Source organism: Barbus barbus (genome assembly GCF_936440315.1).
Source record: "Barbus barbus genome assembly, chromosome: 16".
In the NCBI taxonomy this organism is placed as follows: domain Eukaryota; kingdom Metazoa; phylum Chordata; class Actinopteri; order Cypriniformes; family Cyprinidae; genus Barbus; species Barbus barbus.
The window spans coordinates 27,044,411-27,332,768 of NC_136744.1; the positions used below are offsets into that span (position 1 = coordinate 27,044,411).

Genomic DNA, 288,358 nt, shown 5'->3' on the forward strand with positions numbered 1-288,358 from the left:
GTCTTGTCACTATTTCAGACATAATCTCAGTAAAACATTGAGAAGGAAAAGACACAGGCATATTGACATCTGGTTTTGAATGTATATAGTGTTATCGGCATAAAAGTGAAAGTCAAGACCAAGTGTTCTTAAAAATTGACCAAGAGGAAAAATGTAAATACTAAAAAGTAAAGGGCCCAAGTCTGATCCCTGGGGAACACCAGAGTGCACCACACCGACTTCAGACCTGCAACCACCCATCACAACAAACTGCTAGCGATCAGAGACATAGGACTTAAACCATTTCAATGCAGAATCAGAAACTCAATGCACAATTTTGGGACCTTCTCTGGCTATAAGTTGAATATCTCTAAAAGTGAATGCATGCCTGTTAACACACTTGCTAGGCATATGTCTAGGGGTGTTCCCTTTAGCATGGAAATATCTAAATTTAATCAATATCACTCAAAACTTCAAAGGACTGTATGAAAATAATTTTACTCCTCCATTGGCTAAAATCTAATTTGATCTACAAAAATGGAGGATTCTCCATTTGTCTCTGGTTGGCAGAGCGAACTGTGTTAAAATGATAGTTCTTCCAAGATTCTTATATCTATTTCAGTGCCTCCCCATCTTCCTATCCAAAACCTTTTTCAACAAATTAGATAAACTTATTTCCAGTTTTACATGGGATGGGAAAATCCCTAGGATTCGTAAAGAGTTTCTCCAGAAAAATAGGAGTGACGGAGGTTTAGCTCTCCCTAACTTTTTATACTATTATTGGGCGGCTAATGTCCAAAAGATCATTTACTGGATGCGCTCATCAAGAGGTACTGATTGGTACGAAACAGAATCAAAATCCTTCACAACAACCTCTTTACAAGCCCTAATAACATCTGGCTTACCTATTAAAATAGCACAACATACATCAAATCCAGTTGTTCATTTCACTCTTAAAATATGGACTCAGCTACGTCAGCATTTGAAGTTAAGACGAGCACTCTTGTTTCAGAGTCCAATATGCAACAATCATGCATTCCTCCCTGCAAGACTCTGCATTTAAACATGATCTGTGTTCCAAATTCAATCTTAATTCATCTGACCTTTTCCGTTATTTTCAGGTAGGTCATTTTGTGAATGCCCAAAGCTCGTCATTTCCAAACATTCCCTCAAAGTCACCCGCTGACTATCTGTTAGAAGTACCCCTCCACTTACAAGGCCTTGTTTCAAGAATATATACAACTCTTATGTCTTTAAAGAGTGTAGGAACAGACAAGATTAGACGCAGATGGGAGAAAGAGTAGTATTTTCAGAGGAACTTTGGAGTAATGCCCTCCATAAAGTGAATGGTAGTACCTCCTGTGTCCGATTGAGTTTAATACAGTTTAAAGTATTGCATCGTATGCACTTAAGCAGAACAAGGATTGCCTCCTTTAATCCTACTTTTGACAAAACCTGTATTAGGTGTCACACAGGTGAAGCAGACCTGACTCACATGATTTGGACGTGCCCCACCCTTACTGCTTATTGGTCAACCATATTTGATACACTTTCTAAAGTGTGTGAAGTACAGCTGAAGTCATGTGCTGAATTTGCAATATTTGGTGTTCCAGATGATGAATCAAATTTGACTCAGAGACAACTAAACATTATTGCCTTTGCATCCTTATTGGCTCGCAGATTAATTTTATTACATTGGAAATCTACAAATCCACCTAAAGCACCTGGCTTAAAGAAAGAAGATGTTCGAGAGCATTCACGTATATTTAAGCACCACTTTGTCGTCGTAGGTGGGCACTGAACCACTTTTATCTCTCCACCAATCAGATGTGAGCGGCTACAGGCAGAGCTGGAGTCCCTCTGGGCTGAGGAGCTCTCGCTCACTCTCTCTCTCCATCAGTCTGCCATCAGATGAGTGTGTTAGTTTTCCTGCTGGTTCACTCGCAGCGGCTGATTGATATTCCAAAGCTGTCCGCTCCGAACGCACCGAACACTAAAGCTCTCCATGACACCAGTGCCCTCTCAGCTCACAAACAACAGAAAACAGATAGACACCGGAAAAGACCCCCTGTCAGAGAGAGAGAGAGAGAGAGAGAGAGAGAGAGAGAGAGCGAGAGAGAGAGAACTTACCCAAAGAAAACAATCATCTCCACTTTGGTTTGTTTTAAAGAGTCCAGGGGACAGAAAAATCAATAAGAGAAGCCACCGAGACACGGAGAGAGAGAGGAAGATGAGAAAAAAAGAGAAGGAGAGGGAGGAAATGACAGAGGGAGCGAGACAGGAGAAATTAAAATGTTGAAATTCACTGCAAATCATGAGAACAGCAGCAACAGAGCCGTCTGCACACAACTACCTGACAGACGCACCAATCTTACACCTTGCAGAGCCATTAAAAAGTTTGGACTTTTCTTTTATACTTTTATTCAGCAGTGATGCATTAAATTGATCAAAAGTGACAGTAAAGACGTTTATAATGTTACAAAAGATTTTTATTTTTAAACCAATGTGTTTCCACTAAATATATTAAGCAGCACGACTGTTTTCAACATTGATAATAAGAAATATTTTTTAAGTAACAAGTCAACATTGAATGATTTCTGAAGGATCATGTGACACTGAAGACTGGAGTAATAAATGCTGAAAAATCAGCTTTACATCACAGGAATGAATAACATTTGATATATTTTGTTTCATTGAAACAATATTTCACAATTTTATAGTTGTAGACTGTCATTTTGATCAAATAAATTCAGCCTTTTTTTATTTTTTTCTTACTGACCCCACGGTAGTGTGAATTGACTGCTGTGAATATTGTTCAGCGTAAATTAATTATGTTTAATTCATCTTTAGTTTTTAACCTCGTGCTGAATGTTTAATACACGCTGGATTTGCCAGAGATCGACAGGTTCAAGGTTGGAATCTTTTGCTTAGGCCACATACTGAAGAAGCAATTAAACTACATATTCACAGTCAGCCTGTGAAATAATCACTAGACATTCTGACTGCAAAGTCCATACCCGCTGTTCCAGTACTTCTGCTGTTTTCTGTGCTTCCTCTGGAGATTTCTATGCCATATTTCGAACGAGATCTTTTCTCCGGCACTCTATTATTGCGATCTGATCTAATTCGGTTTGACCCAGATGTTTTTGGCCGTTGTTCATGTCGGTCAGGCGTTCTCTTCCTGCTCCTGTTGAAAAGCAAAGTGGACCAAACTAGCATTGCAAGACTGATCGAGTCTGATTATGAAACACGACCAGAATTTAAATAGCTCTTAAAACCATTATGATGGCAATTATTGCAGTCAAATCAACTATTAAAGGAACTGTACGTGTTTTACCCTGAAATAACAGTTTCAAAGTCATTCTGATGGCAACCTTACTTCTAATAATAAGACGAATGGCTTGTGTTTCTTTTCCAAACGTCTGCTCTGTGGTGAACGGTTAAGAAATTCCCGAAAAGAGCTAATTGCTTTGTGGCAGCAACAAACGCATGTGTGCAGCTATTCACTGTAATTACGACAGTCGTATATTTACAATAGTTTTTTGGGTTTTTTTCAGCTTTACAACCAAACAAGGTACATAATCATATTCCAGAATAAATCAAAACTGTTTCAGCCTTGGATGAGCATAACCAAAAATAGAACAACAACAGCAACAAAAAGCCTCCAAATAAACCAAACTAAACCAGAAAGAAAAGAAAAGAAGTAAACAAATAAAATAATAAGAACATAAGATGTTTCCAAAATTAAAATACAACAAAGAGGGCTTTTAAATTAAATGATACAAATCCAAAAGAGACAGCAACTTAAGGGATATTATTACGACAGTAGATTTGGGGGCTCCAAAGTCGCAAAAATACACAAAACTACATTCAGTTGCTTTACGTAAAAATTTTAATAAAAATTAAATGTAAAAATATTATCACACAATAAAATTAGGCTGTTATAAGAACGTTTTCCTTGCTATTTCTGATTGTTCAAAGCATCCAGTTTTTTTGAAAGTTTAAAAACTTTTCCATTTTAAGGAGTCCATGGAATTCAATACCATTTTATCATTTTGCAAACATTATGGAAAGTTACTTTTGAATCATAATATCTTCTTTTGAATAAGTTATTAACGACCAGAGAGCTGTTAAAGTTCTATCAACATTCCTAGAAGAATGTTTGCTTTGAGAGAAACTTGCTAGAATGTTCTGTGATTAGGCAGGACGTTTATGAATTTACACCATCTACATGAGCATCACGTTTATATTTTATAACTTCCCTTTTGTACATGCAGTCATGTCATTTTATTTCCAGTCCACAAACAGGCATCTGTTCAGTGTCCACTTCACATTCCACATCAACAGGATTGCATTTGATGTTGACTATATGAGGGATTTAAGGGTGTTGATGTGTCGGTTAAATACCTACTCAACATATTGACCACGTATGAAGCGGTTAACAGCGCTGAAATGAGACGGATTATAGCAATTCACCTCATTCAATAAACAGAAATCTGTGTTAATGAAGAGCAAATGTCGCTCTGAATCAACACCTCTTATTAACTGAGCAAACCAGCACACATATAGGCTATAGCATTCTGTATTGTATTTCACTTTTTTTCTTTACATAATTATGATCATCTTTAAATTAACCACAATGCATTTTCTGTTACAAATTAGCAAACAAACTACACCAGGGCTGTATTGGGAATACTGCTTACTGTGCACACTACCTACTAACTGTATATATTATGCTGAATATGTAAAACAGTTGTGTGCCATGTTGTCACGTTGCAGTGGTGTCCAGTTGCAGCACTAAACAGTTATTTATTAAACCATGTTTAATATCTTTATGTTCATCAGTTTGTATGAATTGTGTATGAATTTCTAGGACATGGCTTACTGCATACTGCACATACACTGAATACTGTGAAATACTGTTATTTCAAAATAAAACTGGATAAAGATGTAAGCATAATGCAATGGTAAACACTTTAAGAAGTTGCATAATTTACATACTGTATGCTGCAGAAATAGCATGCAGCAGTGTGCTATTCCAAACATAGCCAACCAATCAGATCTCGTGAGAATTTGTAAGTATTGTGCAATCTGACACATAATTGGACGATTTAGGTAAAGCCTTCACCATGAAGGCAAAATCATTTTTATTATTTTCAATAAAAAAATAAAGTTAATGTAATAAAATTAAGTACTAATACAATCAACATTTTTTATTATTTTCTTATTTAGAGTTGAAGTACTAAAAGAACAAAACCTAAAACTAAAATCTATATAGACATTTAAAAAAAAAAAAAAAATCTGAAATTAAAAATATTAGAACTGCTGAACTCACAACTAAAAACTTTAAAATAAAATTAAGTTCAACACGTGCTTCAAGTCACCATCTCACTGACACGACTGTCGCCTTTGAGCATAAAACGCTCATCATCCCTTTATCCATCTGAACTTCTCTACTATTGTTCATCTGAGAGTGAATCCCTTCACTTATCTGTTTTATCCCTTCCAGCACCGATGTGTCATTAAATATTTATCCATTTTATTGGTTTATCTCTGAGCTGTCCACGAGTAATCCTCAGCAGCCTGTATAAAGGGCAAGATAGAAACGGATAGAGAGAGAGAGAGCTCAGATGATAATAGGGAGAAGAACAGAGAAACTAGCAAAAGACCTCCTCACAGCGTCTGTAAAGTGGCTGTTTTTGAGCTGTTCATAATACAGTGACTCAGAAACCTCACAGCCCACCCTCACACACCTGCCCAGAGCCACAAAGTTTTGCTGTAGAAATTTTCTTTCAATAATTCTAGATTTAAAAAAAAAAACATAATTTTTAATTGGTGGTAACCAGTATGTTAAGTAAGTGGTTGCATTCAATTTATTTTAGCTAAATTTAAATAACAAAATTTAGTTGACCAACTTTCCAAAAAAAAAAAAAAACATTAAATGTAGCTAAAATAAATTGTTTTTAACCACTTACCTTAAAAAAAAATGTTGTATCATTTTTTTTTTCAGCGAAACCACGAGGTCTTACCCATTTGTCAGCAAGAAGTTTTTAATCACTTAAAATATAATAAAATTAGTATGATCGCTTGATATATATTTTAATAAGTAGGGCCTACAGATCAGAATAAGTATGCTTTTTCATTTTTTACATCTGCTGAATTACAATATTTCACCCATATTTTGACATTTTATTTTCACAAAAGTTACTTGAATCATTATAGTATATATCATGGATTAAATGGCAAATGATATTGAATACATGCAAAGAGCAGAAGATTAAGAGAGATACGAGAGAGGTCAATGTCGACACTAAAAGCCTAAGATTGATTGTTCATTTAAGACTCGGAGTGAACAAAGTGTGTATTAACAAGAGATGTAATTTCAGCTCGACTCTTAGAGATAATGAACGCAAATCACATCAGACACCCTGCAGTCTCTCCTCCCTCATCCTCCACACAGACTAATATGACCGTAAATAAGGACGTCCACTACTGGCCATCTTAACTTGATTAGAAAAAACATCCTCATACACACATAAGGCCTACAAGCGCACACACACTCACTCCATTAATCCAGTGGTAATTTGCTTTCACTTGCTATCAGCCAGAACAAATCGTTCCGTCTCAGGAAAACATTTGCAAGAAGTGCAAGAGAAACACGAGGCTAATTGGGGGAGAACAGCATTAGGACGCAGCGGGACGCCTGTTACTGGATGCTGTGAAGAATCTGCCTGGATTACAGCCGCATGACCGGCCAACCGCTGGCCGTCAGAGGATCAGGGTTTGAGTGGATTACAAGTGGACAAATCCGCTACAGCACTACAATATCCCATCAAGATAAGACTACAACAGGCTCTGATGGGGACTGACGGCCAATCTGAGCCCTCACATAATATAATATAATAAATATAATATAATATAATACAATGTATTCCAAATTTCGATTTAGCTTGTAATGATTTAAAAAATCATGTAAAGTGATGGAAGAAACTGAGCTTTTCGAAACTTTGAATCAGTTAATCCACTTTCGAAGTGCTCTAATCGGATCGTGCATCATTTGATTCAGATCAGGATTTCAAAGTGCGTATCGGGAATCATTTGATTTAGATCGGGACTTCGGAGAGAGTTCGCAAACCGTTTGAGATCAGAACTTCACATATCGCGAAACATTTGATTCAGATTGTGATTTAGGAGTGGGTTCACAAATCATTTCGCAAATTTAATGATCCTCGCTCCGAAGTCCCGATCTGAAATGATGGTTCGTGAATCATTACAGAAATCATGAATTTAGATCAGAACTTCGGAGCGGGTTTATGAAGCCTTTGATTTAGATCGGGTCTTCGGAGCGGGTTTGCGAATCATTTGATTTCAATTGGAGCTTTGGAGTGGGTTCACAAATCATTTTGCGAATTTAATGATTCACAAACCATGCTCCGAAGTCTCGATCAGAAACAATGGTTCACAAATAATTATTTAAACTGGGACTACAAAGCGTGGGTCGAATTATTTGGTTTAGAAATTTGGAGCGGGTTCATGAATCTTTTGATTCAGATTGGAACTTTGGAGCGGGTTCATGAATCTTTTGATTCAGATTGGAACTTTGGAGCGGGTTCATGAATCTTTTGATTCAGATTGGAACTTTGGAGTGGGTTCATGAATCTTTTGATTCAGATTGGAACTTTGGAGTGGGTTCATGAATCTTTTGATTCAGATTGGAACTTTGGAGTGGGTTCATGAATCTTTTGATTCAGATTGGAACTTTGGAGCGGGTTCATGAATCTTTTGATTCAGATTGGAACTTTGGAGCGGGTTCATGAATCTTTTGATTCAGATTGGAACTTTGGAGTGGGTTCGCGAATTGAATGATTCACGATCCGCGCACGATCCCGATCTGAAATGATACTTCAGGACTTCAGAGTAGGCTCGTGAATCTTTTTTTTTATTTATATATTTTTTTTGTTTTGTTTATTAAACCATACAAAACATCAAACAATTAAGGCTGTACAATTATAAAAACAAAACAAAGAGAAAGAATATACAAATTATCGTAAAAGTGTAATGCTGACTTCCTTGGTAAATATAATCAAAGAAGGCTTTGAATATTAATCTGCATTGTTAATCCTTTTGATCTTTTACATTTTCTGTTGATTGGAATTATTGCCCTGATTGTGGAAATGGGAATTTTCGCTGCTCTAGCTCTTTTCGTAAAGCCACTTCACTAATTTGTGAAGCTAAATTATCTTTTGCTGCACATCAGAAATATATTCTTTGGTTTTTCTCATTGTGATGGATGATTAAGGGAATTTGGGCTTTGTTTCCCTCCTATGTATATTTGTGTGAAACAGGAAGCCATGGCTGGATAATTTCATGTTCATAATCACCCTGGACTGCTCAAAATTGTGAATATGAATGGGAATATACTTCAAAGATATTTTACTCATAAGAATTTCTAGGGGTGCCAATAATTGTGTCCAACGTGTATTTGAGAAAAAACATTTATTCCTTAATGATATTTCCCCCCCATTTTAAATTCTTATTATCCAATGAAAGGTAAGATTTTTGATAATTTTTTAAATAAAAGATCAAAAGGATTAACAATGCAGATTAATTTTCACAGCCTTCTTTGGTCATATTTACCAAGGGTGCCGATATTTTTGGCCATGACTGTATATATATATATATATATATATATATATATATACATATAAAAAAACAAGCTTCATCTTTATTTGTTCAGTAAATGCTGAACTCTGCACAGTATGCAGTGCCTTCGTTTGAACGTTTCGGCACAGTAAGCCACATATTTATCAAAAGTCTCTGTTTATGAGGAATATTTTGTCTCCATTTATTTGATTGATCTGCCCATCTGCCTTTGGAGTGGCTGCCAGTGCTGCAGTGGCCCTGTTTGAGTCTCAGCACACCGGCTGGCCGCGCTGCATCTGAAGGTGCTATTTGATTAGAGATTCCTGTCTTTGCTGACACAACACTCATCATCCGCTTACCTTACATCCATCACAACACAACTGCTAACCACTTTCCAGGAACACACTACTTATTATAGACTGCTTTTTTATTAAAAAAAAAAAAAAATATTGCAATTTAAAAAACTATTTTGCTATTTGAATACATTTTTAAATATAATTTATTCCTGTGATGCAAAGCTGTATTTTCAGCATCATTACTCCAGGCTTCAGTATCACACGATCCTTCAGAAATCATTCTAATATGCTGATTTGCTGCTAATATATATACATATATATTCATTAATTATTATTAATAATGTTAAAACATTGATAAGATTATTCATTGAAGCACCAACAATAAATGGATAATTGATAAAAATGGGCACTATGTCAGCCAATTAGAATGATTTGTATTCTATTTTTATATATTTTTACTTTATTTTACTTCTATTGTATTATAATACACACAATTGAAAACTTATATAATATATATTTTTGCAGGACTGTCACCAAAATCAGGCAAACATATCCAAATACAGTTTAAAACCGTGGTATGTGTTTTGTTATTTCTAAAAATGAACATTATTAATTTAAAAAATGAATTAGTGAGTAAAAAAGGAATGTTGCTTTTAATTATTAACACGCACTGACTTTGCATTACAGTTGAAAAGGGCATACAGATATTTAATGCATTTAAAAACAGATGCTTTTCATGTTGTAGGTGAATTTGATTTGTCAGTTGTCAGGGTGAATTCAGTATAATTAAGACATTTTTCCAAGTCAAGTCAATAATAAAATTTCCCCCAATTTATCTCAATTCTCTCCATCTATTAAGTCTCATAATAAAAAACGTCAGAAGACATTAAAATGTAGCATATTCATGGAAAATGCAGTTTTATTTATATACCACCGTATGACACAAAATGTTGGCTGTGCCTGGAACAAAAGAAAAACCCCTGTATTAAGTCACTGGCTGGCTTGGCAGTGAGACAGCCACCTTTGGGTTTCAGACACAGCCATAATGAGTTCATAGCTGGGCTTAAAGCTTCCAGACCACCGTAGCCTCCGCTGCGCTCATGGGATCCAGGATCAGAGCTTCTCCACCACAGGTTACACATCACTGACCTTAAACAGCAGCGCTTTATGAATGGTCGCCGTCAGACCCATATGATGCAGGTTTTGTAGAAACTGGGTCACAGGTGTTCATTCCATCCAGGGGAATTTATGAAGCCATTCCTCCAGCCCGCTAATTTTTGTCTGTCCTGCGGTTGTGCTTCCAGCTTTTACGGCTAACCTATTTGTCAAAGAAATTCATGTTTGCCTTATGCTGGTTGACAATTTTTCTTTTTAACCACATTAAAAATGAGAATTTTTGTCGGCCCTGTTCCAAATCGGGCTCGGTTTACTTATTGGAACAGCATGCATGTTCAAGCTCTGTCTTTTTCTTTTAGTATCTTCTGCACATAAAAGGTCCATTGGAATTATTTATTATGGCTAAAACCTTTATTGAAGAAAGCTGGTTTACCCAGCGGCCATTTTGGCATTTATATTGAAGTACAGATTCACCACACACTCAAAAATTTAGGGTCAGTATAGTTTTTAAAGCAGAGGAAGAAACTGATAGTTATATTCAGCAAAGATGCATTAATCAAAATGACAGTAAAAACATTTACAATGCTACAACGGATTTCTATTTCAAATAAATGCTGTTCTTTTGAACTTTATATTCATTTAAATAATGACATTTTCTATAGTCTTTCAATGTTAAATCTCAAAGTGCTTTACACAAGTAAAACATTACAAGGTCATCCTTAAAAAAAAGATCATTAGTTTTCACAAAAGTATTAAGAATTGCAACTGTTTTCAACATTGATGATGATAAAAGTTTCTTGAGCAGCAAATCGGCATATTAGAATAATTTCTGAAGGAGCATGTAACTAAAGACTGGCGTAATGATGCTGAAAAATTCAGCTTTGCTTCACAGGAATAAATTACATTTTACATTACATTAAAATAGAACGTGGTTATTTTAAATTGTAAAAATATTTTACAATATTACTGTTTTTACTGTATTTTTATATCCAATAAATGCAGCCTTGGCGAGCATACGAAATTTCATTCCAAAAAACTATATTGACCCCAAACTTGGTAGTGTATTAGTATATTTATGAATTCTTCGCATATTTCATTCTACAGCTGTTTAAATCAACATGTTTTTGCTCTGTATGTAAATAAAAAAACTCTTAATATAGTAAAAAAGAAAAAGCATACCACACATCCTCTAATCCAGTTTTATTCTTTTTCAGCAAAAGAGGAAAGGAAAAAAAGGAAAACAAGAAAACAAAAAAAAGAAAGGCTACAGAATTTTATCTTATCCATATCTTCGTTTTTTGTATGTTTTTTTTATGTTAACCTAAAAAGGGCAAAGTAATGCAGCTCTATGCTTAGAGTGAGAGTTAACCAGAAACACAAAGGAGGTTAAATAAGGATTTTTCTTAAGATACACAATATTCATCTATTTTCTTCAGTTCTGTCCATGTTGACATCTCAACAGAAAACCAGTCAAAGTAATAATAATAAAACAAAAAAAGCGCAGGTAAATTGAGACTCCGCCTTCCTCGTTCCCACCAGAGCTGAACACATCCCTCCATAAAATATGTGAGGGAGGGAAGGAAAGAAAGAGAAAAAAAAAAGAGAGAACGCATCAAGAGAATAAAGAAAGAAAGGTTAGCATGAGCAGGCAGGAGAAAGTACAGGAACTAGTCAGAATGAAGGAGAGAAAGCCAGAAAAAAGGGCAAAAAAAGCCACGAGATCTTCAGCTGCTTTAAAAGCGGCAGAGTGCATGATGCAAGGGCTGATAGGAGTCGTACGAGGTTACAGAGTGTGTTTATTCAGACCTGAACGAACTAGTTCTCAGATGAGCTGTGGGCAGCCCTTTCCCAACCGAACCCAAACCGAAGGGTACCGTCTGGTTTCGCCTCGGCCCTCGTGCCGAGCGGCGTTTGAAAACACGGCTGTAAGTGCATATGTGAGTGTGAGTGTACGCCAGTGAAACGGGCACGGCTCTGACGCGGCTCGAGCCCACGGGACGCGGCAGAGCCGGCATTTCTTTTTCGTTTTGTCCCGGGACGGGGTGACTTGAGCGATCCAGGTCACCCCCCCTTCCCTCGGTCGGTGTCTGTCATCGGAACGTCCGGAGCAGAAGTTCCCAGAGGTCTCGATCGATCGATGTGTTTCCCCTGGAGTCGATCGCAGCCTCTGAGACGAGAGCAGTTCTCCAAAGTACAGACCGCCAAATTCGTCTGACCTGCGTTTGGAGGTGTGAGGAGGGACAGATAACAGAAAGTTAAGGCTGTGCGGGTCGCCTGTGTGTGATGAGCACGAGGCTACTGAGAGGGGCCACAGGTCAGAGGTCAAGCAGGGGTGTAGGTCCTTGGAGATGTGTTGGAGGAAAAAAGATGCCACTAACAGGTGAGTGAGTCATGTGGTCGGTGAATACGTGTGTGTGTGTGTGTGTTTGCGAGTGTGTATGCAGGGGGGCGTTCAAGAGCACTCCTCTCCGATGCGCTGGCAGGTTCTGCCCACCTTGCGGTCCAGTTTCACCATCTTCAGCACGGCTTCCTCTCGGCCGCGGCCCAGATGGTCAAACATACAGTCGTGTTGCTCCGGCAACCGGTGCAACATGCAGAACACATAACCTGAGAACGAGAGAGAGAGAGGGAGAGCGATCAGAATGAGATGACCGTGTTGTATAATCTGCTCAAGGTTGATTTTAATAGCACGGCACATAACACTCAGTTTAACGAATTTTTACAGCATGCTTGAGTGCACGTCTTGTTCCCCACATACGCCGCCTCTTTGAGACATCAGGAATGGCTCCGAAAAGTCACTAATTACGTCACCGTTAACCCTGCTGAAGTGTTGGCTTCTTTTAAATGAACGCCAGAGAGCTGGCACAGACATTATAATGTTCTCAGATCATTTCGAAGTAAAAAGAAGTGAAACTCTGGCATGATGGGTTGTTGGAGGTGGTTACGAACTGGAACAAGTAAATAGAGCCTCCTCCAAGTCTCTATATCCTAAAACTAAATAGTGCTCGGGCCATCCTTCAGTGCCATTTTTTAACCTCTCCAAATTTCAGTTTTCAGTTGGAATGAAAATAATTGTGCATCTAGATTTTCTTGCAGCTTAATGAGATGAAAAACATGAGAAATTAAAAACAAAAATATTTAATAAATAATTTGCAAACAAACAAACAAATAAAAAGCACAAGTTGCCACCAGGGTGCTATTCATATTATTTAGAAGTGAAATATGAAACGTGACAATTAAAACGGTTTAATAAATAGTTCAATTCAAACAAATATATATATATATATATTATTATTTTTTTTTTAATAAAGTTTTTAAAAATTTTAAATCAATAAAATAACCCCAAATCTCTACATATGGCTCTGGTCTCTTTTTTTTGGCCATTTATTCTTTCCCAATTCAATTTCGGTTTCAATGTATTATTGGCATGACAAAAATTGGGTATTCATAATTGTTTGTAAATCTGTGTTAGAAGCTAAATAATCTGAAATCTGCATAAATATTTTATAAATAGTGTAAACAAACACATAATAAAAATAGAAAATTAAAAAAATAATAATAAAGAAGGGCATTCTGCCAGACAAAATGTGCAGTGTTAAAATCCCCAACACCACATGGAGAAATAACTATGCAGACAAACACCACTAACTAAAAATGAGAAAAGCATAGGTTGGGAGTGTAAAAATGATGAGATCATAACTAGATTTTAGTGGTGCTTGCAAAATTCACTGTCATGATCCTGGGATCAAATTCCCAATTTTAGCTTTTATTTCAGTGTAATTTAATTGTTTGACTGGCATGGCAAAAGTTGTGCATTTATATTTGTTCAAAGCTTAGCTGCATTAGTAACTAAAAGATACGTTTACTGGACATCAAATTGTTTAGACCAAGTTGAGCAATATATGTGCTAGCAAACACCACAAACTATCAAACTTATTCTTCAACACTGAAGTAAGCCTATGGGTGAGACTTCCGGTTCATTAGACGCTATAGGGAAATAACGAGAACAACAACGGTCAAACTGCTTGCACTACAAAACAGTGTGTTCATAATTAAAACAATACATTAAAATAATTTGGAAGGACACATCAATTTGTAATATCAAGCAATTTTGTACAGCTAAAAATAGCTGGATGGGAATGAGACCGAAAGCTAGACCCATAGAATTTACACATGGCACACTCTTACGGGAAAAATAAGGCAGATAGGTAGGCAAAACGTAAGCTGACTTCTTACAGTAAAATCTGTGATCTGAGCTCATTTCCAAGTAAATAAAAATCCATTCCGTCTTAAGAGCCTCATTAAGGAGAAAGTCTCGTTAAGCAGTTTAATATATTCATTAATACACATGGTGTTTTTAATGAGTCAGAGATGATTAAAAGCTTACAATGTTTCAATTACTGTAGCCACAGAAGAGCTGCATGGCACTGCACACACCAGTGCATCATGTAGCGCTATTCAGGAGCCACGTCGCTGAAGCTGCAACCACACGGTAAAAAAGAATGTGCATATATATTATAATGATCTGTCAGCTTTTGAATTGTCTGATGAGAAAGAAAACCATAACGTGGAGTTGTTCTCACTGACTGCATGCAACCATGAACAAAGCATAATGTGCTGCCTGACTCATGAGAGATTCGCTCAAATGAGGCAGTTCGTATTAATGAATTTATTGAATCGATTAGCAGAGGTCTGAATCAGTCAAACATTTAAAGCAACAGTTCACCCAAAAATGAAAATCAGCTGAAAAATTACTCGGGTTATCCAAGATGCAAATATGTCGGTGGATTTCCAAGTGAGGAGACAAGAAAGGGTTGACTTTATGGAGAACATTATGGATTATGGCCAGAAGCGACAGTTTAAAGTAAAAACTTCTTCATGACACATTTGTTTCTCATGCAACTTTTCGCTTCATAAAATGTTAACTGGAGTGGTGTGGATTATTGTGATGTTTTTATCAGCTGTTTGGACTCTCAATATGACGGCACCCATTCACTGCACTGATAAATGTTCTGATGATGAAACATACTAAGAAAGCTACATCTTGGATGGCCTGAGGGTGAGTACATTTGTAGCAAATTAAATTTTTTTAGGTATACAATTCCTTTACATTGACTCAGATTACTCACTCACTGGACTGCAGGTTAATATAGGTTACTGTACATCCAAACGGCATCCAAACAGATTTTCCTAACCCTAGGAGGAAGATGCGGGCAGAGTTTTCGGCATCAAATAACGGCAGGAGTCCTGTCTGAGATAAACCCCGGCGGGATAATGACTCAGATGCGAGCTGTCACAGGAACAGTCAGATCCATAAGTGTATTAGCAGAGCAGTGGGAATTGTCATTAGACTGATGACTTACAATACCACCTTCAGTTTAACAAAACAAGACAAAAAATAACCAGCACAGCCAGGAGGACTGATGTTAACTGCGCAATTATGTTTAAATGCTCCCTTTATTTCATTACCTACAGTTGCTGTCTAAAATTTAAATGAGCGAGGGGGGTTAAATACACTCCTTTAGTTCTGTAGGGATCTAAAAGTTCTCACTGAAATTACAAACAGTCAGGTGAGGAATGAACAAGCCCCGCATGGAATCGGCAGAATCGGAAAGCCCATCACTTACATCATTCTGCACGTCTCTGAACTAGTGATGTGATGCAACAAAACTAGAAAACTTTCGTTGTCATCAACAAAGCTGTCCAGACTTCACGCATGCGAATCAGGAAGCATTACAGTTTTGTCACATCATCTCGCAGACGACACGCCATAAGATGACAGCCATACTAACCACAGCGACAGGACCCCAGCTCCTGTTGTACAAGCTCCAGTTTGGTTTGGCAGCGATGGCACCGCCGACGGTTCTTCTGCTTGGGAACTCGTGGAGAATCTTCAGAACATGAGGCCTCTCCCACACGAACACGCTTCTCCGGAGACGACTCGCTCTCTGAACCTGAGGCTGAACACACAAACACGCACTTTTCAATGCTTTTGCAGTTGCATCGCTGTTTGAGGTTTAAAGGATAGACCTTGCAAGGTGCGTGCTAAGGTGTTCTGACTGGTTGCTAGTTGGATGCTAAGGTGTTGCCACTCAGTAAGCAAGACCTTATATGAGTTTATGAATATATAAAGTTAATGAGTTTTTCAAGTCTATTTAACAGTAGCATTTAAATGAAGAGTTCGCACAAAAAATGAAAATTCTGCCATGATTTACTCATCCTCCACTTGTTCAAAACCTGTATGAGGTTGAACACTTCTATTGAACACAGAAGACAACATTTTGGAAAATATTCAGAGCCAAATATATATGTGTATGTGTGCGTGCATATATATATATATATATATATACATATACATACATATATACACACACACAGTCATGGCCAAAAATATCGACACCCTTGGTAAATATGATCAAAGGCGGCTGTGAATATTAATCTGCATTGTTAGAGAACACCTGACAAGAGATCAGAGACCATTCCTTCATCCAGAATCACTTCAAATCCTTTAGATTCCCAGCTCCATGTTGGTGCTTCTCTTCAGTTCACCTCACTCATTTTCTACAGGGTTCAGGTCAGAGGACTGGAATGGCCAGCAGAAGCTTGGTTTTGTGCCCAGTGACATATTTTTGTTGTTTTGAGGTTTGTGTTTGGATTATTATACGGTTGGAAGATCCAAACATGGCCCATTATACGATTTCTTACAGAGTCAGTCACTTATTGATTTTTTTATCTGTTGGTATTTGATAGAATCCATGATGCCATGTGTCTGAACAAGATGTTCAGGACCTCCAGCACAAATATAGGCCCACAATCACATCATTAAAAATACAGCAGTATATTTCATTGTACACATGGGGTACTTTTTATCCCTGTGTTCACCAAACCCATCTTGAGTGCTTGCTGCTAAAAAGCTCATTTTTTTAGTTTCATCTGACCATAGAAGCCAGTCCCATTTGAAGTTCCAGTCGTGTCTGACAACTGAATATGCTGGAGTTTATTTTTGGATGAGCTAGGAGAATTTTTCTTGACACCATCCTGAACAACATGTGCTGATGTAGGTGCTGTTTGACTTTTTTTTTTTAAAGGTTTTCTGACCCGAGACTCTCAAACTCAAACTCTCCTCCTTACCGTGCATTAGGGCAATATAGACACACATCCTCTTCCAGGCATTTTCGTAACATTTTATGTTGATTGGAAATTCTTAATTATTGCCCTGATGGTAGAAATGGGAATTTTCACTTCTCTAGCTCTTTTCTTAAAGCCACTTCACTAATTACATACATACATACATACATACATACATACACACACAGTCATGGCCAAAAATATTGGCACCCTTGGTAAATATGATCAAAGGAGGCTGTGAAAATTAATCTGCATTGTTAATCCTTTTGATCTTTTATTTAAAAAATAAAAAATAAATAAAACAAATCACAAAAATCTAACCTTTCATTGGATAAGAATTTAAAACAGGGGGAAATAACTGAGCTACCCAGCCCTAGGAAGCGGGTATAATGTGGAGCCACTGCAAAGGGACGTCAGAGGCGGCAGAAAGTTTGCAAATACACTAGACAGCAGCATGGTTTGACCAGAGCTTCAACTCAATTGATTTAGCTCCCTCTGACCTTGGTTAGTCAGTCTAAACCAGAGATTTCAGTGGTTTTACAACTTTAAAGCTATTCTTTCTTGTGGATGGAGAGGTGGTAAGGAATGTGTGAAGTAATGACACATCACATTTCTACATTGACTCAAATTAATTACATTTTGACAACTGGATTTTTAAATGAACTGACTTGTGTTCACAAAAAAAAAAAATAGTAGGACAACTGGTACAACAAAACATTAGAGATGAAGATAATTTTTGCGCAATTTGTAACATCACTCACTTCAAACAGCTTCTTTGAGTCTTTATAACAACATTTGTATGCTGCTGTACATTTACAACTCAGTTCCTCAGCGGTGTGGTGTGCTAGACTATTAAAAGCTGTCAGACACGCATACACAAGAGCGGTGGTGAGGTGTACCTGAGTCGCAGGGTCGTTTTGTAGGAGTGGATAGCGTGCCGCGAGCTGTGTCTGTACTGGAGACTTCTGGGAGAGAGAGAATGATATTAGATTTATGCATTTGGCAGACGCTTTATCCGAAGCGATGTACATTGCATTTATCAGTTCATACATTCCCTGCAAATCAAACCCATGACCTTGGCATTTCTATTTAGGAGAGGTTTACCTACCGATTGAGAACCACTAATCTACATCTCTAAAGTTTCAGACTTTCTGGTTGTCCTCAACTCATATTTTGGCATTTAACATTCCCAAAAGTCAATAAATTGTAATTTCCCAGTGAAACTTTTTCATTTGCAGTATTGTGTGTCAGTGGTCTTTCATTCTCTATGACTGCTGTGTGATATTAAAATGATTAGAGCCCATCTGAGACTAGATGCAATGAGCACTGAAATATCATCTCCATTATTAGAAGAATTTGTGTGTCCTCACCGTCCTGTGCAGGAAGAGGCGTGGCTTCTGTCGAGGGCTCTTCAGAGCTGGCTGGCTTGGAGGACAGGGTTTGGCTACTGCTGCTGCTCGTCTCGTTACAGAAGACTGCTGATTGGCTATTGCTTGAGCTGGGGGTGGGCTCTGGAGTGCAGTCCTCGTCTGGTTGTTTCTTCTGTATGTCTGATGGAGAGAACAGAGAGAGCGTGAGAGTCTCCCAGACACACTGATTCAAGTATAATCGTAATTATATAGACCATGTGATGAAAGTAACTTACCAGCAAAACATTTAGAGCAAAGGTTCATGGTTTTGCTGGACCTGGAAAGAGGAAAAAAAGACAAAAGGAGATTAGGGATGCAACGATACCATTTTTTCCGAACCCATCTGATCCGATACCGAAAATTCTGAGTATCTGACGATACCGATCCAATCAGATACCAGCACAGTTTTTTTTTTTAAATCGATGTAGAATACTTCTGTGTGTTGACCTGATCGTCACTCTTTTGTGTGTTAAACACAATCTACAACATATAGATAACTTCATTTGAATGAAAAATAACAATCATAATCTATGACAAAAAATACTATTATAAACTAGGTTAGTGGATAATTTAGCAGCAAAGCTACTCTAGAAAAATCGTGGGTGCACAATAATTGTATAAAACCTAGTGAAAAAATTTTATTTACAAATAAAAGTGATTAAGTGTAGGACTAAATCTGGTAATGGTACACATTGCTCTTTGTATTGCTGTAAAATACATTCATGAAAAAAACAAGCAAACACATTTATATATAAATATATACAATAAAATTGACATTTCTTTTAAATCTATAGCACAGTATTGAAGGCAGCAACATATGATAGATAGGACAGAACAAGAAAGACTATTAATAATCTTTCATTGCGCAAAAGTATTATAATACGAAAGCAGTGGTGGAGCCAGAGGGGTGTCCAGCTGACATCGGATCGGCCACCCTGGGTGCCATCCAAAAAATTAATATGCTACGATTTCATTTTCTTTAATCATACTGAAATAAGCGTTTATTTTAGCGTTGAACTCATGGATGTGACGCGTTTGGTGTTCCACATCACGCTTCGTCTCGTCCATTTCCAGCCTCTCGCGCACACGCTCTCGCGCCACACGTTTATTTACAGAGTGAAAAACATCACAGAGCAGAGAGGAAATAGACAAAGTCTCAGCATTCAAATTCTGTTAGTTTTATTAAGTATTTCAAACGATAAAAACTGTTTTGGAGCTGTTTAATGGCTGGCTTTAGTGGCTTCAAGCGAAGCAGGAGTGCCTTCTTATTAGCATGAAGTAAACATTGAATGAATACCCGATCCAACTGGAAAGATACACTACAACTTAGGCTACTGAATGTATAGCGTCTCATGTAATCACTCAATGAGTGTTTCAACCGCAGAAGACAGCAGCTAGAAAACTTTGTCCCATAAGAACAGAAAATCCACACAGTGTCCATAAACTTGAGAAAAAATTTAAAATTACAATTAAATATTTACTCATAATAGCACTTTTTACTATAATTAATACAAATAAATAGATATAACGTTATTATAAAAATGGTCTAATATGAACTTGTATACAAACCAATTGTTACTTTAACCTTAACAATAGGGTTCCCTGTTTAGTTTAGACTAGACAAAATAAAGTGTACATTACCAGTCAAATGTTTTTGAACAATAAGATTTTTAATGTTTTTAAAGAATTCTCTTCTGCTCACCAAGCATGCATTTATTTGATACAAAATGCAGCAAAAGCAATAATATTGTGAAATGTTTACTATTAAAATGTGATTTATTCCTGCGATCAAAGCTGAATTTTCTGCATCATTACTCCAGTCTTCAGTGTCACATGATCCTTCAGAAATCATTCTAATATGCTGATTTGCTACTCAAGAAACATTTTATCATCCCTATTATTATAAATATTTAAAACAGTTGAGTACATTTTTTCAGGATTCTTTTAATGAATACAAAGATCAAAAGATTAGTATTTATCTGAAAAGTTTTTTATAATTTTATTTATTTTTTTGGGGGGGGGGGGGGGGGTATTATAGAAATTAAAACTTTTATTTAGCAAGGATGAAGTAAATAGAGAAAAAGTGATGATAAAGACATTTATAATGTTACAAATATTTCTATTTCAGATAAATGCTGTTCTTCTGAACTTTCTATTCATCAAAGAAACCTGAAAAAAATTATACTCGACTGTTTTCAACAACAATAATAATAAAATGTTTTTTGAGCTAAAAATTCAGCTTTGAAATCACAGGAATGAATTACATTTTAAAATATATTCAAATAGAAAGCAGTTATTTTAAATAGTAAAAATATTTCACAATATTACTGCTTTTGCTGTATTTTGGATCAAATAAATGCAGGCTTGGTGAACAGAAGAGAATTTAAAAAACCTTACTGTTCTAAAACTGTTGACTGGTAGTGTTAATCACAGGCTTGTTATTTATTCATGAATAATTCTCACTCCAGGCTGCTCCAGTCACTGGTTAATGAAGTAATACACTGTAAAAAAAAATCCGTCAAATTTACGGTAAAAAACTGGCAGCTGTGGTTGCCAGAATTCTACCGTAAAAATACAGTAGCAACGTTTTAGGTTTTACGGTTTTAACTTAAATTTACAGTTAAATACCGTAATTTCTTTAACTGATATAATCTTAATATACCAACCTATTAAAGTACTGAAATCTGTTTTGTTCCTTTGAAATACACAGATAACCACCAAATGCAGATGATGATGAGAAAGTCACATGATGAGCCAAAGCCCATCACAAGCAACTTATAAACAATAGCATATACAGAAGGTGCACAGTGTCATTCACACAAGCACTAAACACCATCATGGTGAGACTCCTTAAACTGAAATATGCTATAAACATTAATTTAACAACATTAGATGTAACATACAACCCTAATAAACATAACTGATAAGAAAAAACTAAGAAGAAACATAGTTATTTCAAAGAAAAAACGTCAAATTCAAACAGAATTTGAAATGGAACGCAGGGAATTCTGGGAACGTCAGTTTACGGTTTTTCCCTGTAAATTTTACAGGAACTTTCCGTTAACCATGTAACATGTTTTTACCGTAGCATTTTCACAGTTTTTTTACCGTTAAAATCACGATCATTTTTTACAGTGTAGAATTAAGAGAAATACGTTTCAATAGACTAACATTTGAAGTTAGGTAGGAATAGATAATGTGTGCAATTGTAGGATTTATTCATGCCAGGTTGGAGTTATACACTGATTTTCTGTCATGGTCCATGGACCCCCTGAATTAGCCTTGGCCACCCCCTGTATAAAACTCTAGCTCCGCCACTGTACGAGAGGCTCCAATACAGAGATATTCTTTGAAATACCTGTATAGAGCTAAACCACATCTCTATTCATCATAACACCAAAATATTAGTAGTTGCATCCAATAAAAATGATATTTCATGATTCTTGATACAGATTTAAATACCACAGCAAAACATAATGTGCTGTGGATTTCCTTCATTTAGAAAACTTCAATATTAATGTATTAATGTAATATATTTAATTTAAAAAAAAAAAGATAAAAAGACAAATATTTTTAGATTAAAAAAATTGTAGTTTTATCATTTTTATATATGATAGAATATTTTATATTTGTATTCAACATTGAATATTTTGAAATTTAAATAAAAATAAGTTGTACAAACTTACTCAAAAAAACAAAACAAAAACGAACAAAGACAAATTAAAAGGTTCCCATGCTTTTATTCAATGCATTTCCAGCATGACCCTTCAGTTGTTTGTGATTAATGGATAAAGATGTTTACAAATGAATTGGATTCAGAAATATTGATTCCGAACAAATTCATTTGACTAAACCTCAAAAAGTATCAAAAGAACAATAAGCTCACACAAATAACAACACTATGGCTTGCAATCAAATTTTACTGTACACAAAAGCAATCCCTTTTTAATGAGATATTTTAGTGGGGACATTTGAAAACCAAATCTGAATTGTTTGCAGTGTGAACAAAGCCTCAGACGTCTCTTCAGTACCTGCAGGCTGAGGGTGGTGACATATCAAATACTTTATTTACACACATGCAAACAGCTATTGCACTTCCTGCATGCGCCTCGAAACTCTCTCTCAGAATGACACAGGTTAGCAATGAAAACAACATCAACAGACCTTCTTCAGCACAATCAAGAGCAATCATAATCAGCGCCCAATCAAGGAGGCGGAAGGAAGCATGGGGAGAGAGCAGGGCATTGTGGGTAGGAATAATGCATATTAAGAAGATGAGCATGACAAGCACATCACTACATGAACACACCGAAGGGTAGCCATGTGTGTATGAGCAATAAAAAGCTGTTATTGACAGTGCTGATTGAGTAACATGTATGGCGGTTATCCTTGAAATAAGCTGAAATGGTTAAATCTGTCGAAACACACCAGGCGCCTCCTGAGCACTATGACTGGCTGATCAATGCTATAATGCCCACCTATCGGGGTGGTGATGGCGCAGTGGATAAGACACATGCCTTTGGTGTGAGAGACCCGGGTTCGAATCCACTGTGAGACACCAATGTGTCCCTGAGCAAGACACTTAACCCCTAGTTGCTCCAGAGGCGTGCGACCTCTGACATATATAGCAATTGTAAGTCGCTTTGGATAAAAGCGTCAGCTAAATGAATAAATGTAAATGTACTGAAACTCATCCACATATCAGCTCAAATAAATCACACTGGTGGAATAATCAAGTAATTACAGAGTAAACAACTCAACTCGTCACCACTTTCGATCAAATCAAGAAATTTAACGAACATAAGAATCAGTGAATGAGTTCATTTTGAGCAGCCACTTGGATCGATTAAATAAAGCAACACTCCATACTGGAGACTTTCATTACCCTTGCAATGTTTACTAAGGATTTGCTGACTAATGATCTAAAAAGAAGGTGATTATCAATAACTAAAGATATATAATGACAGCTAGTAGCAGAGATGGGCACTCGAGTTAGTGACTCGGACTCGAGTCGCATTTTTATAGACTTCAGACTTGACTCAGACTCGACCTGAAATGACTCCAGACTTGACTCAACGAAAAGGACTCATCTCTTTTATCCTTAAATACTTATATAACTGATCACATAACGAGCGCTCGGGGTGGTTTATAGTAAATATCCTTCAGCGTTATAGCCTATACCCTCTAGTATTTTTATCTAAAGCCAAACGTGCTTTATTCAAGCCTTTTCAGCTCCGTGCGCTTTCTCTCTCTCTGGACACACGCCGGAGTCAAGATTACGAGCTGCGATGACGCCGTTATTTTAACAACAGAAAACAGAAAATTATAGATTACTTTCACTAAAACAAAGCAGAAAATGCTGCAAATGTAGTTATTTTTCTTACTATCTATCAGATGTGATTTAGTGTTATTAATCTGTAGGCTAAGAACATTTCAAAAGAATCATATAGTCTAATTATAATTGGGAAAATTGTAGATGGCTAGGATAGAACTTAAACTTTGAAACTGCTAATTATCTTTCTTTTTTGCTCAAACTGAGAACATTTAGATTATTGTAGCTACGTTGCTTTTAATAATGCTTTTAAGTAAAAAAATAAAATATAGATTTCAGGAGCAAAACACGTACAGAAAAATGGCCTTGCATGGATCTAAATATAAAAACAGAATAAAAAAAGCCTTTTTTTTGTCTAGACCTCTGCTTGGAAAATATAGAGGCAGCGCCTCTTGTAAAATAAAATACAAGAATAAATTTTAATTGAATACCACGGACTTATATTATTTGTATGGTTTTGTAATAGCTATCTGTGTCACATATTTCCTTATGTGTTGTGGTAGATCGGACTCTTATTATAGAATCTGATTAAAGAAAAACTCTTCTGAACATGGTAATGGATTAAAACATAACAGGCTGGATGCACATTAACCTTATATCTTAAAACCTCTTTTTTTTTTTTTTTTTACAAAGCAGATCACAGATCATGTATTGTGTCTATAATCTTTAAAACAGCTTCGTAAATAGGAAGATTTCAGTACATGAGGATTAGAAATGGGATTTTTTTTAGCGAGCCATAAAAATGACTTGAGACTCAACTTGGACTCGTGACCAAAGACTTCAAACTTGACTCGGACTCCAAGTTAAAGACTTATGAACATCTCTGGCTAGTAGTAACAAAAAAGATACTATATTATGTAGCTAAATTATTGCATAAAAACTAAGTTAAAAAGTTGTTTTGCAATATGTAACAGTATCTTATGTTAGCAAAATTAATTGTAAAAATTGTAAATGATTGCATAAGTAATATATATATATTTTTATAGATAAAAAAATCTTAGTAAAATTAATCAAATTGTAAATGATTGCATGAAAAACAAAAAACAATGCCAAAAAGACAAGATAATAAAATAAATAAAATATCTTTGATAAAATAAATCTTAAAAATACAATTGTAAAAAATAACATAAAAAGATATTAGCAATACATTAAACAACAAAACACACACACAAAGCACACTTTACCTAAAACATGATATTTTACACAAATTGTGCAGCCAAACTTTTTAGATATTTTCAGGAAATGCAACAGTGTGTGTGTGTGTGTGTGTGTGTGTGTGTGTGCGTGCGTGCATGGTCTTCCTCAGTCACATGACTCCAAGCCAATCAAGCCGGCCTCTCTCCGGATTAATCTGACATCTCCTGTTAAATGCCACCTGCAATTACGGCTTATGAAAAGAGGCAACAGCACAATCAAGACTCCAGAGCACACACACCTCAGCCCACCTTCTGAAGAGTCACTGTGTGTGCGGCATATTCAACAAACTACATCACACCACTAATCAAGCCATTTTACTAAATAACTACAACAACACTGAATCTAATTCAGAGACGTGATTGATGCCACGCTTCCTACAGAATAAACCCACCCGCCAATAATTGGCTCTAACTACATATTAAACAAAACAACACTAACATTTTAATGTTGTAAGTTTTAATAAAAAAACTTTCAAAAACAGCAAATGTGTATCTTCAAAAGATGATGTTATATCTGCTATCACTCTCAGCAAAGTCTCAAATGCTTTCAAAAAGCAACTCAAATTCGGGAGTCTTTTAGACTGATTGATAGGGATAGTTCACCCAGAAGTGAAAATTGTGTCATATTTACCCTCAAATTGTTCTAATCTCCTGTTGAACAGAATGCTGGTAATCAAACAGTTGCTGGTAGCCACTTACTTCTATCCACCTTATTTTTCAATGTGGAAGTAAGCCGTTTTCTGCGAGACTTCCGGTTCATTAGCCGCTGTAGGGAAATAACGAGAAGAATACCAACGTGCAGTAAACGTGAAAACTGTTTGCACTACAAACCAGTTTGTTTATCACAAAGATACTAGATTAAAACTATATGGTAAGACTAGGGATGTAACGATTACAGGTTTGACGATAAATCATGATAAAATTCCCCATTATCATTAAAACCGTATTCGATTATCACGATTTGAACAACTCACGATAAATAAATACGGTCCAGCATAAAGCGTAGTTTTCAGTAACAGTGTCATGAGCGCATGGCAGCAGAGTAGTTTCGTTTTGAGTGAAAACAGGGCGGAAAAGCAGGGAGGTTTTAAAAGAGTGCTGAGGGAATTATGAATTAATGAATTATGTGAATGTACCTCTGAAGGCTCTGAATGTCTTCAGAAACGATTCAATGGCATTTGGTTTTCATCTTCGCTCCATGTAATACCTAAAGGAGGTGTTGTTAATCGCAATACTGCTTTGTTCACGGAGGTTACTGGAAACATTCAACTTTTCCATAAGCGCCACCTGCTGTCAGAGAGTGGATTTACAGAGACTTATATTTACATTCAGCTTGTGTGCAGTTTCTGTCTGGCCTAAAACGGACCGAATTTGCATGCCCTGCTGTAAATTTTGGCTGACTGATGAAAAAAAGCTTATGGGGATTCAGATAAGTTATCTAGAATTACTTTTGGAGCAGATAAAATACGTAATCATTTATTAATCAATTATCATTTTGACTTAATCCTTTTCTTTATTTAAAGGCTGAAATGTGAGGTTTACATTTTTATGAAACTTTTTCAAAGCTTTATTTGAACATTTACATTAGATATTTGAACATGCTATTAAACTGGTGTCAGTCAAGCTGTCATTTAAAATCATGTTATTGTTTTAGTGATTATGCAAACAAAAAGTCATTTTATTTTTGTCTGTTGATTTTTAAATATAAAACTTGGTGAAGTGATTTATGTGTCGGTACTTTTTGAATATCTCCAGCACATTTTAACAATACCGTGATAATATTGGTAACTGTGATCATTTTGGTCACTATAATCGTGATAAGATCATACTGTTACATCCCTAGGTAAGACACACCAGTTGGTAATATTAAGCAGCAAACGAGCTGTATTGTACAGCTAAAAATAGCTAGAAGCGGGTGACACCAGATGCCAGACACATGAAATTTACAAAAGGCTGCGCACCCACTCTTACGGGAAAGATAAGGTGGACGGTATTGGGGGGAGGGGATACTATGGAAGTCAATGGCTACCAGAAACTTCTTGGTTACTAACATACTTCAAAATATCTTCTGTGTTCAAAAGAAGAAAGAAAGTTCAACAAGTTTGGAAGAACATAAAGGTGAGTAAATGACCATTTTTATTTTTGAGTGAACTACTCCTTTAAAATGACTAGCTTTATTTATATTTTTTCATCAAACAGTCTTTTCTCGCCACATTCAACATATGTTTGATAGGGCAAGCATCAATTTTATTGGTCATATTTGGGTTTAGGAACTTAAAACTCCAAATATTAAGTGATTAATAATATGTGTAGTCTCTATGTGCATGAGATCAACATCTACAGCGCTTCAGCAAGCATCAAGAATGTTGCATGTTTTAAAAAGTAGCTGCTGTTCAAGGTCTGATATTACTGCACTTACCTTGAATAGAAAATTACAGCAACATGGTGAAGGCTTTCTTTAGAAATAATGAGAGTATTCTGTGGGAATCGCAGGGGACGGTGCATCCAAACACAACAGATGATCTCACTATCCACACTTATTCCCTGCCCGCACCAGCTCCCAAAAGATAATGCATGCTTGAAAATGAGAAGACCGACGTGCTAACAGGTGTTAAAATGGAAGATGCCAGATGGAAGTTCGGAAATGGGATGAAAAATGAAACGCCACTGCTGCCCTTCACACTTCAGCCCCTCTGAACTGCGGCGCCCTCTATCTACGCAAACAGAGAAATGTCTGTAGAACAATAAAGATTTTGCTCTTTTATACCAGACATTTTTGTTATGAATCATTTGAATTTTTGGTTTGCATCCATATAGATCTAAACAAAAACTTAAATTTCAAGTGAAAATATAGCTGCGAGCAGCGATGACGGGCCCAAGCCGTCAGCATACGCCACCCCGGTGGCATCGATAAAACGGTGCCCAGCGAGCACAAGCATTACAGTAACCCTCTGGCAGTTTGGTTTTAAGGGATACGGCAATTAAAGGGTTAATCCAAACCATCAACTCTGTGAAACACACACACACACAGAACAACATATAAAACTTTAAATTCTGTGAAAATATATTTTTCATTGGTAGTTGATGTTAGTTAATGCATTTACTAATGCTAACAAATGAGAAATTATTATAGTTACCAAAGGTTTTAATGATTTATTTTTCCATTAACTAACATGAATATTTTTTTCTAACACAAATGAATAAAGTAAAAAATATATTGTTAATATTTAATGTTATTTGTGAATTAACCAATGTTAAAAAACAACATTATTTAACTGTTGTTAATTTACATCATTAATAAATATATACCATTTAATGTTGATCAAAATCAATTCCAAAATGTGTTAATATATTATTACATTTTAAAGTTTTATCTTTTGAACATGACTATTTTTCTAATATTAAAAATATTTTGTTCATTGTTAGTTCGTTGTAAGTTCATACTATCAATGAAGAATTAACATGCTGTAAAATATATATTTTTCATTGTTAGTTCATGTTAATTAATGCATTCCCTACTGTTAACAAATGAGACTTAATTATAAAGTGTTATCAAAACCTTTAATGCTTTATAAGCATTTTTTAAGGATTTTATTGAGAAGTTTAAACAGACCCTCTCTCTCTCTCTCTCTCCCCCTCCACACTCACTGAACTCACACAGTCAGTCACTCACCCAGTCACCCACCGCACACATTAGAAGCAGTGACAGGAGAACTCTGATAAGTTTTAAATTTTCTCCTCTCCATAGTGTATTGTAAATTCATGAAATTAATCACATATCCTCAGACTGTATTGTTCTGTGTATGTAATTTTTTATGAAGTGTTTGGAAGCTGCTCTTAAAAGATAAAAAAAAAAAGTGTTCTTTTTTACTGTAACTTTAATAAATTGCCATTAAATCATCGTTCAAGATATCCTAAATCCGTCCGCAATTTAGCATCATCAGTATTTTGGCATCATGACAAAAAATGTTTGGTGTGATTTCCGTGTTTCTGATTGGAGGAGTATGAATTTGTTTACAGCCCGTTTAAAAAAAAAAAACACACATTAAAATAAATATAGCCGACTTCCTGTTGGTCGTAGCTAATGACTGTAAATTAGAAAGTTGTCCGGATTAATAAGAACAATTTATATACCGAGTTTGGTGTCTGTAGCTATCATATATATATATATATATATATACAAATTAATAATTATATACCATTTAATGTTGATCAATATTAATTCCAAAATGTGTTAATATATTATTAAATTTTAAAGTTTATCTTTTGAACATGACTATTTTTCTAACATTAAAAAGATTAATAAATGCTTTAAAAAAAATTGCTCTTTGTTATTCCATACTATCATGGAAGAATTAACATGCTGTAAAAATATATTTTTCATTGTTAGTTCACGTTAATTAATGCATTTCCTAATGTTAAGAAATGAGACCTTATTATAAAGTGTTATCAAAATCTTTAATGATTTATAAGCATTTTTTTAAGATTTTAAAAAACAGACCCTCTCTCTCTTTCTCTCTCTCACCCACTGCCTCAATCCACACTCAATCCACACAGTCACTCACACAGTCACTCACAGCCCACCCCCACCCCTCACTCAGCAGCAGTGACAGGGAGCTCTCACTCAGAGGCAGGCTGGCAGGGAGCTCTCACTCAAAAGCAGCTCTGATAGTTTTTAAATTTTCTCCTCCGCATAGTGTATTGTAAATTCATGAAATTAATCCCATAACCTCAGACTGTATTGTTCTGTGTATGTAATTTTTTATGAAGTGTTTGGAAGCTGCTCTTAAAAGATAAAAAAAAAATGTTTTTTCTTGTTTACTGTAACTTTAATAAATTTCCATTAAATCATCGTTCAAGATATCCTAAATCCGTCCGCAATTTAGCATCATCAGTATTTTGGCATCATGAGAAAAAATGTTTGGTGTGATTTCCGTGTTTCTGTTTGGAGGAGTATGAATTTGTTTACAGCCCGTTTAAAAAAAAAAACCCACATTAAAATAAATATAGCCGACTTCCTGTTGGTCGTAGCTAATGACTGTAAATTAGAAAGTTGTCCGGATTAATAAGAACAATTTATGTACCGAGTTTGGTGTCTGTAGCTATCATTATATATATATAAACATTAATAATTATATACCATTTAATGTTGATCAATATTAATTCCAAAATGTGTTAATATATTATTACATTTGAAAGTTTATCTTTTGAACATGACTATTTTTCTAACATTAAAAAGATTAATAAATGCTTTAAAAAAATTGTTCTTTGTTAGTTCATACTATCATGGAAGAATTAACATGATGTAAAAATATATTTTTCATTGTTAGTTCACGTTAATTAATGCATTTCCTAATGTTAAGAATTGAGACCTTATTTAATGATTTATAAGCATTTTTTAAAGATTTTAAAAAACAGACCCTCTCTCTCTTTCTCTCTCTCACCCAGCTCCTCAATCCACACAGTCACTCACACAGTCACTCACACCCCACCCCACCCCACCCCACCCCTCACTCAGCTGCAGGCTGACAGGGATCTCTCACTCAGAAGCAGTCTAAGAGCTCTCTGATAGTTTTTAAATTTTCTCCTAAGCATAGTGTATTGTAAATTCATGAAATTAATCACATATCCTCAGACTGTATTGTTCTGTGTATGTAATTTTTTATGAAGTGTTTGGAAGCTGCTCTTAAAAGATAAAAAAAAAAAAAAATTATCTTTTTTACTGTAACTTTAATAAATTGCCATTAAATCATCGTTCAAGATATCCTAAATCCGTCCGCAATTTAGCATCTTCAGTATTTTGGCATCATGATAAAAAATGTTTGGTGTGATTTCCGTGTTTCTGCTTGGAGGAGTATTAATTTGTTTACAGCCCGTTTTTAAAAAAAACCCACATTAAAATAAATATAGCCGACTTCCTGTTGGTCGTAGCTAATGACTGTAAATTAGAAAATTGTCCGGATTAATAAGAACAATTTATGTACCGAGTTTGGTGTCTGTAGCTAAAACTAACCCCCTCATTTTTGACAAAAGGTGGCGCTATAGAGTGTCTCTTCCACGCCCGTTTATGAGCTTTTTCCAGTGTCTAACTATCATTAATACTGATATGTGTGTTGAGTTTCATGACATTCTAAACATGTTATCTGCCTCAAAATCACCAGAAACGAATTTTCAACTTTGACACGTTGCCATGGCAACATAATTTTAGATATCAATATTCCCTTCACAGTTTTACATCGGCCGTGTTTTGACATTATTCTGGTGAAGTTTGAAGCAAATCGAGGTAAAAGAAGATGCTGAATTCAAAGCATTTTGAAAACGACACACTTCCTGCAGCCAGTTGGTGGCGCTATAACTTTCAGTCATAATAGTCACATCTATCCGATCGGCATCATACAACGAACAAATCACTGAAGTTTGATATACATCATACAATGTATGTGGACGTTATTAGGCATTTCCTGGGTCTCATTTTTCGCCATAACTTCATCGCCTCGCCACGGGCAAACCGTTCGACATATCAAAAATATCTTCGCAATTTAGCGTCCCCAATGTCTTGAGATCATGTTCACCTAGTTTGGTGGCAATCGTATGGAAATCCTCAGAGGAGTATATCAAATTCCAGAGCATGCGCTTTTTAAACAGCCCTGAATAGCCGACTTCCTGTTGGGCGGAGCCTATGACATGCTGCGCGGAAGTTGTTCGGCTCAATGAGTTCTATATGTGTACCGAGTTTCATATGAATACGTGCAAGTATGTGTGAGCTATACATCAAGCTTTCTGACAATTTTCCAGGGGGCGCCGTAGAGCCCCTGTGCCACGCCCGGGTCCCAGCCTCAGCGGCGTCCTAATGGCCGCAGGTTCCAACGTGCGTGCCAATTTTCGAGAGTTTTCGGGCACGTTAAGGCCCCCAAAAGTGCCCGGATGATTGAAATAAATAAAAAAAAAAAAAAAAAAAAAAAAAAAAAAAAAAAAAAAAAAAAATAAATATAGCTGCGAGCAGCGATGACGGGCCCAAGCCGTCAGCATACGCCACCCCGGTGGCATCGATAAAACGGTGCCCAGCGAGCACAAGCATCACAGTAACCCTCTGGCAGTTTGGTTTTAAGGGATACGGCAATTAAAGGGTTAATCCAAACCATCAACTCAGTGAAACACACACACACAGAACAACATATAAAACTTTAAATTCTGTGAAAATATATTTTTCATTGGTAGTTGATGTTAGTTAATGCATTTACTAATGCTAACAAATGAGAAATTATTATAGTTACCAAAGGTTTTAATGATTTATAAGCTTTTTTTAATGATTTATTTTTCCATTAACTAACATGAATAATTTTTTCTAACACAAATTAATAAAGTAAAAAATATATTGTTAATATTTAATGTTATTTGTGAATTAACCAATGTTAAAAAACAACATTATTTAACTGTTGTTAATTTACATAATTAATAAATATATACCATTTAATGTTTATCAAAATCAATTCCAAAATGTGTTAATATATTATTACATTTTAAAGTTTTATTTTTTGAACATGACTATTTTTCTAATATTAAAAATATTTTGTTCATTGTTAGTTCATTGTAAGTTCATACTATCAATGAAGAATTAACATGCTGTAAAAAATATATATTTCATTGTTAGTTCATGTTAATTAATGCATTCCCTACTGTTAACAAATGAGACTTAATTATAAAGTGTTATCAAAACCTTTAATGCTTTATAAGCATTTTTTAAGGATTTTATTGAGAAGTTTAAACAGACCCTCTCTCTCTCTCTCTCTCTCTCTCTCTCTCTCTCTCTCTCTCTCTCCCTCCACACTCACTGAACTCACACAGTCAGTCACCCACCCAGTCACCTACCGCACACATTAGAAGCACAGAGACAGGAGAACTCTGATAGTTTTTAAATTTTCTCCTCCGCATAGTGTATTGTAAATTCATGGAATTAATAACATATCCTCAGACTGTATTGTTCTGTGTATGTAATTTTTTATGAAGTGTTTTGAAGCTGCTCTTAAAAGATAAAAAAAAAGAAAAGTGTTATTTTTTACTGTGACTTTAATAAATTGCCATTAAATCACCGTTCAAGATATCCTAAATCCGTCCGCAATGTAGTATCTTCAGTATCTTGGAAGCATGTGAAAAAATGTTTGGTGTGAATTGTTGGTTTCTGCTTGGGAGGAGTATGAATTTGTTTACAGCCCGTTTAAAAAAAAAAAAAAACACATAAAAAAAAAAATAGCCGATTTCCTGTTGGTCGTAGCTAATGACTGTAAATTAGAAAGTTGTCCGGATTAATAAAAACAATTTATGTACCGAGTTTGGTGTCTGTAGCTATCATTATATATATATAATCATTAATAATTATATACCATTTAATGTTGATGAATATTAATTCCAAAATGTGTTTATATATTATTACATTTTAAAGTTAATCTTTTGAACATGATTATTTTTCTAACATTAAAAAGATTAATAAATGCTTTAAAAAAAAAAGTTCTTTGTTAGTTCATACTATCATGGAAGAATTAACATGCTGTAAAAATATATTTTTCATTGTTAGTTCACGTTAATTAATGCATTTCCTAATGTTAAGAATTGAGACCTTATTATAAAGTGTTATCAAAATCTTTAATGATTTATAAGCATTTTTTAAAGATTTTAAAAAAACAGACCCTCTCTCTCTCTTTCTCTCTCTCACCCACTGCCTCAATCCACACAGTCACTCACACAGTCACTCACAGCCCACCCCACCCCACCCCTCACTCAGCTGCAGGCTGACAGGACCTCTCACTCAGAAGCATTATATCAACTCTCTGATAGTTTTTAAATTTTCTTCTCACCATAGTCTATTGTAAATTCATGAAATTAATCACATATCCTCAGACTGTATTGTTCTGTGTATGTAATTTTTTATGAAGTGTTTGGAAGCTGCTCTTAAAAGATAAAAAAAAAAAAGTTTTCTCTTTTTTACTGCAACTTTAATAAATTGCCATTAAATCATCGTTCAAGATATCCTAAATCCGTCCGCAATTTAGCATCTTCAGTATTTTGGCGTCATGAGAAAAAATGTTTGGTGTGATTTACGTGTTTCTGTTTGGAGGAGTATGAATTTGTTTACAGCCCGTTTTTTTAAAAAACCCACATTAAAATAAATATAGCCGACGTCCTGTTGGTCGTAGCTAATGATTGTAAATTAGAAAGTTGTCCGGATTAATAAGAACAATTTATGTACCGAGTTTGGTATCTGTAGCTAAAACTAACCCCCCCATTTTTGACAAAAGGTGGCGCTATAGAGTGCCTCTTCCACGCCCGTTTATGAGCTTTTTCCAGTGTCTAACTATCATTAATACTCATATGTGTGTTGAGTTTCATGACATTCTAAACATGTTATCTGCCTCAAAATCACCAGAAACGAATTTTCAACTTTGACACGTTGCCATGGTAACATAATTTTAGATATCAATATTCCCTTCACAGTTTTACATCGGCCGTGTTTTGACATTATTCTGGTGAAGTTTGAAGCAAATCGAGTAAAAAGAAGATGCTGAATTCAAAGCATTTTGAAAACGACACACTTCCTGCAGCCAGTTGGTGGCGCTATAACTTTCAGTCATAATAGTCACATCTATCCGATCGGCATCATACAACGAACAAATCACTGAAGTTTGATCTACATCATACAATGTATGTGGACGTTATTAGGCATTTCCTGGGTCTCATTTTTCGCCATAACTTCATCGCCTCGCCACGGGCAAACCGTTCGACATATCAAAAATATCTTCGCAATTTAGCGTCCCCAATGTCTTGAGATCATGTTCACCGAGTTTGGTGGCAATCGTATGGAAATCCTCAGAGGAGTATATCAAATTCCAGAGCATGCGCTTTTTAAACAGCCCTGAATAGCCGACTTCCTGTTGGGCGGAGCCTAAAACATGCAGCGTGAAAGTTGTTCAGCTCAATGAGTTCTATATGTGTACCGAGTTTCATATGAATACGTGCAAGTATGTGTGAGCTATACATCAAGCTTTCTGACAATTTTGCAGGGGGCGCCGTAGAGCCCCTGTGCCACGCCCGGGTCCCAGCCTCAGCGGCGTCCTAATGGCCGCAGGTTCCAATGTGTGTGCCAATTTTCAAGAGTTTTCGGGCACGTTAAGGCCCCCAAAAGTACCCGGATAGTCGAAATAAAAAATAATAAAAAAAAAAAAAAAAAAAAAAAAAAAAAAAAAAAATAATAATCCTTAGGGGAACAATAGGGCCCTGCGCCTTACTGGCTTGGGCCCTAATAATAATAATCCTTAGAAGAACAATAGGGCCCTGCGCCTTACTGGCTTGGGCCCTAATTACATAATTCACTAGATAATCCATAAATACACATTATTTTATTTCATCAATTTTCCAGCAAAATAGCTATAATTGACATATAATTTTACCATGACATAAAATTACCTTAAAGGGATAGTTAACCCAAAAATGAAAACTGTCACCACAAAAGAAAAAAAAAAGAATGTAACCAAACAGGTAACAGTCTCCATTGACTTTCATTGTATTTTTTCCATCATATGGAGGTTAATGGGGATCAGCATTGGTTAAACACGTTTCAAAATATCTTCTTTTATCTTCAACAGAAGAAAGAAACTCAAATAGGGTTTGGAACAACTTGAGGGTGAGTAAATTATGACATAACTGTCATATTTTTGGGCGAACTACCCTTTTAATAAAAGATTTGAATTGAAGTTTTGAATCAACGCAGCAACCTGTTTTGTTTCTTAACTACTGTCTTTGCTTGCGCCATCTAATACTTATCCACATTTTCAGATAACATGCACTAAAGACGGGCTGAGTTTCCTCACGTGACTTACCATCAGATACTTCATAGCCGTTGGTTTAATCTTGACATGTTAGTGAGGATATGCTGTTGTTTTACAAGTCAAGTAGGTGTGCACAATTTTTCTTGACACTGGTTATCAAAACAGAGCCGCATTTGCTTGTGTCATTCAACACCAGTTGGGCAAGTCTACACAAGATTGAGGGAAGAACCACTCATGTTTTGAGACTGCTTTTACACATGCAACAGGTTAGCCGAAACCTTTCCCTCAAGTATCGGTTTACTACGTTTTATGTTTTGCCCACTCAAAATAACTAGCTTACGAAAGTTTGTCGGTTTAATGCATGCCAGGGATAACAAATATAGGCCTATACTTCAGATTTTGATGAAAAACAAGACCACTGACATTAGTGACATCAGATGCCATTAGTATATTAAGTGAACTACAATTTAGTCCACATTAGACCATTCAAACTAAAGCTAAAACCAGATGTAAACAGGTAAATGTTCATATTGGTGCAGCAAAATACCAAGACAAATAAAGCATGGAGGACATTTATAAGAAAATTATTTATATAACAGAAGCTGTGGGTCTTCATTTGACCATCTGTGTAAAATTATACATCTGGAAATTTAGAAAATAGAGACTAAACCCGTCACTGTTTATAAGTTTGGGTGATTGACTTTTTAACGCATTTAAAATTACATTTACATTTAGTCATTTGGCAGACACTTTTATCCAAAGCGACTTACAAACATGAATTTGGCCTAGAATAGATTAAATTATTTTTAACAACAGGAATTATAACCATTTGTACACTAATACTGCTGAAATACAGTAAAAGTAGCAGAGTTTTATACTAAACAATCACAAGAATGCAGTTTAATCATTGTCATTTATGTGCACCGATACACCAAAAACCATAAAACAACAACTACCAGATTGTTCACCTTTTCAGGACATTTTCTGTCTCATTTCTTATATCTCTGCACAAAGTAAACCAGTCAGTCTATTAAAGTTGGAGTCTGAATGGGAAAAACAGTCAAGGAATCAAAATAGAGATGGACTGTGGTTTAAATCTTCAGGATACACAGCCATCAAAAGCCAGATATGATGTGCTATGTTAACATCTCATGTTCATCTTCAATGACAGCAACTGTGTCACTTGAATAAAGAGTCCAAAATAAACCATTGCTATAATCTATTTGAGTCTTTCAGTCACACAAACATGACACGTTTAAAGAAGAGAGCTGAAAATGACTACAGTGATCATAATGATGATGAAGAGACCAATTTGTAGATTATTCATCATGTGTCATCACATTTATCTACTAAAATACACACACCTATGTACACACACACACACACACACCTTCAAGTAAACCTGGACTTCAGTCCAGAAAATGCTTCTGAACTAATGACTATAGGGCCTTTCGCACTGCTTCAGTTCCAGAACTAAAAGTACAGTACTAAAGTAGTGGGACGATTTTGCGCGAACTATTTCCCAGTACCATTTAAAGGGTTGCAATCACACCGACAGTGGGTACTAAGAAGTGACGTAAGCCAGTCGACAGCGACGTCATTTGTACGCGGCGTTCAACAACGTAAACAAAGAAGAACAACGTTAACAACAGGAGGATTGAGGATGCTGTGATCGGAGCTGTGTTTTTGTTGTGTATCGCGGGTTTCACAAAGAACGGTAAGGAGGACTAAGAATCTCCAATGACAATTTGCAGTGTTAGATTTCATTGAGGCTGATAGAAGCACAAAACGCCTTAGACGAAGTCTTGAGGTAAATGCTGTTAATAAATGCTCTCAGTATGAAACCATGTTTACAGTAAATGTTTACACGGTGTTTTAAATCATGGCGGGTGAGGGCGTTTTCGTACGCGTTTAGCAAATCAGCGTACACTTACGTCACGGATAGTTCCTAGAACTGTTTTAGACCCTACTCTGAAGTAGGAGCTAATTTAGTTCCTCCAAATGTAGTTCTGGGAACTAAAACCGTTCCTAGTTCCCGCGGTGCGAACACGCCAAAAAGTAGGTAGCTCCACAATTAGTTCGGGTACTATGAAAATGTTCCTGCGGTGCGAAAGGCCCTAATGACAGCACTCGACTGGGTCATTAATATACTATTGCTGTTACTTGTTTTCACTCAAACTTCATCTTAACAGAACCTAACATGAATGCATAAATTGCAAATTTCTGTGAAAAGTAAGATTTCCAGCAAAACAATTTATGAAATGGTAAACACATAATGGACTTTATTCTCAGGAATGAAGCTGGAATGAAACATGACATTGCATTTAGCCATTTTTCGCCACTAGCAGCACCAAATAGAATTGCAAAAAAATGACTGTCTTCAAACAGGTAGTCCCATCCCAAACTCACAACATTGGTTCAGTGAAGCTTACACTGTTGGACTGGATGGACCACAATGGTCTTCTAATTGGTTTTTGGATCACAAGTTGATAAATGTGCCGGATCTACCATTGATTAGTCTATTTTGAAAATATGCATATAGAATTAGTAGGCATTTCTATTCCAATCAGTTCCCTAAATACCTATTGGAGAACCCCTGACCTAACAAATCAAGGACACCATCAATAGATCTACAATCTAATTTACACAAAACAGCAGGTTGAGCGTATTTTATAATAGCTTAGTCATGTAAAGTGAGAGGGGCTTTATGTGATTAAATTACCAGATACACGAGCCATGAAACATGTCATTACTGGTGTACAATAAGCATTTCATCCAACCATCACTATATCTTTTTTGAAAAATGGCTAATAAAAGGCTGTTGAATGATCACCTGTCAGAGGTCTGTCTTGGTCTTGCCCAATGATGCATTTGTTTGGAGCACAGATAGCAAGGAGTGTCAAATGACGGCACCTGTGAGCCTGACACATGCTCGAAGAAGAGCCCTGATTGATGTGTCACTCAAGAAAAAGTCAATCTGTCATTAGCCTTTCATGGCTGTGTCTCAAAACCAGGGAGATGTCTACCTAGACAGCATTTCATCAGAGGTGTGTATCAAATGTTCAATATGCGGTCTAAATAGGTTTTGACACACAGCGCTTAAGTGTTATCCTCGATGCCAAAACCTGATGTAAGCAAGCCCAAAATGCTGTAGGAAGCATGTCAAAAAAACATCCAAAATGTTGTCTAGGACAAGACTTTTCAAACTGGGGCAAAGGGGCCACAAGGAAGTGATAGGGATCCATGGAAAAGTCTTGATAAATAAAATAATTATAATTTTAAAAATATGAATAAGTAATTGATGGTCCATAGCATCTAAAAGATTGAAACCCCTTGGTCAAAGAAGCCAACATACAATTTTTTTTAAAAGAGACAGCACAAAGTTACCTGTGATGCCCTAAAAAGCTCGTCTAGGTAGACAGCTTACTAGGTTACAATCCAAATGCTTAAAATGTTGTCTAGGTAGGCAGCAAACTAGATTTTGAATACAGCCAAAAAATTATGCACCCTCTAATGCTGACAATGAATGTTTTGTTATAACAAAAAACTACGTCCACTTTGACGCCAAAAAATCCTATGATGCTAAAAGCATCAAGTTCACTACGTTTTTTCAACACAAACACACATATTTTACAATCTACACAAGCTAAAAACTCTGTCTAGATAAGGTTTTCAAACACAGCCAATGATTGTGAGACATGAGTGATATGATCTGTCAGTCCAGCTCACAAGGCTCGTTAAAAACCACTAAATCGCCCAAATCTGCTATTGATGAGCCTGGATTTTTAATTGTAATGTGTGTTTCATGGATGTGTGTGTTTTATGTGTGTATTCGAGGGGAAACAGCAGCTGTGGATGTGAAAAACAGGAGTGGTTGTTCCCCACCCCCATTCACCGGCCTACAACAATGAACAACAAACACTCCACATTTCATTCACATTTATCGCCTTTTCCGCATCAGATTCGGCGCACAGGTACACTCACGTGTAAAATGAATCGTCTTACCCCCAAAATCCACAAGGGCAGCGGGGAGGAATACTAGGCGGCTTGCTGCGCTCGCTTCCTGTGTCCCCCATGGTGGCGATGTGAAGGCGGCAGGTTTCTGCAGGAAACACCGGGGATCCGCTCGCGGCCTAGTGCTTGTGCGGGAATTCCTCGGCTCGACGTTTAATAAAAAATGCTTTACAACGAAATCCCCGAGCTGAAAACGCAGCGTAAGAAGTGAAGGATGAGGACACGAGCGGCCGTTACTATGAATTCGACGTAATTTAGACAAAAATCAAGAAATTAACGGCCGCGTACAGTCCGACGGACCGCACCGGGAGTCGAGGCCGATCAGCTGGCGAGTGGAAGATACCAACTTCCGAATAGGGTTTTGTTAATCATGAGTAAAATCCACTTAAATGGTGATATTTTAGTTTTACTCATATTTTCACAAGATCCTGTTGTTAAAAAGAGAAATACATAATACGATGTTTAAATGTTGGTCTACATACATTAACATCACGTGTTAATAACGTTTTAGCGAACCAGTGTTCCCCCAAAAGAAAGTGGAACGTCCCAAGCTGTATTCCTTGTTTGTAAAGGGGATTTGTGCTTTAAAGCTGTTTAAGTACAAGACCTGCTACAGACCCCTACATAAGATGATCCGCTCGCGATGGCCTTGACTACAACACATATTGAAGCAAAACACAAAAATTACATTAAAAGTTTGATATGACAGTACAAATAGATGACATTGAATTGCACACTGACAACACACTGGCTCAAGGCCATACAGTAATGCCTCTTTCTCTCTCTCTCTCTACTGGAAGGGGGGATTCCAATGATTGAATTGTATAAACAAAAATGTTAACTTATGTTGCATTTGGACCTTTTTAGAAGTTGTTGTGTTGAAAATATTCAGGGTACAAAACTAAGTGACCCTGGAGCACACAACCAGTCTTAAGTCGCTGGGGTATATTTGTAGCAATAACCAAAAATACATTGTAAGGGTAAAAATGATTGATTTTCTTTTATGACAAAAATCATTAGGATATTAAGTAAAGATCATGTTCCATGAAGATATTTTGTAAAGTTTCTACTGTAAATATATAAAAACTTAATTTTTGATTAGTAATATGCATTGCTAAGAACTTCATTTGGACAAATTTAAAGGTGATTTTCTCAATATTTAGATTTTTTTGGACCCCCGGATTCCAGATTTCCAAATAGTTTTATCTCAGACAAATATTGTCCGATCATAACAATCCTAACAACCATACAAATTACTACCCTGTTCAGGGCTTCAGGTGCAGGTCAGTTTCATCTGTAATACGCTACTGTAGTTTTGTCTTTATTAACCTTGTTGAATATTAAACTGAAATCATCCAGAGTTTAAAAAGGTAGAAGTGAACAGACAGAGGGACGGACATAGATAGATAGATAGATAGATGGATGGATGGATGGATGGATGGATGGATAATGTTGCAAATATTCAGGGTACGAATCTGAATTTTGTCTAAAGAATGTTTAATCAAATGCAGTCTCTGTATCATGACCTACCAAACATTAGAGCAAATGATCCTTTCTTTATCATGTGATAGCTGAACATGAGTGGAGGGTGAAACGACTCCCTTTCAAAGCAACATCTCCCTCATCACTGGTTAAGTCCAGCCTGAAGCCTCCAGGTCTCCTGAGACGCTCCACACAACTTCAAAGACAATTTTCCCCTCGTTTCTACACACAGAACTTTAGGAATTAATGAGAATCTGTTTCAAAGATGACAGAGCTATAATGTAGCTCGAGCGCATCAAGAGTGACACAGATTTGCTTTCTTTCACAACGTTTCATTCACTCGAGTCGCACACAAACACCAGTCACTCAGGAAAATAACCATCAGGTTGATACGCATATTCACGATGGTTTACAAGAGTTCATGTCAACTTTTCAACTTTTTGCAGAGTTAGAAATCCCCCTTTACTCTCCGTGTTGTTTCCTGCCTGAAGAGAGACTACAAAGACGACGCTCTCAAAGGAGGTTTGATTATTTAATGGGGAAAATCAGAAGGTGCGGTGCAGTGGGACCTTGTAGATGCATTGATGTGCAAAAAAAAAAAAAAGAGACAGAAGCTCAAGGTGCCTGGAAGAGGGGAAAAAACAACTGTGAGGGTTTTGCAGTGAATTGATGAACACGGGTAAACTTTCATGCTTTTCAAAAACACGGCAACAAGGCCTTTGAGTAAAATATACTCAGATTTAACTTTCATCTCAAGGTAGGTACATCCAAAAGCTTCTTTTAAGCACTACATTGAACAATGATTCCTTTCAGAGTTATACACAGTGGATCCAATGCAATTCAGCAGAGCTACTGCAGGTATAAACACACTTGAAGCAAACTGGTAGGGTTTTACTGCATTTCAACCCTCACAATACTCCAAAATTTTGGTTTTAATTTCCCATTCGCTTTATGTCATGTTATAAATAGACACTTAAATACTATAGAAACACATTAGCTGAGCTCCCACACATTTTTCTTTAATTAATTTCATTAATTATGGGCCATTATTCAAAGCATAAACCATAAGATACTGTATGTCCACCCTATCATGGACATATACTGTATATTACTGTACGTTTTCATTGCAAAATTAAGATGCAAATTATATTTTCTGAAAGGTATGATGTCCCTTTCCTAAACAGGCTTATTTTTATAAATGCATAAAAGATTTTATGTAAACCATGTGTTTTTAAAGAAACTCATACAATTTGCACGTGTATTTTTTCTTATTTGGAGAAAACTGTGATATTTGAAATGCAGTTTTTTGTTTGCATGTTTTGCCCCCACACCTAGCTATTGAACACACTGGATTATATAGATATGATTAAATTATTATTTAAAATATTACTTGAAAATATCCAGATGTCAGGGTGGACCAGCACATGACGGGGTGGACACATCATGCAGAACACACAAAGCATGATAAAATATGACAATGAAACATTTATTCAACTTCAAAAAAAAGAAAAAATAATATAATTACATCCTCAATTACATTGATATACTCCCCCCCCTCCCCCATTCATTATAGTTTTTAGCAATAATAACCACAAATGAATGCTGTCCACTCTGTCATGCATCATGTATGTGTCGTGAGTCTAAGTGGCCAACAGGGTGGGCATTTTGGAACGACAGGGTGGGCATTTTGGAACGACAGGGTGGGCATTTTGAGCTTCGATTAGCATATTAGCTTAAAACAAAACTGTGACTAGCTAAATATTTAGTCTTGTTGTTGAAGAGAATTTGGTATATTTAAACTTACATATTTTGAAAATACTGTATTCGAATCCCTTCTGGCATATTTTATGCTGACAGGGTGGACATGTTAAGCTTTGGCAAAGCAAGTAAGCAAACTCATGCGAAGAAAATTTGTCAATTATAAAGTCACCAACTTACTCATCTCAGGCATTAGCTACAGGATGGATAACCATTCAAGGGACATGGACAAACTCTTCTTTTTTATTCAATAAAAATATCATTTTTATTACCAAATTATCAATACATTCAAATTGAGTAATCTCTAATTTAACAAAATATTAATAGAACAAAATTTTTAAATTTTATTTTTGATAATATTCTACTATCATTCAAATTTAATGAGCAGCGCATGGGACATAGCAAAATAACATGCATCCTCTTCCGCAACACAAAAAAAAATCTAGAAAATTTAATGTAAAAGAAAATATAAAAACTTAGCCTACTATAACACACCCTTTCATAGTCATTTTTATGTTACGTTATCATGGCATATGAGTTATTTTTCAAAAGGCACCCTACTGTGATTGACCCACGCTCTTAAAGGGGTCATCGGATGCCCATTTTCCACAAGTTGATATGATTCTTTAGGTCTGTAACATACTTTGGTTCAAATTTCTCAATGGTAGTTTAAAAAACACGTTTTTTACCTCGTCAAAATCAGCTCTGTTTTCAGCAAGCCATGTTGCTTTAAATGCTAATGAGCTCTGCTCACCCCGCCCCTCTCTTCTGTGGGGTGACGAGCAGACTGTAAACTTCAGCCATGAAACTGGCTAACTAGCACGTATTAGGAAAGGCGATTTGCAAAGATTAAAAAAAACAACAACTTATACTCACTTCTACTGTAGATGAACCTGGATCACGAATAATTCGCACAAACATAGACACGTTTAGGCAGATCGGGGATTGGCGCATTCCCTTCAAAAACAAAAGTAACGTTAATCCTCTGCATCTTCAGCAGCTCAGATGTCGGGAGTAACTGACGACTGCTATATTCATTATTACATCCAACAACAAAGCACCTAAATCGCTTAATCGGAGACATCACACAATGGCAGAAAGCTCTCAGCTCACTCAGGGCGCCTCTAAGCGGCCTGTGCAGAACTACGTCATTATAAAAAAGTGAACTTTGCATCCGATGACCCCTTTAAAGGTTTCAAAAGGGGGTTTTCACAGCAATGCCATAAATGAACCACTTTCAGTTCCCCAAAGAACATTTCAGTGAACAGTTCTTAGTGTGAAGAACATTTTAATAGTCTAAAGATCTTTATAATGGAAAATGCACCTGGTGATGTGTTTTCGATCTGATCACAGGTGGATAATGCTAAATAAAAATGGTTCTTTTAAGAAGTGTTCAATGAAAGGTTCTTTGAGGAACCAAAAATGGTTCTTCTATGGCATCACTGCAAAAATAAATAAATAAATAAAAATCACCTTTATTTTTAAAAGTGCATGGATGCTAAAGGTTCTTCATGGAACCATCGATGTCAATAAAGAACCTTTATTTTTTTAAAGTGCCACTTTTTAAGGACAGACATTCAAACATAAAGGTAACCTTTTAAAAACAAACATTCTTCAAGTATTTGTCTTCAAATCTTGCTATGATTCAGACTTAAGTAGAAAAGAAAGTTTGACTTTAAATGTTGGCTTGACCAGGCAATCATCCAGAGTTTAAAACGGTAGAAGTGAACAGACGGACGGACGGACGGACGGACGGACGGACGGACGGACGGACGGACGGACGGACGGACGGATGGATGGATGGATGGTTTAAAAAAAAAAACTATTATAAAGATGAAAGAAAATGTGGCACATGTGCTGCTCTAGAAACTCAGCATATCAATACAGCTGCTTGATTCATGAGGGCCAATTTCAGAAGAGGGATGTTTAAGATACAAACAGCCATAGATTTCATGGGAAATCTTTATGTGTGCATGCCTCTCCATAAACGAGTGCTTCTCTTATCCTTTAATTCCTTCCCAAGAAAGAGCGAGGGCTTTATTGACAAGTGTTTCAGTGTTTATAGGGCTGTGGATAGGATAACAGAAAGCAGCCCTCTTATAAGAAAGATGAATCTGGTTATAACTGGATTGGACTCTTGTTGCAGTAATGTAATGTCTACAGTAATGTGTTATGGGATTGTGGTGTGGGGTGTTCAGCAAAATGATGCCCCTCTTACTATGTTAATCATAACCTAACTAGACTAAGTGTGCAAAGTAGTTTTTCAATAAATAAAGAACCACTGAAAAAACTTTTTTATATAAAAGTATAAAGGCCTGTTCACAACAAGAAAGATAACTATAACTATGTTAGTGTCCACCACAGCACAATATCCCTTCTGTTTATTAGAAGTGTGCGCTACAGTTTTGTCGCCTGCCGCTTGAGCCCTTTAAAATCTCTTATACTGCATTTATTTGATCAAAAATATAGTAAAAACAACAATATGTTGAAATAATTTAAAATTGTTTTGAATTTGAATATGTATTATTCCTGTGATGCAAAGCTGACTTTTCAGCATCATCAAAAATAAATAAATAAAATACAGCTTTTTTTGGTACACCGTTTTCTCTGCACACTCCAGTCACAGTGACTAAAGGAAGCACAACCTAACAGCAGATTAAAGAAAATACATGTTTTCTCCTGTGGCATGCTCGAAATCAAATTTATTACATGCAAATGTGTTAAAAGAAATGAAAATTTGCTGAAAATGTACTCACCCTCGGGCCATCCCGGATGTAAATGAGTTTGTTTCTTCACAGGAAGAAATTTGGAGACATTTAGCATTTTCACTTGAGAAAGCAATTTTATGGATTTGTATTTTAGCCAGAAGCAACAGTTTGGAGTTAAAATGCCTTAATGATGGAATAGCTTCTAACAAATTTCACACGCTATTAATTGATGGACTGGAGAGGTGTGGATTACTTATGGATTTTTGTGGTGTTTTTATCAGCTGTTTGGACTCTCATTCTGACGGCACCCATTCACTGCAGAGGATCCATTGGTGAGCAGGTGATGTAATGCTAAATTTCTCCAAATTTGTTCTGATGAAGAAACAAACTCATCTACATCTTGGATGGCCTGAGGCTGAGTAAAGGCAAACAAGACGGCTGCAGCAGCCACGAAGACTGTTTCTCTCCGCGTGCAAATACCGAAAAAATGGAAATAACAAATGGAAGTGCACCGACCACATGTCTGGTCACGTGAATTTGACTGTGGCTGACAGGTCATGAAGAGCCAAAGCAAGAGTCTTATTAGAGCTTCTACAGGGCATGGGAAGAGGAAGAAGGAAGATCAAAAGGAATACCTTCAGCAAATCCAATGGAAGGAAAGAGAGATGTTAAAACAGGAGGAGTGAAGGGATAATAATGAGATAGATTGCAGTGAGAGTGCGAGATAGAGGTTAGGAGGGTCAAGACCCACTATGTATTCAAGAATAACAGTTATGTCTTAGAAAGATCAACACTGTGTAAGAACCAGACTGCTGATGAGTGCAAGACTACCCAACATTACTGGTTCTATTGCGCCATCTTGTGGAGGATTAGTTGAGTTTTACAATCACTATAAACAAAGAGGTTTTTTTTATTTAGTGTGCAGGCCTTTGAAAATCAAAATTATAATTTTTTTCAAGACTATAACATAAATGCAAAATTATGTTTCCGAATATAGTTGAGCTTAACTTCCCTTAACTTTTCCCATTCATTCTCTATGGTAGTGCTTAACACTACGGATGTAATATATTTTTGGCCACGCGTATACTTCCTGGCGCTGTTTCGTCTTTTCCGTGGCGGGTAATTTAAAAAGCCGAGTATCATCTGTCAATCATTCGCGTTCGCAGTGTACTTACTGTATTGCATATACATTATGATTAATATATTAATATATTTTATCATTTAAATTGCATGTATATTATCATGTAATCGGATTGCCAGTTGTGTTGAATGGTTTGACGTTAGGAAACAGTAAACCAAACTATTATAAAAAATAAAAACTCTTATAAAATACAGCTGTTATTTTATAAGAGTATCTTTGTTTGTAAAGGTGAATGTTTCATCATTAATCTCTCACTATGTACTTAAATAAAATATTTAAAATATATATATATGTCAACAGTGCATGATGTAGTTGTAATTAATATATATTACACACACACATTTAAATTACAAACAAATTGATTACAAAAATGTGTGTTTATTATGAAAAAATAGATAATCAAACACAATAGTCTGTGAAAGAGGATATTGTGAAATATATTAATAAATGTTGTGTTTTCATGGACTTCTAGAAAATAAATAGATGCATTTAATTATTGATATTTATTTAATAAATTATGAATTACATTTAATCATTATTTAATTATTTCAGAATAATCTGTTTCATTTAATTGTTGTTTTATTTATTAAGTAATAAAATCATATAAATCAGAATAGAAGTGTGTTAATTAATTGTGTATTATTTTTTAAGTAATAAAAAATATTGTGAAATATTTTTACAATTTAAAATAACTGTTTTCTATTTGAATATATTTTAAAATGCATTAATGCAATTAATTTCTTTGTTTACTTTGGAATGATATGTTGACTCCATGCAGGATTGTAAAATGTAAAAAGTCTGCTTAACTTTTACTGTGTTATATATGCATCATTTTCTATTTATCAGTGGAATTTTTTTACCATTCTTTCAAAACATTTTCAAAACTCTATGATTATTTAGATGTTGGAAAGCATATAATATTTCTTAAGCATGTTGTTCTGTTGTTCTTACATTTTATTAGTTTATTACTTATGGCACAATCATATTCATAACTGTACTATATACATGCACATGGACAGTATCATCTGTTTAACTGAAAAAAGTACTGTGTAGCCTCTTTCTAAAAAAGCATGTTCTTTTTTTCTTGCTTTTTTCCTGTTCTCCACAACTATTGATTTTATTACTATTATTATTATTAATATTGTTTTTGTTGTTGTTTAATCTATAAATGTAAATTTGTTCTTTAAAATATCAAGTATTGGCCTTGTTTGCATTGCATTTTAGTGTGTTTTTTAAATTAAATTTATTCACTTGCATTATTTTATTTTGATTTGTAAACACTAAATATTAATAACTCTTACTATTAAACATACATAATTGTACATACTTATTTAATTTAAAATTCTTGTTTTTTTCTGTGTTCTTCACAACTTTAGATTTTATTATTATTATTATTGTTGTTTAATCTATAATTATTTAATGTATATTTATTCAGTTATTATATGTTTTGGTTAGTACTGTACTGTAGCTATTACCTTTTTTCAGTTTTATATAATATGTATATTATTGTACTATAAATAAAACGAGAGACTTTCTATTTTTTATTGTTTATTGGTTGTATTTCATATTTCATATTACATTTTCTGTACATAGTTATACAAATATAAAGCAAACGTCTCTTTAAAAATAAATGTCTAAAACAAAATAAAAAAATGAATGTCAAAATGTTCTTTTCAATTAATCACATTCACATTTTCTATATTAGCGATAACTATACCCTATTATAATGTAAATGTTTATTAAGATCGTTGCACATTTTGTACATCCTACACAAGAACAGTTATTGCAAGATTTATTTTATCTTTGTGCACAAAGTTCGTTTATTATATGTTAATTGTACTTAAAGTGTATCTAGATGAAAAACGAATAAAAATTAATATTATATTATTTGTGGCCGAGGCGGGATTCGAACCTCTAATTGTGTGTATTTTACTCGTCCCGCCTCCCTGGAATTTCCTTCGCTCCTATTGGCTAGTCAGCGCTCTACACCTATCCACGGCTGGCCCCCGCGTGTTAGGCGAACGTGATAACCACTACACTACGGAAACCATGCACCCATGCATGCAACCATGACACACAAAAAATTCAGTGCATGCAATATTCATCAGAGTTTAGATTAAACCAGGATTAGAATTTTTTTTAGGACATTTACATAGGTTTTTTTATGTTTTATGTGCCTTAGAAAAAACATTACTGTTGTGCATCTTGATCAAAATCAATAGCATTGCCATATTTTACAGTATGTCAGTGCAAGTTGCTTTCAGTTAAGACAGCTCAACATGCATTTTAGTCTAGGACTAGGTTTAACGCCTTGTCTGTGAAACCAGGCATAAAAGAATTCATGCTCAGATTTAAGATTTTTGAAGCCTTAATTTGTGAAAGGGCGAATTAAGACTTTTCAAACTTTTAAAGAAACCCTGCAACTGTTGCATTAGACATCAAATGGCGACCCAAACTAAAAATATTTGAGCATATAAAAGTAGGCCTAAACAGATACGTCCGTAAAATCAAACACTGAATTTAAACCGTATCTAAAATAATTTCTTCAACCTCTCAGATCTGTGTCAACACCCTACCTAGAGTTTATCTCAATCTTCGAACTGAGAATCTTAATTTACATACGTTAAATGTTTATGAACATGCCCGTATTTAGCACTCAAAACGGTTGTCTCCATCTTTCTCCAGCCCTTGGGGAAGTCTCTTGATTGCGCCGAGGAAGTTTGATAGGGTGTGTCTGTTCCTGATGGTATTATGGTGTCTCTCACCCTTCCGTGTCTGATTGAAACTCAGTATTTATTAGATGTCCTCAGAGAGGGAAGCATATTAATATATGATTTGACGAAAGAGTCTCGACCTCTTTCACTGTCTATCACCTAACAATAAATCAGCCCAATTCTACATTGCATTATAACAAAACTCATATGATATTCATTTGTGAGCATCCTGAACTGAACCAGTGATTCTTATTTGGTGGGTTCAAAACCAAATCTGTACTAATGTGGTTCAAAGAGAGCAAGGGATAAAAAACAAAACGTTAAATGCGAATAATAGAATGCAACTACATAATATTGCTTTTTATATTAGTGAAGATAGCAAAAAAAAAAGGACTTAGCAACTTTAAAAAAGGGAAGAGAAAACACTCATATCTTTTGTTGCTGATGTCAAAGACTGCACGTCCAATCAAACTACATTTTTTCAGTGCAAACTGTCATTTGGCAGAAGTTGGTTTGATGCAAACATAAAAACATGAACAAAACTGTTCAAAGTAAATGCATCCAAGACTATGCAGCGATTTAAATTTTTAATTTTAACCTGGATTGTTGTGTACTTATCTATATTAAACCATGGCTAGACGTCCAATAAATGAGACCGTATCGCCAAAACAATTAGGTCTGTAATACTTTTATTACTATGGTTTTTATAATTATCTGAACATAATAAAACAAGTGCATGTGACAGTCATTATTCTATTCACTATCATGTTACATTCAGCCCAAGTATTTTCTCATAAATATAAATAGTTCCTTCTTTAGCAGCACATAACCTTGAGAACAACCTTTTAAGTTGAGCATCTCAAGTGTGTCTTGTACTTAATGCAAGTGAGCAGCATGGAGAAATCATCCATAGCTTATGTGTGTGGAGATGTGGAGGGTTTTTGGGACATCAGGCTCTGTGAATCTGAGTTCTGGGAGCTGCATTCTGGTTTGGGCTGATCTGGTCCAGGACTTCCTTCTTTAACAACCATGTCCGCCTGTGCGGGGCACTCAAAGTGAACGCAGTGGAACACCTAATGGAGACAGCATGAGGAAAAACTGCTTTAGGGCTGCAGAGTTTCGTCAAAAATGTGATTATTTAAATACTGCATGTGTAATTTGATCTGCAATATGACTGAATTCATGTTTCTTAATATAATTTGATGAATGCAACATTATAGGAATAGTTCACACAAAAATTATAATTTGCTGAAAATTCACTGCATCTGAACAGATTTGGCGAAACATTATATCACATGCTTACCTCTGCAGTGAATGGGTGCCGTCAGAATGAGAGCTTAAACCGATAAAAACCCTGTAATCCACAAGTAATACACAAGTCTCGTGAAGTGAAAAGCTGTGTGTTTTTAAGAAACATCTGAATAAAAGCTTAATATTAGCTTTCACTAATTAAAAAGTTCTCACGTTTGAATCAGGAGAGAAATATGCACAGAAAAAAATCTAAAATATGTCGGTGGATTTCAATGTAAGAGGATAACGGGTTCAAAACACTTTAAGGATATATTAGATTCTTACAAACATGCAGCTTTTCACTTCACAAGATGTTACTTGTGGGTTATTGTGGTGTTTTTATCAGCTGTTTGGACTCTCATTCTGACGGCACCCATTCACTGCAGCGGATCTATTGGTGATGTAATGCTATATTTCTCCAAATCTGTTCCCATGAAAAAACAAACTCATTTACATTTTGCATAGCATGAGGGTAAAGGTTTCATTTTTGGTGAACTTCTCCTTTAACGTGAAGCTGGATAGAGTCACAGAACATCATGTGAGAGTGTTCAGAGAGATTACTTGCCTCATTAGCTGTGTTGTGAGTTCCTACAATACGAATAAAGGATGCAGACTGTCTGTCAAACGTCAGAGTCTGCCACGACCTGTAAGAATTACATGCAAGAACCAACTTACAATTATATGTAAACACTGGGGAGATAAGACATAAAAATTATAATGCAAGGAAATAATGAGATGATAAAAACAATTTACTGACCTGCAAGGCACCTTAGTGCGGTCTACAACTCTCACCCAATGTTGCTGGTTTGTGGACAACTCCACGTAATAACTATAGCTCCTCTCATCACAGTCCCATAACAGCAACCTATACACACACAGAGTCAGTATGTTTTAACCAAAGACTGAGACTTCAATGATTGAAAGGCATATTGAGGGTGAATCCAACTTGGAGGAATGTTTTGGGTTCTGAAGCATGGGTATAACACAAAACTATTCCTCTAAATCAGGATGTGTAGAAACTGTGCAAAGTCAAATAAAAATACAACAGGTTTGTATTTTGATTTAAAGTTGAATTTTAAAGATTTTTTTACTTTTGCTTACTTTTCTAGATGTTGTATAAATCATTATTTTAGCAGTAGGACTGTCATTTTAACATGTCTTGCGGCGGCTATGTTTTTGGCTACACTTCTGAAACAGTGGTTTATTACCTTGCCCTGTTTTCTTCCATTTACTTCCACTAAGTGCTTTTGTATCAACTGTTATTAATTTTGAGATGTGTGGCAGAGCAGGTGTTTGGCAAACAACTGATTCAATTTCAGTTTGTTTCATGCCCTATTGATCGTGTAAGTCATATGGTCTACTTTTATGATACTTTTAAGTAATGTTTTGAGTTTGAGTGAATTTAATTTATTATCATCTAAACATTATTTCTTTAAGTTCCACAGAAGAAATTCATACAGAATCAACATGAGACAGAATTATAACCTTTAACTTCTACTGAACCCTGAACATAAGCTGTTGTACCGCATTGAGCCCAGCATGTATGGCTGAGCGAGCTGGATAACAATGGCTCCAGAGCCCAGCTGGTGGCAGGTGTATCCCGAGTCCCAGTCATAGTGGCTGGTGTCCCCGTTCAGCAGGGCGTTTCTGCTGCGACTCACACCCTCTATTACACTCGCACATGCCTGCACAGTTGCAATGTTCTCTGTGGGAACTGCAGGGAGACATGGGATGAGTTTCAGAAGCCGAGCTGATGTGTAACTTTCTGAAATGAGGAAAACTGCATTACCCAGTATGCCTTTCTCTAACGTGAAAGGTCGCTGTGTGTACATGCACTCCAGAGCCACCAAGTGAAACACTTTGTTGACAGTGTTATGTGTCCCCACAACACGAATAAACCTGCATTCACAAAAAACGCAAAACAGAAATGTTCACAAACACAGTTAGTATAACATCTAACATCTTACAACACAGTAATTCATTTCTGTTCTCTGCAGAGGATATTTGTTTGAAGTAACCGTACATACATGCCACATGGGACATCCTAAACTTTTCAGAGATACCAAGCTTTGTTTTTATTTGCTTTTTTTAAAAATCCAACATCACAACTTTGCTGACTTTATGAAAATAAGAAATGTACATACAATATTTTGTAACGATCATTTGTATTTGATTGACTTACAACAAAAATGTTAATATCAATAATAAATTGTACATCATGTACAAGGTTTGTTCAGCATGTAAGTATTATATAAACAAATCATTCTAAAACACATTGGTAATAACTAATCTACCTTTCAAAGCTGTGGGGTTTAAGACTTTTTTAGAAAATTTGTGTGTTTAATTCAGCAAGGATGCATTCAATTCAACAAAAGTGACAGTAAAGGCTTTTAAAGCGTTACAAAAGATTTATATTTCAAATAAATGCTGTTTGTGCTTTGAACTTTCTATTTATCAAAGAATCCGTAAAAAATATATCTCAGTTTCCACGAAAATAATAAGCAATACAACTGTTCAACATTGATAATTAGAAATGATCCTTGAGCAGTAAATCAGTATATTAGAATTATTTCTGAAGGATCATGTGACACTGAAGACTGCAGTAATTATGCTGAAAATACAGCTTTTCATCACAAGAATAAATTACATTTTAAAATAGATCGAAACTGGTATGGTGTATTGTAATAATATTTCAAAATATGACTATTTTACTGTATATTTGATTACATGAATGCAGCCTTTGGGAGACTTTTTTCAACATACAAAAAAATCTTGCCGATCCCAAACCTTTAACCAGTAACGAATTTAGTGGAATTTGACATTTCTGTGCGTCATTTCAATTACATCTATTAAAAACACTTCTTAAATGCAGGAACAGCTACTTTTATATTATACACACTAATGTACATACAAAAATATTACTTTTGGCATTTTTATATCAGTGGGCAAGACATAAATTTCATGGAAAACAATTGATTAGCAACTGCAAAATGTCTTTTTTAGCCTTGCCTTAATTTTTATGTAATTGAGTCTTGATGTTTTCAACAGAGGAAGTAGTATGACAAAATAATGTTTTTCAAAGATAAACAAAGCCCAGCTGGTTTTGTGTAACGAGTTCTACCTGCAGACTCGTGCTGGGAAATAAAGATGCTGCCAGGAGCGGCACAGGAACTTGGAGTGATCCGCCACACGCACCCAGTCCAGCTCATCCATAGACACCTCAATATAGTACGAGTATGACCTACGGGCAAGAAAGAGCACATATAACAATATGACAAATATGTAACAAAAAGTTTAGTAAGGATATTGTATACATTTAAAATGAGCCACAAGAAGACGTTGCGCCATTAGTTCTTGTATCCAAAGCTATCATATCTCATATAGCTACTTTTATGGTTCATATAGTTTTTGGCTTTTCTGGAGCTCATCAGCATCTATTCTCAATCCCTTTCATTATATGAAAAATGTCATTTTTGTGAGTGAACTAACCCATTAATGTAGCATTACCTACTGTCCTTGTCCCACAGCAGTAGACGTACGTGGTTGATGATGGAGGGTTGACCCAAGCGGACCTGGATGCCAGCGGCTCGTCCCTCTTCTTCTATGGGGTGTCTTGAGAAGCCGTGGTCCAGATCATAGTTCTGCGTGTCTCCATCCAGCAGAGCAGACTTCATCTCACCCTTCACCACCACAGCACCATGTTTCATAGTGGCAATGTTCTCCTCTGGGACTACAACACACAGAGCACAGCAGTGGAAACATTTTATCACACTGAAACAGACTCCTGTAATCGTTGTGGTCGTGCAGTTTCAATTTCTTCTGCCTCGGGATCTGACTCAAACATGTTCGGCTGTATCAGAGCGCTTGCCACCTCAAGTATCAAAACACAAAAGCAGAGGGAAGTAAACGCACTGAGCATGCCGCGGTAGTTAAGGTCCATGTCTCTGCTCTCCGAGCGGGTCTGTATGGCATCCAGCAGGTCGTCTGGGGTCAGGAGGCCCGAGGGACGAACCACATTCAGCATTTCAGAGAGGGTCATCAGGGGCAGTCGCACAGCTGACATCACTTCCTTCGACTCTGGGCCATCGCCGTTGTGGTGACACCAGCGGCAGAGGGCCTGAAATATCTCCCGCTCACTTGCAGCGAAGGAATCTCTCCTCACCACGGTCAACAGGGCAGACTGCAGAGAGGAAAATGAGGAAACAGACAGATTATGTTTGCATCTTAACTAGACAAAAGCGTTTGTCAAGACAAACTTTGAAGTTGGCTTGAGAAAGCCTATCCTGACAGTTTGAAGCAGTTGTAAAAGCTTGAAGTGTGAAAGTTTATAAATTAGACAGATGTTGATTGCATGTTGTTAACATGATTAGAATGTTGTTAGCATGTTCCTAGCATGATTGCTGGCACACTGTTGGCATATTATGTTGCTAACATGATTTGGAATGTTCCAAGCATGATTAGCATGTTGCTAACATGTTGTTAACATGATTAGCATATTGTTAGCATGATTAGTATGTAGTTAGCATGTTTTTAGAATGATTAGCATGTTGCTAGATTGTCGAAAACATGATTAGCATGTTGTTAACATGATTAACATGCTGTAAGTATATTGTTTGCATGTTTCTAGCATGATTATCATGTTGCTAACATTTTTCTAACATGGTTAACATGTTGATAGACTGTTGTTTACATGATTAGCATGTCGCTGACATGTTTTTTTAAGATGATTAGCATGTTGCTGGCATGTTTTTAGCATGATTAGCATGTTGCTAACGTTTTTAGTATGAATAACCTGTTGTAAGCATGCTATGATTAGTATGTTGTTATCATGATTAGCATATTTCTAACATGTTTTGGTACATTGCTAGCCTGCTTTAGCATGTTGTCCTAAACACTCCAGGGCCCGGTTTCACAGACAGGGTTTAGACTAAGCCAGGATTAGGCTATAGTTCAATTAGGACATTTAAGTCATTTTTATGAACGTACTTAGAAAAAAACATTACTGGTGTGCATCTTGAGACAAAACAAAGACACTGATATTTTTTAAGATCAGTCAGTGAAAGTTTCTTTCAGTTGAAACAGCTCAGACTTACATTTTAGTCTAGGATTAGGCTTAAGCCTTGTCTGTGAAACCGGGGGTAGAAGTCTTATCATATAAGTTTTGACCCCCTCATTAGAACTTTCTATATTTTTGCGCGTCCGTTTAATGAAAATAATAGTAACTCGAGTCAGCCCAATCTGAAGGTCTATACTGAGTTTGGTGGTTGTATTGTTTAAACTCTAGAAGGAAAATACATTTTAAATTTAGTCTCAGAAGAAGCAGCAGCTTAAATGGTAAATCAGTAAATTGGCTTTCTCAAATTTTAAAATTGTCACATTTTCTATCACTCACCTTTGAAAGCGTGAGAAAGCCTTCTGACTTCAACACTTCGATAGCGTTACGGTCCATGTAGGCCATGCAGGCCTCGGCCAGCCCGTTCAGACAGTACAGACTAGCCACATCAAACACCAGACAGACATTTCGCGTGCTCAATAAAGTGCGGAGGAACTCGCATATGGAGCCTTCTAGTGGCTGGAGGTCGTAGCGGTGCGCCAGCCCCAGGAAATCTAACAGAGTCTCTTCTCTGGCTTCACTCAGGGTGGCTCGGCCAGTGTACAGGTACCGCACCAACATGGAAAAAGCCTCGGCACGTGTTTCCTCCAACCGAACCTCCGCCTGGTCCCGGGACTCTTTCAGCCCTCCAAACAGCAGAGCCCTGAGGAGTCAGAATGAAAGACATAGAAAAAGAGGTTGAAATGAATGAAGACGTTTTTTTATCAATAAGAAATAAATATTCTATAAAATGGGCATCTCTTTGTAACACTGACACTGTTATTGAACTGAACTGCCTCGAAATGTGTCTCTCTCATTAAAATGTTTAACAAAATGACTTTTGTCTTTTTCTTTTGTGATTTTGTGCAGAAAACATAAAAATTGTGGATTTTGTAGAAATATCAGCATTACATTCTTTTCCTAAGAAGATAATTCAGTTGCGCCACTTTCTGAATTGATTATATCTTAATGCATATATAAATTTAGGTAATACTTTACAACAATTTTCAATTTGTAAAGATTTGTTAACTACATTAGTTAACATGAACTAACAATGAGAAATACTTCTAAAGCATTTATTAATCTTAGGTAATGTTATTTTAAACATTTACTAATACTTAATTAAAATTCAAATCTGTACATTTATTTAATGGACCTGAGCTAAAATGAACTAGTTATATTTATATTACTTAACATTAACAAAGATGAATAAATAGTTTAGCATCAGATGACCCAATGCAATTTTTAACAAAATATTGCATCACTTTTGCCGCATTATTTCTCTGAATGTTTAAAACTGCACTAAAAAATTGCTAAAAAAATTGAAAAGTGATATGTTTCACAGTCGTGGCCTAATGGAAAGAGTCAGACTTGTAACCCAAAGGTCGCAGGTTCGAGTCTCAAGTCTGGCGGGGATTGTAGGTGGGGGGAGTGAATGTCCAGTGCTCTCTCCAGACTGAGGTGAGACCCTTGAGCAAGGCACCAAACCCCCAACTGCTCCCCGGGTGCTGCAGCATTGGCTGCCCACTGCTCCGGGTGTGTATTCACAGTGTGTGTGTGCACTTGGATGGGTTAAATGCAGAGCACAAATTCCGAGTATGGGTCACCATACTTGGCCACATGTCACTTCACTTTCACTAATGGATTCTGTTCCTATTATAAGTGATTTCACTCAAGAAAAACCCCAATAGACATGAAACATCTCTCCAAGACTAACCTGAAATACTGGCAGCGGGCCGCCAGAATGACTCTGTGTGCAGGAAAGCGCTTCTCCTCCACCACGAAGGTGACATCGCTGTACTCTTCACCGGGAACTAAAGCGCCGAGCTGCTCTGACAGGAGATGGAGGTGGTCGATCTCAGACGCAGAGCTCATCGGCCGCAAAGGATGACTGTCACTCATGATCCCTTCTGGAGAACACTTTCACACCTCAATCATAAAGAACAAACCATTTCAATTTTTCAATGAACACTGTACAAAGAAAAGGAGTATTCCTACAGCACAGGACATTTATGTTTTCATGTCTTAGTATATTAGTTCTTCTCCCTGTCGTCTATCACTTTCCATACTTGCAAGTGTTCATCTTTTGGGAAACCTAATAAATATATATATATATATATATATATATATATATATATATATATACATATATATCTTTTTTTATTATTTATTTAATTGGTTTGTCTTATTTTGAAACACTCAATCATGGTAAATACAATTTCACAAATACAATTAAATTATCAAAATTTCGAATTAAATATCAAATGTGTGTGTGTATATATATATATATATATATATATATATATATATATATATATATATATATATGTATTTAACAAGAAGAATACATAAATGAACTGAACATAATATAGATACGTAATATAACATTCAGTAACAAAAAAAATGATTATATGTCCACTAATAAATGTTTATTCACTAAATAAACATAATTCCGAGCACCATGACAGACCATTCGTGTCAGTAATAATAAGAGCACATGTAATGCTCTATTTTGGTTAAAAACAATGAAATAAAGCAGTGTTACATTAGAAAAAAGGTGATGTTATCGTCGTTAAAACTGACTCATAATACACTCACCCACACTAAAACAGATTCAGTCTGTCTCCAGCTAACGCTATTCTCTTGATTCCAGTGAATATATGCCAAATATGTATTTAACATTAAATAATATATGCTAAAAACACATCTGTTAAGAGCTACTAATCCATCTGTTCTTCTGCAAAAAACACCTACCGGATGTTTATAAGATGTCCTCCGGAAGTTCCGTGTTAATGTTGCAGCGCCTCTAGTGGACGGAGCAGGAATAATGTCAGCAGCGACGTGTATAAACCACACGAGATCGCGCAATGTGTCCAAGTGAAGTCATTTAATGTGTCCACTGCACGCAACAATTGAAGATATTAGAAGACAAGTTTGTCATAAGAGTTTTATAGAAACATAGCATATCAACATGATTATGATCAATTAATTAACATCAAAATAAACTCACAAGAGCAAGTATATTGTTTGCACATTTACATTAAAGGCAAAATAATAAGAGCACAAGTATAGATCTGGAACTTCTTTAAGTCTAAATATGCAGTAATTGCAATGTCTTCTGGTCCATATCCTTTCCTCAGGAAGGTGTGCTAGACAATTCATGTAACATAAAAATATTATACATATTTATATATTTTGCTATTGTATTGTGGAGTGACACTTTCATAAACTTGATAAACTTGAAATTTGATAAATTTTCTATCCTCCTCTGATTATATAATGGTTAATATTACAATATCACAGCACAACAACAATGATCAGCAATAATGATCAGCCTAATACTCACAATAAAAATAATAAGGTCATATAAATCATAACACAGTCTCGGAGGTAAGAAGTGGATTATCCTTCACCTCAAATTTGTTTTCATCCTGAAATGTTGGATCACAATAATTAGAAACCACAGTTTCCACAAATCCCTTCACTGGACTGGGATGTTCTCTTTTATCAGAATCAGAATCAGCTTTATTGCCAGGTATGTTTGCACATACGAGGAATTTGTTTTCAGGAGCTCCACAGTGCGACAGAGAGACAGCAACAGGACACAGATAATAAAAAATAACATAAATAATGTGCAAATATACAAAAATGGACAATTCAGTATGTACAGGTATGTTAGGTGCAAATTTGAATGTATGTGTGTAAAATAAAAATAAAAAGTATGATAGTGTTGTGTGTTTGATGTTTATTGTTAAGAGTTCAAGTGTTCATGAGATGGATTGCCTGAGGGAAGAAACTGTTTCTGTGTTATTCTGGACGGCAAGGGCAGTGACTGTAACATCGAGCGTATTTTGCAGTATTAAAAATGTTTTTATATCCATTTCATAAGGCTCTGAAAATTCTTCAAAGGAACACAGAATGGCCTTCTCAGCTGGCATGGTTCATCAGAACAGGGTGTTGAACGCACCACCGTTTCCGTTTAATAAACGCTTTGCACCGTTTTTTCGGGGCTGAACGCATCCCTGGATTTCAGGAGCTTTTAGAGTTTTTTTAGTATTTAGAATTTTAGGCCTACATCATGTCTAAATGAAAACAAATCTTGGCAACTATGTGAAATAAAATAAGTTTATTTCAGTTAATGTTTATTTGTTTAGTTAACCCTAATTTGTACTCTACATAGGCTTTATATCTATTAATTACACGATGAATTAGTACCTGAAATATAATTGGACAATTAAAGTACTCACAAAGAAACTATAAGGAGCCTTCAACAGGGGCTCAAATTATTGAAAGTTAAAATATGCATTAAACAAAAATACAATATTAAGCTAACTTATACCAATATTAAGAAGCTAAATTTCAGCTCACACTGTTTTTGGATTAAAATATAGAAGGCTCAAAAATTCTAATTCTCTTCTGTGCTTTACGACTAAGACCTGAACAGCTCTAGCAGACTAAAATGATGTTTTATTGTAGATTTATAATAACTAAATGCATTCTTCCAGCTTCTCAAGAGGTTGAATTCTTATGTTACCAACTGCCTTACTTATCATGGCACAAATTGTGACAGAAACTGATTGGATTGTTGCCCAGCAAGATTCTTAATTTTAGTAGTACAAATAAGTGTATCTCAGTTTTGATGACAGCCGACTCTGCTTGAAGACACATTTTAATGCTGGTCAGCTGTTTGAATGCTTAATCTTCTTAAACCTGGTTCAGTGTAAACCCCGTGTTCAGACATGTTCAAACGTGCAAAATATGTTTGCAGCTTCATTTCCTTTCAATTTAACTCATACAAATCTTAGTGTCTTTTTAACAGGGTACAGACCAATATTGTATCCTGAAACAAATGTACTACAGGCTCTTTCAAACAGTCAACGAAAGAGTGACACAAAAATACTTGCCTTGCTTTATTTGAACAAAGGTAGGGTTTTAAGGTTAGAATGACTTGCAAAAATTAGACTCTATGGAGGACTGCATTATTTCAAAAAGTACATGTCAAATTATATTCGTATATCTTATATTCAGGTGACCAGATGTCTAACATAATGTCGCCGTCATGTCAAAGATTGTCAGTCTTCATAGTGCACAGCTTTCCATGCTGTCCACAGAGCAATCCCCCATTCTGATCACCCAACTGTCCTTGATTTTCACAACTAGTGTCTTCTGATCAGGTCACAGCATAACAACAGTCTTTAAGAAGTGATGGACACCATGTTGTTAGGGCTGAGAATCTCAATCCAGTAACCATCAGGATCCTGAATAAAGGCCAGGCCCTTCATTTTACCTGCAAGTAATAAATAAATAAATTACTAGTAAATATTCTTTTAAGTTTATTTCAGTGACATTCGGTCTTTGAAGATCAAAGAGTATTATTTTGCATTTGTAATCCAATTTTATTTATTTAAGAAAAGGGGTCTTTGTATTGCATGTATACAGAAAATGTGCATACTCTGTGCACAGTACATATGCTATATAATGCAGAAATAGTAAGAGTAGCAGGATAGTATGCTATTGAGAATATAGTCACAGTAACATGCAAATATAAACATCCAAACATGCAAATTCTGTGACACTACAAAAGAGTGCGTTGCAGGTGGAGAAACACTATGCAATTAAAATAATCACATAGGATAACAAAAGAAATTACCATCATCAGGCTTTTTTACAAAGGTCACTCCATTCTCTTCAAACAGCTTGCAGGCAGCATAGACATCCGGTACAGCAATTCCTATATGGCCTAACACAAAAATTATATTTTTCATATTTTAAGTTAATAATGTAACAAATATATTACATTATACTTTTATCTAGAACTATATTTTCACATAATCACAATCATTTTACAATCAATATAAAATAATGCATGGAAAATGTATAATAAAAAAAATACAGAATAATGTAACATCATGAATGTCACAATGATTTTAATGCGCTTTTTATTTGATCATTACATTTCCTACTGACTTGGGTTTCACAATCCTTCCTTTGTTTTGAGAATCACAAGTATGGGAGCGTTTATTTGCATCTCTGATTTAAACTTCAGTAGCCAAAATGGCAGAGGAAATAAATGTAGATTTGAATAGTGTGCAGTATTGATCAAATATGTTCACTGAAGTCCCCTTGTGGCATTTTTAGTGCAATAAAATGTTTAGTTAAAATATATGCAAGTAAATATTGCGTTTTTTTTATTGTATATACTGATACAGTGAACTATATACTGAAATTTGGAAAATACGCCCTGAATATTTGAACTAAAATATAGGCAAAATATTCAGGGCATATTGTGTATTTTAGTTATTACATGTAAAGTTTTGAATTTAATTGCCGTTTAGCCGAAATTATGGTTTCTATAAATTAAAGCTAGAGTCCGTATCTTTTTTGGTTAAAAAAAAATTACCCAAAATCAATATTTGAGCAAGTACATAACCAGCCAGTGTTAAAAACTATCGCCTTACTTTAGCCCGGTTCACAACGGTTAGTTTATAATAATGTTTTCTAATTTGAGTGGTACGGGTAGGTTTTCACAGGAAATCTGAGCATGGCACTGCGTCATTACGTCCCGTCTGTAAACATAGAGAAGTTGTCCCGGCTAGTAGGCTATCACATGTGAGGATTCTGCAGGTGCCAGATCGTTCATAGCCTTTTCTCACAGCAGCTGGAATAATTAAATTTATCATTTTGATGGCGGATTGTAATCCAGAAAGGATTATGTGTTTATGAAACACATGTGAATGACATTAAATTATATTCCAGTTTTAAATGTGCTTCTGATTACAGATAGCCTGGGATTACACAAGATTTGTATTTGAAAGAAAACCAGTTCGAAGGGAGCATAGTTTGCTTTTTGGGTTAAAATAATTTTTTAATATGAAATTTGAATGGCATGACAATTAGATTAGACTGTACAGAAATTGAAATCTACACGCTAATACACACTATACTCATAGTCATGCAATGCTGATGTTGTTAACATTAATTATTTGAGAATAAAGTATAACAATAATTTGCACAGATGTGATATGAGCTAACCGATCGTTAGATTAAATCTCCATTGGTAGGGCGATTTATTGTAATGCTTTTTTCCTCAGTTGGTCAGAACAAATGTGGCAGACTTGTTACTTACTTGTTCAGATGACAATATACGGTGAAAATTCTTATTTGGGTCATATAATCCAAGACATAGGCTAGAATCTCTGATTCCTAAGTACAGTATCCACACCGGTGACAGACTGACACATACTCCTCAACATTAGATTAATCCGCGCTGGAGCCGTGTCAGAGTACAACCCACACACGGAAGATAATTACGCAAGTAATTGCAATTCCAGGTTTTCAAACAGAGATGGTGACAAAGAGGCAAAATTTACGGACTGCAGCTTTAAAGGTGCCATAGAATGCATTGATACAATATTTTAAATTGTTCTCTAATATCTACATAGCAGGTATGTGGCTTAGGTAAAGGCACAAATTTTCCAGAAACAGTTTTACATGTCGATTTACAACCCTAGGATTTCGGTCTGTTATTGGCTAATTTGGAAGGGTCATGAATAATAATGTTGAGCTCTGCTCTGATTGGCTGTTTCACAGTGCAGCTCAATGTTGAGCGCTGCTCTGATTGGCTGTTTCACAGTGCGGCTCAATAAACCTTTTCTCACACACAGACTTTTCCGTAAAATTACCGGTAAATTGCCGTAAGGAGATCATGTGTGAACAGGACCTTTTCAAAAAAATACTGGTAAATTCGTTCCGGCAATTTACCGGTATGAGAAGTTGTAACATTACCAGTAAATTGCCGGAATCATGCTGTGTGTGAACACAGAAGGAAAATTACCGATATGAGCACATACGAGTTCAGAACACGCTGACGTAAGACTCTACTCCACGCCAATCATAACACACTGACACAGATGACGCATTCACTCCACACTTTCCCATGTATGCGCCCATGTCCGTCGCACAGACCTCTGCATTTGTGTAACATAACTGTTTTTTTTTTTTTCAACTGTTCACATTTACTTAAGAAAAAACCTGGATACTCGCCAGGACGGCCATTTTTGCGTAATTTTGTGTGTATTTGGCCACTTAAGCTCAACAACAAACTACTTAAAATAACTCAATATGATACTCGCGGCTTTGGATGTCACTGTGAGCGCTCAGCCTTGAAACAGCCTCTGGAGCGCGCGAGTACCGATTGGCTTAAAAAGACGTGCAAATTTTGTGACGATGCAACAATGACCCGATTAAGCAAGTTACAACTTTGTCAACTGTCCTGAAATGCGAGCGAAAGTCTTGGATCGGTGTGCAGCAGCTCGTTGCAGATGATATGCGCTGCTGTGAAGCCGCTTTGAAAGAGTGAAAGAGAGAAGACGCGCTCCAGCTGAATCCCTCACACTGTTTTCAAATGACTGATTTAATCTGCTAGTTTGTGTGGATTTATTTACTCATATAACCTACTTGCTATCTTGAATAAATGTTTGCAGGAATTTCCCTCATTATAAACTTGAAATCTGTGGGGATGAGTAAAACTATGTAATATACACACAATCCCCCACGACAATTCTGGACATGATTAATTATAACTAAAATTAGAAATAAAATTTCATTATTTTTTTGTATTTTTTTTCCCCCAGGCTTGGAAATTGCGGTTTTCAAAATTTAATAAAAGCAACTGATGCACGCTGTTAATCACTTAAGATGCCCACCAATGTGATCGGCTGAATGCTCCGTTACCTCTCCCTCCTCTAATCACATGCCGGATCCATCACCCCGCTTTGTTCCGGGACCTCGAAATTTTCAAATTAAGCACTGGTTTGTAGTCGTCTATTACGATGTCTCTGGGACAAAAGCAGCTGCATGAATACAAAAGTTTGAGACAAAAATGAAACCATCAACAAAATGACTGACTGCATATACCCCTCCATGTTAACAAATACAAGCGCAGCCATTGGAGGTTAATGATGTCACAGAATTTACCAGTATTTTGGATGGATGTGTGAATGGTGCTTTTCCGGAAAAAAGACGGAATGTTGTTGCCTGTGTGAACAGTGCATTTCTGAATTTACCGGTAAAGTCGTTCCGGTAATTTTACGGTAATTTACTGGTATTACTGTGTGAAAGGGGCTAATGTTGAGCTCTGCTCTGATTGGCGGTTAATTTCAGTAGCTCACAGGAAGGAAACACAGGAAAAATATATATTTCAATACTTTCATGCGCAGTTATATCATTGGGTAATTATACTGTAAATAAAATACGGGCATCAGGGAGCCTCTATTAATATGCTGGGCATTGAAACTGTTTTGGAATGGAATCAGATGCTTGTCAGTGGTGCTCAGGATCTGTAAATCATTCGCCATCATCCTCAGTCATCTCTCCTTACTCTGTTTATGTGGTAAGTGCAGTGTTGGGGAGTAGTTAACTACAAGTAGCGACGCTACTAACTTAACTACATTTTTCAGTAGCTTGGCAGTAGCTCAGTTGCTTTTTAAACAGTGTAGCTTTTCCAGTAGCTAACTACTTTTTGCAGCAAGTAGCGGTGTAGCGCGAGCAAAAGCTACATTGCGTTTTGTCGAGCCTGCGCGAATCAGCGCGATGCAAGGATATTCTTCTTGTTTGATTACAAACTCATTTTTTGCCATTACCGCCACCTGTTGTTTAATCACGCATCTTGCGGCTAACAGTTCACTGACGTACAGAAGTGGGTTGACACACCCATATTATCCATGATGGAGCAAGACGTGGCGGCAGATTTGGAGGATGGAGAAACAACTAACGTTAATTACCCATGGCCTTATTTGTCCAAGTTCATGTCTCTCAAAGAAACGACAAGTAAAGGTTACACTTTTTGTAACAGTCTGAGATATTTGAGTGTTGTGTGTAATAAAACAATACTCTTTGAAATCATAATTGTATTGCATTGTTTTAAACACTAAATATTTTACTTAAAACATTCCTCAGACACTTATTCAGTTATTTATAATATACGTTGTTCAAAAAAATCTAAAGTAGTTTCAATGTAGCTAGCTACTTTTTGATAGTAACTTGTAGTGTAGCTAACTACTTTTCCAAAAGGATAGCTTGACTGTAGTTTAACTACTTTAACTTACGAGTAGCTTGTAGCTTGTCAAACTACAGTTTCAGAGTAGCTTCCCCAACACTGGGTAAGTGTAATCTTATGTACTGTAATGTAACATCCCTTTAGTGGCTCGCGTTATTTTATTAGAACGCGTTTTTTGTTTTCAGTGCCTTTCTAAATACAGACACCAACCCATCCCTGCACGGCCTGGAACATAACATTTATTTCCATGATCTGCCATTTTTGCTGTTGTCCTCACTCGTATTTCTTCACAATACCTGCAGAACTTCTGATGGCTCAGCTGGCCTAGAACATGGGCGGGTTTATGCAAATGTTGGGGGCGTAACTATTAGTGATCCCGACTGTTATGTAACAGTTGGTGTTATGTTCTGATTCGCCTATTTTTCAGTGGTCTTTTTTTATTCACGAGATTTAAATAAGGAGGAAACAATGGTGTTTAAGGCTCACTGTATGTCATTTCCATGTACAGAACTCTTATTATTCAACTATGCCAAGGTACATACAGTTTTCCATTCTATGGCACCTTTAATAAAAAGCACCCTTTTAAGCTGGTTCAGTGTAGAAAGATCAAAGTGCGTAAATATAGACATGACATATCTGCCTACTGTACATTTCTCTCTTTCTACATATATGTATATATTTTTTAGCTATATAGTCCAGCCTGACTCTGACAGACAGAAATGGTGCACGGATGTTATATTTACCAAAGCCTCTTGGGTCTGAGTTGCCGTTGTGGTAAGACTGGCTGTCATCTGTCTCTGAGCCCCAGTTACTGATAAAAAAGAAAAACAGACAAATGAGAAATACAGAATGGCACATAAAAACAGCCTTGCACTTTGGACTTCTGTTCATAAATTCAGTATTACAGGATCTACACATAATTCAGGTCTTTGGTCACAGAACAGGGCCTGGCATATATCATGGTAAGGATGGTAAAGGCTTTTTTTACTCTATGCAGACGATTAGTGCTCAACTGGCTGATGCTGATACCTAAAGACCAGGAAGGTTTTCATTTGTTCCTTCCAGCACACACACACACACACACACACACACTTACTGTGTGAGCTCTATAGTGGCTCGACGGGAGAATGTCCAGGCTGTATTCTCCTTCACATCTGCAGGGATCTCTTTCTTATCCTCATAACCCAGAAAATACAGGGTGAATCGCATGGAGGGGAAATCCAACTTCTGTAACAGCCTACAACGAAACAGTCACATGAAAAAATACTTCGTTGCAAAGATCTGCAAACTACTGTACTTGACTGATAAACCCATTCAAATTCTTATTTTAACATGCAAATGTCTATTTATTACAAAAATGGAACTAAAATGCATTTTGTCTAAATCTTTCTACATACACAGCACATTTAGATATTACAAAGTAAGTAGCCTAAAACTAAAGCAAATCTGATCAAGACTGAATCCCATTTCTGGTAGAGAAGAAGTTCTCTCACGTCATTCCCAGTATGCGTGTGTAGAAATCCAGGGATTTAACCGGATCCTTCACCCGCAGCATCGTCTGCTGCATCATGAAGTCCTACAGCAGTGGCATAAATAAAACTGATAAGGTGATGAAAAATGATAAACAGTGGCATCCAAAGGCCTGAGACCATAATGGTGAGGGGGGGGGGGGGGGGGGGGGTATTAATGGTCTCAAACCTTTGAGTTACATTATTTAACATTATTAATAGAATTCAAGTTATGCAATATTCAAATTATTCAAAAGATCTCATTCTGTATTCTCTAGCACTGTTACAAATTATGATTATTACCAGCTCTCTGATATAAATGTTATTTTACAGCAAAATTAAGATTATTTATGACTTGGCTTTTCCAAGAGTGGACAAAAAGTCTTAATATTTCCTAATATTACCAGGTTTTCCCTGATGAAAAGTGTGTTAGTGTTCTTCTAGTAATATTTATATGTAGGCACTGCTCTGTCTGTGACACTGGAGGAGCCACTTGTCAACATTTCATCATGTCAAAGGTCATCCTAGTAACTTACAGCAATCAGCATTACACACAGGATCAAGTCTGTATTGATTTTCATATCCATATGACTCAGCAATACAGCACTTACGCATACAAACTCAGCTGAGGAACTAAAAGAGACCCAGAGATGCAGATAAATCGCTGTAAAGTAACATCGATATCAAAGAGATGCTATGAATCGCAGTAGTTTTAAAGGAGAATAGGGAAATGTGCGACGATCTTCATGTTTGATTGACAGGTCTCGCCCTAGTTCTGGACTCAAGTGCAGCGTCTTACTTTAGTGATGGGGTTCCCCTCTTTACACGCAGCGGCAGCTGCTTCATTCGTCAGCCCTTGGTCGGTCATTTTCAGGTGCGTTTCGGCTTGATGGTCACTTGGCGGCTGACACTTAAGCGGAAAGATCTCACGCAGGGGGCGTGGTCATTGCGCATTGCGTCAGCGGTCTGACGCAACTGTGGGAGGGGCGATTAAATATCCGAGATGCTGTAATTTCACTTTCCTTCCTGCAGAGAGCGAAAAAGTGTTTCTCAGTGAGTGCATTTCCATAAAGGTGTTAATGTATTAAAATTAAGAGAACTGGGGTGATCTGATCTGAGAACTGGGGTGTCCAAACTTAAATGTCCAAATGTATTGCAGTGATGCAGGTAAAAGAACATGCACATAAATGTAGATATTATGTGAATTTTATGTGTGTGCGCATCTAAATATCAGCTATTTTAGAAATTGAATCATTATAAATCGTTCAAATATAGACATATTAAAAAGTGCATCTATTCTCCATTTAGTCTTGATACAATGAACCTTAAATTAAATAAATAAATGGATTTAAATGTCCAAGAGTGGCTTATTGCTTTAATAAATAAAGATGGCGAGGGGAAACAAGCTAGCAATTAAGTTAATACAAATGCACATGGAACATATTTTAGAATAATGACAAGATAGTGTGATTGTATATCACATAGCATGACACATAAATATATAAATAAATAAATAATTTTCTTGGATTGGATAAATGATAAACAAAACAAAAAAACATACCATCATATGCCCTCCTACGTTTACCAAAAACCTTAGTCTTCCTCAGAATCCCATAATAATCCATTACCTAAAATGAAGTCATGATATTGCTTAACCTGTTTTCTATGACTCCCTTAAAAGTGTTTTCAGCCTATCTTTACCGATTAATTGACTGTGGTTTCAGTTTGATGAGCTATCCGACCCACTCTTAAAAAAAAAAAAAAAATGGCATAGATGGCGTGACCTATAAACTATAAAATATGTCTATGGGCGTGACTGCAGTTACTTGTTGGGGATTTCTAACACCATCATAAATTCCTCCTGTATGATTCAATCTTTCTGTTGATCCAGTCTTCAAGTATCTGTTACTCATGCTTAGGATAATAAAAAGGATATCCTTCCTTTGTCACTTATGCTGCTATCTATCCAGCACTCCTCTTCCTCTTCATTGTCTTCAGCTGTCTCCTCTCTGCTCGAGGTTGTAAACGCTCTCTTCACCCCTGTGTACCCTCTTAATTTTTTTAACAGGAGACTCGGATAAATGCTCTGGATCCTCTCTTGTTTTGACCACAGGCTTCATATCGATGCAATGACGACACCAAGACGGATTGACTTGAGGAGAGAGAAAAAAAAAAAGAATTATTCAGTTGTAACTCAAATATGCAAGAATATAAATTAATTAAATTGAGAAGAAAGGAAAAATCTGTTTGTACAAGAGCCTTAAAGAAGATCATCAATCATCATTTATTTTTAATTATTTATTTATTATTTATTGTTATTGCTTACTAAAACGGCCTTTAAGTGTGTGAAATTAAACATGATTTTATTGAAGTAAAAATGTGTAGTTCTATGGGTTTTTTTTTTGGCATATTGATTACCATTTGTATAACCACAGTTTTACTATAAATACCATGGTTAAACGATGGTCAGTGTAGCAAAACCATGGTTAATTTGTGGTTACCATGGTTTAACTACATATGTTCCCCTTCAATTCGGTCACTCTACATTGCTATGGGAAATACCTTTTTCTCAAATACTACTGAAGCCTTATTGAATGACACCAGTGAAACTGGCCAATGGCATTCAAGCGTCTGCGAGAGAGGAGTGGTCCAACAGCCCGCTGGATTACACTGGACCCCACGGCAGCCGTCGCTGCCCATCTCTGTCCGTCAGCCGCGGTGAACTGGAGAGTGAGAAACAATGCGTCTCTCCCCTCTAAACCTTGCCGCGCCACTGCAAACCTCGCCAGCAAGGCTTTCTCTGCAGCGGCCCAGGCAGCTTTAGCACTGCACGTGATGGCGATACTCCAGGTATATCAGGCCAAGTTGCTCAAGTCTCTGGATGACCGGACCCTAAAGTGTCCAAAGAGCTCCGACGCGCCACGGATCTGGCCCTCAGAGCGACTAAACTGACAGCTCGAGCGATCGGCCGCAATATGGGGAATCTTGTGGTGCTAGATCGTCACCTGTGGCTTACTCTGACCGAGTTGAAGGACCGAGTTGAAGGACTCAGAGAAAACGGCCCTTCTGGACGCTCCCGTGAATCCCTCAACCGTGGCCGAAACATCATCAGGGCTCGAAGGCCCAGAGACCCCGCCCTGACAGAAACGGCAGGGCACCGGAATCAAAGCCGCGTTCCTGATGCTGTCTCTCGGAGGAGGAAAGCTGCACCCAGCACCGCTCCACTGTGTGTGCTCACCACGCCCCCCTGCCTGTTGTGGGTGGCGAGAGCAATTATCATGTTTGTGTTTTGACTGTTCCACTATGCAGTGCAATAAAGTCACCTCAATATCAGGGTAATTTTCCTCCTCTCACTCCCCTCTCCCCCATCACTCACTCTCACAGTTCACAGAAGCGTGGCAGGCACTGCCAGGGGTATCAAAGTGGGTTATGAAATCAATAAAGAATGGCTACACGCTTCAGTTCTTTCGCAGACCGCCCCGTTTCAACAGTGTGTTAATGTCCACTGTCCGGGAGCGGAATGCCTTAGTTCTGCGAGAGGAGATACACAATCTTCTCACAAAGCGCGCTGTGCAGGCAGTATCCCTCACAGACCGCGAGAGCGGCTTCTACAGTCGTTATTTTCTGGTGCCAAAGAAAGACGGCGGACTCCGCCCAATCTTGGACCTGAGACCGCTGAATCGCGCACTTTCAAAGCGCTCATTCAAAATGATAACGATGAGACAAATCCTCTCACATATCAGGCCGGGAGATTGGTTTATCTCTGTGGATTTAAAGGATGCTTATTTTCACATTCAGGTAGCCCCCCGCCACAGGCGCTTCCTGAGATTTGCATTCGAGGGGATAGCGTACCAATTCACGGTCCTGCCCTTCAGCTTATCCCTGGCCCCTCGCACGTTTACGAAATGCGTGGATGCTGCTCTCTCTCCTCTGAAGCAGAGCGGAATGCGCATCCTGAACTATCTCGACGCCTGGCTAGTCTTAGCCCAATCAGAGAGTGCGCTGCTCTGCGACAAACTCAGACTCCTCGCTCATATTCAGAGCTTAGGGCTAACTGTAAATATACAAAAGAGCAAGCTGGTACCGAGCCAGAACATCTCCTTTTTAGGAGTGGAGCTGAACTCGCATCAATATGCGAGCACGTCTATCGGAGGAGCGCTCACAAAAACTGATCAGCTCTCTCGCAGTCTTCAAACTAGGGCATTCTTCCCCGCTAAAATGCTTTCAGAGGACGCTCGGCCAGATGGCTGCTGCTTCGACAGTGTGCAATCTAGGGCTCCTACATATGCGACCGCTTCCGCTCTGGCTAAAGAGCCGGGTGCCACAGAACGCATGGCGCACGGGCACCTTGCGCATTAAAAAAGTGACGCGCGACTGTTTGCAAACGCTGACCCCTTGGCGCAATATGACTCTGTATCGCCGGGGTGTTCGTATTGGCCAAGTGATCAGGAGAAAGAATGTTACGACAGATGCATCGAGCACGGGCTGGGGAGCCGTATGTGATGGCAGACCAGCCTTCGGGACATGGTCAGAAACGGATAAGTCATGGCACATAAACTGTCTGGAGCTTTGTGATGATTTAGGCTCACATTTAACAAAAACCCACCAATTCACTCTCTAACAAATTAGATAACTTCATAAGACCAATAACATTTTTTAGTGAATTGTTGGCCTTCTGGAAAGTATGTTCATTTACTATATATGTACTCAATACTTGGTAGGGGCTCCTTTTGCTTTAATTACTGCCTCAATTCGGCATGGCATGGAGGCAATCAGCCTGTGGCACTGCTCAGGTGTAATGGAAGCCCAGGTTGCTTTGATAGCGGCCTTCAGGTCATCTGCATTGTTGGGTCTGGTGTCTCTCATCTTCCTCTTGACAATAGCCCATAGATTCTCTGTGGGGTTCAGGTCAGGCGAGTTTGCTGGCCAATCAAGCACAGTAACACCATGGTCATTGAACCAGCTTTTGGTACCTTTGGCAGTGTGGGCAGGTGCCAAGTCCTGCTGGAAAATGAAATCAGCATCTCCATAAAGCTTGTCAGCAGAAGGAAGCATGAAGTTCTCTAAAATTTCCTGGTAGATGGCTTTGTCTGTGGACATCAGAAAACACAGTGGACCAACACCAGCAGATGACATGGCAGCCCAAATCATCACTGACTGTGGAAACTTCACACTGGACTTCAAGCAACATGGATTCTGTGCCTCTCCACTCTTCCTCCAGACTCTGGGACCTTGATTTCCAAATGAAATGCAAAATTTACTTTCATCTGAAAAGAGGACTTTGAACCACTGAGCAACAGTCCAGTTCGTTTTCTCCACAGCCCAGGTAAGACGCTTCTGACGTTGTCTCTGTTTCAGAAGTGTCTTGGTAGCCCTTTTACTGAAGACGTCTGAGCGTGGTGACTCTTGATGCACTGACTCCAGCTTCAGTCCACTCCTTGTGAAGCTCTCACAAGTGTTTGAATCAGCTTTGCTTGACAGTATTCTCAAGCTTGCAGTCATCCCTGTTGCTTGTGCACCTTTTCCTACCCAAATTCTTCCTTCCAGTAAACTTTGCCTTTAATATGCTTTGATACAGCACTCTGTAAACAGCCACACCTTTCAGTAATGACCCTCTGTGACTTACCCTCTTTGTAGAGGGCGTCAGTGTTCGTCTTCTGGATCATTGCCAAGTCAGCAATCTTCTCCATTATTGTGGCTTCAAAGAACAAGAGATACCCGAGGTTAATACTGTAGGGATGGTCATTAATTGAAACTCAAATGTAAATATTCTAATATTTTGAGATATTGATTTTTGACTTTCATCAGCTGTAAGCTCTAATTATCAAAATTAAAACAAAAAAAGTTTTGAAATGCTTTACTTTGCATGCAATGAATCTAAAATATATGAAAGTTTCACTTTTTGAAATAACTTGAAAAAATGAACTTTTCACGACATTCTAATTTATTGAGATGCACCTGTACTTGCAATGCTGCTGTTCAAAGGAACATTCTCTGAGTCTGTGCCAGAAACGAGCATCTCCAACTTCAGACACTTCAAGACAGACAAGCAGTGCTGCCACCTCTGTTATCGAAAAGTTGCTTGATGTATTGCTCAGTAAACCTTTGCAAAAATCTGGACAAAAAAATATTAACAAGACATAACTTTATATATGAAGTGTATTAACTGAATTCAGGTAGTGATGGAAATTGATCAGATTCATAGAACAGTGCTTATGTAGCAAACACTGAACGCTCTTGTACTGTTTCTATTTAATTATTTTTATGGGAAACATAAGAAAGTTCTGGGAACATGCTGAGAATGGTAAGGGAATGTCTCTGAACCCACAGGGAGCGGTCTATTTACTTATAACTTTACTGGCTAACCATCAGAGAATGTTTTTGGCATAAAAGAAAAAACAATCATTGTGACTCATACAATGTATTTTTGGCTATTGCTACAAATATACACCAGCAGGGGCGGACTGGCCATCTCTGGCAGACCGGGCATTTTCCCGCTGGGCTGACGTACTTTTTGGGCCGGGCCGATACATCTTCTCATACCATATTTGTCTGATCGGCCCATAAAACTCTTAGCAGCCTGTAGTTTTTCTGCCTAAATAGTTGACGGCGCTGTGGTCTTTGCGGCTGTTTAATGTATTTGTCAAAAAAAGTCGGTTTAGGATTTTCCCTCCAGACAGACCGGCCCATGAGACATTTAATCAGCAGCCCATTGGTTATTTTCTTAATTGACATTGGGCTGACCCTATCACATCTTTAAACAACTCCCCTTTTGGGCTCTCTCTCTCGCTCTCTCTCACACACACAATGGTGTATTTTAACGAAGTAATAATACTTCATTATAGCTACTTAAGTATTTTTTGGGAGTATCTATAGTCTACTTGAATTTTTATATTTCAGCCAACTTTTACTTTTACTCCGTTACTGTCAGGGAACTGTTGTGTGTGTGTCATGTGTTCCTGCCCCTTGTGTCCATATTTGGTTTGTTTCCTGTCATATCATTAGTTTAATTCTTGTCCAGCCTTGTTTGTCTCATTAGCTATTATTTACCTGTGTATATTAGTCCTGTCTGTTGAGTTACAATTTGTCTGGTCTACTCGTTAATCCCGGTGTGTGATGTCCTTGTCTGCCTTGCCTTGTCCTGCCATGTCTTGATGTTCAGTAAAGTATGTTATTTGAGTTTCTATCCTCGTCTGCGTGTTCCTGGTTCCTCCCTCGTGTGTGCACCGTGACAGAAGACCAGACCAAAACAGTAAGCGGCGCCCCTTCACCTCGTTTTGTTTTCCGTTTTTGAAAAGTTTTTTGTTTGTTCCTGTTTGTCCCTCGCGGCATGGAAGTCGCCACTCGACATCCCGCTTTAGCCCACTGCAAGTCGGCGTGGGAGTTCGGCAGGATTACCGCGAGTCCGCTGGCCGCGAGCCCTGCAGTCTGACGATCGCGGGAGAAGTTCGCCGTTGTCCGCGGCTCATCCAACCCGCCGATCGCGGGAGATATCCGCCGCTGTCCGCGGCTCCCAACCTCGCCGCTCACACCGAGCCCGCCGTTCGCGGGAGTTCACGCCGCCGTCCGCGGCACACCGAGCCCGCCGTTCGCGGGAGTTCACGCCGCCGTCCGCGGCACACCGAGCCCGCCGTTCGCGGGAGTTCACGCCGCCACCTGCGGTTCACCCAAGTCCGCCGTCCGTGGGGAAAGCCAACCCACCGTCGGCGGCTTCACCGTGCCCGCCGTTCGCGGGAGATCAACGCTGCCGTCCGCGGGGAAAGCCAACCCGCCGTCGGCGGCTCCCCCTGTTCACGCCGCCGTCCGCGGCTCCCCCTGTTCACGCCGCCGTCCGCGGCTCCCCTGTGCACGCCGCCGGTCCGCCTCTGACTCAATGCCCGCCGGTCCGCCTCTGACTCAATGCCCGCCGGTCCGCCGCTGACTCAAGCCCACCGGATTGCCGCTGACTCAAGCCTGCCGGTCGCCGATACCCTCTCCGTGGATCAAGTCCACATGTCACGGCCAGGAGAGCCGTGTTTGTGTTCGTTGTGCCCACAGGAACATTTTAAACTTACCTTGTCGTGTCATGTCTTGTCCATGGAGACTCGTCTGGGGCAGGCGGCTCCTTGAGTTGTGGCCATGGAGGCCAGTCGCAGCCGCTTGCCCCCCCTGTCGCAGAAGTGGAGGAGGTCGCTGAGGGACCCTGTGAGGGCCCCTGACTCCTCGTCATGCCCAGAGGAAGACTCAGCTTCCTAGCCAGCCCAGGAGGGCTTCTGGTTCCTGTGGGATGTCCTGTCGTGTTTGTCTGACCCTGGAGGGTTTCATGTCGTGTCTTGTACTGTTTTGTTTGTCTAGCCCCGGAGGGCTCCTGATACCCCCTGGATTCCCCATGGAAATTTTGGGGGGGGGTAGTAGAGCTCTGGGTGGAGTGGGTGGGCCGAAGAAGGATGCCATGGCCACAGTTACCACCTGCCATGGCCTCCTGAGCTCCCTGCTCCGCCATGGGTCCTGTCTGTCTGTTCCGCTCTGGAGGTCCCCGTCCTGTGGTCCGTGTCTGTCCTGAGAGGCCTCCAGAGCGCCCACCCCCCCTCCCTGATGGAACTGTTAAGGCTCGGGACGAGCCTTTCGGGAGGGGGGAGTTATGTCAGGGAACTGTCGTGTGTGTGTCATGTGTTCCTGCCCCTTGTGTCCATATTTGGTTTGTTTCCTGTCATATCATTAGTTTAATTCTTGTCCAGCCTTGTTTGTCTCATTAGCTATTATTTACCTGTGTATATTAGTCCTGTCTGTTGAGTTACAATTTGTCTGGTCTACTCGTTAATCCCGGTGTGTGATGTCCTTGTCTGCCTTGCCTTGTCCTGCCATGTCTTGATGTTCAGTAAAGTATGTTATTTGAGTTTCTATCCTCGTCTGCGTGTTCCTGGTTCCTCCCTCGTGTGTGCACCGTGACAGTTACATTTCCCCGAAGCACATTCGTTACTTTCAACAAAATAGTCAGAAGAACACAGACTGCAGGAAAACAGGTTTGAGAATCAGTGGTCTGGTGTTTGTAGGTTAGAACAGCTTTGCTCATCTGCAAACAAGTACGCGCACAATCGCGGATGATTCATTTTCAGCTCAAAGTCGAGTCTGGGGTGTGAGATATACAGTATATCTTCTGCAATAATAGGGTAAGTGTTGTTGTAATGATGTGTGATCTGACATTATCAAGTAGGCTATATCATCAAATCACACACAGAGTGCACGCACTTGATTTATTAATGTATTAAAACTCAAAATTCCAGGCATTCTAAATTGAAGACGGCAAAAATGCTTCTGTATGCTTTTTATATTTATATAATATAGTTAACTTCTATATCTATAGCACACAAAGAGTACCGTTTTTCTGCAGATATCAGCATGAACACATTTAATAATCATTTCATACAAGTCCAGTAAAGCAAAAAGTGACTTACATTTTAGACTTATTGCTGTTTTTGCTAAATTTTGCCAAAGAAAATAGTTCCAAACAAAGATCACAGCACTGTTTTGCGTCTCTGAGCAATGGACGGTGTACTTATTGAATGAATCTGCTTTTTGAACGAATCGGTTGAATAAATGATTCAGTGATTTACTCAACAGTCAAATGCTCTGTTCCTGAATGAATCAGTCGTTTGAATGAATCGGTTGAATCTCAATGACTCACTCATTAATGGTCACTTTCTGTCACAAGTCTTTGCTGTCACCGTTTTAATTTCACATTTTGACTATTTTTTTCATGTTTTAAATTATTTGAAATATCAGTATTCGATGTTTTATGTTAAAAACACAACATTAGGCCTATTTATGCATCTGTAACTGCAGTTTAAATGCATCCATGTCCCCTGTGAGATACATTAAACTGTGCAAATAAATACATGTTAATGCTATTTCAGATGTAGATTCCAGAAATGTTTTCTTATGTTGGAATGAAAGACACTAAGTACCGGATGAAGTGCTTCTTACCCAAAAATACAAAATGGAAGAAAGAGTTCAAACTGAACACAATCTTGCTACTAAAGCTGTATGAAAATATATATATATATATATTTATTTATTTGCTTCTTTTCCATTTACTTGTACTTTTACTTTCAATACTTAAGTACGTTTAAGATTTTTAAAAATACTTTTCGTACTTAAGTACAATAAATATCATATACTTTAAGACTTTTACTCAAGTAATATTCTAAAGTACGGAAGTTCTAAGCGGCCATGCATTATTATAATAGCTCTGTGTCTGTCAGTGATTGACGACTTACACATAAGTGTTCTGTTCGACAGTTGAGAAGGAGGCTGTCGGGTCTGCAACTTTATCGTCGAAGACAATATAGCGACCCTGATTTTCTCACGATAGCTACAATTACGTCGTGAGAAAACGGTTTTTACGTTGAGATCAACAACTTTCGTTATGTCGAGATCACGAGAAAATTAAGTCGTGATCACAAGAAAACAAGACAGAAAAATTATAATAATGCATGGCTGCTTGGAACTTCCGTACTAAAGGAAGACTTCAACTTCTACCAAAGTCATTTTTTGGTAAGAAACCTGTACTTTTACTTGAGTATGGCTTTCGTGTACTTTATACACCACTGCACACACACACACACACACACACAGGATGCCTTCTTATGCTTTTAAATGTTCATCCAAGGAATTAACAAATTTGACTAAGTAAGTTTACAGTTTATTTAATGCTATACTATGGGAAACAGTGATCATCTGATCAACAATTTATCATGTCTCTTCCCTTTCTCCCTCAAACACACAGGCACATACACAGGATGTCATAACTATATAGGCCTATAGTTTTAGGATTCATCAATGTGGATTATAGTTCTATTATATTAATAAATTACACTTTTTAGAAGTTTTTAATGTGTCAACTCTCACTCTTTCCTACATATTATTATATGGGTTTTAGTGCTTTTATGGAATAGAAGCTGGTATACATATTCAAGAGCGTGCAAAGATGGGTAGTATTTTGATCGTATGTAGTGGGCCGGTCTGGGCCAAAATGCCAGGGCCGATTTTTTGTCCCAGTCCAGCCCTGTACCCCAGTGACTTAAGACTGGTTTTGTGGTCCAGGGACAGACACACACTGTGACAGAACCACACTGTTTTATGACAGAACCAGAAGACAAACAGAATGTTAGAATGTCTGTTCAAGGAACCAGAAACAAATGTGTCATCTGGGCATGACTTGTAAAATGAAAGTGAGAAAACCAGGGATGAAAAGGTGATAAAAAGGTTCTTTATTTTGGCACTAAACATGTATGATAAGATTCAAAAGAAAAATCATCAATAAAAGGGGCATGGCTCAAACAAATAAAACAAACAGAATAAATCAGGAATTCTTGTAACATGCATGAATGTGCATTACATCAACTTTTAGCTGAGTGCCGTTTACGATGCATATTAATGGAGTATTTATTAATGAAAGTCTTTCCACAGTCTGGACAGGAGAAAGGCTTCTCTCTTGTGTGAGTCCGCGTGTGTTTCTGCAGCGAAAAAAGGTGTGAGAATCTGCTTCCACACACTGGGCAAGAGAACAGTTTGTCGTCAGAATGAGAATCGACCTGATGCCGTTGCAGGCGAACGGCCTCTCTCCTCTGTGTTTGTACAGATGACTCTGGAGTGCAGTGGAGCCAGTAAACTTCTTCCCACACTCGTCGCAACTGAAGCTCTTCGCAGGCTTTTGTTTGTCACCCGAGTACTTTTTACTCTATATTTCAGCCGTTGGCAAAAGAGCACACCTGATTCCCCCATTTTGCTCAGCACCAAAGTTTCAACACCCTCCTTATTCGATCCAGACCTTGGATCTCCAGGAAAAGACTTTTTGATCACAGGCTTCATGTCGATACAGTCAGGATGCCAGTCCATCAACTAGGGAAACAGACAGAATAGAGATGTAAATATTCAGATTTATTCCTCAACAGTGTTATGCTTAAAACCCAAATTTCCCATAAATGAATAAAAGGGAAGTGGTGTGTGGCCAAGTATGGTGACCCATACTCTGAATTTGTGCTCTGTATTTAACCCATCCAAGTGTACACACAGTAGTGAACATACACCCGGAGCAGTGGGCAGCCAATGCTGCGGCGCCCGGGGAGCAGTTGGGGGTTCAGTGCCTTGCTCAAGGGTCTCACCTCAGTCGTGGTATTGAGAGTGTTACGTGTTACGTGTTCATTATACACTAGAAGAGGAGCGCAAAAGGCTATCAAATCAAAATATCCTCCTATCACCAGGAAATACGAGTGTAAGTGGAATCGAATTCACTGTTTATTTTGCATGTCATGTAAATCCAGTAACGAACAAAACCTACTTTACAAAAGACGTAAATGTGCTGAAAAGTATTTACATTAGAGCTATACATTAATAAAAGCATATAATGTACGATTTCTGATATGGGGAAGAAGGCTCATGAATATTAATTAGGTCACGTGATAGAACGCTCCAAGGAGGGTGTACGTCAGCATGCAACATAGTATCGTACCAATTTATTATTTTTTCAAAAATAGTTTCACTACATGCATGAATAATGTCAACATGTGAATAGAGTAGTAATGACAAAAACCAAGCTTCGACGCTTTGTATGGGTTCGAGGCACCTGCTGGTTAAAGTGGTGCAAAATGCAACGCCCACAATGAATAATTTCTTCCAGTGTTTGAAGTAAAATCATTTAATTCTGCAATTACTCAGTGTTCGCATTTTCACGTTTATATTTATGTAGGTTGTGAATCATCATCATGTCATCATTAAAGCAATATTTGATTTTCTGTTTCAGATCTTGATCATACTGCAGATGTCCAGTAAGTATTTGCCTGTGACTAGTGCACTGTTACTTAAATCAAGCTGCACTAGACACTGGAGTGAAAACACTTTTTGAGTGGTTTCAACATTGCCTCAACTCTTGGTGAAGGTTTGTGGCTGGAATATGTTTAGTGGAAGATGAGGGCAAGATTTTAAAATAACTCACCCTTAAATGAATGAATATGTGTACTTGCAGTTTAACTTTGAAGGATTGCTTCTGTTCTTCACTGTAGGATTCATTCATGGGGTGATTCTCTGGAAGAGGCGTTTGAACAGTGTGCAATGGGGATGTTTGGCTACATGACGGACACAGAATTCTACTCCGTACAGAACTGAACAACTAGTTAATGATGTATTTAAACGTGCATCAGAGATATGTCTCTCTTTAATATGCTAGCTGCAAGAAAATTGCAGAAATGTATGCCTTGACTGATTCGTGTTGCCAGATCTTGCTAGGAAAAAAAAACATATTAAACCAAAAAGTCAAAAAAATCCAAATGCCTTTTATTTAAAATAAGACCAAAATACCTGCTTTATGAGCCATAACCAAAAAACAAGCCCAAGGATGCTTATAATGACAGGACAAGAGTGCACTCTGAAGCAGTCTTCCAAACATAAAACAGGATGTGGTTTAGTTAAAATAGCTAAAAATAACAAGTCTTTTGTCACTGTAATATTACTTTGGTGAAAAATAGCTGATAAAAAACACACAACAGGCCACAACTAAGAATGTTGCTATGGTTACTACGGTGTCAATCAAAGCAATTTTGGAAGTGATTCTTATTTTGTATACATGGAATGATAATATATGGGGTTTAGTCCCATATTTATATGCAGTCATCGCTCCTGAAATTTTACAGTGTGTAAATGGCCTTAAAGTAAAGTTCACTCAAATGGAAATTTTGGATTTAATCTAATGCATCTTTATAGCCTATTGTTCTAAAACAGTCTTAGCTTTTCTGAGCTTAACAATAAAATTTGTCAACTACTTTCCTTGCATGAGCACAAACTCATTCTGCCTGGTATCTTTTGTGTTTCACAGAAGAGGAGGCAAATCTGATGTTTGAACGACATAGAAATGAATCAATGATTATAAAAATGTCAATTATTTGATCCCCTGCTGATTTTGTATGTTTGCCCACTGACAAAGAAATGATTAGTCTATCATTTTAATGGTAGGTTTATTTGAACAGTGAGAGACAGAATAACAACAACAACAAAAATCCAGAAAAACGCATTTCAGAAATGTTATAAATTGATTTTCATTTTAATGAGTTAAATAAGTATTTGACCCCTTCGCAAAACATGCCTTATGTGACGAATCGGCTGCCTTTCCCTTATAATCATTGTCACTCTGTCCTTTAATCGCCACCCTTCACCAGGCTCTCGACGAGAGTGGGTGTGTGAGAGAGGAGGGGCGCTGAAACAGCCAGGTCTGGCGGCGTGTGAGGAGGCACACCTGAAGTGAGTGGAGCCTCATCACCGCCGCCGTTAAATGCCGAGCTCGCCTCTCCTCAAGAGACCGGTCTCTTTCCCGTGCATGCATGCTGGTGTCTTCGTGGGTCCAGGAAGTCCAGAGGCGTGAGCTGCCGGACCCGTGGTCGGGACGAGAACCGCACCTGCTGTGTGGCTGATAAGCCAGGATGCTGGGGCGTTTATCCCCCGCAGAGCGCCATGGGTCAGGAGGACTCTTCCTTTCTGAACACTGCCCCTCCTTTACGAACCCCCGAAGCACGACGAAGACACCAGATCCCCTGTTTAGATTGGACACTATTTTCCCCTTTTGGACACTTTATTTTGATAACGTTACACCCACTGTGTCTGTCGTTTGCTCCTCCCGCCACACTTAGTACTTGGTGACAAAACCCTTGTTGGCAATCACAGAGGTAAGATGTTTCTTGTAATTGGCCACCAGGTTTGCACACATCTCAGGAGGGATTTTGTCCCACTCCTCTTTGTAGATCCTCTCCAAGTCATTAAGGTTTCGAGGCTGATGTTTGGCAACTCGAACCTTCAGCTCCCTCCACAGATTTTCTATGGGATTAAGGTCTGGAGACTGGCTAGGCCACTCCAGGACCTTAATGTGTTGCTTCTTGAGCCACTCCTTTGTTGCCTTTGCTGTGTGTTTTGGGTCATTGTCATGCTTGAATACCCACCCACGACCCATTTTCAATGCCCTGGCCCTGACGGTACATGGCCCTGTCCATCGTCCCTTTGATGTGGTGCAGTTGTCCTGTCCCCTTAGCAGAAAAACAACCCCAAAGCATAACTGCAGGGGCTGGCGCTCTCCTTTTTTTTTTTTTTTTTTACCCGGCCTGTCAGTAACACAGATAACACATGACAGTACGTATGTGTAGCTATGCTATCATCATTCACAGCCTTTTTTTTTTTTTTTTAATTAATTAATTAATTAAATTTTATATACCCTTTTATTTAACCATACTATGACCGACAAGACCAGGGGACAGAGAAAACAAGAGAGAGAAAGAAAAAAAATAAAATAAATAATAATAATAATAATAAAAAAAAATAATAATAATAATAATTATAATGATAATAATAAAAATAATAATAATAATAATAATAATAAAAAAAAGGAATTAGAAAAAAAAAAAAAAAATTGTGGATAAAGTCAACAGAGAAGGGGGAGAGAGAGAGAAAAAAAAAGAGAATGGGGGATAGAGAGAGAGAGAAAAAAAAAAACAAAAAAAAAAAACAGACAATTTGCTTCGATACCTGCTGACAAAAAGAGAAAACAACAGAAGACACAACAGAAGACACAACATCAGAGAAACTGCAGCAACAACCAACATCTGTATGAATCACAATAAATTCTAAATGTTAAATGTTATTGAGCAACACGCATAACTAATATTACAAAATAAGTTTTGAAGCAACAGCAGATCAGAACAATGTGTGTCTGTGAGCACCCGTTTTTACACCAATGTGAATGCTTGAGTGTACACCTGTGTGTGTGAGCGCGCTTGTGTTCATAAGGTTCCTCCATGTAAATGTTTAATAGTGTGTGTGTGTGGGGAACAACAGCCCCATCCCGCAAGGCATGAAGCAGGCATGGAAGAGACCCAGGCCCCAAGAGGGCTGGCACTCTCTCTGACTGCGGCAGGTCGCAGCGCCACGTCCGGTGGCATCCCTAGTTGCCACGGCAGCTACCAGAGTTCGTGGCAGCTGCGATGGGGATGGTGTTCTTGGGGTCATAGGCAGCATTCCTCCTCCTCCAAACACGGTGAGTTGAGTTGATGCCAAAGAGCTGGATTTTGGTCTCATCTGACCACAACACTTTCACCCAGTTCTCCTCTGAATCATTGGCAAACTTCAGACGGGCCTGTACATGTGCTTTCTTGAGCAGAGGGATCTTGCTGCAGGATTTCAGTCCTTCACGGCGTAGTGTTACCAATTGTTTTCTTGATGACTATGGTCCCAGCTGCCTTGAGATCATTGACATGATCCTCCCGTGTAGTTCTGGGCTGATTCCTCACCGTTCTAATGATCATTGAAACTCCACAAGGTGGATCTTGCATGGAGCCCCAGACCGATGGAGATTGACAGTTATTTTGTTTCTTCCATTTGCGAATAATCGCACCAACCGTAGTCACCTTCTCACCAAGCTGCTTGGCGATGGTCTTGTAGCCCATTCCAGCCTTGTGTAGGTCTACAATCTTGTCCCTGACATCCTTGGACAGCTCTTTGGTCTTGGCCATGGTGGAGAGTTTGGAATCTGAATGATTGATTGCTTCTGTGGACAGGTTGTCTTTTATACAGGTAACAAACTGAGCTCAGCTCCTTACCTCTATAAAAGACACCTGGGAGCCATAAATCTTGCTGATTAATAGGGGATCAAATACTTTTTTTACAATTTTTTTTTTTTTTTTTAATCCGTTTTTGTGGATTTTTTTTTTTTTGTTGTTATTCTGTCTCTCACTGTTCAAATGAACCTACCATTAAAATTATAGACAGATCATTTCTTTGTCAGTGGGTAAACACACTAAATAAGCAGGGGATCAAATAATGTTTTCCCCACTGTGTGTGTCTGTCTAACTATCTATATCTACCACCATGCAGTCTGTTTCTGTCATTCAGCACAATTTCAGTAGTGATGAATTTGTGATTTAGTGAAATTTTGTTTTATTTATGATGACATGTATGGTATCATGCGGACTGTGTTTAAAAAAAAAAAAAAAAAAAGTAAATGCTATTTGCACTAAATAGTTGTAAATTCTGTTTACAAAAATTATAAATAATTTTAAATGGCGTCAAATGCACAAGTGCAATTAGAAGCAATGTACTATGTTACATTTTCTGAGCAACAGTGGGCAGAGTGGATAAAAATAGCTTTGCTAATAAAATTATACTACTGTTTATTGGTGAGGACTGGAGAATATTAAATAGACTAAAGGGTAAAATGTTTGGGGTGGCAGACATTAAAATTGACTTTATATGACCAAAATATATTGCAAGGAGTTATAAAGAGCACTTTTATAGTGCTTAATTATTCTTTTATAACTGAAAGAACTGTTTTTGCTATTCAACAGAAAAAAAAAAGTTTAAACCATTTTTTTTTTTGATGATTTTAATTTGTTGGAACATTTAACCAATTTACTACCTTTTTGTTTTTGTTTTTTTTTGTTTTTTTTACTCCACTGGCACCAACTTTATTTTAAAACTTATGTGTCTTATTGTTATTGTAGACATTTCTATATTTCACATTTCTTTATTAGATTTTCTGCATGGAATATCAACTCAACAAATTACAACATTAATTTTATAAAAATGATCCTTCCATGGTATTACCAATACTACCCCACTAAACACTTCCCTCCCTCAACCTATAACTTCCCACGGGGGGGAAAAAGAAAAAAATTAAATGATTAAATAATTTAAAATTGTATGTTTATATATTAATGCTCAGCTTAAGTATCAAGACAGTTAGCAAGCAGATAATCTAAAAAGGGGCGCCACACTTTGTCAAAGGTCTTGAAGGAACCAGTGAGTGAGTCTAATTTTTTCCAATTTAATACAAGTAAACACTTCTTTTAGCAATATGTCAAAGGAAGGGGGTGAGACGTGCTTCCACTTTAAAAGGATGAGACATCTTGCTTGTAAAGTAGTAAAGGCTAAAGCCTTTTGGGCCGTTACTGAAAGGTTAACATCTACTGCCAACCCAAAAATGGACAAAAGTGGATCTGTATCAATATCTATGTCGAAGGCATCTTTCAAAGTTTTAAATATTTTAGTCCAATAATCAAATAATTTGATGCAAAAAAAAATGCAAATTACAAAAAAGTTTTAGAGTTGGTGTTACAATTCAGAAATGTTGGCTGTGGATTCAGAAAACCACTTCTTCACAAGTAACTCAAAAGTCATTTTGTTTTCCATTGTTTGACAAAATATTATGCAGGAGTGCTGATGTATCAAATTACGGGGACATTAAAAAGCCATTTCAAAGGGCGTTGTGTGACAAAAAGGAAATGAACTTCTAGTCAGATGGTGACCATTTCTTGTTGTTTCAGGAGACGACATGGAGTCACTCCTTTTTCATTTCTTGGACGACTGGCTCTTTAAATTCAGTGCTGATCTCTTCTTCATTCCCAGGGTAATGTGCAAGCATTGGTATTAGATTTCCTGTGACCTCAGTATTTTCTATTTCCAACAAGCTTGTCTTTTGTTTTGCAGGAAGTGAATGTGTTGAATATAGACCGAATGCGCTCGGTCTGGAAAATTCGCTCTATAGGGTGAATTCTGATTCTAAAGCAGTGCTCCGGGAATACTGAATGCCTTTTTTCATTATACAAATGACAGAAGAGCTCCCACTGATGCTCAACCAAAAACACTGAACGCTAACGCTTTTGTGTCTGAACCCGAATGAACTCTTTGGATGTTGATTCAGGCTGCTTTCAGTCAGAATGGAACTACATATCCAAACTAGATGCCTGGGAAAGATTTGGAAATTACGGTGAAGTGGGCTGAATCGTTTTCACTGGAATTCGTTTGATGTGAAACATCAAATAAACTTTCACAGCTTGATTTCCTGTGCCCAGAGAGAGGCCCCATATTCTCGACAAGAGTCTGGATTTTCCAGCTAACATGTTTTGTAGCGTTGAAACAGTCTGGCATTTGTGATTTTCAGAGTCTGTCTTCTGAGAATTACAAATATCAATTACCTTTACCTAAAAATAAATATTAAAGGGATAGTTCAGGCAAAAGAGAAAAAATAATCATTTACTGAGCCTGTCAGTCCAAAGCTGTATACATTTATTTCTTCTGGTGAATAAATACAGAAGAAGATGTTTTGAAGAATGTGAATAACTAAACATTTTCTGGTCCCCATTGACTTCCACAGTTTTTTTTTTCCATACACTTTAAAAAAAGTTAAGGTTCTTTATTGGCATCTTTGGTTCCATGAAGAACCTTTAACATCCATTGAACCTTTCCATTGCACTAAAGCTTCTTTTATACTGGAAAAAACTTTATTAAAATGTTTATTACATTTAGAAAAATGTATGGTTGTTTTAGCCACTGTTCACTGAAAGGTTCTTTGGGGAACGAAAATGGTTTTCAGCATCACTGTGAAACCCCTCCTTTATTTTTAAGAGTTACTTTTTAAGTCATTGGGGACCAACTGTTTGGTTTTCCACATTCTTGATAATATCTTCTTCTGTGTTTAGTAGAAGAAATTGAATGTAAATGATGACAGAATTTTGATTTTTGAGTGAACTGTCCCTTTAAATAAATCTGAATTTATGTACGATTCGTTCATGTTGTGCATGTTTCGTTCAGATTACAGTCATTCTTTTTTATTTGTAGGTGGGGTGAGGAGTTACATAAACAAGCACCCACAGGTTCCCATCTGTCTGTGACGGAGATCACCAGAGCTTTTCTCTGGATTTAAACACATCTACTACAGTGGCATGCGAAAGTTTGGGAACCCCTTGCAGAATCTGTGAAAATGTGGATAATTTTACCAAAATAAGAGAGATCATACAAAATGCATGTTATTTTTTATTTAGTACTGTCCTGAGTAAGATATTTTCCATAAAAGATGTTTACATATAGTCCACAAGACAAAAAAATAGCTGAAATTATTAAAATAACCACATTCAAAAGTTTGGGAACCCTTGGTTCGTAATACTGTGTGTGGTTACCTGGATGATCTACGACTGTTTTTTTCTTTTGTGATGGTTGTTCATGAGTCCCTTGTTTGTTCTGAACAGTTCAACTGAGCTGTTCTTCAGAAAAATCCTCCAGGTCCTGCAGAATCTTCAGTTTTCCAGCATCTTTTGCATATTTGAACCCTTTCCAGCAGTAACTGTATGATTTTGAGATCCACCTTTTCACGCTGAGGATGATTGAGGGACTCAAACACAACAATTAAAAAAGGTTCAAACATTCACTGATGCTCCTGAAGGAAACACGATGCATTAAGAGCCGGGGGTGAAAACTTTTGAATAGGATGAAGATGTCCAAATTTTTCTCATTTTGTTGAAATATCATATTTTTCCATTTAGTACTGCCCTTCTGACGCGACAGAAGATACTTGCATGTTTCCTGGAAGATAAATGAAGTACAATTTACCTTGATCTTCAAATTCAAAAAGTTTTCACCCCCGGCTCTATTTTTTTGTCTTGTGGACTATATGTAAACATCTTTTATGGAAAATATCTTACTCAGGACAGTACTAAATAAAAAATAACATGCATTTTGTATGATCTCTCTTATTTTGGTAAAATTATCCACATTTTCACAGATTCTGCAAGGGGTTCCCAAACTTTCGATCCCCACTGTATGGCTCATTTGCTTGACACATTCAATGCTGAATCACATCTAGTTGAACAGTAGCACATCTCTTTTCCAGCCCTATAAACCACAATGGAAATCCACAGGGGAGTTTATGGGTTGCTAAACATGCTCCAAATCAGGCCTCGTACTTTAATGAACTCCTCCTACAGTTTTAATCGGATCATCTTCAAATTTGCTGAGTGTAATCATAAGGCCTTTGCTATGCTAAATTGCGAAGATCTTGAGTTTTCGTCAAGGGGCGTGTCCCTGGCGGCCTGACAAATCTCGATGTTTAGCCATGAAAAAGGAAGTTGCTGTAACTCAGGTAATCAATGTCCGATCTGCCCCAAACTTCACATGTTTGATAGGAGTTCAGTCCTGAACACATCTACATGCCCATATTCCGTTATAGTCATAGCGCCACCTGCTGGCAACAGGAAGTGACATGTTTAACACCGTTATGGACTCCTTGGAGCATATTAATAAATGTCAGCAAGTGTTAAATAGGCTGGCAACATGCTAGAAACATAATAAAACATGCTAGCAACACTTAGCTAAGTGCTAAAGCATGCTATTAATGCAGTGAAACAGTTGCTGTAACTCAGGCATGCAGTGTTCAATCTGCCCCAAACTTCACGTTTGATAAGAATCCTGGCCTGAACACATCTAAAGGCCAATATTTCAGTTATAATCATACCGCCACCTGCTGGCAACAGGAAATTTTGCATATATAAATGACTGACATATTCCTCCTATATTTACCTCTAAAAGCATATTGCCCACTGTTCTCTGTTTTCCTATGGCCACGTAATGGCGGTGAGCCCGGGTGCGAGGGCCCTTTCATCGCTGCTTGTAGCTTTAATTGAGTTTGTTTCTTTATGGAAACAAATTTGGAGAAATGTTGTATTTCATCACTTGCTTACCAGTGGATCATCTGCAGCGAATGGGTGCCATCAGAATGAGAGTCCAAACAGCTGATAAAGACATCACAATCACTTTTGTCCATTTCATATGTTAGTATATGTTCACACTTTCACCAAAAACATGCAGAATTTAAACTTCCTGTATAAATAAGTAGCAGTTATTGGTTTCCCAATCATGGCACCCTCTACTGATAGAATGAGAAATATGGAAGCAGAATAATGACAATAGTTTTTGAAACATAAAGCATGCTGAATTCCACAAATTTGAAAAAAAAAAGATGCATTGCAGTTAACAGTGCTTGCATTTTAATGCCTTGTATTTCCAGGGCTTGCATTTTTAGTTCCTGAAATTTAACATAGTTGTTTATTTAAGCTGTGAATATTTCAATTCAAAATATTTCACACACATTTTCACAATTAAAAATTCAATAATTCATATTCACCTTACAGAATTCACTTCCAAAATATTCAATCTGTTTAAAAATACGATGTATAGTATTCGACAGGCAGATTTCTGTCATTTTATTTCACTTTCAAGATTCGCTGCCACAAATTCTGTGGTTAAAATTCGGTAGAAAATTCAGCGGTGCACATCTGGGACCCGCAGGAATAGCAGTAGAGCACCGATGCATGATCTCCAGCTGAAGTCAGCCGCTCACCAGCAGGTGGCGCAAGCGGCTGTTGATGAAGGCCATATGTGGATCAAGTCATTCATTTACAAAAACTGATTTGCAGAAATGGAGCAAGCACTAAGTAGACGTTTTGATGATTTTTTATTCTTTATTTCGGTTGCTTAGTTTCTGTAACTTTGTATCATGGCTTGTGTGACGCTGTGCTGTAATACTGGGGTTCCCCTCATACGTCACGCTCCAGGATTCCCCAACAACGCGTAACGCGCCTCAGTGATATAACTAATACAGTGATATAACACCTCAGATCTCAGAACACACTTTACTGATGTTTATGCGAACTATATCGACAGTGAAGCAGATGTGGAATATGAACTAACGCGCAAACTTTCACGTTGTTTTCCTCAGAAATCGGTTAATTACGCGGCTCAGTAGCAATGACGGCTATTATTAGGCTTGTTTGAGATGCGCCTCGCCTCGCCTCGCCTGATGAAATAAGCTAAGCGCAGTCAAGATGGACAGTTCTGACCTCTAGAAGTAGAACAGATAGCTACGAGATCAAAGGTGGATATCGCGTTATTCTCACTCATAATGAGATATAATTTCAGTTCTGTTGCTTTTATATGTATATAAATATGATGAACAAGACACTCAAAGTGCTTGCTATTTAATCCCTTAGAAAGGCGTATTTATCATCCATTTCTTCTTTAATACAAATTGTTATAGAAATATGACAACAATCACACAGAGATCGTACTGTCATAGTGTTTGGGAATATTCAAGAATAATTTAAATACACAATCACATGAAATCAGATAAAAAAAGAAATAAATAAAATATTTTAGCAGAGAACGCAGCATCACGGTTGTCTGAACCAATGAGCTGTCGTCAGTCAGTCGTTTCCCATCATGCTTTTGATCAGCACAACAAGGTTATTATGGTTTTGAATTTTTTAATTTGTTTTATTTTAATATCGTTTTCAAATTTGCTAAGAAATTCAGTTTAGTTTTTATTAGTTTCATTGAGTATTAGTTTAGTTTTTATTTTGTGAACACATTTTTATTTAGTTTTTATAGTTTAGTTTCCGTTTTAGTTTCAGTTTTAATTCAAGTTTAGTAAAATCAACAGATCACTTCCAGAGCGAAGGCCAAAGAAAGACTTGGCATAATTTAACCTTAGTGAGGCAAACGTTTAGCGACAAAATTAACCCATGCTGAGATTGATAGATGGTAAAAGTATACAAATATACACCTAAGGAAATAAGCCTTTTTACTGCATAAATCTACACAAGTTGCACTTAATGTCATATCTAATGGTGTGTTGAGATTTAATATGAAAATAAACGTAGCCTAATTTGGTTATATGTCTTTTTTTTCTTATTTAACCATAATTATGATATTGTAACTGTCTTGTCTTGCACACTTTTCCGTGAACATCCGTGCATAAATCATAACTGGGACTAATGAAATTCAATAATAACGGCAATCGTAGGCCTATTTAAAGGCTCACATTTGAATGTGTTATTTTCTTTATTTATGAAGAATTATAAGCGTGTATGATGTGATTTAGCCTATGCATATTTATTTGTTCAAAAATTTGACAGTGATCACAAGATGCTAGGGCAAGTTTTGTATTGTTTATAGAAAGGTGCTTTCTCATCTTTTTTTCTGTTAATTATCATGTGTTTTTCTTCAAAGCACCAACTTGCCTAATTTTGGTTTGATTGCTTGTGTTAGATGAGAAAATAAATAAGTTTTCCTTCCTGATGTTGTAGATTTATGTGGGTCTGGTTCAGCTCGTGACTCTTGGTCTTTGTCAAACGGTTCTGGTCTGGTAGGCTACAGAAATAAATTAGTGCTGCTGTCGGATAACGGGTCGGGTGTTCTGTTAAGTACTGCTGGTGCACGTTTATCAAACAGGACCCCTGCAGGACTCTACTCTAAACCGCTTTGTGTCTCTCCGTCAGCTAGGCGCGTTTCATTACAGATTTGCGCAAAACTTTGGCGATATTTTATAAATGTCGACTAAAAAAGTATTGCGAAAACAGATGTTATGCGACAAAAACCTTAATTTTTCCTCTCGCGATAAGTCATGGCAATGGAATTTGATGGGATTTTTACAGATTTAATCAAAGGAGGCGTGTGCATGTATCTTTACAAAAGCAGTGCGGAGAGCTGCTTCAGAAACGTGCGTGACGCGCCTCATATAAACACAAGCACTGACTAGAGTGGCTGAGATCAACTCTTTCCCTAAGTATGTACTCTACACAAATAGCCTAATTTTAAGAAAAAAATGACAGTAATTCACCAAAATGTAATTTTCCTGCTCCAAACGTTGTATGTTACTAGTGTGACTTACTACAGCTGAAATTTTGCCAACATCTTCTTCACTGTACATGCAGTATTTAATTATTCTTAAGAAATTAATTCACAAAGTGTTTTTTTTGTTTTTTGCTCCAAAGTTTGTAGTACATTCCTAGTGACTAGACTGACTTATCATAGGTGAAATTTTGCTAATACCTCCCTTAATATAAATAAAGTACATCAATATTTTATACTACAACCTTTGGGCTCTTACAGTTTTTGTTTTATAATTGTAAATTGTACATACAGTAAGGGAGATATTGGCAAAATGTCAACGTATTACAACCTGTGGAACATGAAAAACCCTTATGTAGTTTTTTCAAAAAATATATTTGTGTACTGCACATACCATAAGGGAGATATTGGCAAAATCTAACCTGTAGTAAATCTGTTTTGTACCTAGCAACGTACTACAACCATTGGACCTTGAGGAAAAAAAGAAATGTGTGTGTATATATATATATATATATATATATATATATATATCTTTCCAGGGATTTTTTTTTTATATGTAAATAATTGTGTACTGCACATATATAAAAAGGCCGGTATTGGCACAATCTCATCTGTAGTAAATCACTATGAGCATTACAAGCTTTACAGTTTGAAAGTGTGTTATTTTAAATGTTAAAAGTCATTTTAATTTAAATACATTGGACGTTTTAACCCAGTCGGTGGAATTGTCAGACGGCCCCTTTGGTGCGAAAGCCCGTCAATGATTTCTCCGGTTTACATTTGCAGCAACAATACACCTAGGCGGTTTTGAACTCCTTTTTATGTCGATATAAAGTGGTTGCTTACTGTTAAAACGAATCGTGGTATTGATATATTTGTAGGACTGTGAATTGAAATATTCACAGCTTAAATAAACAACTATGTTAAATTTCAGGAACTAAAAATGCAAGCCCTGGAAATACAAGGCATTAAAATGCAAGCACTGTTAACTGCAATGCACCTATTTTTTTTCGATTTGTGGAATTCAGCATTCTTTATGTTTCAAAAACTATTGTCATTATTCTGCTTCCATAGAGAAAAGGTTATGAGGTTATATGTTCAAGTATTTACATTTGAATATAGAAAAATATATCAGTTCATATTCATAGTGCAGATGTATGCACCAGCCTGAAAAATATCATTTATTTGCATGATTTAAATTAAATTTATGATGCAATTAATCTCAGATTCAGTTCCATAAAGTCTTAAAGATTTCAAGTAGTTAAAAATGTTCATACTGGCTTGTGTATATTATATGCATCATAAATACTGTTAAATAGTGTTTCCTTCATGATCTTTACCAAGTGTTATACAGTAGTCTTTTAAAATCCTGTAATTTTATTTGTCTAGGGAACACATTCCTCCATAATTCCTTCCCCATGCAACACAGTAATCTTTAAATCTTTAACGTAATCGTGACATTATGCTGTGCATCTAAACTAATATGCAGCCTAATGTTAAACTCATGATGCACTGTTTTATTTTTGCCAAGGACAGAGGTTTCTCATAGATTCAGGATGTGTTCAGTATTGTTTGTTGCATGTCTAATTTCTCTCTCCAAATGTATAAATATTGATAGTGGAATATTAAACTATTTCAGTGCAATCTCTTTCACACATAATAAAGCTCATATTAGAGTCTTTATGGCTATTCCACTGCAGATTACTGTTTGTTGTTACAGGTGTTTCATATAATCTCATATTTGAAAGTGTTTGTGTATACATGCTTTATTTATTTATCTGAGCAGATCCCTTTATCCAGAGCAAGTAAACAAGTGATAGGAATCAGTGGTGAATAAAACGACCAATGTTTGAGCAAATACATAGACATAGACCCAAATTCACAACACTGGAATGCTGTTATGTCTGGCCCGGGCTGCTTAAGCCCAAAAATGACATTTTGCAGTACATTTACTCATCCCTTGGGTCATCCAAGATGTAGGTGACTTTGATTCGTCTGTGAAATTTAGCATTCCATCACTTGCTCACCAATGGATCTTCTATAGTGAATGGGTGCCGTCAGAATGAGAGTTTAAACAGCTGATAAAAACATCCCAACTTTAAATCGTTGCTTCCGGCCAAAATACTAGTCTATAATCAATAATGCTTCCTCTAGTAAAGGAAAGTCCATCACCAACATATTTGATTAGAACTGTTTTGGTGCTTGATTTGTGCATATTTCTCTCCAAGATGACTTTTTCACTGCAGGGGTAAGAAATATTATGGATAGAGGACTCGTATTGAAGCTGGAAGCAATGGTTTACAAACATTTTAATAGTGGATTTATTACAGACTCCCAGCATTTTGCTTCACAGGCTGTTAACTGATTCCATTTGGTGCATATATTACACACTCTTTTGTTTAAACAGGCATTAGGGGCAAAGATTTAATGCTTTTCTTTTCCTGTTTTACAGGGAACAGAAGTGAAAGCAATCACCTACTCTGCTATGCAAGTACATGACACAGAGAAACCAGATATCTTTGTCATCATCGATATTTAAACAACAAAAACACAAGTTACATATTATTTAATACCTCATGTTAAATGGCATGATTTTAAAAGATTGTACCTTCTTGTTGGAATGGACATATGAGAGGTGTCATTTCTTAAACTATGAAATGTTTTGTGGATTATATGACTGAAATACTGTTTTTTTCTTTGATTGTTATTAATAATGCTATTATTTATTTTCATTTTGTAATTTACAAACAAGAACCACTCATGATCTGAAAATGCTTTCTTTGGTTAAATTTGGTTTTGGTGTAAAGATGATTTAAAATCGATAAAAACACCTTTAAAGCTCTTTTTTGTACTAAAGTTAATAAAAGTGAAACATTTTAAAATACATCAATACAAACATTTCTTGTTAACATTAATAATATAGTGAAAGTAAACTTGCATAACAAAAACCTTCAAAATCAGCAGGTATAGAATGAGTTTTTGTCTTGAATATTCTGATATGAAAATTACATACACAAACATTTGTTTAATCAGTGCTTTTAAATGTATCAGTCTGAGCTGACTAAAAAAAGATTGATAGTCCTGGCTTAAACCCATGCTAGTGCTGTTACGCTGGTTAGCATGGTCATGTTACTGTTGCTGTCACTTTAGGTTTCTAAAAACATCTTTTTCCATAAACAGCCATTCCAAATTAGCCATAAATTTTGCAAATATGATTTTTGTAAAAGATTCTAATTATATTATAGTATTCTCACTCATTTTTTTAATGAATGCTCTAAAAAGCCTAAAATTGACAGGATAGTCGCTAGTGAACAAAACAGCAACAAAAATCTCACACTTCAACTTGTTCAAAATGATTTCTTGTGCTTCTCTCCCTAATATGGATTACATAAAGCCTAGTAGAGCAGCAGTATTCATTTAAATATAAAAATACAAGCCTATAAAGAATGTTGGAGGCACTTTTGGAATAGCAGTAGTAGTTGGTGCTCAGCACAGCACGTTAATTTCCAGCAAATCTTGGTCTACATAAATCCAGTATGGATGAGAGGTCATTTTCTCCTGTCATGATAGTATAACCATAGCAGCAGCCCCGTCGAGCACAGGAGGAAAAAACACAATACAGACAGAGCCACGACTGATTTACTGATGCTCCCATCTAAAATAAAAGACAGACGAGAGGAACATATTACTGACAGGTGACTCCATATACATTAAAACCGTTTGTACTGATATTTTAAACAGGATATTCAATTATATTCAACATTTTCAATGTCAAATTATTTTTTCTTTGTTAATGCGTACATTTTTATGTTGACTTTAAATAACAGTTGATGCCTTTTGGGGTGTGTAAGATCTAATGCTCACCAAGGCTGGATTTATTTGACACAGTAAAAACAATATTGTGAAACTTCAAAATTCATTCATGTTTTCTATTTGAATGTATCTTAGAATGTCATTTATTCCCGTGATACAAAGCTGGATTTTCAGCATCATTACTCCAGTCTTCAGTGTCACATGATCCTTATTCTAATATGCTGATTTGCTGTTAAAGAAACATTTCTAATTATTTTAAATGTTGAAAATATTTGTCAGGATTCTTTGATGAATAGTAGACTCAAAAGAACAACATAATATTTTAAACAGAAATCTTTTCTAACATTATACATGTATAATGTTTTCATCCCTGCTCGGGTGAAAGACTGTCATGGGGGAAGTTGTGGCCTAATGGTTAGAGAGTCTCGTAATCCAAAGGTTGTGAGTTTGAGTCTCAGGCCGGCAGGGATTGTAGGTTGGTTTTTTAAATTTAGGGCTGGGTATCGTTCAAAAATTTTCGATATCGATTCCGATACCGATACCTTGACTTAAATACCAGTTCCTGAACGATACTTTTTTTCGATACCAATTTTATTAAATAAATTTGAACAAGATTACATTATCTCAAAAAACAAAACAAAAAACAAACCTTTGTTTTTTTCAGCTTCTTAACGTCTGACTCAAAGACTCCTGAGCCACCGTACAAAGGAACAAAATATATCCAACACAATAAATCAGTGCAAATAATTTTAATAAAGCTCAAATAGTTTTCAGTTTACACATCTGTTAGGCTATCTTTACACTAGTGCATGTTCGTTTTAAAGCTAAATATAGCTCAGACAGAATCAACATTTCTATTCATTTTCCACTAATTTACTGATAAGCATTAGCACCTTCCAGCGCTGTTTGCTGGTATAACGTTCCTTCTCTCTTTCACAATCGCTGTTCTAACTCAGAGGACATACAGTGCCCTCCAAAAGTATTGGAACAGTAAGGCCAATTACTTTATTTGTAAACATTTGGGTTTGACATCAAACGATGAATATGAGATGAGAGATTAACATTTCATATTTTATTTACAGGTATTTTCATTGGATCTGAGACACAACTTAGAAGATAGCACCTTTTGTTTGAACCCACCCATTTTTCATGTTACCAAAAGTATTGGACCATGTGACTGACGTGTGTTTCGTTGCCCTGGTGTGTCCTATTAATTGATTATTCAAACAATAAATAGCACTGAATGTCTGCGCTTAGTTTCAGATCCGTGCAGACTGCATTTATAGTTAGACGTGTAACCAAAATGAAAACCAGAGAGGTGTCTATGGGTGAAAAACGAGCAATTGTGAAGCTGAGAGAAGATGAAAAATCAATCAAACATTGCACAAACACTGGCAATAGCAAATACAACCATTTGGAGTCTCCTGAGGAAGAAAGAAACCACTGGTGTACTAAGTAACACCTCAAACGGGTAGATCAAGGAAAACATCTGCAGTTGATGACAGAAACATTGTGACAGCTGTAAAGAAAGACCCTAAAACAACTGTTAGTGACATCAGCAAGAACCTCCAGAGGGCAGGAGTGAAGGTATCACAATCTACTGTTCGCAGAAGACTTCATGAACAAAAGTACAGAGGCTACACCAGAAGATGCAAACCACTCATTAGCAAGAAGAATAGGAGACGAGCCTCAAAAATTCTGGGACAAGGTTTTATGGACTGATTATATGGACCAAAGTGATGGAAAGGCTAAAGTTTGGAGAAAGAAAGGATCTACTCATGATCCCAAACTTACAAGCTCATCTGAAACACAGTGTACACAGGTGTACATTATAGTAAGGCAAGGCAAGGCAAGTTTATTTATATAGCACATTTCGTACACAGTGGTAATTCAAAGTGCTTTACATAAAAGAAAGTGAAATAGACATTAAAAATCAGTAAAAACATGGAAATAAAAATAATAAAAACAAGGAATTTTAAAATGATATAGAAATTGATTTAAAATAAATTTAAAGAAAATGATTATACATAAAATTAATTGCAGTCAGTTCGGACATATAGCACAGAGCTCATTCAACAAATGCACAGTTAAACAGATGAGTTTTGAGTCTTGATTTAAATGTGGCTAATGTTTTAGCACATCTGATCTCTTCTGGAAGCTGGTTCCAACTGCGGGCCGCATAATAGCTAAAAGCAGACTCCCCTTGTTTTGTGTGAACCCTTGGAATTTCTAACTGACTCGATCCTAATGATCTGAGTGGTCTGTTCGGTTTATATTCAGTGAGCATATCAGCAATATATTTAGGTCCTGGGCCATTGAGTGACTTATAAACAAGTAAAAGTATTTTAAAATCAATCCTAAATGTAACTGGAAGCCAGTGTAAGGACCTGAGGACTGGTGTGATATGCTCAGATTTTCTGGTTCTAGTCAGAATCCTGGCAGCAGTGTTCTGGATGAGCTGCAGCTGTCTAATGGTCTTCTTGGGAAGGCCGGTGAGGAGACCATTACAGTAATCCACCCTGCTGCTGATAAAGGCATGAACAAGTTTCTCCATTCTTGCAATGTTTTTGAGATGATAGTATGCTGATTTAGTTGGCATGACTACTGAAACTAAGGTCTGTCTCCAGAATCACCCCAAGATTTCTGACTTGATTTTTAGTTGTTTGATCCCTAGAGTCAAGGTATGCATTCACCTTGAGAACTTCATCTTTGTTTCCAAATGCAATGACTTCAGTTTTCTCCTTGTTTAACTGAAGAAAGTTCTGGCACATCCAACTGTTAATTTCATCAATGCATTGGCAGAGGGAGTCAATGGGGCTGTAGTCATTTGGAGATAAGGCTAGGTAAATCTGGGTATCATCAGCATAGCTGTGATATGCAATTTGGTTCTTCCTCATTATCTGACTTAGTGGGAGCATATACAGGCTAAACAAGAGCAGTGCAAGAATTGAGCCTTGTGGGACTCCACATGTCATGGCCGTCCACTTAGACTTATACTCTTCTATACTCACATAATAACCTCTCCCTTCTAAGTATGATCTGAACCATTTGAGTGCCATCCTAGAAAGCCCGACCCAGTTTTCCAGTCTCTCTAGAAGTATGTTATGATCGACAGTGTCAAACGCAGCACTAAGATCTAGTAGTACCAGCACTGATATTTTGCCAGAATCAGAATTGAGGCGAATATAATTTATTATCTTAATGAGTGCTGTCTCTGTGCTGTGATGTGCTCGGAAACCAGATTGAAAATTGTCCAGGTATCCATTTGAGTTTAAGTAGTTGTTCAGCTGATTAAAAACTACCTTTTCAATAATCTTACCTATGAAAGGAAGATTTGATATGGGTCTATAGTTGCTCAACATGGTGTTATCAAGATTGCGCTTTTTCATAAAGGGCTTAACAACTGCAGTTTTAAGGGAGTTTGGAAAAGTCCCAGACAGAAGTGAGGCGTTCACCACTTCTAAGAGATCAGCTTCTAAACAGTTAAGCACATTTTTGAAAAAGGATGTGGGAAGTGTGTCAAGATAGCAGGTTGAAGATTTAAGGTGCTGTACTATTTCTTCCAAAATTTTGTTATCAATTTTTTTAAAACACACATAGTCACTTCTTTTTGAAATTGCGGTCGAATCGGTGTGACCTCTGCATAACTTGAGGATGTGCCAATCTCCTTTCTGATATTATTGATCTTCTCAGAAAAGAAGGAAGCAAACTCATTGCATTTGCTGTCGGAGAGCATTTCACTGGGAATCTGACTTGGGGGGTTTGTCAGTCTCTCAATAGTCGCAAAAAGAGTGCGAGTGTTGTTTAAGTTACTGTTTATAAGGTTTGAAAAGAAAGTCTGTCTAGCTGTGGCTAGTTCCACATTGAAAGCATGAAGGCTGTCTTTATAGATGCTATAGTGAATTTCGAGTTTCGTCTTCCGCCACATCCGCTCAGCTTTTCTGCATTGTCTTTTCATGCTCTGAACTGCTGTTAATTTTCTCCAAATTGATTTTTGTCTGCCCGTCTTCTTGCTGACCTTTATCGGAGCAATATAATCAATAACATTCTAAACTTTTGAGTTAAATGACTCCAGGAGAAGATCAACGGGGTCTGCAGAAATGCTTGGTGTTAATGATATTGCCTTCATAAATTGTGCACTAGTGTTCTCGTTAATAGAGACAGATCTAGATTCAGTGGTGACCGAGATCAATATATCTAAGAAAATACAGAAGTGATCAGATAGTGCTACATCCTTAATTACAATGGATGAGATGTTTAGACCTCTACTGATGAGTAAATCTAGAGTGTGTCCACGATTGTGTGTGGGTCCGTGCACATGCTGACTCAGGTCAAAAGTGTTTAAAATAGTTATAATTTCTTTTGTAGTTTTGATTTCTGCATTATCTATGTGGATATTAAAATCCCCTGCAATAGCAAAACAGTCAAACTCTAAGGAAATCATTGATAACAGTTCAGTGAACTCATCAACAAAGTCTGGAGAATATTTTGGAGGCCTGTAAATAATGATAAACAGGGTGCGTGGAGCACCTTTCAGCACAATGCCTAGGTGTTCAAAAGACAAATACTGACCAAATTACATTTGCTTGCACTGATAAACATCTTTAAACAGAGCAGCTACACCTCCACCTCTCCTAACAGTCCTGCAGATACTTATAAAATTAAAGTTAGGAGGGGCTGTTTCATTAAGGCTGTCTTCTAACCATGTTTCATTTAGAAACATAAAATCCATGTTGTTTGTGATTATTAAATCGTTGATCAGAAATGATTTATTTTTAAGTGAGCGAATTTTTAAAAATGCTAACTTGATGGAATTACATTTTGTCTCTACAGCAATCTTAGATTGATGCATTATAGGCCGCAGGTTAGATGGGTCAGCCGTATGGCTTGAGAAGGCCTTAGACTTTCTATCGCGTGATAAAACAGAAATAGAGGAGGCTACAGGCACAGTGGGTTCCCGCTTTGTCTGTAAACATTTGTGAATGTTGTGGCTAATATAGCGGGGACCCGACACATATCACTGAGAGCTGTTATCAGTTGTTTTTGGTTCTCCTACACCAGATGGAGAGGGGTTTGGGCCCTGGCGTTGTGGGAGCGGCCAGAGAGCTCTCGCAGGAGGAGGAGGGTGAGCTGGGCCTGCGGTCTTTGGTGGTTGTGGGGCCCGCCGTTTGTTAGTTGGTATCTGGGGGCTTGCAGCGAAAGAGTGGGAGAGTTTGGTCCCAGCATACACCAGTTCCTCCATTTTCTGTGAGAAGCTTAGAAGTGGAGATGCTGGAGAGAGGGAAAGTGTGTCTGGTGAGCAGGGCTCTGGCTCTGGTGTTTCCGGTGGCTGTGAGATGTTGTCCTGTCTTCCCTGGCTGTTTTCCAGAAAGTCGTCCTTGGGTGCTGAGTCTTGGAGCTGTTGTAATACGTCACAGTCTGCATGTGATGGGCTCTGTGGGCAGGGCTCAGCTGGGATGTCCATGAGCAGTGCTTGTTGTGGCTGCGTGGTGTTATCAGTGTCCTTGTGAAATGTGTCAGCCACATGTTGACTCAAAAGCTGACATGAAGTCCTGTGGTCACTCATATTCTGTCCAGGTGTGTGTGTGCCATTCAGGCCGAGTAGATTGGCACACACCGCTGAAGGATGACGGAGGGAGAAATAGATATTGTCTTTTAGCACTCTTGCACCGAGTCTGTTTAGGTGGAGGCCATCCGGTTTAAACAGTTGTCTGTGGCCCCAGAAAAGATTGAAGTTGTCGATGAAGTTGACTCCTTTTATACTGCAGGTTCTTTGTAGCCATGTATTTAGGCCAAGCAACCGTGAAAACATGTTAGTTCCCCTTGCTGGGAGTGGTCCACTGATGAACGACTGAACTTCAAGACTTTGAAGAGTTTCAAAGAGTTCACTGAAATCCTTCTTAAGGAGTTCTGGCTGCTCCTTCCAAATATCATTCTTCCCCACATGGATGATGACTCGATTTGCAGTCTTGTGCTTCATCAGAATGTTCCGAAGTTCTTTGTTCACATCAGAGACGGTTGCTTGAGGAAAGCAGTATGTAGTTGTAGTCCTGCTACTGATGTTTCTGATAATAGCGTCTCCCACTATCAGAGTCCTGGGCTCGGCTGCGCTCTGAGCTGAAAGCCGCTGTCTGCTCGACCTTGAGCGCCTGTTAGTAGCGATGTTAGCTGTTGGCTGATTCGATCCGTGTTTAGTCACATTTGCGGATTTCTCACCCACATTCATTAATGCTTCAAATCTGTTCTCAAGATGTATCGGGGGTGGTAGGATACCAGTGTTTACAAGTCTTGTCATAGCCGTATCTGGGGTAGAGGATGCTACGGCAGCAATACGAGATACTCGTGATAATCTGATGTCTCGATTGCCTTTGGGTCTCGCTCCCTGTTTGTGCCATCGATTTGTCTGTCGATCTGTTTCGGCTTTTTCCTCTACATGTATAAACTGTTGAGATTCACTAGATTCACAGGACTCACCGGCTGATTTTTCAAACTCATTCATACCAAACACGAATATGAATCCTTCAGCTATTCAATAATGATTAAAAAGACATACATAATATTTGATTAAAACATGATAGTCTAATGTGTGGGTTACATACATAATATGGGGTTCTGCATAGAAAATAATTAGTTGCTCATAAGTCCTTTCAAGATGCTTTTAGGTGCATATGGAAAATACAGTTTCTTTGAAGTTCTGTGTAGGACCTAAAGGACATGTCCTGTGAGCAAAGGAATTTCAGTCTGGTTCCTTGTCTTCTATGTGTGGGGGAAAAATCAATCTAAAGAAGCTTGTGATTTCTATCATGGAACACGTGATGTCAGTCTTGGTTACTTGCCCCAAATTTGACAGTATTCTGAATTGGAATTATCAATAATTGCTCTTATGTCTTAATGTTGCAAGCTGTTTTGTGAAAGAGGCTTGGTTAGGTTTTTGCTCAGGTGGCCGGAAATTTCCGCCCAGTAGAGAAAGGTTTTGCTCAGCAAGACAAAACATTAGAGGGAACATTGTCTATGACATAAATACTATTTGTCCTATCATAGGACAGAACAAGAAAGCATACTAATAATCTTTCATTGCACAAAAGTATTATAATACGAAAGGCTCCATAACAGAACGGCACAACCGTGCACAGAATAATGCACTTGAAGCGACACATAGAACATTTCAAAGCAAAAATGAAAGAGATATTGATGCGTATTGAATCTGTGAGCTAGTTTATGGAGTCTTTTTTTAACAGTTTTAAATTTCATTTACTATGAGAGTTTCATTGTCTTGACTGTCGTAATCAAACACGACACACGGTTTGATTGCTGAATGGAGGATAACAGACTGCTCCAGCAGAGAGAAGAGTTTACCTGAACTTGGCTTAAATATTCATCTGTACCTGACATTAAACTATGGAACGGCTTCAGAACACTTTGACTTTGATTTAATGGTGCTTTATAATGTTTTTGTGCCTTTCGTGGGGCTTAACAATGACACAGAATGCACACAATATCGTATTTGGATTGGTCTTGTCTGACCGATATCCGCCAGTATCAGAGCCGATACCGATACTGAGTATCAGATCGATGCATCCCTAATTGATACGATCTTTAAATTTTTTGCACACTGCGTGATAAGATTGATAAGATCTTTACTGTTTTTACATACTGCTCGATAAGATCTTTACGTTTTATTCTGCTTGGCAAGATCTTTACGTTTTTTGCATATTGGTAAGATCATGAAGATCTTCATGTTTTTTGCATACTGCTTGACAAGATCTTTACTTTTTTGTGTACTGCTTGAGAAGATCGTTAGGATCTAAGTTTGTTTTCATATTGCTAGATAAGATCAATACAATGTTTACATTTTCGCATACTGCTTGATAGGATCTTCCCGTTTTTTTGGGTTCTGCTTGATAAGATCTTTGTTTTTTGTGTAGGCCTAGTGCTTGATAAAATCTTATAGATTAGATTATAGATTAGATTATAGATTAGATATTGATGATAACTTCTCTTTTATTACATACTACTAAATAAGATCTTTAACTTTTTTATACTACTAAATCAGATTGATAAGATATTTATTTCTAATACCTACTGCTTGATAAGATCTTTCCTTTTTTTTTTTTTTGCATACTGCTAGATAATAAGATCGATAAGATCATTTCTTTTTTTGTGTGCTACTTGATAAGATCTTTACTTTTCCAATGGGAAGTATTTTGAAGTACTCCCATTTTATCATGACATTCCTTCTTGGTGTACCACAAAAAAGATGTTTACTCCATTTACTAAGTGAGCTTTTGCTTTTGTATGCTGGTTTAAGTTACAACACTTACAGTGTTACAAAAGATTTCTATTTCAAATAAATGTTGTTCTTTTGAACTCTCAATTCATCCAAAGAATCCTGAAAAAATGTTGTATTCCAGAAAAATATAAAGTATAGCAACCGTTTTCAACACTGATGATGATAAGAAATATTTCATGAGCTGCATCATTTTAAAATATATTCAAATAGAAATTTAAATTGTAATAATAGTTCATAATATTACTGTTTTACTGTATTTTAAATCAAATAATTGCAGCATTGGTAAGCATAAGAGACTTCTTTCAAAAACGTAAAACAAGTAAAAAATGCCAAAGTTGCAACAGCAGTTGGGTAAACAATTGAACACAAAATCTAATTAAATCATTGATGAAATACAAACAAATACAATGTTATCTCAGAAAGCAGTGCTTACCATAGCTGTAGTTAACATGCCTCTGCAGCTCCTGATGCGCAGCAGGGGTTTTCAGAGTAAATGTGACATTGAACACTGGATTCTGGGTTACATAGCTGCTTTTTAAGTAGTACAGTCCGCCGTCTGATGCAGATGAAACCTCCAGGTCGTCAGTGAGATTCTGACCTTCTGACCCCAGCCACATGACCTCTGGCCTCGGGTAACCCTCCATCTCATACTGGACAGTCACATCGGTGGATTTGAGAAGGATGCTTAATCTCGGCTCAGAACAGAAGGCTGAAGACACAAAACACATCCAATGATTTCCAGATCATATCTTATATCAAACTATTAGAAGTAAAAATTAAATGACAGAATATGAATCTATGTGACCTAGTATATACATTGTACAGAGTACAAGACTTCAATGTAAACAAAGGGAAAAAATGGCATTATTGTCTATAATATTACAAAAAAATATATTGTCACTTCCCATTTTCCCATTTCTCATTTTGTGTTGCTCCTAAAACATTACAACATACAGGTTTGGAATGACATATTATGAGTAATAATGACAGAACTATTGCTTTAACTTGACTATTGTTTAGCATGGTTATTACTAAAATTAAAACCATATTAAACTTTGTTCCTTAAAATAACAATAAACTTTAACGGAAATAACATTTTAAACGTTTCTTTAAAAATTTCATTTAGTTTAACGATGTACTAAACTAACAAAAACTGAACAAAAATAGACATTAAAAAAAATTACAATTAAAAATATATAAAAATAATATTAATAAAAATAAAATCTACAAAAAAAAAACTCAAATAGTATCTCACTGATACTAAAATAACACTGGGGTACCCGTGTAAACCAACTGCACCACTCCTCTGTCAGTTCCCTTGCTGTTGCTCACTATGCACATGTAGTACCCTGCATCCTTCAGTCCAATATTGGCTATACTCAGGGATGCGTTTCCTTCAGCAAGTCCCTCATGATTTAACTTTGTCCGGCCAAGATAATCGGAGCTTTGTCGATCGAGCTGGTCTTTCATGTAGTAGAAGCTGTGGACCACTCGTGAGTCTTCCTGCCGTTGCCATGTGATCACCAAAGTAGAGTTGTTAAAGTCTGGTTCAAATTCACAGGGAAGAAGTTCCATGGCTCCACGGACCACAAGTATAGGACTGGAGGGTACTGTGACGATAAAGGAGTCTAGAGATAAGAAAGATTAGACTGAGAGGATGTTTGGTTGAAGCACACATCTGGCATGTATATAAACTCATATATATATTATATATATATATATATATATATATATATATATATATATCATACTTATCCCCTAAACTCCAATCTTACGGACTGTAACAGACTGGGTTAGGTCAGCTTAACTTATTCACAAAAAGTACACTACCAGATAAAAGACCTCATTTGAAGGTGCTCCTGACTAAATCACAGTGAAGAAACCGCTGTGCTTACCTGTGCAAAATGAGCCACAACTATGTTGGAGTTGGCCTGGTACCAGTAATTTCCGAGAATCTTTCTCAAGTACTTACATTTTATGGCAACCAGCTATTTAATCTAAATAAGGTGCATAAGGTGTTTTAGTAGTTGCTAGGGAGTTTCCTACTATACCCCAAAAATCCAACCTCAAATCTCCAATATATTCTGTATATAGGGTGAAGTCTGCTAAAACAGGCCCTGTGACTTCTAATGCCATCAAATAAGCTGGAGTCTAGAGATAAGAAAGATTAGACTGAGAGGATGTTTGGTTGAAGCACACATCTGGCATGTATATAAACTCAGCTAAAAAGAAACACTGCTTTTTCAGGACACTGTACTTTAAAAATAATTTTATAAAATCCAAATACGCTTTACAGATCTTTAAATGTTTTAAACATGTTTTTCATGCTTGTTCAATGAACCATAAAGAATTATTGCACATGCATCTGCGTAGAGCAACATTCAGTGTGGGTTTTCGTATGTATATATATGAAGAGGCTTCTAGAACTGCTCACTGGGAGTACGGCCGAGCACGTTTGGTAAAAGAGGCATTGTCTGGATGTCAACAGAAGGATGTGGATACTGGGTTTACACTAGTGTGATGATAAATGGTCTAAATCCATGGCTGTTGCCTTTGGAGCTTGTTACTGCCGCGTGATTACACAAAACAAGATCAGCATGAAAACCCCTGCTTTCACAAAGGCAACCCACGTGCAGTGGGTTCACACCGTGATTTTGCAGATGTTATTGAAGAATGCAATTTAAAATTTCAAAACATAAATATTGTAAACATTTCCAATTTCAATATGTAGCCACGTGCTGGGGACATCCAAAACACTACAATAAACTATGTTAAAACATTTTATTTGTTTTGTTTAAACATAGCTGACAACTTAATCCCAATGAAAAACAATCTTCTTTGTCAAATCTAAGTTTTACATGTAATTTGACAATATTTTTCTCAGGGACAGTAAGAAACAAACCTTCAAAGCAAAATTGTGTTGCAAAGAATTACGGAGATACTCCTGGGTTGTAATACACAATATATCAGTATTATATCAGTTATTAGCTGATATTAAAGTGTCCCTATTATGGATTTTCAAAAAATTACCTTTCATGCAGCGTGTAGCTGTATGTGAATGTAAACAGTCTGCAAAGTTATAAAGCTGAAAGTGCATCATAAAGTTATTGTCTCTCAAAAGAAGGAGTCGACTCAATACAGCCCGTGACTAAAGATTTTTATGATCAACTAATGTACAGTAGTACTGTATTTCCACAGAGACTAGCTATTATTAATCTGTCTGTCATGGACTACGTGACTTGCATGCAGGTAAACCTGTTGTTGGGGATTCCCAAAACCAAATTATGAACCTTTCAAATAACATAATAGTGGCACTTTAAGTATTTTTTAATCAATATCAGCTGATATTGGTCAGCCTATTGGCTAATTTCTGACTATTTTTACCTTTAGATGACACTTTTCGCCATCTACTGATTTAACGTCTGTTAAACGTAATCTGTAAAAGATACGTCTCAATGTCTTTCATACACTTGTTGTATTGTGATGCCTAGCATGCAAAACATTTTTTGTCCCATTTTTCAAAATCTAAAATCTTTCAGTCAAAAATGACCAAAGAGCACCAAGGGGTTAAACAGCCATGTAATAATATATTGTACATCCACCTGGATTTAAGGCTAAATGAGACAAGACCACCCTGTTGGTGTTTATTCTGTGATGATAACCAGCAGGATGTACTTTATCTCCTACATAATGACTTAATGATGACATAATGAGCAGTATCAGCCAGAACTGTAATATTAGTACATCCCTATTCTTTAATCTCTTTCAATCAGATAAGTCAAGTCAAGTCAAGTTGAGCTTTATTGTCATTACGCTACATGTGGGGACATACAGTGGAACGAAATGTCGTGCCTCGCAGGACCACGGTGCTACATAAATACAGACATACAACAATGAAGTAAAAAACACTATAAACCTATACACAACTAACCAACTGACATATTTAACTATAAGTATATATAAGTATTTACCCTATACAAACTAAAAAATAGAAGATAAAAAATACAAACTATACGAATGCTTCACAAATACTGTACATGTGCAAAGAGAGACATTTTGAGTCAAGCAGCTGGTTGGGGAACAGTGCAGGATGATTTGTAGTGCATGAGCATGTAAACATACATATATTGCCGAGTCTTTTGTGGGATTGTGTAAACGCAGCAGTGTGTGTAAAGTGTCTAGTGCACATAGTGTAAAGTGTCCATAGTGTAAAGTGTCCATAGTGCACATAGAGGAGAGTGTGGTACTACAGGTGGTTTGTACAGGCCCCACTCACCTGTGTGTAGCACACTTCGAATTGCACAAAAAAAAGTTCCATACAGTTTTTTCTTTGGTGTGGTAAGGTTGGGGGGGGGGGGGGGGGGGTGTTTTGGGGGCTGGCCCATGTTTCAGGAGGTAAGGGTTTGCATGGGGTTTCAGAGGGGGGCGGGGTGATTTGAGTTCAGGGCGCTCACAGCCTGGGGGAAAATGCTGTTGAGTAGTCTGGCGGAGCGGGCTATGATACTCCGGTACCATCTTCCTGATGGTAGGAGCTGGAAGAGACTGTGGGAGGGATGGGTGGAGTCCTTCACGATGCTGTTGGTTTTGCTGGAGCATCGTGTAAGGAAAATGTCCAGGATGGAGGGGAGAGGGGCACCGATGATCTTTGCAGCTGTGTACACTGTCTGCTGGAAGGTCTTGCGGTCAGCAGCACTGCAGTTCCCATACCAGACATTGATGCAGCTGGTCAGCACACTCTCAATGGGGCCCCTGTAGAATGTGGTGAGGATGGGTGGAGGGAGACTTGCTCTTTTCAGCCGGCGGAGAAAGTGTAGGCGCTGTTGTGCCTTTTTGGAGAGTGACATGGTGTTGGTGGTCCAGGTGAGATCCTCTGTGATGTGCACCCCCAGGAATTTAGTGCTGCTGACTCTCTCCACAGTCAAGCTGTCGGGTGGTCAACGGAGTTTCTCCTGAAGTCCATCACAACCTCCTTTGTCTTCTCCACATTGAGGGACAGATTGTTAGTGCCACACCATTCAGCCAGCTGTGCCACTTCCTCTCTGTAGTGTGTTTCATCGTTGTTGCTGATGAGACCTACCACTGTTGTGTCATCAGCAAACTTGATGATGTGGTTGGAGCTGAACTTGGCAGTGCAGTCGTGGGTCAGCAGTGTGAAGAGCAGCGGGCTAAGCACACAGCCTTGTGGGGCACCTGTGCTCAGTGTTGTAGTGCTCGAGGTGTTGTTGCCGACTAGGACTGACTGAGGTCTTCCAGTTAGAAAGTCCAGGATCCAGTCACAAAGGGAATTGTTAAGGCCCAGCAGGTTTAGTTTATTTATGAGCTGTTGTGGGATTATTGTGTTGAATGCCGAGCTGAAGTCAATGAACAGCATTCTAACATAGTTAAGGCTTATTTGTCTATTTGTCTGTATCTGGGATAAAGTTTATTTTTCTGTGTGCGTGACAGAATAAAACTTGAGCTTTCAAAGCTTAGAAACAGCATATTGTATAAGATTAATATGATCTGGAATTTATCCTCTTAAGTAACCAGCAGGGTTTTATTTTTTTATTATGACTCTCAGGAGGCTCTGGGCAGGAAACAAACTCTACTTTGAATTCTGTAGTTGAAATTGTCCCCCTGCCTGTGATTTCAGGGTCAACAATCCAGTTTAAACAAATTAACTTTATGAATGCACAATTATAAAAAAATAAAATAAATAAATAAATAAATAAATTTATATATATATATATATATATATATATATATATATATATATATATATATATATATATACACATACATTTGGGGTGTCAATTTTCAATCATTTCCACAATTCCGTTTAAATTAATGATCAATTAACCGATTAATCGTTAACCTTAATACTGCAAATTGCGTCTATTGCAGTAGCATATAGTAGTGATCGACTGATTAACTTATTCACAAAAAGTACACTACCAGATAAAATACCTCATTCAAAGCATTTCCTAAATGTGCTCCTGACTAAATCACAGTGAGGAAACTGTTGTGCTTACCTGTGCAAAATGAGCCACAACTATGTTGGAGTTGGCCTGGTACCAGTCATTTCCGAGAATCTTTCCCAAGTACTTACATTTTATGGCAACCAGCAATGTTTTAGTAGTTGCTAGGGAGTTTCCTACTGTACCCCAAAAATCCAACCTCAAATCTCAAATATATTCTGTATATAGGGTGAAGTCTGCTAAAATGGGCCCTGTTTTGGTAAATGACTTATAATACCATCAAATAAGCTATGATATATCTAATGATATTCTTATAAATTAGCATGGGTCTGTCTGTATTTTTCTGTTTTTGTAAAGTGCTGCCAGTGCCAAAGGTGACTGACCTCCCGACGGTTTGTTTAAATTCTAATGATGTTGCTCATTTCCATCCTGAGGTTGTTTTCTACTTGTGTGGTTACCCGGGCCCGGTCAGCTAAGGCTGTGGAGCAAGTTGATTTAGCGGATTCATTGCTGGGGCATGTGTTAGCAGAGGATGAGAACATTTTTGAAACCAAGAGAAATGATATGTGAGGTTCTAATGCGAAAAGTTCAGCGGGTTTGCTGGAAAGTTTTCATTCTTTGGATCTACCAATTTCTCGTTTTCAGATCATTGCTGTACAAAAGGATGACTCATCTTTGACTAAATGTTTCTCGGCTGTTACTAGCTCCAAGGCTGCGAAGAAAAGGGACACTGCATACTTCTTAGATGATGGTTTATTAATGAGGAGGTGGTCTTCTAAGGTTGAAGAGGATTTGGATTGGAACGTTATATATCAAGTGGTAGTTCCAAGTAAGTATCGTACTCCTGTATTGTGTTTAGCTCATGAACACTTACTCTCTGGACATTTGGGGGTAACAAAAACATATCGTATTCTCCAGCATTTTTTTCGGACTGGGTTGAAACGAGACGTTGCTAAATTTTGTTGCACGTGTCATACTTGTCAAATTACAGGTAAACCAAATCAGGTAATCCCGCACGCTCCACTGTCTCCTATTCCGGTTATGGGAGAAGCGTTTGAAGTACGGCTCGATTTCCTGAAGCGGTTCCATTGCGCAATATAAAGGCTCATGTTATTTTGAAAACGTTGATTAAGTTCTTCTCCATCTTTGGACTTCCCAAAGTTATTCAAACAGATCAAGGCTCTAATTTTTTGTCGCGAGTTTTCAATCAAACTTTGGAGTCTTTGTCTATAGCACATCGAGTTTCTAGTTCATATCACCCGGAAAGCCAAGGTGCAATCGAGAAGTTTCACCAAACCTTAAAGGCCATGCTTCGAAAAAATATTGTATGGAAACGAATAAAGATTGGGATGAGGGAATCCCTTTAGTATTGTTTGCCGTTCGTGAGAGCGTGCAATAATCACTCGGGACATACTGTCTGGGGCCCATTAAAGGTTTTGAAAGATAAAATGATGGAAAGTAATACAGAGAATAGAATGAATGTGTTAGACTGTTAGTCGTTTGCTCGTAACTTTCTGAAAGATGCTCAGTCTGAGATGAAGGATCTATAGGACAATATGGCAAGCAGTTGCACGATCTTTTCAGTCTGGGGATAAGGTGTTGGTATTATTACCTAATCCAGGTTCGGCATTGACAGCTCGATTTACAGGTCCATACAATGTGGTCAGGAAACTTAGTGATACGGATTACGTTGTATGTACTCCTGAAAGAAGGCGCAAAACCCGCGTTTGTCACGTGAACATGCTTAAAGCATATCATGTTCGTGAAAATAATGATGACAAACAAGCGATCGATAATGCAGCAGTTTTAGTTACGTCTGAAGTTTTGTCTTTTGAAAAAGATGTCGCAAAAGCAGATGAAGATTGTCTGTTGCTACGGAATACTCCTCAACAATGTAGTAAATTGGATAAATCTGTTATCCTAACAAAGTTGACTTCCTATCTTTCTCACTTGCCTGATGAGAAAATGCATGAGGTAATATAACTCATCACTTCTTTGTTTTCGGATGTTCCGTCCCAAACTAGTGTGTTACAACATGATATTGATGTTCAAGATGCGAAACCGATAAAGCAACATGCTTATCGAATGAATGCTGTCCAACGATCTGCTATGAAGAAAGAAACTGACTATTTGCTCGAAAATGGTTTAGCTCGTCACAGCTATAGTTCGTGGAGTTCTCCTTGCCTTTTGGTTAATAAACCTGATGGTGCTTTTCGTTTCTGTACGGATTTCCGTAAAGTAAATGCCGTTACCGTCCCCGACTGTTATCCACTCCCTAGAATGGAAGATTGTGTTGACAGTATTGGTTCTGCTAGATTTGTTAGTAAACTCGACTTGCTCAAAGGATACTGGCAGGTACCATTAATACAGCGTGCATCTGACATTTTTGCGTTCGTAACTCCGGATTGTTTTTTACAATATAATGTTATGGCATTCGGGTTTGCGAAACGCACCAGCTACATTTCAGCGATTAATTCAAATGGTTTTAGCTGGTGTACCCAATTGTAATGCGTACTTGGATGATTTAATGATTTTTTCCAATGATTAGGAAGAACATCTTTCTTTGTTGCGCAGTGTGTTCGAACGTTTGGAACGTGCTTCCTTAACCCTCAACCTGGCAAAGTGTGTGTTTGGCCAGGCCACGGTCACCTATTTGGGAAAACAAGTAGGACATGGACAGGTAAAGCCGGTGGAAGCGAAAGTCGCGGCCATTACGGAGTTCCCTTTACCCGTTACTCGGCGAGAGCTAAGACGATTCCTAGGTATGGTTGGCTATTATAGGAGTTTTTGTAAGACTTTTTCCACTGTAGTAACTCCTCTTACTAATCTACTTAGCCCTAAGCAAACCTTTGCGTGGACTGAAGAGTACCAACTGGCATTTGAAAATGTTAAGGCTTTGATGTGTACTAGTCCAGTTCTCGCAGGCCCACAATTTGAGCGTGCTTTCAAGTTGGAGGTCGATGCGAGCGCAGTTGGTGCTGGGGCAGTCCTTCTCCAAGAGGGCGCTGATGGGGTGGATCATCCAGTGTGTTTTTTTTCTCGCAAGTTTAATAAACATCAAGTAAACTATTCCACGATCAAAAAGGAAACCTTAGCTTTGCTATTAGCACTACAGTTCTTTGAAGTTTATTTGGGTTCTTCTAACTTGCCTACAATCGTATACACTGATCATAACCCCCTTGTGTTTTGTCTCGTATGTATAATGTAAATCAACGACTTATGCGTTGGGCTCTGTTTGTGCAGTTACAACTTGGAAATTCATCATAAAAAGGGGTTTGATAATGTCCTTGCTGACGCTCTTTCTAGAGTTTAGATATTGTAGGTGACTTGTTGGTTTGGTTATATATATATTTTTCTTGTTTTTTTTACAAACGATATGTTTGTTCTTAAACGTGGGGGTGTTACATCCCTATATGTGATGTTGAGTTGTTGTTGTTTGAGTATTTTTCTGTTTTTGTATTCTTCTCTTTTCTGGGTTTTCTTTTTTTGTTGCCCTCTCGTTTTTTCTTTCTTGTACTTTCACTCTCGCAGGTGGCACGCAGATTGGTCGTCTCGCTTATCAATCATTCGGGACGAGTTGATTGGGCGTGATGACGTGAGGGATCGTGCTCGCTGATTGACGTCCAGCAGTGCTATAAAAGGGAAACGCCGGGGTATTAGAGGGGCCGGTCTTTGTGAACTTGTGTTGTGGTTTTTCTTGGTTAATTTGTGTCCTTTTGTTTTGGCTTCGTTTGTATGGTTTAGTTCATAATGTGCTTTGACGGCCATGTAAGACATCTTATCTAACTGCTGTCCTGAAGCCTTTGTACTTTGATACTTGAAAGCCTTAGAAAGCTTTTCAAAGTTTTGTTACAACTGGACTGGCGGTGACGGGGGTAGGTAAGTTATGTCACGTGACTTACATGGTGCACATTTAGGTTTATTTCGTTGTCTAGACACCCTAGGTTAGGGACTTGTGCCATTTTCTGTATGTTTTTGTTTGGTTATGTAGTGTAGTCGAGTTATGACGTCTTGGACGTTGAAGTTTTCTTTTCACATGTTTCTTTTCTTAGTTCAGAATTAGATTAAAAGGGGTTAGTAAGATTTATTTTGGTTCTGTTGTTTTCTTTCTTTTGGCACGGTCCAGGCTCCCTTCATTCTCTCCAGTTCTCTAACAGGCCCAGGTTGCCGGTGTGTCTAGCTTTTCTTCTATTTTATATTAATTTTTTTTTTTTTTGCAAATACCTGTTACAGTCTTTAATAATAATAAAACACGTTTACTTGATTTACTCTCTCTGGTGTTCACTCACTCACACACAGACTGAATTATGACATTGCTCCGAACTGGTCTAATGTTCCCCTTCTTAGTCCCTAGACGCTTAACAATCAAAGAAGGGTCGTAACAGGGTCTCTTAAATATATTTATATTTTTTAAATGTTTTAAAATTATGAGAGTTAGAGTATCAACAGGTACCTTCTTGAGCCACAGCACAACATTAAGGTAAAATGGGCCAGCTGTTCAGTTCAAATGGACCAATATAAAAAGAGAATGCATAAATGCATTTCATTAAATAGAAAGTTGAATGAATAATTAATGCAATTAAAAATGAACTGATCATGTTGTATAGGTGTGTGTTTCTGTGCATTGGTGTCTTTTGTGTGCATGTGTATGCTTGTATTTTTTTAAAGACCGTTAAGATTTTGTATGGATACAGGTCTACAGTAGGCCTATAATCCTATTTTCACGCTCCGTTTCTGTGAAAAAGTGTGTGTGTGTGTAAGCAGCCCATTTCACAGACATCTTCCTTTCTTTCCCTTTCTTTGCTTGTCCTCCTGCCATACTGTCTGCAATGCTTTTTTTTTTTTTTAAAGACTTTTGTATGGATACATATCTAGGCCTATAAACCTATTTTCACCCTCAATTTCTGTCTAAAAGTGTGTGTGTGTGCAGCCCATTTTAGCTGAAAATTGTGGTTCATTTTAGCTTAACCAGCCATTTCTACATAAAATGTTTCTTTTATAAATGAAATTTTTTATTTGAAAGAGCGTGTCAGAACATTGTTCATTCTTTGCTTTGTTGGTAAGTTTACTTATAATTGCTTTAGTACCCTTATTAGTGATTAAAGAAATTTACTGTCAGGCTAAATTACCTTACAACTTCTCCGACGAGCTTCATGTAACACTCTGCCCTGCCCGCCTTAAAAAAACTCAGACCAATACAAATTGTTGTTACATGTCAACAAGTGTTGACGCAACAATGCAAGATGAGTTATTGTGCTTTTCTGTAATAATTTAAAGAGATATGACGCTACAACCTTATTTAGCCCATTTTAGCTGATTTGACCCTACACTACAAGGTAAAGGGTGTTTTCCAGGAATGCCATAGAAGAACCCATTTTTAGTTTCCCAAAGAACCACTCTGTGAACAGATCTTAAGAACCATTTTTTTCTTAGTGTGGAAAACATTTTTAAAAATTCTATTAAATTAAAGAACCTTTTATTCTATTAAAATGGTTCCATTTGGTTCCAAAATCAATGCAATTATATAACCTTTATTTTCAAGCATGTAGGTGGGCCTGAAGCCCCTCCGACAAAGTGTATGGGGATTTTTACACCCTCTTTAAAACGTAAGACTATATTCTTCAATAAACCACTAGATTGGTGTCATCTTTCCTGTCTGAAGGACATTCTGGTGTATCACTCTTTAGATCCGGCTTAGATCCTTTCAGTAAGTCTATGCTGTAGGGGTATATTTCCAAAGTTTAACACCCTAGAAATCCCCTTAAATACAACACAATGATACACCACTTATCAACCAGACATAGAAGGTATGAATTCACGGTTATCTTTTCAGATAGTTGTCTGAAGACCAGATTTAACCATATCCAAAAGCTATTTAAAGAGCATGTTCCTTTCAATTGACACACCTATCTAATTTTTCAACAGCCTTCTAATGCACTCAAAACACCTCAGCAACTAAATGTATGTGTATTTATATGAAGCCAACTGTAACTGAAATTTAAAAGTCCATTTCTGAACATTTACTCTTTATGACACTTCTTTACACACCCATATGCCTTGAAATGGCTGCTGATTTTGTTGCTTTCCCATTAGCACAACACCAAACTGCATTTCATGGAAAACTAATTTCTGAGAATCCTTATTTACCTGTCTGCATCTTTAAAGCCTCCCTTGTGTAGGCTGCCATACCCTCTCAGCAAGACCTTTTTTTCATTATAAGCTCTATAACTAGAGATCTAATTACCAGGTCTGGCATTAGTTTAATTAGGTTTTTGAATAAAGATGTTCTGGAAAATCCAACCCTTGTGAAAAAGAAGTGTGCTTAATTGCAGTAAAAGTGCACTTTTGAAGTTAATTACAAATACAATGTATTTAAGTGTCGAAAATAACATTTAATTTGTACTTATGTGTGTTCTTTTAAAGTATGTTATTTCTGCAATAAGCACACTTTATAAAAGTATACTTAAGTGCACTTCACAGGGGGAAGTCGTGGCCTAATGGTTAGAGAGTCGGACTCGTAATCGAAAGGTTGCAGGTTCGAGTCTCGGGCCGGCAGGGATTGTAGGTGGGGGGAGTGAATGTCCAGCGCTCTCTCCACCCTCAATACCACGACTGAGGTGCCCTTGAGCAAGGCACCGAACCCCCAACTGCTCCCCATAAATGGCTGCCCACTGCTCCGGGTGTGTGTTCACGGTGTGTGTGTGTGCATTTGTTCACTACTCACTGCTGTGTGTGTGCACTTGGATGGGTTAAACGCAGAGCACAAATTTCGAGTATGGGTCACCATACTTGACAATACGTCACGACTTTACTTTACTTTACTTTTTCTTTTTCACAAGGGTAGGTCCTCACATAATGCTTTTATGATCCGTTTTAAAGGGATCATCATGTTGTTGTATGACTATTTCTTTTGGACCAAAAACAGACACATTTTCAAAGTATCTACTTTTTTGCTCCACAGAAAAAGAAATACAGTTTTTGAATGCCATGAGGGTGAGAAAATGATAACAAAATGATCGTTTTTGGGTGGATTATTCCTTTATCAAACATGCTTGGAGCCAATGACCCACCCACAACCACTCTCTTTGACAGTTTTCTGTAAACATAATAGCCAGTAATTTTCTGTCAGCATATATTTTACTGGGTCACTGCAGTCAAATGCATATTTCATATATGTATCATGACTAAATTAAACACTGTTAAGACAAAAATAGCATTTATAAAATGTTATTTCCTTTTAACTGGACTATACTGAGAGAAAAAAAAAAGTTACACTACCATTCAAAAGTCACAGTAAAGACAGTGATATTGTGAAATATTTTTAAAATGTCAAATAACTGTTTTCTATTTAAATGTCATTTAAAAAAAATCTTAGTGTGGAAAAACTAGTCCACTCCTACTTTAATTATTGCATCAAATACCAAAAAGCAACAAGTGCATCCGACCAGGTGCAAATGATTAGAACAGAAAGTGGCCTGTACTTTTGTACAAACAAAAAAAGCCCAAAGCAGCAGCTGCTTTCTTTTTGTTTCCAGACATGACGTAAGACCACAAGGATGAATGACGACTGCAGAAAAAGGTTAACTAAAACAACACTGCATGAAGACTAAAGAACCCTAGGATACAGGCAGATGCTGCCATGCATCCAAATATTTGACTCAAACATCCAAAATGCTTGGTATAAACTGCATCTACATGCAGTGTTAGAATGGAATGAGACTGTGACTTTAAAAGCAACTAAAGGAATGAGGAGACAATGAACATACTTCACCAGAGAAATTGCCTTTTCTCTTTTACAATGAATGCTTTCAGCCTACTGCATGCACAAAAACAGGACAAGAACTCTGCCTTCGAATAAAAAAGTCTGTTCTGTTTGATAAAATGCTGGCAACATTTGAGCCAGCATTGAAACTGTCTGGAATATTTAATCATAAAACGTTTTATCAGAACTGTGTGTCTGCGTGTCCAACTGGACAAAAGGCACATTTAACATGGGATCTTTTATTTATTTATTTTTTCAAGCCATGATTTATGGACGGAGATGTTGGGGACTTGTCCACTGAAATATGCAATAAATTGTCCATTACTTCTGCCGTTCACGAAAGAGTTCACTCAGAAGCTAAAACATTTTGTTCTACTTAACCTCATGTGAATTCTTTTGTTTTTTTCCACTCACTTGTATGATTTATACATATTCATGGATGAGTGCAGACAGACTCCTTCTGTCTTCTTGTCTAATCACAAGTTTATTTGTGTAAGGCAGAGTCTGTGCAGACCATGACACGCACAAATGCCTCTGGTACATGCTTTCTGAATAACAAAACCCTCCATCAAAGCCAGGTACAAACAAACAGCAGCAGAATTTATTTCTCCCAATTTCCCATTTAATCCACTGCCTCTTAAAACAAAACCAAATATCCCACAAATTCACCTGCCAGTCGTTTTGAGAACTTTCCAAAATAAAAGTTTACACTGAAATCTGAGAGGATTTCAAACATTCAACTCATTCAAATAAATAAAACTAGGAAAATCATACATCATAAAAAAAAAACATTACAACTATTTCCTTCAAACAAATAAGTTTTTGAAGGTGTCTGTCTGTTAACATGGATATTAATGAACATTGAAATCAAGTACCTCTCCTCACACTGAAGGTCTTTTTTTCCACTTCAGTGGTTCACAAGAAAACAAGAGAAATTGCTGCTTGATACTCAAGTGCCCAAAAGAAACTTCAGTTTGTTTAAGACGAGTTAAACACATATTGAGAGAGAAGGGGATGCAATTAAAACGCATGGTAAACTTTCTAGGAAGAAAATGGTGAGATATAACGACCTAATTATACTTTCTAGGTTTAATTCGACCCTTATGGCAAAGCAAATACAATTTCTAAAGACAGTCTCAGCATGCAAAGTGCCTCGGTTTAGCGGTCCTATATATATATATATATATATATATATATATATATTAGTTACAAAACGCCAAACAAATCTTCGCACTCACCTGCACGACTCAGTAAGATCCAGAGCAGATGAAAACACCACATATTCATGTGAAGAAGTGAAGAGTATCCTGATGATGGAGATTGCTCTCGGGTTTTTCGGCGATGTAACTGCGTCACGAGGAGGGTTCTGTTCTCACAAACATTGTTACATTATGTAACTATGAGCTCAAAGGGGATATAAGTAATTACAATTATTTATATCGGCTGACAGTGATAACTGTAGCAGAAATAAATTGCCATCAACTGATAAGTGTAAGTTTATATCAACTCTTGGCCACAGAAAATACTTTAAGTATTAATACATTAGAGCAGTGGTTCATGGCGTACGCATATGGTCATCTAAATACATTTATTATAAATGCACAAACCTGCCACAATACCATGGTGCAGTTAGTGTTACTATAGTAAGTTATGGTAAACGATGGGGATTTGTAGACTGAAAGGCTTTCTGACTGTATCGTTGCACACAGTGTTTTATCTGTATTTAAACTAGGTTATAGGAGTTGGCTGATATCGACTGATACTAGGTTATATCAGTCGTGTGTTCTTCGCTGGATCTCACGGCGCTGTTTAGTGTTTGCGTGATCGAGAAAACATCTGCTCTAGTATGAATATCCTAAATTCAGTGTCTCAGAAAATTAGATTTCAGAAGCCTGACATTTCTGTTTAAAATATCTTATGTAAAGTATGGTCATTTCTATGCACTCAATATTTGGTTGGGCCTCTTTTTGCATGAATTACTGCCTCAATTCGGCGTGGCATGGAGGCAATCAGCCTGTGGCACTGCTCAGGTGTAATGGAAGCCCAGGTTGCTTTGATAGCGGCCTTCAGGTCATCTGCATTGTTGGGTCTGGTGTCTCATCTTCCTCTTGACAATACCCCATAGATTCTCTATGGGGTTCAGGTCAGGCGAGTTTGCTGGCTAATCAAGCACAGTAACACCATGGTCACTGAACCAGCTTTTGGTACCTTTGGCAGTGTGGGCAGGTGCCAAGTCCTGCTGGAAAATTAAATCAGCATCTCCATAAAGCTTGCCAGCAGAAGGAAGCATGAAGTGCTCTAAAATCTCCTGGTAGATGGCTGCGTTGACTGTGGACTTCAGAAAACACAGTGGACCAACACCAGCAGATGACATGGCAGCCCAAATCAACACTGACTGTGGAAACTTCACACTGGACTTCAAGCAACATGGATTCTGTGCCTCTCCACTCTTCCTCCAGACTCTGGGACCTTGATTTCCAAATGAAATGCAAAACTTACTTTCATCTGAAAAGAGGACTTTGGACCACTGAGCAACTCCAGTTCTTTTTCTCCACAGCCCAGGTAAGACGCTTCTGACGTTGTCTCTGGTTCAGAAGTGGCTTGGTAGCCCTTTTCCTGAAGACGTCTGAGCGTGGTGACTCTTGATGCACTGACTCCAGCTTCAGTCCACTCTTTGTGAAGCTCTCCCAAGTGTTTGAATCAGCTTTGCTTGACAGTATTCTCAAGCTTGCGGTCATCCCTGTTGCTTGTGCACCTTTTCCTTCAACATGCTTTGATACAGCACTCTGTAAACAGCCACACCTTTCAGTAATGACCCTCTGTGACTTACCCTCTTTGTGGCGGGCATCAAGGTTCGTCTTCTGGATTATTGCCAAGCCAGCAGTCTTCTACGTTATTGTGGTTTCAAAGAACAAGAGATACCCAGAATTTATACTGCAAGGATGGTCATTCATTGAAACTCAAATGTAAATATTCTAAAAATGAGATACTGATTTTTCACTTTCATGAGCTGTAAGCTCTAATCATGAAAAAACAAAACTTTGAAATGTTTTACTATGTGTAATGAACCTAAAATATATGAAAATCCCACTTTTTTAAATGAGTTAAAAAAAAAAAAAAAAAAAAAGTCTAATTTTGAAATGTACCTGTAACTTGATTACCACCTATTTAAAATATTACTCATACTTTGTATTTTAAATACAAACAAAGTTGCATGTATTCCGTTACCCTCCGACCCTGGTAACTGCATAGCAACCGCAAGGGTATTCATTCATCAACTGTTGATAGACCACATGGCCTTAAAACTTTTACAAGTACTTCTAACTGAAAACCGACAAACTTTAATTTTAAACTTTCAAGCAAACTTCAAAGTTTAGTTGATTTTGACTGATTGATCGCAGCTATAAGTTGCCAATATTTCCAAATAATGACTAGGGCAAAAGGTTACCACAACATTTTGCCACCTTGGAATTATAAGGTTCTATCTGCATTCTGTGCAGTTTTGAGATATTGAGCGTCAGTTTGTGTCCCAAAATATACACAATTACAAAAAAAACAATGTAAATAAGCTGTCACAGAATAAGACTGAATAACTCCATTTTGACAAATGTCAGATAGAACCTTATATTGCCAAGGCGACAATTTGGCAAAACATTTCCTAATCGCTTACATCCACCTAAATGACCATGAAGATTTTTTCTAGACTTTTTTTCCTCTTTCTACAGTTTTGCCTTTTTTTTTTTTAAATAATTTCAAAATTTAGGCTGAAACATACTCCGATTACAACCGCCAGAGAAGCTCTTCACTTAAAAGCATACTTATGCACACTAATGCAATACCAAATCATTTTGAATCAATCAGTAATACAGCTTTAATAAAACAGTATAAAATCATTTATTGGGATAAAAAAAAAAAAGAAAAAAAAAAAAGTATAAAAGTAACAAAATAACTTAATACAAAGAAAAAAAAAAAAAGACTAAAATATTGACTAAACATTAGTGTCACAAGAGATGTATAAAATGGCGTTGTCATGGTCCTCTGCGGTAAAAAAAAAAGACATCAAAAGCCTGCAACACAGAGAGAACTAATTAAAACGTTAGTGTTGTTTTTTTTTTTTAGAGACTAACTTTGTCTTAGACCAAGTTTTAGACTTAAAAGCACACAAAAGCAGTATACAGTCACATTTGAACAACATTGATCAGTCTCAGATTTCTCCACTCAAAGATTAAGGATCCGTAGAGGCATTCATAAGTATTATATAGACAGAAAACAGCTTTCCAAAGAATTCCCAGAATGCACACTGGGAGAACTTTGCTGCTACACATTCGACAAAATAGACTTTAACAACTTATAGAATACTTAAAATACATATTAATATAAATACATATCTGTTGTCAGGGTTCCTATACTCATTTGTTCAATAAACTTGTACTTTTCCATAATCTTTCCAGTAATGATACAAGACGTGAAATAACCTGCCATAGAAAATTGGACCTCCACCCAGTATCATAGTGTAGCTGTGCTAAAGCGTTTGAGAAGGGTCTGGCTGCAGACATGCACTTGCATTTTCAGACTTGCACTCTGACACCTGCACTCCCGCAAGTGATGTCACTTGCAGTCTTTATTCCATTTTATTTATTAAGTGTTTTTAATTAGAATCTCTCAACATTTTACACAAGTAGCCAGGTGGTGAAGACAAGAAAAAAAAACTAAATTACAAAGTCACTTGAAATCGCTACTTGCACTCGTCGCTGCCTGTGACGTCACTTGCAATCCACACAAATTGTGCATGTTGCCAATGGAGACGAGATGCTGTGGTGGTTAAACGATAACATCATAACATACAGGGGTCCTGCAAGTCATCCACAAATCCGTGGCCACAGAACAGCAGTCTGAAAATGCGAGTGCATGTCTGCAGCCAGACCCTATTGGAGAGTTCCACACTTCATTACATGAACCGATTTGGATGATTAACACTTAAATCAATTCAGGAAATCCTAAGAGACCATAAAAGGCAACCGTTTTATCAGGATTCAGATCATGAGCAAAACAGACCTTTCAGTACCATGGTTACCAAATGTGTGAAACATGAGGGAATTTGGGGGGTTTAAAACCAAAGAATCTGTATTTGACTAATGATTAGAGTTATGTACATGTCAGTTATGGCTTACATCCAGATTAAACTCATGTTACAGTCATTTTGAGCTGGAAACTTCTCTTTTGGCCACAAATGCTAGTTATTATTTCACTGGACTAAAACTTGCTGACTTGCTCACACAGGGTATAACAACTTCCTCTCCCCAAAAATGTTATCATCATTTTCTACCTGATTACAGTTGTGGTGACCAGCCTACTAAAAATAGCTTATAAATTCTTTGTATTATGAAATATTGGATTCAACTTTAATCAATATTTAAGTAATTTACCTTCAAATTACCACAGGTTATGCATTTCTTTTTGGAACTGAATGTTCGTAGCCCTTACTGATCTGACGCGCACCTGCTTTTGGGTGAACATTGCCAATATTATCCACAAATAACGCATTAACTAAAAAAACCGGAGGTGCATAAGCTCAGATCATTGAAGCCTACGACCAATCACAGGGCTCCAAAAAAAATAAAAAAAATCATCAACTAAGGAGCCATTGGCTCCTATAAGAAACATTAGGTGCCAAATTATTATTATTTTTTTAGGTACCACAAAATAATCTGGTTTAACTGATTAATTTTTTTACACAACACTTCAGTCATACTGTCTTATGTCTCATCTTTTCTTGTCCATTTAGATGTCCTGGGAAGTGGGAACTAAATGTAATTTCGAACTTGAGAACTATACTTCAAAGAATGGTTTATTACACAGTTATGGTCCGTGATATTGGCACAGATTCTATGTCAGCATCACTTGGCCATTGAGTAGTTTGGGCTCTTCCTCAATTCATCCTATAAATGTTGTCATGTCTTTCACAAATCTTATGGAGACAACACCGGTTAAGTAAAAATATAAATATATGCAATAGTGCATAAACTTAACAAAAATGCACCTCTGTATACTCATTTATCTGAATGGACGCAGAGTGGTTAATCTGAGGTAAATATTGTTACAGTTTTATAAAAGCCTAATTATTTCGTATTATAGCCTAGCAGTAATAAGATGCAAGTTCACTTGCCGCTTGAATTGAGGCGCTAAAGCGATCGCACATCCTACATTAAATGGCAACAAAACGTTTTTTTTATTGTTCGATTTGTTATGATTGACAATTTTAAAGCCGATCCTTTGTTTATTAGAAGGTAACAAAGCTTATTGCCATTATTGGACGGCAAGTGCACTACAAATAATTAAGAGCATATAGACCGATTAAACGGATACAATTAGCTAAAGATGTTATATACAGTTCTCATTCACGTAGTTTACCAAAGATACCTTTTGCACTTGCTTGTTCCAATTATGGTATGCTTGCAATTCATTAATTTTGTATGTATACACCAACACTTCACCTGTAGCAGCTGCCTGGTAAAGCCAGTCTGGAAAGAACCTCTTGGCATCAGTCACTGAGCAACACAAAAGAGGAGTTAGTCCACAAGATCTCAAATCAACAACTCACTATCACAAACACAAGTCCAACTCTACACACATCTCATTACATGCTTGTTAGATTTGAGGACATTTTGTATATTTTGTAGAGCTACAACAACATTTTAATAACAGTGTAATTTTGACTAAAAACTACAATCTATTTGGTTTTAAAAACAAGAGTTGCATATAAAATAACATACTAAGTTTTAGAAAAATGTTTTCTGATGCGTTAGCCAGGTTTAGGAATATTGACTTTTGAATTTGCAAATAACGGAATTTGAATTTGTAATGATTGTGTAAAATGAGTGAATGAACATTTGTGCTAAGAGAGAAATTTAGGGTTGATATTACCTTTTTTGAAGCTTGCATTACACTTTACGCCTTCTTTCCCAATTTTGTTGTTTATTAAGTCAGCGAATGCAACATTTGAATCATCTCCACGGTCAAACTTTCATCCTGGGCTACAAAAGCCTTTGTGCTGAGTGATTTGGTTGAACAATACATGCCGTTTCTATTGCTTTTTTTTTTGCACGCAAAGTTACCAGATATTACCAGAGCACCAAACATCTAAATTGTTTTGTGCATGTATACTTTACCTTTTAAAAAGGGGAATCTATCTGCGCTTTTAGAGGTGACTCTGCAGGTCTTACCTCAAGATCCTTTTCAATAGAAGACAGATATGTAGAGTCTCTGTGACATCAGAGGGATTTAGTGACTCTGATGCAAGGTTGCAACAGGGTTATTGCTTTTAAAACAGGTATAAACACATTTAAAAAAAATTCCAGGATTTTCTTAGTATTGTGTATAAATCATTGTTAATGTTGAATAGCTTTATTTGTTAAAGGGGTCATATTAAATCAAATCCACTTGTTTTTGCACCAAAAACAGGCAGACATTTAGTTCACACTAAAGTGAATACATTTTTACGAAGTTTTGAGTCCTGAATGTTATAGCATGTTTTCATAGTATGAACATTAATGCTCAAAAGCTTAATGAACAGCTGATTTTAAAGATATGACCCCTTTAAAATGATTAAACCAAAGAACTGAGATTAGCTTGTTGGGGGGAACCAAGGTAACATTTTGAAAGTATTTGCCTTTAATAATATTGAGGTCAATTGTTCCTGTACAAGACATAATATGCACATTTTTCACGATCTACTTAAAACAAATAATTGCAGACTATTTATAAATCAACGGTTTATACACAATAAATTTTGAACAGCATTAAGTAAAACAAGTTTTCTATCTAAATGTTGTGATGTTAAACTGCATGCAGGATTTGGACAGTTTGCAACAGTTTGACAGGTTTATATGGGATGAATATTAGCACTTTAATAAGTCAAATACAAAAGTTTTGAAGGCTGTAAAAGAAAACTATCTTTATTGACAAACTGATAGGGACACATTTTGGACATATTTAGTTGCCTAGTTAGGAAATGCACACAAGTTTGCTAATATTGGAGACTGCAAATCTATAAACACCAAAGAACAAGTTTCTAATATTTTGAGTATTGTACGTACAAAGATTTGAAAGAGTTGTACTTCGTCAGATTACAAGTAAATCTAAGCTACAAACCTTGCGATATTTGTTTTGCTCATTTAACAAAACGAATAAGCAAATACGAATTTTGAAAGTTTTTACGAGACTTTCAACACCACGTAGCCTCAAACCAAATGGAATTTGTTCTTTGAAAAATAAGTAACATGTTGGTTTGTACAGGAACTAATATTTTTGTGCATTCCTCAGAGATTTTGTGGTTTTGTTATGCCTTACAAAAGCGCGTTTGGAATAGGTCTAAGTGACATTAACAAGCAGTTTTTTTTCTCTTTTAAAGCAAGTCATTTTACACATGGCCATCTGCTAATTATCTAGCATTCAGGCATCATCTTTTCAGAGAAGAAACACTTAAGCATTAAAATAAATGAACAAAAACAGCAAAACAATAAAACAAAATGCAAGGAGAATAAACAGCATATAAATCGCAAATCTAAAATGTGTCACGTCGAAATTATGGTCATCCTACTGAAAGAGTAGATTCAGAATGTTAAAAAGGAGTCTAAACCAAAACAATACAAAAAAAATAACAACTAGAATTACTTTAGGTGGTTACAAGAGGTTACGAGGGGAGGAAGTTGCCAGGCAACCGTAGTGACCGACAGCTCTCAGTATCTGCCGTATGGATGTTCCCGATACGATTTGCCCTGTCGGGCAGCTGCAGCCTTTCCACCTGCACCGCCCCAAGCTCCACCCTCCCAGTCATCTTCAGCTGGAAACACAAACACACACCCTTAACAGATAACTGACTGCAGGATAGCATAGTGTATCATACAAGGTGTTCCTGGCATCAGACACGGGTCTATGCTGTAGTTTAAGCATGATAAAAGGTTTTACATTAGCATCTGTAGTATAATCTGGCCGTGTTGTCTCAAAGATGTGCCAAGAAAAGATGCACATTTCACTCGATGTATAAACGAGAACATGTCTTACTGTAAGACTCGTAAGTTTCTTGTGCCTCACCGTGACCGTAATCATAATACTCTGTGTCTCTGTGGAAAAGAAAAAAAAAAAAAATTTTTTACACAAAAGCGGTGTTGTACAAGGTTTTAAAATTAAATCAAGGCAAGATTTTGGATGAGAAGAGAATTACATGACTTCTGAGAAACCATGAGCAAGAATGTTAAATTTAGTTGTTGCAACTTGGAAATGTATGAAAAGATTCATAGAAATGAATCCAAGAAAGGACTCCAATTATGTGGGGGGAAAAAAGCAGCAAACGGCACTCACGGCTGTGGAGCAGGCTGACTGTAGTAGCTCTCATACCCTTCATAGGAAGGTTCCGCGTATGGTTCCTCATATGCCTGAGAAAGTACAGAACACATGGAGATGTATCACGAGATAAAATAAGACTCTAATGCTAAATGCAGAGCAAAAATAAATAAATAAACGTCATACAGTTTTTTTTATTTAAGTTTGATAATACTGGCTGATTTCAACAGACCAGTTGGTTACTTGGGTCTGAACTAGTGTGTAGTCATAAGGGAAATGCAGTCACAAACTAGTATTCCAACAAAAATGTAAATTTAATTATAAAACCATTTGCCAAAGAGTTTTGTAGTACAAGACCATTCAAAAGTTTGGGGTTTCGACGATTTCCTTCATATTTTTATTTTTTTATTTAAAGTCTCTTATTCACTAAAGCTAAATTTTTTTATTACAATTACAGCAAACAGGCATATTGTGAAAATAACTCAAAATAATCAATATTTTTCAAAATGTAGTTTATTCCTGTGATGCAAGGCTGAATGTGATTTGTTTTATAAAAATTTTGTTTTTCAAGATTGTTTGATGAACAAAAGGTCAAAAGAACAGCATTTATTTGACAAGTTTATAAATGTCACTTGATCAATTTAATCTTTAGAGCATATGAATTATATTTAACAGTGGTGTTGTGGATATTGACTTACATATTCGCCGTAGGTTTCAGGTTTGGCTGGGTGCTGTTGGTGGGAGAGACCGGTTGCTGGTGTCATCCTCTGAGTTGGAGCTGGTGGTCTTGAGCGAGCAGATGTGCCTCCTCTGGCTTGTGTTTGGGGTGAAGGACCACCTCTTCCTGCAGGGGCTCCCCTCGATGCAGCTCCACGTCCTGGACCTCCTCTTGGTGCTCCTCCACGTGGTGCTCCACGAGGCAGCATACCACGACCCCTTTGAGTACAATATATATGGTAACATTTTATTTTAGGGTCTCTTAACTAGTTGCTTATTAGCACTCATATTACTAGAATATTAGCCATTTATTAGTAGTAATTAAAGCCTTATTCTACATCCCTAATCCTACCCAATACCTAAACTTAACTACCTTAGTAACTATTAAAAAGCAGCAAATTAGGAATTTGAGGGAAAAGTCGTAGTTAGTGAATAAGTGTTCCCTATTCTAAAGTGTATGGATTATTACTACATATGTACTCCCAATACTTAAACTTGTTCACACTGTGAGAATTATATTAAGAGATGCACGTTGTGTAACAGATGCGGTGCATTTGATAGTTCTCTCACCGAGGTCCCATTGGAGGTGGTGGGCCACCACGGCCTCGGCCAGGAGGGAGACCTCTGCCAGGGCCATGCATATCCTGAGAGCCGTTCAGAAACCCTGGATCCATGAATGCATCTGGGTGCATCTCATCAAGCCCTTCCACCTGACGCACAAGAAAAAGGATAACAGGCCGATCAGTTAATTAAATAGTAAATGGCTCTAAACAGCAGACTTTCCTGTGAAAGCCCATTTAAAAAAATAATAATAAATATGAAAATATAAGTATGTGGTTGCAACAATGCTAAATTGAGTCAATGCCATTTTTTAAAGTTAACTTCAATTTAGACAATTTCAAAAAATAAACTTTACAGACTGATGACATTTCTAGTTAGTCACATTGTATTTTTTTTCATATTTTCATTAAAAAAGGGAACGGAAATTCATAACACTATAATTTGTTCTAATGCTTTCGCATTAAATTACAGAAAACTTGCAAACACCCGTTTCTAATAATAAAGCTGAAGGGAGTGATGGAGAATGACAGCTTTCTCTGGAAATGCTAAAATTTTAATTAGATATTGCAAAAAAAACAAAGAGGGGAAATGAGCATGTACAATAAAATTTTATATTAAAATGAAAATAAATTCAAATGAAACAAGTGATAAAAACGTGAAAAATAGTTATAGGTTAAAGCATCAGTTTGCTTGCATTCACACTTACAGGCATTAGGAACTTCTTGACCTCATCCATGGCATGAGCCATACGCAGGTAACAATCAGGAATTGGAGCAAAAACCTCAATGTGCACATGCAGCTCCATGGCCAAGTGTGCATACTTTGGATCTCCACCCTTCCTCAGCTCCTCTTCCTGCAGGTTTCACAATTTAATCTTTAGTAACCAGGTCACTTAACAGTAAACTCATTAGCAGTGCAGACTGGTTCATTACCTTGTTCTTATCTCTCATGGATCCTTTGCCCAGCACTGAGATCTTCGCACCGGTGTCCTCCTGCAGACGTTTGATGGTGCTGCCCTGCGGCCCCAGAATCTTTCCCACAAAATTTAACTGATGGGAAACATTGAGAAATTATTTGTTGACCAACAACAGGTCCTTACAATGTACAGACAAAACTCAAGACAGCGTGTAACTGCTTACCCGAGGGTATTGCTTCACAGGAATGAGCACTCTCTCCTTCACCCTCACGTTCTTGGCGGTGAACAGATCCAGATAGGTCTCGGACTCTTTTTTAGGCTCACCTTTCTGGACCCTTTCGATCTCTGCAAAAGAAAACACAAGATCAGCTCAGAGCAAAACTAAAATTTAATTTCGCTTCGAAGCAGCAATCTGAAAAATCCATCACTACATTGTCAAATGCAACAAGAAATGAATGGTGAACTTTTACTTTGTCATAAGCACCGACTTAATGTCTAGGTGCAAAAAAAAAAAAAAAAGAAGCATGACCAGTAATTAGGAAATGCAGTGTTGTCATGTGGAACCAGTTACTGGCAGGTGGACTAAACCACATGACTGGGCAGACTTCCATTAACTGCATCAAACCATGTGGGCAAGCAAGCATAAAATTATGGTTCTGGAATGTTGACCGTGCTTTTTGGCAGAAACAGCATGTTTTCTATGCAATGCATCAGTCAAACTTGACTTTAATGCAACAATGCAGGGTTTTTACACAAGAAAGTTACACAATTTATCCCATAAATAAAATACTAAGAGAAGCACATGTGTCTTATCACTAACATCTACAGGTCAGGTATTCAATGAAGATGGAAAAAAAAACATTACACTTTCTGGAATCATTGTTCTGCGTAAAAAATACAAAATTATGCATGCTTATTTTATTGGTTTTCGGTGCAGAATTGGTTACATTTATTATCCACGTTTCTCTTGCATTGTCTGCAATCCAGGCATTCGTTTCCCTCCCACAGAGCTTGAAGCAATGCATCATGGGATTGTCTCTCCACAAAGGAAACGCAAACGATGCTGGCCAAAGTGAGCCATATATACGCAGCTTTTGATTAAAAAAAATAAAATAAATTAATCCTCAAACATGCCGTTTCCTCTAATGGGTCTAAATGCACCAGGAGATGCCACCAATTCATTTCTATTTAAATCGCATGCACATTTCACACATTTGCATGTGCAAACTCGTGTTCAGCCAATTCATAAAGCAATGATTTAAAAAGAGCTTACAACTTGACCTAATTTTATCCTATTAGTAACAAGGAAATTGATGGTGTGAGCGCTGAGCGTTACGTTGAAGTTAGTTTTTCTCCAGTTAATGGTACAACATTACTTTCCACATCTCCAACATTAAACAACGCAACAATGCAAAACAGCATAAAACTCAAATTACAACAAAACACGAACAAGGCCCACGCGACCAGATCCACCGCACGCGGCCTGCATCGCGCGCGCATTTCACCGACGCACGTGGAACTCTCCCTATATGAACATATTAAACTCCTGATTTCACCATTCGACAACAATTACAGAAGCTCCAGTCAGGAGTTCCGCGTGAATTGTTTAATAATGAATGAAGAGGCACTGACCTGCAGATAGGAGTTTCATGGCGTGCGTGAACGAGGAGTCCAGGCTGTCTTTCTCCGCTAGTAACTCCGGCAGATATTTACTGTCTCCGGCGCTGCTCTTGCGCTTATTGTTGCTGTTATTAACATCCATGTCGCTCACGGCTTACGGGACTTCTGCAGATAACTCAAACAGCAGATGCTGGAAATGCGTGCTGCGGCTTTTCTACTTCTCCTAACAAAGAAAACGGCGGCTAATGGCGCAGGTGGAAATGACGTCACACGGCGAAACCCGCTTCCGTTTCGGTTTAAGAGGAGCTGGGGGGAGGGGCGCCGGCTGTGATTGGCCAATCCTGAACAGCGCTGAGAAAAGTAACAGATGTCAGGGACTCATCTGTAGATTAGGCCCATCATGAGGGGAAAAATCACCGACCATTGAGCAAAATTTAAATATGCAATATAAAAACAACACAATTATCAAACAAACATATACTGAATGACTGATTGAGCACGTTATAAAGGTTGCATTTGTAAAAGAGCTGTAATTACTGTACACAGCATATTCACATTTAGTGGAAATTAAAATGTGGACCACAAAACCAGCCATGAGTCATGATAATCTTTAATAAATCAGCTTTCTATTGATGTATGGTGTGTTAGGATCGGACAATATATGGCTGAGATACAACTATTAGAAAATCTGGAATCTGAGGGTGCAAAAAAAATCAAAATATTGAGAAAATCACCTTTAAAGTTGTTCAAATGAAGGTCTTTGCAATGCATATTACTAGTTTTGATATATTTACAGTAGGAAATTTACAAAATATAGTCACGGAACATGATGCATTTAATTAATATCCTAATGATTTTTGGCATAAAAGAAAAATCAATAATTTTGACCCATGCAATGTTTATACCCCAAATATACCCCAGTGACTTGTTTTGTGGTCCAGGGTCACACAAATATTCAATACAACTAGAAAATGTGAAAAAATAGTTTTGTCCTGTGTTCTCATATTTATTTTTGTACTGCTTTTGTAAATTCAATTTTGTTAAAATACTGTTTTGATCTGTTTGCTATTTGTAGTGTTTAATATTTACTATCTTTCATAGTGTGATGTTTGGAGAAAATGGTAATAAAAACAGGTCAGTTTGACCTACAATTATATTACTAGTCATAAAAATAGTAGCCTATATGGAACCACAACATTTAAAAACAAACATACAAAAGACATGAAAATTATAAATTGACTTGCAATTCAGATTTAATAATTTAGATTGACATTACAAAGGCAACGATGAGTAGATGCAGAATAGAGGCTGATGTTGATGGGGCGGATTGATTTTCACATGTAAATGTGAAAATTGCAGACAAAAGAACATTGATTAGGGCATATCGTTGTGTTTCACACAGGGTAAGAGTGAGAATGAGAGACGGGGCGAGGACAAAGAAGCATAAATGGGGCAATTTATAACACATCTGACACAGGACAATAGATGAATGGGTGCTTGGGAATGCATGCAGATCAGCAGGAGCCTGCTTTGTGTAGGTCTCCTGAATGCAATAGTCTAAGGAAATGCTTGATAAAAGCAGAGTTTTAGCCGTTATCATCATCAGCTTTGTATCAGAACATGGTCAGACAGAGGCCTTTGTGTTTCTGGACAAAGACAGTGTCATGTTTTTTTTTATACAAAAAAACAATTAAATAATAAAATGTAAAATAACAAGAGTTGATTACTGACTTTGTTGTTTCCAGTTTTTCTACTTCAGTGTCAGTTTTTGTAGACTAGAAAAATGAGTGTGCATCATACATTTCAAGTGGAAACTCACATATTTGTGTAAAAATAGTATTTTTTAAAGGTTTAATTTGTAAAAAGTTATAATTACAGTATTCAGTGTATTCAATTTGTGAAAATGTCAATATTAAATACAATAAGAAAATTGTAAAATATTTGTTCAAGTTTTATCATATAATCTTACACACACACACACACACACATATATATATATATATATGTATATATGTATGTATGTATGTATTTATACAGTGCCCTCCACTAATATTGGCACCCTTGATAAATATGAGCAAAGGTGGCTGTGAAAATAAATCTGCATTGTTTATCCGTTTGATCTTTCACTCAAAAATGTAATTCATAAAATTCTAACCTTTCATTGAAGTAAAACAATTGAAAATGGGGAGAAAATCTCGTGATGAAATAAATGTTTTTCTCCAATGAATGTTGGCCAGAATTATTGGCACCCCTAGAAATTCTTATGAGTAAAATATCTCTGAAGTATATTCCCATTCATATTTACATGTTTTAGCACACCGGGGTGATTATGAACATGAAGTTGAGCGTCACAAAATAGAAAGTGGCTGTAAGAAAAGAGTTAAAGCATTGAAAATCCCTATTTCCACCATCAGGGCAATAATTAAGAGGTTCCAATCAACTAAAGATGTTACAAATCTGCCTGGAAGAGGACGTGTGTCTATATCGTCCTAATGCACGCTGAGGAGGAGAGTTTGAGTGGCCAAAGACTCTCCAAGGATCACAGCTGGAGAATTGTAGAGATTAGTTGAGTCTTGGGGTCAGAAAGCCCAAAAAAAAATTAGCCCTTACATCACCATGTTGTTCGGAAGGGTTTCAAGGAAAATTCCACACTCATCCAAAAACAAACTCCAGGGTATTCAGTTATCAGACACGACTGGAACTTCAAATGGCTGGCTTCTATGGTCAGATGAAACTGAAAAAATTGCTTTTTGGCAGCAAACCCACCAGATGAGTTTAGTACAAACAGAGATAAAAAGTACCCCATGTCCACGGTTAAATACACTGCTGGATCTTTAATGTTGTGGGCCTGTTTTTCTGCCGGAGGTCCTGAACATCTTGTTCTGATGCAAGGCATCATGGATTCTATCAAATACCAACAGATAAGAAATCTAAACCTGACTGCCTTAGAAATCTTCCACCAGGACAACAATCCAAAACGAACATCGAAATACACATAAAAATGGGTCACTGAGCACAAAATGAGTCTTTTACCATGGCTGTCCCTGTCCTCTGACCTGAACCCTACAGAAAATGAGTGAGGTGAACTGAAGAGAAGAAGCTGTGAATCTGGAGAGATTCTGGATGAAGAAAATGGTCTCTGATCTCTTATCAGGTGTTCTCCAAACTCTTCAGGCATTATAGGAGAAAACTCAGAGCTGTTCTCTTGGGAAAAGGACGTTGCAATAATTGGGTGCCAATAATTGTGGCCAACATCAACTAGAGAAAGCATTTATTTCACAATGAGATTTTCCCCCCACTTTCAATTGTTTTACTTCAATGTTGGAATTTTGTGAATTTTTTTTAATGAAAGATAAAAAGGATAAACAATGCAGATTTATTTTCACAGCCGCCTCTGCTCATATTTACCAAGGGTGCCAATATTAGGGGAGGGCACTGTACATATATATTTAGCCCTAATCATATATATATATATATATATATATATAGTTTGTTATACTGTTTTGATATGTGGTTACTCGTTACTATTTTTCATTGTATTGAAACAAATTATGCTCAGTTTGACCTGTAACCATCATAATTAGTAATTATAATAATAGTTTATGGAACTGGCCCCCGACTGAGCCTGGTTTCTCCCAAGGTTTTTTTTCTCCATTCTGTTACCGATGGAGTTTTGGTTCCTTGCCACTGTCACCTTTGGCTTGCTTAGTTGGAGACGCTTGGCTGATTGCATAGACACTATTGAAAGAGAGCTGAACTGGATGATGACATCACTGAATCATCAATGAATTGACTTTAGCTGGAAAAATGACTCTTTGTCATTGCATTACTGACAAACTATTTTCCTGTTGACACTGTAAAGCTGCTTTGACACAGTCAGTATTGTATAAAGCGCTATATAAATGTGACCCTGGACCACAAAACCAGTCATAAGGATACATTTTTCAAAATTGAGATTTATACATCAATTGAAAGCTGAATAAATAAGCTTTCCTTCGATGTATGGGTTGTTATGATAATCTGGAATCTGAAGGGGCAAAAAAAACCTGAAATATTGAGAAAATCACCTTTAAAGTTGTTACTAATCAAATTAAGTTTTGATATATTTACGGTATGAAATTTACAAAATATCTTCATGGAACATGATTTTTACTTAATATCTTAATGATTTTTGGCATAAAAGAAAAATCAATAATTTTGACCCATACAATGTATTTTTGGCTGTTGCTACAAATATACCCCAGCGACTTAAGACTGGTTTTGTGCTCCATGGTCACAAATAAAAGTGACTTGGAACCCTCAACACTCAAAAAACAAAAACTTTTTTTTTTCTCTCTAAATTTTTGGATAATAAAACTAGAAAATATCCCCAGTTTCCATATCAAAAATCTGGGCTGCGTTTCTCAGAAGCATTGTAAGCTTAAGTAGATCATAGATCCATTGCCACCAAAGGTCTCTATGATCAACTTATCTCATAATGCTTTAGAGAAATGCAACCTGTTCATTTTTACCTAATCTGGATGTTGACTTTTACCCTGTGACGCCTAGAGTATCATATTAGATATGGAAATTTCTGCTGTATCTACTAAATGCCTTCTGTCCTCTGAATAATTGGATTTTGTCGTCTCATACTTTGGTGTTTTACTGTTAATGATGACAGCTTTTAATACAATATAAAACAGCTGTAATTACCAATTTTATACAGAGAAATCACAAAAACAACAACAATAAAATAAAACAGAATGATCAGTATTGGTATTGGAAGCATTGGTCTTGATAATACTTGGAACTGTATAAAAATAAAAATAAGTGCTGTCACAATGGATACCTTTCACGTCCAAGGAAATTACACAAACTGAACTTCATCCATCTTTTCTCAAAAGATTAGCGAAATTTCCAAATAATGTTGCAAGTGCTGTAACATACGCAAACGCTTAACATTCTGCTTTTAAATCCTACGAAAGCTTGTTTTCATCATGAGCATCCTGCTGTATCCACAATTATTTGGATTTTGTTTAGTCTGTCGCACCACAGACCGGATCACACAGAGACAGCTGCAGCACAAAACATTAGGGAATCATGGCACTTGAATTTATTTGAATCAAAACCATACGGTCCACATCTCAAGTGTATTTCATGATTATGACACCACATTGTCCACATTGTCATTTATTTTTTGCTCTCAGCAAAGACTGTGAAAACCTTTCACACTACAACAAGTCAAACGTATTCAAGAAATCTGTAAAGAAGCACTGAAGAATTTCAAGTACCCGTGTACGATATGTGAATTTATTTGTAGCACTGATAATCGAACAATCAGTGTTTACATCGGTCAAGGACACATAACTTTGATTTTGTTCATATATCTATAAAAGCAAAGAGAAAAAGCATTAAAATGCAACAGCCACCCTGATCAACTTAAGTGTTCAATCAAGGGACAAATAATTGAGTGACGTTTGGCTTCAAGTATCCTTCTTAAAAATAATGATGCATGACAATTCTGAGAACATACGTCATATAGCACAAATCACACCCAACACTAAATCAATTTGACTGGACCGAATGAATGAGAGCTGAAAAGGCGAAGGGAATCATGTCTGAACCACTAAACAGAATTGCAAAGATTTTTACATTTTCTGAAAAAGCGGAGTTGTATTTGGCTGTTCAAAATATTGTAGTGTCGCTAAAGGGTTCAAAGTGACTGTCACATTGTTAAGCGCTCCATATGGAAGCCTGTTTCCACCACTGAATAACATTTTTTTAATTGTGACTTTTTTCCTCAATTGCAATATAAACTCTATTTTGAGAAAAAAGTCAGAATTGCGAGACATAAACTTGCAATTGCAACAAAAATGTCAGAATTGTGAATTTCTCTCACAATTCTCACTTTATATCTAGCAAATAGCAATTATGAGTTGGTACCTCAAAAGTTTGAATTGCGAGATAAAAAGTTGCAATTACATTTATGGCCTTCCATAGTTCTATTTGTTTGTTTACCAGTCAAAATTAAAGGAGTCTATGCAGCACAAGCTATTATATTCTGGTCCCTCTATATATCTATATCTCTTGAGTCCATCCTTCAAATGCAAGGTCTAACAGATTTTTTTCAATTGTTATCGTCTGCCATGCAAACAATTTTAAGATAGATGAGATGAACTTTGGTGTGCATCACATCTCGTACGGTTTAATACTCAGCGTTAGCATTGAGTAATGTTGGCATGTCAAATTTGGATGAAATAAAGTTTTTGGCGTAAAGAGAGGCATTCAACCATTTCACTCCCTTTTATGTGTTGACTTAAAATCATTATAAATGACGTGAATGAAAACACCCTTATCCACCCTTACACTGAGGTATTTTTGTGGAGCGAAATATCATTTTTAAGGGTGAGAAGGAAAGTTTCTCGGAAGATTTGGCTTTTAAGTTGGTGATGAAATCGGCATGACAACAAGCATCCGTCAGTGTCAATATAAGTGCAGCTTCGCCATTTGGAAAGTTTTAATCAGCTGCTTTCACAGCTCGAATAAATATAATTTGACAAGATTTAAGCTGCTGTGACTTGAAAATAGTGAAGACACTGGACACACCCTTCTAGTGCAACAGCAACTCAAGAGTGATAGATGTTTGGAACAAACATAACCATGTTTATGAAGGATGAATCAGCCCACAGAGAGAAGATCCAGAATGTCAAGATCTCTATTTCTATTGACACTGATGGCCTCCAATCAGAGTTCAGAACGCGTTTGGTTTTCAGTGAAGGAAGCGGATGCTCATCTTCTGTTCGACATCCACTTTTTCCAATACCTGAGAAACGAAAAATGTGTTTGAAAATGAATAAATCACCCAAAAACTCTGGAATCAATGAATCACTTTCATGTCACTGCTGCTTTCCTGAGGCAAAATTTATCATTACATTACTTACTCACCAATGGATCCTCTGAAGTGAATGGGTGCCATCAGACTCAGACTAAAAAAGCATCACAATAATCCACAAGTAGTCCATCAATTAATGTCTTGTGAAGTGAAACGCTGCATGGCTGTAATGATCAAATCCATCGAGACGTTTTTAACTTCTGCTGCTTCCAGTTGAAAATTAATCCTTAATATTACATTCTAATCTCGTCTGGATCAGGAGAGAAACATGTTCAGATCAAGCACCAAATATTCTGGTGGATTTTGATATGAAAGGACAATAGATGATGAACTTTTTCACTGGAAATGTTAAGTGTTATTAATAAATTATGGACTTATTTTTGGTTTTAAGTTAAAGCACCTTTACAGTGGATTTGTTTCTCACAAACACATGGCTTCACAAGATTGGTGTGGATTATTGTGATGTTTTTATCAGCTGTTTGGACTCTCATTCTGACGGCACCCATTCACTGCAGAGGATCCATTGCTGAGACAGTGATGTAATGGTAAATTTCTCCAGCTTGATTCAGATGAAAAAACAAACTCATGTTCATCTTGGATGGACTGAGGGTGAGTAAACTTTCAGCTAGTTTTCATGTTTGGTTGGACTATTCCCTGAAGTAGAACGACCATACTGCTTTTCCAGGCATTACCTTGGTGAACTCGCTGAAGGAAATACACATGTCTCCATTAGTGTCAGCTTCCTGGATGGTTCTGTCTGCAATGCTTCCAAGTTGTTCATCAGAAATATTCACGCCCACCATCATCCTCAAAACCTGGAAAACATGCAAGTCTCTGTTATATTTATATGTTTTACATGATTATCTGGTGCCATCAAGTGGCTCAACAGCAGACTGCAATTCCCTATGCATGCACTTTTCCAAATGACTTATTTCATGGGAAATCAAATTTGTTTTGATCTCCTGAGGTTCAAAAAGACCAGCAAAAAAGGTTCATACTAGATTTGATATTGTTAGAATTCTGAACAATTAAAATGCAGTAATGACATTTCCATGCCTATTCAGTGTTGACCCACCCAGTAATAGTAAAGTATGCTAGATACAATTATTTATAATTCACATTGCATATCCTTCCTTAGAATTTTAACCCAAAAATGAGTTGATTTTTAATCAACATTTCTTTATCAATTATCATTTTTATACTCGTCTTGACTGTTTATTTCAGTTTGGTTTGATTTGTGAATATCTCAAAAAAATTAAATGGACAGAAGCTTTATAACGAGGCTTTTTTCAAGATGGTACAGTTAAAAGCTATTGGGAACGACAAACCTGTTTAAGTGGAGCAAAGTGCTGTTTATTATTTTATATGTGAAGGGGAAGTCAGCAAAAACTAAGCAACTAAAAAGAAATCTGACTAGAAATGAATAAAAATATATTGTTAAATTATTAAAAATAAAATGTTAAAATAAATAAATATTCCCTATCAATAGAAGGACATTGCAACATTACACATTGCAATAATAATTCAGAAGTATTTTGTAGCTATATTAACATTTGCGTTCATTGATTACACAACAGTATAAACCAGTTTTATACATTTTGCATTTGCAATTAATTCTATTTCCAGTGTTTGAAATGAATGTAAAAATAATATCCCTGAAGTAAGTCCCTTAAACCTGCTCTTCTGAAATCCAGCTGTAACGGGGTTTCCCAGTCTAACAGAGCGTCTTCTGGTTTCAGATGGCAAGGGCAGGTGAGTCAGTGCCTCATTGTTCAGACGGTACAGGACGTTCTTGTGTCTCCTGTGTCAGAGACAGGTGTAGCGGTCTTGTGTTGTACATTAAGCATGATTCTCTTACCTGTAGCAGTTCATCTCTAGAGATCTTGTCGTCTCTGTCAAGGTCGTATAACCGAAAAGCAACTGCGAAGAAATAAGAGAAAAACTAAATATTATTAAAAGCTTTAAGTTGTAACACTTTGTGCTAGATGAACACACTGCAAGGCCTGGTAACAGAGAACAGGTTTTCTGGCAGAGAGCAGCTAAAGCATGTTTTACAGGATCCTTAGAAAGAGCAAGCAAGTTTAAGACCAGGATCAGTTCAAGCCCTTTGTTTCCCTTTGGAAATGACATTTTGCCTGCTTTTAAATGCTTAGATGATACTCAAGTAAAATTATATGACTGACTGCTCTTGAAAGCTTTTAATGCATATTATTATTAATGTTGACAACAGTTGTGCTGCTCAATATTTTTGTGGACACTTGATATTAATATAAGAGGTGTTTGAGCTGGACTCACAGAGGAGTTTGTTGGCCCTGCTGTTCAGCAGCTCGCCAGAAGTCAGGTTTTTGTTTTTCTCGTTATCCTCCACAGGACGAAAGTGAGCCAGAGTCCTCATGAAGCCCCTAAAGTTCACCTGATCCTCACTGAAATACATGAGAGAGACACACACAAAAAGACTTTAAAACTGATGTTGTGTTTAATCAGAGTCACACTAGTGGTCGACTGATATGGGTTTAATCTCTGCAGGGCCAGAAGCAGCCCCAGACAAGCTCCCTGATGCCTAAACATGAAAACTGCTGTCCTAATTTAGACTTCACAATGTTTTCACTGACATGGCCTCAAGGTGGTTTCTTCATACTTTAAGGAATTTGAGCACATGGGAACATTCAAACCAAGAAGAAACCAATAACCCATGTGACACCACCCACATGCTGTGTGTTTTGAGACAGTAATGATTGAGTTTGCAGAAGTTACTGAACGTTATATCATACAGTAACATTATTACAGCCAAAAATCCACACAAACACTGATATGGAAACAACAATCTCTGAGAAACTGGAACAAATTGATCAAGAATTTGCCCTCAAAAGAAAAATAAAGAAAAACCAGAACAAACAAACGAAAAACTCATAATTTTGCATAGGGAAAATTAAACCTGTGTTTTAAAACCATAATGCATTGTGACATTATTTTCATAACTTTGTTTTTGAACAATACCGTTAACAAGTTTGAGGTCAGTACATTTAGTTTTAGAGAGAAATTAATACTTTTATTCCGCTAGGAATCATTAAATTGATCAAAAGTGACTGCAAAGACATGTTTAATGTTTAAAAATTAGATTTCAAATAAATGCTGTTCTTCTGAACTTTGTATTCATCAGAAATCCAGGAAAAAAGTATCACATTTTGTAAATAAGAAAATAAGCAGCACAACAATATTGATATTAATAAGATGTTTTCCTTAAGCAGCAAATCAGCATGTGAGAATTATTTCTGAAGTATCTTGTGACACTGAAGACTGGAGTCATGATGCTGAAAATTCAGCTGTGTCATCACACAAAGTTGTAATATAATATAAAAAATCTTACCAACCCTCAAACTTTTGAACAGTAGCGTTTAAATATATATTCATAATTAAAACTTATTTGTCATGAAAACTGTAACAATGCAAAGAAAAAAAAAAAAAAAAAGTTTTTTATTTAATATTTTATTAATCCAGAATTGAATTTCTTATATATATATATATATATATATATATATATATATATATATATATATATATATATATATATATATATATATATATATATATATATGTTTTTTTTTGCCGTGAAATTTTATTATTACCCATTTTGTCTTTTCTTTACTATTTAATAGTTTTCTTTCATTTGTGCACTTTGTTCTTTGAACAAGTAGAAAAAAAGCATTAAATCCAATCCGTGTGTATACAGTATACTATACTAGTGCAATAAAAGATCTATCTGCTGTTTCAAATGTCTTATGACATGTTCCTCACCCCTCTGGGAAGAAGGCATTAATTATCCGATCGCCGAGAGGATTTATGGCCAACTCAGGAATCCTCTGGAAGTCTTCTCGGCTGAGGGGAAGAAAGAGAGAGAGAGAGGGAGGGAGGGTTATTATGCATTTCGGATACGTTTCAGGTTTTGCACACAGATGCGCCTACAGAAACTAGCCGGGTGTATAAAGTAACGTGAGAGGCCATCCTTATTTAAGAATACAAATGAAAAGCAGCTGTCCCTAGTGAAAAGTAAATCTGCAGAAACACCTGACATGGTTTGTTTGTTTTCAGGTTTTTTACTTTGAGCCAGTAAGTGTTTTTCAGCTCTGTGCTCTTGGGTTGACATTGGATCGTGTAACATGTAATAAAGAAGGAAAGCCCATCCGTAATTCTGTGAAAACAGAACTTGTTAAAAGGATACTTTGACATCTACCAGGCTTTATAAGGCTGATATGAGTAATTATGAATACTGTGTAATAATTACTGTAATTCCATTACAATAATGACAAAGCAGTTTCATCTGGGAGTAACCTTCTCGTGCATAAGGAAAGTCATGAAGTGAACTCGACATCCAGAGGACACACTCCTCACCCTGATTTCTGAGACTATTTATGATTCAAACAAGAGCCCGTGTCTCTAATCTCAGCTTGACGGATGTTTGGGGTGACAACACGTACAGAAGGTCATCGACACTGTTGGATTTTTTTTATTTTAACCATATTGCTGATGAAGTTTGTTGAACTATCCATCATCTCAGCTGGTTTCAAACCACAGAGGATGTTGCCATTAAAAACAAACAATTATAACATGAACACAACCTGTGACTTCTGCATATTTGGTAAACAGAAGGAGTTAGTTTCATACGACACGTCACAGAAACGCTTTACATAAGGGTCAGTTTTCAAGTAAAAAGTTGGGATATTATACACTTCCAATCAAAAGATTGGGGTTTTTGATAGAAGTCTCTTCTGCTCACCAAAGCTGCATTTGAGCACAAATACAGCAAAAATTATATTAATGTGAAATTATTACAATTTAAAAAAGCTGTTATCTATTTGACGAAAAGCAGAATTTTCAGCATCATTACTTCAGTGTCACATGATCCTTCAGAAATCATTCCAATATGTTGATTTTCTGCACAACAAACATTTCCTTTCATTTTATTCATGGTGAAAGCAAGTGTGCAGCTATTTTTGTGGAAATAATTTTTTTCAAGGTTCTTTGACGGGTAGAAAGTATAAAAATAACAGCAATTCTTTAAAATTTCAAAACAAAAATCCTGGTCACAGTTTTTTTTGTTATTTCTTTTTTTTTGGGGGGGGGGGGGGGGGGGGGGGTTTGATAGTTTCACCATTTTTGTAGTTCATATAGTTCTTTTCACAAAATACAAAACAAAATAAAAAGTACTTTTGGCTTTATTTAGCAGGAAAACTCATCACCAAACACCAATGACTTGTATATTGTATTTAGACACTTTCAAAACTGTTGCAACAAAGATGGAAATACAGTTTTTAAATACGTGAATTATGCTTCCATCTTTGTTGCCACAGTTTTGGAAGTGCCTTCTTCTGTTCTAAACAAGGGGGTGTCCCAATACTTTTATCCATATAGTGTATGTACAAATCATTGGTGTTTGGTGATGAGTTTTCGGCTCAAGGTCACACTTGCATTTAAAGTCACACCAGAGGTGTTCAGCTGGGATCAGGACTTTGCTTTCTGCAGACCAGTCAAGTTCTTCCACACTGACTGAATCAATCATTTCTTTTTGAACCTTGCCTTATACACAGAGGCACTGTCATGTTAGACTAGAAAAGGGCTCTGTCCAAACTGTTGCTGTAAAATTAGAAGCACACAGTTCCCTAGAATATATACCGGTGTCCTGGCCAAATTCCCTCTACTGGTCCTTGTCTATCATGGCCTCCTAATAATCCCCATCCACTTGATTGGCTCATTGACACTCTCTCCTCTCCACCTGTAGCTGGTGTGTGGTGAGCGCACTGGTGCCGTTGTCCTGTGGCTGCCGTCGCATCATCCAAGTGGATGCTGCACACTGGTGGTGGTTGAGGAGAGACCCCCCCCACATGATTGTAATGTAAAGCACTTTGGGTGTACAGCAATACACAATAAAGCGCTATATAAATGCATCATTCATTCATCATTATATGCTTAAACATTAAGATTTGTACTCATGGAAATTACTAAAGTAGTCAAACCGGTTCATTAGAAGGGGGCGACCCAATACTTTTGGCAATATAGTGTATTAAACTTTAATTAGAAATGGTACCAAATCCATTTCAAGTATCAAATGCACAAAAATAAGACGTACTGCTATATTTGTGGATGATATCTGTGATAAATGTCCTATAAATGCACTATTATTAATGCTGGATTTATCACCAGGTTTTAACCATCGCCACTGTGCTACTGCTTTCTCATTCTCTTTATGACAACCTTTCATCGATCATAATCACAGTGTGTACAGAGGTCACTTATGAGGACATTACGCAAACAACTTTGGCACAGGGAAATACACGCTTCATAACAGCCCTTGAGCGCCCTCTTTTACAAGGAATATTTACAATAAAAGTGGTATTTTTAGCAGTGTAATAGAAAGAAGTTTTTCCTCATAATCAAAATTCAAACACTGACCTAGCCATTCCTTAACACATTAACTTACAGAGCCTGAGGCTGGTGTGAATGTTTACCAGAGAGCCAGAATACATTCAAACGCAGACGATCAAGGGATGTTCATTAAAAGCGAGCATGCAGACGTAACAGAGCCGCTTGTGTAACACCTAATTCCTCTTGGGCTAAAGGTGTTGCAACAACACACGGTTAAAGTTCATTACTACTCAACTAACTCATTGCATGTACCTGAGCGCTCCATTTTCTCCTTTATCAAGACTGTGAAAGCGGCTGTAGAGGCGGGTGATCTGACTGTGGGAGACTGGAAAACAAACAAAACAAGGTCTGGTTAAAACAGTGAACATTCAAGTCACAGATGTAATCATCAGATTGACTGGATAAAGCTTATCTGAATGACCTAACACACCAGAGAAAAGCTGCTTTGGCACAGTATGTATTCATGGAAAGTGGTTTTCCCATTTTATCACAGAAAAGATTAACATTAACAATTCAGACTTTGATCAACAAAGATTGAGAGTAAATGAGGTGAATGAATACAGAACCATCCCACATGATGAAGGAAGTCACAAAAGTGATGTTCAGTCAGGAGTTAAAACACAACCACAAAGAAAAGCGGAGTGAAATCCTGGCTTCTGCCCAGTAGGTTCACACCAGAGTATGAGATTGAAAAAAACAAACAAAAAAAAAAAAAACAGACAAATACAAGATGGAGAGCACTTTATGTGGCTTTAAAGGAATGTAGTAAAATCTGGGTTTACAAACATGTAAAAAAAGTTAATGAAAAACATGCACACAAATCTTGAAATTAGAAAGTATGGTTATTAGCTATTCAAAACATCTAAAAAGGCCGCCTGCAGACTTTTTGAACTTGGTTTGTGTGGTCTGCAAAATAAAGACTAACATATAACCTAAAGAGCTCCAATATAAAGCATATCCCCAGTCTATTTCTAGATGTAGTGGGGGTGGATGTTTCTCTCCCTGAGGTTCATCCGTACAGAAGGCCGAAGCACTGAGACGGCAGAGATCAGAAAATGCTGCTTGGCCCTCATAACATTTTGTAAACCTCTAACTGCAGCTGCACAGGTGCAAACGGTGTCATTAAAATATCCTTTTTTTCATCAGTGCAATGCAAACACTGATCCAGACATAACTTCACCCTGTTTGAAAAGGGGGGGTTTCACAGTGATGCTCTAGTTCTAGAATCTTTCAGTGAACGGTTCTTAAAGGGGTCATCGGATACCCATTTTCTACAAGTTGATAGGATTCTTTAGGGTCTTAATGAAAAGTCTATAACATACTTTGGTTAAACTTTTTCAATGATAGTGTAAAAAACACCCTTTTTACCAAATATCAAAGGGATAAGCACTTTTTCCACACAGGGCCATGTGGGTTTGGATTTAGTTTTCCCTTCATTAAAAAAAAAACCTTCATTTAAAAACTGCATGTTGTGTTTACTTGTGTTATCTTTGATTACTATTTAAATTTGTTTGATGATCTGAAACATTAAAGTGTGACAAATTATTTAAAAAAAAATAAAAAATCACTTTTTCACACCACTGTATCACCCAGCCCTACACACTTATTGGCCCATTATCTATCTATCTATTGTTTTATACAGTATTATATACATTCTGCTCTCTCAGACACTCTTCTGAGAAACATTTCCTTCTGTACACTGAGTGAAAATTATCATGGAAAACATGCCTTTTTTAACCTAAATTTCACAGTAATTTTCAATGGACAAACATTTTTAATCTATTGTACAACAACAAGCAAACAGATGTGTTCATTTGGTGAGAAACAGCATGAAAAACATGCCCTCATTATTCACTATACTACATACATATATATATATATATGTGAAGAGTTCATATTGTGCATTGCGATTAATCTCAATCAAACTGCAGTTGGGTTATTTTATTAGGTTAAAAAATAAAAAATCAGTTAACTAACACAATAAAATACAATAAAAACATGATAGCTTAATAAAAAACGTGATTTTTGAAAATTAAAAAACCCCGGAGTTATCTGTTTTTGCAAATAAACTCTTCTCTCACTCACTCACACACACACACACACACACACACTCAAGAAACCTAGTTTATCTTGGTAGTTGAGGCTGAACATGTTCTGAGCTTCTTATTAATTAAAAATATATATTTTTAATTATATATCTATAAGGGGGTGTATCTTAGCTCTTGTAACTGCTACTCACATCCAGTTTCTTTCTTGATTTCTTCAATGTCCTCTTCTCTGAGTAAAGATGAAGCTCTGGAGCCCATGACTGCTGTTTCTACTGGAGATCAGCTCGAGCTAACACATGAAATTCACTCCTGATCTCTAAACACAGAGCTCGGATGAGCAGTCAGCCTTCACCACTGTCTGGCCTGCGTTATTCACCTCCAGCTTCTTAATTACAACCGGCTCGGGAGCGATCCAAATCAAATCTAGCTGAATAAAGGAAGAGTTTTAAAGGCTAAGCTAAAGGTTGGTCGGAGTGGATCTACATGACGTCTGCCGACTCGGTGTTTGTGTGCGCTGGACACGCCCATAGAATAACGCGCTATGATTGGTCGGTGCGGTTGTCTGTCAGGTGGGCGGGATTTAAAGGGGCAGGCGTGTGTTTTCTGCTGAGGGCGGAACACAAGATTCCTAGAAATCGAATAAAGCGGGTGAGTGACAATATCAGAAAAATGCAACATTCACAAAATGAGAACAGCACTATAGAACTGAAGGGTTCTACAGAAAGCCATATAAATATATAAATAATCTAAACTCTCTGCAATTTATATCCTTTCGGTCTTAAAGAAATAAACTTTCATTCCTGATCTTTAAACTATCTGGCTGAAAATGAATTAGTTTTTGTTGTTAAAAACTCAAGTGTTATTATTATTAGTCTAACATTATTTCAAATAAAGTAAAAAATAAAGATTTTCTTTCTAGCAAATTAAATGGCAGATTCAGAAAATTATTTATATAGGGAACCATTTTAGTTTTTATTAATATATTGAATGAGCTATTTTTATACTTTGTTTTTATTATAAAATTTGTTAAAGTTTTAGAACTTTTATGTGCTTTTGGAATTTTTTACTATTTAGGTTTTCAGTTTTATTTGAGCAATTTTAATGCTTCAACTTAAACTTCACAGAAATGATAAATGTTGCCCTGGCAATTAACTGAAATAAGTTTAGTTTTTTTTTTTTTTTTAATCTATCATTTATATTTTATTAGATTTATTTCAGTTAAGAAAAACATGTTTTAATTTTAGCTTAACCCTGACTCAGACACTTAATTAATTATAGCTTGTGAGAAGCTAGAACGCAAAAGAACAATGGAAACAAAAAGGTAGAGTTCATTTCTTAGAAAAAAAGGGTGCAGGTGTCTTTCATGATGGTGTTGAATTTCAATGTGTATCATTTCCACCACTAATATTTTTATGCTTTACTGATGCAAATACTGATCTAAATGACATTCCACTATCATTTTGAAACACAAAGTATAAAATCAGCTTGAGCTATCGCTAAACAGAGTTTTATGAAGCTCTCAGGTAACAGTCATTTTTACAATAAAGCCACAATTTGTTATAATCCATGTCTATAGAGAGAGAATTTAGTAGGGCATTAGGGACATGTCCCTACCAATATCCAGCGACTACTAAATTGTCCCTACAGCAATCATTTTGATCAAACAATTATATATATGTGTACTGTATGTAACCACTGGAATTGTATTTTCGGCCTCATCTGAAATAGGTCACTGATACCATATTTAATACATGTGCGGAGAAAGCTGAAGTGTTTAAAACATACGAGCACATTTCAGTTGAATGATAAAGTTTACCCTCTTTAACTTTGTTATTGTGCTGTTTTGTGTTCATCTGCTTCTCTCATTTGCTCTTTTTACATTGACTATCACTCTATCTAGACTAATATAATCAAATACACCAATAAGTTCTCAAATATGTATTACAATATATACTGATAAATTTAACATTCACTTCAAATGGTATGAGATGTCTCATTTGATTTGGAACTTTGCAAATCTTTTGATTCAGATCGGAACTTCGAACATCTAAAGCAGAAAGAAAAGTCATCATCCGTTTAAACATGTGACAGAGGTAGACTGAGTACAGTAGAGACACTTTCTGCTGTTTTCATCACTAAACTAGATGCTGAAATGAAGTGATTTTTCACGTGATATTTCTTTTGCTTGTGTATTAAAATATCATAAATTGATAATAGCCATAAGTAGTTTATCTTTAGCACAATTAGCTCATAAACATGAGGTGGATTGTTGTCTCAACTGTACCCATATGGTGTACAGTTAAACAGTAGCATGGTACAGTTGAGACACCCATTCTTAATGCTCTAAAGCTGGCTAACCATTTATTGCAAATGTAATAAATTGCTAAATTACAGTTTTAAATAATTACAGTTTAAAAATAAATTTATTTATTTGATTTATTTAATTCAGATTCAGTTAAACAAAATAGGAAAAAAATATTTAACACTAGAAAATATATGGCAAACAATACAAACATAACAGTAAAAATAACAATACTGTATACTGTACATACCTGCACTGTAAAAAAAAGAGTTGAGCCAACTTAAAATTGTTTAAGGCAACCAACTTCAGCAGATTTTTTGAGTTCTCTCAAATTATTTTTGTAGGAGATTCTCAACTTTTCGTTGCATAAAACAACACGTTGAGAAAACTCAAAAATCTGTTGAAGCTGGTTGCCTTAAAATTTTAAGTTGGCATCACTCAAAACTTTCAGCATTTTTACATTTTCAATCATTCTGTATGATTTATAAGCTTGTTTCATCATGGGGACCTAAAAATATTCCCATAATGTTAGAATTTACTAGCATTACTACACTACCAGGAAATATGGTCCCCATAATGTAGGTAATACAAACACACACAGCCTCTATGCATTTTATTTTCTATGATTGAACTGATACTGTATAGCAACCTATAAAGGGTGTCTCAGCTTTACCCACTTTACCACCTTGTACATTTCTTAAAATGCGATGTCACGTTAGAAAATATGTCCATTAATAATAGACAATTGAAATATCACAAATATAGTTTTTAACATAATTTGTGTAGCATGTGTGTAAATGTGACTTTTATCCTATTATCATAACACTGTATAACTAAACATCATGTGAAGCAATAGGACACCAATCTGGGTACATTGTGTCTCAACCGTACCCCACTGACATGCTCGCACGTTTCTCTAGATTATGAAAAGACACAATGTCATAAAATATGCCTATTTTTAGAGCACAGGGTAACATTTGCAATGATATATGTTAAGTTGAACAATCATAAAAGAATAATAAGCTATTCGTTGTGGAAGGGACATGGTAAAATGAAAATCTCACCTTGGAAAAAAAACTTATCTTCGGAAAGACGCACACATTTCAAATTTCCCACAATCAAAGAGAACACTAATACACGTGTGTGGAGCAAAAATCACGGCTCGGGGTTCTTGTGTACGCAAGTTATTTAAGGCGTTTCAGCTGTGCACATGTCTCAAATGTCTACACTACAATGGATATTTATTTCACTTTGGTTCACCTGTTTGCTCAATACTTTCTTGGTATCAACCATGGATAAATCAGTCAGTGACTAAGGTGTTATTGGTAGTTGAAGGATGGAAGTGCTACTGAGGGCACCGGAAATAAAAACTAGAGACTGCACACCAATTGAAAGATGTTTGGCTTGAAACATTTCAAAAGGGAAATGAAGAAACGCTATTTTTCATTATAAGTTGTTAGCATGGCACACAACATTCACCTCAAACCAAAGCAGTGAAATACATTCACCTTCACTTTATTCTGATATTGAAATCAAACTAAAAATATAAATCATAGCGATGTATATTTACAATTAACATTTTAATTGCACATAAGGGGACATGCATCTACTGCATAGTAGGAACTACCTTAGAGTATACTCGTTCTGTTCTGAAGGATCACACCAAACCTCTGAATTAAAAACAGAGAAAGCAAATAGTTATAAATAAATAGATAAATAATTAAATATGCTACCATTTTTAAAATAGTAGTGGTGGCAGATCTATTATACAATTTGAGGATACAGGTGAAACAAAACATTCAGCACAAAATTGTTCTTATTATTGCTACTAAATATTTGAGAATAAATGGCAGAGATCATGAGTTTAGGGGTTTTCAGCAGCATGTGTGTATGGTGTGGTAGTCCAAACACTCATTACATGCTTTCATGCAGCTGGGTAAATATTGACGCTGGTTACTTGCCCACATAGAGGGTCTCAGCTCATTTGAGAGAGAGACCCCCCGAATGCTGCAGACTGAAGAAATCCAAAAGCTGTTGTCATATATATTATAGCCTATATTTGAAAATGCTTTTTCAAAAATGTGCAAAAACAATTACATTGGTAGAAAATATATTTACTTTTGAAACTTATTTTAGCAAATTGTTTTGCCATTTTGGTATATTTTTATTAATATATTTAAAAATTATATATTTTAAAATGTATTTCTTTTTTAATACTTTTTTTGCTGCATGGCAATTTTATTGCTCATAGTTTGTGTTAACCAATGCATTAACTAATATTAACAAATAAGACCGTACTGTGTTACCGGAAATACAAGAGCTTCAAACTAGTTTAGATGATTCCAGGTAAAGAGCTTACAACACTTTTATTGAAACAGGTGGCTTTCCATTCCTGAAAATAAACTAATTTTAGGGCATGTAGGGCACCTCAAGCTCAATAAAAGAGCAAATGTCTCCTCCTGCCAAGACATATCCAGAGTTGAGTGGTTGCATGACTTGTAATACAAAGCTTACCGTTTTAAACCCTGGGCCGAGGCCTGCATTTACTCACGCGGGACAGGGAAACGCCTGCTGCATGGTTGTTGTTCTTGGACGTCTTGAAGGCAGGCAAGAGCGTTTCTCCAGCTCTGCAAACCCATAAGCTCTAATGACTTCCAGCAACTTTATCTGTGCGAGATCTTCCTTTCCCGCGGACTGACGTGAAGCGTGACGGGGGTCAGATACCTTTGCTCTATCCCGGCTTATGGCACTTTTACAGAACAGGAGTTATATGTGAAAGCGAAGACCTTTGCAAAATGATACTTTCTCCTCACAAACAGTCAGTCAATATGGATGGAAACGCACTTGTAGAGTTCTGAAAGCACTCTTGTCTAAAGAGCGCAGGAGCGGCAATAAAGAAGAGAGAGAGGAAGCTGGAGTCGGGAACCATGCTGTCATTTCCAATTTAACTTGATCTATTCAAAAGACGCATTGACATTCAGAATTTAAAGATGAATTCTTCTCTGTTTCATGGCATGTTCAACCACACATTAGTGTTTAATTCAGTCAAATAAGATAAACATTTTCACGCGGGCAGTGGATTAATTAGATTTGCAGTAAGGTTCAAAAAGCCCATAAAAACACCAAAATTAGGCCCTAGTCCATAGAACTTGTGCGCTATATTCCAAATGTTCACTGAATTTTCCCCTCTGTTAAAGCTTTCAAATCTCATTTGTTCAATCACATCAACAATGTCTAATTAGACTAAACTAGACTAAAGGCTTAATTTGTAATTAAACTCAAGCATGAATGACATTTGTAACTTCTATTATGCTTTTTTTGCTCTTTTCCAGTTTAGGAGTAGGCCTACAAAATCAATTTTCTAGAAAAGAACAGCACAAAATTTTGATGTAGCCTACAAATACTGAAGTATCCCACCCCTTACGAAAAATAAGTTTATTCAAGTGTGCTATTAGTATACTTCTTTTAAACTAAAATAGGAAAGTATAGCCTACTTTTAGTCTACTTTTTATGTACTTCTCAGAAATATACTTAAAATGACATTTAAGTGTACTTGATTTATACTTAGAAAAAGTCTAAATATATTTGAGCTATACTTGTCCGTGTTTTCATTGTTATATGGTAGGGGGCATTAGTACACATCTTCTGTATAGAATAAAAAAAGCACAAGTGAAGAAGAAAAAGAAACAACAGATACTTCCACATGTAATCTAACATGATCATCAAACATAAAACAGCATCAAAACTGTACAACATTATGGAATAAAATGTCGACCAATGAAAAGGTAATAATGACTGTCAAGCTTTGGGGTGTTGATTGACTCCATCTACGTTTTGATTATCATTCTGAATCCAATTCATAGTCTTTTTCAGCTTTTTCTTCAAAATGTCGTTTATTTCTATATTTTTTTCTTTATGAAACTTACCCATATTCAAGTGTTTAAAAAAGAACGCATGAAGCTAGAATAAAAAGTTATGTTAACAGATAATCTGTTCTTTCTTTTGATGTTTTGGATGTTCAGATATTAATATACACAAATTAATACCTAAATAGGGACTTAGTAGTATAATAAAAGTATGTTAAGTTCACTTAAAGAAATCTTACGAGTATACTTGCAGTATAAAACTACTAAACTAGTAGTTTACTGAGACTATACTTCAAAGTGTACTTAAAAATGCTACAAGTATTTAATTAGTAAACAGTATACCTATAAGTTCACTTTTAGTATAGTTACAGTAAAGCTAAAAACATTGATGTAAACTAGTTGTGTACTCAAAGTTTACTACTGGTATACTTAAACTATACTTAAAAGTATATTTTTAAATACTAAAAAGTGGGCCAATTTAGCCCTAAGGAGTACTGAAATAGTACACTTACAAGTATACTACTAGTACACTGATATTTGTATACTTACTACATAGGGTATACTTAAAATATTCTTGAACTTTACTTAAAGCTACAGTTTTAACCAACTTTTTTTGGTTAAAAATGATCTGAAATCAATATTTGAGCAAGTACATAACCAGCCAGTGTTTAAAACTATCACCTTACTTTAGCCCGATTCACAACGGTTAGCTTATAATAATGTTTTCTAATTTGAGTGGTACGGGTAGGTTTTCGCAGCATGGCACTGCGTCATTACATCAGATGTGTAATCATAAAGAAGTTGTCCCAGCTAGTAGGCTATCACACGTGAGGATCCTGCAGGTGGTGGCTCATATATAGCCTTTTCTCACATCAATTATTAATTAGCTTTTTGGATTAAAAGAATTTCTTAATATGAAATTTGAATTGTATGGCAATTAGATATTAGACTGTACAAAAATTGAAATCTACACGCTAATACTATACTCATCGTCATGTAATGCTGATGTTGTTAACATTAATAATTTGAGAACAAAGTATAACAATGATAATACTTTGCACGGTTAGATGTGATATGAGCTAACTGATCGTTAGATTTAATTGGTAGCACGATTTATTGTAATGCTTTTTTCCTCAGTTGGTCAGAACAAATGTGGCAGACTTGTTACTTACTTGTTCAGATGACAATATACCATGCAAATTCTGATTTGGGTCATATAATCCAAGACATAGGCTAGAATCTGTGATTGCGAAGTACAGTAAATATCCACACCGGTGCAGTGACTGACAACTACACATTTACCTCAAAACATTAGATTCATGGAAGATAATTCTGCAAGAAACTGCAATTCCAGGTTTTTAAACATAGAGGGCAACAAAGAGGTAAAAGTTACGTACTGCAGCTTTAAGTATACTTAATAAAATAAACTAGAAATAAACTACTTTTTGGTAAGGGACATTCCACTGCAATCTTTTCGTTTGAAACTTTGTGGGGTGTGAATTAGCCTACATAATTCATTTTAAGTCTATTGGAAATAGAGCAATTATTTTCAGTGTTACAATGTTAGGCCTTAATAAATTTGCATTTAATTATTCATCAGATGCTTTTATCCATAGCGATTGAGGAATATGGCAAGCAATTAAGAGTGAACAAAATCATATGTTAACCATCTATTAATTTTCAGAGCGTCTCACCATCTTCATTTTCTGTTTCATTGCATTTAAGTGTGCAAATACTCAAACGGTGCTAATTTTAACTGCCCCTATTATGGATTTTTGAAAATGACCTTTCATGCAGTGTGTAACACAGATCTAAGTGAATGAAAACATCTTGCAAAGTGTTAAATCTGAAAGTGCACCTTGTATAAAGTTATTATCTCTCAAAAGAAAGAGTCGACTCTGAATCATTGAAACGAGTCGTTTTTAAAACGAATCCCAAGCCGTTTCATGTTGATATCAACATGAAATATTAGCATATTGGCCGCCCACTTGTTGCACTTGCAGACCTGGGAAAACTTGAATGAAAATGCAAATTCATTATTTGCCACTAGGTGCCGCTTTTGGAGCTGCAATGAAATGAAAATGAGACCAATCACAGCAGATTAGAGTCATGCAAAGGGAAGGTTTGGAAAAATGAATCGTTGAGCAAATAAGGTCAAAATAATATTATAAGACAATGAAAGAGTTTTTTCTTTTTTGACCTTGCATGCATGTCAACCTGTTGTTGGGGTCTCCCAAAACCAAAATATGAACCTTTCATAACCCATAATAGGGGCGCTTTAAACAAAGACATATCCAAATGTTGGATAATACAATGCTGTGCATTAAGAGAAACTGATTTCAGATAATAAATGCTCGGTAATAAATCTTTCAAATAATATGCCAAGATTAATTAATAATTCAACAGTAAAAACACTACAATAATTCACTCCAAATTAAAACAAAGCAATGTTTATCCTCTGAAATGATTAACGCTGGTCACTAGGGGTCGCCAATGTCACAGAGATCAATTGCATTAACACTAAACTGTGTGTGGCCTGCTGATACATGCATATGTAGCCAAGCATATTACAAAAACTATCGGAATGTGTTTTAAAAAAGGAATTCTAATGTATTTTGTGCAGTCATTGTGTAATACACCTCAGCTTAAAATAATATGAATTTTATAATATTATAATGTTTTTCATAGTATTAAGATAAATTATGTAGGCTATAAACCTGATGTAAAGCTATGATTTAATGTAGCAAGTATAATTTTGGGATCTAGTTATGCAAAAATAATGGCAAAATTTTTTAATGCAAAATATTCTTATAATATAAAATATAGTTGTTGTTTTTTAAAAGATTATATGATCAAATTTAGTGCTCTGACCTTATATCCAACTGAATTCAAGAAACATCAGCCATAGGTAAAGCACACTAGACCCTTGATCTTCCCTCAGCATCTCTGTCTGTGTCTCTCTGTGGGGTTTAAGGGCTTTAGTCTAATAGCTCCATTAGCTCAAGCCAGTGGCATTAAGTAGCATAACATCACCGACTGCTTTAACCATCAGTAACACACGCATGCTTTTTTTCTTTTTTAATATCAGAAAAAATCATAAAAAGAAAAAATATGACTCTGCTAACATTAAAAGTGGACCCCAAAAGATAAAATTGAAAAAAATCAATGCCACTCATTGATACACACACACATGCTTTCGGTTCAGTAAAAGATCCATCTGTGGTGTACAACAGTAACGTGCCATTTAACAGCTCACGCTTTGTTTTATTGTTTGCTTCTTCTGTCAAATCTTCCCTTTTGAAAATGAAAGTGTCTGTGATCCATTTTCTCTGTCTGGAGCACAAAACACAGAGGAGATTCATTTAAATGTGACTCACATGTATTAGAATGTTTCACTATGATACTTTTCAGTTTAAATTATTTATAAGGATATTGATAATCAACATTTGTCTAATTTTGTTAGCCATCTTGAAAGCATTTTGAGCCACAATGCATTATGGGATCACATTTACCATAAAGGATATATATATATGTGATGCTGCCTTCAAATTTGACTCCAAAAGTCATCTATTGTGCTTTAAAATCCTGCATTATGTCGGCAGCTGACTAGATTCGAGTGAGCTGGTATCTTCATAAAAAGGATCTGTTTTATAACGCAGAAAACACATAGAACATATGTAAGCAGTACAAAGAGACTTAGCTCTTATTCAAAAACACTGGCTTTTTATTTGTGACCAATGCTTGTTTCATTCAAGTCCAAAATTTCACTTCGTTTTCAGTGCAGCTCAAAAGCAGTTTGGCTAATGAGGCCTGATATGAAACAACAGACTACATTCTGGGCCATTACAGCAAGCACACGCGCACTGCAAATGAGACGAGATGCCAGGAAGACTTTCCTGAAGGCGAGTCTCGGATGAAAGCAAAGTTCTGTGGAGGATCTCAGCACGAGACGATCAAAGAATAGACACAGACACACACACACGCGGTGGGTTTGGTGAGGTAATCTGGAGCATTAACACGTTTGAATCGTTCCCTGTGATCCACCTCCGCTCTGTCATCTCTGAGGAAAACCCCCTCATCAACATGACTCTTTCTTTCCAGGCCTAAAAAAGAGTGTGAGCTTTGTTTCTCCTCTCATTCCCTGTGTTTTATCTCGGTAATTATGTCTAAATGTGAATTCATCCAGACGGATGGAGCTATTGAGTAGAGATGGCTCTGTTTCAGCCTCGGGGGAGCAGATGTGAAGGTGTTCGATTTCTGAGAATGTTAAACATATATACATGGGCACACACTGCAGTCTAATCCTGTAGGAAATAAAATGACAAATGACGTCTTTTAGATATTGCACTCATTTTTCCTAGACAATAGGAATTAATGAGGATCAGTTGGAACAAAGACCCCATTAACTTCACAAGACATTAAAGCAATGTCTCAAACTGTGCTCAGTCTACAATCCAAGTTAGATATAAACACATTATTCTTATCAAATCCTTGCAAAAAACAAAATGATAGGTTATGCTACACACATTAACTGTATAGCTCAGTTGCATCAATTTTTATTTCTCCATATGAATAGTGTTGCAGTGATGATATATTCTAGTAGGCCACCCCAGAAGTAGCATGACCCTGGTTTCCTTGACAAAAACCAAATGGTATTTTCCACTGTCTTTTGTATTATTGCAGCAAATACTGATGTGTATTATATAGCTTATGGAATAAAATATGAAAATGTCTTGTGTTAACCACTAAGCGTATTAACCAAAAACCCATAAAACAACAATAAAATATTAAATTGAGGATGATGGAACCGGACGTGCTAAAATGCTAACTCCTTTTCATGTTTTGGTCAACAATAATACCTCACTTTGCAGCCCATTGTTTTCGGAGAAACATCTTTTTCATTGTGGCATTCTGAACCATTTATTCAACCAATTTGCTCAAAACATCTGATTCATTCAGGAACGAAGCGAGCGACGAGTGAGTCACGATGATCATTCACTTCACCGATTAGCTCTTTCATGGAAGAGTGAGTCATTGAATCATTCATTCAACCGATTCATTCAAAAACATGATTCCATTCAGAAACAAAACGCTGCTAGGTTATACTTTTCCATTGTTTAGATATTTTTGTTGGAGGTGGTAGCATAGACAAAACAACTGGGAATATTATGTCTAAACTGTAAGGTACTCATTATTATATTTCTTGAACTCTTGTATGCTTCAAAGCAATACCACACTCACAATTGTGTTTTTTCTGTTTTTTTTTTTTAATTACCACCAAATTGCTTAATTATGAACTACTTCAAATATATTTTCAGTGTATTTTTCCATGAGTGTCAAAACAAATGTGCTCTGAATTAGCTTCCAGTCCCTGAGTCAAGAGTCCCAGAAAAAGAAGAGCGAAGAGTGAATATCAGACCCCCAGCGGACCAAAAATTTGATCATCATCAGACTCTATGTCATTGCTGACCTATTGTAATGTTATAATTACCATAATTGCTCTCTCTGACAAATACACTCACACACACACACACTCACACACACTCACACACACACACACACACACTCACACACAGTCTGCTGCATGTGCTTACTGTAACTCTACACCGTTTCAAAGACAGCCTGAGGAACATGATTAAAGATGCTGCTTTATTCCACACAGATTAAAGTGAAATTGCAATGAACCCTGTTTACTTTCTAAATACAAATTCACTTAATGTACATGAAGTCAAAAATAGATTAAAAACGTATCCATCCATCCATCTATTCTTTAATTTTTTAATTCATCATTTTAGCTATATTTCTATCTATGGTTTTATCGTTAGATCTATGTGTCTAAACTTGCTGCTTTTAGAAGGAAACAAATGAAATGTCATAAGCATTTCCCAGATCTTCATGAGGAGGGCTGTTCCCGTGGACTGTGTCTACAGGGATATGGGTTGATGGGGGAATGAGGGGGTGTGAGAGGGTTTACCCCCCCATCTCTGTTTCTCCCAAAATCAGTTAATGAGCCAAGATCCCTTATAAGATACGATCTCAAGCCCAGTGTGCACCTCCTCCTGATTTCCCGGGTTCTGCAGGAAACAATATCTATTCTTGTTGGAGTCTGATCGCATGTCATTTTTATGTGAGAAAACCAGCCTGCTGCATCAGTTCTCATGTTGCATTATGGGAACGGGGCCTCTTTTTTTTGCTTTTAGCCTCGAAGGTGGACATTAATATTTGTATGATTGCTATACAAGCAAATTAATGAAAAACCAGATACAGTACATTTAAAGATTCATTTCCAGGTTGGTTTTTGTGACGAATTGCTCAGAGGATTCTCTTTGATATCTCAGGAAACTTTGTGGAGATTCAAGTTACGTTTCATTGAAGTATTAATGTTGTCTCAGATGAAAAAAAAAAACACGAAGCTGTTTAAATTGATAAAAGAAACATTAATATATAACATTAAATATATATAGAAATTATAATATATACATAATTATTCATTATTAATTCCCTGTTTACTTCTTGAACTATTGTAGGCTACCTATAAAAGCAATATCACACTTGTTTTGTTTTTTTTCCGAATTACGATTGCACAATTCTTGCTCATATGATATTGCTTATTTATTATAGGCCCACTTCAGATATATTTTCAGTGTATTTGGTTGATGTGTGTTGTTGAGTTTTAATGAGATTCCCCATTACTTAAATCCAGAAGAAGTCATGTTTGGTCTCTGTCCCCTCCTGAGTGGGAATGTGAGAATAATCATCAGTTTTTGGTCCCTGTGGTCTCTGTTTCACGGTCTCTGTGTGGGAATCGTGATTTTGGACACAGTTTCTCTTTCCCATCCAAGTCTGTTTTTCTCCGGTCCAGTGAAAAAATAGTCCTGCGCTCACGGGCTCCCGAAGCAAACCGGTTCCAGCCCGCTTGTTCTCTCTTCTCACGGAGGCTGGGAAGAGAGAGGTCAGTACAGTTATAATGGATTTCGTATGGATGCAGGTACCAAAGGGCTCCCCCATGACCCAGGAAGTGGTTTCCATGAGAAACCAAAGCCGCTTTTGACAGTCCCTTATTTTTCCAAAATACATCAGCTCTTGTTTGTCTTTGTACGACTTTTTCTTTTATGTGTTTTAAAACAAGTGAAGCTGACTTCCCACAGCCACAGTTAATAAAGATGAAGTCATTGTTCCAAATACTTCAATTCAACCCTGTTGAAGTTGGTAAGATCTTTTATTATTTTTGAGGGAAGTCTCTAACGGTCAATAAAGCTGAATTTATTTGATCTAAAATACTGTAAAAACAGTGATATTGTGACATTTTATTACAATTTAAGATAATGGTTTTCTGTGTTTAAAGCTGTGTTCAATGTCATATGATCCTTCAGAAATATTTTAATTTGCCGATTTGAAACATTTCTTGTTACGATCAATGTTGAAAAAAAGTGAATATTCTTGTGGAAATGTTTTTTTTTAAGGATTCTTTGATTAATAGAAAGATCAAAAGAACAGCATTTATTTGAATATATCATTATAGATGTCTTTACTGTAATAACTTCTTAATAGTTTATAAAAAAATCATGATCATGTTAAATTTCCTTATACTTCAGATGTTTCTCAGAGAAATCCTGTGGTGTGTAGCTCTGACCTCTGACTAGGCCTCATTTCGCTTCTTAAAAAGCCCTTTGGGAGATTATATAGAAAAATAAGGAAAAGATATTCCGAGGTAAAAGACTTGCAAAAGATGGGAGATTTTCCGATAACCACATGTTTATAAAGTTTGTGTAAGAAAGAGTAAAACTTTCCCGCATTACAGCCTGTGCATCAGCATTTCCCTTGAGTTTTAGTTAATTAAAAGCTTGACGTTTATCTGCACTCTATGGGAGAGCGACTGTAACATTGGGTTCAACAGGAAAATAGAAGTTGTGATTATATTTGTAGTGTTTATTTGAAACCAGAATATAAGACTCCAATAACACCAACAACCGGAAACATCAACAACTTACTGATGTTACATTCATTATGGATAAGACCTGTCAAAAGACAATGACAAATGTGAGTGATTGACAAACTAGAAACACCTGCAGGTGATAGATAGATAGATAGATAGATAGATAGATAGATAGATAGATAGATAGATAGATAGATAGATAGATAGATAGATAGATAGATAGATAGATGGATAGATGGATAGATGGATAGATGGATAGATGGATGGATAGATGGATAGATGGATAGATAGATGGATAGATGGATAGATAGACAGACAGACAGACAGACAGACAGACAGACAGATAGAGAGATAGATAGATAGATAGATAGATGGATAGATGGATAGATAGATAGATGGATAGATGGATAGATGGATAGATGGACAGATGGACAGACGGACGGACGGACGGACGGACGGACGGACGGACGGATGGACGGATGGATAGATAGATAGATAGACAGACAGACAGACAGACAGACAGACAGACAGACAGACAGATAGATAGATAGATAGATAGATAGATAGATAGATAGATAGATAGATAGATAGATGGATAGATGGATAGATAGACAGACAGACAGACAGACAGACAGACAGACAGATAGATAGATAGATAGATAGATAGATAGATAGATAGATAGATAGATAGATAGATAGATAGATAGATAGATGATAGATAGATAGATAGATAGATAGATAGATAGATAGATAGATAGATGGATAGATGGATAGATAGACAGACAGACAGACAGACAGATAGATAGATAGATAGATAGATAGATAGATAGATAGATAGATGGATAGATGGATAGATAGACAGACAGACAGACAGACAGATAGATAGATAGATAGATAGATAGATAGATAGATAGATAGATAGATAGATAGATAGATAGATAGATAGATGGATAGATGGATAGATAGACAGACAGACAGACAGACAGACAGACAGATAGATAGATAGATAGATAGATAGATAGATAGATAGATAGATAGATAGATAGATAGATAGATAGATAGATAGATAGATAGATAGATAGATATCAAAACATAAAATAACAAAAAAGCTTAAAAGTTAAACTATACATTTCAGTTTGGCAAGATGTTCAGGAAAAGCCCAACTAGTAAAATCCGTACAGGTTTATGTAAATATAACACGTTAATTAATGTAGGTAAGAATAAATGACAGAAATTATCTTCTCTGCTGAATAAAGCCATGTCAGATCGTGCTGTTCTTATGAGGTAAATTCCTCATAGTAGGTCTTCTTTCAAAAAAGATTAAAATGAGATGAATCTTGATTTTTTAATTTTACATTTTTTGTATCTAGGTGAGGGCGTTTGCGTGCAGGTGACTGCATATAATGAGTTCAGATACGGGAAAGACTGTAACTCAGTTTCATACTCATTACATAATCAGATAACATTCGTTTTCGATTTGAATTCGTTCATTTAAAAGTAGACACTTCAAGCTTTCAGATACGGGAAAGACTGTACCTTGCTTTACTTTCATAGGGATTATATAATCAGAAATATTAGTTTTTGATTTGAATTCATTCATTTAAAAGTAGACACTTCAAGCTTTCAGATACGGGAAAGACTGTACCTCGCTTTAGTTTCATAGGGATTATATAATCAGAAATATTAGTTTTTGATTTGAATTCGTTCATTTAAAAGTACACACTTCAAGCTTTTTAGATTCTATCGATTTTAGTCTTATATGCATCTGAGTATTTACTGTAAGGTTTCTCTGGGAATCAAGAAAATCTGAACGTGAACGAGCCGGCGAGTGCAGGGTTAAAGCCGCTGCATTCAATTTTATCTTTAGATGGTAAATTTAGATTTCAAATTCAATATTGATTTGTAGAACTGTTGAAATTATTTACTCTGTGTAACGCAAGCACTTTAATAAGTAACTGTAATTAAATGACCTAAAAATGAACAGTAATCCCTTACTATACTTTTTCAGTGGATAAGTAGTTTAATTACAGTAATGCGTAACGCGTTACACCCAACACTGTCCTGAATGAATCTGTTTTGAAACAAATCATTTGAGTCAATGATTCAATGATCCGTTCATACAGAAAGCTGCCTGCTTCGCTTCTAAATTAATAAGCCGTTAACGAATCGCTTGCATGGATGATTCAATGAATCACTCATTAATCAGTCAGTAAGGGACTTTTCGTCACCTTCTGGTGGTTTTAGTGTCATATTTTTTTTATCCATGACAGGCCTAAACAAGCCAAGGTACCAACACAAAAACACACTCAGAGCAAATATTATCATTATTACAACCCCCCCCCCCCCTTATAAAGTTGAGATATTTTTTTGTTAATATCGCACACCCCTAATAGATAGGTAGATAGACAGACAGACAGACAGACAGACAGACAGACAGACAGACAGATAGATAGATAGATAGATAGATAGATAGATAGATAGATAGATAGATAGATAGATAGATAGATAGATGGATAGATGGATAGATAGATAGATAGATAGATAGATAGATAGATAGATAGATAGATAGATAGATAGATAGATAGATAGATAGATAGATAGATAGATATACTACAAAAAACAAGTCAAGTTTGTGCAATAACAGCATGTTTCCCTACAATTCCAAAAACAAGACAGTAGTGTTCTTATATTATGTTGAAATGCAGCACACGCCCGGAAACCCCGTCATATTCACTTAACACGACTCATTAGGTGAATTTACTTTTTTTATTTACATCCCGCAGAGGGCGATGCAAGTGACCACATCCAGTTTAGTCCTTTCCAATACTGACCTGTTCTGACAGTAATGGCTTCTGACTGCATGACAGGTTTGGAAGAGCAGCCATGTTTACGTTTGCATTACATTTGAACACGGTCCGAGCAGCAGAGCTCTGTGTTTGTGTCCTGAGGGCTTTCAGACATTACGGTTAAATCTGATGAAGCATGTGAATCTTCACACATCTTTCATGTTATGTGAAACTATCGAGAAGCTGCTGTTTGTCTGATGGAAGGTGTGAAAACTGAGCTCAACTATGATTGTGTAAAGTTAGAAGCTGTTAGTGTGAACTTCCTCTAAAGTGACAGAAAGCACGTCCATGCATAAACATACTGACATTCACTTAGAGAAGGAGGGTTTGTCAAGACAAACTTTGAATGTTGGCTTGACCGTTTGAAAAAACAAACCTTCACATTTGACGGTTATAAGCAAGGAATTTGACAGATTAATTTGAGACAATTTTATTTACATTGCATTACATGTAGCAGATTTAGCATGACATGCCATTATATGTGTAAATGAAAAGTTGTTCTAGGCCACTTACATAATGTTCAATGGCCTATAATTTTTTTTATAAAGAAATTTGTTATTTTTAATCTGCAAGGATGCATTAAATTGATTAAAAGTGACAAGACATTTAAAATGCTACAAAAGATTTCTATTTCAACTAATTGCTGAAATTTCTGTTCATCAAAGAATGCTGAAAAAAATTCCACAAAAACATTAAACAGCCATGTTCAACACCGATAATAATAAGAAATAATCTGCATCTTAGAATGATTTCTGTAGAATCATGCGATACTGAAGACTGGAGTTATGATACTGAAAATTCAGCTTTGCATCACAGGAATAAATTACATTTTACAATATATTCAAATAGAAAGTATAGTAATATTTATAAATATTAATATAGTAATAAGTTACTAATATTAGTAATTCAGCAATATTACTGTTACTGTACTTTTGCTTAAATAAATGCATCCTTGGTGAACAGAAGAGACTTATTTCAAAAACATTAATAATCTTACCAACCGTTTGTTATTTTTTTATTAAGTATTGCAATATTTTGCGTAGACAAGTTTCTTGACTATGTAAAGGTAGGCTATATCATTTTAAAGGTTAGAATTAGTTTCATTTGTCTGTAGGACTATTTAAGTGGCAAAAATATGTTAAACCTGTAAACTAACATGATCTTAAACAAATGACACCACTGAAATATGGAAATATTGAGGAAATGTAATTTATATATCTTTTTATGGCATTGTGAAATCAATGGCTGAATTACAAAAACATTAACAATTAAGTAAATGAAATTCAAAATCACAAGCAAATCCTGATCTTTTTTTAATTAAAATGCATAAAAAACTACATCATTAGCACACAATGAAGGAACAAAAGAGCATATTTTGGAACCAAAACTACAAACGTACAACCAATGAAAAAGACAATTTGTTCAACAGGAGTGTGTTGTGCTTTTTAGCTCTTTCAGCATGATTAGAATCTGTGCACTTTACAAACACCACCGACTCGCGGCCTTCAGTGACATTCATTTCACTGGCAACATTTGGGTTGTGTTCCAAAACCTACTGCTGCCTACATAGACTTCTGCCTTCAAAATAAGTGACTGATTTGGAACATTTCACATAGGGAGAAACCCACAGGCATATTTACACCACTTACTTTTTTGGCACAGATTCTGTGCTGCCTACATACGGAGCTCACCACACTCTTAAAAATCAAGGTTCAATACGGGTGTTTTTGCAGCAATGCATAGAAAAAACTGAAGAAATTAAGAGATTTTTAGTGAACAGTTCTTCAACGAACCATTGTTTTCCTGCTTGTGAAGAACATTTGAATAATCTAAAGAACTTTTCCTCTTTGGAATGTTTGGAATTGATGTTAAAGATTCTTCATAGGACCATCAATGCAAATAAAGAACCTTTCTTTTTAGAAGTTAGGTTTTGGAACAGAACCTTGATGTCAATAGAATGTTCAATGCAACACACGATCAGTATTGATACAGTGGAAATAAATAGATATGTTTTTGGTCTTATTTTGGGGCAGCAAATCTTAATTGAGCTTGATTTGGATTCTTGATCCATCTCAATCATAATCAACAATCACAACAAACTCTTTGGAGAAAATACAGCTGTTACACTGACATTAATAGATCCAGACCGAGGCACTGAGAGAGAATCATCATACGACACAGAAGCAAATAGTTTACCCAGGGTTTCTATTACCCAGAAGTCCTTGCAGGAGAGAATCGACTCCTGCTTGTAACTAGACCAGCTCACATTTTGAATCCATCTTTCCTGTAACCTGCAGCTTGGGGCGATAATAAAGCAGAGGCACAATGGGAAGGAAAATAACCGTCCACATAAAGGCATCAAAGCGGCCGTGAATCAAGCTGAACACGGCCACTTCTGCTTGGATAACAAGGCCTGAAGGATGACCAATGATTGCGAAAGGAGATACGTCTCTCTTCATCCATCTTTCTACCTGTTTCCTTTGCTCTTTTGGGGCTCTCGGCCCTCAGGTGATGGCAGCAGGTGTGAGCATGGGAAAAACCTCTGGGTTATGCGCTGAAATATTCACTTACACCTGTTACGCGGATGTATGTGTGTGTGTGTCATGGCCACTTTACCCGCCTTGTATGAGCTTGTGCATGGTTTTGTTATTCAAATAATCACGGGTGATCTCCTTTCAAACGTGCCCAATTATTGTCTCCAATTTCAGTCATTCCAAGAACAAGGTAGGAAAAATAGGCACATAATGTAGGTGCTTAGAGCAACATATTTTTCACACTTTAGAGATGTGGAATGACAACAGGTGATGGTTGGACTCTGGCTTGTGATGGTTGAGGCCTTTCAGGCACATGACTAAATATCACATGGAATTCAATCTGGTAAGAATGTCTCCATTATGTGGTTTAACAAGGACATATAACCTCTTAAATAAATGTTTTAGTGCATTAAAGCTGCATTGGAAAACATAGGCATTACATTAAAACTTTTGTATAATTTAGAAAGAATATATTACAGTAGCATAACTTCCAATTTTATATTAAAACAAAGAAATTGAAAGATCGAAAAAAAAAAAAAAAAAAAAAAAAAAAAAACATGAAATGTTTGTGACCCGGAAACGATCCAGACAGGAACGCATCCTCTTTGGCTCAAATAAATAAAAAAATAAAATAAAAAAATACACAAACCATAAAACTGAGCTCAAATGAATAGTCTGAAGAAAGTCATAAAAAGCGATCAACACTGAGAAAAAAAAAAAAAAAATACTCTAAAAACTATTCCAAAAAAGACAAGTCTCCACAAGACGAATAAATTGTTCGTGATTTTGGCATGAAGCAAAAAAAAATAAAAATCAAACACCTGTCTGTCTTTGGATTATAGACACTGTTTTACGTTTCTGCAAATCGAGAACCCGCAGCTGAAGGGTGAATCTCACGAAAGCACATCCAGATCACATTTCACCCTAAAATCAAAGCAAAAAATATTTTTGCATAATGAAAACGATGCCTATATTTATGTAAATTTAAATGATTTGCAAATGAAATAATATATCATAATTGTTTTTACATTACAGTAATGAGAACAATTTTTTTGCATTATAATAATAAGAACGTAAGGGCAAATGTGCTTCATTTTGATGAAAACAATGTCACAATGCAAATGCAAAAATGAATGGTTCTTAAAAAAATAAAACTGAGCATCATTTTCTTCATGCAAAATATAATTTCTCATTTCTCATTAAATATGACCTGAATATGTTCCTGACAGGTTTTGTGATATTCACCCTAAAATCCATTTCAATGAAAAACCCATTGACAAAACATCTCACAAATCTCCACACTTGTATGAAATCAAGTCTATTTCAGCAAGTTTGGAAAGTACCTGAAACTCTTGGGTAGCATTTTTGTTTATCATCATATTTACACATTAAAAGTCCCACAGTCCTGCAGCTCCGTGAAGCTCTCTCATACTGTCTGCACGACATGTTTTCGTGGTTGCAAAGCACTCTGGGAATTACAGCGTTCAGGCAGATTGTTTTGTAAGGCTGGATAAATTGGCTTTTTTCAAATACAGGCTCATTAGAATATGTCTTTTCTTTGGTTTTTCAGCTTTTTTGGTAAGAAAAGTTGCTGATATATTACTATGGGATGCCTTTTCTTAATTATAATCTTTCTATATACACCTCATTTTCCTGTGAGACTTCTGTCCTCCTTTAGTTTTGATCAGCGGAGGTCCATTTCTGTCCTGTATGGAGCACTCAGACTCATTTCTCATTTCACTTTGGTGCTCTTAGAAGCAATTGACATGTCATAGAAGGACGAAGAAACAAAACGATCAAACATGCAAGACTTTTCACCTCTTCTCTAAATTTGGACTTCTTCTCTCAGTCTTTCTGCACATGTTTTCTCAGTAAGGCCTCCAGACGGACTCGTCTATGCGTGTGGACGCACTCATCGCTGTGGGCGAGTTGCTGTGGCTGCCGTCAGCATCCACGCCGTCGCTCTGGTTACCGAGGCTAGCGTTGAGCAGGCTGTTGTTTCCACTCGCGGTGCCTCCGGCTCCGCCCGCCGCGGTACAGGATGTCAGCATGCGGGTGGGCGACCTGTCGCCTCCCGATCCGGTGCCGCCGGTCGGAACCATGGAGAACTGGTAGGAGCTGGATCCGGTGCCGTAGTACAGGTGATACGGTGAGGAGTTGGTCTGGAAGTGGGAGTTCTGGTTCTGGTTGCCAGGGTATGGAGGAGGCAGGTAGGTGTGGTAGCGGCTGGAGGTGGGCATCCCGGCTACGCTGAGACCGCCGATTCCAGTGCTGGACGGGTTAGCAGAGTAGGTGAAGGGACCCGGATAATGCATGTGTGAATCTGAGAACCGAGGAGCTGTTAATGGAGACAGAGACGGGAAGGATGTCCTCTGAGGGAACAGATCCGTACCTGGGCGAGAAAAATAAAGAAAGTGTCACTTTAATATTTAAACAACAAAAATCACAGAATGCAAGATTTCATGCTTTTTCCATGATTACTAAATAAAGTTTACATTTTTAATAATTAAAATAAATTCAGATCCACTGAATTAAAGCTAAGAAATAAAATACAGATTATTTACAAAATTAAACAAATAACACATATATATTTTAATATAATAAATAATTAATTAAATTAAAAATTCTGAAATGTTTGTGATTTCCTGTCTGTGTTTGTCTTTGACAGTTTCATATTCATTCCATTGTCTGACAACAGAAACGGTAAAATATACTAATGTAAACAGTTTTATTGAGAATTTAGCTGCATCAAAATACAGTATGTGGGCACAGAGGCAAACAAATGTAATAATAAATAATAAATGTACATTTTGCATGTTCAGAAGAAGTGAGCTGCCCTGTGTGCAAAAAGTTCTTGTCTACTCTTCATGCTCTATGTTGACTATGGTTTCAATAATAATAAACATACATTTGCATAAAGCATCCATATTTGTCCATGTCCATGTTGATTAGAGTATTAAAAACTTGAAAAGTATTAATTTAAGGTACATTTAGAACAAATAAAAATGTGCCATTAAGTTGCGATTAATCGCGAGTTAACTCATGACAATCATGCGATTAATCGCGATTAAAAAAAAATGTAATTGATCGACAGCCCTAATATATATACATATATATATATATATATATATATATATATATATATATATATATATGGCATTACTATTTATGCTAACATTACATTAACATTATATTAATATATATTATTAATATACATTAAAATCAAATGCATGAGATGCCTCAGAACCCTATTGACACACTGATCTTGCGCCACCTAGTGTCATTTGTGAACTCCATATGATCGTCTGATAAACGGTAAAAGTGAAAACAGTCAGTGCAAGCGTAATGTTATGAGGCTGGGGAGGAAGAAGATGATGATGACTGGTATGCTCTGACGTCTGGAATTTCATTTAGTGTTCACGTCTTGTGCGCTATGACTTTACAAACAGGTGTAAGAGAAACGTCTGTGCACCTGCACACAAGCACAAACTGCTGCCTGTTTCTGGCTTGATTTTTCTGCTTATTGCCCACATACGAGCAGGGGCTGCTGGGATACTGGAGCAGGCTTTGGCATGCCAGCGCCTGAGGGAGGAGAATGCCGTCTGTGCGTGCCACTGACTCGTTTAAAACACTCTCCCCCCGTTTGTCTGGGGCACTGGGTCCATTTGCAAACAGAAACAGAGAAAGAGAGGAAAACATACAGTTCCATTTCAATTTCCTCAGACCATGCTGTCTCGCTCTTTCTCTCAGAGGGGTGTTGACTTTCTCTTTCTCCCGTTTGGGGGGCCAGAATCTGATTTGCACTAAGGAGAATTCAAGATTTCAGCTGCCACTGATTTAACTGAAATGGCCACAAATTCCTGGCAGTCTCCACAGTTTTACTCGTGCACACACACACACACTATACGAGATTAATTACTAAAAGCGGAAATCTGACAATGAGTTGGAAATCTTTCTCAAATGAGTTGAGAAACAGCTGCAAACCAGATATACCGTAACACCCAAACTGTAGACGTTGTTTACCCTCATTACCCTCACAGACAGACACACGTTCACTCAGACTCAGCGTCTCCCTCTAGTGCCTGACACGATACTAATAACAAGAGCGTTTCCAGAACAGGGTCTTCAACCTTTTCAGAGCCCTTGGTGGATAGAAACATATTTTTATTGCTATTATTAAAAAAGAGAGTTGAATTTTAAACATGGCTGATAACTTAATGTTGTTTAAATCATAAAAAACACATTATTGAGACCTATTTTCGAAGACCAGTCCTCTAGAGAGTTACTAGTTTGCTGTGTTTCTCAGCATAACCACTTCACACATGATCTACATTAGTGTCAGTGGAAAAACTCTTTAAAAACTAAGCAAAAAGTGCAGGAAACCATGTGGTATAACCCATAATTATGTGACATTTTGCCCTTTTAAAAAATAACGGTTTGATGTTTCTGACAACATATTTAAGTGAGTAAATTCCTTTATTTTTAACTGAAGGATTTAAATAGAGGTAGATTTTTTCTTGCACTCAGTATTTTGTTCATTATGTTTACATGTACACTGGCCTTCTTATGTGTTGTATTAACATCAATATTACCATTAATAGCAATGTTAATAATATTAAACTTGCTAATATTATTAGACTCGATTATTGGGAAGATAACACATTTCTACAGAAAAACATTATTAATTAACATTATTAATAAATAAATATTCATAAAAAATAAAACATGTCTGCATAATATTAATATAATACAAAATGGTTTGATGTTTCTTGACAACATACTTTTATCCACCCAGTACTTGTATTATGTCTCACATTTGCAGTGCCATTCTAAATATAAATATAGATATTAATACAAATTGTTATGGGGAAAATAACACATTTCTAAGGAAAAATATTAAATATGAATAAATATTATAAATAAATTATTATTAATAAAAAAATGAAAATTGAAAAAAAATCTGCCGAAACAATATTTATATTCATTGTACTGCTAATATTTTAATGCTATAATTAATATTAAAAAAACTGATTTAAGTAAAATAACAGACTTAAAAAAAAATATTACATATTAATGCATATTATAAATAAATTAATATTAATTAAAAATGCTTAATAGGACAAGTTCTGCAGAAAAAATATTATTAATTTTAATGCAAATAATAATAAAAAAAATTAAGGGACATTTGGTCTTGGCACAACAAGGCCTTGATGACTACTGAGGGGAAAAATGTCCTTCTGTGCCGTCTATGGCAGTTATGGCCCTGAGGTGGGAAAAAAAGTGCTACTTTAAAGTTCAGCAGTAGTGTTTCCAAATGAAAATGAATGGGAAAAAATGATATTCTCCTGCAAATAACCCCTGTCAAACGCTGCTATCCTCCCCCATTGTGTTTTCACCCATCACAGCGATCAGTTCAGTTCAGTTCGCCGTGTTCCACTAGCCCACAGTCAAGCGTGTAACCCAGCTCACTACAGAGGTTTGCCTCATTTGACTGCTGTAGAAACTGATTTTGTTTGTTAACAGAAGAGCAAGCAGTAGCTAGTCGGCAGGAATTGTGCGTGTTTGTGTGTGGGATCAGGGTTCTGGTGAGGATGCAAATCTCGGCCCTCACCTGTAAAATGGCAATGCAAAAACAGATGGATTACACCTGGACCAGGCAAATCGTGTGGCCAGGGGAAAGAAAGACATGGAGACATAAAGACTGAAATATATACTTGATACTCTATATAATCTAATCAAATCATGTATATTTGCTTTAGAATGGAGGATATCGAAAATACCACATATCCAACAATCATACAATGATGTGGATCCCAGACTTGCTTACTAGTTCACGGTTTGAGTTTCTACTATGTGGTTTTATGCTCAACTAGTGACACGAACCCACAGGAACCAACCAAACAATCAATGCATGTAACTCAACTATGCCATACACAGAGGCCTCAAACTATTATTTTTAACTGGTGTTGCAGAAGTATGAATATGTTCCACTAATGTTTGACAACCATAATTTGCCTGAACATCTACAATTTAAATAGTATATCTATAGTTTTTGTTTTAACCCAGCAACATACATTTTATATGTTCATATACAAACTGAGCTTTAAGACTGATTTTTTAAAATATATTTTTATAAAACTGCTTTAAACCAATTTACACTGTACTTACTTGACTATATATATATATATATATATATTGGTGCTGGGCAACGATTAATCGTGATTAATCACATCCAAAATAAAAGTTTTTGTGTACACAATATACATATATATATATATATATATATATATATATATATATTTACACAGTACACACAAATGTTATATAAACAAAAACTTTTATTTTGGATGTGATTAATCGCAATTAATCGTTGCCCAGCATTAATATGTATGTACATATATATATATATATATATGTGTGTGTGTGTGTGTGTGTGTGTATATATATATATATTGTTTGAACAATTCAATTTATGGTTGCGTTCTCAATATTTATAGCCTATTTTTCCAAATGATAAACCGATGGTTTTACAAGCATGCAGAAAACTGGAGCAGGGCTGAAATGGCTAAATGTTTGCACTGGATGTTGATGAATGATAACTGAAGGTAATGGCATATCGCTCCAACAGGCAGAGAACCTGAGACGCAGGCAAACATGTAGATCTTGTGTGTTTATGTTAGAGCTGTAGTCCATAAGACAACACGGCACGTCCCATGCAAACTAGCTCATCATGACATGTGCTGCGCCGCCATCTCATACATCAGGAAGGCTCAGGTTACCATTCACAAACATCTGATACTGTACTGGAGATTTACAACTCAGGTCGTTGATTCAGGACCTGGATCACAATGAGACGCATTTGTGAATAAATCAGGAATGCCTTTTTTTCTCCAGTGAGGTATTTTGACCTTATTGACTCTAAAATCCATTTGTTGAAACGACTGCATTATTATTGATCCAAAAATCGCAATTATTAAGCTGCTTTTGCTGTTCTAGGACGTTGAAAGGAATCAATATTCAGTTCTTTCAGAAGCAATTATTATGAAATAGAAGAACTGTTGGATCTCATTATTCCTGTAGGCGTTTCTGATCATTGCAGTTCAGAGTGGTGAGTCAACATTAAACTCACGCAAGTCTGCAGCACAGAACACATGCTATCTGAACCCACTTCACAAATGAGATCTATTTAATCTCTCAGTTGGTTCTTATAGAGAGCGATGGAGAGCAAAAAGAAACTCTCAGACTGCTCAGATGTTTCTCCTGAGTTCTGCACATAAATTAAAATATTTCACATCAAGTTCTTCGAAGCCCAAATGATCTGAGCTATTTTTGAAGAGAAACAACTGAGACAAAATTAATACTTAAAGGGATAGTTGACCCACAAATGAAAATTCTGTCATCATTTACTCACCCTCACGTTATTCTAAACCAGTATGCATTTCCTTCTTATGTGGAACACAAAAGAAGAGGTAACCAAACAGTTTTGGGTCCCATTGACTTCTACAGTAATTTTTGATCATACTGTGGAAGTCAATGGGACCTGAAAGGGTTTGGGTTATTCAAAAGAATCTTCTTTTGTGTTCCACAGAAGAAAGACACGAGGGTGAGTGAATGATGACAGAATTAACATTTTTGGGTGGACTATGTCTTCTGAAATTGTTTTGTTTTTGGAATACTTTACAATAGGGTAATCTAATCTAATTTACTATCGACTGACCTGAAGTATGCTCCAAAATGTTCAAATCCATTTTTGGCAGTTCTAGAACAAACCTGGGAATTCTAAAACAGAATTCTGCCTTCCAATCATGTTTCTGTGTGCGTTTCAAACTCTCTTTGGCCAAGAGTGACAACCACAATTAAATGTCGGAGTAAATACCCTTAATTACCTTGTGACGGTTAACAGTGATAAAGAGACATGCATGTTGAAGAATGTTGGTAACCAAACTGTTTTAGGTCCCATAGACTTCCAATGAATTTTTGTATCTTCTTTTGTGTTCCACAGAAAAAAGTAAGTCATACAGGTTTGGAATGACATGAGAGTGATGACAGAATCTTAAAATTTTGCGTGGACTACGCCTTTAAATACGTAGTCATATTTGAAAACTTCTGATTCTAAAATGATTTCCTTTGGAATAACATGAATTAATCTAATCTGATACTGACTGACCTGTAGTATGTTTGAAATTAATTTAGAAGTTTGAGTGCATATTTGGAAGCACTAGAACAAATCTGTGAATAATAGAACTGAACTCTGTCTTTGTGTGAGTTTTAAACTCTGCAAAGTTTCGGGAAGGACCGCCGCAGTTAAATGCGGGAGTGAATACCTTTAATTACCTTGTGATAGTTGACAGTGGCTGTGAAAAAGAAACACATTTTATACTGCTATTTTTGATGGAAAGAATGCAGACTTATATAGATATATATCATAAATAACTACAGAGCGTACTGAATGAAATGAAACACCCAGTAGAGGAGTGACAATATTTGTAGCTGCAGTGTGGCTTTTAATAAACGTCAAATATTTCCTCACATAACAGAGCATGAATTATGTTGAAACTGCCATCTGGTGTTTTGAAACATGTCACCTGACACGCAGCGAGTCTATTAGGAATCATAAATCAATTAAAGAAAGTTATAACTTAAATGTCACAGGGGCTGGTGTGACAAAGGGAATCTTGTGTGTGTTTGTGTGTGTTGGAGATAAAAATGACTCTTTGGTCTGGATGTTTGGGGTTTGCGGGAACAGGAAGGGCAGGAATTCTGCGTCGCCGTGGGGAAGGAAAACCGTGCCAGATCCAGGTATGTGGCTGTGTGTCCATGGCAGCCAGAGTTTGTGTGAATGTTTTCGATTGAGTGTGTTTATATGTGTGTGTGTGCCAAAGCAAGTGGGTGCGTGTGTGTGTATTTCACACACTTAGAATGTTTATTGATATTTCTGGTTCCATGCATGTGTGTGCGTGTGTAAGCGAAAGTAGATCATTTTTTATATTTTGTTTGTTTCAGCCCCTCCACAAAAACGCTGGATTCTGATTGGATCATTAATTTTATGATTCACCCATTATGACGGCAACACCCACACACACACACATCTGCATATTAAAGTCATTTGAGGACAACGGTGTGTGTGCGTGTCTCATTCAACTACCAATAACATAAAAGAGCACCACTGAACAATAAAAGCTTTTTTTCTGAAACAGATGTATCGCTAAGGAATAGATTAACCCAAAATAAATAAAGTCAAAGTCAATGGTGAACTATGGGTGTTTGTAAGGTCTCTTACTTGACCAGCGTAAGTCGTCTTCCACTTTGCAAGTCTTCAGTGCAGGAGGGTCAATCTGATCTGGCCATAATGCTACAAAAAAAATAAAAAAATAAAATAAATAAAATAAATATATATATATATATTGAATTACATTTATTCATGTATAGGCACTGTGTGATATAAAAAACATTCTCAAAATGTTTTCTGATATTATTCAGTATCTCTATCTTGATATTTATATATTTACTCTATAAATTTATCAAAACAAAATATAAATTAATGCAATAAATTATAAAATGTTGTACGATATAGTTAAAAAACATTTTATATCCTTTTGATAATATTTAAGATATTTATATATTAATATTTATGTATTAGCTCTTTAAAGTTGCTGTAAGTTAATACAAATATTAATGAAATATTTTTTTATTTTTTTATATGCAGCAAGAGGTAACAAACAGAAATTTACCAAACTACAATATGCATTAATGCAATAAATAATAAAGCACTGTGCAATAAATTTAAAAGAAATGTCTCAGTATTATATATCTCTGAGATACTGTTATATGCAGCAATACAACACATTTTTAATTGTAAACATTGTAAACCTTTTTGAATGATAAAACGAACTGTTGAATCAGTTCACTGAATGAAACGAGCAGTTGATTCAGATGATTAAACTGATTTATGGAAGTAGTCTGAACAATGCCATTTTTGTTAATGAAGTGTAAACCAAAGATGCTGTTGCTTAATTTAAATTTTATTTTGGCTGCAAAATCATCATGCATATACAATGATTATTAGATATGCCACCCAGACCTGTGTGTATGTGTGTGTGTGTGTGTGTGTGTGTAGGATTGCGACACAATGAATTTGTCCACACACGTTCAATGTGAGAGAGCTGCTAGTGTTTTCATCAAAGGTGCCGAGAAAAACAAACATGAAATCGTATGCTGGTGTCACATTACACACACAAACACACATACACACACACACACACACATGTTAGAACTCAATCTGTCAAAAGTGTGTGTGTGAGTAGATAACTCTGAAATCTTTCTGTTTTGCTGATGAGCCAAGAAAAGTATCAGTGTGTCATGAGGAATGATATTTTGGGTGTGTGATTATCACATATCTTATCTTGAGCGTGTGACGCCTGTATGTGTGTATGATCTGAACACTTTAAAACACTCTGTCAGCATTAAAATGCAGCTGTCTCTCTCTCTCTATCTCTCTCTCTCACACACACACACACACACACACACACACAGCAGTCACTGCACGAGTCTAAAATAAGATACTTTGGGAATTATAGAGTATGTTTGTGTGTGTGTGTTTGTGCACTGAACTGCCAATTTGACATGCAAATAAATCCTGTTTGCTCTCAGACCGAGATGACACAGTTGTTACAAGCTAATCGTTGCGACAAAGTTACACACATACATGTATGAGATATGAGACGTATGCGAGTAGATTTTTACATTTTCGGAGAAAAATGTGAGCGGTGCTTGTTCATGCAAAACATAGTGTGTGTTTTCTAGGGTGGTATATTACTAGTCCAAGACAAAAGCAAGTCTATGGTTTTTATTTTATTTTATTTGCAATATCATTCATGTCTGTAATGCCAAAGTTTGATCCTTGGGGTAAGGGGTTTGAATAAATCCCTATAACCGTAAGCACGAGCAGTAGTAACAGTGATGCTTGTCTTAGCAAACACCACTAATAACACACTGTTCTCAGTCTCTCTCTCTGGTTTTCGCCGCACAATGATAAATTCTTCAGTATAAATGCTCTTATTCAGGCCACAGCTGGTGCTTCTGCTGAAAATAAACATCTCACTCAAATATTTTGATTGGCTGATACACAACGTCAATAACAAACAGATTTCTAGCACTATTAAAGCAGCATGTCACAGAAACAGTCTGTGAGCAGGACAATATGTGAGATTTGTGCATCTCTGAGTGGACTAATGTTGGGAAGAAGCTAACTAAAAGTAGCAATGTGACAAACTTAAATACATATATTAGTAATATGACAGCAACTCTATATGTTTCCAACAAAGTAGCATAGCATGACTGAACTATTAAATCAGTTTATTATAGTGAATCAGTTCATTTCAGTTAAATGATTCACTGATCAAATAGATGGTGCTTGGTTTACATAGATAGCACTCAGTTACCTATGATTCATTCTGATCAGTCATTAGTTAATTATGTCATGCCAACTGACATACTGCTAATTTAAATAGTATGATTGTGGACAGAAGAGAAAATAGAGTAAGAGAGAGAAGCTGTGTAACGCTGAGTGGAAATGCAGGCTTTCCTCAGAACCAGCAAAAACAAACACAGCCACCATGAAGTTTTTCTGTCAGATCTTTCGCCACACCTCCTTAAAACACTAAAACCCTCTCTGAAGTCCACACACATGTGTAGTCTCAGACTCAAACCTGTATACTGTCTGAAAAAGACTATTTTTGTGACAATAAAGCACATTTACCCACTACCTACGTTCTCATTATTGTAATGTCATATACTTTACAATTCACAAATGTGTTATATTTATACATAAAAGTATAAAAACAATATAAAATAGTAAAAAAAATCATAATATTAAAAATTAAACATTAAAATATTTGTATATAAATTAATACATTTTAAATACTATAAAATATTAAAGTGCCCCTATTATGGATTTTTGAAAATGACCTTTCATGCAGTGTGTGACACAGATCTAAGAGAATAAAAACATCCTGCAAAGTTTTAAATCTGAAAATTGACGTCAACATGAAACATTAGCATATTGCCGCCCACTTGTTGGTCTTTTCGCATTGGTGGATTTCGCATGAGGAAATGAAAATGAGACCAATCTGACCAATCACCGCAGATTAGCATCACGCATAGGAAGGGTTTGGAAAAATGAATCGTTGAGCAAATCGTTTGGGAGTTGTTGAGCAAGTAAGGTAAAAACATATTATAAGACAATGAAAGTGTTTTTTGACCTTGTATGCCTGTCAACCTGTTATTGGGAACTCCCAAAACCAAAATATGAACCTTTCATAACCCATAATAAAGGCCCTTTAATATTTTATATAAATATACAATTTTATATTAATCTATTTTAAAATTAATTAATTGCATATGTATATTATAATACAAATTTAAACACATTCAAATAATTATGCATAAATCCATCAAATAATTTACAGATTAATTGATGTAAATTAATAATATATTTTACATATTTTATAATGAGAACTATTTTAAAAATATTTAATAAATTTCATTAATAGAATTCAAATGAAACATAATATTTTTATATTAATATAATTACATGATTATTTGAACATATTTAAATAATTATACATAAAATGAATTATTTTATAGATTCATTTATTAATATAAATTAATCTAGAAATTAAAATAATATATTTTATATATATATTATTTCTTTACAATAAGAGCAATTCAAAAATTTAATAAAACGTTTAATTAATATAATTAATATAAAACAATATTGTACTTATATTTGATTATTTAAACATATTTTTTAAATCAATGCCTACATGTAGTTTTAGGCAGAGAATGCCTGCAAAACTGCAACAATGCAAATTTTTTTTAATGGTCCATAAAGTCAAGACTTCCTTGTCTTCATGCAAAATAATTAATCTTTTGCGCAGACATATTTGATGTGCTTGTCTGTTCTGCAGTATGTGGGATATGCATGAGCGCATGAATGAACACCACACAGCTCAGCCCGCATCTCTATGTGCTTGTGCTTTTATTTTCTTCATTAAACTCCCTCTGCATTTTCGTTTCGTTTATTCCTCATTCGTTTTATTCCTGTCTGAAGCGTGTCGCTGCAAGTCAACTAAAGCCAACATTAATTGGCCTCCCTGCTCCACCGGCATGACAATAGGTGTGTGTATGTACTGTGTGCTTTGACAAATCTGTTTAAGCATGAACCATGTCTGTGTTTGTGCTGTGAATTTTGTAACTTAATATCTGTTTACAGTCATCAACAATCTGCAAACCTCAAGACTCCAGGATGATGCAATCAACACCACACACACACACACACAGAGAGTTTGCATCATTCAGGTGGAATGAGAGACCATCTAATTATCCTGTGATGAATGTGATAAATCTAATTAAACATGTCTATCTTACACATGTCTGTCTGCAAACCTCATACCACACAGAGCTGTCTGACTGAATGTGTGTGTGTGTTAAGATTTAGGCATAAAGGTGAAGTTGGGCCGACGCAAGAGACAGACAGCCAGAGAGACAGTGCCCTGAGGTGAGAGATAACTATGCTAATATCAGACATAACAGTGAGGTTTTGATGTATCACACACTCACACAGGCCTACAGCAGTGACAGACACGCAGTCTCCCGACAGCTAAAGCTCTGTTAATGTGTTATGTCTGCTTCAGATGTGTGTGTGTCCGCAGTCTTGGTCTCTGACAGCACCATGAAGACATAATTCCTCTCCTAATCCACCTGCAGATACAGATACTAGATGTGCTTTACCAGCTCAAGTGCACTCCTGACGCGGTAAGAGTAAATCTCCCATTCTTCTCGCGCTGAGCTCTGCATGAGTCATGGCTTTGGTTTTGCAGGAATGCTTGTGTAAGCGTCCACCCTTCAGAAATCAGGTCAATCTGATGGAGGAATTTACCAAAAACCCCAAACAAAAACACCAGCGAAACATTCAGTGCCTCTAAATCACGGGCTCATTGTGGATAAACTGCTCATCAATAATGAACGTTACGAAAGTAACCACATCTGTATGGGTTCCGGTTGACCATTACATCATGTCCTAACCAGACACAAGTTATATTTTTTTTAAAGCCTTGCAAAACATCAAAATTATATATCTGTTGTTTATATGTATAAAAATGTTTACTTTTATTCTGAAAGGATGCATTAAATTGATTAAAAGTATGAGTAAAGGCATGTTAAAATTTTTTAAAAGGTTTTTTATTAAATAAATGCTGTTCTTTTGAACTTTGAAAAAAAATGATCACGTTCTACACAAAAATATTAACAGCACCAAATCATAACCATTGAGCACTAAACCAGCATATTAGAATGATTTCTGAAGGATCATGTGACACTGAAGACTAATAGCTGCTGAAAAATCAGCTTTGTCGTCACAGAAATAAATGACATTTAAAGTATATTAAAACAAAAAATAGCTATTTTAACTTGGAATAATATTTAGCAATTTTACAGTTTTTACTTTATTTTTGATCAAATAAATGCAGCCTTGGTGAGCAGAGACTTCTTTCAAAACATTAAAACAATTTTTTGTCTATATATATATATATATATATATATATATATATATATATATATATATATAAACGTGGGCTTGATATTAATGGAAAGGCACCTCATGAAGTTGTTTGATGAATGTGTTATTTAAAACCAATCTTAAGAATAGAACCAATGAGATTTGAATGTGGGCGGAGCTACCTAACATGACCTGACAGAAATAGAAACTAAGTGGCTGACAAAATGAATGTTGTACACAGCATCTAGTTTTAACATGCTATCAGAACTGACTAAATTAAGGAATAAATTTATAGCTTTAGGTTCGACTATGGATTTGCGAATGGTCCAAAAAATGAAAAAAAGATGAAAGAAGTGCAGCGGGATGTGATTTGACCCTCGGGAGCATTTGGTCTTTCTCGCTTTTTGATTGATCGCAGAGAGATGTGAGTCACGACTGCTTAGATAATCGTAAACACACGCCAACTCTGTTTGAGTTTTTACGAAATATGAGCTATTCTGCCTACACTACAGATGCAGTGAGCAAACAAGAACAAATAAAAACGGCAAAATTGTTTAACCAAATGACAAAATCAAAGCCAATGAAAACATATCAGACGTTTGATATACAAGATTTCACTGTGTATCCAGCTGACAAACAGCGTCCAACTTAGAAACTGAGAGAAGTACGGAATAAATTCATAGGTTTCTGACCCGAATGATCGAAGGAACTAAATAAAACTGATTTGAGGCTCTTGATCTTAGATGAGCGTTTGATTGAAATGTGAGTCAGATGACTGTAAACACGCACCGGTCTGAGTTCTTTTGAAATGTGAGTGATTCAGTCTACGCTGTAGAAACAGTGAGCAAACAGAAATGAATAAAAGAAGCACATTTCAGCATTACTGTGTAGGAGAACGGGTGGGGTGTGAAATCTGCCTGGGTGTGTATGTCTGTTTGAAAATAGAAAGATAGACTGCAAGCGAAATGCATACGTGCCTTTGAGAGTGTGAGAGTTTTGCCGGTTTGCTAGCAGACATCATGCTCAAACGTCTTTACTTGCATCTGAAAACGTATCCTCACCCACTATCACACACAATGACGTGGGAGCCGAGATCGAGAGGGGTTGCTAGATTCCAGACGTTGAGGTGCGAGTTGTTGTGACGAGCCTGAACGTCTGAATCAAGCAAACACACACACTGGATCTGTAGGGCATCCAGGGACAAAACACGCACCTGGTATCTGTGTGGTGCTGGAGGGGTTGTAATGGGTCTGGTGGGAGCGGGTGGTCCCATTGCCAGGGTTCATCCTCAGACTGGCCCTCTGGAAACGCTCGATGTCACTCAGGCGATCGGAGAACTGCTTATGAGGGTCATCCGGCTTCATGCGGTGACCTGCAGAGAGATGGAGAGAAATGCAGTGGGTTATTAGAATAGCAATATCCCAGTAAAGTTAAGCATAATAAATCAGAATGATGGTGGCACAATTTTTCACTCGTCCCTCAGTTTTTGCCATGAACGTTTACCATTTTGGAGTAAATCAAGCCTGTGTCAGTTGAAAGCTGAAATGTGAAACTTTAATGACTAATTCGGGGGGGGGGGGGAATTAGTGAAATATTATTACAATTTCAAAAAACTGTTTTCTATTTGAATGTATTTTAAAATGTAATTTATTCCTGTGAAGCAAAGCTGAATTTTTCAGCATCATTCCTCCAGTCTTCAGTGTCACATGATCCTTCAGAAATCATTCTAGTATGCTGATTTTCTGCTCAAACATTTATTGTTATTATCAATGTTGAAAACAGTTGTGCTGCTTAATATTTTTTTGTGGAAACTGTGATACTTTTTTGATGAATAGAAAGTTCAAAATTTTATGTAATATTATAAATGTCTTTACTGTCACTTTTGATCAATTTAATGCGTCCTTGCTGAATAAAAGTATTAATTAAACAATCATACTGACCCAACCTTTTGAACAGTGAGGTTCAATAATTTTTTTTTGTCTTTTTAAAATGTATTTGCTTTTTAAAATTAAAATAAAAACAGTTGGTTAAGTTGAAATTATTTTCTTTAGTAACTGACATTATGTTACAAATGCAGTAAATAGACTGCAAACAATTTCATATGTAGCATTCAAAAACAAAACAGATTAATTCCCATAATATTAAGTTTAACGAACACACCCCTTCTCTTTGTAAAAAAGGACAAAAGTGAAATAAATAAATTCTATATAACAATTAAAAATTCTAACCCACTAAAATACACAGACAGCAGCTTTCTAAGACAGCCTCCTAACTTATGGAACCTGTTTGCAAAGACAATAACTCACACAAGAGCAAACACACTCACAAGTGATCCTAATACAGTTTGACATCAGTTTTTCACAAAGCTACCAACATCCTGTTCTAATAAGTATAAAAATACACAAATATTGAGTAAAAAGGGTCTGGAAAAGCGCTTATGGCTTTCAGACAGTGCTGTGTACTCAGTCGTGACTCATCCACAGAGGAAATCACCAAGAAAAACCTTGCTGCGAGTGTATATGTGTGGGTGTGTGTGGGTTTACTACAGACAGTAAGTTGCCATAGCCATTACAGACACCTCCCCCCCACCCCCATCATCATCATCATCATACGTGTAGTCTGGTCAGCTCTAATGGATGAGTTTAATGTGACTATCAGTGGCGTGTTAGGAACATGTGAACATTTTGTGGTTTTTAATGTGGAGTAATGGCTGTATTTGAATATTTTATTCAGATATAGAGGGATAACAGACGCTGTGATATGGATTTTGTGTGTTCTTGCCCTCTCTTTCACCCAAGGGCAATACATCACTCCACATTTTTGTACCCCCAGGGTAATATTTCTGTCAGTTTATCGCTACCTCCATTTGTTGCTGCTGTCTCCCTCTCTGATTTGATTTAAATGGTAAATAAAATATTTTTTTCTGTATTTTTGGTTTGTTTATGAATTGTGGGAGACACAAAACAAAAATCTAAGAGGAAAAGAAAAAATAACTATTTAGTTGTTTCTCCTAGACCGAAATGAGATTAAATGAACTGTAAAAATGATTTTTCTCATTTTATAGGCCATTTCTTGTGAAATTTACTATCGAGTGAAAACTAAATCAGTGTGAAAAGCAAATCGAAATCCAAATTTTAGATGTTTTTCTTGTAAAAAGGACTGCAGAAATCTCAAAAAGTGTCTCAATTTCTCATCAAATGATCTGAGCTGCTATCCACATTCATTTTCTAGATCGTCTCATTTGTGTCTATTTTTATTTCTGTCAATACATTTCAGGAGAAAATCTGAAACAAAGTTGATGCTTAAATGCAAAACAACTGAGATCTCTCTATTGCAGCTTCTGAGGTATGAAAGATGTCAAATGTAATGCGTAGTCGTTAATATTAAATTTTTAGCCTCAGGCACTAACTTTTACTAAGTGTTTCATGTTAAAGCTGTAATCTTACTGTAAGTCACTATAGTATGGCATACTGTATATTTGTTTTAATGCAGTTTGAAAAGTTTTATGCTTAAACTCTTTCTGTTCAAGCGCTAGCGCGGGCAGTTTCTCTCCTGGGTGCCTGTGGGGTCAAACCCTACATCTGCCCTGCCTACATTCACCCTGTCTGAATTATTATGGATGAATGAATATTTCATAGGTAAGGGGCACTTAGACAGGAATGTTGACTTTTTGTGAGAATGATATCATAACCACAGAGCACACAGACACACAAATTAATAATAAGTGGATCCCTCTCATACACACATATACACACATGTTATGGGGAAATGGTCTGGGATGAACTCAGCACAACTGCAACAGATACATTATGATATACACGATATGCATATACACCCTTATAATCTCTTATAAAACAGCCCTAAATGCTATGAAAATCTCATCTTCAAACACATTTATTTTATTTTTTTAGCATTGGGTTAGGGTATGTGTTATTTTTCATGTGATAGGTGAAATTAGATTTAAAAGTACTACACAAATGGTAATTTGGCAAAAGTAGTGTGTGTGTGTGTGTGTGTGTGTGTATATAATCAGATCATTCATATCATCATTTATTTGTCAGAGTCAATGATTCATAAAGACAGTCACTTGAATTGGTGCGTGATTTAATCAATGTTTTGGTATGAATTGGTTGAGCAACTGATTCAATGAACACTCATAAAGAAAGTTACTTGATCCATTTCTGAATGAATCATCTCAGTGAATGATTCAATGACTTCCAATGAATTGGAATGGATAGTAACTTGTCGCCACCTACTGTCCTAACAATGAAATCTACATTAATGATGGAAAGATCAGATTAATTTTTGATTTTCAGATTAATTCAAGATAGTTTTACCAACTTTTGTTCAGTCTTGTGCAAAAAAATAAAAAATAAAAAAAAATAAATGACTTATTAAATTGCTAAATTACTTAAATGACTAAATTACTTAATTCAAGTCATCTAGTGTGAAATGTTATATTTTCAAAAGCCAAATTCCCCATACAAGTTAAAAAAATAACTATCTTTCATCAAATTAGCAAATCATAAAAATGCAGCTAATGATAAATTCTAAGAAACATAAACGATTAGTTCACCTCTCAATTCTTTCTTTCATCATGTGACAAATGCAATGAACTAATCTACTGTACACCACACATGCACAGACTGACATGTAAATAGACAATTACTATTTTTTGCCAGAAATTCAGAGTAAAAAGAACAACTACAAACAATAAAACTCATTGTGCACCCTTTAATATTAACGTCTTCCTCAACTTGACCCATTTGGAACACGTCCTGTTCTGTTTCAGCATTACTTACAGTTTCATTGGTGCTCTTAAATAGTGTAAAACTATCCTGCTCAATAAATACTGTGATATAAACAGTGCAGCTATCGTCATCGTTCATTCGAGTCTGTACTTTCTGCGAGTGGAGTGTGTACACAGAGGCCCTCTCAGCACACTTTCAGCTCTCGTACTTACACTGATCAACTGATACGCCCAGCTTCCTTCCTTTCCTGCCTCTCTTCATTCTCTCTCTCTAACGATGAAAAGAAAGAAACATATGTTCCCTTTTGGACTGACAGAACACAGGCTCTTTTTGCGCTGTCGGAGTGTGTGTGCATTTGGGCAGGGCTGGAACTCGACATTCGCTGTGGAGGGCCAGACGTGTCACGGCGGGCACACTGTAAATATTTGTACGGGTGTCTATAAATGGGGCTGATAGGCACTTGATAACATTGTGAAATCGATCTGTATAGACTGAGGATAAAGCGTACTTTAGCTCGACCGAGTGCAGAAGGTTTAGAGATGTGAAAAATAAGCAGGCTCAGATGGATTTTGCTGGGTTTTCTAACATTTTTGTGCTTATTTTAATGGAAAATCAGCATGCATATATGTGTGTGTGTGTGTGTGTGTGTGTGAGTGAGTGGATGTATATATTTACTCATAATTCCTGAGAGTGCTACACAGGTGTCTTTATAAAGCCACTGGTGCTCATTGAAAAAAAAAAAAAAAAAACATAAAAAAAATGTAATTAGCAAAAATATTGAATAAACACGGAAGAGGCAAAAAATGAGGTATGTTTTCGCACAGTTGCTTTCATGTTATAGAATTTTTCATGCTTTAGCTCATGTTTTAAACTCAATTCTGAAGAAATTGCAGGCAAACTTTTGACTTTTGGCATAATATTTCCAGCCACAGCACATTTAGTTTTTACTTGCCATTTACAGACAATCCCACAATACAAAGAGAGGGAAATATTAATATAAATGCAGTTAATTCAGTGTGATATTTTTTTAAACACTGATTTGAAGTCTATAACATCTTGTAAACATACAGATTTTGGGTGGCCCATCTGAGGGTTTCCAGCTCTGAAAACGCATTATAAAGCGCTTTTATATTACTTGACGCATCTCAGTATGGTGAATAATGCAGAGCTCCACCTGTCTTTTTCGCCACCGTTGTAGCTGACAGTTGATGAGAGTGAGTTTTTGCGTACGTCAGGTGTGGAAACCGAGGCCTCAGATGAAAGTGTGCTTCCGTAGTAACGGACGCTGGAGACGTTTCTACATCTGCTAAGATCGCTGCACCTGTCTTCTTTCTGAATCCTAAACTCGGTCTCTCTCCATCTGAAAGTTGTCGTGATGTCAGGCCAATGCGTGACCAATTATATTATGTTGTTGATATTAATATTTAAAAAAAAAAAACAATAAACCAGAAGAAAACCGCTCAATGCTTATGGTTGGTTATCTTTAGTAACTTTAATAATCCCCCTTCCACTGAACATGAACTCAAAAATAGGCCAAAAAAGGTAAAAAAATAAATAAATATTGAATTATGTAGACAAAATACTTCCAAGGCACTCACGTGGTAAGATAAAGAGGCCTTTAATGTACTGGGCTTAAATCATTACAAAATGGTTAAAAGTAGATCTACGCGTTTCGGCAAAAACAGCTTCTTCAGGACACACATCAATTGCTCAAACAGGTATTCTTAAACTGGCGTTAATTAATGAATCATCAAAAACAGCTGGTTAATATGTGGGTGTGGCTAAGATTTAAAAAAAAAATCAAAGGAGAGAGAATTCATTTGATGATTCATTAATTAACACCAGTTTAAGAATACCTGTTTGAGCAATTGATGTGTGTCCTGAAGAAGCTGTTTTTGCCGAAACGCGTAGATCTACTTTTAACCATTTTGTAATGATTTAAGCCCAGTACATTAAAGGCTTTTTTAACTTACCACGTGAGTGCCTTGGAAGTCTTTTGTCTATATAATATGATTTTTTTTATCCAATGAGCATCAGTGGCTTTATAAAGACACCCGTGTAGCACTCTCTGCTTCCTGTTTTTTGTAAATATTGAATTATTTGTGTTTACCTAATTGAGAAAGATATATTCAGTTGTTTGAATTAAATTTGGTAATATTCACACTAAACCATATTAATACAAATATTTTAAATTAAAACATTCAACTATATTTAGTGGTTGAGCCATGTGAAATCATATAAACAAATCCAATGGTTCCGGTCGCAAGGGAATAAAGTGTCTCTTATATTATTATCTCTAACGCTTGATTCATTCTCCAGGGCAAGTTGGAGCAGGTTAGATAAAGAAAGACCCTTCACTAGGGCCCATATCCATCAGACAAAACAGCAGCCAGAGGTAGTCACCCACCTCTTTGTGTTTTCTATGTCTGTGTTGTAACGCCCTCTTTGCTTTTCCTGTTCATGTCTAATGCAAAAAAGAGCATGATAAACAAAAAGGGCGTAACAGCACACATTTGTGGTTTTTTGACTTCAGTGAGAAATTACACATGTGTTTATATATGTGTAAAATATATATATATATATATATATATATATAGATGTGTAAAATGAGTAGGTGTGCCCAAACCTTTGAGTGGCAGTGCTATTGTATGCATATGTGGATGCACCTGCATATGTGTGGTTTGGTGTTTGGTTGGTTTTGGTTGACCTAGTTGTAATTCAAACCAAGAAACCCCTCTGACCCAGATGATGCGATGTGAGCTCGACTTGTACGCACATTGTGTCTCCGAACAAGCATACATCTGATGGAAGTGTCCTGCTGTCTGCTGGCTGTACGCAGCCGGAATGAGCTGAAATCGAACGCCTGGAGTATATAGGACAAAAGAAAGAGCACACTTTGTGTTAAGAGCATGATTTAGGAGCGCATTCCCATGCCAAACTAATGAAATTCAAACGCAACTGAGCTTCAGCCTGAGGAATTTCATCCGGCTCTTTAAACGTGCAGCTCTTAGCGGAGACTGACTGTCTGAAGGCTTTATTTGAGATTATTCTGGAAGATGGAGTGGAAATTAGGGAGGAGATGACAGAGAAAGGGGCAGAGGTGTTCTGATGAGAACTGCTAGAGGTGTTAAAGGGCAGGAAGAGACCCTTGACTTCAAATCGCAAGCGCCTACGCGTATGTGTGTGTGTGACAGGATTTGACGCAACTGCAGCTTGCAGGAGTGTGAGAACTGAGATATATCTGTCATGTAGAATAGGTTTCAGTCTTATAGTTCACACACGCAAATGTTTACTTTGCCATCTAAATGAGGACATAGCGTAGACTATTATATTTATTATTAGTTTCGTATTCTAATTCTGTTTCTGGAATTATCTAACCCTAAAACCCTAACCTTAAAAGAAACACCATTTTAGAACACAATTATATATAATTTATAATATATAATTTATTTTTAATTAAAAAATTTCTAACTATATATAGATAAAATAAATGCTGCGTGTTTGTGTCTTTAAAACATCTATGTAAATGTCCTCTGCACATATGAAATACGACAATCTTACAAGACAATCTGCACTGAAATGTGTTGCTTAAACTGTTCAGACCAGTGATTTAATTGAAAATAAATTCAGACGCTCATTTCTAATATTGCGATTCTTCAGAATGATCTACAGAGTTTGACAGACTTTCCCACATTTAATCTTATCTTTAGATCTTCTCATATTTAAAAATAATAGTATCTATTCTACTTCCTCTTTATTATCTTCCCATCACTAGATGGGCCACGTTTCTGAAAATCAAACAGACATTATTAACATACGGCGGTCATGGTCAAACGTGTCTGTCTGACGTCAGAAAGCTTTGGTAGTGCGGAAGCAAGAAAAAGATATGTTAGCAGAACATTTTGAGCTTGAAAAGTTACATTTTTCATAACACAATGAGGTCTTTCATCTCAAAAGATCAAGGATAAATTGATTCCTCATGATATGACCCATTTAAAATGCTGAAACACTACGCTCTGACAAAGAGAAAATCTACTTTTCCCAACAAAATCGGCATGTGTGTGTGTTACTGGAAGTCTGGGCACATCTCGCTTCTTCAATTAGGCTATTTGCAGAATTTTCCTCACTGTTAAAAATGGTTGAAAAATAAACAGATGATTCACTATAATATTCCCGTAACAGTCCTCCCTCCCCTTTCTGTCTCCTACTCAATGCCTCTCAGATGTTTATCATGGACTGTGAGGTGCTTTATTATGCTACTTTATTAAATTACTTTTTAAAGCTGCTAATGGTGTCTGCTTGGGTGAAAGACTAAACAAGGAAGTTCACAAACACAAGCTGAGCCTGTAAGATGTGTGTGACTTATAGTCCATGCCTCTCTTGTCAGCCTTTGTTGAGTTTATCCCTCAAAGGAAAGAAAATATGACCGGGAGGTGAAGTTAATGAGAGGACAGAACCATCCGTTACATCCTCAAAGACACTTTTTTGTAGCTGTGGATCTCTAGTATCAGCAAGGATTCATTGCATGCATGGTAAAGCAGCACTGCGCACATCCAATGGTTGAATCTGCACTGCATGCGTTTGCGCTGTAATGAATCGTCTGTTCATTTTTCAAACGCATTCCATTCATTTGCCGTCCGATATTGGCTCCATTCATATTTAGAGCCAGCGGTGACGAAAGCTGCCACTCGCCGTTAGCGCTGCTTTGAAGAAGCGTTCTTATGATGCACACATAACAGAATGACTGTTAATAGCATTAATGTGATGATTCCACCATTAAAAATGTGCAGAGCACTCACACACACATGCAAGATTTTTATCCTCCCAAAGGAAAGAAAAATCTTAAATGAGTCTTTTTGATATCATCTGCAATATGCAGAACTATGTATTCATATCTATGGGTGCGGCATGCACTATTTAATGGATGACACACCTGGCAGGTGTTTTACACGCACACACACACATACTAATGTATGCATGTACACACCTTTATTTACAGAAACACAGAGTGATATCTGTGGAAAAATAACACAGCAAATGATATTGTTAAGAGATTTACATGCCCTCTACGAGCTGTGTGCCAAAATGCAAATACAGTCGAACCCAAAACCCCTACCCATAATCTCAACTCTTCTCTTCTCTATGAAATTCTGCGCTCAATAGCTTTTCTCAGAACTATCTTCACTTTTTGGAGCCTTTTTTTGCAATGACTTCTAAACCAGCTGGTGATGTTTTGCTTGATAAGTGTGATGCTTGATAAGATTAATTTTAACATCTTTAAAATGAATGCTGTTTGGTTTGACAGGTTGTTAGGTAATGACATTCATACACGCTGAAAAAAACAATTGTTGGATTTACTCTGAAACAATGTTTGCTCAGAAATTCCTAGTAAATTTCACAAATAATTACAAAGAAACAGCAAGTGACGTTAAATTAGACATGAAATTGTGAAGTAAAGAGGCTGAAATTATATTTTCCTGTAAAACACACTCCAATAATCTTTTAAGTGTGACTATATTATCTAGTAGGGCTGGGTATTGTGACCAATTCTGCGATTCGATTCGATTCTTATTTTTATGGTTTCGATTCGATTTCGATTTCAATTCGATTCGATTCGATATCGATTAGCTATCAATATTTCATTTAAAATGTTAGTTTTGCAGACATGGGATCCATATTTTGATATAAATGCTGGTAACTGAAACTCTCCTACTTAAGTTTATTACTGAAATAAACATCTACATTAATAATAGGGTGCACACAGTTGTTTTTTTTAGTGGAGCAATTCGAAAGATGGTGACACCTTCAGGACGAGAGGTGAATATTCATATCCTCTTACGTGAAGCCCGTGCATTAAGAATCGATATCGTTGCGTTAAACTGAAGATCGATTAAAATCGGAGAATCGATATTTTTTACCCAGCCCTATTATCTAGGTCTGTTGTATTTATACATACAGGCCTATGGTCTAGGTAAACCCTGTGTTGTGAAGACCAAATGTTGAGGACATTTTTTGGTCCCAATGAGGAAAACAGCTTTTTTTTTTTTGTAGAAATGCAGAGTTTTCTGTGAGGGTTAGGGGATAGAATATACGGTTTGTACAGAATACAAAATGATTTTGTCTATGGAAAGTCCCCATAAAACATAAAAACCCAACATGTAAGTGTGTGTGGGGTCTCGTCCATCAGGTTGATCAACTCCGTAGGTAAACATTAATGAGGTATTATTCTATTGGCAGCACTATCAAAGTACACATACTGCCTCAATCAGCCCGTGCCTCGGGGAGAAGAGGGTGTGGTTTTTCTTATGAAAAATGCCATCAACACAACATATCTGACAAAAGCAGAATACACACACACACACACTCCAGCGCATATTCACACACAAACTGCAAATAAACAACGAAGTGAATTCAAAGACTTCAATCTATCACACACATAAGTATTCAGCATGATGGGACGATCAGTGTACACTTTTTTTTTTACACATCACATTATCATTTAATATTTATAAAGTATTGTTTATTAAAAACACCTCATATCCTGTATCTCATATTCGTTGCGGGTCTGAAGTAATTTCACATACTCAAAGTCTAATGCAACCGCACCACCATAACCACGTTGAAGCCACGCTCACTCACACATCATTTCAAACTGATCGCGTCTGAAGCACATGTTCATTAGTGCTAGTTGAGTGAGCGTAGGCTACAGGTACGGCTGTGTGACCCACTCTACAGGAAACGGCTCTAAAGAGTCATTACAGGCCAAGCATCAGTCAGCCAATAAGATAGATATGACATTCATGAGGAAATATAGGATTACAGACGTAACCAAAAGGTTAACATAGTGCCGAATTGAACCAAAAGGGATTTTTGCATATACTTGTCATTGCATTTTATAAAAAATTAAAACAAGTGGCATTTGCTCACGTAATGCTAGATTCTTTTTTTTACAGAACAAAATGTCCAGGTCACATTTCAAACATTCAAATTAAAAAAAAAATGTAGAAAGAATATAAAGCCTATTTTTAGGGTCATTGGGATTTTTTTGCATAATTTACATTATTTAATGCAAACACATCTTCTCTGGAAATAAATAATAATACAACTATTTCCTCTGGTTTCACAAACAAGGTTTAGGCCTAATCCCAGATTAATTTGTAAATCTGATCTGTTTCAAACTTGCTCTAACTGATCTTAAAATATATCAGTGCCTTTGTTTTGTTTCAAGATACACATAAGTATTTTTTCAAAGGCATGTTTATGAAAAGTACTTAAATGTCCTAATTGATTGCCTAATCCTGGTTTAACCTAAACCCTGTCTGTGAAACCAGGCCTTTAAGATTGATCATAAATTAGGCAATCCAACAAATTATGTATTCATAAATAAAATGTAATATATATATATATGTGTGTGTGTGTGTGTGTGTGTGTGTGTGTATATATATATATATATATATATATATATATATATATATATAATGAAATGAAATTATATTATATTAATTCTAACTTAATTTATAATAAAACCAATATATATTGCATTAAATCATTAAAACTGGGAGTGGAGTGTGCTAAACTGTCAACAAATAAAATTTAAATAAATACATAAATAAATATTGTTCCTAAAAGTAGGATTTTTCTTTAAACTAAATATCATTTCTTATTACTTTTTTTTAATTGGAAATATGAGCTGGGCATATTCTTGACAGACTTTATGAGGTTCACTCAACATCACCTTCCTAAATTGTCTTTTCAGGTACGCTAGATCTATATTTACATATCATTTCAAACCAAACAAAACTGACATTTTGCTTGAAAAGTGTACCTGTGCTTGGTTTGATATTTAGTGCAATGACAGTCATACATTTCCAAAGTATTTTTTGGGGCTAGTGTTTGAACAAATACAACAACAGCTCTGTAAACGGCAGCACTGACTTACTCTTATCTTTCTCTCTCTCTCTCTGGTCTCCTCTTGTTGTGGTCGCGGGCTGCATTAGCGTTATGGATCTGCACCCCTAGCAGGCGTTCGGTGCTGTGTTAATTCAGCGGCTCTAATGCGGTCAGGCACTGCTGACCCCGCTGGTCAGAAAGAGTGGCCACTTTCATTGAGCCCTCTGTGTTTGTGGCTCAGAGACGCACCCTCGCTCTCTGTGCCCGAAACAGCTTAATAACACACCACAACTGACATCTGAGGTTGGCAACCATCTAGACCATGAATGACTGTTCACTGTTTAATATTAATACACGCTGCTGTGCAGGTATGTATACACCCAAACAGGAGAATAAAAGGAGACATCGAAACCAACACTTTGTCACTTATTCACAAAAATACACTGTATTTGGGAACACACACACACACACACACAGTGGCTCTACTCCCTGGTATCATCTGTGAATGACTCATAGGACTATTAAAGCCGTCAGTGTTCCGAAAATAGTTCAAATACTCATCGTACCATCCGAATACTCCGTCCCAACATAGAATAATATTAAAACCATTACGCACATTCACCAATTTATCAACAGTAGTGTGCAATGATCAACCTCCCAGCTCTAATACAGTAAGAAAAACTCCAGGAACCAACAGATTAACTAATCTGTTTTACTTGGCTCACGTTCTAAAAACTGCTCAGCCTGGTTTTTACTGTAGTGAATAACACGGTATAAAGCAGACACAAAGGAGAGACTCGTATCACCTCATCAAATACTTTCCCTCGCTATCAAACACCGCAAAAGAAATGCTTTTCTACCAGATTTGCAGTCTAGCATGAAATTATACACAGACGATAAATCAATAAAACAGACAGCGCCTCTTTCTGTTGTATTCTACGCTGGTTTCATGCACAAAGAAACATGCAGGTCCTGATAAAGTACTTTATACAAAACAAACCACACTGTAAAAAAAAAAAAAAAGTTGAGCCAACTTAAAAATTTAAGGCAACCAGCTTCAGCAGATTTTTGAGTTTTCTCAACTTGTTGTTTTAAGTTTATACAACAAAAAGTTGAGAATCTCCTACAAAAATAAGTTGAGAAAACCTAAGAAAAAAAATGGTTGCCTTAAAATTTTAAGTTGGCTCAACTTTTTTTTTTTTTTTACGGTGCATTGAGTTCATGCAGAACATTGTCATGTAAAGAGGTGGACATCAGTGCAGGATAATAATCATTGTCGGTGCTGTTGGAGACCTTGGTCAACGCTCTTTTTAGGTAGTGATTCAGAGGAATTATGGGTACTCACGTCTTGGTTCTCGAGGTCCGTCCACGGTGACTTTAATAGCGCGGTGGTATGTGGCGACCTGGGGTGGTCCAGTGAACACAGTGATGGTCAAAGTGAAGCTCTTTCCTGAAGGACGACCAGAAGACACGGGATAAAATGTCACTCACTGCTTTGAAAAATTATTGCATGATTCACAGAAAAAAAAAAAAAAAAGTATTCCTAGAAATAAACATAAGCATTCTCAAATCATGCTGGATAACATGATCATCAAGTTTCGTTCATGTAGCTTGAGTGCTGTTGACACTAAAACAAAATGAGGGCATTTTAAAATGACATTTTTGCAATTCAACTTTTCTCTGAAAGGATTCTGCTGATAATAACATTTGTATAGAAAAACTTTGCAAAACAGAAGCAGTTTATCTAGCTGTTTCAGATTTCAACATGTTGAGTCAAAAATGGAAAGAATTTGTGGTTTGAAACAATAACAAATTTTGTGCAGCCAGTATTTTAGCAACATGTTTATGACAAAATAATCTTCACATAATATTTGATATTCTCTAAATTCAGTCTGTAAAGCGGCGTACGGGACTATCATGTAAACTCTCAGAAAAAAGGTACAATACTGTGAAAGGTACTAATATGTACATCTTAGGTATTAAAATGTGTGTACTTTTGAAGTAAGTTTTAAAGCATCAAAATGTACCTTTAAGGTAATAATAGATACCATTTAGGGGCAAAAATGTACCTTTTAGCTCTTGTACCTTAGGCCACAGCTCAACTGTCAGCTTTGTACCTTTTTTCTTTTCAGTTTTTTCAGTTGTGAAAAATTACTACATTATATAAGGTTGATTATATACCAGAAAAGACCTCAGGTAAAACAGAAACTCCCTCAGGCTGTATAAAGCAAAGATTTGATGCACAATCCCAGTGAGGGGGGTCATATACAGCTGGGAGAAATGAATGAGTTTCCTCTGAAAAGAGACAGCACTACTGCTTTGATGCGCTTTCAAATGCGTTTATGATGTGGATTAGTCAGACAATGTGTTCCAGATTGTTCCCGGGACTCCGTTGTGTCTGTGTGCATGTGTGTGTGTGTGATCTCTAAATGCAATGAAGCTGCGCTTTGAGGGGGAGAAAGCCGTGGCTTGTATGAGGGCTATGAGGGTGGGGTAATTGACTGCAGAAATGAAAGGTACTTTTAATTCGCACACTGCAGCGCTTTCCACTCATCCGTCTGCAACTATTTAAAGTGTAACGTTTACAGGAAAAATGTGAGTATGAGGAGCGAGGCCAAAAGGAAAAAGACGAGAAGGAAAAGCTTGTGAAAGAATGTGAGCTATGTAAGAGGTAGGGTGTTTTTAGGTGTGTAAACAAGATGGTTTTTTAAACCTCACATCTTTTAAGTAAAATTCTGCTGTGGGGTAATTTAAAGTAACTGAAGCATGCTGCTATGTGCCCATTTTTTTTCCAGTCTCCACTGTGCAATACTGCAGCATATGTGTGTTTAAGTTAAAATGCATGACAATTTAGAAATTTCAAATTGTGGTTGCATGAAGAAAAAATATATATATATTTTTTTTATCATAATAAAGTACAAATATGCATCGGCCCGCATTTCCAACACATACATGCATCTGACCACAGAGAGACAGACAGAAACACAGATTGCTAGATGTGGCACCTCTGCCGCTCCTGCCCACGAAGCGCAGGTCGTTGAATCGCGCCACCTGGTTCTTCATGACGGCAGACGCGTTTCTCAGCTCCGCGGAATAATTCTCATCATTTCCGGCCATCACCGTGACCAGAGTCCCATCAGGAACGTCACCCAGAGCCACCACCTGATAAACACACAGATCAACCCAACAAACCCAATCAACAACACACACAAACCCGGGTTGCACCCCCAAATTATTACAAATATAGGCTAAGCTTGCTCGTACATAATTACAATATATATTATTCTACTTACGTGCACATAATAATATAAATGATAATAAATAAATAATTTTGTCTTCTATTTGAGCAATTTAAATATATATTAGCTTACAAATATAAATTAAACATAAAACAAACACAATTTAGATATGAATAATAATTGCATGTAAGTTAGCTAAACGGTAATTTTTTTCGCAAACATAATATTATAACCGGAATATAGGCTATAGTTGTCACGGTGATCATTGCTTTTTTACGATTAAATAATAATAATAGGCCTATAATAATAATAATAATAATAATATAGGCCTAATATAATACTAATAATAATACAATTCAAGGACCGTTTTGTCGCATTTTCACTGACGTGATCAATATTTCGTTTTTATCTTCTATATTATATTCTATATTATTAGTGTAGCAGACGATGATATCAGAAAAAAAAAAACAAAGAAAGAAAGAAGAAGAAAAAAAAAATATTCAGTGACTTTCAGGTGAGTTTTAAAGGAATTTTTGTCAGTAATTTCCAAAACACGAACTGGTGAGCATGACTCCAGCCACCGATTTGACTTTTGACGAACCAAACGTCAGTTATTTCACTCTATCTGTAAAACATATTTTGTTATGAACCTATGATATATAAATATGCGAGAAGCGATTAATAATGATAGTACTTACCATTTGTTTAGAATTCTAACGGAAAAGGCTCGCGCAGTCTAACTTTACCGTTGCTATGGTTATCTCTTCAAAAGAGCGCGACTTCTGTTTACTTGCCGCGTTCTGACTGACTTGATTCAACGGACAACGCTCTGAAATGAGTTATATTGCAGAAATTAATGTTTTATTTACCTTAAAAGCCACAGGCAGGGTTTTGTTGCACCTCCAGTGTGACGGCAGCACCGAGCAGAGAAAGTTGGGGCTGTCGGTGCGCACCAGCTCTCCGGCGTGATCCGCCAGAACGTCCACCACGGAGCGGCTCTCCCCCGGCCGGCCGGCTCGAAGCGGACCCTGTGCGCTCATGTTCGGGCTTTCGGTCAATTTCGCGCACGGGAACGAGGCGGAGGGCGGCGTGAACCGTCTGCTCGTGCTCGGGTCTACGGGAATATGCATCACAACAGATTACAGATGAGACCCCCGTGAAGAGCTCAGGCACCCAAATGGGGTAAGTAGCCTATACAGAAAGTCCGTGATAGAAGCGTTAAAGCGCGCTTGAGTTTCCCACTGACTTCAGCAAAAACCAAGAAACCGCAAGCACACACATACGCTCTCGTTCTGCACGATGAAAGGAATTTGGAGTCAAAGCACAAAACTGATACAAGTATGCTTCTCAAAGCTGCTTATTAAACCGCATTTATTCCAGAGTGTTTACAGCAGGTGTGTGCTGCTCCTGGATGTCGGTTTAATTTCTGTCAGAGCGACACTTTCCGTTCAGTCCAGAGTCTCTGAAAATAAAGTCCACACAAATTAATCCCACAGTTTCAGAAGAGCTTCTGCAATAAAGTCCGGTTTAGCTGTCAAATGTTCTGCTTCCAATTGAATGTTTAAGCGTGAAAGTGAGTTTAAACGAGAAAAAAAGTCTGTGGTAGTCAGACGTACGTGCGATAAGCTGCGCTCTGCGCTCTGGAGACAAGCGTTATTTACTCATCTTATTATAGCCTGGAGTGCGCTGAGCGCTCCGCCAATCAGCGATCAGGGCTGGGTTTAATCGACCAATCAGCGATCAGGGCTGGGTTTAATCGACCAATCCGCGAACAGGGCTGGGTTTGATGCGCATATCAAACGCGCCGAAGCAAAACTGAAAGCTCCTCTATTATCAGCCATATACTTAATGAACAATCAATAAATATTTCAATCCTCTCCTAACATGTTATGGCACATAATGGATTAAGGTTTAGAGTTTGCCAGGTGTAACCTTTTAAAACCACAGACACAAATTAAAATATCTTTTGTCGAAGTTATTCATGTCTGTGCCAGTTTTTTTTGTAAAAGAAATGATAATGTATTGAGCAATCCAGAAACAGTTAATTAACATTAATCGTTAAAGCAACAAGTATCGCTCAAAAACAAATTAGGTTGAAAACTGTACCAATAACAATAAGCAACTTTTAAACAAGTATTTTTGCACAGAAAAAAAAATTAAATGGTAAATTAAAGTCTATCTCACATGCATCTTGTGCTAAATTAATTTTCTAATAACTAATGGTTTTGCTCCATCATAACAGAACAACAATAATTACGATAATGGATTTTATAAGTCTCATACATGGTGTTTAATTAGAATCTAATGAGTTCCTGTGTGGTTGACACACCCTGAGCTCACACTGTCACCACTAGTAGGCGCATTTGTCGTTTAAAAACCTTCAGTGGCGCCTCGGAAAGCGAATTAAAGCGCATTAAACTAACACTGAATGGGAAGGAAAAAGACAGAGAGAGGGAGACAGACTGAAAGGAAAGATGAAAAAACAAAACAGAGAGGCAGAAATAAAGCGATTCTCGCAGTTACAGCTGGCCATCTGAATTAATTCATCTTTTTCTATGCTTTTCTTAATTTTTTGTTTGTTTCTTTGATGGTTATTATTGATGATAGGCTACATAAATGTTCTTAAACGCACTAAAAAGAACAAAGAAACAAATTAATTAACTGACTGATTAACAAATCCTAAACATTTGTCTCTCTACAAATGCCCCAACTGCTAAAATAATTATTTATTTACAATATTTACATGCATATAAAAACGTGCAGTTTTAAATTCTGAGTTAAATTTAATAGTTCCACTCTGCTTGACTAAAGCATTTAATCTAAATGCAGTCAGAAATAACATTTTTTCTTCCATTCTCAAGACAAATCGAGTAATTATTATTATTATTATTATTATAAATGTTTTCTTTATAAAATAATTTATTACAATTTACCATGTCTCAGATTTCTTTAAAGCCAACAGAAATGCCTTTACAACAGTAATTTACATTCTTAACAATCGATTACTTCGTAACAGCCATTAAATACTATTTATTCTGCTTGTATTCGTTCTTTTATTGGCTCATTCTGGAAGTGTATGTTTCATATGTGCAGTGGGCTTGAGGTTTAGCTGGTGTTGGCAGGATTCGTGCCAGAATTCTGCGGGTTCACATGCTAAAGATGAGCTCAGTTTGAAACCAGCGTTTGGTCACATAAAGGCAACAACACATTAAAACAAACAAAAACAAAACACACACATGTTTAATAATTAGAATGAATAAACAATAAAAAACAACAGCCATGTAAACAATAATAATAATACATTTATTATTAATACAATTAATGAATTATTATTATTAATAGCTATTATTATTCTACGAAAACCTCAAAACGTAATTTTTTTCTGTTATCGCAGCTTTTTTTTTTTTTTTTGCTGTTACACCACTGATGTTTATTTTCCTCTCCATGTGAGGAAATATTGTGAACATAGCCTAGAAGGGAAGTCAAAGTCTCACCCACACCAATGGTCTAAGAGAGCTAAGATATGCGCATTACCCTACATCTCAAGATCATTAGCATATTTCATCAACATCTGCTCGAAAGACCTATTGCGAAGGTGTCTTCCTCTTTTCACGCCTTCCATCCATCCGCCCGTTGCATTGAGTAACTCTTGTCGAAATAGAGGCACATGTTGACATGTGTTGCACACGTCCTAAACGCTTAAATTAAAGCGGGATATTTTCATTATTCACACGTATGCAATAACTGAGTCAGGCAAATAGCAAATTTCTAATAAACATTAAGAATGCTTAAAAGAAGTGCATTGCTGCATCATTTTGTAGCGCGTTTGTTCTTATTGATAAGATATAAAATGTGTTTTATGTTGTATGTGTGTGCTATATAGGCCTGATATGTGTAGACGCATTTTAACAGTCTGCTAAATGTCTGATCATAAATATAAAGGTATTTTGGGGCGCAATCTGTCAAAGTTCGTCTCGCCCAGAGCAAATTATCCTCTGGCGCCACTAGAACAGCTTTTTAAACGTCAGTCATCTAAAAAAAAAACAATATACTTCTATGAAAAATAAAGAAGAATAAACACTATAACATAAATTGTTATCCTGAACACGAACGTGCCAAGAAACCTCCCCAAACACAAGCTGGTCAGGGGTCGTTGTGCATGCATATATCGGTGATATTTCAGCATCTGTTCATTATTAATACGTGACCGCACGCGCTCAGCCTGTCATATTCAGACTCCGCGCGCAGTTTCTACGGTTACAGTCGCGCGTCGACTTGCACTCCTTACTGACGCGCGTCCGTGATATGTGATCTGAGAGAGGCACAGCTTACAGCCCGCGTCAAATACACATCCAGTAATCAAGCGCTGAGAAATGATGTGAGTGGATACAAAGAGGCACGAGCCCTCCAAAACAGCCTGAAGTTCAAACAATGAAAGATATTCCAGAGACAGACTCAGAGAGCACCAACATGCCATCATTCTTTAAGGGTACAATGGGGTTAAATGCCTCCAGGAGAAAAAGACCCTTTTGATTCGATTTAATTTTCTCCCAAAACACTAAATAGCAACAAAAACCAAAACAGCACTTTGCTAAACCTGTTTGTCACTATACAAGCAACATGAAGTCATGCATGCCACTCCTAAATGTTGATTTTGAGGTAACTTGATCTGTCTAGTAATAAAAAATGTGGCAGATTCATGTAGCCAGCTAAGGAGAATCCCTGAAAATATCATGCATTTTGAGACAAAAAAGAAATGTTTTATCTGAACACTGCAACAAAAGGGAATCCCCTTATGCATTTAACAGAAAGAAAAAAAAGCTTGCATACCATAAGTTGTTCAGTTGTGAATGTTCTCTCTTAATGACTTATTATGAAAATGCAATGTATTACAAAAAACTACAAATGCTAATAAAACCTATTAAAAATTAAGTAGTATGAGAAAATTAATTTTATGATTCAAGTAAAACCCTATATACTCTACTTGAGATAAGTGTGATGTAATTAACAATTAAATTATTCTAAATAGCAAATTTTTGACAGATATTAAGTTAATTGTTCTTGCAGAAGCTTAAGGCTCCACTTGGGAGGGAGGGAAAAAAAACACTGTGGCCAAAAGCATCACCAAAAAGTCTTTGGTTGGCACAGGATCGATACAGTACGCCTGGACAACAACAAATTGCTTTCCATAATTGGGAGGGAAAAGATTTATTGCAAAGGATGTGCAAAGTGGGCTCACACCGAATACTTCAATCATAATGGAGATTAATTTGTAATATACACATATACTAACACTGCACCTACTGTACTAAAAGAAAAAAACACTATTCGCATGAAATACTTGAGAGGTTGTATGATTATAAGTCTACTATGTATCCTTAACTGTCAACATGATGGTACTGTAATATTGTTTTGAATTAGTGCTGTTTTTTTTTTTTATTATTATTTATTTTCTTTTTATTATACATTGTACACTGTTAATGCTTTACACATTACTGTGCATGCAGATTATTTTGAAAAACTCAATAAAAAAAATAAATAAATAAAATAAATACTTGAAAGGTTATGAAATGCCAAAAGTGGTCGAATAAACAGACAAAACTGTTTAACCGTTTGCTAAAATGGTTATTTAAAAGTTATTCCAAAAATATCATGCATTTGTTGCCAATAAGTTTGACCTCATATCTACTCAAAATCAATAATTAGAGGCCACAAGTTTCATCATAAAAACTTAAATCACAACATATTTAGCAAATTATTTTGATGGAAATTATGTTGTTCAATCAAGAAATATATATAAATGATGATATACTCTGGGACCTAACTCCACATATTAGGCTTTTCACTCCATTGCACCCACTAAGTAGTGACAAAGATGTTAAACAGTCCACGTGCCAAACTAAATTCACTCTTTATCCAATAGCAAGTCAAAAGTAACTTCATACGTCTCTAAGGTTAATGTTGAGAGCATTACACACACACACACACACATATAAACGAACCCACTTAGATTTCATGCAAAAGCAACAAGACAATCTGAAGAGTACTGAATCTGAAGAAACCACAGATATGTGCCCAAACGCTCTGAACTGGTAAAACATTACTTCATTAGTCATCAACCCCCAAACACACACACACACTCCATACCCGTAGATAAAAATCAAATCGGGGCATAAAATGCTGACATAAGTCTGTGGATTTGCTATCTTCCCCCCTCTGTGGGCGGCTGCACATTTCTTTACGTTTACAAATTACAGAGGGAGCAAGTCTGGAAGCCGCAGAGAGCATTCCTTCCGTACAGTGTCTCCTTGTGTTTCAGCTGCGGGTTTGTCTGCCTGAGAAACAGCACGGATGACCTGCAGTCAACTCTAAATCTCCCGTTTACATGCTTGAATTTCAGCCCCACCTCATATCAGGTGTCCCTAATGACATCATCACAGTGTCCTATCTAAAGCGCAATGCATCTCTCTGAAGTCTTTGTGATGTCATCTTTCGTTTTCATCGCATGCAGCTAATACTCCAATTCATGTGAGGAAAAATAACATCAATGCACAATGCACAATATTAATAGAATACATAAATACGCTCTCGGCACTGTTGACTGTAATGACGCTCAGTTTACCGCCTTTTGTCAAATACAGTGAAGCTTGCGGTGAATGATTCACTCTAAGCTGTAATTTGTTTTATATTTTAAGTAAAGCGTGTCAGATCAAAGCATATTTTGCTGATGGATGAATCTGAATTGTTATTGTACTGAAATATTACAGATGACGCCATTCGCAACGTATATGGATCTTTTCAGAGAATGTAAAACAAACAATTATTTTGTATTTCTGTCCAGAAGTGCTCCCTCTCTCACAGAGCACAAAATTAAAGCCATATTTGCTCACTAGAACTCTCTAGGATGAATAAACTTTAAAAGTCTCCAAAAAACACATCACTCAATGAAATATCTGATGGGTTCAGATGGCAACGTCTCTCTGTGTCACCAATCTTCTCAATTTCTCATGCATTATTTAAGTGAAGGTACAAATACAATTTGTGCATTTTTTGCATGGCTTGATACTTTTAGCAGCACCAAAAACCTATGTTTTTGTAGATTGGGGAAAATTTGACAAGAAAATACCATTTCAGGCTTTTTTACTTCAAAATGTCACGGTTAATTGTGATGCTTGCTGTTTCTTTGTAATTAATTGTGAAATTTACTATAAACTTCTAAGTGAAAACTGTACACAAATTATTTCAGTGTATCTGTTTTACAATAAGTATGATCTAAAAAGATTCAGATGCTGTGGAGAAGTTTTATGGGACAACACTGAAAATGCATGATGAATCGTGTCATCAAAACAGTCTGTTTTTCATGGAGCATGCAGGAAGTGTTTTACAGAGAGAGATCGGAGTTAATGTTTGCGGTAGAAAAGTACAAAGATTTATTACGCTGTTAAGAGTACTGAGACTCCGCAGCAAGAACTGTCTGAGTAAAATGCCTCCCTTGAGAAATAAATCAAATGCTGTTTTATGGAGATGTGTGCAATTTCAATCTCATTTCCTCTTTCAGTTGGATTTGGACTAACTTCATGGTGGTACAGTCGTCCTCCTGGCCCCTAGAGGAGGCATGTGCATCAGCTGAAGCTTCTGAAACATCACTGGTGGGAGACACAGGAAACATCAGCACAAAGTAAGGTCTACATGGTCTCCCCGCCTCTTTTGACTTGTTTAAATGTGCATTACACATCTAAGTCCACATAAGCATCAATTTGAGTTAGCATTTTGATGAATCTCTTATGTTTGGACATGATCTGTAAATGCACAAACACCTGCAAGAAAACTCGCACCCACATTCACACAGAGTGACTCAGTGCATCAGTGCATCATCATGCTGTGATATTGCATCTCTAATCTAGAGTAATTGCATGTTCTAGCAGCTCCACTCTATAAAAAGATAGGAAAATAAAAAGAAAAGTGCTTTATCACATTTGAGATGTGCAGAGGAAGTTTACATAGTTTACACACAGCTTCAAAACAACCCTTTTAATTACAAGTGCAAAAGAGAGGGTGGAAAATGTGTACATTTACTAACATTATCGAGTGTTGGGGTTAAAAATAAAAATGAATTAAAAAAGAAGAAGAAAATATCCCTTTAAGAATGCACCACACCAGTCTAGTTCCTAAACAGTCTTGTTATTACTGCAAAAAACAGCTACAACACATTACACTGCCATAACAAACAGCAGGCTGATTTTTCCCACCAAAATGTACCTCTTTTAACTCGCATTTAAAACATTTGCCATTCCCAAGCCAAGAAGGTGCTTTCTCAGACTCTTCCAGTCTGCTCTTTCAAGAAGTTCTTTCATATGTGGTCAGACAATGTACAGCGTTTCATTAAAATCATGCTGTTGACCAAGCACTTTTTGCCTCTGACTGTGGTTGACCAGCAGCATTCATTTATGAGTTCACAACACATGAGAATCACCATGACTGCCGTACGTTTGTGATGTCATTCACACAGAGTCATCTGAAGAGGAATCTGTGCATTTTGAGGGTTTCTTTAAAACTCTGATATTAACCAGTAATGTGTGATTCTTCAATTAGAAACATTTGCAATAATTAAAAATTTAACTTTTTCAAATTTAGTTTTATTATAAAACAATTACAAAATATCCTTTTTTTTTTTTTAAAAGACAAATGGGATAAGCCTTGGACTTGAACTATAACCAAGACTTAACTAAAGAACTATAAGGTAATTAGGCACTTTTATAAAATTGAGATATTATAGGATATTATAATAATAGGATATATAGACATTATAATCTATCTATCCTTTAAAGGTGAAGTGTGTAATTTCCACCTATGGCCACCAAATGGAAATGCAAAATAATAACTGTTTTCAAACAGGTTTCTTAATGAATATTTATTTCAGTCACCAATCAAACGTCATTGTTTTGAACATAGTGCCAAAGTTTTTACGAATGGCTTATTTTTTTGTGAAATATTTATAGTCTCTCCACATTAAGCTTGGATAAAAAATAGAATATTTAAAATATTATACACACCAACTTTAAAACTAAAAAGATCTGTAAAATCATCTTAGGGGACAGAAACAAATTTAGGAGAAAAAAATCTCCCATATTTCGAAATAATACAATCTTGTGGACATTAATTCTGTTGGCGCACAGTTCTATTATGCGGCTCTATTTTTACAGCCGAACCGCAGTAATCCACCACCACCACTGGGAAGTCTGACCCTCTAGGAAAACTTCAAAGCCCCTGGAAAAGACCCCCGAGCACAGCATAGAGATGTATTTTCAGACTTCTTGGAACCAATTTGATGGAGTAAGTGAGAGATGAGTTTCAGTGGGCACACGGTGGTCTCGCCCTGACAATAGATGGATGTACCGATGTCTTAATGAGGGAGACAGAGAGAAAGGGATCCAGGGGTGACCTTGTGGTGGGGGCTAAATTTACACTCCACTCCACTGGCTCCCAAAATAAGCCACGTCCAGATTTCATAAATGCCCCTCGCCACAGCCGCCATAACTCAGGGCTTTCCCAAAACAAGAGCTCATGTGCCGGCAGCGTTAGGAAGTGTGTCTGCCTGCCAGCAACCGCTAGGGCCGTCCACCAGCGTCTGCTTACCACATTTTACCCAGAATACAATGCCTCTTTGTGTTTGCGTGCGGTGGGCCCTTTCTCAGCCGGAACACACAGACAGGGAGAGACAGAGAAAAAGGGGGGAAAAGGAAGAAAGAAAGACTAAATAGATAGATCATTAGATCGAATGAAAGACAGAACATTACAATGGTAGATAGAACGATATGTAGATAGATGATCAAAAGATAGCTAAATAGATAAAATGATAGAATAGGTAGAACAATAGAATGATAGACAGAGAGATAGACAGACAGAATGATAGATAGATAGATAGATAGATAGATAGATAGATAAATAGATAGATAGATAGATAGATAGATAGATAGATAGATAGATAGATAGATGTGGTCTCATGCGGAATGCTGTCATTCCCGCCTGCAACAAAAGCCACATGTTTATCGTTTTTTTCTGTTCAAACGAAGCGCTCCATCTCACGAGTGTCTGAGAAGGAGGAGATAAGCTGTATATGAAAGGAATGAGGGAATTAGAAAAGTAGGTCGACACAGAACAGAGGAATTCGTCAAAACAGCACGCTTGTCAGAGCATGTGCACATGAGTGAACGCAGTCAACACGCATGATTATGTTGATGCAGATTTTCTGACTGAAACACACAAAGCACAGATGCAGAACACTGTGGTGCATAATATGCTGCATAATACACCAAGGTCATGGATTCAATTCTCAGGGATTGCATGAACTGATGAAATGCATTCCTTCAAAAGCAACGCAAGCCACCTTGGATACAAGTGTCTACTAAGTGCATAAAAAAACATTAAAATGTATATGATAACATAATATACTGCAAACTTCAAAAATCTCTGAATTGCATATTAGGCCTTGAGGTAAATTTCTGCCTGTATAGTTTTTGACTAAAGCTCTCTTCTGGTGCGTTTGTAAACTCAGTCACAGTGCAAGGTGTCGTTCTGTGCTGTTATTTGAGCTAATCAATCCAAGAGCATGTAAAGTCTCTGCCATTGCATTGATTAAAGACAAAGCTCTAAAACGAGCTCGTTAACAGACTGGCTGCATGTTTAATCACTCATAATGGGCTCGCCAAGTTTGACTTCCTGTCAGTGGCCCGTAAATGAGAGATAAGAGTGTTTTCACACTACTGAGCTCATTTTTGCTGGCAAACATGTTTTTCCAAAGAAACAAATAATAAAAATAATGAACCTTAAAAACATTACAACATTACTAATCAATTAATGTACCAACTCATAAATCATATACTGAATTAAAAATGACTTGCCAGCTGGTCTGTGACCTCATCAAGAAATGCAACATAATAAATGAGGTAAAAATAAAGAATCATTCAAATTAAAGATACATACTAAATGTGTACAAATGAAAACATCTGTTGTAAATAAATATTCCTTGCATTAAGCCACCAAAAACAGCTAGTAAAAATAATAACAATAATAAGGGCATTTTTTAAATTATATTTATACAATAAATATAATATGGTATTTATAATAATATAAAAATCATATATTATAATACATATTAAATAATAATTATAATATTATAATAATACCAATTTAATTTAATAATAGATTTTGCCCCTATACATAAAATAATTAAACATTTTAATAGCCATTTCACAGCTAATAAATATTTATTTCAGATCAATTTTCTCAGTTCATGTAAGTTAAACCCTGCATAAGGCGGATTGTTCCTGTAAAATTTTGACTTTAAAGTTACTTCCTAAATTTGGCTTTCACACTTTCAGAGAGACATCAGTTAAATGAAGCATGGAATGTCCAACAGGAAGTGACAGTGTGAATATTTGTCATGAAGTTTTCTAGATGGAGGGAAATCGCCAAGTCATCACTGTGACATAACAAGTCAGCAGCATGATGTCTGTCATCTGTCTGCAAAAATGAAAGAAAGTGTGAGAGATTTTGCAACTTGTACAGTATGTATGTGTGTCTGCATGGGAATGTCGTGAGAGTGATCCAGACAGCCTGACCAGAGTCCAGACACAGAAGAGCAGAGGAATGGGAAGAGAGAAAGCGTGAGTGTGTGTGTGTGTGTGTGTGTGTCTGTGAGAGGGGGAATCCCTGTCTGTTCATCTGGGGCTTTTCCTCAGAAAAGGAACTGCTGCAACTCCATAAACACACAAACACACTCATTGTTTTAGCTCTATTCGAGCTCACACGTGCAGTTGAAGATTAGATTATGCCAGGTATTCTCAAATTAAAACTAAAACTAGTTCACTAGTGAAACTAAAATTACTACCTCATCAGATGAATGAAAAGGCCACTTCCCGAGTTCCCTATAGTTTATGAACTGTTCAAAGAAACTAGATTACTGTAGTTTAAAGACTACCCATCTAAAATACACACTCTGTGCACGGTAGCTTCATATAAAATTGGATGTTTGTGCATGTGTCTATTTGCATTATAACTTCACAGTCAACTTGAAATCAAAACGGAGCCTACAGTGGGAAAAAAATGGTGTAGAAACAATTTTCACTCAGAAATAACTAGTAAATAAAAACAATTACAAAGAAACAGCAAGTAAATTTTGAAGTAGAAAACGGAAATAGTACTTTCTTATAAAATGTACTCCAATAATCTTTTTTTAAACAATTTAAATTTTTTTACCTTTTTTTTTTTTTGTATGTCAGTAATGTATATTCCTGTTTTTTTTTTTTTTTTTTGGTGGATTATTCATCCTGGCAAGTTATTAAAAAATAATAATAATAAATAAATAAATTATAATTTGCTTCACCAATTTCCTTTCACCCAATCATCAAGCCATATAAATGTTTGACTTTTTTTCTCAAATGCCATACAATGTAAAAATGATGAAACAATTATGAAAAAAAAACATTACTGGTCTACATTTTGCATACATTTTACATGAAAACACTATTTCAGTTTTTCTATTTCAAAATGTTGTTTAATTTAATGTGTTACTTGTCATTTCCTTGTAATTGTTTGCCAAATTTACTAGCGCTTTCTGAATTAAATTTACTTGAAATTTATTTGTAGAATAATTTATACACCAGTATTTAGTGAATATAATTTTTTTTTTTTTTTTTTTTTTTACAATCCAATCAAATCAAATCAAATCAAATCCTACATTCTCTTGTTTAATATCCACTTTCACTGTAAGAAAAAGAGCAGCTTGGACATTCTGCCTAACATCTCCTTATGTGATTAATAGAGGAATAAAACAGATTTGGCTATTCACATGTGGATATTCCTTTTCTTCTATATGGCATTGATTTTAACAGGAGAAACCACAAATGCATTGAAATATGCATCTGAAATAGTTATTCACTTAAAGAACTCTGAGTTGTTTCCTTTCACAAAGACCAACCTGAAAATCTCCCATCACCCATCACAAGTCAATAAACCGCTTGTAAACAACTTCAGCTTTTTCTGGGAAGGGCGCCTTGGATTTAGCGAGCGAAAAAAACAAAAAGGCAACAGAGAGAATCAAAAACTCATAACCTCAGGGCGACCATCATCTTATATCCTATCATTATCCTCATATTTTCGATGCCATAATTAACTTGTTTTATTGCAGAGAAGAAGGGAGAGGTTTTGAAGACGATTAAGGATTTTTGTCTATGTGTGAGAGTTCTCATGGCAGAAGAGTCTCCGTTGTGATAATTGAGGCACTGATGACGCATCGGTCTGAGGTTTGAACGACAAATAAAACGATTGTGTGCAAACACTTCAGGGCACAGTTTTAAAGAGGTAAAGCAATCATTGCAAATTCTAATTCAAGATTTTTATTTGTCACATACACAATTATACAGAGTATAACCAGCAGTGAAAAGTAGGTAATTTTCCATGTATTCCATTTATTCTTGACCAAACTAATAAGTTGCTTAAACCCTCAGACTCTTAAACCCGGAGATTTCAACTGCAAATATTTCTCATAGCAATGCTATATTTCATAAAATGATAAACTGTTGTATGTTTTAACCCATAATTAGTGCTGAATTGCTCTTAAGATGCTTTTCAGTTTTGCGACAGCGGGTCTCTGAGGGTTAAAGTCTTAATGTGTAAATGTTCAAGTTACTCTGTGAAAACACTGTGTGAACTGGAGCTAAAATGCGGCACTAATGTTCTTAGTGGTTTTGCATCTTGGTGGGGCCATAGCAATAACAGTTATAGGGTGTGTTTGGGAGGATCTGTATGTGTTTGCTTGAAAAGCCGAGTGTTTGTTAGATTCTCTGGGCTTTCAGTCAGGTGTTGGGTGAGGTCTGAAAGTGATACTAATGGAAAATAAGCTTATCAGTGTTCAAGAGCAGGTGTCGAGCTGTGTGGTGAAAATACATGATTACTTCTGTTAGTTTTCAAAGTAACAACAACAAAGAGATGACTAAACTCTACAGTGAGACCCAAATTAATCTACATAAGTTCAGAATGATGTTTTAAAAGTCTGTCTGATAAAATACCAGTGGTCTGTGGCTCTGAACGACTCCGTCTGCTTCAAATTTTATATTGCATGTTCTTATTACAGTCAAAATTATTATAATTGTCCAATCTGTAAACACATTCATGCAGGACTGTATTAATATTCCTCAAATATTCTGGTTAAGGTTTGTTCTAAACCTCTAAGCCTATGTAGTAATTATTGGAATTAATTCAGGCTCCATTCAGACTCTGATTTTGATGATAATTTTGCAGTCTTATTAGTTTAAAAGTCTCCTAATTGGTCTTCTTTCTTACAACCTGAATCTATTTGGAAAGTTTTGAATCTTCCAACTGGTTTATTGGTCTTATATCTTGAATTATGATATTTTCTTGCATATTTTTTAAAGACAAAATGTGGCTTGCACCACTAGTGGCACCAAATGGAATTGCAAAAGATTGTAATAAATAACATTTAATTTCCATAATAATTCAAAAAACGTTCCCGAACACACATCCCATCTTCTATTAAACAGTCTTGCTCAAAAACACACCACTGGTCATTAGTTCTGTTTAAATGCATGAAATCTGATTTATAGACTAAATGATTTCTACTTCTACTCTTTCTATACCATTTTAAAATAATTCCAGGATGCACCTTTTGAAGTTGTTTGGGAGAAGATCCAGAGAAAGCACAGCTGGAATCTAGAGACAAAGTGTTTTTATTTATGTCATGTTTTGATCACTAAATTATTCCCATATTTCCAGTTTCATAGTGCTGATAACTACTATTATTCACAAAAGTGGAAAACAATACAGATGTGTGAATGTGTCCAGACTTTGGACTGAATGAACAGATGCTCAGAGGTGGACAGTAACCAAGTAGATTTACTTAAGTATTGGACTTAAGTACACTTTTTGTACTTTATTATAATAATTTTATGACTTTAACTTCACTACATTTGAAAGACAAATATCGTACTTCTCACTCCACTGCATTTCTATCAAGGTCCTCGACGTAGAAAGTCGTTGAAAGTCAGTGGGTGTTTTTTTTTCTTTTCTAAAACGTGACTTTTTTTCTCAGACAGTCTAGCACTAATCACTATTGTAGATTTACGTGAAGTGATTTCCCAGCATTTTTGTGAACACTGACCAGTTGCAAATTCAATAATAAGAAGTTAATATTGTGGTATATTGGACATAATATTGTCTGATTTTGCAAAATTGTGTAAACGAAAATATTACCTGTAAAGTCACAAAGGAACTGTTGTGCGTCTCCTAACAAAACACAATAGTTGTTTGACTTGAAGCAGCACTGCACAGACTGTTCTGTGTATGACATAAAAGTACAACGAGAGTGATTAGAGAGAATTTTTCAGCAATGTTGCTGTTGTAAAGTTATACAACTACAGTTGTGTTGCTGGGATTTAAAGCAGGTTTGATTTTTTTTTCTTATCAGTCTGTCTTTCACTGTCCACTCGGTTCAAATGTGGATAAATGGCTACACATACACTGCCAGATCTGTGTGAGATCACTATCATGCTGCTTTTGTGGAGGTGGGTAGGGGTGTTAAATATAATTGTTTTTGTTTTCATAGGTTTTTAACATTCTAAAAGCTCTTTATTCCAAATATACTACAAGCTAGTCAGTGTATTTAGTAGGCACAATGTATTAAAAGTTACTTTAGAGGGATAAGGTATTGCAAGTATTACATACAATAATAATAAAACAGTATGTTGACCTAATAAAGGAAATTTACTTTTGGTACTTAAGTACTTTTAAAAGTGAGTGCATCTGTATTTTCACTAAAGTAATTAAGTTGTGTACTTTGTCCCCCTCCATTACAGTTGTCATAATGACTGTCAATTGTTGATGGCCTCACTGAAAGTAGGGTGTAAACCGTTCGTTCCTCCCATTTCACAATATTTTGACTTTAACATAACATAAAATAACAGTACAGTATGTCACACCATTCCTAAACAAGTTCACTCGCCACACAGTTCTTATCACTGTGTATTTTTACATGTAGATCTGCTACAGGCCATCTGCTATTCTGGAATGGAACACTTATAATTCAGCACAAGTGCATGTCATATATTACCGTTTTAAAAGTTTTGGGTCAGTAAGATTTTTAGTTTAAAGAAATTAATACTTTTAAACATCCAGGATATATTAAATTGATCAAAAGTGACAGTAAAGACATTTATAGTGCTACAAAAGATTTCTGTTTTAAATAAAGGATTCCTATTCATCAAAGAATCCTGAAAAAAACAACAACATTTAAATTCAAATTCAGTAGAAATGTTCCTTAAGCAGATAAAATGTATTCAAATAGAAATAGAAATTAAATTGTATATAATATTTCACAAAATTACTGTTTTAATGTATTTTTGATCAAATAAATGCAGGCTTGTTGAGTATAATATATATATTTTTCTTAAATCTTACTGAAACCAAGCTGATAGTGTACGTGTTTCTGCAAGTAAAATTCTGAATGACATATATTATATTTAGTTTTCATACACTTCTGCCTGAAACTTACAAATAAATGAAAATCATAAACAAATGCAATTAATCATAAGGAGAGACAATGAGCAGTACTGAAATAAAAAAGGTCACCAGTGGTGGAGAGAAAAGTTTCATAAGCATGAAACAAACTGTACTGTTGGACTGCAATCTCTCCTAATGGTCCATTACTCACTGGAACATGTGAGCTATAGAGATGTTAGATGCATTTATTTTAACATGCTCAGAGAATCAAACAGAAACTATTTTATGAGCATTTCCACTGAGCTTTCCAGTGCTGTGGATATTCTGGAAGTGTTCATCCTGCCTTCATGACGTCTGTTCCACTGCAGCGAGGGTCTCTCAAAAATAGATTGTCTAGACATTATAAATGACATTGACATCCTTCTACCTCCTCATATCATGACAGATCATTATGGAAGGACCACCGAACACCTCTTGTTCTTCAGACTCGCTGTGTGTTGTGGTAATGTGTTTTGCATACACCCAGGAATCGGCTTCATTCGCTGCTGTCACACACAATCACACGCCCAAGAGCTGAAAACACACACTAACTCTGGGTGAACCCAGTACACGGCTGCAGCTTAATGGAGCACACATACATGAAAAACACTTTTGATGCACACGCATTGACCTTTTCAAGGCCTAGTATTCTGGTTTACAAAAGAAGCACACTGGCCATGTTCCAAAACCTAGTGTAGGCAGCATTTTAAGCCTCGAAAAACATACTAGTATTTTGAATGGAAAATCTTCTAACTACACATTATATTCCGAAATATGTCAGTTTAATTAATAAAACAACTTTAATATGCAATCAGTGTTCATTTCGTTAATGAAATGTATATGTTTATTACCTTTTTTCCTTGACTAAGAGGCAAGGCAAAGATGAGACGACACCGACTTCATTAAACACTATAGCTATGACTATATCAACATGCAATATTGTTGACAAAAAAGGTGAGAATAAAACAGAACAACTCTATATCCAAAATCTCTATATATTTTCTTTAAAAAAGAGAGGAGAAAAAGTATAGACCTCGACAAGTTTTCATGCTTGGGTTTGCCATGCCAAGAGTTCAAATCCCTCTATCAGAGATTTACTCTTAAAAGAACACACTTTCTGCCCAGTGTTTTACTTTATCTTTGGAACCATTCGCACTAGTGCTGTCAAACGATTAATCGCGATTAATCGCATCCAAAATAAAAGTTTTTGTTTACATAATATATGTGTGTGTACTGTGTATATTTATTATGTATATATAAAAGAACACATACAGTATATAGTTTGAAAAAAATTACATGTATTTACATGTATATATTTATATTCATATAATTTATATTACATATAAATATATTTAATATATAAACATAACATGTTTTTCTTAAATATATAGCTACATGCATGTGTTCGTATTTATATATACATAATAAATATACACAGTACACACACACATATATATTATGTGAACAAAAACTTTTATTTTGGATGTGATTAATCGCGATTAATTGTTTGACAGCACTAATTCGCACACGTACTCTCTACACTGTGGAAAAAGTGCAGATGAGCTGAAAACATTGACAAATGTTTAAGTTGGAGTTCAACGATCTACACTGAGATATTATGCTCAAATTAATATGTAATAGAATCAGTCTGTGTTCCTTCAGACGGCCGTTTGCTGCGACTAACTCTGCCAGACCCTCTCAGTGAGGAACTGCAATAAATCCAAACATGGATGTGGTTGCTGAATAAGTGCACTTATGCAACCTTTGTGCCACAAGTCTATTCTGTTGTTGTTTTAACAGAAAAACATGCATATAAATTGGAATTAATAAAAATGAATACAAGGAATTTCACTGTTTCAGCTTTTGAGAAAAGCTCCTGAGTTTTACCTGTTTTCAGAGTTTACATGTAAATTTACATTGATATGATAATTTAATAAATCAGGTCAAATAATCCATGTGTATATTTTTCGTATTTGTGCTTATAGGTGAAAGTGCAATAATTCCGATGAAATTTCTCAAATGAGTAATCGTGATTATCATTTTAAGATAAATAATTGGGATTATCAGTTTAAGTTTTTTACGTTTTCATTGGCTACACTAATATTTCCAGACTCCAGATTAGCAACTAAAATTTGACTAAACAAATAACAGGATAGGCTGACTAAATATGATAAAAACTAAAAAGGGCATTGACACAGGACTATAGCTTGGTACCTGAATATCAGCAAGTTAGGTATAATGGCATCTACCACAACAGCAACCGAAAAGCACACGTTAAAGGACAGTTCACCCAAAAATAAACATTTTGTATATATTTACACTCTCAGACACTAGAATTAAACTTTGACCCTATAAAGCCCACTATATCATATTTGATACACAAACTTCTAAAGCCTCCACTATTAACATGATCAAAACTTTGGCTTTTAGTATAATTCTAAAAATGCCCACCTTCAGGTCGTGGTTCACATGTCTTTATGCTCTGAAATCTTTAGTAAACAAGCATACATTTTATATTGTTATGAATATAATAATCCAATAAACAAAAACAAGTAGATTTTTGGACTCTTATTTCATATGTCAGGCTTTACAGGGTTATAAACTCTGTTTGCCTAAACAACGGTCCCTCAAGAAAGATAGAGCAAGAACACAAGAAAATCTCTCTCATCACAGCCATTAGATCTCTGATCGCTAGCTTCAGGACCAGTGACAAGAAATCCCTGCAAAACACTCCTCTTATACTTGGGACATTTCCCTAATTAACTCCAGTCCCACAAAAGAGCCTGCGCTTTATAAATAGGAATTGTTCTGAGCTAAATTAGACACAGAAGCCAGACCCTCCGCTGAGACCCTCATGCAGTTTTCATTACGCGCTTCCCTGTCCAATATCCAGACCCTCAATATCTGGTTACAGATTTCAGTTCTTGCCTTGGATGCTGATATTTTCGGGGGCCGAGGGTAATGGGCAGGAGCCGAAAGCCTTTGAATGCACTCCAGCGCAGTGAAGTATCAATTTATAGGAGCACGAACCATGTGTTTATGAAATTAATAAACTCTGTGCAGTCATGTGAAGTTTTGCACGACCTGCATGCTGTATTGGTAAATCTGCGGGTGAAGCACTCAGTGTCCTTAAGTTCTGCCACGAATGCTTCGGAGCAGAATATGATAGATGCTTTCTGTAGCTCAAGCCGATGGAGTTTAGATTTGCTATGGGTGTTATGTGAGGTCATGTCGGTAGAATTCAACCGGAAGACTCAGGCAGGATTCCACAGTGGTTACACAATGCATGTCTACATATGTGCATGCATGCAGATGTATGCTAGTGTACGCATGTTTGCACACTGTACAAAATTAAGCATTCGTGGAAACCTGAAGGCAACCACTTGCATAGGTTTTTCTGAGTCGAATTCAGTTTCTTTAGGTTAACCCAACTAAAAATGGAAATTTTGTAATAATTTTCTCATCCGCATGTTGTTCCAAACCTAAATGATATATTTTGAAGACGTTTGAGGTCCATATATGACATTCTTTGTACTTTCTTTTCCACAGATAAAAAAGAAAGTCATGCAGGTTGGGAATGACATGAGAGTGAGTAAATGATGACAGAATTTTTATCTTTGGGAGCACTATCCCTTTAATTATTTTAATTAAAAGCATTGACCAAAATGTTAAATTGGCATGACTTTAAATTATATATATATATATATATATATATATATTAGTTACGAGTACAAAATGAATAAAATGCTATACAATTTTAAAATCTTTAAATTGCTTTAGATAACAATTCTAAAAAGGTTTTAGGGTTGTCTTTGTTAAAAATTGAGTGTTTGCGGAGAAATATCTTGTCCTAAGCGAACTTAAGCATGTTGTGTAGAGTTAACTATTGACAAAATCACATGAACACTCGTGAGACAAAAATCAGTCATGAAGTCTCTTTAGACACCACATAGACCACAATACTTGGTACATGAAATGCAACAAGGTTAAAAATCAATTGATCAAAAACGTTTTTTTTTTTGGTTTTGTTTTTTTACTGAGAGCAACAAGCTCATGACATCACAAGAAAACAAGTTGCTAAATGTGACAACAAAATCAACAACTGGTTAAACATATCCAACCATATTAATTATTGATGCCCTAGTGCATGCTTGTAAGAGATTGAATAGGACTGAACCAAAGATTTTTCATTTGTCAGGCCATTTGAACTCAAATACTGCATGAGTCCAGTTGTGCGTGTTGGTTTGAACAATAGAAAGAAACAAAAAAACATACTGTATATATAGAAAGTATATAGAAATAATCTGCATTGAGATGCATTACTGGTGTTCCTGAAAATGACAAGTTGCTAGAACAAATATGCAAATGGAAATAATCAAAAGAACATTATTTATTTGATCTGTGAATCATTTTTACATTGCATGTTTAAGATTTAGGCCAATTTAATGTGAGCAGACCCATACTCTTATGTGTGTGAATGTGGTTGCGTGTTCGTTTATGTTTCCATTTATGCAAGTAAATAGCTTGTTTAGATACGTTTATATATATTTATATATTGAGTGTGTGTGTGTGTGTGTGTGTTTTAGACTGCTGTTTCAGTGCAACAGGTGTGACCTCATTGTGGTTGCTGGTGAGCAGCAGAAGCAAACAGAGTCTGCATCAGATTAACACGCAACACACACACAGACACATGCGCGCACACACACACACACACACACACACACACACACACCCGCTCATCTTGTTCCTTAAATTTTTTTCTCACACTCTTTCTCTTGTATGTGAATCGTTTTACGAGACTCTATCGTACATCATTGCACATATCCACTGCAAAGATTTTTTTTATAATTATTTCTTCTGTTTTCCAATGAAATATCTAAACATACTTAAAAATTCATAATTTTATTTAAGTACTTAATGAGATAAATGAATGTACTTTAATGAAGTTTATTATTTTTTTCCTACAGGCAAATGTTCTCATTTTATTCATAAACTTCAGTAAATTGTATTAGATTTATACTGACATCAAGAACAAACTTTTCATTGGAGTAAGAAAAATATGGTTAATTATCTGGATAATTGTCTAAATATTTGATGAAATTTTGCTTCTCAAGTAAATATGTCCTGTTTTAAGAATGGTTAAATATTATTACTGATAACAACACAAGACAAAAATACTGATTATTACAATTATTATTTTATTTATTTATTTAATTATTAATTTTGTCGTGTGCTGGATACGTGTCATGACTGTCTTCATCCAATTAAGTTTGGAATTTGGAATAACTTTTCTGCATTTAATATATTTCTGAATAAATGTTTTTATTTAGACCTTAGAATATATATCTATTCTTCTTGACACGTATAGTAAAGTAAATATAATGTATAAATAGACATATATATGACACATAGTTAAAATTTATTCAAATCGCTATATTTGTTAGACATTGTCATTATTAGATATACTGTTAACCCTTATGAAAACATTTGGATCAAATGAGTATGATTTCACACACAAAAGTGGATCCAAAAGTTGTTTTTTTTCTTGTACACAACATAAAGGATATCTGAACATCTCAGATAGGAGAAATTAAAGGCTTTCTGCTTTTAAATGATTCACTTTTGGTTTCATGGCTGAACAAAGTGAAAAAGGATATTGCATATTCACAAATGATTTCCAATGGTAATTAGAGCCGCATTTTGGTATCTGAGAAGTTCTGACTCTAAACAGTAGAAACTAAATTCATAGTTCATTGATTCAAGAAAGAAAGGAGCAAAGAAAGACTAGAACTGACTAAATCAACATTGAGCCTATTTACTTTCCTAATAAATGTTATCATAATTGGGATTGATTCATCAGTGCACATATTTGCCAATTACATTTTTTTTGCTAATTAAAAAAAAATAAAATCATATTCCGTCCTCAAAATGCAATTAAGCTCTGAAACGACATTATTTTCCATCTATTATCACAAATTTCTATTACTTCTCAACCTCTTCTATCCAATCACCTGAGTCTATTCTGATATGTAGCACTTGCTTTAATGAATCAGCTCAGGTTAAAAACACTCCAGTCCCATCCTACATTTTTTTATTTTTTCACTTTAAACCGGTTAAAAATATCCTGCAAACTCTCTTGCCCCATACTCTTATTTTGGCAACACTGTTACTAAAGCAAACACACATTTTGATTTTGACACTTCTGTTTTCTGTCCCTGTGTTTCTTTTTCTTCCTTATTTTTGGATGTGAGCACATTGTTAAGAAAAACTAAAACCCTCAGCTCATCCCACAGGGACGTAACCACCACAGACATTGGGATACATTTTCCCCAAATTATTTTGATTAGTAATCAATCAAGATCTTTCACTGACTGATTGTTCCTCCAGTACTGAACATGTGGAATGAGAGTGGAACTGCATGCTGGGAGTTTACAGTAACATAGCAAACCTAAACCCCTGCTAGCATTTAGCTACTGCTTATTACATAAAGTGGATGACATCAGCACTCACTCTGTCCAATTCAGAGCTACTTTATTTAACTCACACCGATCCATCACAGAGTCTACGGTAATGTTAACCAGCTCAGAGTTCTGCTGATGCATGTAAACACAGACTCAACCATACCATGTGAGGATCAATTCAGCAGCAATTACTCAAACTTCTAGACTTTCATGTGAGCGGATGAGTGGGATATGAATGGATCTGAAGTCATCTATGTGAAATGGACTGCAAAGAAGTAGAAAACAACACAGGCAGGCTGTATATATTTTGTCTCTGCCGGGCAGGGTGGCGTCACTTAACAAGACCGAAAGCATCACTTGTAATCTTGGCGAGGGGTGATTTGCTCTTCTTTACTTTGATCTTACACAACTTATTTTCTGAAACAGATATTTTCGATTGGATGAGCTGCTTTTGAAAGCAGTTGCATTAATGCACCAAGTTGCTACATTGTAAATAGCCTACACAAATAAATATTATTTGCTAGAAGAAAAATTAAGATTAATATACAGCATTCTCAGGTAATGCGTTTACTGATGAAATGCATACACTATCTTGAATGAAATGAACTTGCTTTGGATAAAAGCGCCTACCAAATGCATTAACATAAATATGAATAAACTTCACCTTTTATTGCATATTGGCATCTTATACTATATTGCAATTGCAGCCCTTTCATAAAAGCAATAAACCACTCAACAACGTGTGAGAGAAAAAAAAAAAAAAAAAAAAAAAATATATATATATATATATATATATATATACAAATTTGTGTACTTTTCATTAAAAAAAAGTATGAAAAATAAAATAATATTTAACAAGTGCAGTTTTCAACCAATTCCTCTTCCTTAATATTACATATTTCTAAGAAAAACGTTGAAAAATGTATGACAGGTCTTCAGTTTATCAATTAGAAGTTGAATTGATTGTGAAAACTGAGTATTGCGTAGGAGAATAACAGGCAATTGGAGGAATTTGTGACGTTGGCCAATTAGGAAAGTCGTTATGAAGTGAAACATTTTTTTATTTCTAGTAATTGTAGTGATGCATCACGTACAGTTAGACCAGATACATGCATTAAAGAGTAAATATCAGCTTTGATCTCACATTGATTTAAATCTTCATCTCGGCCTGAATGAGCACTTCATGAGGAGAATGATTCCGCATTGTTTTTAAAACAAAACCGGACTTCATCCGAGGGCAGGAAGCACCTCATCACATGTTCATGTTACCATAGTGACAAATGGCTTCTTCTGAGGAGCTCAGGAGATGCAGATGCCAGTAAATCACTAATGTTGACTTGGGCTCGTACCCACACATATACACGGCGACCACAGAAAGGCCGAGAGTGCCCTGGCTCCAGAAGTTGACTGGTTTGTGAGTTCCAGTAAAGGTTGGTCTAGCTGGTTCCTCCCTTGCGCCCTGAGCTGAGAGAGCGTTTATGGTGCTAATGCTTGCGGTAAGCAGGCCATTATGATCCAAACCCATCAGAACTGCTCCAAACAGACTGAGACATTATAAAACAAACATCTTACGGGAGACAAATGCGCAGGTAACTCATATGCACAGATTTGTGCATTGAATTCCCTGATCTAGGTTTCAGGGCATCTATGGAAGGCCGTAAAGGCTCAAACCTATATACATAAAATTACATGGTGCCCTTTTACAGCAACAGACATTTTAAGCAGACTGTTTACAAAGCAAAACAAGCATTAACTGGTCTATGCTTTAAACAGACAGGTTGCACTTTAAAAAGTGTTAGATAATAGTTCTCAAGGGAGTTTGTAGTCTATATGCAACATGTCAAACCCAAGCATACACTGTCACACGTTCAGAACTGCTAAACTGCCACAGATTCACAACAAACTACAGCAGATACACTCTTATGAAGGTTACGACTACGCCTGACAGCTTTCTGGTCACCACAGCGGCGGAGGAGGAGGGAAGGGAACGCCACAATGGGTGACTTACCTCGCAGTAAACTGGGCGAGTAGCTGGAGAATGTGTCGAAGATGCTGTTTGAAGCCATGTGTCCCGCTCGGGAGGGAAAAGAACTGGCCTCTCCGCCGCCTCACCGACTTCAGCCTGAGAGAATGACAATCGGAGAAAGAGAAATAGAGAAACTACATAGACTGCCTGCAACCAAGAATTTGGGGTTTGAGAGTGCCACAGGAATCTTTCGCCACAAGCCGACTAACAGAACAGCATATGTGCTGTGTGGTGAGAGCGAGCGAGAAAGAGAGAGAGAGAGAGAGAGAGAAAGACCAAGCCACTCTGAGCGATGGACTCACCTTTGACGATGGACACTTTTGTCTGTCTGTCTCTCTAGTAGTGGTCGTTGTTCTCTCGACGTGGTTTTAGTCAGGTAGTTGAAAGTTCAGGTGTCTGACGCTCTCGCATTGGTGATCTCCGTGGTAACGGCCTGTCAGTCGCATGTCTGAGGTATCCGAGGTCACAGCTCCCACGACAGGGCTGCTGCACGGCAATCCCATGATCTGATTGGTGGGCCTCAAGTCACATGACTCTCTCTCTCTCACTAGCATGCAGTGAAGTTCTCCTTTCTTTCCCAGTGTGTTTCACACCCATCTGATTGGCTGATGGGTGTTTTTTGAATGGTTTCTCAGAGGACGATGAGACCTTCTAGAAGAGGGGCCATGAAGCTTAGATGTGACACAAACTTTCAAGTGAAAGACACTGCAGAAAATGTGGGATGTAAAAGGATTATTAAGGAAAAGATAGTGCTGATGTGTGTGCGCGAGTGTGTTTTGGTGGTTTTGAGCATGTTAAACCACCATTCCACCCTCACTCACCACTTTATAGTATCTCAATGTTAGTCTCATTAAAAGCAGCCATGCCAGTCATTTCATTAGGCCTCCCGCTCGCTTTTTACCCTCATTTGTACCCAATACTCTGTGCTTTATGAAGTTGACATGGCTGTGGGAGGCCTACTTTTTATTTCCGAAATATTTGCGGTATTTTACACACCTTTCATGTATGGCCTGATTTCAGTGGCCTCGTTAAAAGCAAACATGAATATATTTTTATCTATACCATCTAACTGTGTCGGTATGCATATGTGTGTGTGTGAAATTTGTCCCCAGAATAAATCTCATGTTTGATGCTGTTTTGATTCACCATACCAACTGATATATAAGTCAACTAAGAAATACTAAGGTGTTCTGGATGATTGGCATGGCATTGTTATCTTGTTGCTAAGGCTTTTCTACAGTATGTTGTTGTTAGGCATTGCTAGGTGGTTGTCAGGCTGTTTTGGCTGGTTACTAAGGCTTTACTACATTCTTGCATTTCACGAGTCGGCTGCCTCCCCCCTTATCATCATCCCGTATTCGCCGCCCTTCACCAGGCTCCCGACGGGAGTGGGTGTGTGAGAGAGGAGGGGCGCTGAAACAGCCAGGGCTGGCGGCGTGTGATGCGGCGTGTGATCACCGCCGCTCCTTGAGAGACTGGTCTCTTCCCCGTGCATGCACGCTGGTGTCCTCGTGGGTCCAGGAAGGGCGCGTCGAGAAGGAAGACTGCCGCACCCGTGAATCCCCCAGAAGTGCCGGGGGCCAAGGAGTAGGACGAAGCCGCTCGAGAGAAGCCGTCGCCACTCGCTCCCGGTCCCGAGAGGGGAGCGCGTGCGGCCACCGGACTCCGCCCCTTCCCTGGACCCTTCCTTCCTGAACACTGCCCTCCTTCACGTACCCCACAGCACGACGAGGACACCAGATCCCCTGTTTATTTTGGACACTTTTTCCCCTTGGACACTATTTTGATTATTATTGTTTAATAAAAACCTCTCCGAGGCCTGACGCCACTCCCACTGTGTCTGTCGTATGCTCCTCCCGCCACAATAGATAGATAGATAGATAGATAGATAGATAGATAGATAGATAGATAGATAGATAGATAGATAGATAGATAGATAGATAGATAGATAGATAGATAGATAGATAGATAGATAGATAGATAGATGTGTGAGTGTGTAATTGAGTTTATGTTGTAACATGCCACTTTGCAGCCACAGTGCCATGAAAATGAGCACTTGTGTGCTGGTCAGTCAGCAGCACAGGGAAAATGACACAGTGGATGTGTGTGTGCGTGAGGCAAATAACACACTTCCAGGGAGTGTGGCCTATGGTGAGGCCACAGAATGACTTCAGGGCTTTTATCAACCTTATTCCAACCTCACAAAGTTTCCAGAGAGAATCACGCAGCTTGGTCAGTGTGTGTTTGTGTGTGCACCTGAGTGGGATCTACCGCTTTAACGTCATTGTCACATGAGTGAAACTGGATAAAGAGAAAACACTGAAGAGGGAACTTGAATTTTATTCATTGAGAATTGATTGGATCCATGTGGGCATTCGATACCAGAACAGTATGGAAGGCTTTCTTTTGTTTGAGGAAGTGCAGGCTGCAGGTCAAATTCACCCTAGAGAGCATCTTGATGCATTCAATCTATTGCTATTTGCTTCTGTTGTTGTATGTTACACATTAAGTCACTGACTATTGGCAAAATAGTATTAAGACTGCATTACCTACAGCAGTAGCCTTTGCAACTATTTTATTTTATTGGAAGTGTGTGCATAGATTAAATACAGTGTAAGACAATAGATAATTTTAATGTTTAATGTCAATGTTTTTAATGCCATATTCAGATTTTTATGCACATGTACAAATTTAGCAAGTACACCACAAGTGCGTGTCTTCCCGAAGAGTGTATTGGACATTGAGGATGGGGCCGTCCAGCTTCTTTCCACAGACACAAACACCATCTGCTCTGTGTTTTGGGAAAAGGGTTTCTTAGCAGCGTCGTTCACTAACCACAAGCAAAAATGGTGGAAGCAGCACTGTAGCGATCGGACAGAGATGTTTTTTTTTTCTCTCTCTCTCTTGTTTATCAAGCCCCTGTATTTAAGTTTAATATAACTGCAGTGTTTTGCTGAGAGACCTGCGGTGGACCGAACGCTGCCAATGTCCCTCCACCCCACGGGTGGGGCAGAGCGGGGTGGTGGCTAGAACGTGCGGTTGCGAGCGCAGATGTGCAGGGGCTTATTTTGTGGTGTATAAATTGCAGGCTGCCCCATGTGCAACTCATAAACGGGGAACACAGCAAAGGACAGAAGGAAAAATATAGTGATGAGGTGGCCATCTTCACTTCAAACGCATTTTCGAACCAAAAGCGAACGCCCAGAGTCTAAATCTGGCTATGCCGCTTAAGGGGGATCGAGGCTTTTGGATGGAAGGATGAGAAAAGAATATGAGAAAATACAGTCAGCCATTTCGATTTCATGAATCCCAGAATCATACTGCTTATTGATGTATATCAACACTGAGCCCATTAAAACAACATTGACTTAGGAATAGCTCACCCAAAAATGAACATTTCCTGAAAATTCAGTCACCCTCAGGTGATCCAAGATGTAGATGAGTTTTTTCTTCATCAGATCAGATTTGCAGAAATGTAGCATTACATCACTTGCTCACCAATTGATCCTCTGCGGTGAATGGGTGCCGTCAGAATGAGAGTCCATATAGCTGATAAAAACACCACAAATATCCACAAGTAATCCACACAGCTTCATCAATTAATGTCTTGTTAAGCTGTTTGTAATAAATTCAAGATATTTTTAACTTAAATTCGTTGCTTCCTTCAAACCTTTACTGAAATTGGTAGATTTCGATGTGAGAAGACCACAGCAGATTAACTTTTTTTACTGAAGCAAGCGTTATTATGGGCTATTTCGGGCATTAAGGATTAATTTGTTTCTTACAAACACACAGCTTTTCACATCACAAGACGTTAATTGATAGACTGGAGTGGTGAGGATTACTTGTGGATTATTGGGATGTTTTTATCAGATGTTTGGACTCTCATTCTGACGGCACCCATTCACTGCAGAGGATCCATCGGTGAGCAGGTGATGTAATGCTAAATTTGTCCAAATTTTGTTTCACTTCTAAATATTTTACATGGGTTATATGTAAAGATTTATAACATGCTTGATTCCGCTATGCTGTACAACTAACAGCACACGTGCATGATATTAACCGACAGGAAATGCAAGATCAACAATTAGTTGTCTGCTGACATGATGACTTTGTTAAGATGTGTTGACATCTAGAAAAAAGCTGTGAATGTGTAGTTAATTCATCAGCAGGGAAATAATATACTCGTCAGGCCACTTCAGCAGAAACTGCACCACAAAAAACCAACCTTTCACAGCAACGTTCAACGTGTTCCTGCACACACACTCAGCCTGCCCCACATTTGACCACTTTCTCTCTTTCTGGCACCTCTTCTCTCTGTGTGGAAACTGAAATGGTCATACTCAGTGAATTATTCTTATATTAAAATTATACAGTATATAGATAGCACAGAGTGATCTCCTACCTTACCTTCCTCCGAACTTGATTCCAGATTTTATCTCCATATGGATTTCAAATCATGACAAACCTGCTTCAAAACACTGCTTCTGCAATGGTGGTACAAAACAATATTGCCTCATTCATATCATCAGTATTTGACATTGTTAAAGGGTTACTCCACCTAAAAATAAGATATATTTAAATATTTAAGATATTTTGGATGAAAATTTGGCTTGTGACTGTCCCATTGACTGCCAAGTAAATAATATTGATAAGGCCCAGAAAAGTATAAAAGACATTGTCAAAATAGTCCATCTGTCATCAGTGGTTCAATGTTATGAAGGGACGAGAATATTTTTGTATGCAAAGAAAATAAAAATTACTACTTTATTCAACAATTCATCTCTGTGTCACCGTAGAGCCATTTTGGAGAATATCCGTGTGGTGCGGCTAACACAGAACAGCATATGCAGTTTGCGTCCAGCGGATATTCTCCAAAATGGCGCTATGGTGACACGGAGGAGACGAATTGTTGAATAAAGTAGTAATTTTTATTTTCTTTGCATACAAAATGTATTCTCGTTGCTTCATAACATTCAGATTGAACCACTGATGACAGATGGACTATTTTGACGATGTCTTTTATACTTTTCTGGGCCTTATCAGTATTATTTACTTGGCAGCCAATGGGACAGTCTCCCGGTTTTCATCCAAAATATCTTAAATTGTGTTCCAAAGACGCTTTTACAGGTTTGGAACGACATGGGGAAAAGTGATTAATGACAAAATGTTTAATTTTGGGGTGGAATAACAATTAAAATGAGTTTCTCTATGAATATAAACAGTGAATTTGTATTTATAATCAGTGCAAACTGGAATCTGTTTGCTATAATAATATATCATTATGTGATATTATAGCACTCTTTCTAAATTAATCTCATTTGCCTGTTTTTGTCTTGTCCTGTTTGAGATCCTCTCCAAGGGGAAGTGGCTGCTTGCATGTGTTAATGAAAGATAACATTTGTGTCAATCCCTAGCTTCTCACACGTCTAAAATAAAAAAGCTCAAAAAATAGTTGGATCCATTTTTTCCCACAGGTACCATTGCTGATGGTAGAGTTTCGATTCATCGTTCTTGTTTTGTTTCTGGCCACTGTTGATACCAATTGAATAGGTCAGGTTATTTTGACAATAATGGGAATCTCAAAACATTTACTCTCAACATCCTTTTTTGTCTGATACATAAAAACTGTCCAATTAGTTAGAAAGACATAGTATATTAGGTCAGAACATCTTTCCATTGTACAATACAAGCAATTATCAAGAGAGAAAGTGAGAGATAAAATAAAATAAGTTTGCCCTGTTTATCGCCTTGCCAGCCTGTTAAGCTCCACCCCTTTCCACAGAGCTGTACCCACACCTCCCGCCTTCCGCTTTCTCACACTCTCTCTCAACCACAGAGCCTTTACCGGCAGAAAAACACGCCAGCCGAATGCATTTTCTTCTGAAACTAAATATTAAAGAAAAAAGCACTGGCTAAATGTTATTCCATTTATGCATATTAATGAGCATTTAGTAACACTGAGTATCATCTATGATGGCCCACATTCTTGCGTCAATGATACCTTCAAATCTGATACTGTGTTTCTGTCCAATCTCCTTCGCACACAAGTACAGCCACATTATCTGCATAGAATTCTCAGTTAAATCTGCACCCTCACTCCAATATTTCACACAGTCTCCTAACAACCACTACCCCTTCGTTAAGTTCCTTAAAGATCATGTCTGTCAGGTTTACGTGGCTTTTACAAAATAATTTTTCTCATGAGAAAGCGACGTCAGAACTCACTACAGTTGTAGTGCAAGTGCAAATACTTAGAGACCTATGAACTTGTTTAGATCATGCCACTATGTTGAGAACTTCAATACTACAGCGCTTGAAGCACTAGTGCAATTATTTTAGTAATTTATTTAAAGGGATGGCTCACCCCAAAATAAAATGATTGCATTCTGTATTGTGAAACAATATATGCAATGCTGGCCAAAGAAAGCATCATAGAGGGCAGCATAATGTCACTGCGTCCATGCATACTTAAACATACTTAGTTCACTCAAAAAGTAAATCGCTGACATTATTTGCTGACATTAACTTCTATGACTTTTTCTAATACTCAGAACAATATGTGTAAGATAATAAATCAGTATTGATGAGTAAATGATGACAATATAATGTTTGGATGAACTATCTCTTTAAGCTAAGATAGACAACATTTTGTCTAAAATATAAATATAAACAAAATAAAATCTTCACAACTTCACCATACATATATACATACAATATACAACCATACAGTCACACTCATAAAGACTGTGCTACTTATTTCTGAAATGTGCTACTAAGGTCACATTTGGAGTTGTGTGCCTTTTAATCCATGTTTGTTATCTTTAAGGTCATCTACGTGCTAGTGTACTCCAAAAGTTGATCAAAAGTTAGTATTTAGCAGATACACATAAAAAAAAGTGTACAGTCTTTCTTATCTGGGAAAACAGACCAAAAAAATATTCTAAAATGATGACTCATCTTGCTCTCAGGGGAATTTAGAAACAAAATTTGTCCAATCAAATACACTCTAGAATGAAATTCACCTACTTCTAGCAATGGTTCATGGTTTACAATGTAAACTCAAATCTATTGGCTATTTAAAGTAAGGCACAAACCCTTCTATGTCCCGCCCCAAACTTTCTGTTTAAATAGAAAATGCATCACATGAAAAGAAAACTGTGCTTTTCAATTTAATTTTATAGAGTTGAGATATTTTTACTGGAAAACAAAACAAACATACTAAAAATAAGATTTTTTCAAGTGTAATCAGCGTAAATGGGGTTAATAATAAGATTCCTAAGCTAATAATACTGCTTCGCCGTAGTCATCTTCACAGAAATGACCTCCTCCACACTGGGGTTGCTCTGTGACCCATCACCGCTGCTGACGGGCTAAAACTACATTAATGTGGGGTTACAGAGTTCCACTGGCAGACTCCACTGTGTGGGAGCCCTGAAAGCCACGGTCTCCACCTCAAGATTCACCATCTCACATTCCTCAAACCAGACCAGACCAGATCACACCAGATCTGGGCCAGAGCATGGTCGACCAAAACCCAACCACCAACCTCGGCTCCTTACCATTCAGAGCACTTCAAACATGCAGATGTGTGTCACATCAAGCTGTGCCAGTCGATCCCGCGTTCGCATTTCTTGTTTTCTCTCTCCCACAGCATGAAATTTTCTCAGTTTCGGTTGCGTTTGGCTTTGATGAAACAAGCACATCCCTTCTCATGCCAGACCTGCATGAGGTTTCTAAAATACTGTGCAGATAATCTGATTTATCAATTTTGCACGCATCAAATGCATTTATTGTATTTTATGTCGGTGTGTACGGTGCATTTGTATTTCTGTTCACGTTTATATACGGTTTTGTTTGTGTATTTTGTGCATGTTGCGTACTACAGCGCCAGAGACACGCTGCTCTAAATGCATGTGCGCGTTTATGCACGGTCGTGTGCGTCTATGTATGGGTTAGTGTTTGTGTCTGTATGTGTGTGTGTGTATATTAGACCTGTTGATTTCCTGTGGTGCAGACAGAGGTTTGCATGTGCCAGACAAAAAGGAGAGCTCAGAGCTTGGGACAGGATGTAGAGATGTTGTTCACACTGAATGCAGACAGACACATTTACATACAGTACACTGTGTGTGCGTGCATATAATACAGCAAATATATAATGGCTGCAAAACGTATATTTGCACGCTTAAATGTTTGAATGGCAATGCATTAAATGCGCAACAGGTTAGCAAGTATTGTAAAGAAAGATAGCATGCTACACAAATCATTGTGCAAAGAGTCGCTGTGCACACATTTTTGGGGCACAATTAAGAGTTAAGCCTTTAAGAGTTAATGTTGCATGCATGTGTTTTTTTCTCAGTCAGGTGGATGGAATCTGATGCTGTCTGCAGTCCTGATAAAATCATACCTTCACATAGAGAAATGAGATGATAAATGGTATCCAACAGATAACAGTTCAGCAGTGTTTAGATGTACACACTTGATATAAACAGATAAAAGCAGTCTGATTAAAACTACCATTAAAAAAATAAGGCAATCATAAATTTCTTACTGTCACAGAATTGTAACAAAATTACAACAAAATTCTATATGGCTCAAAAATATGTTTGCTAATGTTTCCATTAGTTTATGAAAATATGGACCTTTGAACATTAAATTAAAAAAATATATGTTTTAAAAATGCTTTATTGGGGTTATACGAATGTTAAAAGAACATTAAACAATGTATAAATAACGTTATTGTGCTAATGTTTTGAGAACGTCTTTAATAATGTTCTCAAAACATTAAAGCGTTATCTGAATGAACATTCCATTAACGTTATTGGAAGAACTTTCATAATTGTTCGTAATTCAATTATTTTTATCCAATAATATATAAACAATATAAAATTTAAATACATACATACATACTGATGTCAGTGAGCATAAGGCATGGTAATATGTATATGCATATGGTAATTGCAATAGATTTTTCTTCTTAAAAATGTGAATTTAATAAACAAATGAAAAATATGTTTCTTTTTAATATTCATCTGTTCATCATCCATCCGTACATCCATACATCAACCTATCTGTACATTTGTAAATCCACGTGTCTCTTTCCTTACACCCCCACAAACACACACATTCGAGTTCGGTGGAACTTCAGGTTTTGGGTGATTATCAGAATGCCATGAGTCACCGCAGAGTGCAGAGTGCATTCTGGGTAGGGATGTGACCACAGGTTGAGAAATGAGTGCTCCACAGTAAAGTGGCTGTGTGTGTGTGAAGTGTGAGTGTTTGTGTTCCATGTTAAACCGGCTCTGTGTGTGAGTGTGTAAGTATGTGTGTGTTCCATGGTTAGTTGTGCGGTTGGTATGACCTGCTTTCAGTTGGGCCCATCACTCATTTGGTTCAGAGAAATCCTGTGAATCAGAGAGTGCAATTCATGTGAGACAAAAAGAGATTTATTTCAATCTGTTGCCAGTTTGTCCTCGCTTGACATCCAAAACTCACCATTATATGAGCATGTGTGTGTACGCCTGTTCCTAAACGTGTCTGTTCGTATGACTGCATGTGCATATGTGTTCTGATGTGCCTGAGAATATATTTCTCGTGATCATCATCTGATGTGTTTCTCTGTGTGTCAGTGTGCTGGCTGCAAACATTTTATACTGGAGATATTATCATTACGTTGTACTATTGATAAATGTTTTCTGTTTCTCGCATTTTTCTCTACAGCTGTTGTTTTTCTCGAGACCACACAGCAGGTTCCCACACTTTCCTTTGTTACTCTGCAAATAAATGTGTGCATGCAGTAATCTAAAGATGCCCACAACAGACTATGTGTTGTTTATGCTCTGTGACAATATGCAGTTGTGAGTGAATCTACATATATATATACAGCCAGGTCCACACTCGCCGGCCACTTTATTAGGTACACTTGTTCAATTGCTTGGTAACACAAATTGCTAATCAGCCAATTACATGGCAGCAACTAAATGCATTTAGGCATCCAAAAGGAGCATCAGAATGGGGAAGGAAGGGGATTTAAGTGACTTTGAACGTGAAATGGTTGTTGGTACCAGACGGGCTGGTCTTAGTATTTCAAAAACTGCTGATCTACTGGGATTTTCACACACAACCATCTCTAGGGTTTACAGAGAATGATACGAAAAAGAGAAAATATCCAGTGCGCGGCAGTTGTGTGACAAAAATGCCTTGTTGATGTCAGAGGTCAGAGGAGAATGGGCAGACTGGTTAGAGATGATAGAAAGGCAACCGTAACTCAAATAACCACTCGTTACAACCAAGGTATCCAGAATACCATCTCTGAACGCACAACACGTCGAACCCTGAAGCAGATGGGCTACAGCAGCAGAAGACCTCCTGTCAGCTAAGAACAGGAAACTGAGGCTACAATTTGCACAGGCTCACCAAAATTGGACAATAGAAGATTGGAAAAACGTTGTATGGCGTAAAGAACATGAAAGCATGGATCCGTCCTGCCTTGTCTCAACGGTTCAGGCTGGTGGTGTAATGGTTAGGGGGATATTTTATTGGCACACTTTGGACCCCTTAGTACCAATCGAGCCTACCTGAGTATTGTTGCTGACCATGTCCATCCCTTTATGACTACAGTGTACCCATCTTCTGATGGCTACTTCCAGGAGGATAATGCACCATGTCACAAAGCTCAAATCATCTCAGACTGGATGGACCGTTCTTGAACATGACAATGAGTTCACTTTACTCAAATGGCCTCCACAGTCACCAGATCTCAATCCAATAGAGCACCTTTGGGATGTGGTGGAACGGGAGATTCACATCATGGATGTGCAGCCGACAAATCTGCAGCAACTGCGTGATGCTATCATGTCAATATGGACCAAAATCTCTGAGGAATGTTTACAACACCTTGTTGAATCTATGCCACAAAGAATTAAGGCTGTTCTGAAGGCAAAAGGGGGTCCAACCTGGTACTAGCAAGGAGTACCTAATAAAGTGGCCAGTGAGTGTATTTGGACACTGACACAATTTTCATAATTTTGGCTCTGTATGCCACCAGAATAGAAATAAAATGACAAAATAATATAACATAAAATGCTTAGGAATTACAACCATGTTTATACACAGTCCCCCCCATTTTCAGGGGCTCAAATGTAATTGGACAATCTTGTCTTAGGACAACTTTGATTATTTTTTGTATATATACAGTAGTCAACATTTGAAGTGGATCAAAAAAGTTAATCAAAGTTGTCCTAAGACAAGAACACATTTTGGTTTTAGTTTTTAGGACATCTTTGATGAAAGGTTTTGATCCACTTAAAATGTTGAGTACTATGTATATATATATATATATATATATATATTATTGCTGTCAAAATTAGCGGTTAAAAATATTTAATGCAATTAACGCAGGGGCGGGGCCAGGGTCACCACTCACAACTGCTGTTTCTGTCACTATTTCTCTTGACAAGAAGTGCATTTATCAAGTCGCAGAACGAAAAACCGGAGACGTTTCAGACGCGCGCTCCAACTTCAGTTCAGCACCAGAAGCGAGACAAACGAGCGCGGAAACTGTACTGTGCTCGTAGCGTGAGCAGCTCTTAAATTGCATGCACAAAGGCGCTGGCGCGCGCTATAGCCTATATCATTTCATATCAAAGCGCGAAATAAACTACGTGCATGCAATGTCATGGTCAGTTAAGTCATGAAGATACCAAAAATGTGATTAAAGCTGCCTTAAAACTGTGCGTGCATGTAATATGTTATATATTAGTCACATTTAAGAGACGTCTCTGAAATGGTTTTCAAAACTGTCTCATCTAACACAACCGATTCAGCTCATTAGTAGAGACTTTAAGACATGAAGTGGGTCAGAAAAGGTAAAGAAAGTAAGTTCACTTAAATTAGAAGTAATGTTTTAGTCTAATAAATGTTAAAATTGAGTCATAAAAAAGATGCCATTAAACAAATATTAAAAATATACTGTCTTTATGTTGTTTGTACATTAATTTGAAGATTTAATGTGAAATTATTGCAATATAAAAGTATATTTAAAAACTTTAATATTAGGTGGGATTAATCACTAATAATTAATTAATTAATTAGTTAATTTTTTTAATCGATTGACAGGACTAATATATATATATAGAGAGAGAGAGAGAGAGAGAGAGAGAGAGAGAGTGACTTACACATTAGTTATTATTATTATTAATATATTACATGTAAATTATATGAAATTATTATTTAAATATGAAATTGCATTTATATAAATTATTCATACAAATGAAAATATAAATAAATATTTATATAAATATTAGAGAGAGAGAGATACACATGCAAATTAGTTATTATTATTACTACTACTATATTATTATTGTTGTTGTTTAATTTACTTCTATATAAAACAGTATTACTATGATGCTCCTCTTAAATACTAGTGAATATTGGACAAAATCATTGATCACACTTTATTGTTCAACAGTTAATCACCAACCTAAATGTCATAGTCGCTGCAGCCGTTTTTTGGTTTTTGGTTTTTTGTTTAGAACATGAGTGAAATGATCACGCAGAACCATCTCTAACAAATATTTGATCCAAAGAGCAGATAGTCAGTGTTCTCTGTGTGTCTCACAGTGGCAGGTGTTTGCAGGGTTTGTGGTTGTAGTCAAAGCTCTACTGCTCGCAAACGAAGGAATTGACTGTGAAGACACATACAGAACGCACCAAGTTGAATTCTGCATCATTTGTGTCAAACATGAAGCTTTCGTGACAATAGACTCAGGTCTGGTTTCCGCCACTGCGATATGTGCCTGAGCGTGGGTGTGTGGAAACATCTCTCTCTCTCTCTCTCTCTCTCTCTCTGTATCTGTCCTTGCACAGTAATGCAACTTTCCATATATAAGATATGAAGTCAGGTTTTTTGTGTTATCCTCTCATTGCTTGCTTATGCTATAATAATACTGCTTATTATTCTACACTAATCAAGAGATAGACATTTAGTGGTAATAGGATGCAAACATAAATTTTCACCATATTTATCACATTTTTCACCAACTGAAAAAACTTAGTAGCCATTAACATTTCTTATTGAATCATATTTTCCATTATTTGTGTAAAATACATATTTTTTCATTCCCATCGGTCTATATCACAGTGATACTTCACAAAGCAATTTTCCATGTTGTCAAAAATATACAAATGTTGTGGAAAATCTTGATCTGTGTGAACATCCCTTTATTAGTCAGTGCAAAAAAAAAATCGACCTACGGGGTGAGAAAAACGTTACTTGGCATGCTTAAATTTTCTCACTTGGTATGTGGGGGTTCATATAGGGAAGTGTCATTTCGTTTGATCATGGTGCGGTGTGTCGTCTTTACAGTGTAGTAGAAGAGAGATGTGTGTTTATGGGGTAGCAGAATAGAGAGGTTTGTTTATCAGTACGAGAGGTTTGCTGTAGGAGGTTAAAAGGGCCAAATACTCCTGTGGGCTCTGTGATTGGGGCCACAGCAGAGGTTTGTGGGCAAAGACTCTGCATTATAAAGCTCAGGAAATCAGACCGAATCAACTGCATGAACGCATACTCTGCCAAAAGAGAACGACGCAGCCGACTGGTTTTTATCTCAAACGTGTAGCCTGCAACATTCATTTATTTAGCAGCAGATGCTTTTGTTAAATGCAACGCTTAGCGACACTAAAGTGAGAGAAAATGACTTTAAATGCATAAAAAATGCAATGGTTTAAAAATGCAATAATCAATACCTATTTTAAGGCAGTTGGTGAAAGTAACTTTTACAAACTACAAACAAATAAATGAATTATGTTACGTAGTACATTTACATAAAATGATGTGCATGAGTGCACTACTTTTTCTCTCCACTAGCAGACACTTTTTTTTGTCAGTGTTGTTTTGTTTGTTTGTACCTTTTTGTACCTTGACATAGCAGTTTGTATGCAATGACGGTATTATGATTAAAACAATTAAAGATGCTGAAAATAATGTGCAGTGCAAAGGCCAAAGACGTCCTTCTGCTTGTGTTAAGCATAATAAAACTGCACAACAACCATATTGTGATTGTTTATTAGATCCAGATGTTACCTGAGGCAGATGCATGACATCCTTGATTGCAAAGGCATCATTGTGTGAAACATACTGGTCCATTTTTTTTTTTTTTTTTTTTTTTTTTTGCAGATGAGCAATATTTTCCTTCATGGGACACATGAAGCAACACGACCTGTTGAAACGGGCAGGAGAGAAATCATACAAATTTAAAGAAAATGACAGAATATAACAAAATTGAATGCATAAACATTTAATAAAAGCTGATTTCTAAGACTCAGACATCAGATTCTGCCAGGTCACAAATCTTGATATTTCTGTCAGTTCTGAATATTTTCTCATGCTAACATTTTAGTATGCATTAAATCAACAGTCTAGTGTGAAACTAAATTAAATTGGATAAATACATCCACATTATTAGTCAAGACACCAAAAAAATTATTTTCACTTAGAAATTGCTAGTAAATTTCTCAGTAACGTGTTGTTTTGATAGTCTACTTCTAATAACTACAAGAAACATTGCATGTAGTTTGACATGCAGTTCCAACATTACTTAAAGTATAGTAGAATGTCTAAAAGTTTCTAATAATTACAAATAAACTACATGTAAAACATTAAATTTAACATCTGTTTTTGAAGTAGAAAGACTAAAGTATTTTCTTGTAAAACATACTCCAATAATCTTGATTTTTATTTTTTGCACTGTAGCTAGCAAACAGCTTAATTTGAATGGGAGTTTGACTCAAAAGTTGCTTGTTTTTCTTGGTCTTGTAACAAAAGACATTTCAATATACACTCACCTAAAGGATTATTAGGAACACCTGTTCAATTTCTCATTAATGCAATTATCTAATCAACCAATCACATGGCAGTTGCTTCAATGCATTTAGGGGTGTGGTCCTGGTCAAGACAATCTCCTGAACTCCAAACTGAATGTCAGAATGGGAAAGAAAGGTGATTTAAGCAATTTTGAGCGTGGCATGATTGTTGGTGCCAGACGGGCCGGTCTGAGTATTTCACAATCTGCTCAGTTACTGGGATTTTCACGCACAACCATTTCTAGGGTTTACAAAGAATGGTGTGAAAAGGGAAAAACATCCAGTATGCGGCAGTCCTGTGGGTGAAAATGCCTTGTTGATGCTAGAGGTCAGAGGAGAATGGGCCGACTGATTCAAGCTGATAGAAGAGCAACTTTGACTGAAATAACCACTCGTTACAACCGAGGTATGCAGCAAAGCATTTGTGAAGCCACAACACGCACAACCTTGAGACGGATGGGCTACAACAGCAGAAGACCCCACCTGGTACCACTCATCTCCACTACAAATAGGAAAAAGAGGCTACAATTTGCATGAGCTCACCAAAATTGGACAGTTGAAGACTGGAAAAATGTTGCCTGGTCTGATGAGTCTCGATTTCTGTTGAGACATTCAGATGGTAGAGTCAGAATTTGGCGTAAACAGAATGAGAACATGCATCCATCATGCCTTGTTACCACTGTGCAGGCTGGTGGTGGTGGTGTAATGGTGTGGGGGATGTTTTCTTGGCACACTTTAGGCCCCTTAGTGCCAATTGGGCATCGTTTAAATGCCACGGCCTACCTGAGCATTGTTTCTGACCATGTCCATCCCTATATGACCACCATGTACCCATCCTCTGATGGCTACTTCCAGCAGGATAATGCACCATGTCACAAAGCTCGAATCATTTCAAATTGGTTTCTTGAACATGACAATGAGTTCACTGTACTAAAATGGCCCCCACAGTCACCAGATCTCAACCAAATAGAGCATCTTTGGGATGTGGTGGAACGGGAGCTTCGTGCCCTGGATGTGCATCCCACAAATCTCCATCAACTGCAAGATGCTATCCTATCAATATGGGCCAACATTTCTAAAGAATTCTTTCAGCACCTTGTTGAATCAATGCCACGTATAATTAAGGCAGTTCTGAAGGCGAAAGGGGGTCAAACACAGTATTAGTATGGTGTTCCTAATAATCCTTTAGGTGAGTGTATATGTACTGGTGCAACATACATAAGCAAATAGATTTTTTACTTTATTCAGAGACTCACTCGAGATGAAATATCTTTATGTCAATCAACTTCCAAAACAGTGTCTGACACTTGAGAACTTTATTGTTGTAGATTACAACTTTATCGTCTCCGTCACTATCAAGACTCTGAACATGTGGTCAGTTTCATTGGCAGCTCACTCGAGGGACGTCTGCATGATGTTTGACAGATGCCGATTAAATAGTTTGTGGTTGACCAGAAAAATGGTGAGTGACATCTTTTTTTTTTCTTCTCATGAGAAAATTAAGGGGAGAAAACAACTTTAGTTATGATGAGATCACAATAAATTTCCTGTAGGTCAAACAGTAGAGCATGAAGCATGCATCAAACAGCCATCTCATGGTTTTGATTTTCAGAGAATGCATGAACTTATCAAACGTATACCTTCAATGCAAAGTAGGTCACGTTTGATAAAAGTGTCTGCCAAGTGCATAAATGTACATTTAAAACATTTTAGGCGTGATCGTAAGAAAAGGGGACAGGAAAAAATAATGCATGGCCTCTCAGAGCTTTCATCCTTGTATGCATGCATGCAGATTTCTCACACACACACACAGGGTACAACCCAAAGTTAAAAAAAAAAAATTCACCTGTATTTCAGTGAAACGTGGGCGTCATGAGAATATAAAGGCCATGCTGACATCCAAACAAACCATTGTACCACTCTGACTCACACAAGATGATCTTCTCAACTCATTTTTCCTGTTAAACTCTTCAGGTTAACTTATTTGATTATTATAGATTTTATAGCATCGACACTTGAAGCTTAGTGAAAATGGCTTAAAGTGGTATCCTACCTATGGCAGGTGATTATGCATTTTAAAGGTGATGTTCACTGCTACCTTACTTGAGCACTGAATGAGAGCCAACTAACCGAGACCAGGTACATTACAAACTATATGGTATTACATAATTTGCTCACCAACAGATCCTCTGCAGTGAATGGGCGCCGTAAGAATGAGAGTCCAAACAGCTGATAAAAACGTCACAGTAATCCACAAGTATTCCACACCACTCCAATCCATCAATTAATGTTTAGTGAAAAGCTGTGTTTGTGTAATAAACAAATCCATCATTAAGGCATTACTTGTGGATTATTGTGATGTTTTTATCAGCTGTTTGGACTCTCATTTTGATGGCACCCATTCACTGCAGAGTATCCATTGGTGTAGTTATGTAATGCTAAATTTCTCCAAATCTGTTCCCATGAAGAACTCATCTTGTAGATCTACTCCTCTACTCCTCTGCTTTGAGTACCCAGAAAAGCGCTATATAAATGTAACTAATTATTATTAATTATTATTATCTTGGATGACCTGAGGGTGAGTAAATTTTAATTTAGGCAAAATATTCCTTTAAATATTTACACTTTCTTGACTGACCAGTGTTACTAGAAATGATGGGCAACCAGTTTCACCAGGTATTTGGGCAGTTACACCATCTAAATCATTCTCAGACAGTTTTCTCTGTTCCTGTTGGTTTTTGTTTGCACAGTCAAAACTTCCATTAATAAACTGGAGTCTACTGATCATGGGAAATAATCTCAGCACTATCTGATGCTAATGTGATAAATGCAATTGTAGGTTCAGTGGACAGATGTTATGACAAGTCCAGTGACTCATGGAAACTTCAGACCTAAATTCAGTAGTGCTCGAACCAGTTCACTCACGTTTGTTCTTTAGAAACAGTCAAAAGAGGCAGTGAGTCATGACTTTAATCTCATTGAGTATGGCTTTCCAATATACTATTAGTGTCTGTACCTGTGTACCAATTCAATGAGTGCTGTCACAAACCTGAATATTTCAGTTTTTCTAGTTATTTTTTTAAATGATTGTTATTCGATATGTTTCTCATGGAACCCTGCTTTTACCACAGAATAAAAGGTATTTTGCGATATTTTATCTCACAAATCAGATTTTTTAAATATAAACTCAGAATTGCAAAATATGAACTCTCAATTGTCCCTTTGCAGGGAGCTTGATTGACAGGTGATCTGACCAATCACAATTCCGAATGCGAATTTATATTTCAGTTAACATCTCACGATTCAAGATTTTTTTTTGTCACATACACAGTTATACAGAGTATAACCAGCAGGGAAATGTAGGGTTCTGAGTTAACATCTCGTAATTCAGAATTTATCATACATCATAAAATTCCCATCCAGCCCAGAGTTAAAGTCATGCATTTTGCAAATGTAAATGCAAATCCAAATTTAACCATGCATATGCAAATATAAGTTTTTTTTGTGCTAATTTCATAGTTTTGTGTTCTCAGTAGCAGAGGGCAGTAAATACCCAGTGAGACACCTGATGACTGATGCCCATGTGATCTGAATAAAATCGAGAGGGTCTTTATCAGATCTCAGTCACACTTCCTGTTTTTTGAAAGGGTGCAGACAGATTTCACAGATGATTCTGCAAAAATAAGAAGCAAAACAATACACATTTTATAAGACGCTCAGACAGCGTGTGTGACTGTCGCAGCAGAAGTGAGAAACAGTTTACCGTTGCAATAGTGCTGCTTCCGGTCTGAATGGGGGAAACTAAAAGCGTCTGGCTGCTTGATTGTCACGCAAAGGCCCAGCTAATCATCACTGCACCGTTGGGCCCTCAGACGCAGAAACAGGAAGTGAGCAGGCGACAGAGGAAGTTGTTGGTTTTTTGATGGCCATTGCCGTGGTTTTCAGACTTCTCTCACAGAAGGGGGGGCAGTCAGATGTTCAGCGTGGGAAAGGATGAGACGGTCCTGTTGATCCTTGGAGATTGCTTTTTTTTAACATGTCAACAAGCAGAATTCATCCTGTCGTTTACTGCCCTCTCCAGCAAAACATTTGATTCATTGTACAGGAACAGGATCATTTAAATTCTGACATTACATTCTGCAATGAAAGTTTATTTTAACAAAGTATAGACTTAAATTGGCTTGACTGACAATTGTATAATATTTTAAAACTTAGAGCCTATATATAGTGTTGATATAGTCAAAAAATTAGCATTTAACACTGAAATAAGAAGAATAGTCCAGAAAGGCTGGAAATGGCTCATCCAAATTAAACCCAAATGAAGTGATTTCCTCACCCACATATGATTTCATGCTTTTCTTTTGGAAAACAGCAGGAATTGAAGTAACAATGGGTGTGTTTACATGGAGCATTGTAATCGGTTTAAAAGTCCAATCCGAATGAACATGCTCCATATAAACACCTCAATCGGAATAAAAATGCCCAAACCGAATGAAATTGTAATCGGTTTGAGAGGGGTGGGATAAACCGAACAAAATTAAAATTCTACCATGTAAACGCGTTAAACCGATTACTTTGCGTCTACGTCATCACGTCAAGCGGTCGTCAGAACGTGAACGTGATGTCTTCGTAAAATTCTACTGTTAAAAACACATTAGAATATTAGAATATTGTACGAAAACATGTTTGTTATGTGTGATATAGCTCATTGCGATCACTCTGTTTTCATAAAGCAATGCTCCTTTGATTAATTGTTCAGCAACTCTTGGTAAGAAATCGTGTATTTGTTTCATTTAAGTACAGTCAAACTTTGTAGTATAGAGTACAATTCATTTCAGAGCTGCATTACAGAAGGGCGTATGATTTCTACGATCGTGTTCTGGCCATATGACTGAGCGCTCGAAAGAACACAAGGGATTCCAATATTAGCCGTTTATTCTAAGCAAGTGTAAGCAGCTATTAAAAATATTAATGTAAATATGGTGACTTGTTTTTGTTGTCACTGTAGGCTATTAGCATATCCTAAAATCGAAAGCACAGGCACATGTGAACACCATATCGATTAGATAACGTCTCATGTAAACAGTGCACCGAATCTTTCAATTGGAATGATTTTAATCGGAATGACAAAAAAGTGTACATGTAAACGTGGCTATTGATGGTGAAGAGCAGGTTTGTCATAATCGCTGACCAAGAGATATTTCAAAAATAATGTTTTTAAGGCCTCGAAGTTGTCGATATTACTACAAAATTAATAATAAAATAAGTAAAAACAGTCTGAAAAGTCATGAAAATTCTAAAGTGAATACATTTTTCTAGTTATGCTCTGCTGTAAAATAGTTAATCGTATAGATTATGCTAGCCATTGGTTGAACTGGTTCCCAAATTGCTCTGAATGATTCTTTAGCGAATCACTTCGCATCAAAAAGATTTGAAATTCCTGTTGCTCAAAAAGTGAAATGTGGCACCAGCAACGTCAAGTTCATGGGTTCGATTCCCAGGGAATGCATGAACTGATCAAATGTATATTTTGAATGCAATGTAAGTCACTTTGCATAAAAGCATCAGCTAAATGCATAAATGTAAACTAAATCCTTATCCATAGACCTTTGTCAGGGTAGCATGTGCAACGTGTTCAATGGTTTGTGCTATTGTTTACAACATAGAGATTGTTCAACTGATGAAACATCTTTCTGAAAAAAACCTACAGTAGACAAAATCTCCATAAAGCAGTTTTAAAGTTGTGACTTGTGGAAATTACATGATGTAAGACTATTGTGTGCCATTATAAATATTGTAAGTCTATCCTTGCACATTAAATTCAATATGGCATCTAAACTGATTAAGGTCTGTTGAACACACACAAACAGAAAGGCCATGGAGGCCAAAAAGTGTGGGAACCCTGGAGTAAATAATAGAATATTAATTATCAAGAGATTTGCTCCTCTAAATTTGTCGAAACAGATCATAAATCAGAACATACACCAAAAAAGCTTAAAATATCATATTGCCACATGATGCTATTATTATTGCAGTAGTACTAAGTGAATGAAATGTGAAGAAACCAGAGCTCCCACCACAGATCAGTCACCTTCCTGCCCTGTGATACCACACCTCACCATAGACAGGACAGGCCATGACAGGGCTAAACATGGAGTATTAGTTATACTAGTCTATATGAAACTAATCAGGACTGATCTAAATCGCAAAACAAATTTAAAGCAAATCTGTATTCTACAATGTAGTTTAATGACATGGAAGGCCACTATGATTATGAGTTTCTATTGTGGCCAAACACTGATCTGCTGACTTGTGCTGGAAAATCCTGAGAATTTCCATATCCATTAACCGATAATGCTGAGATTAGTGTTCAAAATATTTTCTTTTTCAGGTGTTTTTAGAGCACCTTTGCAGATCTATTTGAGAATATTTTTAGGTTACATATTCACCTTTTACAGTTATAAAAAAGTACATTATACTCATCGAGGCTGCATTTATTTGATTAAAGATACAAAAAAAACTGTAATATTGTGAAATATTATTACAATTTAAAATAACTGAATATTTTTAAAAATGTAATTTATTTCTGTGATGAAAAGCTGAATTTTCACTATCATTACTCCATTCTTCAGTGTAACAAGATCCTTCAGAAATCATTCTAGTATGCTTATTCGCTGCTCAAGAAACATTTCTTATTATCAATGTTGAAAACATTTTCATTTATTTTTTTTATTTTTTTTCATTTTATGTTTTTTTGTGGAAACTTTTTAATTGTCTTTACTGTAACTTTTTCCATTTAATGCATCCTTGCTCAATAATAAAAGAAGACAAGTCAATATGCGCTACAAAACTCTCTCTCTGTCACAGCATACCGCATCAAGATGTTTTGCACCCAGTTCAAAGTTAACAATGTCAAACCTTGCTCAACCGTTTTTGATGCAGCTTGAACTGAATGACATTCGAGCGCTACATCCTAGGTGAAGAAACAAGAGTTTTAACACCAGAGTTGAGGTCATGTCTAGGTGTGCTGATTTCAGACAGATAGTATTGAGAAATAGGTACTGTAATTTCACAAGTGGCAAGATGGTATCAGTGATATCACCCACAATAACCCGATCCCAGCTTTATGAATCTACAGTTGTTTGCCACACTCTCCAGCAGATGAGGCCTGTGGTGATCCTATGACAGATTCAAGACCGTGTAGTGGCTGCCCTCAGGTTGTCGAAAGCCACTCTCCTCTCTGTGATTTTGTTCGCCATATGAGGAAGAAAGAGAGGCCCTTTAGTTAATCTTTGTGATGAGGTTTCGGTGTGTTTACAGAGATGTGGAAAGCCTGCTGTTACTGAGGGTAAGTGCCACAAACCAAGGTGAGGCAGGTTTTTCGAACACTCAGAGATAAGAGTAACAGGGATTGTATTTGCTAACCATAAAAGACTTACGATACGACATAAAAACAACCACTGAACACGATGAGAAGTAAGTGTAGAGGTGGTTCGGGCCGCACCCTTCCTCCTTTAACCAACAAGAGACACAGCAAGAGCACCTCTCCTCACCACTGTGGTGGACATTAGATTCAGCCGCAGATCATCCCACGACTGCTTCACTGATTGTCTGATGTCAATCGCACACTAATATGGTAAACCCTGATCTGAGAGGCTGACTTTCAGGAGTCGAGATCCACAGGATTTTAATCGTCCCGTTGGGAAACAGAAGCTGCATCCAAAGCAACCCAACCTCGAGAAGCTGCAATAATTCATACAAAATGAATACAAAAAAACAATTTATACATAGACCTAATCAAAAAAATCCAACTCCTCAGCTAAACTCAACTGAACTTAAGGCTGCAGTCCGTACGTTTTGCCTCTTTGTCACCATCTCTGTTTGAAAACCTGGAATTGCAGCTCTGTGCGGAATTATCTTTCTTGCGTGGGGTTGTGAGTCGGCACGGCTCCAGCACGAATCTAATGATGAGGAGTATGTGTCAGTCTGTCAGTCACCGCACCGGTGTGGATACTGTACTTAGGAATCAGAGATTCTAGCCTATGTCTTGGATTATATGACCCAAATAAGAATTTTCACCGTATATTGTCATCTGAACAAGTAAGTAACAAGTCTGCCACATTTGTTCTGACCAACTGAGGAAAAAAGCATTACAATAAATCACGCTACCAATGGTAAGTAAATCTAACGATCGGTTAGCTCATGTCACATCTACCCGTGCAAATTATTATTATTGTTATAATTTATTCTCAAATAATTAATGTTAACAACATCAGCATTGCGTGACTATGAGTATAGTGTGTATTAGCGTGTAAATTTCAATTTCTGTACAGTCTAATCTAATTGTCATGCCATTCGAATTTCATATTAAGAAATTCTTTTAACCCAAAAAGCAAACTATGCTCCCTTCGAACTGGTTGTCTTTAGAATACAAATCTTGTGTAATCCCAGGCTATCTGTAATCAGAAGAACATTTAAAACTGGAATATAATTTAATTTCATGCACATGTGTTTCATAAACACATAATCCTTTCTGGATTACAATCCGCCATCAAAATGATAAATTTAATTATTCCAGCTGCTGTGAGAAAAGGCTATGAACGATCCGGCACCTGCAGAATCCTCACATGTGATAGCCTACTAGCCGGGACAACTTCTTTATGTTTACAGACGGGACGTAATGACGCAGTGCCATGCTCAGATTTCCTGTGAAAACCTACCCGTACCACTCAAATTAGAAAACATTATTATAAACTAACCGTTGTGAACCGGGCTAAAGTAAGGCGATAGTTTTGAACACTGGCTGGTTATGTACTTGCTCAAATATTGATTTTGGATAATTTTTTAACCCAAACAAGTTATGGACTGCAGCTTTAACCATGGTTGTAATACTGTGGTTCTCAAATAGTGGGCTTCAAGATGACTTTAAATCAAAAACGCACAAACCAGGGCCTGCGGACCAAATTTTGATTTTGATGACCTTTTGATTTGGGAAAAACATGCCATTGAAGCATGTCTTAATTTCTAATTTATATTTTTATATATTTCATATTTTATTTATAATCTTTTGTTTTATTTTTTGCATTGAAATGTTAAAAACAATATAAGTGAATTTTACATTTTTTTTAATTAATTTTAATATAATATTTGGATATAATCAATAATCAGTAGATTTTTGGCCTTTATTAAAAAATGTGGAGACCTCTTAAATAATTTAAAAATAAACAAAACAAAATTAAAACAAGCTAAAGTGACAAAAAATCTAGATATTCAACTATTTTATTTTTCTTAAAAGAACTAGTGTTCACTGTCAAGAAAAACCTGTATATACGAGGTACCCTAATTTTGAACGTTTGAGGTCAACTTCATGTGCATTTTATGAATATACTTTTTTAAATTCTAAAATATTTTATCGGGTTGACATTGCAAGTAATAAATATTTTAAAAAATCCTTATCCAGTCAAATCATGAACGACTAGATAAGCCTTTGAACATTGTTGTGGACAATGTGTGGCCTTAGAGTCAAAATGGTTGGGAACCACTGCTGTAATAAGAAAATAAATGTTGTGTGATTTTTCGCTGTTGTACAAACTATGTTGTTGTTATGAGAATGTGTTTGTCCAAACCTACAGTAGGCATTAAGACACGTCCGAATTCAGTGTTTGTGTAACATCCCGTCTGCAAAGATGTGGTCATCTGGTTGTTTTTAAAGGCAGTGCAAATGCTTCCTTCATGCCTTTGATATCCCACAATTCTGTGTCTGCAGATTGCCTGTTAAAGGAAGAAAAAAAGGCATGAGTAAAGTAAATTCATTCATAAAATGTCATTTTTTTGGTACTTTATTGGGGGAAATAACAAGAATTTATAGCTAAAAGTTATTTTTTTAGAAATAAACTCACAAACAAATTAACTCAAAGCAAACAGACCAATGTTGCTATTTGCCAACATATATTAAAATATTAATATTATAAAATATAAATATAAGATACAACTTAACTAGAACACTTAAAAGAGTTTTTACAAAGTTAAAATAAAGCATTTTAATAACAAAAACTAACAAAAATGTTCATAACAAAAGCACATAAAACAACAAAAATGTAAACTAGAGTTGAAATGAAAACTGAAAAAAAAAAAAAAAAAAAAGATAAATTTAAATATTATACATATAAAAAAAAAAAGAAACATGAACTAAAAGCCACTACAAGATGGTCTATTGGAGTGAGATTCCGACTGCATGGAAATATATTATATCAAATAACTAACATCAGAATTAACGTACTGCTAACACAGAGGTTTCGGTATATAAATATGAACCACCATCGAGGTTTTAATGGCTTTGACCTGCTGATAGTGAGCTCAAGCTGAGGTTTCCAGAGTCTGGGCTCAGTTTCCCGAGTTATGAGAAACTAATGACAATTGATCTTTATCAAATTTTAAAACAGAGGGAGAGAGAGGGTTATCCTGTCCACGGCCTGACCACTGCGGCCTGGCTGGAGGTAGTCTGCCTCGGACTGAGTTTCATAGACTCAATGTATATTAAACCTGAGATGGAATTTCATACACAGATGATGCCTGTCTTCTGTCCTTCCAGCGAAGCTGAAAGAAGTGTCTCTACTTTCACGTTATGTCTCTTTCCCTTTTCATATTTCGCTCACTCTCTCTTTCTCTCTCACACCATCCGTCTGTCCTTTTCCCTTCGTCTCACGTCTTCTGTCATGTCTCCGGTTTGGTAGTAAAAATATCCTGCTCTGAAATCAGCAAGCGACCACTGTATGGTTTATGTTTCAATACATACATTGTATGCATTAAATATGGCTGTATAGTAAGACATCAGTACTTTAAGCTGTGACCTGTTAAATACAAACTGCTCATATATATATATATATATATATATATATATATATATATATATATATACACACACACATACACACATACAATGCTGAATAAAATTTAAACAGATTTTATAAATATATATATCAAATTATAATTTATAAAAATATATTCAAATATATATTTACATTTTTTTAAGCATCCATATAAATTTTCCATCCAATGATGAACTATTTTTCTTTTTAATAGTTTTTCACATTATTAGCTTAGAGAAAGGCTAAAGGCCCCGATATACTTTACCAAATAGCTCACCAAAGTGAACTTTTAGAGTTAGTTTTGGCTCCTAAACACCTATTGAGCTATCATTGGTCCGTGGCGATTATGCAATCGGTGGGTGTGTTCTGGAGCTCCAACTTCTTTGTCACGCATGGCAGGAGAACAACATCTCCAAGTCACTAGCAACATAAATACACTGTGTTGAATAACTGAACTGCCACAGATATATCTACACCTGTGCAATCGCTCGTGGAGAGACTATAAGATTCAGAGAAAGCATTTAATTATTAGAAAGAAATTACAACGAAGCTTGCATCGACGAGCCAGAGTTATGCAAAAAGCGACATAGAGAAACATCAGATGCAAGTTTTCCAAAGTCATGAAAAGAATGAAATGAAAGAGTAAAGATATAAGGTAGCAAGTACCAAATACATGTGTTTCAAATACGTTACACCCTACTGCTGCTGCTGCTACTCTTGTTGTTGTTCTTTCAATAAGCAAATTTAAATGAAATACCAAAAGAACATACAATAATAAACCTTTGTTTTTATCAAATTATGACAACACATAAAATATGAAAACGTGTAATAATTTATCCAGTTTAATAAAAGATCTAGATACAGCATCATTGCATCGTTGTTGTGTTTAGGGCATACGCACGAGCGTTGCTACACATGTTTACATTAATCTACACCCCACCTCCAGCAGCACGGGGGTGTTGGAATGTTCAAAAACAGTATACCGTCGCTCAACCTTATTGAACTTCTTTTTACCCCCAAATGAAGAAGTATATCGGGGCCTTAATGTGAAACTAATGAAGTCGGCATGAAGTGGAAGTTGGGTAGCACATTACAATAAGATTCATTAGTTAACTAGTTAATATGAACTAAAAATCAACAATACTTCTACAGTATTTATTTATTTATATTAGTTAATGTTAATTTCACCATTTACTAATGCGTTGTGCTTGTTAACATTAGTTAATGCAATGTGAATTAGTGAAGTGAAGTGACCTACTGCCAAGTATGGTGACCCATACTCAGAATTCGTGCTCTGCATTTAACCCATCCAAGTGCACACACATACCAGTGAACACACACACACACCGTGAACACACACCCGGAGCAGTGGGCAGCCATGCTGCGGCGCCCGGGGAGCTGTTGGGGGTTCGGTGCCTTGCTCAAGGGCACCTCAGTCGTGGTATTGAGGGTGGAGAGAGCGCTGGACATTCACTCCCCCCACCTACAATCCCTGCCGGCCCGAGACTCGAACCCGCAACCTTTGGATTACGAGTCCGACTCGTTAACCATTAGGCCACGACTTCCCCGACTTCCACGAATTAACATGAACTAATAATGAACAACATAGCATTTTCATTGTATGTTCATTGTTTATTCATGTTAGTTAATACATGAACTAACATTAAGTAATGGAACCTTATTGTAAAGTGTTACAGGAAATCAAAGTTAAACAGCTTCTTGAACAAGGAAAAATATAGGATGGTACTTGATTTAAAAAAATAATAATAAAAAAAAAATATATAAAATAAAATAATAATAATAATTCTATGCATGGATAAATAATTTCTGATAAACACTGCAGTATTCCATAAAAAAAATATTTCATGGTCACTTTAAAGGGGTCATATGATGCTTTTTTAAAAATCATTATTTTGTGTATTTGGTGTAATAGAATATGCTGACATACTTTAATGTTCAAAAATCCCATTATTTTTCAAATACTGTACATTATTGGAGTTCCTCTATGCCCCGCCTCTCTGAAGCGCGTTGTTTTCTACAAAGCCCCTCCTTCCAACAAGTGCAGTCTGCTCTGATTGGCCAACTGACCCTGTGCATTGTGATTGGCCGAACACCACAAGCACGCGTCGGAAATGTAACGCCCCTTACTATAATCGTGAGCTTTAGCTTTCAAGTTAGTTTTATTAGTTCAAGCCCAAGAGGTGAACAGTCGCGTGACAGACACAGTGATGATGCTCAAATGTATTTTCAGCACACAAGCCATGGTTAAGACGATTTCTGACGGGCTGTACACTCCACTGTTATGTGACCCAGTTCCCCTCACACACATAACGCGTAAAACTCTGCATTTGAACAGTGAATAGCAAATACTTGAACTAATAACAAAACATACTTACAGTCGGTGATTCAGAAGCGCCAGACTGTCATAGCAAAGTCAGAATTGACCTTTTTTAAAAGACTGGTCAGGCTGTTCTGTTTGGCTGGTTTTAAAGGGCTGCAGGAGACCAGCTATACTAGCTTAGACCATAAAACCACTTTAGGCTGGGTTTTTTCAGCATGGATGTTTTAAACTCTCATTTAACTATAAAAACCACAATAACAGACATTACTCAGTTAACACATCTGCATCCCGAGAGGCGAAAAACAACGCCTGCACTATAGAGAACAGTGGTGGCTTTAGAGGGAAAAATATCACCCTGAGATGTTTAAACACCATTTTCTATAGATCTCCGTCTGGCGTGCTGCATGTGGCGAGGTGCAGTATGTGATAATGGCAGTGTGGTGTGCAGCCTGCAGTTTTCCTCTCCACCATGCTGCTGAGGCCACACCTGCCACAACTGGAGCAGGCTGAGCCAGCATGGCTGACCGAATATGCCACCAGGGTCTGGCTGCGCACAGGCGGATCCGGCGGTGTGACGCCTACGAGCCCTACAGATATGATTTGAGGCCTGAAGTGAAAGGACAGAAACCACTGCCTACATCCCATTGAGAGCCATGGCAAACAGACAGATGAGAGGAAGAGAAGGAGAGAGATAGAATAGGTGGGCCAGAAGAAAACAGAATGAATCAACAAGATAAAGAAAGAATCTTCTCAATCAAGTCATAATTCTGACAAGGCAGGGATGCACCGTGCATACAATGGAAGACACATTTTTTTTAATCAGTATTTTGTTTAGTTATTTAGTTATTTTCTTTTCTTTGTATTAGTTATTTAGTTTCCAGTAAAAATACCCAAACATCTTTAAAGTGCTCCTATTATGGGTTATGAAAGGTTCATATTTTGGTTTTGGGAGTTCCCAATAACAGGTTGACATGCATGCAAGGTCAAAAAACACTTTCATTGTCTTATAATATGTTTTTACCTTACTTGCTCAACAACTCCCAAACGATTTGCTCAACGATTCATTTTTCCAAACCCTTCCTATGCGTGATGCTAATCTGCGGTGATTGGTCAGATTGGTCTCATTTTCATTTCTTCATGCCTGTAATGCCTGATGAAGGAGCGTTTGTGAGCGCAGTGTTGCTTTGTGTACAGCGTTACCGGGGAAACAGCTCCAAAAGTTGCACCTAGTGGCAAAGAATGAATATGCATTTTCATTCAGACCAATGCGAAAAGACCAATTGGGCGGCAATATGCTAATGTTTCATGTTGATGTCAACATGAAACGGCTTGGGATTCGTTTTAAAAACGACTCGTTTCAATGATTCAGAGTCGACTCTTTCTTTTGAGAGATAATAACTTTATACAAGGTGCATTTTCAGATTTAAAACTTTGCAGGATGTTTTCATTCACTTAGATCTGTGTTACACACTGCATGAAAGGTCATTTTCAAAAATCCATAATAGGGGCACTTTAAAACAAGATAAAATTATACGAGTTAAACCTTTGGGGTCAGAAATATTTTATGTTTTTGAAAGTCTCAGGAACGCTACATTTTTTAAAATCAAAAATATGGTAAAAGGGATGCACGATATTGGATTTTGCCGATATCTGAAATGCCGATATATTTTTAACTCATTTTGGCCGATAGCTGATGCCGATTTATTATATTAAAATATTAAAATATTTCAGATATTTTAACATGTAATGTATTCCTGTGATTACAAAGCTGTACCACTGTTGTCAATATTGATAATTACAATAAATGTTTCATGAGAATGATTTCTGAAGGATCATGTGACACTGAATACTGGAGTAATGATGCTGAAAATTCAGCTTTGCATCACAGGAATTACAGTTTCTCACAGAAGTGAGTACACCCCTCACATTTTTGTAAATATTTTATTATATCTTTTCATGTGACAACACTGAAGAAATGACACTTTGCTACAATGTAAAGTAGTGAGTGTACAGCTTGTATAACAGTGTATATTTCTGTCCCTTCAAAATAACTCAACACACAGCCATTAATGTCTAAACCGCTGGCCACAAAAGTGAGTACACCCCTTAGTGAAAATGTCCAAATTGGGCCCAATTAGCCACTTTCTCTCCCCGGTGTCTCGTTAGTGTTACAAATTCCCAGTTGTGAATGAGGAGCAGGTGTGTTAAATTTGATGTTATTGCTCTCACTCTCTCATACTGGTCACTGGAAGTTCACAGGGGAAGGGGAAGTCGTGGCCTAATGGTTAGAGAGTCGGACTTGTAATCCAAAGGTTGCGGGTTCGAGTCTCGGGCCGGCAGGAATTGTAGGTGGGGGGAGTGAATGTCCAGCGCTCTCTCCACCCTCAATACCACGACTGAGGTGCCGGGCACCTCACCGAACCCCCAACTGCTCCCCGGGCGCTGCAGCATAAAATGGCTGCCCACTGCTCCGGGTGTGTGTTCACGGTGTGTGTGTGTTCACTGCTGTGTGTGTGCACGTTGGATGGGTTAAATGCAGAGCACGAATTCCGAGTATGGGTCACCATACTTGGCTGAATGTCACTTCACTTCAACATGGCACCTCATAGCAAAGAACTCTCTGAGGATCTGAAAAAAATAATTGTTGCTCTACATAAAGATGGCGTAGACTATAAGAATATTGCCAAGACCCTGAAACTGAGCTGCAGCACGGTGGCCAAGACCATACAGCGGTTTAACAGGACAGGTTCCACTCAGAACAGGCCTCGCCATGGTCGACCAAAGAAGTTGAGTGCACGTGCTCAGCGTCATATCCAGAGGTTGTGTTTGGGAAATAGACGTATGAGTGCTGCCAGCATTGCTGCAGAGGTTGAAGGGGTGGGGGGGTCAGCCTCTCAGTGCTCAGACCATACACTGCACACTGCATCAAATTGGTCTGCATGGCTGTCGTCCCAGAAGGAAGCCTCTTCTAAAGATGATGCAAAAGAGAGCCCACAAAGAGTTTGCTGAAGACAAGCAGACTAAGGACATGGATTACTGGAACCATGTTCTGTGGTCTGATGAGACCTAGATAAACTTATTTGGTTCAGATGGTGTCAAGTGTGTGTGGCGGCAACCAGGTGAGAAGTACAAAAACAAGTGTGTCTTGCCTACAGTCAAGCATGGTGGTGGGAGTATCGGGGTCTGGGGCTGCATGAGTGCTGCCGGCACTGGGGAGCTACAGTTCATTGAGGGAACCATGAATGCCAACATGTACTGTGACATACTGAAGCAGAGACTGGGCCGCAGGGCAGTATTCCAACATGATAACGACCCCAAACACACCTCCAAGATGACCACTGCCTTGCTAAAGAAGCTGAGGGTAAAGGTGATGGACTGGCCAAGCATGTCTCCAGACCTAAACCCTATTGAGCATCTGTGGGGCATCCTCAAAAGGAAGGTGGAGGAGCACAAGGTCTCTAACATCCGCCAGCTCCGTGATATTGGCATGGAGGAGTGGACGTGAACTCCAGTGGCAACCTGTGAAGCTCTGGTGAACTCCATGCCCAAGAGGGTTAAGGCAGTGCTGGAAAATAATGGTGGCCACACAAAATATTGACACTTTGGGCCCAATTTGGACATTTTCACTTAGGGGTGTACTCACTTTTGTGGCCAGCGGTTTATACATTAATGGCTGTTTGTTGAGTTATTTTGAGGGGACAGCAAATTAACACTGTTATACAAGCTGTACACTCACTACTTTACTACTTTCACTACTTTTGAAGCAAAGTGTCAATTCTTCAGTGTTGTCACATGAAAAGATATAATAAAATATTTGTTTATTTATATAAAGTGAGGGGTGTACTCACTTCTGTGAGAGACTGTACATTTTAAACTATATTCAAATAGAAAACTTTTCTTGTAAATTGTAATATTTCACACTATTAGTGTTTTTACTGCATAAGAGCATAAGAGAGTTCTTCAAAGACAAAAATTAAATGTAAATTTGAGAGCTGCATATAGCAGCATGACAGTTTTATAAAAATCACCCATTTTTGTGTTCTACAGAAGAAAGTAGCATACAAGTTTGAAACATGATGATGCATAATGAGGCATTTTAGGGACAAACAAACATATTTGCACTTTTGATATTCTTCCTTTCCAAAGTGCATATTGTTACGTCAAATTCCGACCTGCACTTATCAGTAACGACCCCAATTCTTCTGACGTTCTACAAACCACACAGATTGATTTCCATTTTCACTCATCACTGCGTTCCCATCAGTTGCAAGTCGAGTGACACACTGAGCGGGCCTCTCTAAAGGTCAGCCTGCTCTCATGTGACCTGTGGTTTAGCAGCACTCTATGCTGGAAAAACCCAAAGAGAGCAGCGTGCTTGCAAAGGGGTCGGGGGACCTTCTGAAGCGTTCTGCACTCTGCAAGCAGATCTAGATATGAATCAGAGTGTAGCAGCATGACATATAAAAAGAATGACAGGTAAAATAAACTCATCTGTGGTATGTGCCTTGCAGGAATGTCCCACATCAGCAGGATTTTGTATTTACTCCTGAATTGCTTATCATTTAAGCATGTAGTAGTCTGAACGATGCAGATTTACACCAAATGCTGACACACCTATACACTGATTATCATTCCCCACATTTTAGAATTATAACTACATTCATTACCTCTTTAGTCTTAGAAATTTATCTTCAAGCAAATCAAATATTTGCCTTCAAACTTTATTTCAAGCATTTAAGCATAAGCTTTCAAATCAAAATGTTTTAAAATCAAAAGACACACACAATCAGTAAAAGTGCATCCAGACATTTGGCTGTTGTAGCCTATTTCTTTGGACATATATTTAACAAATAGAATATTCAGACATCTGCAAAAACCACAAGCTCTCTGATTATTAATAAACACCAGTGAGTTTGGCAATGTACCACTGACTCAACTTGACAATACAGAAACAGACCAGGGAATAATCAGAATAAACATTTGCATAAATCAAATCAAGAAGCATTACTACTGACTGCAGTGATTATAACATCTGACTACAGTGATTATTACATCGGACTGCAATTATTATAACATCTGACTGCCATGATTATAACATCTGACTGCAAGGATTATAACATCTGAGTGCAGGGATTATAACATCTGACTGCCGTGATTATAAGTAAAAAAGTAAAGTAAAGTCGTGACGTATTGTCAAGTATGGTGACCCATACTCGAAATTGGTGCTCTGCGTTTAACCCATCCAAGTGCACACACACAGCAGTGAGTAGTGAACAAATGCACACACACACACACACACACACCGTGAACACACACCCGGAGCAGTGGGCAGCCATGCTGCAGCGCCCGGGGAGCAATTGGGGGTTCGGTGCCTTGCTCAAGGGCACCTCAGTCGTGGTATTGAGGGTGGAGAGAGCGCTGGACATTCCCTCCCCCCACCTACAATTCCTGCCGGCCGGGGGCTCGAACTCGCAACCTTTCGATTAAGAGTCCGACTCGCTAACCATTAGGCCACGACTTCCCCACTAACATCTGACTGCCATGATTATAACATCTGACTGCAAAGGATTATAACATCTGACTGCAAGGATTATAACATCTGAGTGCAGGGATTATAACATCTGACTGCAGGGATTATATCATCTGACTGCAAGGATTATAACATCTGAGTGCAGGGATTATAACATCTGACTGCCGTGATTATAACATCTGACTGCCATGATTATAACATCTGACTGCAAAGGATTATAACATCTGACTGCAAGGATTATAACATCTGAGTGCAGGGATTATAACATCTGACTGCAAGGATTATAACATCTGAGTGCAGGGATTATAACATCTGACTGCCGTGATTATAACATCTGACTGCCATGATTATAACATCTGAGTGCAGGGATTATAACATCTGACTGCAGGGATTATATCATCTAACTGCAAGGATTATAACATCTGACTGCAGGGATTATAACATCTGACTGCCATGATTATAACATCTGACTGCAAAGGATTATAACATCTGACTGCCATGATTATAACATCTGACTGCAAAGGATTATAACATTTGACCGCAGTGATTATAACATCTGAGTGCAGGGATTATAACATCTGACTGCAGTTATAATAATATCTGACTACAGAGATTATTACATCTGAGTGCAATTATAATAACATTTGACCGCAGTGACTATAACATCTGACTGCATTGATTATAACATCTAGCTGCAGTGACCATTACTTCTGACTGCAGGAATTATAACATCTGACTGAAGTGATTATTACATCTGACTGAAGTTATTATAACATCTGAATGCAGGGATTATAACAATTGACCGTAGGGATTATAACATCTGACTGAAGTGGCCGTTACTTCTGACTGCAGGAATTATAACATCTGACTGAAGTGATTATTACATCTGACTGAAGTTATTATAACATCTGAATGCAGGGATTATAACAATTGACCGTAGGGATTATAACATCTGACTGAAGTGACTGTTACTTCTGACTGCAGGAATTATAACATCTGACTGAAGTGATTATTACATCTGACTGCAGTTATTACAAAATCTAGTGCCCTCCACTCTGGCAGGGACCGATACCTCAAACTGCAACGATCATTGCAATGACCGTTACTTCTGAACACAGTGATTAGAACATCTCACTGCAATTAATTAAAAAATGCAGATTTGGGATGTGGATTTGAATGCTATGTTGCGCAAGGCTTATAAAGTTGTGCATTGATGCCACATACCATGCATACACTAGAAGAGAGTTGCAGACACAACTTTTTTTAACTCTGTATTTTGCCTTGTTATACTGTAAAACTATCTAAACATCTTTAAAACGAGAAAAAAAATTATTTAGAAGAAACATTATAGAATATACCATTTGTTCTCCGTTTCTTTTGAATGCAGTGATTATTGTGATTATTACGTCTGGCTGCATTGACAGTAGCTTCTGACTGCAGTGACCGTTACTTTTGATTCAGTGATTTTTTTAATCTCACTGCAATGATAGTCACGTCTGACTGCACTGAATGTTTTCAGTAATCATTATTCTTAATTGCAGTGATTATTACTGCTGACTGCAGTGATCATTACTCCTGACTGCACAATCCCTCAGCGACTGAGTTTTAGAGGCCTGGTTAAAAGACACAAAACCAGTCCAAGCTTTTAGACCTGGCCAAAGGAAAACCACCACTTCTGAGCGATGAATATTTTACCCTCCCGATCGCTCAGAGTGACCACAGGCTGCGTTAAGAGTTATTGGCCAGAGGCAAAGAGGGCACTTAACAAATGATAATGCCCATTTCTATCAGGTAGAATAGACACGGCCCACAGCTGAGAGCCACCGTGGTCAAACCCAAACCACTGAGTCCAGCGCTGACCACATACTCCATAGACTCAAGAACACACATACACACACACACCATAAGAAAAGCATCTATAAGCATGGTGTACATAAATAGGGGGTGTGTGTGTGTGCTTGTGCAGATGCACTCACATTAATAGTTAAATTCTATACCATTCATCTTACGTATCCATTTATCACATGCAAATGTTACCACATTATTAACATTTCCGATCGTCCTATTTCCAGGAAATTCACGGTAGACATCAGTCACACATAAAAATACCTGTCAATCCCATTTGTGACTTGAAAGCACAGAGTCTTACGACCACCATTATGACCACTTCCTGCTTCATCATGCCAAAAATGACCGTTCACTGCCCACAATTGCACCGCAATTGGAAATCCTGGAATAAAAAACACACACATTTACACATCATTCAATTTACATGAACGTTGTGTATGTACTCAATTAAATCTTTAAAAGCAGCACAAGAAACATTAGAAGCCATTGAACAATTTCCCCATAATTTGCTAGCTTTAGATGTTCTGAACCATCAACTGAACTCATTCTCCTGTCTTTTGCAGTTCATCATGAGCTCTAGATCACTTTGCTGCTTTTTTCCCCTCTCCCGTACTGATCTAAAGAGTTCATTGTCCCGTCTGAGGAACCCAGAAGACATTTTGGAGTTCCAGGGCCGCCTGTAGACATATTCAGATATTGATCAACCGGGTAAGAGATCTGATTCTTAGAGAGGTCGGCGCTGTAATCTGGTTTACAGCTCTGTAGTTTGGAGACAGGGCTGGCAATGATAGCCCTGCCTGATTGAATTTGCAACTCGAGGGGGATTTTTTAACGTGAGGTAATTGCTGACAGGCAGTGGGTCAGACAGCCCTCGGCCCAATCAAGTGGTATCGGATGTCACGGTAACATTTCATGGCCCCGGAGAGGAAAAGAGAGCGAGAGTGAGAGTTGTACATAACTGCCTTATCTAACGCTCTCTCACACATACACTCTCACATAATGTATCATCTGTGTTGTGCATTTAAATTCTTCAACTCTTAGAGTCAGAGGTCAGATGTCACCATCAACTCAACCACAGCAAACTGGGGGTCAACGATTGGCTGGTTAGCTTCGTCAGTTCAATTCCTGTTTTTCAATTAGGGTTTATTAATAAGCATGTTTATTGTAAAATCGTGTCCCAGTTTGGTTTACTGCAGCTATGGTTCAGCTGACTAAACAATAGAGTTCAAAACTAAAAAATTATTTGCATTTACAAACAGCAATACTAAAGTTAATTTACATTATTTCTCAACAGAAAGTTTTTGCACGACTTAATAAATGCTATTTATTAAAACCAGCTGCTTTGTATGTGACTTGATAAATTGTCATACAATCAAGTATTCCCAGTGCATTTTGTTTGTCGCTATTAATTCTCGCTATTACACTTTCATGAATCATTAAGAATGGTTTTGTGAACTTGTTCAAACAAAACATTGAATAGATTCAAAGCACAAAACACAACTCCATATTAGACTTTTAATTACAGCATAAAAAATAAATATTTCTAACTAATTTATTAAATATCAATAATAACAAAATTACTGAATTGCATCTCATAAAAATGTAGCAGTTACACAAAAGAAGAATTTAATTACTGCAATTTAATACAAAAAAACATTTAATTAATAACTAAATATATAAAAGTATTTCTAACAAAACACTGCAAAATTGCATATCAGAACAAATTTACATAAGAATTGAATTAGTGCAATAAATAAAGAAAAATAAATAAATATTAATAATCACAAAACATTATTGCAAATAAATAAATACATATCAATAATAACAAAATATTGCAAATAAAAAAAATCTATTTAAATAATTAATTCTAAATAAATATATATATATTTTATTATTAAATATCAATAATCACAACAACAATCAATTACTGCAAAAATAAATCTATATTTCGAAATAAATGGAAACGAATCTAATTGATTAAATAAATAATTATCAATAATCACAAAGCACTACAGAATTGCAATGTATTAAAATGTCTTGCAACGGAGGAATTTCATTACTGCAAATTAATGCAAATAAATAAATATGTCATGATTTAATTAATTATCACAAAACATTACTAAAATAAAATAAATAAAATAAATCTTTATTTCTTAGGACTAATTATGCCCACGTTCTGATTTGTAGAATACAAACCAATATTTCTCTAAGCTAAATTCAAAAGAATTAACTGAACCATCAAAACAAATGTAAAATTTACGTCAGGTCTGCAATCTCGGACTAAACAATCAAAGAATGTAAACCGCTGAGGATGACCATAAAACATTGTGGCCGAGTATGAAGTGCTCACAACATGCAGGTTCAAATCCCATCGCTCTCTCTCTCTCTCTCTCTCTCTCTCTATCCTGCCACTGTCCTGTCAATTAAAGACAAAGCCATTAAACACAACATAAGAAACACATTTCTGTTCACAGACAAATGTAGACCTATATGCGCGTGTCTGAGAGAGCGAGCGCCTGCTGGGGCCCATTTCTAACTGGTGCTAAATGGCTTCAAGAGTGTGTGAGCACATTAGTGTTAAAGGTCATGTGTTTGCTATGCTAACCTGTGACCTCTGGTCTATTACAGCAGCGCTCAGAGAGAAAGAGACGCACACAAGGTGTGTGACATCTCTAATGGACATGTGCTCAGAACGGGACCCTCCCAAGACAAGTGAATTATTAAACAAGGCAAAACTGTGATCACATACCCCTCATTAATGTGTGTACACACACACACACATTTATGTTTTGTCCCCTACATCTGCATTCTTATCTCAAGACATTGTTTCTCATGGCTTCTCTCATTTTCTCTTTCACTCTTGATTCTATCTCTATTTATTCTCTAGTTTTCCCCTTAGAAGCCAGACAGTTCCTTATTCTGAGTAATTTATAAACACGTTAATATTATCAGTCACACATAGTTATCAGACATATTTGAAAGTCTGAAACCACAGGCAATATTTAGCAACAATTCGTTAATTTCTCACACTTCTGCTTCCTGGACATAAGCCGCAAAACAGACAGACAGCTTGTCTGTGTGATGATGATGATGATGATGATGATGATGAGTGTGTGTTCATAGTTGATAGCGGGACTCTAGAGGGCCGAAGGCAGGGAAATGACTGTCATGAACAGATCTGAGAGTGTTATGAATTTGCTTACCCTCACAAATCCTCTATCAATCCTGGGTCATGTTACTTTATCTCACAAAAAAGCTCATATAAATTTACCCAACTATCCTCAGAGGAAGATATATAGCTCAGACATCGCTCTTCCAGAGCGCAAGAGACTTAATGGAGCGCTCAGTTATGATTCAGCGAAGCATCAACTTTGTCTTAGATGTTTTTCCTAAACGTGCTCCTAATAAAAACAGACATAAATGGAGAAGGTAGCTGAAAATGAATGTGGATAGTATAGCACAGATGATAAAAACTAAAAAATTAAACTGTCACTTGTCATTTTGAGGGATTTTTGAGATATGCATGTGAGATTTCTCAAGAGAAAAATCTGAGAAGTCTCCATTTTCATTTAACGTCTAGGAGAAACAATTGACATTATAATTGAGTTTAAGTTAATTTTGTAATGATACAATACAAAAAGTGTTTTAACTTGCTGCTGCTTTGCAATTTCTGAGTGAAAAATGTTCAAGGTAAATACTACACCAGTGTTTTTATATAAGAACAGATCTTAGACTCTCTGGTTTTATGTATTGAATGTATCTAATAAAATGACTGCAGAATAACCCTATTTCCACAGGAAAACAGTCTTTTTGGAATATATAAAGGCTGTCTTCTATTAGATACATCACATGTGCTTGTGAAGGGGGTTTTGCCAGATTTGCAAACGTCTAATTTTGGCAGGAGAAAATAGTCAAGAAGGCCCACACGCTAACAGATACATCAGCTTTCAGTGTATCTTTGCATCTTTGCTTTAGTCTGACTCTGCACATCACATGCATGCATGAATTTCTGTGCTTCACAATTTGCAATTCGCAAATACTTACACAGTTGCATAACTGCTGGTAGATGGTGTGGTGTAGACCTAAAGCTTGATGAAGCTTAAATAGGACAAAGCATGGAGACAGACAGACGTGCAGCTGTCACAGAGGAAGGTGATACAGGGACACAGGGTTCCACCTGCTGGCAGACGCCAATCAAACCGATGCTTCAGATCTGACCGTTAGTGAACCATCAGGAGTAACTGACTCCATTCATCTGAGTTTACTGTGTGGTGCATGTATAGTTATAGAACAGTTAAGTAATTAGCCAGTATTATGACAGACAGACAGACATATAGATGATAAAATAAGATAGATAGATAGATAGATAGATAGATAGATAGATAGATAGATAGATAGATAGATAGATAGATAGATAGATAGATAGATAGATAGATAGATAGATAGATAGATAGATAGATAGATAGATAGATAGATAGATAGATAGATAGTGAAACCTTCCTGAGCTCATAATGAAGAAATTTTTTTTTAAAATAAATAAGGAGTTTTAAGATATGAATATTTGAAAGTAAGTGTGATGTAACCATGCTGCTTGTCATTTCACAAGAAAACCAACAGGAAATGACATCACACAGAGGACCCTAATACATCCTCATCACTGTGTATCAAGGTCAGTAAGAGTTTTTTTTTTTTTAAGGCAAAGGGAAGCTGATGTAAGGTTCAGGTTGTCAAATCAAAACATTCTATAAATTTCATGATTCTTAATAGCTTTTTTTACATTTTAATAAAAAAATCATATTCATACAATATTAGTAAAAATAATACTTTTTTAAGATTAAGATTAAGATGTGAGCAAATGTATTCAAAGAAATATTAAATAATATTGATATATATATATTTTTTTTTTTTACTTTTGAATTGATTGTTACACCACTTTATATTTCTGAGTTATTAAACCATGAAAGGTTTTTTTAAAAAATGAATGAAACATGAATATAACAACTCTGTGTGTGTGTGTGTGTGTGCGTGCGTGCGTGTGTGTGTGCATGCTTATGTGGTTTATGAGGACACAAATTTGTATAATGACATGGGTATGACAGAGGTATTACAATATGAAGGTGGTTTATGAGGACACTATGTCCCCGTAATTCAAAAGGCTTAAAAAACATACTAAATGGTGTTTTTTTGAAAATCTAAAAATGTGAGGCTAAGTTTAGGTGTAGGGTTGGTGTAGGGCAATAGCACACACAGTTTGTTCAGTATAAAAACCATTACGCCTATGGGAGAGTCCCCATAAGCCACAAAAACCAACGTGTGTGTATGTGTTTTGCCACATGCATTTTATTTTCATTATCTCGGACGTCCTTGTCATGGACCCACTTACAGGTCATACCAGCACATGTGATGTTGTTGCACATATGACTGAGTGCTTTGTGTTTGTGCATGTTTACAGAGACATTTGACATCACTAATAGCTGTGCGTGTGTGTGTATTAGACGATTTGAGAAGTGTCACTAATGGCTCATCATGGAGTCCCTCCTCACTCAATGACCCATCGTGTCCCTGAACGAACATCATCTGTCACTTTCCCCTCTCTATCTCTCCCCTTCTCCCTCTCTCCTCCTGCGGGAGTTGTGTTGCAGTTCTGTCGGTAACCTCTGGGGTCAGATTGAATATATACTCTCATAAACAACATCTATTATTCACCAGCTGACACTGATCCTCAGCCTCGTCTCCGGGAATGGCAGTCCGTCAAAGCATGAAATATATCCATCCATCCGTCCGCACTCTTTCATTAGGCATATCAATAAAAATCTGCCTCTGTTCTATTTAACCGAGCGCACACATCCCGGCTCAATGTAATGGAAATGATGCAATGCATCCTCCATATGACTGTCCGAAGTCATTTGTGTCATTCTTTAAATATATTCAAGGATTCTGATTAAATAATGTGCAAGATGTAAGTATCTAATGTAAAGGCTTGCTGTTTGTTTACTTACTCGCCAGTAAACATCACAATTACACAGAAACTGCAAGTAATATATTGAATTAAACATGAAATTTTGAAGTTGAAAGATTAAAATAGCATTTTCTTGTAAACCTTCGTCTTATTTACAATCTTTTTTTTTACAGTGCATGGATGGCATTATGGAAACTTGGTGGCAATATGGAAAACAATCAGAAGGGTAATTGTGATTATTTCTCTCAATTCTTTTTTTTTTGTCGTAATTCTCCTAATTATATCTTACAATACAAGACTTTTTCTTGCAAGTCTAAGAAAAAAATTCTCAGAATTGTGAGATACAAACTTTCACAATTTTGAGAATTTTTTTTTTCAAGATTTGCAAGATTTTAACTAAATTCTCAGAATAAAGGTCTGAGATGTAAGCTATAAACTCGCAATTGCAAGAAAAGGTCAGAATTGTAAAATAAAAAGTTGAAGTTACTTTTTTTATTGTTACTGAAACAGAAAAGTAAAGACTTCTAAGATGTAAACTCAGGATTCAGAAAAAATAATTTTGAGATTTAAACTCAGAATTCTGGGGGGGGGGGGGGGGGGGTCTAAATTGCGAGATATAAACTTTGCAAGCTATAATCTTGGAATTGCAAGAATATCAGAAGGGTTTACATCTCGCAATTCTGAGAAAAAAGTCAGAATTGTGAGATAGTCGCATACCTTTTCAATTTTGTTCCGTGGCAGGAACAAATTTTCTTACAGCATGCATACAGGAACCTGGAAAGAAATCAGCAAATCTTTTAGATCAATTTTCCACCTGTCTCACATTTGGTGCATTTTGTATCTTTTGAACCAGTCACATGAGTTTATGACGCACTTTCTCCTTCCTCAGGGGAAATGATGCCATGTGTTCTCGTTAAATACATACTTTATGGATCCTGTGTTTTCATATACTGGGAGAAATCCCCCCTAAACAACACCAATACATTATTTACTCACCCAACTCCTTTATTCACCAGAACCCTCATTAGACAAGGCTAATGACACTACACAATGCTGGTCTTTCTGGCCCTGCTCTTTGTACAGGACTTCATGTATTTGGCCCATAATCCATTAGATCCCTCTGAGGACTTATTACGCACAACTCTAATGCACATGCACATGGCTTACAGATGACGAGGAGGGCCTGTCCGTGCTTCTCAGGGGCTTTCCCGTCATTTTCTTTGGGAAAAAAGATTCAATGAAAAAAGAAAGAGTTTGGGTGAGAAACACACTACACTATGAAGCACAGCTCTGAATCAAATTAAGAAAAAATAAAGCTTCCAGATAATGGACAATATGCAATGTGTTTTGGGTTTTTTGAAATAAACTATTACTTGTATTCAGCAAGGGCTCATTAAATTGATCAAAATTGACAGTAAAATCATTTGTAATGTTAATAACTTTCTAATCAATGAGCCCTGAAAAAAAGTCACAATTTCCACAAAAATATTAAACAGCACAAGTGTTTACAATATAGATAATGAATGTTTCTTGAGCAGCAAATCAGCATATTAGAGGGATTTCTGAAGGATCGTGTGACACTGAAGACTGGAGGAATGATGCTGAAAATACAATTTTGCATCACAGAAATAAATTACATTTTAAAATATATTCAAATAGAAAATAGTTTACATTTTAAATTGTAATAATATTTCACTATTTTAATGTATTTTGATCAAATCAATCCAGCCTTGATGAGCATGAAACATATTTCGAAAAGCAACACACACACACACACATTTATGTATATATTGAGTAAAATTGTGAAATATTATTACAGTTTAAAATAAATGTATTTGCTTTGCATATATTTACCAATGTATTTATTCATGCATGCATATTCTTTAAATAATTCAATAATTATATTATATATTAAGCCTCCATTTACCCCCAAACTCTCAAATCACTACAGTAGTGTCTGCATTTTTCATTCATTCTCATTACCATAAATTACATACAAATATGTTTTAAAATGTTGCATTATAATGATCTTATTTTATTCAAATCAGCATACCTTTAAAGCAGTACAACAAATATTTAAAATACTAAAATACTTGATTTTAAATAATTTATCATTATCTTCTCTGCACCACAGTAATGACAATCTGTGCTCAATGCAATTTTCATGAAACACGATGGAGGCACCCGAACCGACCCTTTAAAATACCAGTGCATAGTACCAGGACAAATTGCTTTGTGGGAATTTACTGAATAGATAATGCTGTTTTTTTGCATTGAAATACCTTGTACTTCAGTGAATCTGCCCCTGTGAGGCCTCTGTTACAAACTGCTCTCTCTTGGACGGCTTACGCTGGAGCTGCTGAGACACACCCGGGTCTGTCTGGTCCTCACGCTTACTGTCGGCAGCACGAGATTCTGCAATCACTTCCACATGTGACAGCCATCAAAAGCCACGAGAGCAGCCCTTCTCCAATTGGATCTCATTAAGAGCGGAAGCCGAAGCTGGCGTGGGGGTACGAGCCATACATAAGGGAGACCTGGAAGACGAAGCGAACATCACTCTTTGGTTACAGAGTGGAGAGCAATTGCACACGTTTGAGAAACTGCTGTTTCTTATTGTGACACGAACCTGTACAAACATACATTTACAAAGAGCAAAACCTTGACCCGCGAAGAACAGTGGCTAATACAGAGCAGATGGGAGCTCTCTCTCTCTCTCTGCTTGTCTTTCTCATTCTCTCTCTCTCGCGCTTACACACACTTTTCAATCTGTTTCTATCTCTCTTTTATGTGATCCATCAACACCTGTTGATATAAAGCAACAGCATTTTGCGGTTCGTGGGGTGAACTGCTGCGCGTAACTCAGTCCAGAACAGAGTAGCCGAATCATAAATCAATTCCCCTGCATGAAACACATCCTAAGAGAGGAATAATGGGTACAGTATGGATGGTGTTAAAGAAATATAAATCACGCTGTTATAAAGTTATGAAAATGTATGCTGATAAATGTATGCAATGGTGAGGCAGTTGTCGTTTCCATCTGATATATTAACTTGCTTGGCTGGTTTTGCGCAGCTTTGTTAAGCCGAAATGCTATTCTGGATTTGTTCTCATAAAATAGAGAGATAGAAAGAGAATGAGACGGCAAAAGAGTGATTCTCAGGCTTCAGTACTGGTTAACAAGGCCTTATGGATGATGAATCCACAGGACCCAACTGAGTTTCTGAGTTTGAGGCGCGCAAGTGAGAAAATCTGGCGGGCACAATAGATGCAGCATCTGTATTGAAGGCAATTCGATTAAATTAATGAACTGTTATTCTTTTTAACTTATTTACAACTTGTCTCATAAATAAGAGCTTCTCAGCAGGACTTGAACTCATTATATCATAGACTGGCTGCACTGAAAAAAATAATACATTGAATTTACTCATTTGTTTTTAAGGTAAGTGGTTGCAATCAATTTATTTTAGCTACATTTAAATAAACAAATTTTGCTGAAAGTCAGTCAACTAAATTTGATTATTTAAATGTAGCTAAAATAGATTGATTGTAACCACTTAAAAAATTTGTATAATTTTTTTCAGTGTGTATTGTTGGCAGTTGGTTCCATTCACAACGTGCACAAATCATCAGCTCATCTGAACAAGTTGTAGTCATTTTTTCGCTACAAATAGCTGAAGTAGAGTCTCCATACAAACCAAAACATGGCCAGCAGAGCCCTAGTCTCACATAGTCAGATGTTTGACTATCAGCATAAATTCTAGTCCAGTTTACAACTTATTCTAACCAAGAACCGCCCACTCAGGAAAAGTCCCCCTGACTGACATGAAAAGCGATTTTTTTTGGGGGTTTTATGTTTTAACTAGTCACAGATTTATTTGAACTTGTCATAACATTAATAGACTAACATGGAGACACTCATTCAAATAATTTCAATCTCAATCCGTGATCATCTCTTTTGGCCAAAAAGCAAGGCAGAGACTTTGTAATCAAAACCTTTGTATGTCCAAAACAAAGCTCTGAATGTCTTTCAATCCGATGCCACTAACTTTTGCAAAATCAGGTCTAGCTCTCTCAGAAGTGCTCACTGTATTAACCTGGTAGCTCGTAAACATGACTTTGTTTCCAGGCAGACTGATGTACATCCAGCCAGTCTGATTGAATCTGATGAATCTCAGTTAATGCATCCATCAGTGAATGGGCTGTGGGTGGTCTGAGGCTGATTTGTGACTGAGACTAACAGAGTCCCCATGTAAACACAACTACACCTAATTATTAATGTTTTTTTTTTTGTTTTTTTTGTAACTCCCATTATTCTCAATGGTGATTCTGATTACTGTAATACAGTATTCTATAAATTACATATTTTTTATAAAACATTTTCATATCACATTAAATTAAATAAAATTTGACAATTTACACGATTAACATTTGTTTGTTTGTAATTTTAGTTAATTACATAAACTCTTTTATAGCTTTTTTTGTAATTCCCATTATTTTCAATGGTTATTTTGATTACTGCAATACTATATAAAATATAGTATATTGTATTATACAAAATACATAAACCTTTTTCCAAATGCGGTTTTATTTTTTGTAATTTTACAGAATTTTACAGAAATGTGCCACTGAATGAATTGTGATGATTGCAGGTTCAGTGTAACCATTTAATTTTACCAAAACTCTACCTGAAGCTCAACTTGGACAATGCCTTTCACTGTTAGGCTCCAAAATGCAACCATAAACGTCACCGGTTCTACTAGGGCGCTATATTTGAAGTGTTCTAAAGCCGTACAATATCCGTTCACAATGTGTAAGTGTACATGGGACCACTGGATAGGAGGGTCACTAGCATTCATGATCTAGTCATTTAACCTCACTCTGTCATATAGACAAGTAAATGGGTGCGTTTGTAATATTTTGGCTCGGTGGACAGATGGGTTGCCAGAACCACAGGAATGGGACCACCCAGAACGCTAGCAGGACATTGGCCGGAGATCAGGAGAACTGAGGGCAAACTGAACCCGGGACGGAGCTGTGTGAGTGTGTGTTCACTCACACGTGTACAGTATGAGCTGTTCAGAAGTGTGTGAATGATGTTCCGTTTGTGGAGAGGAGATATTTTTAGTCAGTGGTTCTCCTCAGATATGTGTGATTTCACTGCTGGGTGAAATAAAACACATTTAGTGAAAAATCTGAAGGGGTCATTGAAGGAAAGCACTGCTTGTACATACTTGCTTTACTGCATTACATAGGCTGCTGTAGCATATCTTAAAGGAAATATCAATTAGCAATATAATGAAACTGTTTTAATCCCAAACCTAAATTCATGCAAGTAAAAAAAAACCTAAATATTTAAGGGATATATGTTCACCCAAAAATGAAAACTCAACTCTCAAGTTATTCCAAACCTCTATGAGTGTCTTTCTTCTGTTGAACACAAAAGAAAATGTTTTGAAGAATGAGTAACCAAATAGTTGCCGGTAGCCATTGACTTCCATAGTATAGAAAAAAATACCATGGAAGTCAATGACTACTCACACTTGTTACTAACATTTTTCATCTTCTTTTGTGTTCAACAGCAGGGTTGAGGGTAAGTAAATGACAGAATTTTCCATTTTTTAATTGAAATCAAGACACATTTGCTTGATAAAATCACTCAAAACAAGAAAAAAAATGTCTGTCAGTGTGGTAGGAAAAATACATTTAATACAAAATGAAAAAAATTATTTTCTTTCCCCACTGGCAGATATTTTTTTTCTTGTATTAAGCATAAACTCACTTAATTATGATACATTTTTCATGAAACAAGACTTATCTTGTATATCTTAAGACATTTATTTTTAATATCTCAAGTCATTTTGGTTCACAAGTAAATGTATACCTAAAGGGATCGTTCACCCAAAACTAAAAAATTACTGTCATCATGTCAAGTAAATGAATCCTGATATAAGAATTTTTGGACTTGTAATGAAAAATAGTAAGAAACCCTTTGTTTTAAATTGTAATAATATTTAACAATATTGCTGTTCTTACTGTATTTCTAATCAAATAAATCTCAATAGCTTATTGAGCAATAGCTAACTTCAGCTCTTTAATTACATCTTAATTTAATTTTCTTGCCATTTGTGGAAACAGTAAAAGCGATTTCCACTTAATTTCCTTAAATTACAACAAAAGAATGTTAATTATATGTACAGAGTTCAAAACAAAATAAGCTAATGTGTTTTCATTACCAAGTTTCTAATTTGCCTTTCAGCATTTGTTCTTTAAATTTTGTCTCTATGCATTTAAGTATCTACTGCATGTCTTTTTCTGTCTTCCGGCGTCACTGTTTTCTCTTTTTGTCTCTTCAGGCTCAGAAAGAGAGTCAATTATAGGGCTATAAAGGTCTCTTTAGCCTAGAGACGGGCCGCCCGTGTCGGGGGAAGCTGAAAGCTAACGTGATTACCGGGTAAGTTTATAAGCTGTAAGTGCTGAGATGAAGTGAATGCTCTCTCAGAGGAGACAAACAGAAAGATAAACTCTCTTATTCTCTTTCAGAGTGGAACAACTAGCAGCACACAGGAGACACACAGGAAAACTGTATACATGCCTCTGGAGGTTAGCATTGACGGATCTGTGTCCTGACTACATCCTTTTTCGGGTAATATAAAGCCTGGAGAGATCATGAAGTTTATTTAAAATCCTTTGAAAAAGTAATTAGTTAGGCAATCCATACCAAACTTCTCAAAAAATGTAACTAGATACGCTATGCTATAGAAAACAGTATTCAAATTGACCAGGGGTTCCAAAAAAGCACCATAAAAGTAGTCCAGACAATTAATGCATTATATTTTATGATTTCTGAAACTATTTGTGTGAGACACAGGACCAAATTTAAGGCATTCATTCTTGTCGAAGCTTGTATTGAATCTGTTGTCACTGCAAAGAACTGTTTTCTGTTGTAATATATTTTAAAATGTAATTTATTCCTTTGATGCAAAGCTGAATTTTCAGCATCTTCCGTGTCATATGATCCTTCAGAAATCATTCTAATATGCTGATTTGCTGCTCACATTTTTATGTATTTTTTTATCATCAATGTTGAAAACAGCTGTGCTGATTATTATTTGTTGTGAAAACAGTGATACATTTTATTTCCAGCATTACTTAATGAATAGAAAGTTCAGGAGAATAGCATTTATTTGAAAAATGGGAATCTCTTGAGACAATATAAATGTCTTTACTGTCACTTTTGAATTTAATGCATCCTTGCTGAAAGCATTAATTACTTTATATATTTTAAACCAATTAATACACAAAACACTGCATAATTCAAAAAATCTAAATTTTGTTTGTTTTTTACATTTACATAAATATATATATATATATATATCAGAGTTTCCGCTAGAAAAAAATGGTGCCGGTCAAAGTGACCGGCAGAGGTTTCGTTTTCCGGACATTTTGGTGATATGCCGGTCAAATATCGCCTCTTAATTAGTCAAGTTGAGGAAAACTGGAGGCAGGCTATGTAACTTAAAAAATTACATAATCAGTCCGTATAGAATGCAACGTTTATTAGCCTAACTTTCAAATAGACGGAAAAAAACATGAACGTCCGATTGGCATCAATCAACGCCAATTGTTTTATGGTTTCACATTCATAGTTTAACAAACCAATCCCCCTTCCCCACATAAAATATCTGAATAGTAGCCTATTGTTTTTACTCAAGCGAACTTAATTATACACTCTCAATATGTCTCATTTAACTGGTAACATTTAAATTGGCCACCGTGAAATGACTCCTTGTCAAATTAACTGGAACAAACAAATGACTAGGCCTATAACACTGTCATTTTAGGCTACTTTTTACGCTGTTTTGCAGTGCTGAATTGTGCAGCTGCCGACTTAAAATCAAAACTTCCCAGAGTCTCTCCACAACTTGCAATGCGCATAAGGCGCGTAACCTTGTTCTCCGCAAGGCGACTTCGCTGCTTCGTCTTGATCCGATTCTGCAGCGAGAACCCCCTCTCTGCAGGAACACTCGAGACAGGGATTACACAGGCTATCTTGGCGAGCTTGGTCCACTCTGGATACATTTAGTTGAAATCACATATGAGGACTTAGCAGGCTGTGGAGAAATGCAATCCTCCATAGCCACGGAGCTCTGTCATGACAGCGAGGGCATCACGTCGCAGGCTTATGGCATCGATAAGAGGAGAGGTGTCCGCAGACTCAATGCTTGTAAAATGGCAAATAATCCTTCTGATCGCTGGTTCTGCATATTATTGAAGAGCATAAGATAATATAATATAGGTGAGAACGATATTAGAATTATAGGCCTACAAAAGCTCCGGAGGCGTCTGTCGTTGCTAAACAACCATCAGCTGCTCTCTCCATTACAACAAGGAAATTTCAGCAATGGATTTCCAACACCGAAAAACACTTGCTGTAACTCTGTTACAAGATTTATTTACTAAGAAAAGTAAAAAACGCCGCAGTGTTTGGGTGCACCCCATACTTCAAAAACGCTGCTGAGGTTTCAAAGTAACGGAAAAGGTGAGGAAGCTGATTGGTTGGTTCTTGTCACATGACCTGCGGTGCGCTTGCGGCATTCTGAAAAGTTGAGATGTTTTTATCTCGATGCGGCGCGGACGCGCCTGGAAAAAACGAGCGCGTCGTACCGCGACCGCGTCGCTTCCATTATGAGCGTCTCCATTTGAAATAACGAACTTGAGCGCGCAAAAGACGCGATATGTGAGCGGCCCCTTAGGCGTGCGCTTTATTTTAAATGCAGCATGCGATGTTGTTTAATAACTTTCAAACGGTAGAGCCTGTTCCTTTATAACATAGCCAAAGGTCGGTGTATTTTTGCTTTATACATTTTAGGCTTATTCTCAAATTCAGATTGTGTTAGTGGGGCGGGATTATTAGGCCATTTTAATCGGACAATTTGACCGGAGAGATTTAATTTTGTCGGACATTTCATTTTTTTTCCGGCCAATGTCCGGCAATTACCGGACAACGGAAACCCTGATATATATATATCAAAAGCTGTGTGGTGTAATGTTTAGTCTTTTCTTTATTTTACTCTGCACACATTTTTCCTGCTGCCCTCCCCTCATCTTCTCTCTCTCTGTCTTTCCCTTGAGAGGTCATTTAGCTGAAGGTTAACACTTGATTAGATTCCACACTCCTAAAACGCTCACTAACACTGAAAAATATTTGCTGTCAACATCTATCATATGATGCTTGTGTTGTTGACAGTACAGAGAGTACAGTGCGGTACTGTACTGAGAAGAGCTGAAGAAGAATATTATCCATGCAAATTCTTAATGCAATATTACAGAAAAAACACTTCCAGTGAAGCAGTTTTCAGACTTGATCAAATCTGAGATTCTGTATAATGAGATCCCCAAACCTATCACCAAATGAAGGCCCCCCAATGTAATATATTTATAATACATTCAGACACAACTGCAAGAAATACTGATAAACTATTAGACTGTAAGACCATTTGTGCTCAAAATTCACCATCAAAATGCAAACTATGCATTCCTATCTGTTTAACACTCAGTCAGAGCTTCATAGAGTTACCTTTTTTTTCCCAGAACCAAAATATGAACTCATGTAGGACAAACTGAATGATTTGGAAGTATTAGACAGTCAGAGCCAAAAGCTGTTAAAAAGGAAAAGAGGATGCTTTATAAGTCCATCTGATTTTAGAGGCCATATCTAATTGAAGTGTTTTAACACTTTTAGATTGCTCTATAAATGCACTAATGATCATTTGTACACTCTTAAAAATAACGCTTTTTATTGACATCGTTGGTTCCATGAAGAACCTTATAGACCCTTTTAGGGCCGACGTCACAGTTACGTCAAAGCGCTAGCTGGAGGCAAAACAAAGGGAAAACTGGAGGCAGCATGTAACGGGGCGAAAGAGACGTGCGGATCCATGTGCAAGCTTTTATTAATAAACAGTCAAATAACAGGCAGGATTATCAAACAACAGCGAACAGGTATGGCAAGGGGAAGACACAAGAGTATTCCTAGAACAAGCGTGGGTCTTTGATCGGCGGACAATATCCAACAGGGTGAGGCAGAGAGATAATCCAGGTATACGAGCAGTAGTCCAAGAGAGGTGCAAACAGAGTCCGAACGGCAAGGCAAAGGGTTAATCCAGGAAACACGGGCAAGAATCAAAACACTAGAAAACACACAAGGCAAGGACAATACTGGAACTAAACAGAAAAACACAGACTGGCTCGGTAAGGCAGCTAACACTAGGGGAGTGCTATACGCAGAACAATACTCGGCAGTCTGGGAGAGAAAGTCCAAGGCTTATAAAGAGTGTGAGGTAGTGTGTGATAATTTTCAGGTGTGAGCGTGATTAATGGAATCAGCTGTGTGTGTCGTCAGTGCAATGGATGATGGGAAATGCATGAAGTGTGGTGTGAGAGTCAATATGATGGTGAGGCAACCTCTTTTGGCAGTCGGACAGAAGACCACGAACCGGATTCGTGACACAGACAATTCAAACCAGCGCAGATTCGGCTACATAAGGAGCTTAAAATATCATCTTGTTGTGATGTTGGGTGCCCGAATCGATGTTGTAGAGGCTCCAATTTGAAATTTTAAGACATACCTGATGCCACTGCCAGACAAAAAAACGAGCTGTGGTGAAACGAGATAAAACGAGAGGATTGGACAGAAACGATTGTCAAAAATCCTCGCGTTTGCAGCACACTCTTCTTATCAGAAAAGGTTAAATGTCTTTTGTTGTTATGGGCGCGTCTAAAGATTTCTTATGCATCTCACTATGTCGTGTATGAAATAATGTCTCTGTGCATGTGTCTAAAACAACAAACTGACGATTTATATGCTTAATCATATGTAATTGTATATACATTTGTTGTGATTAATTGTGGCTTGGAATAATAATGTAGCTGTAAAAATAGTTGCTTGCTGAAATTTAAATATATATACATCTTCATGACTAGACACCATACTCAGAATTTGTGCTCTGCATTTAACCCATCCAAGTGTACACACAGTAGTGAACACACACCCGGAGCAGTGGGCAGCCAATGCTGCGGCACCTGGGGAGCAGTTAGGGGTTCAGTGCCTTGCTCAAGGGTCTCACCTCAGTCGTGGTATTGAGGGTGGAGAGAGTGTTGGTTATTCACTCCCCCCACCTACAATCCCTGCCAGACCTGAGACTCGAACCTACGACCTTCAGGTTACAAGTCCAACTCTCTATCCATTAAAGTAAACCTTTTCAAATTACAATCGCGGCCCTGGACAGTGCATCTATACCTTACATATGCAGGTAAAATCAGAATTTCTCCCGTTTTAAAAAACAAGCTAAACAGACTTCATAGCTAGCGTTAGTGAAGCGGTCAGTGGAATCTTTTTGCCTCCAGCTAAGCTCCGCCCACAGAAAATCGTCACAGTGTTTACTAACAGAAAAAGGGTCTATAAAACGGATAGTTCTGGTTCTTGATTCTGATTGGTTGAGCCAAGGTCGAAGCTGTTGTAAATAGGTTGCTTGCACATGACGTCATTGCTGTGGCGTGAAATGCAGCTGGAGGGCAGGAAGTAATTGTTTCTCCATAGGAATGAGTAGCAGAAACTCAAGATGCCAGTGTACGAAAATGTGTTGTTCATAAGGAGGGAAAAGTCAAGAAATTGACTGAAAAACGCAGGAAAATGTGGCTTGTAAACCTGCATCTGCGGCCGGGAGGAGCTGATCGGATAATGCTTGAGCATTCATAAACAACACAAAATACCGGCATCTTCAGTTTCTGCTACTGATTCCTATGGAGGAAAAATTACTTCCTGTCCTCCAGCTGCATTTCGCGCGTCATCAGACTCAGGTGTTTACAAACATACACCTTTGTTTACATTTCTGTGTTGCTCGGCAACCACTTTGTTGGAACCACAACCGTTTCTGAGGCCCCGTTTACACAATCTACCTATAAATATCTATGGTTGTACCTGCATGAATGGTCACGTGACATACATTATCGGTTGTGTAGTGTAGACGGAGATTGTTTCTGAAACACAGCGGAAACGCCAGTGTAAACGGGGATTGTTTTCATTCTAAAACTCTAGAACTAGTTTAAACGGGGCCTGAGGAACTACATTGTTTGGCGGAAGAATAATGTTTTTATTAATATCATTACACATTATTTTCTCTGTTTTATTTTGTGAAACCTTGCTACTTATATAGAATAGCCGTTTTATAAAAGCAATAACCCCAGTGAAGACGTGGTTTACAGTGAATTTATAACAGCTAAGGGGGTTGCTTCGCATCGTGCCAAACAACGCCCCTTAGCTGTTATAAATTCACTGTAAACCATGGCTTCTTGGGGATTATTGCTTTATTTAACAACTATGGAACCTTTCCATTCCACAAAAGGTTCTTAGTGGAAAAAGGTTCAGATTACTAAAATGTTCTTCTAAATGGTTCTTTTAAGAACTGTTCACTGAAAGGTTCTTTGAGGAACCAAAAATGGTTCTTCTATGGCAACACCATGAAAAACACCCTTTTTGGAAGCATTATTTTAAGAAGCGTAAGAGTTTTTTGAGAAACTCAAATGGTTCTTCTGTCACTGTCATGAAAACCCTGTTTTAGAACCTGTATGTTTAAGAGTGTGAGCTGAAACAAAGGTTCATCATGTGTACCTCAGTCTATTCTTGTAGTTTGTGGCCCTCATGGGACGTCCGATCTGTGAGTGGGTTCTGAGAGCCGATACGAGCGCTGGCACAGGTGTCTGACCGATTGCACCGGGCGTTCTCTCTCACCTCCTCCATCACTGTCACCCACAGCAGCCCACCCGGAGCCAGCACCACATCTAACCAGCACCAGACCGCTGGCTCTAGCCATCCGTCAGTCTCCCCCAGCCCACGCTACATTTGCAAATCATTTATTTTGCTTTGGTTTCCTGTACTCTTCTGGTTTCCCCCCTACTCTTCCTCCTCTTGATCAGGAGTCAGAGACATCTGGAAGTCATTTTAACGCATTAGTGGTATTGTGCGGCTGCCTATCGGCGACGCTTTTCACATTCACGCTCTGTATACTGGAGAGTCAATGGAGACAGAGCCATAGAGAGGGAGGGAGGGAATAGGTTATTCAGTCAAAGCCTGCAAAAATGGTTGCCTTTAAACTGTAGTAAACACAGAATTAGCCAAACGGTTTTTGAAAAAAGTTATACTTGTGTTTACCAAGCATGCATTTATTTGATCAAAAATGCAGTAAAAACACTAATATTGTGGAAAATTATTAAAATGTTAAATAACTGTTTTCTGTTTCAATATATTTTAAAATGCAATTTATTCCTGTGATGCAAAGCTGAATTTTCAGCATCATAACTCCAGTCTTCAGTATCGCATGATCCTTCAGAAATCATCCTAATAAGCTGATCTGCTGCTCAAGAAACATTTCCTATTATTATAAGTGTTGAAGACAGTTGTGCTGCTTAATAGAAAGTTCAAAAGAACAGCTTTTATTTGAAATAATAATAATGAATCCTTTCATTAGCAGTACAATGTGAAAACTGCAATTCCAGTTGGAAAATAATGTTTGTACATTAACAGTCTCTTTGTCAAGACAACATAATTATTGTTTTGTTCTTGACACTGATGGACTTTTAACAAAAACAAAGCGATTAAATAAAAGCCCCACGCAGACATGGCTGCTGTAACTCAGCGCACAGTAGATGTTGAGTTTATTATTCAGCACGCTCAGCAGAAACAGATCTCAGCGCTGTACTTAAGTCACTGGTAAAGATTTTACAGTAGGACTTTAACTCTCTCTAAATGCTCTGTCTATTTTTAATGAGCTGCAGTCCAGAGTTCTGCAGCAGAGAGTGTCAATGTTAAGCTGCTACTGACGATACAAAAATGTTAGTTCCAGCAGCAGAAAAGCATGATTATCCATGCAGTACAACATACTGCAACTTATACACAGTAAATTAAAATGTTAAAAAAATAATTTAATATGTATTTAGAAAGTATATAATAATATTAAAAAAAGTAAAATTAGAAATATTATTAAATATGATAATGGTATATAAATAATACTAAAACAAAACTTCTACAAAAACAGGTAATTGTAGACTCATCTTGCAAATACTGCATGTTGTTTTGATGCATGCATATTATCAAGTAATTCCAATGGAACTTCATCAGGTCTCTAGTTCCCATGGAACCTTTTTGTTTTCTAAATATTTATGCGTTGCAGTTCTCTCAGGCATCTATCTCTCTCTTTATCTTAAAATCACACTGATATAAATGCTGATACCTTCTGGATATAATTGTTCTTCTGGCACGGGTTTGTGTTTTCCAGATCTATTGATGAAAGCTGTTTTTCTTTGACAGTAGTGGAAACACTTTTCCTGCTTGAGTTTACCCTCAGAGGTGTGGGACTATATATCATCCAGCACCTAGATAGAGCACAATCCATCAAACTGTTAATTAGAACATCTCAGGACCTTACAATCACACACACAGGTTTGTTTCGCACTGAAACTTTGCTGAGACTGGCTGTAACACCAAATGCAACATTCACTACTCAATTGTGAGCACTATTTAGTTGTGATAAAGTTATCATAATGATGTTAGGGTGTTTTGGGTGGTTGTCAGGACATTGCTATTCAGTTTCTAGCATCTTCTGAGCAATTTTAGCGTGTTGCTATCCAGTTCCTAGTGTGTTCTGCATAGATTTAACGTGTTGCTATCCAGATAGCATGTGTGTCCTGAGCAGTTTTAATGTGTTGCTGCTATCCAGTTTTTTGCTTGTCCTGAGCAGTTAGCGTGTTGCTATTCAGTTTCTAGCGTGTTCGTTGCAGTTTTAGCATGTTTCTATCCAATTCCCAGTGTGTACTGCGCACTTGTGCGTCCTGAACAGTTAGTGTGTTGCTATCCAGTTTCTAGCATGTTCTGTACAGTTTTAGCATGTTTCTATCCAATTTCAAGTGTGTTCTGTGCAGTTCTAACGTTGCTATCCAGTTTTTGGGATGTTCTGCACAGTTTTAACGTTGCTATCCACTTTCAAACATGTACTGAGCAGTTTTGGCGTGTTGCGGTTTCTAGCGTGTTCTGTGACATTTTACTGTGTTGCTATCCATTCATTGCTTTTCATTTATATGCCTTTTCTTTAATGTAAATATATGAGATTTTATGTCTTTTATCATTTGCCAAGCAAGTACCCAAAAGTCTGATGCACACGTATCTGCAAAAATCTTCATGATTTAATGAATCATTCGTGTCTGTAACCAAAACACTGCAGGATGACTTACACACTAAAGTTTAATACTTAAAGATTTGGCAAGCAACAATAAGCCTGTATTTTATAAAATATAATATAGCAGAAGGACTATATGGACCTTGCAGAATACAATAATATCCATTCAGAGATTTCTGAATTACAGCTATTTCTTAAAAAAAAATGCATTAGAGTCACCTAATATATGTAAAATGAGCTTGCCTGTCCTTAAACACACAGGCTGAATGCATGATGACGGCAGTAGTTTAAGTATAGGGTATGTCCTTCAGAGCGAACGCCTGGTGATTCACTTTCTCCATCGCTCTGATCCTGACCAGGAACACTGGTGTTTATGGGCCTGCGGCCTACATACTCACACAGGTTACACAATGTTTGTGTCTTTGCAAGGTTAGTGTTAGCCAAGCCTGACTTTTAACTGTTGTCAGTGCTGGGTAACTGAGTACATGGAATCTGGATTACGTAATCAGGTAACAAAAATTAAGTACTTGTAAATAGCAGTGCTATTATAGTTTACTAAAACCAAAACCAGTAAAAAAAAAAAAAAAAAAAATTTTTTTTTATATATATTAACTGAAATACAATATATATTTAAAAATAGCTGGGGGGCATTACTAAAACTTTAATAAAAAAATGAAAATGAAAACAGAACATAGACCAATAAAAACTGATTCAAAATATTAAAAACACTAAAATAACACTAAATATATTATTACATTTCAAAATATTCATAATCAAATTACAGTTAAATATTTATTACATATTATTCAAACAGAGGCAGTAAATTATTTGATATTAAACTAATTATTATAGGACATGCAGGTAAACAAATCAAACTTTTTGTGTTCAAGTGTTTTATTTTAGTTAATTATTACATTTTTATATTATTACAATTTTATACATTTTTAGTTGATTAATTATTAGACTTTCATCAACTCTAAAACTCCCTGCAGTTTCTTCACAGGTCTTTCATGTCCTTGATAAAAATGAAATATATATTTTCTTTTCCATGTTTTCTATATAGAATATATTTTCTGATATGAATATGGTCAAAAGTAATCTACGGTATAGTCAGAATATATTAGTACAATTTTCTTCAAGTACAATGATTTGCAACTTATTCTTGCCCTGAACTGACGTATGAACATTTGTTTTGTTTTTGCATGCAATATTGAAAATTCAGTCTAGCATATTTATTTCATTACAGTCCTTTGTAGCATTTCACATATTAGAATCAATGCTGTTTTCAGGCAGAGGCAGAATGAAGTGTGTTTTAGTCTGTGTGGCCTTCAGTGTAAAACAAGGGTTCACCAACCCGCCCACAACCAAATAATGTCAAAAAGCAATTAATATCTTAATACCACCATCAGCTGCTGTGGGGCCAAAACCTCTCCACCTCTCTCTGTCTCTCTCGCTCTCTTTATTCCTCCATCAGGCCGTGGCTTCCCTGAGGTCCTGGTGGTCAGATGCGGTTTTCGGGGCAAGAGGACTTGGAGTGTGGGCAGTGCGGTCCTTCTCATTTCTAAAAAAAAAAAATAGAAAGAGAGAGACTCATCTAATGCAATGCAGCTCTTTCTCAATCCATTAAAATAAGGACGGGGTCAGGCTGGGTTAACACTAATAGTCTGGCTTGTGGACTCTCATTAAGATGAAACGCATCTAAAAAAAAATGCAGTACACTACTCTACATATACATTTTTTTCTTGAAGCATCCATATAATTTAAGTTTTTTAATTGTAAAATTAAGTTACGATCAAATGTTTTTTTCTGCATTTAAAATCATATAGTGAAATGCAACTACATATAGGCATGCATAGTTATAGCAAAATAACACACACATATGTTCAGTTTATAATATTTTTATAGTAAACCTTTATTTTACTGCATATTACTTAATTATTTTAAATAAATTAAATATTTACTAATTTATATTTCACCTTGAACTATAATTATCTGTAAATATTGCATAAATAAAACCATTTTTATATTGTTTATATATGATATATATATTTTTTTATTTTAAAAACTATATTACAATATCTACTGTCAAATTATATAACAAATATAGTGCAATCTTACAGTGAAATATGTTTCTGGAAAATTATGCTATATACAGTGCCCTCCAAAAGTATTTGAACAGTAAGGCCAATTCCTTTATTTTTGCTGTAGACTGTAAACATTTGGGTTTGACATTAAAATATGAATATGAGATGAGAGATTAACATTTCAGCTTTTATTTACAGGTATATTCATCTGGATCTGATACACAACTTAGAAGATAGCACCTTTTGTTTGAACCCACCCATGTTTCATGTTATCAAAAGTACTGGAACATGTGACTGACGTGTGTTTCGTTGCCCTGGTGTGTCCTGTTAATTGATTATTCAAACAATAAATAGCACTGAATGTCTGCGCTCAGTTTCAGATCCGTGCAGACTGCATTTATAGTTAGTTAGACGTGTAACCAACATGAAAACCAGAGAGGTGTCTATGGGGGAAAAACGAGCAATTGTGAACGAGCAAAAATAAAAGAATTGGCCTTACTGTTCCAATACTTTTGGAGGGCACTGTGTGTGTGTATATATATATATATATATATAGAGAGAGAGAGAGAGAGAGAGAGAGAGTATTGTATAGCATAGAATGTGTTTTTATATATATATATACCATATCATATTTACCATACCACTAATCTATACATATATATATATACTGTATATAGACACACACACACACACACATTTTAAAACATTTAAACAGAGTGTACATCACATACTTTTTTTAGAGGAATATTTTGTAAAATAAGGATTTATCAGACTATAAAACTGTCCGGAAAAACTATAGAAGACTTCTAGAAGAAAACATCTAACTCAACAATGAAAGAGACACATAGTTCTTTGCATGTACGGATCACCAGAAAGACAAGAGAAACTCTGTTTTATACTTTCCTTGCGAACCACAAGTGCATCTGGATGTGAAGCTTCATGGTCCCTCTGCATGTGTTCTTCCTCTTACAATGACCTCTCATTCCTGTGATTTCCTAGAAGAAGAAAATGAAAGGAGTGAGACAGAGACAGAGGGTGAGTGTGGTTCTCCTGTGCACCCAGGCCCACACACCTCGCCTGTCTGGGCGGCACCGCGTGTGGAGTGAATGCTGAGTGTGTTGTGTGGTTTTGGGCGGCCGCTGGACACTATTAGAAGAGATCTCCCCACCGGCACCAGTGTTTCAACACCACCTCACCTACTAAACCAACAGCCAATTACAGCTGAGTCAGTGTAGACATGCAGACAAACCACCAGCCGTGTGCTACTTTTAGCTCTATGTTTCTGTACGATCAGCACTGGCTGGCTCGCTCCATGCAAATTTCAATTACCGATGATTACTTGTAGACATACAAGCTTTTTCCTTGGACAAATGCTTATTGTTGGCTCAGTGGTCATTTGAGGTTACATAGCCAGTAATATAGAGTCTGAAAATTGCTTATGTTTGTTTTTTTCCATAAAACTATGCTGTAATTAAAAAAATAATAATGAATAATACTGGTTGTTTGGTTAACCATAAGCTACTTTACCATGCATAGTGAAAATGTAGTATAATTTTACAGTAAAATTGTATAAAAAAGTAAAAAAAAAAAAAAAGTAAATTCTTATATTGTACAAGGAAAATATATAAAAAATTTATATATATATATATATATATATATATATATGTAAATTTACATTTACAGATCATTAAAGTTCAAGTTGTTTTTATTAAAATATATTTATATCTTGCAATAAAGTACCTAAAAGAGGGAATTTAGTTCAAGTTGAAATAATAACCTTTTTGTTAAGGTTTAATGTTTTTTAATTAATCATTAAAAAAAAAAAATATATATATATATATATTATTATTATTATTTATTTTTTTTTTTTTACAGAAAACTAATATCAAATGCTAAAATAAAGACAGGTTAACTGTAAGTTACTTTACCATATATGATATTTTTAGCAAAACAATATTTAATTAAATTTAATTAATATTAACTGTTACTAAGTAACTTTACCATGAGGACGTATGGTTAGTAAACAATACATATCATTGTACTGTTAAATATTGTAAAAAAAAATATATATATATTAAACGTATAAAGTGTAAACTATTTTGTAAACTAATACAATTCTAAAACTTATTATATACAATTAGGCAGTGTCACATAAGTTGAAATATTAACATTTCAATGTAATCAGAGACGGGCCACTGCATGAATGCAAGAAATCATAACATTAATATAGTGGCTGCAGGTACACCTGTCAGTTTGAAATAGCCTCATTTTTAGCATTTTTTCCTCACTTAATGTAAACGATTTAATGCATATTAACTTCACAAAGTTGAGTTACATAAAGTGAAGTTGGCGAGCTGACGTGCAGGAGTCTGATGGTGGTGATCAGGCCTGTATCTCTGTTAAACTGCGTTCAGCGCCGATTGATTTCCTCTCCCCCTCGCTGACGGCTCTGATAGGGAGCAGTCATAATTCTCTGCACTCGAGAGATTAAATTCCTGTATCGCTGTCAGCTACATTAACTCACTTCCTGGATCTAAACCCTATTAGTGTAGCAGGCCTCGCTAACATTAATAAATCAATGCTCCTGATGGCAAATGAAGATCCGGCGCTACTGTATGTGTCTCTCTCTCAGCGCTGGTGATGAAGGTGATGCGAAAAACTCCAGTTATGTCTGATAGCATTACAATTATGAGTTATACCTGATAGCATAAAAATTCTAAAGACACTTACAAAATGGGTCAGAGCAGCTATTTGCAGATCATTTTACAAAATTATTTTTATTTTTGTAGACCATTATCTGATAAAATGCACTTAAAAAGGATGAAAGTTGATCTCATGTTCCTCCTCAAGTGAAGGAAATCCTAAAGAAGAGCTGTAAAACCTGTTCTGAATAAACCCAGCCTTTTAAAAGAACACTGTCTGTTATCATTAACAGCACATTAATTATGCTGACCAGCATTTCAAGTTTTATTTGCTCTTCTAAGACCAACAATTCCACTAAAGCTTTTAAGCTACACCAGTCATACTCCACTTTTGTTGTACAATATCTTCAAATTGAGAACATACAAAATGAGATGAGATTAAACAGAATGAGAAGAATCTCAAAGAGAAGATATGGGACAATAAATGAAAACAGAAGAGGGAAGAGACAAGACAAGAATGGATGATATCAGAGAATTGAGAAGAGCTGAGATGAGACGATAAGAGATGAAAACAAGAGAGAAGAGGAAGAAAGGAACACAAGAAGAGATGTGATGAGATATAAAAGAAAAGAAAAAATAAATGAAATAAGAAGAGAAAAGAAGTGCTCCAAACTGGCTTCTATAGAGATTTGTATTTTCTTTATATATTTCAGAATATTTAATTAATTAGCTTTTCTAGACCAAGGTGAAAGCAGTGTTATTTCAGTATTATTTATATAATATTATAGTGTTTATTAATTTATTTAATTATTTTGAATTAACTTTTATTTTTATATTTTCAGTTTTCATTATAGTTTAAATTTTAGTAATTGCTATATATATGTTTATTTATGTTTTTAAATAAAACGAATAAAATGTTTTTAGTTTTTCTATAGAGTTAATTTAATTTATTATTATTGTTGTTGTCGTTGCCCAGGCAACATTTCACATTTAATTAATTTTTTTAATAAAAATGTTAATTTCACATAATTTTGTTTTAGTTTAAGTTTTTTATTTAACATTTACATCTCATTTTATTTCAGCTTTATTTCAATTACAATTTAAAAATTACTTTTCAATGACCAGTTCTCAAAAGAACCATTTTTCTGAGTGTGAGGAACATCTGACTCATCTAAAGAACCTTTTTTCCACTGTAAATTTGTATAAATAAGGTTCCATGAATGGTGAAGGTTCTTCGCGGAACCACAGATGCCAGTAAAGAACCTTTACTTTTAAAGGAGAGGAGAGGAGAGGAGAGGAGAGGAGAGGAGAGGAGAGGAGAGGAGAGGAGAGGAGAGGAGAGGAGAGGAGAGGAGAGGAGAGGAGAGGACAAGAGATTGTACTTTCTACAGCTCTGCATCAAACTGAGTAAATCATGAGATTTCCAACCTCAAGAAGCCAAAGAGAAATCAAATCCCGTCACCATTATCACTGATCCTTTGAGAGAAAACCTTGTCTAATGTTCAGCAACATTCAGCTGGACCTGAGCTCTCTGGCTTCATTACAGCCATTGTTCTCCAGTGTTTCCACTGATACGGACAGTCACAGGGCTTTAGGTTTATTTCTGTTGATTGCACAGTCTTTTTCCACTGGTTTGGGTCTTGATTGCGAGCGCCATCCTCTAACTGCCAATGGTTCATTTAGCCCATTGCAGCAACGAGATAGTTGATATGAGGCATTGATTGCCTTCTCTTTTTCACAAACAGGGGAGGTTTGCAGTATGACACCAGTGTGCTGGTACAAACTTCAGCAGAAATCTTTCCATATGGATCAGTTTGTGTTTAGACAGACACAGAGAGAGAAATTTGCGGCTTAGCTATTGTCCATAGCCACTAAACGTGTCCATGTGGCGATTCTGCTTAGCGTCAGAGATAAATGTCCTCCAAGCCTGTTGCTCATCCTTCTTCTGTCACTGACAGAAGATCCAGAAAGACCCATTTTTCTGGTGCAGCCTCACCGCACTCTGGAACAAACTCACGGCACATACACAAGAACCTCTGGCACACGAGAGAAGAGAAAGCCTGATCAAAACAGGGATAAAACACACTTCCACACAGTCTCAAACTCATCTTATAGGAGATGCATGTGGTGGGAATTTGATCAAAAGCACTGGCTTTTTTCTGTTGGTGAGGGCATACATGTCAGTGATGTGAAAAATACGTTAGAGCTGTTAAATCTCGAGTAAAACAGCTTCTGGAGACGATTACACCGTCGATACGAACCAGCTGCGGCTCTGGCAGAGTTCTGATGAGGGTGCCGCTCACACCGGGTATATCAGACCAGAGATGACTGGAGCACAATGAGGAAAATCCTGAAACAATGAAGGAATAATTGTGAAATGATTTCACACATTTATCACAGCACTTTTTAATCCATACTAGCAACCTGCCAAAGTGAGGCACAATATCTCTGTCTGGGCTTGTGCTGTTCTTGCCAGTTCAGAAACTTTGTATTGCTGCTCTTCTCACGTTACAGCTCTTTATGATAAGTCTCTTGTTGTAGGATTCTTCAATTCTTTTGAAGTTCATTTCTTTTTTCATTATCAGTTTTTAGGGGGATGTTTACACCTGGTTTGTTTTCTCTGATCGGATAGATATCTAATTTGTTAAAAACCGTTCCATTTACACTTGGCCACATAAACGTGTCTGCACGAAACGGATATAAATCCCATCTTCAATTCCCATGCAATATGCAGATTTAACAGAGTCCACGTCAACAAAAGCAACAGATATGCGCTGCATTTTATTAATCATGAGCTAGATCAAAGACCGCAACAGCAGAGTTCTGGCATCAGCACTAGAAAGAGAAGTTAGTCTTACTACTTTTAATGAAGTTGATTGTGTGTTGAGCATCTTCACGATCGGATAGCTGTACTATTACAGAAAACGCATGAAGTGAGGTGTATAACCACCACCACCAAAAAAAATAATAAGAAAATCTGTGAAAATATTCTTTAATATCCACCAACATCAGTGTGTGAGAATGTGTTGTCTGCTTGTGTGCGTGATCTCTGAAATATTAATGCACAGAGTGTGACGTTTCTGTGGTGTTCTGTAGGGCCTCATATCATAAGCACTCTCTGAACACTTCATTTTCCATTATAGCCTGTCGTTTAGTGCAACGCCTGAATGGGCAGTTGGATTTATTTTCCCCTGTTGTCCCTGTAGAGAGCCTCATAAACACTGACTGAATGCTGTTGGTATATCCACTAATACTTATAAAGAAGAACTGTTGGCAAATTTACACTGACAAATCTCAATCACATTAATAATCTAAATAAATTTGCCAAACCCTGTTACTTTAAAAAATGTAACCACACACCCCATCCTATATTAAAACTCATCCTATATAGATATGTCATCCAGTCCAGCAAATCTTAATGTGCAAAATGATCACTGTCAGAAGGATATTTTTGATCAAATTTAATAAAATTTTCTCAATTTCATAAATCGTTATGGCTGAATTTAATAAAATAGAATAAACTGTAAAAAATGTGTAAAACTCTAAAATTAACTTTTTAATTTCCTTTCCATTTTTTTACAATTAATTTCAGACCTAATCATAGCCCACTAGACAGATTTTATTTAAGCTTAAAACATGTTTTACCACATGCTCTTTTCAAAAATGTGCCTGTTTTCCAGAATAATAATTTGAGCTATATATATATATGAAACCTTTCTTAATCGGTTCTCATAAGATTAGGAAAAATGATGAAGTAAACCTGATACTTCAAGTAAAAAGAGGCCTAACACTCTTGAGACTGGGGTCTCTAAAACTTCAAACAGAAGATAAGGGTCAAAGTCATCAAATGTTTAAATGACAACAGCTATGTTTTAATTAGCAGCTGCTGGTGGTTATGGTGTTTGCACCCGCAGACTACAAAAGACATGCATATCACGGGGGAAACAGAGAAAATGAGAGAGGAGGGGGCGACGTCTGAGACCCCGAGGTCAAACGGTAGCATCCTTCCACCAAGTCCACATCACTTTAGAAACATTAACTTCACGTCGCACCTGCCTCTTCAGCCAGACGCTCATCTATTTAGACGAGGCCTCATCTATCAAAACGGCTTCAGAGAGAAATATATTGGCACCAGACCCTGCTAATCAATGCCATTACCACTACACTCTTTCTGAAACCCAGAGAGGGTCATCTGCTGTGTCACGCGGCGGTCAGACTGCGCTCGGAAAATGAGGCCAGGCTCAAGTTCAAGGTCAGGGGTCAAAGGTCAAGCTTCCAGGGAAATGGGCCCAGCTGTGCAGGGATGTGTGAGTGTACAGGCTGGATGTCAGGTCCTTCTGGACGGGTGACCAGTCACGACCCCTGCCTTTGTGCTTGTATTGGTGAGTGGCGGTTTCCTTATGGTCTTGTGGTCAGACGCAGGGCTCTGCCAAGCTGCTAGAGAAATGAGAGACGCCTTTCGGTTTAAAAAGAAGGCAAATGACAGAGTTCACGTCATGGATAAAAGTATGGTAGCCATATGAGAAGGTCAAGATACTGTACTGATCAGAAGCCTTCTACGATCAGCAAACAATTATCATATTACTAAAGTCTCTAGTCGCTATCTGGATAAATTGTAGTGCATTTTGCAGTTGATTCTGCTCAAGCACCGCCCACTTAGAAAAGACTGCCTGATTGACATATGAAGTGACCAGTCAAAGCTCATTCGTTTTACATTCCAATGAGACGGGGGTAGCTGCAGCCTGGAGCAATGGGCGTGCTGAAATGAGGCGTCCCGAAAGGTGAATCAGTACAACAAAATCTACCCCTAACCCTACCCCCACACCCTGACAGACAGCTTTGTCGACCAATCATTAAGACCTTTCTCCACGCCCCTACCTTTCGCCACACCCATTGCTCAAGCCTGCAGTTATCCCTACTTGATTCTATTAGGGGTCGGGTCCATTTTAAATTGAATTGAAGATTTGAAGCTACTAGCGTGCATTTGGGAACAGAGCATGCACTAGTACACTTTTGTATAATTTCCAACATTTTTATGGAATTTTCATTAGTATTCTGCCAAAATAAAAGTTCAAGGATTTTACAAGTTAAAAGCTCGAGGGTTTGAACGTTTGAAAGTGAATAATTCAACGCATAAATCTTAGTATTGTAACTTGTAATATAAAATAAAATTGCTATTAGAATTATGAAATATATATATTAAAAAATACAGTAGTTATAATTTAAACAGTAATATCTCTATTATATTAATATCTTATTTTTTGTCATTAGAGTTAAATCAATAATAATTGTAATTCATATTAATTATTGAATTATCATAAAATAATGATAATGAAATAACTCCCTGAAATGTAATTTGTTTTTAATAATTATAAATATGAATTACTATTACCGTTTTCTGCTGTTTAAATGTTAACATTTTATTATTATTTAACTATATTTAATATATATTAAATATATTTAGTAATAGTTCAATATATTACTAATATTTCAATCAATATTGAATTTACCAGCATGTCATGTGACCACTGACCGATTAAACCACTAAAGGATAAATA

The 288,358-nt window shown here is 36.7% G+C and overlaps 7 protein-coding genes and 1 pseudogene across 17 annotated transcripts; 1 reads left to right on the top strand and 7 right to left on the bottom strand.

Annotated features, from left to right (window-relative positions):
- Positions 1-9,807: 9,807 nt before the first annotated feature.
- Positions 9,808-40,267, bottom strand: LOC306882749 (AN1-type zinc finger protein 3 homolog). Of its 3 annotated transcripts, XM_079437605.1 has the most exons (7): positions 39,925-40,267; positions 18,808-18,848; positions 18,533-18,712; positions 18,062-18,127; positions 15,827-15,994; positions 12,529-12,641; positions 9,808-10,236 (listed from the first exon to the last, which is right to left on the bottom strand). In XM_079437605.1, the coding sequence occupies exons 1-7, from the start codon at positions 39,993-39,995 to the stop codon at positions 10,189-10,191; spliced, it is 687 nt and encodes a 228-aa protein (XP_079293731.1). In that variant the 5' UTR covers positions 39,996-40,267; the 3' UTR covers positions 9,808-10,188. The 3 variants fall into 3 exon arrangements, with proteins under 3 accessions (XP_079293731.1, XP_079293730.1, XP_079293732.1); XM_079437604.1 differs by lacking the exon at positions 9,808-10,236 and having other exon boundaries at positions 11,094-12,641; positions 39,904-40,263; XM_079437606.1 differs by lacking the exon at positions 9,808-10,236 and having other exon boundaries at positions 11,094-12,641; positions 18,062-18,124; positions 39,925-40,135.
- Positions 40,268-50,309: 10,042 nt separating this feature from the next.
- LOC306882189 (BTB/POZ domain-containing protein 9-like) lies at positions 50,310-58,904 on the bottom strand. Of its 3 annotated transcripts, none has more exons than XM_079436664.1 (11): positions 58,717-58,883; positions 57,836-58,047; positions 56,419-56,782; positions 54,939-55,206; positions 54,534-54,756; positions 54,148-54,267; positions 52,816-52,925; positions 52,551-52,740; positions 51,784-51,891; positions 51,592-51,670; positions 50,310-50,809 (listed from the first exon to the last, which is right to left on the bottom strand). In XM_079436664.1, the coding sequence occupies exons 2-11, from the start codon at positions 58,018-58,020 to the stop codon at positions 50,651-50,653; spliced, it is 1,806 nt and encodes a 601-aa protein (XP_079292790.1). In that variant the 5' UTR covers positions 58,021-58,047; positions 58,717-58,883; the 3' UTR covers positions 50,310-50,650. The 3 variants fall into 3 exon arrangements, with proteins under 3 accessions (XP_079292790.1, XP_079292791.1, XP_079292789.1); XM_079436665.1 differs by having other exon boundaries at positions 50,407-50,809; positions 58,873-58,904; XM_079436663.1 differs by having other exon boundaries at positions 50,407-50,809; positions 57,836-58,038; positions 58,717-58,834.
- An 87-nt stretch (positions 58,905-58,991) lies between these two features.
- On the bottom strand, positions 58,992-69,405 carry LOC306882124 (lactoylglutathione lyase-like). The gene is made up of 7 exons (XM_079436605.1): positions 69,245-69,405; positions 68,483-68,709; positions 67,669-67,751; positions 67,272-67,412; positions 66,919-66,986; positions 61,769-61,858; positions 58,992-61,405 (listed from the first exon to the last, which is right to left on the bottom strand). Exons 2-7 carry the CDS (start codon positions 68,549-68,551, stop codon positions 61,314-61,316), a joined length of 543 nt encoding a protein of 180 aa, XP_079292731.1. The 5' UTR covers positions 68,552-68,709; positions 69,245-69,405; the 3' UTR covers positions 58,992-61,313.
- Positions 69,406-70,658: 1,253 nt separating this feature from the next.
- Positions 70,659-94,693, top strand: LOC306882578 (protein archease-like; annotated as a pseudogene). Its single transcript has 9 exons — positions 70,659-70,909; positions 79,878-79,936; positions 80,465-80,489; positions 80,724-80,814; positions 83,615-83,690; positions 86,019-86,101; positions 86,182-86,240; positions 87,313-87,347; positions 94,607-94,693. The product of its transcript is annotated as a protein archease-like (transcript).
- LOC306882431 (butyrophilin subfamily 3 member A1-like) lies at positions 93,908-119,342 on the bottom strand. Its single transcript, XM_079437043.1, has 4 exons — positions 119,215-119,342; positions 105,538-105,885; positions 104,691-104,966; positions 93,908-95,809 (listed from the first exon to the last, which is right to left on the bottom strand). The coding sequence occupies exons 1-4, from the start codon at positions 119,261-119,263 to the stop codon at positions 95,703-95,705; spliced, it is 780 nt and encodes a 259-aa protein (XP_079293169.1). The 5' UTR covers positions 119,264-119,342; the 3' UTR covers positions 93,908-95,702.
- A 2,484-nt stretch (positions 119,343-121,826) lies between these two features.
- On the bottom strand, positions 121,827-131,414 carry khdrbs1a (KH domain containing, RNA binding, signal transduction associated 1a). Of its 5 annotated transcripts, none has more exons than XR_013785259.1 (11): positions 131,145-131,414; positions 129,736-129,857; positions 129,529-129,645; positions 129,303-129,449; positions 128,606-128,745; positions 128,017-128,254; positions 127,337-127,410; positions 127,070-127,098; positions 126,650-126,818; positions 124,471-124,524; positions 121,827-122,043 (listed from the first exon to the last, which is right to left on the bottom strand). XR_013785259.1 is itself a non-coding variant. In XM_079437224.1 (9 exons), the coding sequence occupies exons 1-9, from the start codon at positions 131,272-131,274 to the stop codon at positions 126,715-126,717; spliced, it is 1,131 nt and encodes a 376-aa protein (XP_079293350.1). In that variant the 5' UTR covers positions 131,275-131,414; the 3' UTR covers positions 125,625-126,714. The 5 variants fall into 5 exon arrangements, 2 of the variants coding, with proteins under 2 accessions (XP_079293350.1, XP_079293351.1); XR_013785260.1 differs by having other exon boundaries at positions 127,040-127,098; XR_013785261.1 differs by lacking the exons at positions 121,827-122,043; positions 124,471-124,524 and adding an exon at positions 125,219-125,239 and having other exon boundaries at positions 127,040-127,098.
- A 4,341-nt stretch (positions 131,415-135,755) lies between these two features.
- LOC306882384 (calcineurin B homologous protein 1-like) lies at positions 135,756-146,997 on the bottom strand. Its single transcript, XM_079436972.1, has 7 exons — positions 146,663-146,997; positions 144,676-144,748; positions 141,799-141,879; positions 140,299-140,426; positions 139,862-139,923; positions 138,696-138,818; positions 135,756-137,934 (listed from the first exon to the last, which is right to left on the bottom strand). The coding sequence occupies exons 1-7, from the start codon at positions 146,727-146,729 to the stop codon at positions 137,881-137,883; spliced, it is 588 nt and encodes a 195-aa protein (XP_079293098.1). The 5' UTR covers positions 146,730-146,997; the 3' UTR covers positions 135,756-137,880.
- A 17,621-nt stretch (positions 146,998-164,618) lies between these two features.
- On the bottom strand, positions 164,619-221,940 carry LOC306882488 (runt-related transcription factor 3-like). Of its 2 annotated transcripts, XM_079437142.1 has the most exons (8): positions 221,736-221,940; positions 221,416-221,529; positions 197,262-197,506; positions 196,159-196,315; positions 194,499-194,603; positions 181,726-181,884; positions 175,236-175,307; positions 164,619-168,347 (listed from the first exon to the last, which is right to left on the bottom strand). In XM_079437142.1, the coding sequence occupies exons 2-8, from the start codon at positions 221,471-221,473 to the stop codon at positions 167,824-167,826; spliced, it is 1,320 nt and encodes a 439-aa protein (XP_079293268.1). In that variant the 5' UTR covers positions 221,474-221,529; positions 221,736-221,940; the 3' UTR covers positions 164,619-167,823. The 2 variants fall into 2 exon arrangements, with proteins under 2 accessions (XP_079293268.1, XP_079293267.1); XM_079437141.1 differs by lacking the exons at positions 221,416-221,529; positions 221,736-221,940 and adding an exon at positions 188,040-188,126 and having other exon boundaries at positions 197,262-198,034.
- Positions 221,941-288,358: the final 66,418 nt, after the last annotated feature.

Coding starts and splice junctions, on each gene's coding strand:
- LOC306882749 (XM_079437605.1), bottom strand. CDS start 39,995: ATGGGGGACACAGGAAGCGAGCGCAGCAAGCCGCCTAGTATTCCTCCC. Junction 18,128..18,532: donor GCCTCTTCCTGCACAGGACG/GTGAGGACACAC, acceptor TCTCTCTCCCAG/AAGTCTCCAGTACAGACACA. Junction 12,642..15,826: donor GCTGGGGTCCTGTCGCTGTG/GTTAGTATGGCT, acceptor TCTCGTTCTCAG/GTTATGTGTTCTGCATGTTG.
- LOC306882189 (XM_079436663.1), bottom strand. CDS start 58,800: ATGTTAAATACATATTTGGCATATATTCACTGGAATCAAGAGAATAGC. Junction 52,926..54,147: donor TTCCCAGCACGAGTCTGCAG/GTAGAACTCGTT, acceptor TTGTGAATGCAG/GTTTATTCGTGTTGTGGGGA. Junction 51,671..51,783: donor CGCACTAAGGTGCCTTGCAG/GTCAGTAAATTG, acceptor TAATTCTTACAG/GTCGTGGCAGACTCTGACGT.
- LOC306882124 (XM_079436605.1), bottom strand. CDS start 68,551: ATGACCGACCAAGGGCTGACGAATGAAGCAGCTGCCGCTGCGTGTAAA. Junction 67,413..67,668: donor ACACGCATACTGGGAATGAC/GTGAGAGAACTT, acceptor GTTTCGTTGTAG/GCTGTTACAGAAGTTGGATT. Junction 66,987..67,271: donor GCCACTATAGAGCTCACACA/GTAAGTGTGTGT, acceptor CTTTTTTATCAG/TAACTGGGGCTCAGAGACAG.
- LOC306882431 (XM_079437043.1), bottom strand. CDS start 119,263: ATGAATATGTGGTGTTTTCATCTGCTCTGGATCTTACTGAGTCGTGCA. Junction 104,967..105,537: donor GGTGCAGTTGGTTTACACGG/GTACCCCAGTGT, acceptor TTGTGTCTTCAG/CCTTCTGTTCTGAGCCGAGA. Junction 95,810..104,690: donor GCATGTTAACTACAGCTATG/GTAAGCACTGCT, acceptor CTTTTATTTTAG/ATGGGAGCATCAGTAAATCA.
- khdrbs1a (XM_079437224.1), bottom strand. CDS start 131,274: ATGGATGTTAATAACAGCAACAATAAGCGCAAGAGCAGCGCCGGAGAC. Junction 127,411..128,016: donor CTGAAACCTACGGCGAATAT/GTAAGTCAATAT, acceptor GTACTTTCTCAG/GCATATGAGGAACCATACGC. Junction 127,099..127,336: donor AGTCAGCCTGCTCCACAGCC/GTGAGTGCCGTT, acceptor TCTTTTCCACAG/AGACACAGAGTATTATGATT.
- LOC306882384 (XM_079436972.1), bottom strand. CDS start 146,729: ATGGGCTCCAGAGCTTCATCTTTACTCAGAGAAGAGGACATTGAAGAA. Junction 141,880..144,675: donor GGAGAAAATGGAGCGCTCAG/GTACATGCAATG, acceptor TCTTCCCCTCAG/CCGAGAAGACTTCCAGAGGA. Junction 139,924..140,298: donor CAGGGCCAACAAACTCCTCT/GTGAGTCCAGCT, acceptor ATTTCTTCGCAG/TTGCTTTTCGGTTATACGAC.
- LOC306882488 (XM_079437141.1), bottom strand. CDS start 197,522: ATGCATATTCCCGTAGACCCGAGCACGAGCAGACGGTTCACGCCGCCC. Junction 181,885..188,039: donor TGCTTGTTCGGAGACACAAT/GTGCGTACAAGT, acceptor ATCTCTCTGCAG/GTCACCGCATGAAGCCGGAT. Junction 175,308..181,725: donor CAGCACCACACAGATACCAG/GTGCGTGTTTTG, acceptor TTTTTTTTGTAG/CATTATGGCCAGATCAGATT.